This window comes from Melozone crissalis, unplaced genomic scaffold (genome assembly GCF_028551555.1).
Source record: "Melozone crissalis strain CALT ecotype California unplaced genomic scaffold, PUWL_Pcris_2 ptg000016l_1, whole genome shotgun sequence".
Classification (NCBI taxonomy): domain Eukaryota; kingdom Metazoa; phylum Chordata; class Aves; order Passeriformes; family Passerellidae; genus Melozone; species Melozone crissalis.
Window position 1 is genome coordinate 461,884 of NW_026535794.1, and position 233,137 is coordinate 695,020.

The window sequence follows — 233,137 nt, forward strand, 5'->3', positions numbered from 1 at the left end:
AAACAGGGAAAAAAAAAAAAAAGAGAAGTGATTTTAAGATGCTGCCGGAAAGGGGATAAGGTTTTAAAAGCCCCAAAGTTGTGGTGAGTGGTTTTAAAAGGAAAAAAAATTTAAAATAAAAATAAAAGAAAAAAAGATAAGTGGGTTTTGAAGCTGCAAAAAAAGTGGGATAAGAGGTTTTCAAAGAGCACAAAAAATGGCCTGAGTGGTTTCAAAAGCCCCAAAACCCAGGATAAGTGGATTTTAAAGTCCTAAAAAATAGGACAAAGGGTTTGAGAAGCCATTAAAAAAAAAAAAAAAGCCACTGGGATAAGTCATTTTTAAAGCCAAAAAAGGGAGAATAAAAGGTTTTAAAGCCTCGAAATAATAGTATAATGTTGTTATGATATTTTCTGAAATTTTTTTTAATATAAATTTTTCTTTCTTGGGAAGCTGAGAAGCCTCAGAGAGGAATGAAAACAAGAATTATTTGATTGTTTGCTCCTGTGTTTACTGCTCTGGAATGTGCTTTGGAGATTGTTCATTAACAGGTGAATGTTTGATTATTTTTATGTGAATTGGGTTTTTTAATGGCCAATTACAGCCAGCTGTGTCTGACTCCCTGAGTCAGTTATGGGGTTTTATTTTTCATTCTTGCCAAGTTTTTTAATATATTTTTTTCTAGTATCGTTTTAGTATAGTATTTTTTAATAGAAGTACATAAAAAATCAATTTTTTAAAAAACATGGAGTTAAATTCTTATCTCTCACCTCGTCCTGGGAACCCTCACAAACACCACAGTATAAGTGGTTTTAAAAGACTGGGGGGGGAAAAATCAATACAGGAGATTATTTTATTAAAGCCAAAAGAACAAAAGTGACAAGTGATTGAAAAAAAGGACAAAAAAATAGAAAAAAAAAAGAGAAGAAGTAATTGGTTTAATAAACCCAAAAAAGTGAGATAAGTGGTTTTAAAGCCAAAAAAATTCCTAGGATATATTATTTATAAAACAAGCAAACAAAAAAGGATAATTGGTTTTGAGAGTCTCAAAAATGGGAAAAGCGATTTTAAAAGTGAAGAGGAAAATAAATAAATTATTTCAAAAGCAAAAGAAACCTTCAGGATGGGCAATTTTAAAAGCCAAACAATGTAAAAGCCTCCAAAATGGTGATGTCTTCTTAAAAGGCCCCCAGAATTGGAGAAAGGAGAGGAGAGGAGAAAAGGAAAAAAAGAGAAAGGAAAGAAAAGAGAAAGGAAAGAAAAAGAGAAAGGAAATAAAAAGTGCTTTTAAAGCAAAACAAAAAAGGAACGAGTGGTTTAAAAACCCCGCAAAATGGGGGAAGTCGTTTAACACACATCCTCCCCCCAAAAAGGAATAAATAATTTTAAAAGCCAAAAAAGTAAACAGGGTAAGTGAATTCAAAGCCACAAAACTGGGAAGAGTGGTTTTAAAAGGCCCCAAAATTGGGAAAAGTGTCCCCAAAACTCAGGATAAATCACTCCTAAGGCCAAACCCGAGGGACAACTGCTGCTAAGAGTTCCCCAAAAATGCAATAATTTGTTTTAAATGCAAAACATTGTAATAAAGGGTATGAGCAATTCCAAGAGGCTCCAGAAACCCAGAATAAGTGGCTTTGAAAGGAAAAAACAAAACAAAACAAAACAAATCCCAAAACCAAAACAAACAAAAAAACACACACCAAAAATCCAGTTTGAGTGGTTCAAGGGGCTTTAAAGGCTTTGAAAATGGGAGGAGAGTTTTTAAAAGCAAAAAGACCCCAGGGTAAGTGATATAAAAACCAAAAAAATCTGGTTTGAGGATTTGTTTTAAAAGGCTCCAGACCCGGGATGGGCAGTTCTGAAAGCCTCAGAAATTGGGTTCAATGGTTTGAAGAGCCTCAGAAATGGGATGAGAGGGTTTTAAAGCCCCTCCGAAAAGAGGATCAGTAATTTCAAAAGCTAAAAAGTGGATAAATGGTCTTAAAGCTCTCAGCTTGGGATAACTGAGTTTAAAACTCCCCAAAAACGGGATGAGTGATTTTAAATGCAAAAATACCCAGAATAGGTCCATAAGTGGGTTTTAAAATATCAGAAAAGAGGATGAGTGATTTTAAAAGCAAAAAAGAACCAAACCAAACCCAACCCAATAGCCCTCAAAAAAAAAAAAATCCAAAAATTCAGCAGGATAAATGATTTTTAAAGCAAAAAGAAAAAAAAAAAAAAAAGATAAATGGTTTTAAAGCCCCTAAGACAACGAGTTAAGTGATATAAGCCAACATCATCAAAAAACAAACAAACAAAACAAAGAAACCAAGGAAAAGTATTTTCAAAGGCCAAAAACATGGAACAAGTGATTTTAAAAGGGAAAAAAGAGATAAGTTGTTTGATAAACAACAACAAAAAAAAGAGATAAGAAGTTTTGAGGCAAAAAAAACCCCTGGGATTAATAATTTATTTTAAAAATAAAATAACATAAAATAACAAAAAATAACATAACATAACATAAAATAAAATAAAATGAAATAAAATAAATCAAATATAAAATAAGATAAATAAAATTAAATTAAATTTTAAAAATAAGATTAAAAATTGTACTTGGACCACTGCCCACCATACCATAGATAACTATATAAAAAACGTTTCAAAATATATGCGTCCATTTATAAATACAGAAATGCCATTTGTAAATATACTAATCTATAAATACAAATATATAGAAATATAAGTACATATATAAATATAAAAATAGATTTATTTACACATATATACATCTACAGAAATATATAAACATACAAATATACATAAATATATTAATAAAATTAGTTTAAGTAATATGATATTTTTATATATTTACACAAATATATGATAAAATATTCATAAATATTTAAAAGTATTTAATATAAATATATACATTTATATAAATATATAAATGTACATATATACAAATAGACATACATATATTAATAATATTTTGTTAAGTAATATTATATATAAATATACAAATATACATATATAGAATCATAAATATATTTAAATATATACATGTATGTATACATATATATATATAAAAATATAATTATGTTAAGTTATACGGAATATAAATATAGACATAAAGAAATACATATGTATACATAAATATAAATATATAAATGTATTTTTATAAATATATAAATATGCAAATATATATAAAAATAAAATTATGTTAAGTAGTATCATGTATTAACATATTAATATACACATATGAAAATATATATTATCATAAATATATTTAAATATATTATATGTAAATATAAAAATATAGAAATATACAGATATATAAATAAAATTATGTTATATGGAATATAAATATCAAAATATATAAATTTATAAATACATGAATAAAATTAGGTGAAGTAATATGAAACATAATATGAAACATATATATAAATATATATATATATATATATCTGTGTAGAAATACGAGAGTATGGTTTACATATGGTTAAACATACGTATTAAAATACCCGTTAAATATATGTATTAAACATAGTTAAATATATGTGTTAAAATAATGTTAAATACACGTATTAAACACAGTTAAACACATATAATAAAATAATGTGAAATACGTGTATTAAACACAGTTAAACATGTGTATTAAAATACATGTTATACATATTAAACTCAGTTAAACATATATATTAAATTCTATGTTAAATACACATATTAAACATAGTTAAACATATGTATTAAATTCTATGTTAGATATGTGTATTAAACACAGTTAAATACATGTATTAAAATACTCATTAAATACATGTATTAAACACAGTTAGATATGTGTATTTAAATACACATTAAATACACGTATTGAACACAAACATGTGTATTAAAGTCACATTAAATACTCCTATTAAACCCATTGTGTGTCCTTTGGCCAAGGGGGTCTCTGGGTTCTGTGTAAAATCGATCGTGTTTGGAACTGGGTGGGTGGGGTCGGTTTGTGCTCAGGGATCTCCCTGCACACCCCACACAGAGCTTGGGGCATTTTATGGGGTGTGTGGGGCGTGTGAGGCGTGTGAGGCGTCTGGGGTGTGTGGGGTGTATGGGGTGTGTGGGGTGTGTGGGGTGTGTGGGGTGTGTGGGGTGTATGGGGTGTGTGGGGTGTATGGAGTGTGTGGGGTGTATGGAGTGTGTGGGGTGTATGGGGTGTGTGGGGTGTGTGGGGTGTATGGGGTGTGTGGGGTGTATGGGGTGTGTGGGGTGTATGGGGCGTATGGGGCGTGTGGAGCGTGTGAGGTGTGTGGGGTGTATGGGATGTGTGGGGTGTGTGGGGTGTATGGGGTGTGTGGGGTGTGTGGGGCGTGTGAGGTGTGTGGGGTGTGTGGGGTGTATGGGATGTGTGGGGTGTATGGTGTGTATGGGGTGTGTGTGGTGTGTGGGGTGTGTGGGGTGTATGGGGTGTGTGGGGCGTGTGGGGTGTGTGGGGTGTATGGGGTGTGAAGGGTGTGTGGGGTGTGTGGGGTGTATGGGGTGTGTGGGGCGTGTGGGGTGTATGGTGTGTATGGGGTGTGTGGGGCGTGTGGGGTCTCTGGGGTCTATGGACAACCCTGCCCACCATGGGAAATCACCGCTGGCACACGGGGGGCTGGTGATCCTGGGGGACAGGGGGTGAGGGGTGAGGAGGGTGAGGGGCTCAGGGGTGTGAGGAATTTGGGGAGGTGTGAGGGTCTCAGGGAGGGGTGAGGGGCTCAAGGGTGTGAGGGGTTCAAGAGGGTGAGGGGTACAGGGGTGTGCAGGGATGTGAGGAATTTGGGGAGCTCTGAGGGGTTCAGGGGACGTGGGGGATTCAGAGGTGTGAGGAATTTGGGGAGGTTTGAGGGGCTCAGGGGTGTGAGGAGTTGTGGGGGTATCAGGGTCTCAGGGAGGTTTGAGGGTCTCAGGGAGGTTTGGGGGTCTCAGGGAGGTTTGGGGGTCTCAGGGGTGTGAGGAGCTGTGGGGCTGTGAGGGTCTCAGGGAGGTTTGGGGGTCTCGGGGAGGTTTGGGGGTCTCAGGGAGGTTTGGGGGTCTCAGGGGTGTGAGGAGCTGTGGGGCTGTGAGGGTCTCAGGGAGGTTTGGGGGTCTCGGGGAGGTTTGGGGGTCTCGGGGGTGTGAGGAGCTGTGGGGCTGTGAGGGTCTCAGGGAGGTTTGGGGGTCTCGGGGAGGTTTGGGGGTCTCGGGGGTGTGAGGAGCTGTGGGGCTGTGAGGGTCTCAGGGAGGTTTGGGGGTCTCAGGGAGGTTTGGGGGTCTCAGGGGTGTGAGGAGCTGTGGGGCTGTGAGGGTCTCAGGGAGGTTTGGGGGTCTCAGGGAGGTTTGGGGGTCTCGGGGGTGTGAGGAGCTGTGGGGCTGTGAGGGCTCAGGGAGCTGAAATGTTCCCCAGCTCTGTGCCCGTGGGATGTGGGTCCAATGTTTAAATCTTTCGCGTACAAAAGTTCTCATGCAAAACACAAAACCTTTTCACTTGGAACCATAAAAAACCTTTTCGTATGAGATATGCACGTTTTTGCTTCAGGCCTACGCTCTCCAGGGGTCAGAGATCACGGTTCTGATTTAATTTTGACACAAAAACTGTGGCTTTATTGTTGTGGAGGTTATAAATAAAACTAATTCCTTTTCAAACCTGGTTGTTGCTTTTCCTCCCTGTTTTTAATTTCCATGGGAAATTGCCCCCATCCCATTCCTTTACTGCAGGGAGCTGCCCCCACAGTTTGGAACGTGAGGTGCAGAGCAGAGCTATAATTACCATTAAAAATACAGGATTTTAATTTTACCCCGCTCCTTTCTGAGGACACGCGGCAGGAAACCCAGCTGCACCTCAGACGTGCTCAGGTGGGAGCACAAGGGTTTCCAAAAATGGTTACAGGGCTCGAGAGCTGCTAAAAGGATTTTCTGCATTTCATCCATCCCCCCTTTGGCGTTTTCTTCAGTTAAAACCATTCAGTTCACTCATTAATATTTATTTTAAAATTACCCAAATCATCGTAAATTTAAATCCTTCTGGGCAGGCCTAGGAAGGTTAACACAGGTTTGCGTGATCCCAAATATTCATCAGTTCTCACACCAGCTCCCAGTTTGGCTGGATTTTCTGATTCTTCATTGGTTGAGACAAAAGTACGAACCCACAAGATAACAGTTTTTCTCAGGTTATTCTCTCCTTTCCAGTAACAAGGCAAAATTAAATCAGCAAAAACCAAACTAACAACACGTAAAATGGTTTGTTTTATATAATTCTGTTAATATTTGGTGTCCCAACAAGTTGCTGTGGATGAAAACACAAACAAATCACCAAAATCAATAAACTGATGATACAGGCGATGATGGGGGCGGTTAAAAGTCCCATCGGTTTCGGTTCCTGTAAAAGGAAAAGTGAAAGTTCGACTTGCTACAGACGGATCATTATAAAAGAAAAATAAAAATTTAAAAAAATTTAAAAAAAACCAAAACAATAAAAAAAAAAAAAAAGGAAAAAAAAAGGAGCAATCCACGGGGTGTTGATTCAGTTCCGCTGCACAACCACAGAAGTCACTAAAAGCGCCCAAAAGCCGTGATCTCATCTGGCTCTGGCTTTTCTCATCAAACCCGCCGGCAGCCTCCCCACTGCTGCTCCAGAATTCCATTTTCTGTGCCCGGGGAGCGCCGGCACTCCCAGGAAAAGAGAGCAACCAAAGCAAAGGCTCCCGGGATTTGGGAATCTCTGCTTGGCTTGGCCGCACCGCGCGGTCACTGAGGTGAGAGCCCTGGTGGAAACGGTTCATGCTTAATGATTAATGTTTCATGCTCAATGTTAAATGATTAACTTTTCATGTTCAATGTTTAATGTTTCATGATCAATGTTCCATGTTCTATGTTCCATGCTTCACATCTCATGTCTCATGTTCCATGTTCGATGTTCCATGTCCAATGTTCCATGTTCAATGTTCAATGTTCCATGTTCCATGTTTCATGTTCCATGTTCAACATTCAGTGTGTCATGTTCAGTGTTCAATGTTCAATGTTCCATCTTCCATCTTCCATATTCCATGTTCAATATTCAGTGTGTCATGTTAAATGTTCAGTGTTCAATGTTCCATGTTTCATATTCAATGTTCTATTTTCAATGTTCAATGTTCCATGTTTCATGTTCAATGTTCAATATTCAATGCTCAATGTTCAATGTTCCATGTTCCATGTTTCATGTTCCATGTTTTATGTTCCATGTTCAATGTTCAGTGTTCCATGTTCCATGTTCAATGTTCAGTGTGTCATGTTTAACGTTCAGTGTTCAATGTTCCATGTTCCATATTCAATGTTCCATATTCAATGTTAAATGTTCCATGTTTCATGTTCCATGCTTTATGTTCCATGTTCAGTATTCAATACTCAATGTTCAATGTTCAATGTTCCATGTTCAATATTCAATATTCCATGTTCCATGTTTCATGTTCAATGTTCCATGTTTAATGTTCAATGTTCAATGTTCATGTTCAATGTTCAGTGTTTCATGTTTCTTGTTCCACGTTCCACATTTGATGTTCCATGTTCAATGTTTCACGCTCCATGTTGCATGTTCAATGTTCAATGTTCAATATTCAATGTTCAATGTTCAATTTTCAATGTTTCATGTTTCATGTTCTATATTCCATGTTTCGTGTTCCATGTTTTATGTTCAATGTTTAATTCAATGTTCAATTCCGCAGCTCCAGGAATTTGGATTTTGGCTGTAACAAACCCCAGATCTGTGACACCCCAGGGGTGGGGATGGGCGTCCTGGGCTGCTCCCAGTGCTGAGATCCGGGAGCCAGGAATGACCCGAGGGAGCAGCTGTGGCCCTTATCAGTGTCTCAGACCCTTATCAGTGTCTCAGACCCTTATCAGTGGGTCAGACCCTTATCAGAGTCACAGATAACGCTTGCTCCGGACATTTTAACTCTTTGCTGCCCACCCAGGTCCCCAAAACCCTGCTGCACCAGAGCTGACTGGATTTAAATTCATGGCCAGATTTTATTGCCCCCATGGCATTGTTTTGTTACCAAAAATAGATAAAATAAAACTCCTTCACACCAGCACAGCATTAAACAGCAGGAATTCTGCACCTGGCCAGATGCACGGGGGGATTTCTCCCCCCAAACACTGTGTGTGCTGAGCACAGAAGGAGCTCCTGTTTAGACCCTGTATCTCACACACAGATTGTCTGATTTTCCCGGAATAAACAGCCCCGAGGCTCTGCTGATAACCAAGCATCTCACAACACTTAGCAGAGTCAGCCCCGTTGCAATTAAATATTAATTTCAGCAGCACTGCTGAGCCTGCCCTCAGTGCCAGCGGGGCATGGGCAGCTCCTGGCCGTGTCCCAACCCCAAAAGGTGCCAGTGCCCTCCTGCCTGGGCAGCTCTGCAAAGTCACCTTGCCAATGATCCCCAGGAATTCCCTGTTCTGCCAGCCCTGCAGGGGCCTTCTGCCTCCCTTGGGATTGTCTGCAAGCAAATCTCATTTTTCAATGACTGATCTATCAATTCCTGCTGTATTTGTGCTCACTGCATTCCTTTGCAAACTGACCACTGTATTCTCTGTTTCCCAACGTGCTTCCTGTGTTCCAGCTCTGTTATTCATTAGCTGTGCAGTTACCTGCCCACACCAGGTCACCAATCACCTGCTGGAGTTTCTGGGGCTCCAGCCATGGGGCTGCCTGTGCTGGCCACTGGTATTTGGGGTTGTCCCAGGACAGCCCAGCGGTGCAGGCTCCCGTTCCCAGCTGCTCTGCCAGCTCAGGGACTCCCTGGAATGGCTGGGGACTCTCCCACCTCTCCTCACAAGGGCGCTGCAGGCACTTCTCCTGCCCTTTGTAGGATTTGGGCCAATTCCTCCTTTGTGCTTCACAGGGGCGTGGGGGAACCTGGCCTGTCGGAATTCAGAGCATCCCTCTGCCAGGACCCTGCCAGGGGGCGCAGAGACCCTGGCACAGAGCCCAAGACCCCTGTGACTTTGATTATGACCCGTGGAGTAAATTATCAACCTTATATGAGGATCTGCAAACCACGAAAGTCTAAGTAGAGCAATAATTAGTTTGTCACAGGGTGAAAAATAGATTTTTTGGGGTTTTTAGAATGGGGGTTCAGGGGGGCAAGATGGAGGAATTGGGGCGTTTCTCCTTCTTCTTGGCCTCCCTCTTCTGCTGTGATGGTGGCACTTTTGGATTGGTTTAGAGTAGAAGCTCACTGTCTAACATAGGTGATAGGTATTGGGAAGTTATTGTAAATATTGTACATGTAGGTTTTAGTATAAAAAGATAACACTGCCCAGGGCAGGCAGAGCCTCTGTCTGTTATGCTGAATGGATCTCTGCAGGCCAGGAGAAAGAATTTTAGAGATAAGGAACAATAAACAACCTTGAGACCGAGAAATGAAGAGCTCTGACTCCTTCTTCGAGCACCAGGCTGGGAAAAGAGACTTTCTAACTCATCTCGGGGTCACTGTGAGCACCAGAGACCCCGAGACTGGCTGTGCTCCAGAGGGATCCCCAAAGCTCCACACTGTCCTGCTGTCCTGGGGCACGCTGGCACTGCAGCACTGTCCTGCTGCTGCTGGTGGCACCCCGTGCCCTGCTCCTTGTTCCCACCCAGCTGTGCCCAGCTGTGGCACAGAGCAGCTTTGGTGCTCCCCAGCTCTGAATCCCCGCAGCTCCCACAGCCCTTGGGCGCAAGGCTCATCCTTCACTGGCACTGTCCAAGCTCTGGAAAGTTCTGGATTCTCCCCCTCCAGAGCAAAGCATTTCCAGCTCTGTGGGGCCGGAGTGTCACAGGAACCTCAGGAGGGAGCACCTGTGTCCCTGCAGCGGTGCCAGGGCGTGCCAGCTTCAGCCAGGGCTGCAGGGGTGCCTGGGACTGTTCTATAAAAACATTATACTGGGTTTTATATCATTTATAAAACTAAAACTAAAACTAAAATAAAAATAAAAATAAAAATAAAAATAAAAATAAAAATAAAAATAAACGTAAACATGAATTAAAATAAAACTAAGAATAAAACTAAAACTAAAACTAAAACTAAAACTAAAGATAAAAATAAAAATTAAATAAACATAAACATAAATTAAAAATAAAAATAAAAAATAAGATAAAATAAAATATAACTATAACTATAACTGTAACTGTAACTGCAACTGTAACTGTAACTATAACTGTAACTATGACTGTAACTGTAAATATAAATATAAATATAAATATAAATATAAATATAAATATGGTTTAAAATATATATTGGTTAAAATTGGTTACAAATATATAAATATATAACCATATATTAGTTATGGATATATAAATATATATAGCTATATATTTTTATATATATAACATTTTAATAAGTTAACAAGTTAATATAACTTTCTTTTAATAATTTATATATATTAAAAACACATATATGTTTACCCTTAAGTCTGGTCCCCACTCGACTTTTGAACTACCAGCACTGCTGGGCAGTGTGTGACCCACACTCCTTCCATAACCCAATCCCAAAGATGTTCTCAGCTTTTGCACAGCTCTCCCTGCCTGTCCCTGCACAGAACGTGGTGTTCGTGGTGTTTGGCGTTTGTGGTGTTTGTGGTGTTTGGCGTTTGCGGTGTTTGGCGTTTGCGGTGTTTGTGGTGTTTGGTGTTTGCGGTGTTTGTGATGTTTGGTGTTTGTGGTGTTTGTGGTGTTTGCAGTGTTTGTGGTGTTTGTGGTGTTTGAGGTGTTTGTTGTGTTTGGCGTTTGTGGTGTTTGTGGTGTTTGGTGTTTGCGGTGTTTGTGGTGTTTGTGGCGTTTGTGGCGTTTGTGGTGTTTGCGGTGTTTGTGGGGTTTGGGGTGTTTGTGGTGTTTGTGGTGTTTGGCGTTTGCGGTGTTTGGTGTTTGTGGTGTTTGTGGTGTTTGTGGTGTTTGGCGTTTGCGGTGTTTGGTGTTTGTGGTGTTTGTGTTGTTTGCAGTGTTTGGTGTTTGTGGTGTTTGTGGTGTTTGATGTTTGTGGTGTTTGTGGTGTTTGCAGCGTTTGTGGTGTTTGAGGTGTTTGTAATGTTTGTGGTGTTTGTGGTGTTTGCAGCGTTTGTGGCGTTTGTGGTGTTTGCAGCGTTTGTGGCGTTTGCGGTGTTTGTGGTGTTTGGCATTTGTGGTGTTTGTGGTGTTTGTGGTGTTTGCGGTGTTTGTGGTATTTCTGGTGTTTGTGGTGTTTGTGGTGTTTGTGGTGTTTGCGGTGTTTGTGGCGTCTGTGGTGTTTGTGGTGTTTGTGTTGTTTGTGGTGTTTGCGGTGTTTGTGGTATTTCTGGTGTTTGTGGTGTTTGTGGTGTTTGTGTTGTTTGTGGTGTTTGCGGTGTTTGTGGTGTTTGTGGTGTTTGGTGTTTGTGGTGTTTGTGTTGTTTGTGGTGTTTGCGGTGTTTGTGGTGTTTGTGGTGTTTGTGGTGTTTGGTGTTTGTGTTGTTTGTGGTGTTTGCGGTGTTTGTGGTATTTCTGGTGTTTGTGGTGTTTGTGGTGTTTGTGTTGTTTGTGGTGTTTGCGGTGTTTGTGGTGTTTGTGGTGTTTGGTGTTTGTGGTGTTTGTGTTGTTTGTGGTGTTTGCGGTGTTTGTGGTGTTTGTGGTGTTTGTGGTGTTTGGTGTTTGTGGTGTTTGTGGTGTTTGCGGTGTTTGTGGTGTTTGTGGCGTTTGTGTTGTTTGCCTCCCGTTTGGCCTCAGGCTGGGGAGCAGCCCTGCCCAGCTGGGCCCCCTTTGACCAGCCAGGCCCCATGGCCGCAGCATTCTCTGCAGCCCTTGCTGTTCCTCTTTTGATCCCTGACACATAAAATCCTCAAAGCCTTTTGGTCCAGGTGTTGGATTTTGTGTCCCCATCCCAGAGAGATCTCAGAGCAGCCAATTTTCCAACCAGATCTCTCCCCAGCAGGGGCTGGGCATTGGGGCAGCGCAGAAATTGGTGTTTTCCCCCTGTTTTCATAATTTAAATGGCAGAGGCTGGAACATAGGCCTCTTCCCTTCCTCCCTGCTGCACCCACAGTGCCAGGAGCCAGCACATCCCTCTGTCTGTCCCGAGCAGCCCAGACCCTGCCGGGGGGCTCAGGGACCCTGGCACAGAGCCCAGAACACCTGTGGGTTTGATTGGGACCCGTGGAACAAGTTACCAACCTTGTATGAAGATCTGCAAGCCACAACAGTTTAGGTAGAATATTAGTGAATTTATCACGGGGTGGAAAAGTAGATTTTGGTGTTTTGGTATGGGGGTTCAGGGAGCAAGATGGAGGGAACTGGGTGTGACCAGCCTTTCTCCTTCTCCTTCTCCTTCTTGGCCTTCATCTTCTGCTGTGATGGTGGCACTTTGGGATTGGTTTAGAGTAGAAGCTCACTGTCCAACATAGGTGATGGGTATTGAGAAGTTATGGTAAATATTGTACACATAGTTTTAGTATAAAGACATAACACCGCCCTGGGGGCAGGCAGAGTGCCTGGAACTGTCTTGCTGAGTAACCTCGGCAGGGCAGAAGAAAATTTTTTATAGATAAGATAAAATAAACAACCTTGAGACCGAGAAATGAAGAGCCCTGACTCCTTCTTTGAGCACTGGGCTGGGAAAAGAGACTTTGGAACTTTTTCTCGGGGTCACTGTGAGCAGCAGAGATCCCGACACCACAGCAGCTCCCACCTCAGTTCTGCCCTGCAGGAGCTCATCACCCCAGAAGCTGCTCCCCATCAATCACAAATGTACCTATTTATCTTTTCCTTCCCCATCAGCTGCAGCCTAGGGCTCAGCTGAGGACGAGGCCCTCAGTCCCCACCAGGGAATGGTTCACCTCCATCTCAGGAGCCTGATGGTTTGGAGAGCTGGTTTGGGATCCTGGCTGGGGGACATTCCCTTTTCCAGTGTCCCCTTTATTCACAAATTCAGCCACCAATTATCACAGCACTCCCCCTATTGCTTCCCACTGAGGGCATCCTGCCCCGAATTCCCCCAAAGCTTCCCTTGGCATCCTCGGGGGAATTCTCTCCAGAATCTCCCCTTTCACTGCATGGGCCACTTCCCATTCAAACCCTGTGCCATTCCAAACCCATTCCCAGGCAGGGCCATTCCAAACTGTGCCATTCCTGGGCAGGATCATTCCAAACTGTGCCATTCAAAACTCATTCCAGCTGAGAGCAACCTAAACTGTGCCATTCCAAGCCCATTCCTGGGCAGAACCATCCCAAACTGTGCCATTCCAAACCCATTCCTGGTCAGAAGCTCCAAGAAGAGCCCCAAACCCCCAGGGACCCTTGAGGCCCACCCTGGGCAGCTCTTTCTGCCCCTTCCCGTTCCAAGGGGAGGCTGCCCTGCTCCTGCCAGGCTCCTGCTCCCATTTCCTGCCCTCTGGGGATCGCAGCTTCTCCCCAGAAATCCCCCCAGGCCCCCTGATCCCTCGGACCCGCTGAAATTCAGGAGTGGGTCCCACCCAGCTGTTACCAGAATGGGTAAAACCGAACCCCCTGAGCCCCAAGGGACAGAATTGCTGCTCCCAACGCCACCCCGGCCCCAGGATTTCATTTCCTCTGGTTTCTGGCAGCACAGCCGGCGTTTCCTCAGAGCTGGGTTTCCCTTGGGAGCGCTGCTGTGGGGACAGAGGCACCGAGTGACCCTGAGGATGTGGGGAAACGTGGAAAGGTCTTTCCAGACCCGATCCCACCCCTCGGGGGTCCCGGGGTGCCCGAGCCCCACAGGTCCCAGCAGGAGCCGGGTCCAGCCTCTCCCTCTCCGCAGATCCCGGATCCAGGGATGGCATTCCCACTTTTTCAGGAATTCAGCACATCCAGCCCCGCAAATTCCCGTCCTCGGAGCCGCCTCAACGTCCCAGCCCCCCGCGCTCCCGGCTCCGGCCTAATTTCGGGAATTTAATTGGGAAAACGGCTCCGGGCCGCGTGATCTTATCTGAAAGGAGAGAAGGAAAGGGGAATTGGGGAATTCTCCTGGTTCTCGGAGCACAAAGGAGCGCGCCCAGCGCCTCCCCCCCGTGTCCCGTCCTGCCGACCCCGATCCGGCGGCTCCTGCGCGTGGGCGCCCGAAACTGGAACTGGGACAGCCCAGAAAAGCCGCAGCAGCCGGGGGTGGCACGGAGGTGACACGGAGGTGACACGGTGACACCGCCGGCAGCGCCGCCAGCAGCCTCGGGGGCGCCAGGCGGGATTTTGGGGGTGTTTGGGGATATTCCGCCTGGAAAGGGCTGCCCTGGGGGGCTAAAAGCGGCTGGATGTGGCACTGGGGACACGGGCAGCGGTGACACTGGGGACACGGGCAGTGGTGACACTGGGGACACGGGCAGAGGTGGCACTGGGGACACGGGCAGCGGTGGCACTGGGGACACGGGCAGTGGTGACACTGGGGACACGGGCAGAGGTGGCAATGGGGGCACGGGCAGCGGTGGCACTGGGGACACGGGCAGTGGTGACACTGGGGACACGGGCAGAGGTGGCACTGGGGACACGGGCAGCGGTGGCACTGGGGACACGGGCAGTGGTGACACTGGGGACACGGGCAGCGGTGGCACTGGGGACACGGGCAGAGGTGGCACTGGGGACACGGGCAGAGGTGGCAATGGGGACACGGGCAGTGGTGGCACTGGGGACACGGGCAGAGGTGGCAATGGGGACACGGGCAGTGGTGGCTCTGGGGACATGGGCAGTGCTGGCACTGGGGACACAGGCAGTGGTGGCCCTCAGGACACGGGCAGCAGTGGCAATGGGGACACGGGCAGTGGTGGCAATGGGGACACGGGCAGCGGTGGCACCGGGGACATGGGCAGCGGTGGCACTGGGGACACGGGCAGTGGTGGCAATGGGGACATGGGCAGCGGTGGCACTGGGGACAGGTGACACCGGGGATTGTCCCATCTCCGCGGTGCCGCCCTGGCCCAGTTTCCCCTCCCAGCTCCGTGGGCAGATGGAGCGCGTGTTTGGGGTGGGGGCCTGTCCCCATTCCCGTGGGAACGCCACCATCTGTGCCCTGCTCGGTGACATCCGGCCGGGGGACACTCCCAGTGCTCCCAGGTGCCCCCCAGGTGTGTGAATATTCCCCCTCCCACCTCAGCCTCATTCACATTTTTTACTCATTTCTACATTTTTTTACTCGTTCCCACATTAACTCCGGTTTTTGGCTTTTATCTGGGGAAGGGGGGACACTGTGGGGAGGACGCGTGGTGGCCCCTGCTGTCACCGGAGCCCCGTCATGGTTCAGCCACGACAAAGAGCCCAGAAGAGTCTCCTTCCTCCCCTCCCTCCCTCCCTCCCTCTTCCTCCCTCCCTGCCCTTCCTCCTAATTAAAGGGAATAAATATAATAGAAATAAATAGAATTAAACGGAATAGGAAGAGCAGAATGGGGTAGGAGGACCGGGCTGAGCAGAAGAATAACAACTGGAATAACTTAAATAGAATAAAATAAAACAGAAAGAATAATGAATGACATAGAAAAAAATAAAATAAAATAAAATAAATAGACTTAAAGAAACTTCTGGCCTTAAATACGAACACGGGGCTGGGCACTGGTGGGACGGGCAGGGAGTGGGAAATGCCCCGAGGGACATTCCAAAGGTACTTCAGTACCTGAAGGGAACACGGGGAATTCATCCCAGAGGGATTTCCCAGGCTCTGGGAGAACCGGGAAGCACCGGAGGACACTGCAAGGTCCAGAGGGACACGGAGAAGTGTCCTGGAGAGACTCTGAGGTGTGAAAGGCACGTGGAGAAACAGCCCCGAGGGATTGCCCGAGGTCCAGGTGGATGTGGGGAAACATCTCAGACGCTGTAAGATCCAGAGGGAACACGGAGACACATCCCGGAGGGATTTCCCGAGGTCCAAAGGAGAAATGCCCGGGTTCCAGAAGCCTCCGGGGGTGTCCCGGGGTGAGCACGGCACCGGCGGGGCCACACCCACCGGGGGTCACACCCACCGGGGGCCACACCCACCGGGGCCACACCCACCGGGGCCACACCCACACACCCACCGGGGCACACCCACCGGGGTCACACCGGGATGGCCCGGCTACCGCTGGGCACTCGCCGGGAGCTCCCTGTCCCCAAGGGGGTCCCCAGCCCTGAGCACGTCCCTGGGCTCGAGGGGGTCCCTGTCCCCAGGCACGGCCCCATCACTGTGAGGGTGCCTCTCACGGAGCAGGTCCCCGTCCATGAGGGGGTCCCCGTCTCCACAGGGCTCCCTATCCCTGTCCCTGTGTGAGTCCCCATCCCCACAGGGGTCCCTGTCCCCATCCCCATCACCCATCACCCTATCGCTGAGTGGGTCCCCATGCCCACGGGAGTCCCTCTCCCCATCCCTATCCCCATCCCCGTCCCCACGGGGGTCCCTGTCCCTGTGGCTGTCCCTGTCCCCGTCCCCCCGAGGGTCCCTGTGGCTGTCCCCATCCCCGCGGGTGTCCCTACTCTCGTCTCCGTCCCCGCGGGAGTCTCTGTCTCCACGGGGGTTCCTGTCCCTGTCCCTGTCGCTGTCCCTGTCCCCGTCCCCGCGGGGGTCCCTACCCTTGTCCCTGTCCCTGCGGGGGTCTCTGTCTCCACGGAGGTCCCGGTCCCTGTCCCTGTCGCTGTCCCTGTTCCCACGAGGGTCCCTGCCCCTGTGGCTGTCCCCGTCCCCGCGAGTGTCCCTGTCCCTGTCCCTATCCCTGTCCCTGAGCGGGTTCCTGTTGCTGCCCCTGTCGCCGCAGGGGTCCCTGTCCTCACGAGGGTCCCTGTCACTGTCCCTGTCCCTACCTCTGTCCCCGTCCCCGCGGGTGTCCCTGTCCCTGTCCCTACCCTTGTTCCCGTCCCCAGGGGTGTCCCTACCCCTGTCCCTGTCCTTGTCCCCGTCCCCGTGGGTGTCTCTACCCTTGTCCCCGTCCCCGCGGGTGTCCCTACCCTTGACTCTACCCTTGTCCCCGTCCCCGCGGCTGTCCCTACCCTTGTCCCTGTCCCTGTCCCCGTCTCCGCGGCTGTCCCTACCCTTGTCCCTGTCGCCGTCCCCGCGGGCCCGGCACCGCCGCCGCGTCCGGCGGTGGGAGCTGAGGCTGGCCCGCGTGGCGAAGGCGCGGCCGCAGCGGGCGCAGGGGAAGGGCCGCAGGCCCGCGTGGCCGCGGCGGTGCAGGGAGAGGTGCCCGCGGTGCAGGAACACGCGGCCGCACTCGGGGCACGGCAGGGCGCGGTGCTGCCGCAGGTGCAGCTCCAGGCTCTCCCTCCAGCTGAAGCTCCGCCCGCAGGGCCCGCACACGAAGGGCCGCTCCCCGTCCGGTGCCGGGTCCGGGCAGCGCGGGGCCCGCGGCCGGTGCGAGCCGCGGTGCCGCAGCAGGTCCCCGAGCAGGCAGAAGCTGCGGCCGCACTCGGCGCAGCCGTGCCGGGCCCGGTTCCCCCGGCGCAGCTTCTTGTGCGCCAGGAGGCTGCGGCGGTGCCGGAAGGATTTGCCGCAGGCGCCGCACAGGTACGGCCGGCCCGGGGGCGCCTCGGCCCCGCCGCTGCCGCCGCCGAGGAGCCCCGAGGCCGCCGGTACCGGCCGGGAAAGGGCCCCGGCACGGCGGCCCCGCGCGGTGTCACGGCAGCCGGAGCGGGGGACGCCGGAGCCCGATCGCCAGCGTCCCCCGGTGCCGTCCTTGCTGTCAGAGCTGCTCCGGGCGCCTGCCGGGGACACGAGGTCACCGTGGGGGAGTCCCGGACCCCCGGCTGCTGCCGCGACCACCGCTGTGACACCGTGGGGGACCCCAGCACAGCCCAGCCCGGGGGTGTCACAGCGGGGCTCCGGCCAGGGCCACCCCCAGCCCCACAGGGTGTCCCCGCGGGGTGTCCCGGTCACTCACTGCTGTCGGTGGTGTCGCTGCTGTCGCTATCTCCGCTGTGCTCCCCAGCGCAGGGCGCCCCCCCGTGCGACTCCTCCTTCACGTGGGAGAACTTGGAGTTGGGGTCTGTGAGGGAGAGAGGACCCTCAGTGCCCCCGCCATGCCCGGGCAGGGTCACGGTCACCGGGAACCGTCACCAGGCCGGGGGCTGTGCTAGGGGCGGGGGGCCGGGGCACCCCCAGCCCTGGGCACATCCAGCCCATAGCACCCCCAGCCCCATGGCACCCCCAGCCCCATGACACCCCCAGCCCTGGGCACCCCCAGCCCCGTGGCACCCCCAGCCCATAGCACCCTCAACCCATAACCCATAGCACCCCCAGCCCTGGGCACCCCCGGCCCCATGGCACCCCCAGCCCCATGACACCCCCAGCCCTGGGCACCCCCGGCCCCATGGCACCCTCAGTCCCGTAGCACCCCCAGCCCTGGGCACCCTCCCAGCCCCTGTCACCCCTAACCTGGGCACCCCCAGCCCCACGGCACCCCCAGCCCCACGCCCCCGTCCCTCACCCAGGCTGGCCACCATGTCGTAGTTGTCGCACATGACCTGCCGGTGCAGCGCCCGCTGCCAGGGCGCCAGCTGCGCCCACTCCTCGCGGGAGAAGTGCACGGCCACCTCCTCGAATGTCACCGCGGGGGTCCCCCCCTGGCAGGGACAGCGGGGGGCTCAGGGGGGGCCCTCGCTGCGCTCCCCGTGCGGGTCCCCGGCCTCGGGGGGCCCGAGCCCCGCTAATCCCTACGGGGACAGCCCCGGTACCCCCCAGCACTCCGCAGGGCCCCCGGAGCCCCCCGCCCCCGGCGCGCCCCGGGCTCGGCCCGGGCTCACCCGCTGCATGGCCGGGCGGGCGGATGGCGGCGGCGGCGGCGGAAGGGGCCGGGCCGGGGAGAGCGCCGGAACCGGGGCTGGGGGCACCGGGGGGCCCGGGCGAGGGGCGGCTCTGCGGGGCGGCGGGTGCCGGGATCCGGCTCCTTCCCGTGCCCGGCGGGTACCGGGATCCGGCTCCTTCCCGTGCCCGGCGGGTACCGGGATCCGGCCCCGCTCGCCCACCCGGCAGCATCACCTGCGCCCCAAACGGGGCCCCTCGGGACACGGCCCCGTCCGAGTCAGCCCCCCAAATCCCGAGGGACCGGCCTAGTGACCCCCGGGATCCGGGAACCCCGCACTGGAGCTCCCACGCCGGAGGACCCCAGTCCGGAGGGACCCACACCTGTGGGACAGGGACACCCTGGGGGTCCTGCAGCCCCTGCGCCCGAACCCCCCAGAACCCAGCCGGGTGGCACCGCGTGTCCCCAGGCAGAGCACAGCCCCGCACCTGGCACAGGGTGTCTGTGTCCCAGTGGGACCCCCAGTGACAGCCCCGGTGTGAGACCCCCCCCCTGCCCCACATGTCCCCAGGGAGCACCAGGGGTATTGGGGCCACCGCCGTGGATGTGACAGTGACCCTGGGGTTGGCCACCCTAACGCTGAGCTCTCACCTGGTGTCCAGGTGAGGTTTGGTGGTCACGGAGCACACTGGAAGGCACTGGCACTGGCTCTGGCACTGTCCTGGTGGTCCCTTGGCCAGGGTCAGAGCCTACCCCGGGGCTGCAGAGAGACCCCTGTGCCCCCCGCCCAGTCCCAGACAGAGCACCTGGAGCCCCGGAGCCATCAGAAGCTTTTATTTTAAATAACCTCAAAAAATAGAATTGCAGAGAGCAGAGCTGGGGAAGGGGAGCGGGGTGGGACCCCCTGCCCGGCCGGGGCTCCGGGGGCGGCTGTCCCGGTGTCGGTCCCGTCACAGGGTCCGGTTCCCTTTGGGATGAAGCAGCGGCAGCTCCCAGTGGGGTCTGTGGCGAAGCTCTGCCCGGACCGTGGATGCCCGGCTCTGTCCCACCGGGGGGACGGGGAGAGGCCGCACAAAGCCCAGCCGAGCCCCCCGAGCCCCCCGCCACCACCACCACCACGATCCGGCCCCAGCGGCCACGCCACCCTTCCCCATCCGAATATCGAGCCCCAAAGCACGCGGTTACCCAGAGCAAGCAGAAGCACAAGCTGCCCCCCATCCCCCCGAGCAGAGCTGAGCCCTTCCAGGCCCTTCTCCTTTTCCTGGCTGTTTGCCCAGCGTGCTCCCAGCTTCCCCCCGCACAGAGCTGCACTGCGGACCCCAGGGCTCAGCCCGCAGCAGGGCGGGCCCAGCCTCTCATCCCAGCGTGTCCTTAGGGAATGAGCGCCATCCAGTCCGGAACAGGCTGGAAGGTTCTGGAAGCAGAGGGAGCCCCTGAGGGCCCCTCTTGTCCCAAGTCTGGCTCCAGTGGATGCAACTCCACTGTGCCCAGCTCCTCCTGGTCTGTGTGGCTGGAGCCCACACGGCAGATCCGGGCCCAGCGCCGGCTCCTCCAGCCCTTTGGTGTCTTCCCAAGCCAGGAACGTGCCGTGTCCCAGCCTGGCTCTGCCCTGCCCCACAGCCCCGGCTGGAGGCTCCTCCAAGTCCCAGTGCTGAATCTGGCTGGCAGTGCCACCTTGGCACCGAGCCCTCGGCTTTGTCCCTTTGGCTCTGTCCCCTCGGTTCCATCATTTTGGCTCCGTCCCTTTGGCCGTCCCCTCGGTTCCATCCTTTTGGCTCTGTCCCCTCTGGCTCTGTCCCCTGGGCTCCATCTCCTCCAGGCTCGCCGTGGGTCACCCCATGAGCCGAGGGCCGGTCCTTGCTGGGGGTGTCTCGCTGGGGGTTCCAGGCTGGGGGATCACAGGCGGCCGGGGCAGGGTGGGGGTCCTGGTGGGGGGGTCTCAGCGCAGGTCCCAGCGCGGGGGTCGCGGGCGGCCGGGGGTCCCGGGGCTCACAGGCAGCCGGGGCACGGCGCCGGTTTCTCCTCGCCGCACTCCCGCTCCGGCGCTCCCGGCACTCTCTTCTCGTCGAAGGCGCGGGCGCAGCCGCCGGCCTTGGCCCAGAGCTGCCCGCGAGGGGGCTCGGGAGGGCGGGGGGCCAGGCAGGCGGCGCAGCAGCACGGCGGGGGCAGCCCCGGCGCGCGGGGGCTCGGGCCGCCCCCGGGGCACTTGCAGGGGGGCACGGGGGCCGGGGCGGCGCCGGGGCCGGGCGGGGGCTCCTCCTGCATCAGCTGCAGGAGGATGTCGGCGGCGCCCGAGGGGCTGTCGGGGCGCGCCGGGGGCGCCCCGCGGGAGCAGGGCGGCAGCAGCAGCGCGGGGGGCTCGGGGCCCTTGGCCAGGGGGTCGCCGGCGGCGCAGGGCGCGGCCGGGCCGGCGCCGTGGGTGCGGCGGTGCCGCAGCAGGTGAGCCTTCTGGCTGAAGCCCTTGCCGCAGTCGGCGCAGCGGAACGGCCGCTCCCCGGTGTGCGTCCGCAGGTGCACGGCCAGGTTCACCTTCTGCCGGAAGCGCTTCCCGCACTCGGCGCACGCGTGGGGCCGCTCGGCGGCGCAGCCGTGGGGACACTCGGAGCACGCGTGGGGACACTCGGCGCAGGCGTGGGGCTGCTCGGGGCAGCCGTGGGGCCGCTCGGCGCAGGGGTGGGGCCGCTCGCAGGGGCGGGGATGCTCGGCGCAGGTGCGAGGGTGCTCGGCGCAGCCGCGGGGACACTCGGCGCAGGCGTGGGGCTGCTCGCACGCGTGGGGCCGCTTGGGGCAGGCGTGGGGCTGCTCGCAGGGGTGGGGACACTCGGCGCAGGGGTGCTGCCGCTCGGGGCAGGGCTGCGGCTGCGGCTGCCCGCAGGCGTGGGGCCGCTCGCAGGCGTGAGGATGCTCCGCACAGGCGTGGGGATGCTCGGTACAGGCGTGAGGATGCTCCGCACAGGCGTGGGGGTGCTCGGCACAGGTGCGGCGCTGCTCGGCGCAGGTGTGGAGCCGCTCGGCGCAGCCGTGGGGACGCTCGGCGCAAGCGTGGGGACGCTCGGCGCAGCCGTGGGGACACTTGGCGCAGGCGTGCAGCTGCTCGGTGCAGGTGTGCAGCTGCTCGGCGCAGGCGTGCGGCCGCTCGGCGCCGCCGTGGCCCGGCCGGAGCCCCCCGTGCTCCGCGCAGGCCTCCCCGCAGAGCCCGCAGGGGAAGGGGCTCCCGGCGGGGTCCAGGGCGCCGGGGGCCGCGCCGGGGGTCCCGGTGTGCACGCGCTGGTGCACCCGCAGGGACAGTTTGCTCTTGAAGCGCTTGGGGCACTCGAGGCAGGTGAAGGGCTGGCGGCCCAGGTGCGTCTTCTGGTGTGCCAGCAGGTTGGGCTTCTGGGCGAAGCGCTTCCCGCACTGGGCGCAGGCGAAGGGGCGCTCGCCCGTGTGCACCCGGTAGTGCGTCACCAGGTTGCCCTTCTGGTTGAAGCGGCGGCCGCAGACGCCGCAGGTGAAGGGCCGCTCACCTGTGTGGATGCGCTGGTGGGTGGCCAGGTTGGTTTTGAGGCTGAAGCGCTTGCCGCAGGTGTCGCAGCGGAAGGGGCCGCGCCCGCCGGCGCCGTGCCCCCCGTGCCGCGGCGCCCGCTCGCACTGCGCCAGGCCCCGCCCGCACTCGGGGCACGGCCAGGGCCGGCCCTCGCCCGCCCGCGGCCCCGGGGGGGACCCGGGGGGCTGCTCGGCGCCCGGCTCCGCGGGGGGGGCGCCGGGGCACGGCTTGTGCCCCGCGTGGCTCTTCTGGTGGGCGACGAGGGCGAGCCAGAGCCCGAAGCTGTTGCCGCACTGATTGCAGATGAAGGGCTTTTCCGGGGAGAGCACGGCCTCGCCCGGGCCCGGCTGCGCCCCCAGGGGCCCCAGGAGGGGCGGGCCGGGCGCGAAGGGCGCGGCGGGCGCCTCGGGGGGCCGCAGCAGGGGCACCTTGGGGCAGAAGCCGTCGCCGCAGTGGGCGCAGGGGAAGGAGGGCTCGGCCGGGGGCGGGGGCGGGAAGCCCTTGTCAGGGCACGGGAAGAGCTCGGCGGCGCCCTCGGGGAGCTTGGGGGCGGGCGGGAGCGGGGCGAAGGGCGCGGGGTCCTGCGGGGCGGGCGCGGGGGGCAGCAGGGCGGGCGCGGCCCCGAAGGGCGCGGCGGGGGCCGGGCCGCGCGCGGGGCAGCGGCGCTGGCGGGGGACGTGCGTCTTCTGGTGGGCCTTGAGGGACACCTTGTCCTTGAAGCACTTGTGGCACTGGGCGCAGGGGAAGGGGCGCAGGTCGGTGTGGGTGCTCTGGTGCGTGACCAGGTTGGTTTTCTGGGTGAAGCGCTTGCCGCACTGGGCGCAGGCGAAGGGCCGCTCACCTGTGTGCACCCGGTAGTGCGTCACCAGGTTGGTTTTCTGGTTGAAGCTGCGGCCGCACAGGAAGCAGGAGAAGGGCCGCTCGCCCGTGTGGATGCGCCGGTGCGTGATCAGGTTGGGCTTCTGCCGGAAGCTCTTGCCGCACTCGGGGCACACGAAGGGCGCGTCCTCGGGGCAGCCCCGCGCCGGCGCCCGCGCCCGCGCCTTGCCCTCCTCGGGGTGGGCGCCGTGGATGCGCTGGTGCGCCAGCAGGTTGGCCTTCTGCGAGAAGCTCTTGCCGCACTGGGCGCAGGGGAAGGGCCGCTCGCCCGTGTGCACGCGCCGGTGCGTCAGCAGGTTGGGCCGCTGGCTGAAGCTCTTGCCGCAGTCCCCGCAGCGGAACGGCTTCTCCCCGGTGTGGATGCGCTCGTGCGTCACCAGGCTCTGCTTCTGCCGGAAGCCCTTCCCGCACTGGGCGCAGCGGAAGGGGCCGGGGACGCCCCCCTGGGCCCCCCAGCAGCCGGCGCGGGGGGCGGGGGGGTCCCGGGGGGGCTCGGGGCCGCGCTGCCCGCCGGGGAACCAGCGGCCGGAGCTGCCGCCCGCGGCGGCCGGGAACAGCTCCAGGGAGCCGGCGCCAATCCCGGGCTTCTCCTCGGGCTCCACCTTGCTCACCCGCCCGGGCTCCACTGCACCGGAGAGAGCCCGGGGTCAGCCCGGCTCCCGGAGAACTCCAGGCTGTCCCGAGCGGGGAGGACCCGGGCCCAGCCCCCTGAACCATGGGGGCCCTCACTGCTGAACCATGGGGACGTGGGGCACCCCAAAGAGCTTCAACTCCCCAAGCCTCTCCTGGTGTGTGACATCCCAAGGGGCCCCCAAACCTCCCAGTTTGTGACACTCAGGTCCAAAATTGTCCAAACTGGCTCAGAATGGCAAAAACTGGTCTGAAATGGCCAAAACTGGCTCCCAAAACTGGCCCACAATGGCCACAAAATGACTCAGAATTACCATATATTGGTCATGAATGGCTGTGAACTGGCCCAGGATGGCGCCAAAATGGCTGAAAACTGGCCCAAAATGGCTGAAAAAGGTCTTTGAACTGGCTCAGAACAACCCCTAACTGGCCCCAAAAAGTTCTAAACTGGCCCAGAACACCCCCAAAGAATCCCATCCCACCTTTTCCCCTGAGCCCCCCATTCCCACTGCTCCCCCAGATCCGGACTCACCGGCGCAGGGGCTGCCCAGGGCCTTGGACTCCTCCGGGCCCGTCCGCGCGGCTCCGAACGGCTCCTCCGGCGGCTTCATCCCGAACAAACCCCCCGGCTTAAAGAACCGGTACCCTGGGGGGACACGGGGCAGCGCCGTCGGGACCCCCGGCGCGGCTGGGACCGGGCTGATCCCGGGAGAACCGGGCTGGTCCCGGGAGAACCGGGCTGATCCTGGGAGAGCCGGGTGATCCCTGGAGAACCGGGGTGATCCCAGGAGAGCCGGGCTGATCCCGGGAGAGCCGGGCTGATGCCGAGAGAGCCGGGCTCTGGCACAGGGGATGGAGCCGCTCCTTGGGAACCGGCTCCAGGTGGGCTGGGACGGAGCCATCCTGGGCTGGGACCTGGGACGGAGCCATCCTGGGCTCTAGGCTCTCCCTGCAGCCTCTCCCAGCCCCGGGAATCCCCAGAACGCTTTCATCATCCCAGTTCAAAGTCCCCACAAAAATGCACCGAGCTCTGTGTGGAAAATCCCACCCCAGCCCCTATCCCAGGTGTCCCACCCTCCCCTCACCTGTGCAGGGATCCGAGGGGATCTCGGCGCCCACAGCATCCAGCTGGGATCCGGCCCGTGGCGCCGGGCTCAGCCGGGAATACGGGAGCAGATCCAGGGCGTGGGCGGGCTGGGGAGGGGGCAGCGGCTCAGAGGCATTTTGGGGTCATTTTAGGGTGTTTGGGGACCTTTCCCTGAGTTTGACCACAGGCCAAGGACAGGGATTGTGCATCCCAAATATGAGGGTCCTCACTCCAGGATGGAGCCCCCATCCCTGCTCCCCAAACCAGACCCCTGCTCCCCCAAATTACATCCTCACGCCCCAAAACCAAATCCCTGCTTCCCCAGCAGATCCCTCCTCCCCAAACCAGACCCCTGCTCCCCCAAATGACATCTCCACCCACCAAACGAGACCCCTGCTGCCCCAAATCACATCCCCACCCTCCCAAGCCAGATCCCTGCTTCCCCAGCAGATCCCTACACCCCAAACACGATCCTTGATCCCCCAAAAGAGATGCCCAGCCCTGCCCCTCCAGACCAGATCCCCGACCCCCAAACCCAACCCTGTCCCCCCCGTCCCCACTGCCCACCCCCCAAACCAGCTCCTTTTCCAGCCGGGACCCGCACCGAGGGAGGAACCTGTCCCGAGGAGCCAGTCCCGCTTCTCCGGGCACACTGAACCCCTCCGGTGCCCCGGTCCCTCCCGGGTCCCTCCCGTGTCCCCAAGCCCCCGCAGCTCCGTAGGGATGGGGCGCGGCCCCCAAGGCGCCGATTTCCCGGAAAAACTCCCGGGGGGCCCCAGGGGTCGGGGGAAAACCCCTCGGAAAAGCCCCGGAGATCCCCCCGCAAGGCCGCGGGCGGAGCAGAGCGGGGATCCCCCGGGAGTTCCCCCGAACCCCCGCGTACCTGGGGCGCTCCCCCCGCCGACATCGCTGCCCTTTCCCGGGCCCCGCGGCCGCTCCGGCTCCTCGGGGCTCCTTCCCGCGGCCCCGCGGCCCTTCCCGGCCTCGGCCCGGCCTCCTTCCGCCACCGAGTCCCTCAAATGGCCGCGGCGGGTCCTGGCAGAGCGGGAGAGCCGCGCTGAGAGCGGGGATGGGGCGGGAGGGGCGGCGGGGATGGGGCGGGAAGGGCGGCGGAACCGGGCCCGAGCAGCGCGGCAGTCCCGGAGCGGCTCCGGCGGCCTCGGCCCCCCCGTCCTCCTCCTCCTCCTCCTCCCCCCGGAATTTGGGGTGCGGAAGGCGCCGAGCGGGGCCGGATCCGGCTGCGAACGGCGAGAGCCGGGAGCGCTGGGAGTTGTAGTTCGGGCTGGGATGGGATGGATCGGATGGGATGGATCGGACGGGATGGATGGGATGGGATGGGATAATGGGGTGGGATCGGACGAGATGGGAGCGAGTGGGAGCGGCAGCAGGGAATGGCCCCGGCACTGCATCGGCTTGTCCAGCCGGAAACGGCCCCGGGAGCCGGGAATAGCCCCGGGAGAGGCGGGAATAGCCCCGGGAGAACCGGGAATAGCCTCGGGAGAGGCGGGAATAGCTCCGAGAGAGCCGGGAATAGCCCCGAGAGCCGGGAATAGCCCCGGGAGAACCGGGAATAGCCCCGAGAGCCGGGAATAGCCCCGGCACAGCATCCTCCCGGCTGGAATGGCCCCGGGCGTTGGGAACAGCCCCGGCACAGCCTCGCCTCGGCAGCCAGGAACAGCCCTGGGGCACGGGAGGAGCCGCGGCGTGGCATCACCGCATCAGCCGGGAGCGGTCCCGGGAACAGCCCCGGGAACAGCCCCGGGCACACCGGGCAGCGCTCCCCCGGGCCCGGCGGCTCCCGTGGCAGCTCCCGGCGATCCCGGCTCTCCCCGGTGCCGGCCGCGCCTCGGGGGGTTCGCAGTGACCCCCGTGCGCCCCAGCACGGGCTCCCTCCCGCGGGAGCCCCGGAGCCGCCACCCCGAGACTCCGGCAGTTCCCGAGACCCCCAAGCACACCCTGGGACCCCCGAGCCCCCCGAGACCCCGGGCCGTGCCCCCCGCCCTCCCAAGCCACGTGACCGCGACCCCCGGGACCCTCCCCGGGAAACTCACGGGCAGCCGCTGCCCCGCCGCGCGGTGACGTCACGCGGGCGGTGACGTCAGCGCGCTGGTGACGTCATGGCGTCAGCCACGGCCGCGTCCGGCCGCGCCCCGTTCCGGGTCGGGGGGCGGGACCGGGGGCAGCGCCCCCTAGCGGAGGCGCGGGACAGGGGATGGGAGGGGCCGGAGAGACCCCGCCCCCCAGTGTCCCCCAGTGTCCCCCGGTGTCCCCAGTGTCCCTCAGTACAGCCCCAGTGTCCCCAGTGCCGCCTAGTGTACCCCAGTACAGCTCCGGTGTCGCGAGTGTCCCCCCACTATCCCTTAGTGTCCTCCAGTACAGCTCCAGTGTCCTCAGCATCCCCCCGTGTCCCCCGGTACAGCCCCAGTGTCTCCAGTGTCCCCAGTGTCCCTCATTACTGGCCCGGTGTCCCCAGTACCCCCCAGTACTGCCCCAGTGTCCTCAGCGCGCCCCAGTGTACCCCAGTACAGCCCCAGTGTCCCGAGTGTCCCCTCACTATCCTTTAGTGTCCCCCAGTACAGCCCCTGTGTCCCCCAGTGTCTCCAGTGTCCCCCAGTGTCTCCAGTGTCCCCCAGTACAGCCCCAGTGTCTCCAGTGACTCCAGTGACTTCCAGAGCCCCACAGTGTCCCCCACTGTCCCCCAGCACAGCCCCAGTGTCCCCACAGTGCTCCCCTGAGCTCCCCAGCGCCCCCCAGTACAGTCCCGTAACCCCACGGTGTCTCCCGGTGGCCCCCGTGCCAGCCGCACCCCCTGCTGCTCCCTGGTGCCCCCCACACCTCTGGATGTCGCCCCCACCCCATCCCCGGGCCGTCAGCACCTCCCTCCCTCCTCATCCTGCTGCCGGGAGGGGACACCGGGACAAGGACGGCCGGGAAGAGCGGGAGGCTGTTCACGGGGTCTGGAGCACATTCCCGGGGGTCAGGAGTCATTCCCGGGGGACAGGACCCCATTCCTAGGGCAGGACCCCATTCCCGGGGGGCAGAACCCCATTCCCCGGGGCAGAACCCCGTTCCCGGGGGACAGGACCGCATTCCCGGGGGGCAGGACCCGTTCCCGGGGGACAGGACCCCGTTTCCGGGGGGCAGAGCTCATTCGTGGCTGCTCCGGGGACCGGAGCCATTCCCGAGGACAGGACCCCATGGCCGGTACCAGGAGTCTGTTCCTGGCGGCAGGATGTCCTTCCCGGTGGGACATGAGAACATTGCCGGGGGGCAGGAGCCGTTCCCGGGGCTGCAGGGTGTTCCCAGAGGACTGGAGCCCGTTCCCGGGGGCAGGAGCCGTTCCCGGGGGCAGGAGCCGTTCCCGGGGGCAGGAGCCGTTCCCAGAGGACTGGAGCCCGTTCCCGGGGGCAGGAGCCGTTCCCGGGGGCCAGGAGCCGTTCCCGGGGCCGCAGGGCGCTCCCGGGGCAGGATGGCATTCCCAGCAGCCCATGACGCCATTCCCGGGATCTATCCCATCCCACTGATCCCATCCCACCCCATTATCCCATTCCGTTATCCCACGCCATTATCCCACCCCATTATCACATCCCATCCCACCCCACTATCCCACCGATCCCATCGCGGCCCCTCCTCCCGCGCCCCGCGGCGGTGGGTGGGTGACCCGCGGGGCCGTCCCGGGGGCGGATTTGGGGGCAGATCCCAGGAAATGGGCTCATGCCGGCCCGGCGCCAGCGGCCCGCGGCTCGGTGCGCTCGGTGAGGCCGGGATGGCGCTGCCGGTGCGGCGGTGGCTGCCGCTGGCGCTGGCCCTGGCGCTGGCCCTGGCGGCGGCCGCGGGGCAGTCCCCGCTGCAGCGGCGCGTGGTGCGCGACGTGCTCGAGTATTTCCACGGGCGCAGCAACGTGCACTTCCTCTTCAAGGAGCGGGAGCTGGACGGGGTCATCGAGCGGGTCCGTAACGGCGCTCGCACCGGCAGCCGCACCCGGGAACGGGAACGGGCAGGGGGCGCGGGGGGAACGGGGAACGGGGAGGGGATGGAGCGGCCGGGAGGGAGCAGCGGTGAAAGGGTCAGCGAGGGGGTGGGCAGGGATTGGGATCGGGGATCGGGCGTTCAGGTTGGGGGTCCTGGAGGGGGCACGGGTGAACGGGGTCATCGGGCATGGGGGCAACAGGATTCGGGGTTGGGGTTCGGGGTTCAGGGTCTGGTATGACCATGGGAGTGGGGAGGGGATTGGGGTGTCCTGGAGGGACAGAGAGAGGGTTGGGGAGGGGATTGGGGTGTCCCAGGAGGAACAGGAGGGTTGGGGAGGGGATTGGGGTGTCCTGGGGGAGCAGAGAGGGTTGAGGTGTCCCAGGGGGAACAGAGAGGGTTGGGGAGGGGATTGGGGTGTCCCAGAAGGGACAAAGAGAGGGTTGGGTTCGGGATTGGGGTGTCCTGGAGGGACAGAGAGGATTGGGGAGGACATTGGGGTGTCCCAAGAGGAACAGGAGGGTTGGGGTGGGGATTGGGGTGTCCTGGATGGAACAGGAGATGAACAGGATTGTCCAGCAGGTGAATTTGGGATTCGGGGTTCACGATCCAGGATGGCCGCAGGAATGGGGAGGGGGTCGGGTGTCCCACAGGGAGGGGGTGAGCACAGGGTGCCCCGGGGTGCCCGGGACCGGCCGTGCTGGCCGGGCTCAGCTCGGTTATTCATTAACAGATCCAAACTGATCCCGGTGCCCCCGGAGCCGGGGCCATCCCGGGGTGCCCCTGCACGCTGTCCCGTGTCTGGGGAGGGCCAGGACTCCAGGGACCCCCACCCTGGGCCACGTGCCCACCTTGGGGCCACCCCGGGGTCGTTCCTGGGATGGGTTTGCCTGAGGGTTTCCAGCATTCAGGATCCCTCCCAGGGTTCAGGGTCCCTCCTGGGATTCGGGGTTCCTGTGGGAGCTTTGGGGTCCCTCTCAGGGGTTGGCATCTGTGGGGCTCAGGATCTCCCCCAGCATTTGGGGTCCCTGTGGGGTGGTTGGGTCACTCCTGGGGTTTGGGGTCTCTCTGGGGGCTGCATTCCCTGGGGGTCTGTGGGGTCTGGGAGTCCCTGCGGAGGTCGGGATCCCTCTGGGGAGCCCTGCCGTGCTGTGCCACGCCCTGCCACGCCCTGCCACCCCTGTTCCCCCAGGAGGACCCTTCGGGGACCTTTGTGCAGCTCCGCCTGGGCCTGGCACAGACCACGTGTCGGAAGCGAGCGCCGCAGCGGCACTGCCGGGTGCTGGAGAGCCGGGTGAGGCACCTGGGGACATGTCCTGAGGTGTCCCTGCTCCCCGGGGACTGTCCTGGGCTGTTCCTCCTCCCTGGGGACATGTCTTGGGACTGTCCTTCCTCCCCTGGGGCACCTGGGGTGTCCCTTTTCCCCTGGGGCCCATCCCTGGGTGTTCCCTATCCCTTGGGCCATCCCTGGGTGTCCCTCATCCCTGGGTGTCCCCTCTCCCTTGTCCCCATCCCAGGACTCCCCCAGACCCCCTGTCCCCCCCGCGGGTGCTGTGGGTGGCTCAGAGGGGACGGTGTGGATGCCCGAGGGTCCCCAGGGCTCCCGGGGGTGACATCCCCGGCTGTCCCCAGCGCAAGCCGACCTGCCTGGCCTGCTACAAGTTCGACGCCGGCGACGCGCCCAAGGTGCTGGACAAGTACCACAACTGCGGCCCCAGCCACCACCTGGCGGCCAAGGTGAGGCGTCCCCGGTGCCCCCCGGTGCCCCCCGGCGCGCGCCCGGCCGGTGCCAGCCCCTGTGTGCCCGCAGGAGATCCGGCAGCGCGACGAGGCCGAGTGCCGGGCGGTGGAGGAGGCGGGCAGAGGAGGGGACACGCCGTACCTGCCCGGGATGTTCGCCTTCTCCCGGGGGCTGCCGGCCTAGGTGGGTACGGGGACAGGGGGCAGGGGGCACAGGGAGCCCATCGCAGCCCCTCCGTGTCCCCTGGGTAAAGGTGGGTACGGGGACAGGGGGCACAGGGAGCCCATCGCAGCCCCTCCGTGTCCCCTGGGTGGGTATGGGGACAGGGGACAGGGGGCACAGGGAGCCCACCACAGCCCCTCCGTGTCCCCTGGGTGGGTACGGGGACAGGGGGCACAGGGAGCCCACCACAGCCCCTCCGTGTCCCTTTCCAGGCTCCACGGCACCGATGGACGCTGCCACCGCCTGCCCCGCTTGTCACCCCCCGGCCCCCTGTGACCCAGGAGGGTCCTGGACGTGTCCCCCCCTCCTGCCTGTCCCCTCTTGTCCCCAATAAACCCAGCGCTGGCTCCGCTCTCACGGCTCTTGTTTCACCTGGCACCCCCCAATGTCCCCAGAGATGAGATGGGGACACGCTGGGTGGGCAGTGGGCTCCGTGTCACCACTGCCTGTGTCACCCCTTGTCCCCAGCGCTGAAAGACAGGGACATGATGGGTGAGAGACCCCAAGGCGCAGGACAGAGGGACACTGGAGGGTGGGACATGTTTAATGCACAGTGCCACCATGTGCCCTGTCCCCGAGATGTCCCCCAGCCGAGGCTGGGCTCCCCACGGCTGCTCTGCTGCTCCCTGGGGATCCTCTCCTGGGCTGGGGCGGCTCTGGGGGTGCCCCAGCTCCAGCGTGGGGGTCCCAGGGCTCACAGGAGGAAGGACACAGGCTTGTGGTGGCTCTGGGGGTCTCAGGGTGACACTGTGGGCTCTGGGGGCTTTCCTGGATCCATTTCTGGGCTCCCATGGAGAAGGAAATGAACTTGGGCAGGGGTGGCACTGAGGGGCTCCCAGCCCTGGTTTTGGAGTCCCACAGCTCACACTGTTGTGGCTCTGGGGGTTTTCCTGGCTGCATTTTTGGGGTCCTGTGGCCCACATGATGGTGGTTCTGGGGGCTCTTTCTCCTGGTCCCATTTTCAGGGTCCTGTGGCTCAGATGATGGCAGCTCTGGGGGTTCTCCTGGCCCTGTTTTTGGGCTCCTGTGGCTCAGATGATGATGGCTTTGGGCTGTGGTGGCTCTGGGGATTCTCCATTCCCACCTTTGGGGGCTCTCCATTGCCATCTTTGGGGGTTCTCCATTGCCATCTTTGGGGTCCTGTGGCTCAGATGGTGATGGCTTTGGGCTGTGGTGGCTTTGGGTGTTCTCCATTGCCATTTTTGGGCTCCTGTGGCTCGGATGATGGTGGCTTTGGGCTGTGGGGGTTCTCCATTCCCACCTTTGCGTTCCCCAGCCCAGCCAAGGCCGCCCCCGGCCCGCGCGTCCCCGCGGCGCTCAGAACCCGAAGTCGCCGTGCTGGCGGCGGCCGAGGGCGCGCTGTGCCTGCGCGATGGAGTCGTCGGCGCGGCGGCCGAGCTCGCGGCACTCGCGCAGGGCCTGGCCCAGCTGCCGCGTGGCCTCCTCCAGCACGGCGCTGCGCCGCGCCGGCCGCGCCTCCCAGAACCCGGCGCGCACCCAGGGCTGCGGGGGCTCCGCGGGCGCCGCGGCGGCGGGCGCGCCCTCCCCGTCCAGCGCCGCGTCCAGCTCGCGGCACAGGCGGAAGAGCTCGCTGCCGCGGCCCGCCACGCGCTGCCCGTCGATGGCCTTGAGGCCGGGCAGCATGGCGGCCAGCGCGGCGCGGTAGGCCGGCGCGGCGCACAGCGGGTTGGCCAGGCCGCCGCGCGGGTCCCGCAGGCGCAGGCTCTCCAGGTGCCGCAGGCCCCGCAGGCAGCGCAGCTGGCGCAGGCTGCGCAGGCGGTTGCCCGCCAGGTTGAGCTGGCGCAGGCTGCGGCAGCCCCGCAGCGGCTCCACGCTGGCCACGCGGTTGGCGGCCAGGTTGAGCACGGCCAGGGCGCGCAGCGCGGCCAGCGGCGCCAGCCCCGCGATGGCGTTGCCCGACAGGTCCAGCCACTCGAGGTTGGAGCAGTCGGCCAGGCAGCCCAGGTGCGCGATGCCGCGGCCCCGCAGCCGCAGCAGCAGGATGGACTCCAGCGAGAACTCGCCCGTCGTGGCCTTGAGCAGCGCCGGCGTCACCCGCACCCCGGAGCCTTCGTCCTCCTCCTCCTCCTCTTCCTCCTCCTCCTCCTCCGAGGGCTCCGACACCTCCGGCTCCTCTGGCGCCTCCTCCCCGCGCCCCTCCATCCCTACGGGGAGGTCCTGGGGGGACAGCGGGGCTGGGGTGGCACCGGTGACCCACTGAGATGGCCTTGGGGTGTCCTGGGGTGTGGGGACACGTGTGGTGTGCGAGTGGGGCACAAGGACACACGTGGGGCATGACTGGAGGTGTCACCTGTTCCTCCCCATGCCCCTCCATCCCCATGAGGGCTCCCGATCAGGAAAAGGGGCTGAGGGTGGCACTGGGGAATGGCTCTGGAAGGACACTCTGGTGTATCCAGGGCTGTGGGGACACGTGTGGGACACATCTGTGCAGGAACTGGGGGGCAGAGACATATGTGGGAAACATCTGGGGGTGTCTTGGGGGGGTGGGGACACCGGTAGGACCCAAAGGCCATTGGTGTGGTCGGGGGACACGCGGGGGTCATTTCTGGGGTGAACCTGGGGCACAGGGACAGCCCCAGAGCCCACGGGGAGCCCCCACATCCCAACCGGCCCTCACCCCCACACCCCCCAGACCCACCGTGTTCCATCCCCCGGTGCCCCCAGACCTCCCCATTCCCCCCGTCGGTGCCCCCGTTACACCGCAGCGCTCCCGCATCCAGCCCCGTCCCCACAGATCCCCCCCCCGTTCCCTCCCCGCTGCTCCCAGATCCTTTTGTGGTGCCCCCGTGACCACCCCCGAGCCCCTCCATTCCACCCGCCCCTCTCCGCCCCCCAGGTCCCCCAAAATTCCCCAAATTCCCCAAATCCCCCCCAAATCCCCGCTCCCCCCCCGCCCCCCCCCCCGGCTCTCACCGCACGGCGGCTCCCGGCGGCCCCCGAGGCCCCGCCCCCTGTTGCCATGGGGACTGGACCCGCCCCCGTTGCCGTAGGGACGAGGTCCCGCCCACCATGAGGCCACACCCCCGTCTCGCCCCTTGTTTTGGTCACGCCCCTTCCCCGGGGCCACGCCCCCTTCTTCCGCCCCACGCCCCCCGCTGCCCCCGGCCCGTGTGCGGGGCCCGCGATCCCGGAGATTTCCATAAAAACGGGGCTTTATTGGCACTGCGGGACACCCCCGCCGCCCCCTGCCCATGGGGGGAACACCCCTCCCGGAGATTTCCATAAAAACGGGGCTTTATTGGCACTGCGGCCTCACCCCTGCCGCCCCCTGCCCGCGACCGGGACACCTCTCCCGTCCCCGCCCTGGGGTCCTCCCGCGTCCCTCTCACCGGGGGCTTTCCAGCGCCACCGGCCACCACGCTCCGGGGCCGCTCCTGCGCCGCTGCCCGTGGCAGAACGGGCCGGGATCCTCTGGGATGCTGTGGGATTCCCCCTGCCGGGGCCCCCGGCACATCCCGGCGCTCAGGACGTGGCACCGGCGCATCCTGGCACCTTCAGGGCTGAGGGGTCACCACCGGCACTGCTGCAAGCACTGGCACGGCTCGGTGCAGAGTGCCAAGGATGCAGCACTGGCAGCAGCTGGGAAACCCAGCCCTTCCCAGTGCTCAGGATGTGCCACTGGGGAACCTGGCACACCCCAGTGCTCAGGATGTGCCACTGGCAGCCACTGGGGCCCCCTGGCACATCCCCGGCAGCCATCAGGGTCCATGGCACCTGCCAGCACCTCCTGGCACTGCAGCGCCAAGGACTCACCACCGGCATCCACCGGAGTCCCTGGCACCTGCGGGCGTTCAGGGGCACAGGGTGGGGGGCTCTGGCCAGCCCAGCTGGGACCCAGTGACACCGGTGCCAGTGGCAGAGGTGGCTGTGGCCATCCCCGCACCGGTGGTGCCCGTCCCCATCCCCGTGCCCGTCCCCATGCCCGTCCCTGTGCCCGTGCCGGTGCCGTGGGTGCGCTCGTGGCGCTCCAGGTGCGTTTTGCGGGTGAAGCCGCGGCCGCAGCGGGCGCAGTGGTGCGGCCGCAGCCCCGTGTGCACGGCCTGGTGCCGGCCCAGGTTGGTCTTGGAGCTGAAGCGGCGGCCGCAGCGGGCGCAGGCGTGGGGCCGCGTGCCCGAGTGCACCAGCAGGTGCCGCGCCAGGTGCGCCTTGCGCCCGAAGCCGCGCCCGCACTGGGGGCACGCGAAGGGGCGCTGGGCAGGGGGCACCTGCGGGTCCTGGGGGTCCTGGGTGTGGCCCTGGCTGCTTTTGGCACCGGGCACGTGCGGCTGGTGCTGGTGGTCCTGGGCACCGGGTGCCTGCGGGGGCTGCAGGAGGGGCGTGGGGTCCTGGGCACAGCCGTGGCTGCCGTTGGCACCGGGCACCTGTGGCAGGAGCTGGGGGTCCTGCACGAAGGGGGGCTCGGCCGTGGGCACCGGTGGGGGGTGCTGGGGGTCCTGGGCCCCGGGCTCCTGTGGGGGCTGCAGGGGGTGCTGGGGGTGCTGGGCACAGCCGAGGGCTTGGCTCTCCAGATGCTGCCACAGGTGCGAGGATGAGTTCTGCTTCCAGGGGATGCCCGTGCCACACTGGGGGCAAATGAGCAGATTCTCCTCGGCAGGGCCGTCCCCGTCCCCGTCCCCGCACTCATCCAGGTGTCCGTTCCCAGCTGCCGGCACCGCTCCCGCGTGCAGCCCCAGGTGCGGCGCGGGGCTCCGCTTCCAGGCGAGGCCGATCTCACACCCCGGGCAGGGCAGCGGCTTCTCCTCGGCAGGGCCGTGCCCGTCCCCGTGGCCCGGGGCGGGGTCCCCGTGCAGGCGCAGGTGGCGCAGCAGGTGCTGGCGGTGGGCGAAGCGGCGGGCGCAGCGCGGGCAGGGGTGCGGCCGCTCGCCGGTGTGCGTGCGCAGGTGCCGGTCCAGGTGCGTTTTCTTGCGGAAGCGGCGGGCGCAGCGCGGGCAGGGGTAGGGCCGCTCGCCGGTGTGCGTGCGCAGGTGCGAGCGCAGGTGGATGCGCTGGCGGAAGCGGCGGCCGCAGTGCGGGCACGGGAAGGGCCGCTCGCCCGTGTGCACCCGCAGGTGCCGCGTCAGGTGCGCCTTCTTGCCGAAGGCCTTCCCGCACTGCGGGCAGCAGAAGGGCCGCGGGCCGGGCTGCGAGCAGCGCCCGCCGGGGCCGGGGCTCATCCCCGCGCCCGTGCCGGCGCCCATCCCGAAGGCGATCCCGATGCCGTCCAGGTGCGGCCCCGGCCCCCAGGCCGGCAGCACCCCGTAGCCCAGCTCCTCGGGGCACGGCTCCTCCGCCTTGCAGGCGCCGGCCATCCCCGGGGGCCCGGCGGGCTCGGGGGGGAGGGCGCCGGGCAGGGGCGGCGGCGCCAGCGGGGCCCCGGTTCCGGCCGCGGCCGCCCAGGCCTCGGCCTCATCCTCCTCCTCCTCCACCTTCACCTTCCGCACCAGCCACGGCTCTGCGGGGACACGGGAGGGGACGTGCCAACGCCAGGGCACGGCCACCGGGACACGGGAGCTGCCACCCGAGGACGCGGAGCTGCCACTGGCACCGGGCACGGTGACCGCCAAGGCCAACGGCACCGGGGACGTGGTGACCGTCACTTCAAGGACCTGGCACGGTCCCTGGCCTGGGGACACGGTGACCGTGCCCCAGGGACCCAGCGCTGCCACCAGCCCCAGGACAGGGTGGCAGTGCCCGTGTGGCCCCCGCTCCCGGGACACGCCTGGCACTGCCGCTGCGCCCGTCCCTCACCTGAGTCGTGCAGCTCTGGCTCCCCTGGGTCATCCCTCTCATCCTCGGGGGGCACCTCCGCCTTGGGGACCACCAGCCGTTCTGGGGTGACAAAGAGCCACAGACAGGTCCCTCCCGGCTCAGGGGGGCCCCGAGCCCCCCGGGCCCCACCGAGACCCCCCCGAATCCCCCAGTGCCCACCTGAGCCGGTGCATCCCGGTGCTTCCATCTCCTGCGGCTCCGTCCTGGCCACGGGGGGACCTGCGGGGCGGGAGCACGGGGTGAGCCCCCCCAGACCCGAGCTCGGGACCCCCTGCCCGGCGGGGGTCGGGATCCCCGGGACCCCCGGGCACGGTGGGGGCGGACACTCTCCTGTCCTGCCTGGTGGGTCTGGAGGGGTTCGGGGGCAATCCGGGGGGGTTCAGGGGGGTCAGGCAGGGTTCGCAGGGATCCGGGGGGCTCTCGGGGGATTCCGGGGGGCTCTGGGGTGTTCCAAGGGGTTCCCGTGGAGCGGCGTCCCCGTCCTGGTGCCCCAGGAGCTCACGGCCACCCCAGCCCCGTTCTCCGCCCGCCCTGGGCCCCCCCGTACCCCCACCCGAGCCCCTTTCGCAGCCCCAGCCCCCCTCGGTCGCCCCCCGAGCCGTTTTTGTTCCCCGCTGTCCCCTCCGCGCCCCCTTCCCGTCCCCGCCCGCCCATCCTGCCCCTCCCCGCCGGCCCCCCGCCCTTCCTGCCGCTCCCGGTGCCGCTCTCGGCCACGATCCCGCTCCGCTCCCGCTCCCGCCGTACCCGCGGCCTCGGGGCTGCCCCGGCCCCACCGGCGCCGCCGCCGGCGCCGCCGCCGCCGCCGCCGCGCCCCGCCCCCCGCGGTGGCCGCCGGTCCCCCCGCCCCGCCGGGACCGCCCCCCCGTGCCCGCACCCCCGCGCTCCCCCCGGTGTCCCCGGTGTCCCTGTGTGTCCGCACCACTGTGCCGTACCGCGTGTGGGGGGGACACGGACACGGACACGGCTGGGCTGGGGACAGCATGGGGGGGCATGGGGACACGGACGGGGACACGGTGGGGACACAGACAGGGACACAGAGGGGACACGGACAGGGACATGGCTGGGGACAGCCTGGGGGGGGCATGGGGACACAGACAGGGACACAGGGGGGACACGGGGGAGACATGGACAGGGACACAGGGGGGACACGGACACGGCTGGGCTGGGGACAGCATGTAGGGGGCATGGGGACACGGACAGGGACACAGGGGGGACACGGGAAGGGACACGGCTAAGTTCGGGGCGGCATGGGGGCCATGGAGACACGGACAGGGACACGGGGGGGACACGGGACAGGGACACAGGGGGGACACGGACAGGGACAGGAGCACACCAGAGGCCTTGGGGACACTCAGGGAGACGTGGGGACAACAATGGGCAAGGACACGGGGTAGAAACGGCGACACGAAGGGCATGGAGGGGACACGGAGGGCACGGGGGGACACAGGGGGGACACGGAGGACACTGTGTGGGGGGACATGGGAGAACACAGGACCGGGCTGTGAGGGTACACGGGGCTGGGAGGACACAGGAGACATGAGGGGACACAGGATAGGGACGTGGGGACACAGGGGGGCTGAGCGTGAGCAGGACCCGCTGTCCCGCCACATCCGTGTCCCCGCGCCCCGTGCCGGATCCCGGATGTCCCGTGCCATTGCCTTCTCCCGGGAAACGGGGAGATGTCACCCCCGTGTCACCATGGCCCCCGAGCCGCCAGCTGTGCCCAATCGGCGTCACCACAGCTGGTGGCACTTCTGGGGACTTCCCATAAATCCCGGAGCCACTGGGGCCGGTGAGCCAGAGCTGGGGCCGGTGAGTGGCGCTGGGGTGGGTGACACTGGGGTGGGTGCCATTGGGGTGAGTGACACTGGGGTGGGTGCCATTGGAGTGGGTGCCATTGGGGTGGGTGCCATTGGGGTGGGTGACATTGGGGTGACCCTGCTGGACCCCTGGCCGGGAGGACACGCAGGAATTGTGACCATGGGGACACCTGGATCCCACTTTTGCAGGGACACCGGATCGGCCATGGCCGCGGTGGCGGGGCCGGGGGTCACCGCAGGGGTGGCGGCCATCACGGTGCTGTGGGTGACAGCCGTGGGGGCAGCCACGGGGTGAGCAACGGGAACGGGAACGGGGAACGGGGAACAGGAATGGGAGTGGGAATGGGGAACGGGGACTGGGAATGGGGAATGGGGAATGGGAATGGGAAATGGGACAGGGAATGGGAATGGGAATGGGAACAGAGACTGGGGGACTGGGAACGGGGAATGGGGAATGGGGAATGGGGAATGGGGAATGGGGAATAGGGGATGGGAAATGGGACAGAAAATGGGAATGGGGATGGGAACAGAGACTGGGGGACTGGGAACGGGAACGGGGAACGGGGAACAGGAATGGGAGTGGGGAATGGGAAACGGGGACTGGGAATGGGGAATGGGAATGGGGAATAAGGGATGGGAAATGGGACAGAAAATGGGAATGGGAAGGGGAATGGGAATGGGAAATGGGAACTGGGAATGGGTTTGGGAGCTGGGAAAGAGAGCTGGGAATTGGAGGTGCAGAATGGAGATCGGGGCCTGGTACTGGGAATGGGGACTGGGAGCTGGGAATGGGAGGCAGGATCTGGGGTGGGAACAGGGTGGGAGCTGGGGCGGGTGCCAGAAGGCAGGATGGTTCCCTGGTGGGTGCCTGCGTGGAGCTGGGAGCTGGGGTGTGTGTCCGGAGTGGGGATGGATGGGGAGGGCCAGATGGGAGCTGGGCTGGAGCTGGGATTGTGCTGGGTGCTGGCGGGTGCTGGGCGGATCCCGGGGGTGTCCCGGGCGGATCCCGGGCGGATCCTGGACAGATCCCGCATGGATCCGGGCTGATCCCGGGCGGATCCCGGCGAATCCCGCGGCTGCCCGCAGGCGCTGGTGCGAGCGGACGGTGCTGGTGACGGAGCAGGAGGAGGTGAGGCCGCGGCGCGAGGCCGCGGTGCCGTGTCCCAGTTTGTACCAGTACAGCCTGGCCGGGTGGCGCCTGGACCGGGGCCGCACGCGCCGGGAGCGCGGCAGCTCCGACGGGGACACCGAGCCCGCCCTCTGCTACATCTACCGGTGAGCCCGGGGGGGATGTGGCACCGGGCGGCACCGCGGGACGCTGCGTGACACCGCGGGACGCTGCGTGACACCGCGCTGTCCCCGCAGCCCCCCGGAGGTGCGGCCGGTGGCGCAGAACCGCACGGAGCGCGGCTGTTGTCCCGGCTGGAGCGGGGCCCGCTGCACCGAGGGTCAGTGAGGGGGGACACGGGGGTGGCACCCGGGGACATTCCCACCGTGCCATTCCCACCGGGGACTGCGATGGGCGTCACTCCCACCGTGTCACTCCCACCGGGAGCTGGGAGTGGGGCTGAGTGCCAGGACGGGAGCTGGGATGGGAGGTGGGATGGGAACTGGGAGCCAGGATGGGAGATGGGATGGGAACTGGGAGCCAGGATGGGAACTGGAAGCTGGAACTGGTGCTGGGATGTGATTTGGGAGCTGGGATGGGAACTGGGAGCTGGCATGGGAGTTGGCATGGGAACTGGGAGCCAGGATGGGAACTGGGAGCCGAGACCGGTGCTAGGATGGGAACTGGTTGCTGGGGTGGGAACTGGGAACTGGAATGGGAACTGGGAGCTGGGATGGGAACTGGGAACTGGAACTGATGCTGGGATGTGATTTGGGAGCTGGGATGGGAACTGGGAGCTGGGACTGGTGCTAGGATAGGAGCTGGGAGCTGGGACTGGTGCTGGGATGAGAACTGGGAGCCAGGATGGGAACTGAGAGCTGGGATGGGAACTGGGAGCTGGCATGGGAGTTGGGATGGGAACTGGGATGGGAACTGGGACCTGGGATTTGGGAACTGGGAGTAGGGACTGGTGCTAGGATGGGAACTGGGATGGGAACTTGGAGCTGGGACTGGTGTTGGGATGGGAACTGGGAGCCAGGACGGGAGTTGGGATGAGCGACACTCCCACCACGTCATTCCCACTGTGATGCCCTCACTGTGCCATTCCCTGTGGGTGCTGGGAGGGGTGCTGGGGTGCATGCCATCCCCTGCACCCCTCGGTGTCACCGCTGTCCCCGTCCCGCAGGCCCCGGCTCCCTGGGCCGCTGTTTCAGCACGTGGCAGTGCCAGGACGGCGCGGGCCACAACGGCAGCGCCATGAGCCGCGCCGAGTGCTGCCAGCAGCCCTGGGGACGCAGCTGGCAGCGCGGGGACGCCGGCGGGCCCTGCCTGCCCTGCACCCGCCTGCCCCTGGGCGGGGACGGGGGCTCCCCGCGCCACCGCAGCCCCCCGGCCACGTGCCAGGCCTGGGCCGGCTCCCGATTCCGCACCTTCGACGGGCGGCACTTCGGCGTCACCGGGAACTGCCGGTACGGCCTGGCCAGCGCCACCGACGGCACCTGGGACGTCACCGTCGGCCTGGGACAGCCACGGGTACCAGGGGCACGGGGAGGGCACTCAGAGTCACTGCCAGCCTGGAACAGGGCTGGGGTGGATGGTGGGGACAGGGATGGGGGACAGCGCCTGGGACGTCACCATCGGCCTGGGACAGCCATGGGTACCAGGGGCACGGGGAGGGCACTCACTGCCAGTGGGGAATGGGGCTGGGATGGATGGTGGGGACAGGGATGGGGGACAGCACCTGGGATGTCACCGGCGGCCTGGGACACCCACGGGTGCCGGGGGGCACGGGGAGGGCACTCAGAGTCACTGCCAGCCTGGAACAGGGCTGGGATGGATGGTGGGGACAGGGATGGGGGACAGCGCCTGGGATGTCACCGTCAGACACACAGACACTGGAAAGGGGGACAGGATGGGTCACCGGGGTCACTGCTCCTGTCCCCAGAGGGGGAGTAGGGCTGGGAGCTGAGATGTGTGATGGGGTGGGAAATGGGGTGGGAAATGGGGTGAAAACTGGGGTGGAACTGGGGTGGGGACTGGGGTGGGGACTGGGGTGGGGACTGGGATGGGGACTGGGGTGGGGACTGGCAGCTGGGATGGGAGCTGGAATGGGTTTTGGGGCTGGGACGGGTTTTGGGGCTGGAATGGGTTTTGGGGTCTGGAATGGGTTTTGGGGCTGGGATGGGGTTTGGGGCTGGAATGGGTTTTGGGGTCTGGAATGGGTTTTGGGGCTGGGATGGGGATTGGGGCTGGAATGGGTTTTGAGGCTGGAATGGGTTTTGGGGCTGGGATGGGGATTGGGGCTGGGATGGGTTTTGGGGCTGGAATGGGGTTTGGCACTGGGATGGGTTTTGGGGCTGGGATGGGTTTTGGGGCTGGAATGGGTTTTGGGGTCTGGAATGGGTTTTGGGGCTGGGATGGGGTTTGGGGCTGGAATGGGGTTTGGCACTGGGATGGGTTTTGGGGCTGGGGTGAGTTTGGGACCTGGGATGGGATTTGGGATGGCACACCCATGGGTCCATCCCTGGCGGCCATGGCACATGTGAGTGTCCCACCACCATCCCCACTGTCCCTGGCACTCCTGAGCATCCCAATTGTCCCTGGCACACCTGAGTGTCCCGGTGCCACCCCCTGCCACAGGAGCTGCACATGACCTTCGGGACGGACACGGTGGTGGCCCAGGGACGGAACGTGTCGGTGAACGGGGCAGCGGTGCCAGAGGGACGCCCCTACCTGCACAAAGGTGAGGCCCCCAAGGTCCCCAAGGCCACCAGGCCGGGGCAGGGTGGGGATGAGCCCCCAGCACCATCAGGAAGCACCAGGACAGGGTGATCAACCAGCTGCCACTGACTGGGATCCCTGTCCCCATCGTGTCCCCATCCCCATCTCCGTGCGCAGGGCTCGGTGTCACCTGGCCGGGCGACTGGGTGGCCGTGGCCAGCAGCCTGGGTGTGCGGGTGGCCTGGGACGGGCACCTGGCGGTGACAGTGACGGTGGAGCCCGAGCTGCGCGGTGGCACCTGGGGGCTCTGTGGCACCTACACCGACGACCCCGCAGGTGAGTCCCACACGCCCAGCGCCGCCCCCACCGCGCCTGGGTGACACCCCACGTGCCCCCACCCTGCCCGTGTCCCCCCCAGATGACTTCCTGCTCCCCGATGGGGACGTCGCCGCCATCGCCGCCACCTTTGCCAGCGCCTGGAAGGTGCCAATGGCCGGCACAGAGGTATCCGAGGGAGGTGGGCCAGGGTGACACCCCGTGCCCTCCGGGGGTCCCGGGGGTCGCCCCCGCGCTGAGGGACCCCCGGCTCAGCCCCCGTGCAGGGACGCGCCCGAGGGTGGCCCCAGGTGTGGCCCGGGGAACGCGGCGGCGGCGGCGGCCACGTGCGGGCGGCTGCTGGCACAGCCCTTCCGGCAGTGCCACGGCGAGGTCAGCGGTGCCAGGGGGGCTTGGGGGGCGCTGGAACGGCCGGGGGGGTCCATGAGGTCACGGGGGGGCTCCTGGGAGTTCCGGGGGATCCCAGAGTTGTTCTGGGATGTCCTGGGGGCTTTTGGGGGGTTTGGGAGGGTCCCAGGGGGTTCCAGAGAGGCCTGGGGAGCCTGGGAACTTCCCGTGGGGTTCTGCAGGATCCCAGGGGGTCAACGGGGTCCGGGGTCCTGGGGTGTCTTGGGGATTCCGGGAGGTACTGAGAGGTCTGGGAGATTCTGGGAGTTCATCCCGAGGGAGGTCCTGGGGTCTTCTGGGGTCTTCTGGGATGTTCTGGGATGTTCTGAGATGTTCTGGGATGTTCTGAGATGTTCTGGGGTCTTCTGGGCTGTTCTGAAATGTCCTGGGCTGTTCTGGGATGTTCTGGGGTCTTCTAGGGAGTCTTTGAGGATTCTCACTGCTGCTCCCCTCCCAGGTGGATCCCAGCGGGTTCTATGCGGCGTGTGTGGCACTGCTGTGCGGGGACGGGGACCCCCTGTCACCCCCCGGTCCCCTGCCATCCCCTGATCCCCTGTCACCCTCTGATCCCCTGTCACCTCCCGATCCCCTGTCACCTCCCGATCCTCTGTCACTCCCTGATCCCCTGCCATCCCCTGATCCCCTGCCACCCCCCGGTCCCCCCGTTCCCGCTCCCGCCGCCGCCTGTGCCACGTTCGCCGCCTACGCCCGGGAGTGCTCCCGCCGCCAGCTCCCCGTCCCCTGGCGCCGCCCCGGCCTCTGCGGTAGGAACCGGGGCTGTCCCCCCGCCCGCCGCCCCCTCCCCGCCGTGCCCCGGTGCCACCGCGGTGTCGCCTGTCCCCAGAGCGCCGCTGCGGGGCCGGGCAGCGCTTCTCGGACTGCGTGTCGCTGTGCCCCGTCACCTGCGCCACCGCGGGCGGCGCCGAGCCGGGCCCGTGCCAGCGCCACTGCCACGGCGGCTGCGAGTGCGGCCCGGGGCTGGCCCGGGACGGCCCCGGCTGCGTCCCCCCGGCCGCCTGCCCCTGCCACCACCGGCGGCAGCGCTACGAGCCCGGCCAGAGCATCCGCCAGCGCTGCAACCGATGGTGGGTGGCACCGCGGGGACAGCGGCGGCTCCGGGCTGGGGGGACACCCACTGGGGGCGACCCCGCTGATGGGCAGCCCCAGGGTCCCCTTTGGAGCGTCCCCCCCGTCCTGGTGTGCTCCACGGTGTCCCCTCACCCCGGGGTCCCTGTAGAGTGTCCCCCGTTATCCCAGGTTCCCTGTGATGTCCCCCAGTGTCCCCTGCCACATGTCCCCCCCAGCCTGGTGTCCCCCATGGTGTCCCCTCACCCCGGGGTCCCTGTAGAGTGTCCCCCTTCATCCCAGGCTCCCTGTGACGTCCCCCATTGTCCCAGTGTCACCTGTCATGTGTCCCCCATCCTGGGGTCGCTCCAGGTGTCCCCCAAGCCTGGAGTGCCCCGCAGTGTCTGGGGTGCCCCGCAGTGTCCCCCCCTTCCCTCAGCTCCCCTTTCCCCGCGCTGAGCGGTGTCCCCGGTGTCCCCAGCACGTGCGAGGGTGGCCGCTGGCGCTGTGAGCAGCAGCGGTGCCCGGCCGAGTGCGCGGTGCTGGGGGGACGTCACTTTGTCACCTTCGACCGCCGCCGCTTCTCCCTGCCGGCCGCGTGCGCGCACACCCTGCTGGAGGTGAGGGGACACGGGGACATCGGGGCTGGCCGGGCGGTGACGGGGCGCAGCTCTGGGGGTGGCCGTGGTGCTGTGCTGGTGGCGGGGAGGTGGCCGCGGTGGCCGTGGGGGTGATGGGGGCAGGTGGCCGTGGTGGCCGTGGCGGTGGCTTGGTGGGTGGTGGCCGCGGTGACAGGGCTCTCTCGGGGTTGTCACCGTGTCGCTGTCCCCAGGACTTCGTGTCGGGGCGGCTGCTGATCACAGCCGAGCACGAGCCGTGTGACAGCCACCTGGGCTGTCCCCGCAGCCTCACCGTCATCACCAGCCGCACCACGGCGCGGCTCCACGGCACAGGTGACACACCTGGACAGGACAGGGACCCGGACCGGGACTGGCATTGTCCCCGCACCCTGGTGGTGGTGTGGCAGCCGCCCCAGTGCCTGTCCCCAGTGTCCCTGTGGCAGTGGTCTCATCCCTGTGCCCACCCCCCTGTCCCTACGGCAGCGGGTGACATCTCAGTACTGGTCCCCAATGTCCCTTGTAGCAATGGTCTCATCCCTGTGCCACCCTCTTGTCCCCATGGCAGCTGGTGACATCTCAGTGCCCGTCCCCAGTGTCCCTGTGGCAGTGGTCTCATCCCTGTGCCCACCTCCCTGTCCCTACGGCAGCGGGTGACATCCCAGTGCCCGTCCCCAAGGCTCCGTGGCAGCGGGAGCCACTCCGGTCCCTGTCCCTGCTGTTCCCGTACCGCCCATCGCTTCTGCCCCACGGTGCCACTGCTGTCGCCCGCAGGGGAGGTGACAGTGGCCGGGCGGGAGGTGACGCTGCCCTTCTCCGGTGCCGGGCTGAGCATCCGCCGCGCGTCCTCGGCCTTCCTGCACCTGCAGCTGCCCGAGGCGCACCTGCTCTGGGGTCTGGGCACCCCCGACACCTTCATCACCCTGCAGCCCGCCATGGCCGGCGCGGTGAGCGGGAACGCCGGGGGCTGCGGGTGGGCCAGGGGGACGGAGCCGCTGGGATGGGGCTGGGCTGGGATGGAGCCGCTGGGATGGGGCTGTGTCCTGCTCTGGGGTGGAGCCGCTGGGATGGGGTTGTGCTGGCATCCGGGATGGAGGCGCTGGGATGGGGCTGTGTCCTGCTCTGGGATGGAGCCGCTGGGATGGGGTTGTGCTGGGATCCGGGATGGAGGCGCTGGGATGGGGCTGTGTCCTGCTCTGGGATGGAGCCGCTGGGATGGGGTTGTGCTGGGATCTGGGATGGAGGCGCTGGGATGGGGCTGTGTCCTGCTCTGGGGTGGAGCCGCTGGGATGGGGTTGTGCTGGGATCCGGGATGGAGGCGCTGGGATGGGGCTGTGTCCTGCTCTGGGATGAGGTTTTGTCGAGCTCTGCCCTGCTCCGGGCAGGTGCGGGGGCTCTGCGGGACCTTCAACGGGGACCAGCGCGACGAGTTCACGACGCCGGAGGGGGACGTGGAGCCGGGAGTCGCCGCCTTCGCCAACGCCTTCCGGGCGGCTGGAGCGTGCCCGGCGCTGGGCCCCGGCGTTCCCGACCCCTGCGACGGCTTCCCCGGGAGCCGGGAGCGCGCCGAGGCCGCCTGCGCCGTGCTCCTGGGGCCGGCCTTCCAAGTGAGCCCCGGCGCGGGGGCAGCGGGGACGGGGGACGCGGTGTGACAGTGTCCCCTTGGGCACGGCTGCGACCATGTCCCCTCCGGCACAGCCGTGTCACCGCGCCGTGGACCCGGAGCCGTTCCTGGAGCTGTGCCGCTGGGACGTGTGCTCCTGCCGGGACCGGGAGCGGGAGCGGGAACTGGAGCGGTGCCTGTGCCCCGCGCTGGGCGCCTACGGACGGGAATGCGCCCGGGAGGGAACCGAGCTGGAGTGGAGGAACCGGAGCCTCTGCGGTGGGATGGGAAAATGGGATAATGGGATAGTGGGATAGTGGGATAGTGGGATGGGATAACGGGATTACGGGATAACGAGATGGGATGGGATGGGATGGGATGGGATGGGATGGGATGGGATGAGATGGGATGATGGGGTGGGATGGGATGGGTTTGGTATTGGGATGGGGAATGGGAATGGGATCGATGGGATGGGAATGGGAATGGGAATGGGGATGAGATGGGAATAGGAATGGGAATGGGAATGGGAATGGGAATGGGAATGGGGATGGGAATGGGGATGGGAATGGGAATGGGAAGGGATGGGAGGGGATGGGAATGGGATAATGGGATGGGATGGGTTTGGTATTGCGATGGGGAATGGGAATGGGATCGATGGGATGGGACAGAATGGGAATGGGGATGGGATAATGGGATGGGATGGGTTTGGTATTGGGATGGAGAATGGGAATGGGATGGGAGGGGATGAGATGAGGTGATGTCTGCCCCCCAGTGACCCCCCTGTCCCCCCAGACGAGCCGTGTCCCGGGGGGCAGCAGTACCGGGACTGTGGGGGTCCCTGCGGCCGCTCCTGCCCGGAGCCCCCCGGCGGCAGTGACTGTCCCCCCCCGGACACCCTCTGCGTCCCCGGCTGTCGCTGCCCCCCGGGGCTGCTGCTGGCGCAGGGCGGGCAGTGCGTGCCCCCCGCCGCCTGCCCGTGCCCCCGCGGTGCCCGCCTGTACCCGCCCGGTGCCCGCATCCGCCGCGGCTGCCAGGCCTGGTGCGTTCCGCCGGAACCTGGGGGTCCCGGGGGGTTCGGGGCCCGGAGGGTCACCCACAGCACGGGGGTCCCCGGCAGAATGCGGCGGTGACGGTGAACGTGATGAAAACCCCTCCAGCCCGGTGTGACACCCGCGGGACTGGGGGACTTTTGTCCCGTGTCCCACCGTGGGGACAGCGACGGGGACACGGCACAATGAGGGGCCTGGGTAGGGGGTCTCGGTGGGATGTGGGGCCCTGGGGATGGGGGTGCAGGGCGCCGGTGGGATTTGGGTGCTGGGAGATGAGGATGGGGGTGCAGAGACTCCCATTGTTGTGCGGGGATGAGGGGTGGGGATGGGGACATGGGGACCTCGGCATGGGGGCTCAGCGGAATGTGGGGGCTGGGGCTTGGGGGACCCCGATGAGGGGGCTCGGATGGTTGGGAGGGAGCTGGAGATGGGGGTGTGTACCCCAGAGTGGGGTTCGGTGGGATTTGGGTTCTGGAATTTGGGGCGGGCCGAGGGGTCTCACACGGACGGGGTCCCTCCCGCCCCGCAGCGTGTGCGCGCGGGGGTCGTGGCGCTGCGCCCCCGGCCCGTGTCCCCCTGCCCCGCGCTGTCCCCCGGGGCTGCTGCACGCTCCCGGCTCCTGCCTGCGCCGCTGCGACCCCGCCGAGCCCTCCGGCACCTGCGGCGGCCCCGCCGACGGCTGCGTGTGTCCCCCCGGGGCGCTGTTCCTGGTGGGTGACACCCGGGGGATGGGGGGGCTGTGGGACCCCCCCCGAGCCCCCCTGACCGCGGTCTGCCCGCAGGACGGGCGCTGCGTGTCGCCGGAGCAGTGTCCCTGTCACCACGGCGGGCGGCCGTACCCGCCCAACGCCACCATCGCCCGCGACTGCAACACCTGGTGGGACCCCCGGCGCCCCCAGACCCCCCGGGACACCCCGGGCCCCGCCGGCCCCGCGGTGGCACCGAGCCTGTCCCCGCAGCGTGTGCCGGGGCCAGCGGTGGCGCTGCGGGCGCCGGGAGTGCGCGGGGACCTGCGTGGCCACGGGGGACCCGCACTATGTCACCTTCGACGGCCGCGCCTTCACCTTCGCGGGGGACTGCGAGTACCTGCTGGCCCGCGAGGCCTCCGGGCTGTTCGCTGTCACCGCCGAGAACGTCCCGTGCGGCGCCAGCGGCGTCACCTGCACCAAGTCCGTGCTGGTGGCCATGGGCAACACCGTGGTGCACATGCTGCGGGGTGAGGGACACGGGGACACGGGGACAGGGGAGCACGGGGGACATGGGGGGCACGGGGGACATGGGGGACATGGGCAACACCGTGGTGCACATGCTGCGGGGTGAGGCACACGGGGACACGGGAACAGGGGGGGCACGGGGGACATGGAGAGGACACGGGGACATGGGGGACATGGGGGACATCGGGGACACAGGGGACAGGGAGGACATGGGGACACCGTGGTGCACATGCTGCGGGGTGAGGGACACGGGGACATGGGGGACATGGGGAACACCGTGGTGCACATGCTGCGGGGTGAGGGACATGGGGGACACGGGGACACAGGGACACGGGGACACGGGGGACATGGGGAACACCATGATGCACATGCTGCGGGGTGAGGGACACGGGGACACGGGGATGCGCGGGACACGGGGGGACACGTTGGGGGACACTTGGAGGGACACGGGGGGACACACGGGGGGACACATGAGGGGACACGGGGGGTGACCCTCGGTGCCACCCCGGCAGGGCGGGAGGTGACAGTGAACGGCGTGGCCGTGCGACCCCCCAAGGTGTTCGGGGGCTCGGGGCTGGCGCTGCAGCGCGCGGGGCTCTTCCTGCTGCTCCTGACGCGCCTGGGGCTGGCCGTGCTCTGGGACGGAGGTGAGAGCCGGGGGACACGGGGGACACGGGGGGACACGGGGGGACACGGGGGACACGGGGGGACACGGGGCTGGCCGTGCTCTGGGACGGAGGTGAGAGCCGGGGGACACGGGGGACACGGGGGGACACGGGGGGACACGGGGGACACGGGGGGACACGGGGCTGGCCGTGCTCTGGGACGGAGGTGAGAGCCGGGGGACACGGGGGACACGGGGGGACACGGGGGACACGGGGGGACACGGGGGTCCCTGGGCAGTCCCTGGGGGTGGCCGGGGGGACACGGGTGGGGGTCGTCAGTGCCGGGGGGCTGCTGGCGCTGCCGGTGCCAAGGCGATGCCACCACGGCGAGGTCCACAATGCCACCACGGGGGTGTCACCACATGGGGTACCTGGTGCCACCGCGGGGTTCGCAGTGCCGGTGCCACCACGGGATGGTCCCGGGGGGTCCCGGGGGGTCCCGGGGGGTCCCGGGGGGGTCCCGAGCCCCGATGTGCCCCCTGGGTGCCCACAGGGACCCGCGTGTACGTGCGCGTGTCCCCGCGGCTGCGCGGCCGCCTGGCCGGGCTCTGCGGGAACTTCGACGGCGACGCCGAGAACGACTTCGGGAGCCGCGACGGGGCCCTCGAGGCCACCCCCGAGATCTTCGGGGACTCCTGGCGCCTCAGCCCGCTCTGCCCCGAGGCCGACGGCCACCGCCCGCACCCCTGCGAGGTACGGGGACGGGGGCAGGGGGGACGGGGGGGAACATGGGGGGACATGGGGGGACAGCAGTGACACGGAGAGAGGTGGGGGATTGATTTGACAGGGGTACAGGGGAACTGGATGGGGACATCAGGGGACACGGGGAGACACAGGGGGGCACGGGGAGCTGGCAGGGGGACATTGTGGGTTACAAAAGGACATGGGGCTGGGGTGGCCCAGGTCAGTGAAGTCCCGGACGGGAGGAGGATGAGGATGAGGATGAGGCGGTGCCTCAGTCCGGGCTGGAATCCCCCGGAATTCCCACCCCCGGCACCCCGGCTGTGCCGAGCCCCGCCCGAACCGGGACAAAGGGGGCACACGGAGCGAGGGGGGCCCGGCTGGGGACACACGGGGGTCTGACACGGGGGTGCCCCCCAGGAGAGCCCCCAGCGCTCGGCCTGGGCGCGGGGGCGCTGCGGGGTCCTGCGGCACCCGCTGTTCGCGCCCTGCCACGAGCTGGTGCCGCCGCAGCGCTTCTACGAGTGGTGCCTGTTCGACGCCTGCGGGTGAGTTTGGGGGGCTCGGGGGGGGGCCCAGGGGGGTCCCGGGCCCTGTCCCACGGCTCCTGCCCCAGGTGTGACAGCGGCGGGGACTGCGAGTGCCTGTGCACGGCCCTGGCCGCCTACGCCGAGGAGTGCGGCCGGCGGGGGAGAGCCCTGCGCTGGCGGAGCCAGGGGCTGTGCCGTGAGTGCGGGGGAACGGGGGCACCGGGGGCATGGGGGGAACAGGGGGTGCGGGGGACTGGGCGACACGGGGGTACCGGGAGCGACATGGGATGCCGGGGGACTGGGGGGGTACCGGGGCTCCAGGGACCACGGGGAGCTGGGGGACACAGAAGGTCCCGGGGGTCCAGGGGGTACCAGGGGCTGGGGGACACGGAGGGGTCCCGTCCTGCCCTTGTGCTGGCGGAGCCAGGGGCTGTGCCGTGAGTGCGGGGGGACCGGGGGGCATCGGGGGGACCGGGGGCACGGGGGGCTGGGGGTACCGGGGGTATACGGGGGTCCAGGGGGCTGTGAGGCACGGGGATCCAGGGGGTGTGGGAGACTGGGGGGCACGGGGGGACCGGGGTACTGGGGAGGTATGAGGGGCACAGAGGGCTGAGGGGCAATGGGGTTCCCGGGGGTCCAGGGGGCACGGGGGCACCGGGGGTGCAGAGGACTGGGGGGCACGAGGGTACGGGGAGAGACATGGGGGTACCGGGGGACTGGGGGTGCACCTGGGGTCCAGGGGCGGTCTGGGGTCCCTGCACCCCCATTCTCATCTCCGGCACCCAAATCCCACGGGGAGCTGGGGGACACGAAGGGTCCCGGGGGTATGGGGGGCACGGGGGGTGCTGGGGGCTGGGGGGGTACCGGAGGTACAGGGGGCACAAGGGGCTGGGGGACACGGGGGGGTCCCGTCCTGCCCCTGCGCTGGTGGAGCCGGGGCTGTGCCGTGAGTCTGGGGGCGCTCAGGAGAGCACGGGGGGATACGGGGACACGGGGAGGTCCGGGCTGAGCCCCCGGTGGGATGTGCCGGGGTTGGGGGCCGGGAATGGGTCTGGGGGTGCAGGAGCCCCCCATGGGGCTATGGGGCGGGGTGGGATGCGGGGTGAGGGGCTGCAGGAGCCCCCCATGGGGCTATGGGGCGGGGTGGGATGCGAGGTGAGGGGGGTGCAGGAGCCCCCCATGGGGCTATGGGGCGGGGTGGGATGCGAGGTGAGGGGGGTGCAGGAGCCCCCCATGGGGCTATGGGGCGGGGTGGGATGCGGGGTGAGGGGCTGCAGGAGCCCCCCCATGGGGTTGTGGAGCGGGGGGAAGGGTCCGGGCTGTGGGACTGAGGGGGGGCAAAGGCCTCACATGGTGTTTAGGGGGTCCCCAGGCTGTGGGGCGGGGGGTCCCGGCCCCCCTGACCCCCCGATGTCCGCAGCCCTGCAGTGCGAGGGGGGGGCAGGAGTACAGCCCCTGCGGGCCCCCCTGCCCCCCCACCTGCCGCGACCTCGGCCGGGAGCCCCCCGAGCTCTGCGGGGCCCTGGGGTGCCTCGAGGGCTGCTTCTGCCCCCCCGGGCGGCTCCTGCACGGTGAGGGGGGCACAGAATGGGGCGGGGGGCTGGGGTGGGAGGGGACGGAGGGGGTTTGGGGGCTGGGGCGGGGGCTGGGGGGGCTGGGGTGGGAGGGACGGAAGGGGTTTGGGGGCTGGGGAGGCTGGGAGGGGGCTCTGGGGGACGGAAGGGGTTTGGGGGCTGGGAGGGGGCTGGGGGGGCTGGGAGGGGCTGGGGGATCACAGTGCCACCCCTGTGCCCCCCTCCCCAGACGGGCAGTGCGTGGAGCCCCCCGCCTGCCCCTGCTTCTGGGACGGCTTCGCCTTCCCGGCCGGGGCCAGCGTGAGCCAGGGCTGCAGCAACTGGTGAGGCACTGGGGGTACTGGGGACACTGGGGGACACTGGGGGGCACTGGGGGGTACTGGGGGCTACTGGGAGGCACTGGGGATACTGGGAGATATTGGGAGACACTGGGGGATACTGGGAGGCACTGGGGGGTACTGGGAGGCACTGGGGGACACTGGGAGGCACTGGGGATACTGGGAGGCACTGGGGATACTGGGAGACACTGGGGGACACTGGGAGACACTGGGGACACTGGGGGTACTGGGAGACACTGGGGATACTGGGAGGCACTGGGGATACTGGGAGCACGGGAACGGCATGCTGCGGGCACCGGGACACCAGGACATGGGGACACCAGGACACTGGGACAGCAGGTTGTGGGGACACAGAGGCACTGGGGAAATGGGATTTTGGGATCCTGGGTTCCCAGGACATTGGGACACCAGGGCATGGAGACACTGGGATTTGGGACACCATGACCCCAGGACATCAGGACGCTGGGACACTGGGACACCAGGATAGTGGGACACTGGGATGTGGGGTCACCAGGACACCGGGGACACTGGGACATCAGGGTGTGTGGGACACCAGGACACCTGGACATGGGGACACAGTAACACCGGGGAAATGGGATTTTGGGATCCTGGGTTCCCAGGACATTGGGACAGCAGGATATGCAGACACTGGGATTGGGGACCCCGGGACCCCTGGACACTGGGACACCGGGACATGGGGACACAGACACACCGGGGAAATGGGATATTGGGGTACAGGGAACCCAGGACATGGGGACACCAGGACACAGAGACACTGGGATTTGGGACCCCGGGACCCCTGGACACCGCAGGGACACCGGGGCACTGACCCTGGGACAGAGGGACGCCGGGGCACTGGGGGCACCCCGATGCCGGCCCCCCCGAGTGCCGCCCGTGTCCCCCCGCAGCACGTGCGTGGCGGGGCGCTGGCAGTGCCCCCCGAGCCCGGCGCCGTGCCCCGCCGCCCCCGCCTGCGCCCCCTGGGAGTTCCGCTGCCGCGCCGGGGGGCTCTGCGTGCCCGGGGCCTGGCTCTGCGACAACGAGGACGACTGCGGGGACGGCTCGGACGAGCTGTGCGACCCCCCCTGCGACCCCCGGCAGCCCCGCTGCCCCGGCGGGCCCTGCCTGCCCTGGGGGGCGCGCTGCGACGGCGTCGCGCACTGCCCCGACGGCTGGGACGAGGCCGGGTGCGCCCCCCGCGCCTGCCAGCCCCCCGAGTTCGCCTGTGCCGGGGGGCGCTGCCTGCCCCCCGCGCGGCTCTGCGACGGGCGCCTCGACTGTCCCCCCGGGGATGACTCGGACGAGGCGGGTGAGCCAGCACGGGGGTCGGGGGTGCTGGAGTGGGGAGGGGGCTGCAGGGAGTTTGGGGGTCCTGGGGAATAGGGAGCCCTGCAGGCCTTGGGGTCTGTGCCCCGCAATGGGGTCCCTGAGCCCCCCAACCCCGGGGATCTGTGCCCCACATTGAGGGTCCCTGAGCCCCCAGCCCGGGGGTCTGTGCCCCACATTGAGGGTCCCTGAGCCCCCCAACCCCGGGGATCTGTGCCCCACATTGAGGGTCCCTGAGCCCCCCAACCCCGGGGATCTGTGCCCCACACTGAGGGTCCCTCAGCCCCCTAATCCTGGGGGTCTGTGTGGGGTCCCTGAGCCTCCCAAATCCTGGAGGTCTGTGCCCCACACTGAGGGTTCCTGAGCCCCCCAGCCCTGGGGATCTGTGCCCCACATTGAGGGTCCCTGAGCCCCCAACCCTGGGAGTCTGTGCCCCACACTGAGGGTCCCTCAGCCCCCTAATCCTGGGGGTCTGTGTGGGGTCCCTGAGCCCTCAAACCCTGGGGGTTTGAGCCCCCCAGGCCCGGAGCTGGCGCTGCTCGGGAGCCCCCCGGGAGCAGGAGCCGCCCGTGCCCGGGTTGGCGGTGCCCGTATCCCAGGTGGGGGTGCCCGTGCCCACCGGTGGTCCCGTCCCGCAGGCTGCGCCCCCCGGTGCGGGCCGGGGCAGTTCCGGTGCGGCGGGGGCCGCTGCGTGCCCTCCCGGTACCGCTGCGACGGCCGCGACGACTGCGGGGACGGCAGCGACGAGAACGACTGCCCCGGTGAGGGGGACACCCGCCGTGGGGACCCCGCCTGGGACCCCCGGCCCTGGGACCACCCCACTGGAGATCCCAGTCTGGGACCCTCTACCCGCAATGGGAACCCCGGCTGGGACCCCCGGCCCCGGATCCCCTGCCCTGGGACTCCCCGGATCCCCTCCACCCTGGGACCACCCCACTGGGGACACTCCACCCTGGGACCACCCTATCAAGAACCCCCACCTGGGACCCCAACCCGCAATGGGGACCCAACCTGGGACCCCCCGGACCCCCGGCCCTGGGACCACCCCACTGGAGACCCTCCACCCTGGGAACCCCAACCTGGGGACCAACCCAGGACCCTCCATCCTGGGACCACCACACTGGAGACCTCCACCCGGGACCCTCCACCCTGGGAACCCCTCCTGGGACCCCCCGGCCCCTCTGCCCCGGGACCACCCCCCTGGGGACCGCCCCATCCGCCCCGCGAGGCTCCCGATCAGGGGCAGCTCCCCGGGACCCCCTACCCGGCATCGCCGCCTTTGGGGACCCCTCCCCGTGACCCCTCACCCCGGAGCCCCTCCGAGACCCCCTTTGGTCCCCGCTGGCCCCGGCGGCGGTGTCACCGCTGTCCCCGTGTCCCCAGCGCGGGCCACCTGCGCCCCCGGCACCGTGCCCTGCCCCGACGGCTCCTGCGTGCCGGAGGCGGCCGTGTGCGACGGCGCCCGCGACTGTCGCGACGGCTGGGACGAGAGCCCGGCGGGGTGCGCGGTGGCGCTGCCGCCCGCGCCGCTGTCACCTGTCACCTCCCCTGTCAGCGCTGTCACCGCCCCTGTCAGCGCTGTCACCGCCGACACTGCCATCGCGGTCACCAGCGGCACTGTCGCCAGCGCTGTCACTGTCAGTGACACTGACGCTATCGCCGACACCTCTGCTGTCACCGCCGCTGTCACCAGCACTGTCACTGTCACTGTCACTGTCACCGCCTCGGCCGCGCCCTGCCCGCCCCGCTCCCTGCGCTGCCACAGCGGCGGCTGCGTCCCGCGGGGGTGGCGCTGCGACGGCGACAGCGACTGTCGCGATGGCAGCGACGAGCGAGGCTGCGCCCCCCCGTGCGCCCCCGGCCACCTGCCCTGCGGCCCCGCCTGCGTCCCCCCGAGCCGCCTGTGCGACGGCGTCCCCGACTGTCGCGACAGCGCCGATGAGAGCCCCCGGCTGTGCGGTGAGACCCCGGGGGTGGCTCTGGTGACATCTGCGGGGGGGGGGTCTGGGAGTGCCCCCCGTGTCCCTCCTGGGGACCCCGGGGGTGAGGGGGGCGATCTCGGGGGTCCCGTGGGGAGGGCACGGGAAGCTCGGCAGGGAAGGGCTCCCACCGGAGAGGGGATCCCACCTACCCCCGGGACCCCCTTGGGGACCCCTGAGAGCCCTCGTGCCCCCCCCCAGAGCCCCCCGGCCCGCGGGGTCCCTGCGCAGAGTTCGCCTGCGGGGACGGGGAGTGTGTCACCTTCCAGCAGGTAACGGGGACAGGGGCACCGCCACCGCCCGCGCCACCGCGGCTCCCTCCCGGGGCTGCCCTGGAGCCCCCGATCCCCCTGCCGGTGTCACCCCGGGCCCCAGCGTGCCCCCGACCCTTCCCAGGCACACCCCGGTGTCCCCTGCCCCCTGCCGGTGTCACCCCGGTGTCCCCAGGTGTCCCCTGCCCCCTCCTGCTGTCACCCCGGTGTCCCCAGGTGTCCCCTGCCCCTCCCGGTGTCACCCTCGTGTTCCCTCCATCATTCCCGCAGTGTCCCCGAACTGTCACCCCCTCTGTCCCCTGACCCCTCCCGACCCCCCCTCCCGGTGTCCCTGACTCCTGTCACCCCCTCCCGGTGTCACCGGGTGTCCCCGCGTCCCTGACCCCCTTCCAGCGCCACTTCAGCGTCCCCTCAGCCCCTCTCGGTGCCAGCCCGGTGCCCCCCGTGTCCCCAGCGTCCCCGGTGTCCCCGCAGGTGTGTGACGGGCTGCGGGACTGCGCCTCGGGGGGGGACGAGCGGGGCTGCGGCTTTTGGGGTGCCTGGGGGCCCTGGGGGTCCTGCAGCCGCCCCTGCGGGCCCGGGGGGCAGCGCCGCGCCCGGGGGTGTCACCAGCGCCACCCGGGGCTGCTGCGGGGCTGCCGGGGACCCCGCGAGCAGGAGCGAGCCTGCTTCCACCGCGCCTGCCCGGGTGAGCGGGGACCCGCGGTTTGGGGGGTACCGGGGCGTCCCGGAAGGGTTTGGGGGATCCCGGGGAATCCCGGAGGGTTTGGGGGGATCCCGGGGCATCCTGGAGGGTTTGGGGGCACCCGGGGGCATCCCGGAGGGTTTGGGGGCACCCCGGAAGGTTTGGGGGGATCCCAGGGCATCCCGGAGGGTTTGGGGGCACCCCGGGGCATCTCGGAGGGTTTGGGGGGACCCCGGGGTATCCCGGAGGGTTTGGGGGGATACCAGGGCATCCCGGAGGGTTTGGGGGGACCCCGGAGGGTTTGGGGGCACCCCGGGGCATCCCCGGAGGGTTTGGGGGGCCGGGGGGTGTCGGGGTCCCGGGGACAGGCTGACACTGCCACGAGTGCCGAGGGAAGGGAGGGGGGGCCTGGGGGGCCCTCGGGGCAGTTTGGGGGTCTCATGGGGGGGTACCTGAGGGATTTGGGGATCCCCGGGGGGGGGGTTCCGGGGCCCCACGGTCCCAGAGGGGTTCGGGGGTTCCGAGGCCCCCCCTTAACCCGCCCCCCCCGCAGTGGACGGCGCGTGGGGCCCGTGGGGTCCCTGGTCCGAGTGCCCGGGGGGCTGCGGGGGGGTCCGGCTGCGCACCCGAGGGTGCCGGCCCCCCCAGAACGGCGGCCGCGCCTGCGAGGAGCTGCGGGGGGGCCCCGGAGCGCTGGAGACGGGTGGGTGCGGGATGGGGGTACGGGGGGTCGGAGGGGTCTGGGGGTCCCATGGGGCAGGGGGCTCTGGGGGCAGGCCCCAATGGGGTGGGGGTCCCGGGGGGTTCCGTGGCACAGATGAGCCCCGCAGAGCGGGGGGCGCTGGGTGGGCGCGGGGCTCCCCAGAGTGAGGGGCTCTGTGGGACGGGTGGGCACTGCTGGGGCAGGGGGTCGTGCCCGGGTCCCGCTGGGATGGGGGGCTCCACAGAGGGTACGGGGGGTTCTGGGGATCAGGGGTTCTGGGGGTCAGGGGGTCTCCGTGCCTGACTGTGCCCCAGCCCCCCTGTGCTGGGGTGGGGGGCTCCACAGAGGGGGTGGGGGGTTCTGGGGGTCAGGGGGGCTGGGGGCAGGGGATCTCCGTGCCTGACTGTACCCCCAGCCCCCTGTGCTGGGGTGGGGGGCTCCACAGAGGGTACGGGGGGTTCTGGGGGTCAGGGGGTCTCCGTGCCTGACCCCGCCCGCAGCCCCCTGTGCCCCGGGGGGGTGCCCCAACGCCTCGCAGTGCTCGGAGGGGCTGCGCCCCCTGCCCTGCGCCCCCTGCCCCGCCTCCTGCGCCGACCTGGCCGCCGCCGTGCCCTGCCCGCGCCCCCCGCCCTGCCGCCCAGGTGAGGGGGACACTATGGGGGGCTATGGGGGGCTACGGGGGCTCCGCGATGTTCGGGGCACCGCTGACCCCCCCGATCCCCCCAGGGTGCTGGTGCCCGGCGGGGCGGGTGCTGGAGCCCCCCGAGGGCTGCGTGCGGCCGGGGCAGTGCCCGTGCCGGGCCGGGGGGCGCCGCTTCCCGCCGGGAGCCCCGGTGCCGCTCGGGTGTCGCGTGTGCGCGTGCCTGGAGGGACAGCTGCGACACTGCCGCCCGCAGCCCGGCTGCTCAGGTGCGTCCCGGTGCCCGTGCTGGGGTCTCCGGTGCCCGTGGGGTCTCCGGTGCCCGGTGTCCCCTCCCCGGTGCCCCGGCTGTCCCGGGTGTCCCGGTGACCCGGTGTCCCCACAGTGGACTGCGGTTGGTCCTCGTGGTCGCCGTGGGGCCCGTGCGGGGGCGGCTGCGGCAGCCCCGGGGTGCAGTGGTCGTTCCGCAGCCCCTCGAACCCGGCCCGGCGCGGGGGCGGCCGCCACTGCCGCGGCATCTACCGGAAAGCGCGACGGTCAGCGGGGCCGGGGCGGGCGGGGTCTCGGGGTGTGGGCAGGGGGTCCTGGAAGGTGGGCAGGGGTCCCGGGGGTCCCGCGGCGTGTGACGGTGCCCCCGGGGCTGGGCAGGGTCCCGGAAGGTGGGCAGGGGTCCGGGCTGGGCAGGGGGCTCGGGGAGGCGGGCAGGGGGCTCGGGGTGTGGGGAGGGGGTCCCGGAAGGTGGGCAGGGGTCCGGGGGTCCCGGTGTGCGTGACGGTGCCCCCGCAGGTGCCGCACGCCGCCGTGCCCGCGGTGCCGGGAGCGCGGCCGCTGGCGCGTCCCCGGGGAGCGCTGGCGGGGGGAGCCGTGCCAGCTGTGCCAGTGCCTGCCGGGCGGGGCCGTGCGCTGTGTGCCCTACTGTCCCCTCCGCCGCTGTCCCCAGGTGAGCCGGGGCGCGGGGACGGGCCCGGTGGCGGTGGCGGTGTCGCTGTCGCTGTCCCCAGGTGAGTGGGGGCGGTGGCAGTGACGCTGTCGCTGTCCCCAGGGCCAGGCGCTGCGGGAAGGGCACGGCGGCTCCTGCTGCTCCTGCGGCCCCGCGGGTGAGTGGGGGTGCCGGGGGTCCCGGGGGTCCCGGGGGAGGTGACCCCATCCCCCCGTGCCCGTCACCGCCGTGTCCGTCCCCGCCGCAGGTGACAACGCCACGGCCGCCCCGCCCGGCACGGTGACAGCGCTGTCCCCGAGCGGTGCCGAGACCCCCGGCAGGCCCGGGTACGGGAGGGGACAGGGAGGGCCGGGATTTGGGGGTCCCCAAAGCGGGGAGGGGGCACTGGGGGACCCCCGAGCCCTCATTGTGCCCCCTCCAGCCCCACGGCCGGGACCGAGGGGCCCAGAGGCGCCGAGACCCCCTCGGGACCCCCCGAGGGCACCCCCGGAACCGCGACCCCGCCCGAGGACACCCCGGGACCCCCCGAGGGCACCCCCAGAGCCGCGACCCCGCCCGAGGACACCCCGGGACCCCCCGAGGGCTCCGCGCCCCCCCCCGAGCCGGAGCTGCCCTCGCTGGCTCCCACGGGGGTCCCCGCCGCGACCCCCCCAGGTGAGGGAGGAAAGGCCCCCCCAGAACAGCCCCCCGGAATTGGGGAGTCCCGGTGGGAGGGAGGGACGGGCCCAGAAACAGCCCCCAGGGTTGGGGGTTTCCGGGGGGCAGTGCCCGGTCAGGGGGGGCTGCGGGTCCGACATCGGCAGCAACGAGCTTGGGGGGCTGAGGGTGTACCCCAAACACGGGGGGCTGCGGGTGTACCCCAAACACGGGGGGCTGAGGGTGTACCCCCAAACACGGGGGGGCTGAGGGCGTACCCCCAAACACGGGGGGCTGCAGGGTGGGTCCCCAAACATGGGGGGGCTGAGGGTGTACCCCAAACATGGGAGGGGGTTCCTGGGTGTGACCCCAAACACGGGGGGTTCCTGGGTGTCCCCCGAAACACGGGGGTCACGCTGCCCCCCCCGTGCCCCCCAGGCTGCGTCCCCCATGTTTGGGGGCTTTGGGGGTCCTGCAGCCGCTCCTGCGGGGTGGGGGTCGCTCTGCGGCGCCGGAGGGAGACCCCGCCCGGGGGGGGCTGCGACCACCGCCCCGGAACCGGCACCGGAACCGAAACCGACACCGGAACCGACACCGGAACCGAAACCCGCGTGTGCTTCCTGCAAGCCTGCCCAGGTACCCCCAAACCCTGCCTGGGTACCCCCAAACCCTGCCTGCCTTCCAGGGTACCCCCAAACCCTGCGAGCGTGCCCGGGTACCCCCAAACCCACCCCGGCAGGGCGGGGACCCCCAGTAAGGGCAGGACCTTCAGGAGTGGTGGGACCCCCATTATGGGGTGGGACCCCCGGTAAAGGGTGGGACCCTCGTTATGGGGTGGGACCCCCGTTATGGGATGGGACCCCCGGTAAAGGGTGGGACCCCCTTATGGGTGGGACCCCCTTTATGGGGTGGGACCCCCGGGTGTTGTCTGGGCTCTGCGGGGGTGGGACCGATCCCCCTTTCCGGGCTGGGCCCCCCGAGTCTGGGACCCCCCCAGTGAGTGGGACCCCCTTCCCCGGCCAGGGGGATCCCCAGGCGCGGGGGGCTCGGGGTCTGCAGTCCCCAGTGCGGGGGTCTCGCTGCCCACTCGGGGGTCCCACGGGAGGCCCAGTGGGTCAGGGGGTGTCTCTGGGGTGCTGCCCCCCCTGACCGCCCCGTGCCCCCCCAGTTTCGGGCGGGTGGGCGCCCTGGGGCTCCTGGAGCGCCTGCGCCGCCCCCTGCGGGGGGGGGCAGCAGATTCGCCGCCGCAGCTGCAGCGACCCCCCCCCAAAAAACGGGGGGCGGCCGTGCGAGGGAGGGGCGCTGCAGAGCCGGCCCTGCAACCTGCGGCCCTGCGGGGACCCCCCAGGTACGGGGGCACGGGGGGCGCGGGGGGCGCGGGGGGCTGGGACCCCCCTCCAACCCCAGCCTTGCTGCCCCGTCCCTCAACGCCACCACTGCCCCTCCCCAAATCCCCCCCGGGACCCCCCGAGCCCCAAACCCCCCGTGCTCCCCCCCAAGCACCCTGAAATCCCCAAAGCCCCCCAACCCCTCCATCCCTGACCGCTCCAATGGCCCCCCCCGTCCCTGACCCCCCAAACCTCCCCTCCCCCAGCCCCCCAAACCTCCCGAGCCCCCCAGACCTCCCCGGGCCCCCCTTTCCCCGCTGACCCCCCCGTGTCTCCCCAGCCTGCCCCCCCCAGGCGCTGCTGGTGCCCCCGGGGGGCTGCGAGGATCTGGGGGTCCCCCCGTGCCCCCCCAGCTGCGCGGACCTGAGTGGGAACAGCTCGTGCCCGGGGGGCTGCCAGGAAGGTCGGGGGGGTTTGGGGGGCACGGGGGGGGGGCGTGGGGGGCGGCTTGGGTGGAGCTGGTGGGGGGCACTGGGGCATTTGGGGGATTTTGGGGGGATTTTGAGGGGATTTTGGGGGGATTTGGGGGGATTTGGGGGGAACTGGGAACTGGGAAGGGCGTGGAGTGGGCTTGGGGAGGATTTGGGGGACTGGGAGGGAACTTAGGGAGGGTTTGGGAACTTGGGGGACCAATTCGGGGATGGGGGCATTTAGGGGGCGTTGTGAAGCCCCCCTGAACGCCCCCACCCCAGGCTGCCGGTGCCGGCCCGGGCTGGTGCTGCAGGGGAGCGGCTGCATCGAGCCCAGGTACCCCAAAACCCCGCTGTACCCCGATCCCCGTAACCCGGACACCTCTGTACCCCAAATGCCACCCGTACTGAACCCTGCTGCACCCCAAACCCATCTGTACCCCAAATCCCACCCGTACTGAACCCTGCTGCACCCCAAACCCATCTGTACCCCAAATCCCAAACCCATCTGTGCCCTGCTGCACCCCGAACCCATCTGTACCCCAAACCCCATAACCCGGACACCTCTGTACCCCAAATCTCACCGATACCCGAACCCTGCTGCACCCCAAACCCATCTGTACCCCAAATCCCAAACCCATCTGTGCCCTGCTGCACCCCGAACCCATCTGCACCCCAAGCCCCGGTGCTGGGCGTCCCCAGACAATGGGGCCCCTGAACACGGGGGGCTCCCAGGGGCTCCCCAGGGTTTGGGGTGACTCCTTTGCCCCCCAGCGCCTGCGGGATCCCCGCGGGGGTGATGGGGGTGCCCGGGGACCGGGGCCCCCCCGAATCCTGCGGGTGGTCGCGCTGGACCCCCTGGACCCGCTGTGACTGCGGCAGCGGGAGCCGGCAGCGCTTCAGGTGAGGGGGGCTGCCCCATATGGGGGGGTCTGCCCCATAGCGGGGGGTCTGACCCATAACGGGGGGTCCTGGCCCATAGCGGGGGGTCTGACCCATAGAGGGGGATCCTGACCCATAGCGGGGGGCTGACCCATAGCGGGGGATCTGACCCATAGCGGGGGGTCCTGACCCATGGCGGGGGATCTGACCCATAACGGGGGGTCTGCCCCACCATAGCGGGGTGGATCTGACCCATAGCGGGGGGGCTGACCCATAGAGGGAATCCTGACCCATAGCGGGGAGGGCTGACCCATAGCGGGGGTGTCTGACCCATAGCGGGGGGTCCTGGCCCATAGCGGGGGATCTGACCCATAACGGGGGGTCTGCCCCATAGCGGGGGGGATCTGACCCATAGCGGGGGGTCCTGGCCCATAGCGGGGGATCTGACCCATAACGGGGGGTCTGCCCCATAGCGGGGGGGATCTGACCCATAGCGGGGGAGCTGACCCATAGAGGGAATCCTGACCCATAGCGGGGAGGGCTGACCCATAGCGGGGGTGTCTGACCCATAGCGGGGGGTCCTGGCCCATAGCGGGGGATCTGACCCATAGCGGGGGGTCTGCCCCATAGCGGGGGGGATCTGACCCATAGCGGGGGGTCCTGACCCATAGCGGGGGTGTCTGACCCATAGCGGGGAGGGCTGACCCATAGAGGGAATCCTGACCCATAGCGGGGAGGGCTGACCCATAGTGAGGGTGTCTGACCCATAACGGGGGGTCCTGGCCCATAGTGGGGGGTCCTGACCCATAGCGGGGGGTCTGACCCATAGCGGGGGTCTGAGCCATAACGGGGTTCCTGCCCCATAGAGGGGGATCCTGCCCCATAGCGGGGGGTCTGACCCATAGAGGGGGATCCTGCCCCATAGCGGGGGGTCTGACCCGTAATGGGGGGGGGGGGGTGTCTGACCCATAACGGGGGGTCCTGACCCATGGCGGGGGTCGTGCCCCATAACGGGGTGTCTGACCCATGGCGGGGGTCCTGCCCCATAACGGGGTGTCTGGCCCATAACGGGGGTCCTGCCCCATAACGGGGGTCCTGCCCCGCTCCCCACAGATCCCCCACCAACCCCGCGGCCGCGCCGGGCGGTGCCCCCTGCACCGGGACCCCCCGAGAGGAGCGGGGCTGTGCCGAGCTCTGCGGGCCCGGTACGTGCCAGGATCCCCCCGAGACCCCCGAGCCGGGACCCCCGAGTGCCCCCGCGGCCCCTCGAGCGCCGCGTGCCGTGTGTCCGTCTGTCCGCAGAGCCCGGGAGCGCGGGGCCGCCTGCGGGGGGCACCGAGACCCCGGTGACCGCAGGGTCCCCAGAGACCCCAGAGGCCGCAGGGTCCCCAGGGTCGCCGTGGGCGCTGGAGCCGGCGTGGGGCACGGAGCTGCCGTGGGGCACGGAGCCGCTCTGGGTCCCGGAGTCCCCGGAGCCCCCCGAGCTCCCGGAGCCCCCTGAACCCCCCGGGTCCCCGGAGCCCCCGGAGTCCTCGAAGCCCCCCGAGCCTCCGGAGCCCCCCGAGCCGCCACAACCCCCAGAGGCCCCGGAGCCCCCGAAGTCCTCGCAGTCCCCGGAACCCCCAGAGTCCCCGGACGCCGCGCTCGGCCCGTGGTCGCCGTGGAGCACGGAGCCCCTGCCGGTGTCCCCATGGAGCGCGGAGCCCCTGCCGGTGTCCCCGTGGAGCGCGGAGCCCCTGCCGGTGTCACCGTGGAGCGCGGAGCCCCTGCCGGTGTCCCCATGGAGCGCGGAGCCCCTGCCGGTGTCACCGTGGAGCGCGGAGCCCGCCCGCGCCCCCGAGGCGCCGGTGCCCGCCCGGGGGTCGCCGTGGGGGCCGTGGGGGCCGTGGGGCGGCTGCAGCGCCGCGTGCGGGGGCGGCGAGCGCTGGCGCCAGCGGGGCTGCGGGAGCCCCCCGTGCCCGGGACCGGCGCTGCAGAGCCAGAGCTGCCACAGCCACGCGTGCCGCGGTGAGTGCCACCGGCAGGGGGACAGCGACACGGGGACCCTGACAGGGACACAGATCCCCAGTGCCCCTCAGCCCCCCACAGCCCTGCCCCACAGACCCCACAGACCCCCCGTGCCCCACAGCGCTGCCCCTCATCCCTGCCCCACCCCTCCATGGGGCCCTGAGCCGGGGGTGTTGGGGGGCACAGACCGGGTGCCCCGGGGTGCTCAGGGGTGTTTTTGGGGGTGCACAGGCCGGGTGCCCCTCAGTCACTGAGGGTTTTTTGGGGGGGGTGCAGAGGCCGGGTGCCCCCCATCACTGAGCGGTTTTTGGGGGTGCAGAGGCCGGGTGCCCCCCATCACTGAGCGGTTTTTGGGGGTGCAGAGGCCGGGTGCCCCCCATCACTGAGGGTTTTTTGGGGGGTGCAGAGGCCGGGTGCCCCCCGGGACGGACGTTCCGTGAGTGCGGGGGGAACTCGGGGTGCCCCCGGAGCTGCGCCCACCTCGGGGGGGCCGTGGGGTGCGCGGGGGGGTGCCAGGAGGGGTGTCACTGCCCCCCCGGCACCTTCCTGCACCGCCACACCTGCCTGCAGGTGAGACCCCTCCCCATGGGAACGATGGGGGGGATTTGGGGTTTGGGGCGGGGGTCCTCAAATCCACGGGGGTCTCGGGGTGGGGGGGATCCCGTTTGTGGGGTGTCCTGGGGGTGGGGGCTGTGTGGGCTCCCCACGGCAGGGTGGTCCCGGGGTCGGGGGGTCCCTGGGTCGGGGGGATCACGGGGAAGGGGGGGAGGGACCCCTGGGGCAGTGGTGGAGGGTCCCCAAGGTGCTTCTGTGGGGTGGTGGGTGTCCCATGGGTGCCCCCCAGGAACAGTAGGGGGGTTCGTGGGGTCCCTGGGTCTGTGGTTTGGGGTCCCTGAGTCTGTGGATCTGTTGTTTGGGGTTGTTTGGGGTCTCTGGGTCCGTGGTTTGGGATGATTTGGGGTCTCTGGGTCTGGTTTGAGGTTTTTTGGGGTCTGTGGGTCTTCTGTTGTTTGGGGTTGTTTGGGGTCTCTGGGTCTGGTTTGGGGTCTTTGGGTCTGTGGGTGCCCCCCGGGACCCCCCCCCCGGTTCAGCCCCAGCAGTGCCCCTGCTCGGTGCCGGCCGCGCTGCTGGGGGGGGGCACCCCCGGGACCCCCCCCGGCCCGGAGCCCCCCGGGACCCCCGCTGGGGACCCCCCGATCGTGGAGCTGCCGCCGGGCGGGACCCTGAGCCTGGGCTGCGCCCGCTGGTGAGGAGGGGTCACCGCCCCCCGGGTCTTTCCCCAGCCCCCTCCCAGCGCCCGCTGCCCCCTGACCCCCCTGTGCCCCCCCCCTGTGCCCCCCAGCACCTGCCTGTGGGGCCGCCTGCGCTGCGCCCCCCCCGGGGGCTCCGCCTGCAACGGGAGCGCGACACCGAACTGCGGGAGCGGCCCCTGCGCCGGTGGGTACCGGCCCCACAGACCCCTGCCCTATACCGGGGGTACGGCCCCACAGCCCCACAGACCCCTGCCCTATACCGGGGGTACGGCCCCATAGCCCCCTGCCCCACACCGAACTGCGGGAGCGGCCCCTGCGCCGGTGGGTACCGGCCCCATAGCCCCTGCCCTATAGCGGGGGCACGGCCCCACAGCCCCACAGACCCCTGCCCTATACCGGGGGTACGGCCCCATAGCCCCCTGCCCCACACCGAACTGCGGGAGCGGCCCCTGCGCCGGTGGGTACCGGCCCCATAGCCCCTGCCCTATAGCGGGGGCACGGCCCCACAGCCCCACAGACCCCTGCCCTATACCGGGGGTACGGCCCCATAGCCCCCTGCCCCACACCGAACTGCGGGAGCGGCCCCTGTGCCGGTGGGTACCGGCCCCATAGCCCTACAGACCCCTGCCCTATACCGGGGGTACGGCCCCATAGCCCCCTGCCCTATACCGGGGGCACGGCCCCATAGCCCCCCTGCCCCACACCGAACTGCCCGAGCCCCTCTGTGCCGGTGGGTACCGGCCCCATAGCCCCTGCCCTATACCGGGGGCACGGCCCCACAGCCCCTGCCCTACACTTGTGGGTCCCAGCCCCACTGAGGGGGGCCCCGGCGGGCCCGGGGGTGTCACCGGCTGTTTGTGCCCCCACAGCAGAGCCCGGCCCCACAGTGGATCTCGGCCCCATATCAGATCTCGGCCCCACACCGGATCTCAGCCCTACAGCGGATCTCAGCCCCACACCCGATCTCAGCCCCACAGCGGATCTCGGCCCCACACCCGATCTCAGCCCCATATCGGATGTCAGCCCCACAGCCCCAGGTGAGGGTCCCCACCCCTGTGCCGCCCACCCCGGGGGTCTGCCCCGCCCCACGCCGCCCCACTGACGGAGCCTTCCCGCAGGGGCCGAGCAGGAGCCCCGGGGATCCCCGGAGGTCCCGGCGGTCCCGTGGGGGCCGTGGGGGCCGTGGGGACCCTGCAGCCAGAGCTGCACCCGCCCCGAGAGCCCCGCGAGCCGCAGCCGCCACCGGGACTGCGCGGGGGGAAACTGTGGGGCGGGGGCGGGCACCGAGACACGGCCCTGCAACCTGCAGCACTGCGAAGGTACGGCATTTATGGGGTTAATGGGGTTAATGGGGTTATCCCTGCAACCTGCAGCACTGCGAAGGTACGGCATTTATGGGGTTAATGGGGTTAATGGGGTTATCCCTGCAACCTGCAACACTGCGAAGGTACGGCATTTATGGGGTTAATGGGGTTAATGGGGTTTTCCCTGCAACCTGCAGCACTGCGAAGGTACGGCATTTATGGGGTTAATGGGGTTAATGGGGTTATCCCTGCAACCTGCAACACTGCGAAGGTACGGCATTTATGGGGTTAATGGGGTAACACTGCAACCTGCCCCATTGCGAAGGTACGGGGGATTTGGGGTTTGGGGTTTTGGGTTTGGGGTCACCCTGCAGCCTGCCCCACTGCCGGGGTATGGGGGGCTCTGGGGGTGCTATGGGGGCCGTTTGGTCCCGGGGGTCCTGGAGGGTCTGGGGGGGCTTTGGGGTCCCTGCAGCCCGCCCCGCTGCCAGGATATGGGATTTGGGGGTCTCTGGGGGTCCTGCTCACTGCGGGTGATCCGGGGGGTCTCTGCCCCTCTGTGGGATGTTCTGGGGTATTTTGGGGGTATTTTTGGGGTCCCTCTGACTCCGCCGTTTCCCGCAGCCCCCCCGTGCCCGAAGCCCCCCTGCCCGTGCCGCTGGAGCCCCTGGGGTCCCTGGGGGTCGTGCTCGCGGCCCTGCGGGGGGGGGCAGCAGCGGCGGCTCCGCGCCTTCGCCCCCCCCGGGCCCGGGGGGCGCTGGTGCCCCCAAATCCTGGGGGGGGGCCACGAGCAGCGCCGGCCGTGCGGGGTGACGGCGTGCCGGGGTGCGGGACCGGGGTGCGGGAGGGGCTGGGGGGGATCGGGGCGATGGGGGGCATTAGGGGGTGTTGGGATGGGGTCGGGGGGCTGGGGCGGGAGCGAGGCTGGGGGTGAGGGGGCTATGGAGGGGGACCCTGGGGGGATGTTGGGGTGGCTGGGGGGATGTTGAGGGGTTCAGGGGGGCTGTGGGGGCCATGACGGGGTGTGGGGGGACACTGGGGGGATGTTGGGGCAGCTGGGGGGGGTCTGTGCGGGTGTTTCAGGGGGGCAGGGACCGGGGGCACGGGGGTCTCGGGGGGCTCAGGGGGCTCGGGGATCTCGGGTGGTTCGGGGGGCTCGGGTGGTTCAGGGGGGACCGGGGGTTCTCGGGGGGTCTCGGAGCGAACCCGGGCTGTTCCGGGGGTCACCCGCTGTCCCCCCCCGCAGTGAACGGCGCGTGGTCCCCGTGGGGTCCCTGGTCGCGCTGTGACGTCACGTGCGGGGGGGGCCGCTCCGTGCGCAGCCGCTCCTGCTCCAGACCCCCCCCAAAAAACGGGGGCAGCCCCTGCCCCGGGATGGGGCACGAGCTGCGCGTCTGCAACGCCCGCGCCTGCGGTACGGGGGGGTCTGGGGGACACCGGGAGGGGCTGGGGGGGCACCGGGAGGGACCGGGGGGCACCGGGAGGGGCTGGGGTGCCCTGGGGGGCTCGGGGGGTCCCTGGCGCTGTCGGGACGCTGACCGTGCCCCCCAGGCCCGCGGTGCCCCCCCGGGCAGAGCGAGTCCCCCTGTGCCACGCGGTGCCCGCGGAGCTGCCGGGACCTGCAGGAGGGCGTGTCCTGCCAGGGGGGGGCGCCCTGCGAGCCCGGCTGCCGCTGCCCCCCCGGTGAGAGCCCTGTGGGACCCCCGGGACCCCGTGTGTGACCCCCGTGGGACCCCCGTGTGTGACCCCCCGGGCCCGGCCCCTCTGAGCCTGTCCCTGTCCCATCCCTGTCCCTGTCCCTGTCCCCATTTCAGGCAACCTGGAGCAGGACGGGGGCTGCGTCCCCCCCTGTCCCTGTCCCTGTCCCATCCCTGTCCCTGTCCCATCCCTGTCCCTGTCCCATCCGTGTCCCCCCCCATTGCAGGCACCCTGGAGCAGGACAGGGGCTGTGCCCCCCCTGTCCCTGTCCCATCCGTGTCCCCCCCCATTGCAGGTACCCTGGAGCAGGACGGGGCCTGCGTGCCCCCCGCGCTGTGCCCCTGCCTGGACTCGGGGGGGCACCTCTGGGTGCCGGGGGGGGGCGGCCCCGCCCGGGGCTGCCGGAACTGCGCGTGCGCGGGGGGGCGGCTGCGCTGCGGGCCGGGGGGGTGCGCGACCCCCCCCGCGACCCCCGGGACCCCCCCCGGCACCGCCCCCTGCGCCTGGAGCCGCTGGAGCCAGTGGGGACCCTGCAGTGCCACCTGCGGGGGGGGGCGGCAGCTGCGACACCGGTCAGCGGGGGACACGGGGATGGGGGGGGCACCGGGGGGACATGGGGGTCGGGGGGGGACACGGGGGTGGGGGGAGACACGGGGGGGACATGGGGGTCAAGGGGGGACACGGGGATAGGGGGGGAACACGGGGGTCGTGGCGGGGACACGGAGGTGGGACACGGGGTCGGGAGGGGATACGGCACTTTGGGGACATGTCACACCCGGGGGGGACACAAGGGCCTGGGGTGCGACACGGGGGTCGGCGGGAGGGACACAGGGAACTGTGGGGACACAGAACTTGGGAGGAATAGGGTATATGGCCGGGGGCATGGCCCTGGGGGGCACCTCGGGGGGCCACCTTACCTTGGGGACACACGTGGCGCTGCGGGGACACGGAACCCACGGGGGTGATGTGACCCTGGGGGGGCTCCGGTGCCCCCCAATGCCCCGTGTGACTCCCCAGGACCCCCATCCCCCCCGAGGGCGGGGGGGCACCGTGCGGAGCCCCCCAGGAGCAGGCGCGGGGCTGCGAGGAGGCGCCGTGCCCGCCGCTGTGCCCCTGGGCGGGGGGCGAGCGGGCGCTGGGCGAGCGCTGGAGCCCCGGCCCGTGCCGCCTCTGGTGAGTGGGGGGCGCCGGGGGGCTCGGGGGGCTCCGAGAGACCCCCGCCCACCGCCCGTGCCCCCCCGCTGCAGCACCTGCACCCCCGAGGGACCCGAGTGCGGGGACACGCCGTGTGCCGCCGGTATGGGGGGCATTGGGGGGTCCTGGGGAGGGCACGGGGGGTCTCAGGGGGCATTGGGGGGTCCTGGGGAGGGCACGGGGGTCTCAGGGGGATTGGGGGGTCCTGGGGAGGGCACGGGGGGTCTCACGGGGCATTGGGGGGTCCTGGGGAGGGCACGGGGGTCTCACAGAGCACTGGGGGGTCTCGGTGACCCCGGTGCCCCCCGTGCCCCCCAGAGCCGTGTGACTGGAGCCCCTGGGGGCCCTGGGGACCCTGCAGTGACCCCTGCGCGGGGGGGTCCCGCCTGCGCCACCGGCACCCCCGGCACCCCGAGCCCCCCGGGCGGGCGTGCGCGGGGGTCCGCACCCAGAGCGAGAGCTGCGGCTCCGGCGCCTGCCCCGGTAACGCCGGGAACCCCCGGTACCCCCTCCCTCCCTCCCTGCACCCCCCTGCACCCCCCGGTAACCCCGGGCACCCCCGCAGAGCCCCGGTGCGGCGGGGGGGGCCGCAGCCGCAGCCCCTGCGCCGGGCGCTGCCCCCGGAGCTGCGCGGACACCTGGGCGCCGGTGCAGTGTCTGCAGGGACCGTGCGAGACAGGTACGGCCCGGCCCCGCCACCGGGCACCCACCGTGTCCCCAGGGTGCCCCCGAGCACCCACCGTGTCCCCACGGCGCCCCCCGCCCGCAGGGTGCCGGTGCCCCCCCGGGCAGCTGCTGCAGGACGGGCGCTGCGTCCCCCTGAGCCGCTGCCGCTGCGGGACCCCCGGCGGGGACAGCGGGAGCCGCGAGGTGGCCCCGGGCACCGTGACCCGCGTCGGGTGCCACGAGTGGTGCGTGACACCGGGGGGGGGCACGGGGGACGGGCACAGTGACGGTGGAACGGGCATGATGACAGTGGGACTGGGACGGGGGACACGGTGGGACGGGCACGGTGACAGTGGGACAAGCACGGGGGACAGGGCGGGACGGGCACGGTGACAGTGGGACTGGGACGGGGGACACGGTGGGACGGGCACCGTGGCGGTGGGACAGGCACAGGGGACAGGGTGGGACGGGCACAGTGACAATGGGAGATGGGCACGGTGACAGTGGGGCCGGCACGGGGGACAGGGACGAACGGGCACAGTGCTGGCAGGACGGGCACCGTGGCGGTGCCACACGGCAGGGCCCCACGCGCGGTGACGGTGACACGCGTGTCCCCCCCGGTGCAGCACCTGCGAGAACGGGACCCTGACCTGCCCGGCGCTGCCGTGTCCCTCCCCGGAGCCCGCGACTCCCGCCAGCCCCATGTCCCCGGTGTCCCCCGTGTCCCCTGCACACCCCGTGTCCTCCGTGTCCCCCGTGTCCCCCGTGTCCCCTGCACACCCCGTGTCCCCCGTGTCCCCCGTGTCCCCTGCACACCCCGTGTCCCCGCTGTCACCCTCGCCCTCTCCCTCGGCCCCGCTCCCCCTCTCTCCCGAGCCCCTGTCCCTGTCCCCCGCCGTGTCCCCGTGGTCCCCCTGGTCCCGCTGCTCCCGCAGCTGCGGCGGCGGCACCCGGAGGCGGCAGCGGCAGTGCCGGGAGGGCCCCGGGCCGGGGCCGCCGTGCGGGGGGAGCCCCGAGGAGGAGACGGCGGCGTGTAACCCCCAGGCGTGCCCCGGTGAGAGCGGGGACACCGGGGGGAACGGGGGGGGAGCGGGGAAAAGGAGGGAACGGGAGAGGGAACGGGGAACGGAAGGTGAACGGGAGAGGAGAACGGGAGAGGGGAACGGAGGGATGGAAGGATGGGAGAACGGGAGTGGGAAGGGGATGGAGGTAGCGAGGAAGGGAGGGAGGGATGGAGGCTGGTGGGCGGAGGGCCGGGGCAATGGAAGGAGGGAGAGCCGGGGTCAAGGAGGTGCCGGTGCCGTTCCCGGTGTGATTCCTGGTGCTGTTCCAGTTCCCATTCCCGGTGTGATTCCCGTTCCCGTTCGCAGTGCCGTTCCCGGTGGCCCCCAGCTGCCCCCCGGGCGAGGTGTGGCTGGACCCCGGCCCCGCCTGCGAGCGCAGCTGCCAGGACCTGGCGGAGCCCCCCGGGACCTGCGGGGGGACCCCCGCGACCCCCGGAACCCCCGGATCCCCCGGGACCCCCGGAACCTCCGGATCCCCCGGGACCCCCGGGACCCCCGTGACTCCGGACAGCTCCAGCGCCCCCGGGGTCCCCACGGCCCCCGGCACCCCCGGGACCCTCGGGACGGCCTCGCCCCCCCCGCGCTGCGCCTGCGCCCCCGGGCGGTACCGGAACGGCTCCGGGCAGTGCGTGAGCGCGGGCGGCTGCGGCTGCCGGTACCGCGGGGCGCTGCGAGCGGTGAGCGGGGCGGGGGGCGCGGGCGGGGGTCCCTGAGCCGAGTCTGGGGGTCCCTGAGCAATGTTGGGGTCCCGGCCCCCCGCAGGCCGGCAGCGAGTGGCAGGAGCCGTGCGGGACCTGTCGCTGCTCCGAGGGACGCGTCACCTGCGGCAGCTCCTGCCCCGCGCTCACCTGCCCCGAGGTGCGGGGCTCGGGGGACTCCGGGGGCGCGGGGGGGGCCCCGCGGGCCGGGGCTGAGCCTGGGGGTCCCCGCAGGGCGCGGAGCCGGTGCGGGAGCCCGGGAGCTGCTGCCCCGTGTGCCGGGACGAGTGGCCAGGTGAGACCCCGCGCCCGGGGAGGGGCGGCCCCGGCAGCGCCCCCGCTCACGCCGTGTGTCCCCCCCCGGTGCAGAGGAGCCCCCCGGGCCGTGCCGGCTCCTCACGACGCTGCGGAGCATCGCCAAGGGCGCGTGTGTGCTGCGGGGCGTCCGCGTCACCTACTGCGCGGGGGCGTGCCGCTCCCGCACCGCCGTCAGCGCGCAGGTACGGGGGGCGCGGGGGGACCCCGGCCCCGCCTGCTGCCCCCGAGCCGCCTCTGCCCGGCCCGGGGCTCTCCGGGGGTGTCTGTCCCTGGGTGTGTGGCTCTCCCCGGGCTCTCCGGTGCTCCCGGTCCGTCCCCGCCGTGACGCGGTGTCCGCAGGAGCCGTACGTGCGGTCGCTGTGCGAGTGCTGCAGTTACCGGCTGGACCCCGCCCGGCCCGTGCGGCCGCTGCTGCTGCCGTGCCCCCGGGGCCGCCCCCGGCCCGCGCTGCTGCCCCGCATCGCCGAGTGCCGCTGCGAGCCCTGCCGGGGTGCGGGACGGCAACGGGGGAACCTGCGGGGGGAACGGGCAACGGGGGGAGCGGGCAACGGGGGAACGGGCAGCGGGGGGAACGGGCAGCGGGGGGAACGGGGAGAGCGGGGGGAACGGGGAGAGCGGGGGGAACGGGGGGATCCTGCCGAGGAACGGGGGACCCTGCGGGGGCGTGGAGGGACCCTGCCGGGGATCGGGGGAAGCGGGGGATCCTGCGGGGGGATCCTGATGGGGTGCGGGGTCCAGGGGGAACAGGGAGGATCCTGCGTGGGCTTCGGGGCTCCAGGGACTGGGGGGATTCTGAGGGGCTCCGGGGGCTGGGGGGAGTGGGGGGAACCTGTCGGGGCTCTGGGGGGACACGCGGCCCCCACACCGCCCAGAGCGCTGCGGGTGGAGAAGGGGCTGTCCCGGGCGTCCCGGGGGGCTGCGGGGGGCTCGGGGACAGCGGAGCCTCCTGTCCCGCAGGCGGGGACTTCAGCCGGCGCTGAGAGACCCCCGGACACCGCCTGGATCGAGGAGACCCTTATGGATACCAATAAACGATCGATAAACGATGGAGCTCCATAATCGATAATTAACCATTAATAGATAACCTCACCCGGGGCACTGGGGGAGCTGGGGGGGCAGGGGACACTGGGGGGCACTGGGATGAACTGGGGGTCTCCGGGAGGGGGGGGCACTGGAGGGCACTGGGGTGAACTGGGGGACTCGGAGCGGGCACTGGGATGAACTGGGGGGCACTGAGATGAACTGGGGGACAGTGGGGGTCGCTGTTATGAGCTGGGATGAACTGGGAGAGTGGGGGGGGGGCACTGGAGGGGCACCGGGATGTACTGGGGGGTCTCGGGGGGCGACACTGGGAGGAACTGGGATGAACTGGGGGACTCGGGGAGGCACTGCGATGAACTGGGGATCTCCGGGGGGACACTGGGGGGGCACTGGAATGAAGCGGGGGTCTCTGGGGGGAGTACTGGGATGAACTGGGATGAACAGGGGGACCGGGGAGGGGCACTGGGATGAAGTGGGGGTCTCGGGAGGGGCGGCACTGGGATGAACTGAGATGAACGGGGGGTCTCCGGGGATCACTGGGATGAACTGGGGGTCTCGGGGGAGGCACTGGGGGGGCACTGGGATGAACTGGAGGACACTGGGAGCGGCGGGGGCTGCAGTTTCCCCCGCCACCACACGAGGGCGCCCCTCAGAGAGGCGGGCGGGTAGGAGAGTCCGGGCCCCTCCGGTACGCGGGGACATCGCGGGGACACTGCGGGATGGACAGTGCGGGAGGGACACTCTCGGGGACACTCTGGAGACACTGTGGGGGACTCTCTGGGGACACTCTAATGGACGCCCCTTGGCGCCAATGGCGGCCGCGCTCCCGCCTCGTCACGGAGAAGGCGCCGCCGCCGCGTGATGGCGCAACCAGCGGCCAATGGCGAGCGGCCGCTGCGCTGTGACGTAATAACCGCGCGCCTCGGTGGCGGCCCGTGCGCGGGGCCCGGGCGGGAGAGGTCAGAGAGGGTCGGGAGCGGGAACGGGGATCGGAACGGGAACGGGAGCGGGCATGGGAAATGGATCGGGATCGGGAACGGGAATTGGATCGGGATCAGGAACGGGAACTGGATAGGGAATGGGAATGGGGACGGGGACGGGTACGGGATCGGGATCGGGAATGGGACTGGGAACGGGAACAGGATTAGGATCGGGAGCGGGACGGGACCGGGACTGAGATCGGGTCCGGGACCGAGATCGATGATGGGATCGGGCTTGGGACCGGGACTGGCGTTGGGACCGGGACTGAGATCGGGTCCGGGACCGAGATCGATGATGGGATCGGGGTTGGGACCGGGACCGACGTTGGGACCGGGACTGTGGGAACACTGACGGGGCCGGGGAAGCGGGCCCGGGGAAGCACCGGGGGGAACCGGAACCCAGGGATGGAGCGGGGGGAAGGCGGGAGCGGGGCCGGGCTGGAGAGCATGGGCCGGAGTGAGACCGACCCCGGCACCGGGGGGAGCTCCGGCACGGCGGGACAGTGTCCCGGTGCGGGCCGCCCCAACGCTCGGTCCCGCGCAGAGTCCCGGGATGCGGCGCTGAGCCCTGCCCGGTGCCGCCGAGCCGCGCCCGGTGCCGCCGAGCCGTGCCGGGCACCGAGCCGCGCCCATGGCCGCGCACCTGGTTCGCCGCTGCTGCCGGCGGCTGCTGCTCCCGGCGCTGCCGGGGCCCGGCGCGGGGCCCGCGCTGCGCACCGGGCCGGCCCGGGCCGCCGAGGAGCCGCGGGCCCGGCCCGTGGGCGAGGAGCCGCAGCTGCGGGAGCTGATCCGGGCGGCGGGCAGCGCGCAGGAGCTGCTGCAGCTGGGCCGCGGCAACGCCCTCAGCAGCAACCTGGCGGCGCTGGCCCTGGCACGGCTGGCACGGCTGAGCACCGAGCAGCGCCTGGACACCGAGAGCCTGCGCGGGGACCCGCGCTTCCAGCAGCTCCTGGGGGCGCTCGATGCACAGGTGGGACGGGGACGGGGCTGGGGGGCACTGCTGGGGACACAGCTGGGGCTGTGGGGACAGGGATGGGAGTGCCGGGGACAGGGGTGGCAGTGCCGGGGACAGGGGTGGGAGTGCCGGGGACACCCCCTTCCAGCAGCTCCTGGGGCGCTCGATGCACAGGTGGGACAGGGACACACCTGGATGTGCTGCTGGGGACAGGGCTGCAGTGGCTGCAGTGCTCTGCTCTGCACCTGAGCACTCAGGGCACACCTGGGGCACAGGCTGGCGGTGCCCAGGTCCCTCCAGCGGGTTCAGGGCACGCCTGGGAGGTGGCACAGGTGGAGGAGCGGTGTCCCAAATCCACAACGGCTGTCCCTGTGCCACATCTGCCCCACACATCTGCCCCACATCTGCTCTCCCTGTGGCAGATCTCTCAAGTGTGGAACATGGCTGTTGTCCCTGTGTCACACCTGTCTCTGTGTCATGTGCAGATCTCCCAGGTGTGAGGTGGTGTCCCTGTCTCACACCTGTCCCATGTCCCCATCCCCCGCAGATCTCCCGGGTGTGGAATAGGGCTGTTGTCCCCATGTCACTCATGTCCCAGTCTCACCCCTGTCCCTGTGTCACCCCTGTCCCCTCGGATCTCCCAGGTGTGGAACAGGGCTGGTATCCCCATGTCTCACGCCTGTCCCCATGTCCCCGTGTCCCTGCAGATCTCCCAGGTGTGGAACACGCCTGCTGTCCCCATGTCCCTCACCTGTCCCCGTGTCCCCGCAGATCTCGCAGGTGTGGAACATGCCTGCTGTCCCCATGTCCCTCACCTGTCCCCATGTCCCCGCAGATCTCGCAGGTGTGGAACATGCCTGCTGTCCCCATGTCACTCATGTCCCCATGTCCCTGTCCCCGCAGATCTCGCAGGTGTGGAACTCGTCGCTGCTGCAGCTGCTGCGGGCGCTGCCGTCGCTGGGGCTGGCGCGGGGCGGGCGCCAGGTGCGCTCGGTGGAGCAGGAGGTGCTGTGGCGGCTGCGGCGCCTGCCCCTGCGCCAGCTGGTGCAGCTGGCGGAGCAGCTGGCGGGGCAGGGCGCCCCGGGGCCGCTGCTGCCCGAGGTGCTGCGCAAGCTGGAGCTGCGCTGGACCGAGCTGGAGGGCGCGCGCACCGTGGTGACGCTCATGGCCAAGGTGGGACACCTGTCCCCCGCCCTCATGGAGCGCCTGGAGGACAAGGTGGGGCTCCACGCCTGGGGGTGGCACGGGGGGTGGCACTGGGGGGAGCCGGGCCTCAGCCTCGGCTGGGGGGGTTACCTGGGGTCTGCGGTGTCACCTGGGGTCAGCGGTGCCACCTGGGGTAAGGGGTGCCACCTGGGGTCTGCGGTGTCACCTGGGGTCAGGGGTGCCGCCTGGGGTCTGCGGTGTCACCTGGGGTCAGGAGTGCCACCTGTCCTCTGTCTCCCCTCTCCCACCTGTCCCTGTCTCACCTGTCCCTGTCTCTACCAAGCTCTGGAGCTGGCTGAGCAGTTCTGTCTCTGTCCCAGCTGTCCCATGTCCCACCTGTCCCTGTGCCAGGCCCTGGAGCTGGCTGAGCAGTGTGACTCCTGTAACTGTTTCCCCTGTCCCTTGTCTCACTTGTTCCTGTCTCACTTGTCCCTGTGCCAGGCCCTGGAGCTGGCGGAGCAGTTCTGTCCCTGTTCCGTGTCTCACCTGTCCTTGTCTCACCTGTCCCTGTCCCTCCTGTCCCTGTCCCACCTGTCCCCAGGCCCTGGAGCTGGCGGAGCAGTTTGTCCTTGTCCCATCTGTCCCCCTGTCCCTGTCCCTCAGGCCCTGGAGCTGGCGGAGCAGTTCTGTCCTGTCTCACCTGTCTTGTCTCACCTGTCCCACCTGTCCCCAGGCCCTGGAGCTGGCGGAGCAGTTCTGTCCTGTCTCACCTGTCTTGTCTCACCTGTCCCACCTGTCCCCAGGCCCTGGAGCTGGCTGAGCAGTTCTGTCCCTGTTCTGTGTCTCACCTGTCCCTGTCCCACCTGTGCCCAGGCCCTGGAGCTGGCAGAGCAGTTTGACCCCGACGAGCTGCGCCGCGTGGCGCTGGCCCTGGCGCTGCAGCAGCGCCGCTGCGTGCCCCTGCTGCGGGCCCTGAGCTACCACCTGCTGCAGAAACCCGCTGAGCTGCCCCTGCCCGTGCTCACCGACCTGCTCTTCGCCTTCAGTGAGTGCCAGGGACACCTCTGGGGGCTGGGGACAGTCCTGGTCCCCTGTCACTGTCCTGGGGCTGGGAATTGCTGGGCTGGGTGACAAGGACACTGCAGGGGCTGGGGACAATCCTGGTTTGGTGTCACTGTCCTGGGGCTGGGACTTGCTGGGCTGGGTGACAGGGACACTGCAGGGGCTGGGGACAGTCCTGGTCCCCTGTCACTGTCCTGGGGCTGGGAATTGCTGGGCTGGCAGTGGGTGGGGGAATCCAGGTGAGCTTTGGGGTGCCAAACCTTTCCTTTCCCAGCCAGGTGGGGTGAGGGAGTCCAGGTGGGGCTGGGCACTGTGGGTCAGCCCAGGGTCACAGAGGAGGCCATTCTAGGTGTCCTGTCACTCCCGGTGTCCCAAAGCCCTGGGAGCTCGGTGTGAGCCCCTTCCATCACCCTGGGTGTCCCCAGTCCCTCCCCAGCTCACCTGCAGCCCCTTCAGGCGCTGGGAGGGCTCTCAGGTGTCCCTGGAGCCTCTCCTCTCCAGGTGACCGTCCCCATCTGTCACCTGTGGCATGGGGGGCACAGCACAGGGCGCTCAGAGCCCCCTGAGCTGAGCTGTGCCCCCTGTGCCAGGCAAGCTGAACTTCCAGCAGCCGCAGGTGCTGCACCGCCTGGCCCTGGAGCTGCAGCCCCAGCTGGGCAGCCTGAGCCCGGCGCAGGTGCTGCGCTGCGCCCGCTCCTTCGGCAGCCTGCGCTGGCTCAGCCGGCCCCTGGCCGAGGCCATGGCCCAGGTGAGCCCTGGGGGGCAGGGGGGGACCTCACCTGGGCATGGGGGGACACAGGGACCTCACCTGGGCCTGGGGGGACACGGGGACCTCACCTGGGCCTGGGGGACAGGGGGGACCTCACCTGGGACAGGGGGAACCTCACCTGGGCCTGGGGGACAGAGGGACCTCACCTGGGCCTGGGGGGACACAGGGACCTCACCTGGGACAGGGGGAACCTCACCTGGGCCTGGGGGACCTCACCTGGGCCTGGGGGACAGGGCAAACCTCACCTGGGCCTGGGGGACAGAGGGAACCTCACCCGGGACAGGAGAACAAGGGGCACATGTCCCACCTGTCCCTCTTGTCCCTGTTCTGGACAGCCCCACATTCCCGTTTTCCCCACAGTACTGCCTGGATAATACTCAGAGCCTGACCCTCACCCAGCCCCACATTCCCGTTTCCCAGCCCCACATTCCCATTTCCCTGACCCTCACCCAGCCCCACATTCCCATTTCCCAGCCCCACATTCCCATTTCCCTGACCCTCACCCAGCCCCACATTCCCATTTCCCTGACCATCTCCCAGCCCCACATTCCCATTTCCCAGCCCCACATTCCCATTTCCCTGTCCGTCACCCAGCCCCACATTCCCATTTCCCAACCCCACATTCCCGTTTCCCTGTCCGTCACCCAGCCCCACATTCCCATCACCCAGCCCCACATTCCTGGTTTTCCTGACCATCTCCCAGCCCCACATTCCCATTTCCCTGACCCTCACCCAGCCCCACATTCCCATTTCCCAGCCCCACATTCCTGTTTCCCTGACCATCACCCAGCCCCACATTCCCGTTTTCCTGACCATCTCCCAGCCCCACATTCCCATTTCCCAGCCCCACATTCCCGTTTCCCTGACCCTCACCCAGCCCCACATTCCCATCTCCCAGCCCCACATTCCCATTTTCCCCACAGTACTGCCTGGATAACTCTCAGAGCCTGACCCTCACCCAGCCCCACATTCCCATTTCCCAGCCCCACATTCCCATTTCCCTGACCCTCACCCAGCCCCACATTCCCATTTTCCCCACAGTACTGCCTGGATAACTCTCAGAGCCTGACCCTCACCCAGCTCTGCGGGATCCTCGTCTCCTTCGCCCGCCTCAACTTCCAGCCCAGCTCCAGCGAGGAGTTCTTCTCCATGGTGATGTCCCGGGGCTGCTCTGGGTGGGGAGGGACCCCAGGGACCCCCCCCAGCCACAGATCCCCCCCAGAGCCTCCCAGAGTCCCCTTTTCCCGCGTCCTGGCGCTCCAGGTGTCCCAAATCGCCCCCGGCTCCCTCTCCGGGCACTGGGAGAGGCTCTGGACCCTCCTCCCCAGGCTGCCACCTGTCCCAGAGCGCAGGTGTTGCCCTGGCACGTTCCCCTGGCAGAGGGGCTGTTGGATGGGTGCCGGGGTCACCGAGAGGGGCACGGGCACGGCCGTGTGGCTGAGCCGGGCTCTGTGCGTGCCCCGCAGATCCACGAGCGGCTGCAGGGCCAGGAGCAGCAGCTGGACGTGCACCTGCTGGCAGACGTGGTGTGGTCCCTGTGCGTGCTGCAGCGGCCCCGGGCAGCCCACCTGCGCCAGGTGCTGTGCCCCGAGTTCCAGGCACGGCTGAGAGGTGAGTGGGGGGCACAGGGGGCTGGGCACGGCCTGGGCTGGGAGCCAGGGGTTGGACAGGGCTGGGGGGTCACCTGTCCCACAGGGTTACCTGTCCCTCAGGGTCACCTGTCCCACAGGGTCACCTGCCCCACAGTGTCACCTGTCCCACAGGGTCACCTGTCCTGTCCCTCAGGGTTACCTGTCCCACAGTGTCACCTGTCCCACAGGGTCACCTGTCCCATAGGGTTACCTGTCCCACAGTGTCACCTGTCCCACAGGGTCACCTGTCCCTCAGGGTCACCTGTCCCACAGTGTCACCTGTCCCTCAGGGTCACCTGTCCCACAGGGTCACCTGTCCCACAGTGTTATGTGTCCCACAGTGTCACCTGTCCCACAGGGTCACCTGTCCCACAGGGTCACCTGTCCCACAGTGTTATCTGTCCCACAGTGTCACCTGTCCCACAGGGTCACCTGTCCCTCAGGGTCACCTGCCCCACAGTGTCACCTGTCCCACAGGGTTACCTGTCCTGTCCCACAGCATTACCTGCCCCTCAGGGTCACCTGTCCCACAGTGTCACCTGTCCCTCAGGCTCACCTGTCCCTCAGGGTTACCTGTCCCTCAGGGTTACCTGTCCCTCAGGGTCACCTGTCCCACAGTGTCACCTGTCCCACAGTGTTATCTGTCCCACAGTGTCACCTGTCCCACAGGGTCACCTGTCCCTCAGGGTCACCTGTCCCACAGGGTCGCCTGTCCCTCAGGGTCACCTGTCCCACAGGGTCACCTGTCCCTCAGGGTCACCTGTCCTGTCCCACAGGGTCACCTGTCCCTCAGGGTCACCTGTCCTGTCCCTCAGTGTTACCTGTCCCTCAGGGTCACCTGTCCTGTCCCTCAGGGTCCCCTGGGTGCTGCTGGCACCCTCTGCAGCCCAGTCAAATTCGGTCCCTGTCCCCCCATGGCGGGGACCGGCCACCGGCTGCCACAGTGACCTCCGTGCCCACGAGCCCCGTGTCCCCTCCCGTGGGACCCGGGGGGCCAGTGCCACTGGAGACATGGGGTGCCAGGGCCGGGGGGCTTCTCTGGGGCTGCAGGGCACCTGGGGCACAGCCCGTGTCACACCCCATGGCTGCAGGGCACCTGGGGCACAGCCCGTGTCACACCCCATGGCGGCAGGGCACCTGGGGCACAGCCCGTGTCACACCCCATGGCTGCAGGGCACCTGGGGGCCGTTCCCGTGTCACACCCCATGGCTGCAGGGCACCTGGGGGCCGTTCCCGTGTCCCGGGTGCCACCCGAGCGTGTCCCCGCGTGTCCCCCAGGTGACAGCTCCCCGCGGGCACAGAGCTCGTGGCTGAAGCTGCTGCACATCAACGCCGCGGCCAGGCTGGAGGTGCCAGGCTACGAGGGGCCCTTGCTGCCCCCCGAGCTGCTGGGGGGGCACGGGGACAGGGACGAGGACAAGGACAAGGCCACCCCGCTGCAGCGGTGGCTGCGGGAGGCGCTGCCGGGGGCGCTGGGGGGCCCCGACCTCGTCCGGTACAACGTGAGCACCGTGTACGGCTGGGACATCGGTGAGTGCCACCTTCAGTGCCACCCCCGGGGCTGCCACCCGCCGGGGCACCTGCCAGTGCCACCCCCTGGTCTGGGCATCCACCCTGGGCACCCCTGGCGCTGTCACCCCCACCCCTGTGACCCCAGTCCCCCCAGCCCTGTCCCCCCATTACCTTCCTGTGTCCCCCGTCAGCCCTGTCACTTTCCCCTGTCGCCTTGTCACCTTTCCCTGTCACACCCTGCCACCCCCTGTCACCCTCTGCAGCCCAGTCAAATTCGGTCCCTGTCCCTCAGTGTCGGGGACCGGCCACCGGCTGCCACAGCAAGGCCCGTGCTCCACGAGTCCCCTGTCCCCTGCCATGGGACCTGGGGAGGTGCATCCACACGGACACTGCCCCTCTGGGTGGCTCTGTGTCCCCTGTCCCTCCCCAGGGACACACTGCCCCTCTGGGTGGCTCTGAGTCCCCTGTCCCTCCCCAGGGACACACTGCCCCTCTGGGTGGCCCTGAGTCCCTCCCCAGGGACACACTGCCCCTCTGGGTGGCTCTGAGTCCCTCCCCAGGGACACACTGCCCCTCTGGGTGGCTCTGAGTCCCTGTCCCCTCTGTCCCTGCAGATGCCGAGGCGGTGCTGGACAGTGACAACAAACCCCTGCCCGTGAGGGACTACAGTGCCCCGCACCTGTCCCACTCTGAGGGGACAAAGCCGCTGCCACCGGGGGCCAGGAGGTGCGTGGGGACAGGGGGGGACACGAAGGGGGACAGGAGGTGGGTGGGACGGGAGGGACTCCCAAGGGGGGGAAAGGGGAGACAGGGGAGGGGACAGGATGGGGACAGCAGGGGAAGGGGGGGGACAGCAGGGGAAGGGGGGACAAGGGGAGGAAGAGGAGGGGAACAGGGAGGGGATGAGGAGGGGGAATAGAAAGGGTCAGTGGGGGAGAAGAGGTGGCAGGAGGGGGACAGGGAGGGGACGTGGGACTGCAAGGGGACAGGAGGTGATGGGAGTGGCACAGCTCGGGCACCGCAGGGCCATCTCTGTGGGCTTGGGGTGCCCGTGCTCACGGCTGTCCCTGTCCCCAGGGTGGCCGTGCTCACCCCTGTCCCTGTCCCGGCTGTCCCTGTCCCCGTGCTCACCCCTGTCCCTGTCCCTGTCCCGGCTGTCCCTGTCCCCGTGCTCACGCCTATCCTGTCCCTGTCCCCAGGGTGGCCGTGCTCATGGCTGTCCCTGTCCCCGTGCTCACGCCTATCCTGTCCCTGTCCCCAGGGTGGCCGTGCTCACGGCTGTCCCTGTCCCTGTGCTCACGGCTGTCCCTGTCCCCAGGGTGGCCGTGCTCATGGCTGTCCCTGTCCCCGTGCTCACGGCTGTCCCTGTCCCTGTCCCCAGGGTGGCCGTGCTCACGGCTGTCCCTGTCCCTGTCCCCAGGGTGGCCGTGCTCATGGCTGTCCCTGTCCCCGTGCTCACGGCTGTCCCTGTCCCTGTCCCCAGGGTGGCCGTGCTCACGGCTGTCCCTGTCCCTGTCCCCAGGGTGGCCGTGCTCACCCCTGTCCCCGTCCCTGTCCCTGTCCCCAGGGTGGCCGTGCTGCGCTGGGAGCTGCCGCAGTTCAGCTCTCGGGGCCGGGAGCTGCTGGGCCGGGGCTCCATGGCCCGAAGGCACCTCCGAGCTGCCGGCTTCCTGCTGGCCGAGGTGAGCGTGGCACACAGCAACAGCCTGCAACAGTGAGAAACAGCACCGTGCAACATCCTGAACACCCTGAACACTCAGGAACACCCTGCAACACCCTGTAACATCCAACAACACCACCCAGCAACAACACCCTGTAACACCGAGAAACAGCACCCTGCAACACCCAGCAACACCCAGGAACACCCTGTAACATCCAGCAACAACACCCAGCAACGACACCCTGCAACAGCCTGAACACCTAGCAACACCCAGCAACATCCATGAGCACCCAGAAACACCCAGCAACAACCCCCTGCAACCCAGCCAGTAGCACCCAGCAGCAACACCCACCAACACCCAGCAACAACACCCAGCAACACCCACCCCAACGCTGGGAACACCCCCCGGGTCCCTGGGTGACACATCCACCTGGCACTTGGGGCCTCCCATCCCCTTCCAGGAGAAATGTTCCCAAAATGTTCCCAAAATGTTCCCCAGATGTTCCCCAAACACTCCCCAGGTGTTCCCCAGATGCCGCCTGGAGCTCCCCCTCGGGAGCAGAGCCCACCCCCATGGTGTGAGGTGTCCCCAGGACTCAGGTGTGGCCTCACCTGTGCCCAGCCCGGGGGACAGTCCCCGTGGCCACCCTGGTGCCAGCAGCCGGGTGCCGTTGTCCCCCTGGCACAGCTGGGCACGGCTGGCACCGTTGGCACGGAGGCTGTGTCACCCCCCCGGGGGCTGCCAGCTGCCCCCGCCCGGGGCTCAGCGGGGATGAGCCACCGTGATCCCCCCGGGCCACCTGCCAGGGGCTGGGGGGACAGGGGTGACAGGGAGGTGACACGGACGGCTGATCCTGTGGGGTCATCCGGGATTAACCCCTGCGGGTAATTATAGCCCGGGGGGTGCGACAGCCACGTGCCACCCCCAGGTCACTGCCAGCCCCCGCTCCCATTGGCACCGTCACACCTGGGGGCGGTGGCACGTCCCAGGGTGGGCGCTGGGACCCCAGGTGGGTGCTGGGACCCTCCCGTGGCACAGCCGGGGCAGGAGAGGAGGGGACACGGCTGGGACCCCTCGGCCGCCGTCACAGCCCTGTCCCCTCCCTGCAGGTGCCACACTACGAGTTCCTGGAGCTGAAGCTGGAGCGGCAGCGCGTGGCCTACCTGAAGGACAAGGTGGCCAAGGCCCTGGCCAGTGACACGGCAGGGGACACGGCGGGGGACGCGGCCACCTAGCCCCCCTCGCCTCATCGCGTGGCCCTGTCCCTGTGCCAGTGTGAGCAGGTCACCGTGCCCGGGTGGCCCCGTGCCTGAGCCCAGGTGGCCACGTCACCACAGCGAGGTGGCCACGTCACCAGGTCACCGTGCCCCGGTGGGACCCCACAGTGAGGTCCCTGTGTCACTGTGTGACTGCTGCTCCGTGTCACCAACGGCTCAAATAAACACAGAACTGTGCAGGGATGGTGGCACAGGGGACAGCTGGCATTGGGGGTGGGTGGCACTGGGGATGGGAACACAGGGGATGGGTGGCATTTGGGACATGACATTGGGTACAGGTGTCATAGGGGACTTTGGGGACAGTGGGGATGGGTGGCATTGGAGACACATGACATTGGGGATGGTTGCCATCTGTGCCAGGTGTCATTGGAACCAGGTGACATCCAGGCTGGGTGACACTGGGGCTCGGTGGCATCATGGCCAGGTGTCATTGGGCCTGGGTGACACTGATGGCAGGGACATGGGAGCCAAGTGACATTTGTGGTGGTTGGCATTGGGGTTGAGTGACATTGGGGCTGGGTGATATTGGGAATGGGTGACAATGGGGCCAGGTGACATTGGGGCTGGGTGACATTGGAGCCGAGTGATGGCAGGGGCAGGTGACATTGGGAATGGGTGGCTTTGGGAGTGGGTGATAGCAGGGACCAGGTGACATTGGGGCTGGGTGACACTGGGAATAGCTGATACCAGGGTGGGGTGGCACTGGGGCCAGGTGACATTGGGGCTGGGTGATGGCAGGGGCAGGTGACACTGGGGCTGGGTGACATTGGAAATGCTGACACCAGGGTGGGGTGACACTGGACAGGTGGCAGTGGAGCTGGGTGACATTGGGAATGGGTGACATTGGGAATGGGTGATGGCAGGGACTGGGTGACATTGGGAATGGGTGACATTGGGAATGGGTGACATTGGGAATGCTGACACCAGGGTGGGGTGGCAGTGGGCGGGTGGCAGCGGGGGCGGTGCCATCGCTGTCGGTGGCACGTGGCTGTGCCCACCCCCCTGTCCCCGGGGCCGCCGGTCTGAGCCGGGATCGGCAGCACCGGCCTTGATTCCCGATTATCCCGGGATTGTCCCGGGGCACGGGGACAGCGGCCGGGGCTGGCTCGGGGGGGCACCGGGACCCCGCGGGCCGGGGGTGTCTCACTGGGGGGGGGGGGGTCACATCCCGGCCGTGTCCCTGTGGGGTCACGAGTCCCCTCACGGGGCAGGGGGACAAAGGGGCTCAGGACAGCCCTGGGGGTGACACACCGGGACAGGTCAGTGACCACCGGGACCCCTCGGGCCCCAGGGAGGGGGACACGGGCGGATGGGGGGGACACACGGTGACACAGGAGGAACACATGGTGACAGGGGGGACACACGGTGCCGGGGGGGGACACAGTGACAGAGGGCACACACGGTGACAGAGGGGACACACACGGTGACAGGGGGGACACACGGTGACCGGGGGGACACATGATGACCGGGGGACACACAATGACACAGGGGACACACACGGTGACAGGGGGACACACAGTGACACAGGGGGACACACGGTGACCAGGGGGGACATACAGTGATAGGGAGACACATGGTGACCGGGGGACACACGGTGACAGAGGGGACACACACGGTGACAGGGGGGGACACACGGGGACAGAGGGGGCACACAGTGACACAGGGGACACACACGGTGACACAGAGGACACGGTGACACAGGGGACACACACGGTGACAGGGGGGGACGCACGATGACCGGGGGACACACGGTGACAGAGGGGACACACACGGTGACCGGGGGGGACCCGGCGGGCGGGAGCGGCTGCTGAGTCACCGCCCGGGGCCGTGCCTGGCACCGGCGGCGCGGGCACGGCCGGCCCGGGAGACAATGCCCGCGCTGATCGCGGTGCTCGGGGCCACGGGGGGGCACGGGGGGACACGGGGGGGACACGGGGGGGACACGCGGCTCCCTCCTGTCCCCCCCGGTGCCACCAGGCCCGCGCAGCCGCTTTGGGGGGCCCCGCCCTGTGTCCCCCCCCCGGGATGCTCATCCCCCTTTCTGAGGAGACAAAGTGGGGGAAACTGAGGCCGGGCCCCGCCCTCCCTCCCCCCCCCGGAGCTGATGCAAGCGCTGGGTGGGCCCGCGCCCCCTCCCCCGCCCCCGGGCACGGAGCCTCTATCGCGACAGAGCGGGGCCGGGCGGGACGCGGCTCCCGCTGACATCAGCCGGGCCGGGGCCCCCGCCCCCGCCGCAGCCCCGCCGATGCTCCCGCGCCGCCGCCGCAGCCGGAGCGGGGGGAGCGGGGCGGGCCGGCCCGGGGCGCGGCGCCGAGCCCGGAGAGCGCCCGGGAGCCGGGGGGGGCGCGGCCGAGAGCCAGAGCGCCATGCCGGAGGGAGCGGAGGCAGGTGAGGCCCGGGCGGAGAGAGGGCGAGCAGGGAGAGGAAGGACGGGATGGAGCGGGGCGAGGATGATGGAGCGGCGGGATGAAGGACGGAGCCGGAAGGATGAAGGACGGAGCGGAAAGGACGGAGCCGGAGGATGAGGATGGAACAGGAGGATGGAGCCGGTGGGATGAAGGACGGAGCAGGGAGGAGGCAGCCGGAGCCGCCAGGGTGGAGATGGAGAGATGAAAGGAAGAGCGGGAGCCATGGAGGGATGAGGATGGAGCAGGGGATGAAGGACGGAGCGGGGAGGGCTGCGGGCTGGGAGGATGAGGATGGAGCGGAGGGAAAGGTGGGTCGAGGTGGGGGATGAAGGACAGAGGTGCAATGGTGGAGCTAGAGGATGAGGATGGAGCCGGGGGATGAAGGACAGAGCCCGAGGATGAGGATGGAGCGGGGAAATGAGGGGCAGGGCGGGAATGACGGAGCCGGAGGATGAGGATGGAGCGGGGGGATGAGGATGAGGATGAGGATGAGGATGAGGATGAGGATGAGGATGAGGATGGAGCGGTCGGACCCGGCCCGGCCGGGGCTCTCGGCAGCCGCCGCCGCCTGGGCTCGGGCCTGGCGGTACCGGGGGGCTCCGGCCCGGTCCCCCCGGCGGGGCACGGGCACTTTGGGGACCTGGGGGGCTGCGGGGTCACCACGCTGAACCCCGGAACGTGGCGGGGGTCGGCAGCGGGTTGTGCCCCCCCGTACCGGACCGGGAGGTGCTGCTGGGGCTGGGGGGCTGAGCCTCGGCCCGCCACCCCCAGGGTGGGAAACTGAGGCACGGCCCAAGGTCACCGCACAGCGCTGTCCCCCGGGCCACTGTCACGCGCGGGGGGGGCTGGGGACACCGGGAGCACCGCCAGGGTCACCCGCACCTCCTGCGGGGCTGGCGACAGCGGGGACAGGGAGGGGACACACCCCAGGGTCACCCTGCGCCCCCCAGGGCTGGGGCTGGGGGTCCCCAATAAAGAGGCGAGGGTCCGGTTTGTGCGGGGGGGGTGGTCAGGGTGTGCCGGGGGACCCCAAAACAGCCCCCGAGGTGGGGGGGGCCACGGTCGGGCTGAATTAACGGGGTCCCGCACCCCCCCCCCCCCCACTACAGGGCAGAGTCACCCCAGAACGGCCCCGGGGGGTGACGGGGGCAGGAACCCCCCCCAATGAGCCTTTGGGGGGTCCCCAGCACGTGGCGGGGGGGTTGTGCCGGACTGAACCATTGCAGACTGATGGGGGGGGGGAATCAGCGGCACCTGCCCCGCAAATCCCCGCCAGGCCCCGCCCCCTCCCGGCTCCCCGCGCGCCGCCCCGCCCCCCCCCGCCCCCCCCCCCACCCCTTTATAACGCCCGGGGGGCGCGGGGTCGGCGCTGCAGGAGGGGCCGGGGGCGACCGCGGCTCCGAACGCGCCCGCCCGAGCCATGGAGCCGTGCCCGGGGGCCTCAGGTGATGCTGGGGGGGCTCGGGGGGCTGTTTGGGGTCGGGCTGGGCACGGGGGGGCTGAGCACCCCCGAACTGAGCGCGGGGTGTGGGCATGGGGCGCCTGGGGAGGGGCTGTGAGGGGGGATAGGGGGGATGTGCCCTCTGCCCTCCACCCCATGGAGGGGTCTGGATTGGGGTCCCGCCCTGGTGTAACCGCGTGGCCCCCACAGACAGGGGTTTGGGGACGGGGGGCTGGAACTGTGCCCCCCCCCCCCCCCCCCAGTGCCCCCAGACCTCCCGGGACCCTCCGCAGGTGCTCCGGATGGGGCTCACCTGTTCTCCCAGCCCTGCATGGGTGGGGTGACACCAGCCCCCAGCCAGGGCACTGCCCCGGGTGTCCCCCCTTCCACCGTCACAGGACGATGACCCGGGGGGGCTGTGGCACTTAGGGGCGTCCCCTCTCTCTACGGTGACACTGCGGCACTCAGGGCTGTCCCCTCTGTCTATGATGACCCTGTGGGGGCTCTGGCACTCAGGGCTGTCCCCTCTCTCCGCAGCGCCCCCGCCGATGCCGGCCAAGGAGGAGGCTCGCCCCCCGCCCGAGGGGGCCAGCTGTGAGCCCGGCGCCGCCGCCGCCGCCCCCCCCGGCTCTCCGTGCCGCCCCCCGCCCGCGGAGCCGCTGGACGCGCGCATCGTGATGGGCGAGGAGACGCGCAGCGCGCCGCCCGAGCCGCGGGCCGCGCCCCCCGGGCCCTGCCCCTTCCCCGCGCCCCCCAAGGAGCCGCCCCCGGGCCGCCCCCCCGCGCTCGACCCCGAGCTCTTCTTCACGGCGCCCTCGACGCCGGTGCGGGCGGGGGGGCCGCGGCCGGGCCCGCCCGAGGAGCCGGCGGACGCGGACAGCGAGGGGCTCTGCTCGCCCCCCACGTCCCCCTCGGGCTCTTACATGACGGCCGAGGGCGGCAGCTGGGGCTCCTCGGGCACCGCCAGCACCTCCCCGTCCTGCTCCCCCAACCTGGCGGCCGAGGCCGAGGGCCTGGGGGAGGCCGAGGCCGAAGGGCTGGGGGGGGCCCTGGGGCTGCCCCCCGGCCTGGGGGACCCCCCGGCCTTCCCCCCGCTGTCCCCCGAGGAGGAGGATGACGACGAGGAGGACGATGATGACGAGGACGGGCCCTTCGCGCCGCCGGGCTGCGCGGATGACGAGGATGATGAGGACGGGCGGACGCCGGAGGAGGAGGATGAGGACGAGGGCTCGGGGCTGATCCCGGCGGCGCTGCTCCCGTTCCGGGGCAGTCTCCTCTTCCAGGCCGAGGCCGTGGAGATCTCACCCCGGGCCGTCCCCGAGGAGGAGGAGGATGAAGGCAGCACCTCGGCGTCCTTCCTGCGCTCGCTGTCCGAGAGCTCCATCCCCGAGGGCGGGGACGAGGCCTTCGCCTTCCGCGACGACACCGACGCCTCCTCGGACTCGGCCGCCTACGACGGGGACGAGGACGAGCGGCTCTACGGCAGCGAGCGGCACGCGGGGGACGCGGGGACACCGCCGGGCACCCCCCCGGGCTCCCCCGCGCCCCCCGGCGTGGAGCTGCACCTGCGGGCCGGGTCCCCGAGCACCGGGACAGCCCCGGCGCCGCCCCCGGGGGACGCGCGGCTGGACGGCCACGCCCGTGTCCCCGTCACCGCCTGTGTCCCCATGGCCGGGGCGGCGGCAGCCACAGAAGGTTCTGGAACAGCGCTGGGACCGTGCCCGGAGCTGGCAGGGACCGGCCCTGTCCCCCCGGCCCCGGGGCTCTGTGCCAGGGACCCCCAGAGCCACCAGCCGGGGGGCACCAATGGGGACGGGCCTGGCGGTGACAGCGATGGTGACAACGACCTCGAGCTCAGCACGGGGACGGTGGGGAGCGCCGATGGCCACAGCGAGCTAGGATCTGCAGCCACTGCCCTGGGGACAGCAGTGACACCGACCCCCCTGGATGAGAGGGACGCTGCAGACAGTGACATGGTGGCACCAGTGACACCGACCCCCCTGGATGAGATGGACTCTGTGGCCAATGACGTGGTGGCACCAGTGACACCCAGCCTGATGGACTCGGTGGACACGGACCTGGTGGCACCAGTGACACCCAGCCTGGTGGACTCGGTGGACACGGACCTGGTGGCACCAGTGACACCCAGCCTGGTGGACTCGGACCTGGTGGCACCAGTGACACCAACCCCCCTGGACGAGATGGATGCTGCAGCCCCCAGCCCGGTGACACCCAGCCCGCCTGACACTGACATGGTGACACCGGGGACACCAATCCCATTGGACACTGCAGATGCTGATGTGGTGACAGCCAGCCTGATGGACAGCACAGCCCCCAGCCCGGTGACACCCAGCCCACCTGACGAGCAGGACACTGTGGCCACCGATGTGGTGACACCAGGGACACCAACCCCGCTGGACACTGCAGATGCTGATGAGGTGACAGCCAGCCTGATGGACAGCACAGCCACCAGCCTGGTGGCACCCAGCCCGTTGGATGCTGCAGCCCCTGATGGAGTGGCATTGGTGACACCAAGCCCGCCAGATGAGCCAGACACCGTGGCCACCAGCTTGGTGACACCAGTGACAGCCAGCCCTCCAGATGAGCCAGACAGTGTGGCCACCAGCCTGGTGACGCCAGTGACACCCAGAACACCACATGAGCTGGAGGATACCATGGCCATGGACCTGGTGACACCAACCCCACTGGTGACAGCCAGCCCCCTAGATGAGCCCGATACTGCAGCCACCAGGCTGGTGACACCAGTGACACCCAGCCCACCACGTGAGCTGGACATCACGGCCACTGACCTGGTGACAGAGGTGACACCCAGCCCGCTGGACAAGATGGAAGCTGTGGACGCTGTCCTGGTGACACCAGTGACACCCACCCTGAAGGATGCTGTGCCCGCTGACTTGGTGACACCAGTGACACCCGCCCTGATGGCCACTGTGGCCACCAGCCCGGTGACATCGCCCCCCATGGATGAGAGTAATGCTGCAGCCAATGACCTGGTGACATCGGTGACACCACTCCCCATGGATGAGAGTAGCACTGTGGCCACCAGCCTGGTGACATCGGTGACACCTGCCCCGATGGCCACCACGGACGCTGCCCCGGTGACCCCAAGCATGATGGACACCATGGACACCGAGACGGTGACATTGGTGACACCGAGCCCCCAGGATGAAACGGCCACCGTGACCCCCGACCTGAAGGACACCGTGACCCCCGACCTGAAGGACATCATGACCTCTGCTGCAGTGACCCCCGACCTGAAGGACAACGTGACCCCTGACCTGAAGGACATCATGACCTCTGCTGCAGTGACCCCCGACCTGAAGGACATCATGACCTCTGCTGCAGTGACCCCCGACCTGAAGGACAACGTGACCCCTGCTGCAGTGACCCCTGACCTGAAGGACACCGTGGCCCCTGCTGCAGTGACCCCTGACCCGAGGGATGCCATGACCCCTGCTGCAGTGACCCCCGCCCTGAAGGACAACGTGACCCCTGACCTGAAGGACATCATGACCTCTGCTGCAGTGACCCCTGACCTGAAGGACATCATGACCTCTGCTGCAGTGACCCCCGCCCTGAAGGACACCGTGGCCCCTGACCTGAAGGACACCATGACCTCTGCTGCAGTGACCCCCGACCCGAGGGACACCGTGACCCCCAGCCCGATGGATGCCGTGGCCACCACCCCGGTGACCCCCAGCCCCCCGGGCGCTGTCCGTGCCCCGTGTCCCCCTGCCCGGGCCGTGTCCCCCGTGGCGCTGGCAGCCCGGGAGCGCCCCGCTGTCCCCGCGTGTCCCCTGGCACGGGCGCCGCTGTCGCAGCCCCCTGAGGAGCGGGGGGACGCGGCCGCCGCCCCTGCCGAGGGTTCGTCCCGCACCGGCCCCGGCTCTGTCACCGTCCCCGCGGGGGGAGCGGCCGTGCCGAGGCTCTCGGAGCCCGAGGAGGAGGAAGAGGAGGAAGCGGAGGATGAAGATGAGGATGAGGACGCGGCCCCCGCGCCCCCCTCGCCGCAGTTCACGGCCTCGGAGCGGGAGGTGTTCGTGGGGGCCCCCCCGGCGCCCCCCGAGCCGCTGCCACCACCCGGTGCCTTTTCGGGGCGCGGGGCCGGCCCGGGGGTCCCCGCCCCGCCCCCGGGGGTGCCGCCCCCCGCGCCCCCCGGCCCCGCCGCGGGGGACACCGATGCCAAAGGCCCCCCGAGCCCCCCCGCGGGCCCCCCCGAGCAGCAGCAGGAGGAGGAGGCCGTGGGGGGGGTCGCCCCCGGCCCCCTCCCCGCTGCGGGGCCGCCCCCTGAGCCCCCCCGCCCTGCGCCCCCCAAACTCAGCCAAGTGCCTCCCCCCAGGGCCCCCCCCGGCCAGGAGCCCCCCCCGGGGCTGCCCCTCTCCAGGAAGCACCTCGAAGGTAAGAGACCCCTCCCCAAAACCCCCCTGGCTGTGGGGCTGGGGTGGGGGGGACTTGGGGGGGGTCCCTGGGTGCAGCCCCACGGGGGGGTTTGGGGGTACCACCAGCTCAGCCCCCCCTTGCCATGGGGCGTTGGGGCCAGGGTGGGGGGCTGGGGGTGCCTTTGGGGGGGTCCGGGTGGGCAGTGGGGGTGAGCAGGCAGAGCTGAGCCCCAGGGTGGGTTCTGGGGGTGCCTTGGGGGGTCCCAGGGTGGGCAGTGGGGGTGAGCCCCCAGAGGGGTTCTGGGGGTGCCTTTGGGGGGTCCCGGGTGGGCAGTGGGGGTGAGCCCCCAGAGGGGTTCTGGGGGTGCCTTTGGGGGGTCCCGGGTGGGCAGTGGGGGTGAGCAGGCAGAGCGGAGCCCCAGAGGGGTTCTGGCCCCCCCAGCTCAGCCCCTGTGCCCCCCAGCCCCCCAGAACCCCCCGCAGAAGGAGCCGGAGCCCCGGGGCCGGGCGGGGGTCGCGGGGGCGGGGGCGGCCCGGGCGCCCCCCCGGGGGTCTCTGCAGTCCGAGTCGAGCTCGTCCAGCGAGGCTGAGCCCCCCCGGCCCCCCCCGGCCCCCCAGCGCTGCCAGCCCAACCACCGAGGTGAGGGGGGGTCCCGGGGGTGCCCCCGCCTTTGGGGGGCCCGGGAGCCCCTCTCACACCCCCCCACCCCCAATCTGTGCAGGGTCCGGGAACGAGTCCGAGAGCAACGATGAGTCCGTCCCGGAGCTGGAGGAGCCCGAGGGCTCGGAGCTGCCCCCGGCCCAGCCCCAGGTGCGCTCGGGGGGTTTGGGGGGTGCTGGGGACCCTCGGGTGTGGGGATACCGCTGACCCCCGTCCCGTGTCGCAGGTGCCCCTCGGCCACGGCCTCGGGCCCGGGGAGGAGCCGCTCAGCAAAGCCAAGCAGAGCCGCAGCGAGAAGAAGGCCCGAAAGGTGGGGGGGCCCTGGGGCTGGGGGTGCCCCTCTGGGCTGGGGGGGTCCCATCCCGGGTTTGGGGAGGGGGCCAGGCCGGGGAGGGGCAGATCCTCACTCCGGGGTGGGACTCGGGGGGTCCCCACCGTGGGTTGGGGGTCCCATCCTGCCCGTGCTGAGGGACAGCGTCCCCCGTGTCTGGCTCCGTTCCCCCGGGGATTTGGGGTGCCGCGGGGGGCTGTGCCTCCCCCGGCGCTGCGGGGGCTCACTCGGTGCCCCCCCAGGCCATGTCCAAGCTGGGGCTGCGGCAGATCCACGGCGTCACCCGCATCACCATCCGCAAGTCCAAGAACATCCTGTTCGTCATCTCCAAGCCCGACGTGTTCAAGAGCCCGGCCTCCGACATCTACATCGTCTTTGGGGAGGCCAAGGTGGGCTCGGGGGGCTCTGGGGAGGGGGGTTCCTGGCTCGGGGGGCTCCGGTGACCCCGTGTCCCCCCCAGATCGAGGACCTGTCCCAGCAAGTGCACAAGGCGGCGGCCGAGAAGTTCAAGGTGCCCCTGGAGCACTCGGCGCTGGTGACCGACGCCGCTCCTGCCCTGGCCATCAAGGAGGAGAGCGAGGAGGAGGAGGAGGTGAGTGGGGGGCTCTGAGACCCCCGGGGGTGCCGGGGGGGTGACAGGGCTATGACCCTGGTGACGTGGTCAGTGCTGTGACCATGGGGATGGCTGAGGTGATGGTGTGGCCTGGGGGGGTGCGCAGGGGGCTCTGTGGCATTCACACATTCTGTGTGTGCCCCGGGGGGTCTCACAGCGCTGTGCCCCCTCCCCAGGTGGACGAGACAGGCCTGGAGGTGCGGGACATCGAGCTGGTGATGGCCCAGGCCAACGTGTCCCGGCCCAAGGCTGTGAGAGCCCTGAGGCACAACAACAACGACATCGTCAACGCCATCATGGTGAGCGGGGGGCTGAGACCCCCTCTCCCTTTTCCCAGGGGGAATTGGGGCTGAGACCCCCTCTCCCCTTTTCCCAGGGGGAATTGAGGCCATGACGCCCCCTTTTCCTGGGAGGAATTGGGGCTGATCCCCCCCACCTTTTCCCAGGGGGATTGGGGCTGAGACCCCTTTCCTCAGCAGGAATTGGGGCTGTAACCCCCCCCTATTCCCAGGGGAAGTGGGATTGGGACTGTCACTCCCCTTTTCCTTGGGGCAATTGGGGCTGAGACCTCCCCTTCCCTTTTCCCAATGGGATTTGGGCTGATCCTCCTCCCTTGTCCCAGTGGGATTGGGGCTGTGACCTCCCGTTTTCCCAGGGGGAATTGGGATTGGGCCTGTGACCCCCTATTCCCAGCAGGAATTGGGGGTGACCCCCTTTTCCCATGGGAATTGGAACTGGGGCTGTGACCCCCCCTATTCCCATCAGGAATTTGGGGTGACCCCGGTATTCCTGCCTCTGCTCTCTCCCACAGGAACTGACCATGTAGCAGCCGGGGGTGTCCTGGCCCCCTGTAGAGATGCACAGAGCCCCCCCAGACCCTTCCTCCCGCCCCCCATCCTCCTCCTGGCCCCTGGACTGCTCAATAAAGGCCTCCTGCACCCCTTGGATCGCACCGAGCCTCCCAGGCCTCGTTTGGGGGGGCTCGGGGGGGGCAGTGCTGGGGCTGTAACTGGGATGGGGAGGTGGAAGGGACAGGTTCTGCACCCCAGGGTGCTCCCAGCATCCTTGGGGATCATCCCAGGCCTGATCCTGGGGGCTTGGGGGTCCCTTTGCCAGCAGTGGGATTGGGGGGCAGTGCCTGGGGGTGGAACTGGGATGATGGGGAGGTGGGACAGGTCCTGCACCCCTTGGGGATCAGGGATAACCCTTCCCCTCCGGATCTGGGGCATGGCAATGAGGCCCCTGAGCCCCAAGGGAGGCTGGGGAGGGAGGGAACCCTTGCTCCCCAAATCCCAGGGGTCCCAGGGCCCCTCCCCTGCTCTCCATTTTCTGGCTGTTGGGAGGGGAAAGGTGCAGGAGGGGATGCTTTGTGTGCCCCAGGTGAGTCCCTGGAGGTGCCTCAGCTCCCGGGACACCTGAATTCCAGAGGGAGGGGGGGTTGGGGTACCCTGGGAAATGTGGGGGGGTCACCAGTGGGGTAACGGTGTGGGGGACACCCCAGTGTGGGCAGGGTGATGGGGGCAGAACTGGGTGTGGGGGCATTTGGGGCCGAGGCCTCTGGAATGTTCTGGATTCCCAAAGTGCTGAGTCAGCGTGTGGCCCCAGAGGGGGAGGAGCCAGAGCCCCTGGGCGTGGCTGTGGGGCAACGGCCCCTCCCAGGCCCAGCTGGGACCCCCCCACAACCAGGGGATGCACACCAAGGGGGCTCTGGGGTCCCACCGAGCTCCTCTCCCCAGCAGGACCCCGGGGTGGGTGAGGAGGGGGCAGTGACTGGGGGCAATCCCAGTCTGGGGCAGCTGCCATGCTCAGGAATGTTCCAGTACCATGGATGAGAGGGTGAAAGAATTCACATTGTGGTAAAACTTCATTCGGGGGGGGCACTTCTGGGGGAGCCGCTGTGCAAACTGTAAACTGGGGAGGGGGAGCAGACCCAGCCCCCTGGGAACAGACCCAACCCTCAGCACATCCCTCAGAAGCAGATCTGTCCCTCTGGGAGGAGACCTGCCCCCAAAACCCCAATCCAGCTCTGTGCCAGCTGGAGCCCCTGGAGCTGTTCAGGGGGCTGGGGCACTGCAGACACCCGTGGGACCCCCACAGGAGGGGTCTGGGCTCCCTCCAAGGGCTGCTCCATCTTCCAGCATCTTCAGGGCCCAGGTTGGTGTTCTTGGGTCCCTCCAGGGGCAGCTCCAGAGTCCCCCTGGGGCAGATCCGTGTTCCATGTCCCCTCTGAGGGCAGCTCCAGGGGCAGCTCCGTGTCCCGGATCCCCCCGAGGGCAGCTCCCTGTCCTGGGGTCCCTCCAGGGGCAGCTCCAGGGTCCCCCTGGGGCAGATCCATATCCCATGTCCCCTCCAAGGGCAGCTCCATGTCCCAGGATCACCTTGGGATCAGCTCCACATGCCATGTCCCCACAGGGGGCAGCCCCAGGTCCCCCCCGGGGGTGTCTCTGTTGCCCATCATGGGTGTCTCTGTGTCCCGGGTCCCCCCGAGGGCAGCTCCTGTCCCCCCTCAGGGGTGTCTCTGTGTCCCAGGGGATGTCCCTGGTCCCCCCTCAGGGGTGTCCCTGTGTCCCCGGTCCCCCCGGGGGTGACTGTGCCCCGCGGGAGCAGCTCCGGGGCCGCCTCAGTTCGAGTCCCGGTCCAGGCTGCAGCCCAGGGCCTCGATGTCGCTGCTGATGTGGGAGATCATCCTGTCCCACTCGTCCTCCTCGGAGGGCACGGACTGCTCGTCGGAGCTGCCGGCGGCGGTGCCGTTGGAGGCGGCGGCGGGGCCCAGCGAGCGGCGGTAGCGCCCGAAGCTGTCGGTGATGATGCCGCGGCCGTCCTTGACGCCGATGGTCTCCAGGAAGTTCTCGAAGTGCTGGCTGTCCTTCTCGGGGATGAAGGGCCGCAGGCCTGGGGACGCGGCAGGGACACGGCAGGTGAGTGCTGGGGCTCCTCACCCGGACCGTTCCTGAGCCCCTGGGAGGGACAGGGACCCCCAGGGTGCCCCATTCAGTGACACCTGGGACTGCAGGCACTGCTCACCGAGGGCAAAATCCGGCTAACATGGTGTTTTCTGAGCTCCAAACCGTCTAATTCCTCACCCGCCATCCTGCTGGGCTTTGCTGGGCTTATCCCAATGATTTGTCCCATCAGGGACGTCTGTTCTGTCCCCTCACTGTCCCCAGGGGTGAGGGGGACCCACTAGTCCTGTTCTGCTAATTTTAAATTCCAGACTCCCTTTTCCTTGGCCAGGTGAGAGGCCCCAGGTGTGGTCAGACGCTGCTCCTGTCCTGGGAGCATTCTGTGTTCCTGACCTGTTTTCCAAGGATATCAGAGGCCAGGTTGTTTAAATATCCCTGCTCTGGAGAGGAGGTCTCCTGGCCTGAGATTTTCAGGTCTGAATTAAATTCCCAGGTCTGGACTGGGGTGCCTGGATCGGGAGGAGGTTCCCAGGTCTGGGTTGGGGTGCCTGGATCGGGAGGAGGTTCCCAGGTCTGGGTTGGGGTGCCTGGATCTGGGGGAGGTTCCCAGGTCTGGGTTGGGGTGCCTGGATCGGGAGGAGGTTCCCAGGTCTGGGTTGGGGTGCCTGGATCGGGAGGAGGTTCCCAGGTCTGGGTTGGGGTGCCTGGATCGGGAGGAGGTTCCCAGGTGCTTGACAGGCAGGTGTGAGCAGGGAAGAGCTCTGAGGAGAGCCTGGAGCTGTGGGATGAGCTGGGCTGGATGGCCCAGCTGCCCTCATGAGGAATGCACAGGTGAGCTCTCCATGGCTCCTTGGGGTGCCTGGGGAGGTGCTGCTGGCATTTCTGGGGGGCTTGTGCAGGGTTGGAGCTGGGCCCTGATCCTTGGGGTGCCTCCCAAGCCAGGACAGTCCGTGATTCTGGAAGCCCCCAGCTCCTGAGGGCACCCTGACCCCCAGGAGATGGACTGGGATGGTGGTGGCACCCCAAGGCCCCCCTGCACGCTCAGCCCTGTTCTCCTGGCCCTGGAGGCGTCCCCCACTCACCCAGGAGCAGGAATTTCCTGCTGTCCCCGTAGAGCTGCTTGAGGTTGATGCAGAACTCGTGGATGGAGGCGCCGTTGCGGTACTCATGCAGCAGCATGGCAAACTGCTGGATCTCCTGAGAGGACAGCTTGGTGCGCAGCTGTGGGGACAGCACGGGCCTCTGGCACCTGCCTGGGGCTGGCAGGGACAGGGCAGGGACAGGAACCCTGGGGGACAGCAGGGCTGGTCTCTGGGGTCACTGGGGTTCCTGGAGCCTTGGGGCATGAGGGGACTTGGATGCTGGGAAAGGGAAAAGGGTGAGGGGAAAATGCTTCTCCCACAGTAGCAGAGTCCAGAGGAGGCCCTGGAGCCCCTCTGCTCTGGAGCCAGGCTGGAGAGCTGGGAATGTTCCCCTGGAGAGAAGCTCCAGGGACAGCTCAGAGCCCCTGGCAGGGCCTGGAGGGGCTCCAGGAGAGCTGGAGAGGGACTGGGGACAAGGCATGGAGGGACAGGACACAGGGAATGGCTCCCACTGAAAAAGTGGCAATTTCAATTGGATACTGGGATGAAATTCTTGGCTGGGAGGGTAGTGAGGGACTGGAATGATTTCCCAGGGAAGCTGTGGCTGCCCCACCCATGGAAGTGCCCCAGGCTGGGTTGGATGGGGCTTGGAGCAGCCTGGGCTAGTGGAAGGTGTCCCTGCCACGGCAGGATGGGATGGGATCATCCTCACAGCCCCTTTCCCCCCAAACCATCCCATGGTTCCATGACACGAGCCCAGGACCAGGCCCTCCAAGCCCAGCCTGGCTGGGGAGGACGAGGACGAGCTGCTCCCCCAGGCCTGATCCCAAACCGCAATCCCAGAGCCCAGTCCCAGCTCCCACCGTCATCATGTAGTCCTGGAGCAGCTCGGTGGCCGTGGTGCTGAGCTCGCTCTCGCTGGCCGTGGTGACGTGCGGGGACGGGGACGTGTCCCCCGCTTCCAGCGTGTCTGCAAAGGAACTGACACCCAGCAGCAGGGTCAGCTCTCCAGGGACCCCTGGGCAGGCGCTGCTGGGGGGCTGGGCCGGGCCAGGACCCTTGGGGTGCCTCCCAGCCCAGGTTATTCTGTGATTCTGGGAGCCCCCTGCTCCTGAGGGCACCCCAAGGCTCCCAGGGAACTGAATGCTGCTTTGGTGACAGTGACAGCAAAGCCCTCTGTGGGGAATTATCCGTCTGGCTGCTTCATTCCTGGGAATACAGGGAAAAATCCCCATGCTCCCTATCTTGGACTTAAATGTGCAATTTTCAATGAGGTTCCCAATTCCTCCATGTTAAACATTCCTGGAGCATCCCTCAATGTTAACCACTGGTTTGTGTGTGAGGATTTCATCCCACAAACAGTGCTCATGTTTCCAGGAGGGAGAAGTCTCCCAAATAACCAGTTTTGGGGAAAACCCTGCTCCCAGCTGCAGCTGCTGGCCCTGCACCGTGCTGACACAGGGATGTGACTCCTGGAATGCTGAGGGCAGAACAATCCAGCCTGGCCAGGAGTCGTGCCAACCCCCCAGGCCTGGCCAGGCTCAGCTGAGCTCCCCGGTGTGCTGAGGGCAGCAGATCAGGGTTAATCCCAGCTCCAGGGGCCAGGGATCACTCACAAAGTGCTGGCATCCGCCTCGAAGGGCTCCTTCACGTCCACCTTGGTGGAAGAGTCATCTGCAGGGGAAAATGTGGGAGATGGAGTGTGAGAGGCATGAACTCACTGTTTTCCCAAGCCAGGAGAGACACAAAGTGATTCCTGACGTGGCTGGAGGGGAGGAGGCCAGGAATGAGTGACCAGGTAAGAGCAAATGGCCTCAGGTTGTGCCGGGGGAGGTTCAGGGTGGATCTCAGGAAGATTCCTGCATGGGAAGGGTGGTCAGGCACTGAAACAGGATGCCCAGGGAGGGGGGGAGTCCCCACCCTGTGGATGTGGCACGTGGGGACATGGGCAGTGGTGGCCTTGGCAGGGCTGGGTGGGCTTGGGGGTTCCTGAGGCTTTTCCAATCTCAACCACTCCTGGCTGTGGCTGTGTGTGGCCCTGGGGAGGTGCTGGGGGCTCCTGAGGCTCTCCCAGCCCCAGTCCCTCCCAGCTGTGACTCTGTGTGACCCCAGGGAGGTGCTGGGGGGCAGGAGCACCCCAGCCAGGGCACACGCACCGCTGTGCAGGGACAGGTGCCGGGTCGGTGTCGAGGCCCCGTCGAAGATGGCGCGGTCCAGGAAGTCGATGGTGGACTCGGTGTAAACGATCTGGAAGACTTGGCTGAGCAGGGAGCACAGCTCCTCAGCACCCACCTGGGAACAGCAGGGAGCTGTGGCAGAGCCCAGGCAGGGACATCCCCTCTCCCTCTGGCTCTGTGGGATGGGTGCTGGGCCGCCATGAGGACAGGGAGGGCACAGAGCCCACATCCATCATCCTCCCAGCATCCCCACCCTCTCCCACCCAGCAGCAGGAGCTGGGATGCTCCAGCATCAACCCTGGAGCCCCCAAATTCTGTGCTGAGGCTCCCCCATGCAGCTCCCTGGGATTTTGGCTCATCCCAGAGGAATGCCAGAGTGGGGAATGAGGGCAGTGAAGCTCCACCCTCAGTGCAGACCAGAGAGGCTGAGACTGGAATCCCTGGATGCGGACACTGGATGAAACAAATTCCCAGGTCAGCACAGGGAAAACACCCCGATCAGCAAATCCCCATTGTGGGATTGTCCTCAGGGATTCTGGGCTGCTGCAGAAGGCTCTGGATGACAGGGACAAGGGAAATGCTTCTGGAGACCCTCCTGTGTCCCAGAGCTGGCACAGGGATCAGGAGTCCTTCTGCAAGTGCTCCAGCAATGCCCAAACACACCTGGCATCCCTAAATCTGTGTCCCACGAGGTGTGAGAGCAGAGAAGGATCCTGACACACAGCAGGACTTGGCCACTGTGATTTTGCGGCTCCACCATCACCACCATGACCCGAGAGCCAGAACCTCCCAGCAATCCCAGTGACCCTGAGCCCAGGCTGGGTGCTCCCAGGGCTCCATGGAGCAGTGAGAGCCAGCCCTACCTTGTTCTCTGTGGCCAGCACCACCAGGCAGCAGCACTCCAGGGGCCCCCCTGCGCTCTCCGACAGCGAGCCCGACGTCAGCGCCTTGGAGCCCTCGGCACACAGGCTCTGGCTGGGCGAGATGCCGGGATCCTGAGCTGAGGGGAGAGCACGGGTGAGGCCAGGGAGGGGGTGGGAAGGAGTCCTGCAGGTGAGGAAGGGCCCCGAAGCAGGAGAATGGGATGAAAAGCCTCCAGTTTGGAGATGGGTTTGACAGGTGTCCAGCTGTTTTCACAGCTCAGAATTCCATCACTGGATTTCCAGCCCCTGAGGTGTTTATTCCTTTATTCCACGGTCTCTCCATGAGGTTTGTACTCAGATAAATCCCTGGCTCAGCCCTCCCCTGCTGCAGTTGGTTTAGGGGGCTCCCCACACTCCCCAGCTCCCCAAACCATGCAGGTGTGACATGCACAGGACAGGGATCCAGGTGTCACAGAACCCTCATGGGATGCTCTGGGCTGGAGAGACCTTGAAGCCCCTCCAGCTCCACCCCCTGCCACGGGCAGGGACATCTCCCACTGTCCCAGGTGGCTCCCAGGGGACAATCCCAGCCCCATGGGCACAGCTCACCTGTCTTGAGCACCACCAGGTGTGCGGAGTCGTCCCGGATGTAGGAGACGGAGGCGATGTCGTGGATGGGCACCCTGAGGATCAGGTCCTCCCCGTCCCTCCACACCAGCTTGATGTTGTAGGCAGAGAGGCTGATGACAGCATCATGCTCTGGGGTCAGCTGCCCTGGGAGCTGGTGGGCTCTCTGCAACACCAGGATTCACAGGGGTTTAGTCATGGAAGGGCTGGGCCTGGAGGGAGCTGAAGGATTATCCAGCTCCATTCCACTGTCCCAGGCTGCTCCCCATCCAGCCTGGCTGGAACACCTCCAGGGATGGGGCCACAGCTCCTCTGGGAAATGCATCCCAGGGTGTTTCCCCTTTGGGAGCAGCAGCTGGCCCAGGGCTGAGGAGCCCCTGTGAGCCTGGGTCTGTGCCTGCTGTGGGGAGCACAGAGCAGCTGAGCGCTCACCTTGGCGTTGTCGATCAAGTGCAGGATCTCCGTGCGGCTCGAGGGGTTCAGGTACCCCGGGATGGACGTGAGCTGCCCTAAATACTGGGAGAGAACAGCCAAACCATTACCACAGCATGGACACCAACCTGGACACGGCAGAATGAGCCATGGAGACGCTCCAAGGAAAACCCGGGACAGGAACAGGGTTAGTTGGGTTTTGGGTTAGGGTTTTGGCTTTGGGAGATAGATGGATGGATGGATGGGTTTGGGAGATGGATGGATGGGTTTGGGAGATAGATGGATAGATGGATGGATGGATGGATGGGTTTGGGAGATGGATGGATGGATGGGTTTGGGAGATGGATGGATGGATGGATGGGTTTGGGAGATAGATGGATGGATGGATGGATGGATGGATGGATGGGTTTGGGAGATGGATGGATGGATGGGTTTGGGAGATGGATGGATGGGTTTGGGAGATGGATGCATGGGTTTGGGACATGGGTTTGAAATGGGCAGTGGGTTCCCAGTGCCAGCTGGGTATCAGGAAGGGCTCCCAGGAGCAGCCCCCGGGGTACCTTGACCTCCTTCTCGATGTAGTCGTGGAGCAGCAGGTCGGGCTCCACGCGGTCGGGCGGTGCCACCAGCACGGTGTGCAGCGGGCGCCGCTCCGTCACCTTCTCCTGGGCCTTCTTGTCCCGGCCCTTCTCGCCCTTCAGGAACACGCGCTTGAACGGGGACACGATGCCAGGCTGGGGACACCAACAGCAGTGGGGTCAGCAGGGGCTGGCACTGGCACTGGGGGTCCCACAGCCCCTCCTGCCTGGCAACCCTCGATCCCACCCTGCTGCTTTTGCCCCATGGACAGTGCTCGGTTTGGAGCTATACATTCATGGATTTCCAGAGAAAACCCTTTTCCTGGGACACAGCACAAGTGATGAACGTTCCCACTGCCAAAATATGGTCGTTTCCCCCAAAGCCACTGTGTTCAACCTTGCAGGTAAGAGAAACACATCTCTTATATACAACAATATATTCCATGTCAAATGCCCCACAGACAATGCCCGCTCTGGAGCTGTACATCCATGGATTTCCAGAGAAAACCCTTTTCCTGGGACACAAAGCCAGTGTTGAATGTTCCCATTACCAAAATATGGTGGTTTTCCCCCAAAGTCACCATACTCAACCTTCCAGGTAAGAGAAATCCAACTCTTGCATACAACAATATATTCCAGGTGAACAGTGGATCCAGAGGGATTCTCCATGGCTTTGTACCTCCCTGAGGATCTGATGGTGCAACTCAACAAGGAATGCCAAAGAAACAGGCAGGGACGTTCCAAGGAGACCCCAAACAATGAGAAAATGACCCAGAAAGTGGATTTCCCTGGGAAAAATGGGAAATTCCAAACCCTGTAGTGCAAAGTTTGGAAAACCACTGGAGCCAACACACAGCTGTCCTTCGTCATGGGAATGCCACGTGGATCTCACCAAGCTCCACACCAGATAAATGATTGGGAACATCCCCAAACTGCTCCAATTCCAGCTCTCCCAGGGGAAGGGGGTGTGTGGAGCAGACAGATCCATGGCTGGATCTAGGAACTCCTTGGACATGTGGCTCCAATGTCCCATTCCCTGGTGGCTTCTGCAACCACATCCTGGCCTTCCTGATCCGCAGGGGCAAGGGAAGGAATGTGGGACCTGAAGGGGCAGAGAACATGCTTCCAGTGGTGGGTTCATTAATTAATTATAACCCAAGGAAAAGCTCCTGGGACAATGGGAATTACCAGCTCACAAGGACATTGGGGACAGCCTGGACTGGAAAAGCGTCCCCTGGATGAGGGAGACAGAAATGAAGGGATCTTACAGGACAGAGAGGAAACAGCTCCCCAGCCCTGCCTCAGGAGCAGCAGGGTGGAATTTTGGGAAGCATCCCTGCACAGAGCACCCAGGACATTCCACCATCCTGCCAAGGAGCTGGGGCTCTGGAGACAAGGCACTGCTGGACACAACAGGTCAGTGTACCAAGAACTGAGACTTGGGGACTCCCCAGCTTTGGGGTGTCCCATCTGAAATCCTGCCTGCCAGTGCCTGAGGATGCAGTTCCTTGGGAATCCTTCAGGAATCCTTTGGGAATCCTGCAGGGATCCAAAGCAGAGCAAAGCAGGGCCGTGCCACCGGGACCGAGGCCGTACCCAACACTTCCCCTTTCACCAGGCAGGATCCAGGCCCACCCCAGCCCACAGAAACCCCTTTTCCCTCCAGGACGTGGCTGCAGCCCTCGGGCTGGGAGCATCCCGTGCCCCCCTGGCTGTCCTGGCAGGAATGGGCACCCCAAACCCCAGGTAGAGGCAGCTCAGGGCAGCTTGGCTGTGACGCAGCCTGGAGCAGCTCCTGCTCCCGGGGCCCCCAAAGGCCAGCACCCACCTCGTCCTCCATGGAGTCCCCCCGGGGAGCAGGAGCCGTGCTGGGGGGCTGTGGGGAGCTCTGGGGGAGCTGTGGGGCAGCAGGCACTGAGGGAAGGCTCCCCTCCTTTTGGGGTGCTGCAATGGAGGCGCTCGGGGCCAGGAAGCGCCGTGGTTTCCTCTGTGCCACGTGACAGACTGGGCTGGGGAGGGACCCACGGCGGGGCACGAGCCCAGGCCCCGCTCCCAGCCTGCCTCCCGTGCCCCCAGATCCATGGAAACACCCCCAGTCCTGCTGTCACACACCCAGGGGGGAACATCCCCGAGCCAAGGGAGGCTGAGCCCTGGTTCCTCTCCCAAGCTCAGAGTTGCTCTGTTCCAACACCCAGCTGGATCCCAGGTGCTGCTCCTGGAGGCTTTGCCAATCCCAGAGATGCCACAGCCCTCTGAGGCCATGGAATGCACAGCCTCTTCCTGCCCAGGGCAGCTGGGGCTGCCCCTGGGTCCCTGGCAGTGCCCAGCCAGGCTGCACGGGGCTGGGAGCACCTGGGACAGTGGAATTCCTCCACCCCAATTCCCGACCTCCCTGCATCCCACAGCACAGACACTCCCAAATCCACTTTATCCCAGAGAGCAGAGAGCAGAGGGGCTCCAGCCCTGCAGCAGCTCTGGGGCCTCTTCTGGGTCTCTGCAGCAGCTCCAGCTTCTTGTGCTGGTGGATCTGGGGCAGCTCTGCAGTGGGGTCTCACCTCTCCTTCTGCCCACCCTGGGGATCAGACCAGTGCGCAGGGCTGGAAATTCGGGATAACAAAGGGATTTCCAGAAGAATTTCCCCCAAAGACACAGCTCCAAGCTTAGCCAGTCCATGTTCCAGGAGGAAAAGGCTGAAGCAGCTGCTGGGAGAGGCAAAAGGCACCAGGCCCAGCCCTCCAGGGCACCCTGAGCTGGGAAAGCTGGGAATTCCCTCAGGGAAGCCTGGATCCCTGGCAGGGATTGTGCAGTCAGGGAAATCACTGCCAGGAGTTCTCCTCCTCCCACAGCTCCTGTGGGAATGGGCAGGCTGGGAGCTCCATGCCCACCTGGGGCTGCAGCTGTGACACCAGCCCATGGCTGGGCACAGTTCTAGAGGGACCCATCCATCCTGCCTGCCAGCACTGGTGGGAAACGGGATTTCACCCCAGGACAGCTCCCCTTCCCCTGGGACAACCTCAGTGAGAGCCAGGGAATGTGAGGAGATGGAAGGAACTGCAGGGCTCCAGTTTAAACCAGCTCAGGTTTTATCCACAGCCAGCCTGGGATTTTCCTCCTTCTCCCAGCCAAAGCTGCCCTGAGCTCCCTTTGGATCAGCACTGAGGGAGCTCAATGCCTACACTGGGGATGATCCATGGGGTGGGAAAAGCAGGCAGGAGAGCTCTCCCTGCAGCTGGAACAGCTGGGGCAGACAAGGATGGAGCTGCCCAGTCTGCAGCCAAACTGTCCAGGTTTAATGCTGACCCACGGGCAGCAGCTCCAGGGGTTAATTAACCACCAAACTGTCCAGGTTTAATGGTGATCCATGGACAGCAGCTCCAGGGGTTAATTAACCACCAAACTGTCCAGGTTTAATGGTGACCCATGGGCAGCAGCTCCAGGGGTTAATTAACCACCAAAACCAGGGAAAACTCCTTCCAAGGGAGCTCCCCGAGGCCATGGAGCAGCGGAGGAGAGGCCACAGCAGTGCCAGGGGTCAGCTCAGCCCTGCTCCAGAGGGACTGGGACAGGACAGGAGTGGGAGCAGCCCTGGGAAGGGGCCCAAGGAGGCTTTAGGAATCATCCAGGTGGGATTATCCAGGTGGGATTATGTATGACAGGGTTATGGGGGCCAGCCCAACGTGTCCCTGGGGCAGGGAGGAGGGAACACAACCCAGACTGTTCCCAGTGTCAGGAACGCAGTGGGGTGCCCCAGGGAGCAGGTGAGGCACACCTGAGCTCTGCCTAAACCCTGCAGCCATTCCTTCCCTAAAGCAGGACCGTCCTGTCTCTGATGGCATCATGGGCGTCTCATTCCCAAACCTGTCTGGGAAGCCTGGGGGGCAATTCCCAAAAAATCCCACTCAACTTCACTCATCCTGGGAATGTCTGCTCAGCTCCAGCAGGATCCTGCTGACACCTCTGGGCTCCCTGCGAGGCCATGGGCTCCCAAAATCCCCAATTTCCCCCCAAACGCCGGGAACAGCTCCATCCTCCTGCTCCAGGAGTGCAGAGCAGCTCTGGCTGAGCCTCTCCGAGGGCAGGGCCACAGAAATGGGCTGCAAGGAGGGAAATCAGGGCAACAGGAGGGAAATGGGCTGCAAGGAGGGACATCAGGGCTGGAGGGAGGGAAATCAGGGCACGGCTGGAGCTGCTGAGTCCCGGAGCCATGAAAGAGGCATCAATTAATAGATGCACGAATTAAATTAACTCGCATCAGTAACAATTTAAATAAATTAGCAAACTCATCAATGAATCGCTCCATAACTAATAACCCCATCAATTAACAACCTTCTCCAAGCGCTCAGTGACAGCGGGAGGTTCCGGGCTGGGGGCTTTGGGGACGGGACGCGGGCAGAGTCTCACGGGCAGCGGCAGCCGGTGCGTCCCGGGACGGGGCTCTGGGAAGGGGATGAGGGCAGACTGTCCCGGGCAGCGGCAGCCGGTGCCTCCCGGGACGGGGCTCGGGAACAGCCCCGGGAGGGCACCGGGCACCGCCGGGGGCGGCCCCGCCTGGTCTGAACCACCCCCGGGGGCACAGCGCGACCCCGCTGCCCCTGTGCCCCCGCTCTCACCTTCTTGCCCTTCTTGCCCTCCTCCTCCATGGCTCCGGCGGCGGCCCGGGCCCCCCCCGGGGCATCCCGGCCCGGGTGAGCGGCGGGGCCTCAACGCGCGGCGGCGGCGGCGGCCATAGCCCGCCCTGTTCCCGCTCCAGCCCCGCCTCCCGGTGCCGTTCCCGATCCCGCTCCCGGTGCCAGTCCCGGTCCCGGTCCCGGCGCCGCCTCACAGCCCACGGCTCGGCCCCGCCGCCATCTTGGGCGGCGCCTTCCGTGACGTCATCGTCCCGCCGCCGGGGGGGAGACGAGGGCAATGCGCCTGCGCCAAACGGTCGGCACGGCGAGCCACGCCCACCCAAAACCACGCCCTCCGTCGGTAAACACTGCTGACCACGCCCATCACCGTTAGACCACGCCCCACAGCCCGCCTCTATTGTGATGTCACAATGAGACCACACATGTGGCCTCACACCACGCCCCTCCCCCTGGCCCCGCCCACCCGTGCAATAAACGCGCTGATCCCGCCTCTGCCCGCATGTCCGTGACGTCATCACCGGGCGCCCGCTCTCTCCGCCATGGCCGCCGCAGCAGCAGGTGAGGGGGATGGCGGCCCGTGCGCATCCGCCTCCATCCGCGGCCCCCCGCCGCCGGGGCCGCCTCCGCGGGCCGTCGCACCTCCGATGGCTCCCGGGGCCGCGCGGGGTGCGGCGCTTCTCGCCCATCGGGCCCCGCCGCGCTCGTGAGGGGCCGCGGTGCGTTCCGGGCAGGGCCGCCGGGGCGGTCCTGGGCCCTCCCGGGGGTCGAGGCTCCTTCGGGAGCGGGTTCCCGCCGCAGGCTCCAGCATGGGGGGGCCTGGCGTGGCCCCTGCCATTCCTGTAGCGCTGCCAGAGCACCCCGGGGCCGTTTGAGGCCGCTCCCGGCGCTTCCCGGGGGCGGTCATAGAACCCTCGGACATGCCCGGGCTGGGTGGGACGCGGGGGGGACTGCGGGAGCCCGAAACCCCCGGGCACGGTGGGACCGGTGGCATTCCTGCCCTTCTCTGTTCTAGGCTCCTGTTCCGAGGATCCAGAGGAATTCAGGAAGCCACCGGGAAGAAGGAAGTGGATTCAAGGCACCTAGCACCGTAATGAGCCCGGTTTTGGTTAATTAAGGCTACCAAGGCCTCAGCGCCTCGTCTGCCAGGGCTGAAATTCCATGGGAATGCCGTGACCGAGACATGGAGCTCCGTCCTGGCAGGAGTTACCTGCTGACACCGCTGCCCAGGTGAGGGCCAGCCCCAGCTCTGCCCGTGCTCCTTGGCTGCCCGGGGGGCTCTGCAGGGCTGGAATGCCACGGGAATGTCGGGCAGTTCGGCTCCCGGGAGCCTGCCAGGCCCTGGGCTGTCCCCGTGTCCCCTCTGGCTCCAGCAGGGCACTCCTGGGGTGCCACCGAGCTGCCAGTGCCGCCTGCAGGGTGCGGGATCCGCCGTGCCGGAGCACCCCGGGCCCTTCCCGCCGCAGGCTCCAGCATGGGGGGGCCTGGCGTGGCTCCCACCATTCCTGCAGCGCTGCCAGAGCACCCCGGGGCCGTTTGAGGCCGCTCCCGGCACCTCCCGGGGACGGTTATGGAAACCCCGGACACCCCGGGGGGGTTATGGACATCCCAGGGGGGTTATGGACACCTGGACATCCCAGGGGGGGAGTTATGGACATCCCGGGGGGGTTATGGACACCTGGACACCCCGGGGGGGTTATGGACATCCCAGGGGGGTTATGGACACCTGGACACCCCGGGGGGGGTTATTGACTCACCAGGGGTGATTATGGACATCCTGGACATCCCAGGGGGGGTTATGGACATCTTGAGGGTGGTTATGGGCACCTGGACATCATGTGGTGATTATGGACACTCTGGACATCCCAGGGGTGGTAATGGCCATTCCAGGGCCAGTTATGGACACCTGGACATCCTGGGGGTGGTAATGGAAACCCTGGACATCCCAGGGGTGGTTATGGATACCCCAGGCCCACTGGGATTTGGGGAGAATGTGGAAATCCAGGGGCAGCAGGGCTGGTCACTGACATTGCTGCCTTTCCCTTTCCAGGCTCCCTCCGTGGTGGTGCAGAGGGATCAGGAGGCCCCCAGAAGGAGGAGGCGGGCGCCAGGCTGTTGCACTGTAATTAACGCAGCTCTGTTAATGAGCAGCAGCAGCTGTGTGCTGGGTGTCACCTGCTGGGGACTCGGCTCAGCCCGCCCTTCCTGGGCCCGTGGTCCCACAGGGATCTGTGCAGAGGCCCTGTGGAAGATCCAGGAGGATTCAGCGACGCCAGAGTCAGGGCATTAAACGTGAACCCGTAGTTTTAACGTGTTTTGACTCCAAAGCTTTTTTATTTTCTGTTTCTGGTAAAAAGGGATAAAGATAGGGATTTAGTGGGAGGGGAAGGGGATGCTCCAGGTGCTGCAGCTGAGATTCCGCAGGGGAGCAGGAGCTCACCCCGTGTCCCCAGGGTCACCTGGGATTGCTGTCCCCATGTCCCAGGCGCACATGGCCCCATTTCCATGAGCCACAGTGTCCCAATGTCCTTGGGTCCTGGTGTCCCTTGTCCCTGAGCTCACGTCCTGTGTCCCCAGTCCCTAGTGCCCGAGTGGATGGCTGCTGAGCTGGGACAGGGGACAGGGACACACTGGCTGTGAGGCAGGGCACAGTTCCCAGCTGGAAGCCATGACCCAGGTGAGCTCCTGCAGGGATCCTGGAAGCTGCTGAGGTGCCAGAACCCATCGAATAGCTCCGCTAATGGCTCAGTTAAATGAATGCATCAGTTAATAACGGAGCAGATGGTTACGTTAACGGGTTAAATGCATTACTGGAATCTTGCAGGATAAGCTCCTGTTACCCTGGTTGATCCGTGTTGTGGGAACAGCCCTGGGGCAGGACGAGGTGTCCCTGGGACCACCGAGACGTCCTGGAGCCCCAAATACCCAACGGGACATTGGGGGGCTGCAGGAGGTGGGGAGAAGGGTAATTAGCGGAGTTACTAATTACAGCATCCCGATAGGGGAGCCTTGTAAGGGAGGGGCTAGGCGTGGCCTGTTGCCATGGTAACTGCCCCGCCTCCGGGGAGGAGGTGACAACTCCCCGCGACAACACCCGTGTCCTCCAATCGGCGGGCGAGGCGTCCCCATGGCAACGACGCGTGCCCCGCCCTTAGTGGGCGTGGCCGCACCATCACCCCTTCCGAGTGGGCGGGGCGTGGGAACCGGCGCGAGGGGCGGGGCGAGGCGTCGCCATGGGAACGGGCCCGGAAGTGTCGCGCGGACTCGGTGTCCCGTGAGCCCCCGCGCGCGGTTCCGGCGGGCCGGGCCGTGCCGGGAGCGGGGCCGGGATCGGGCCGGGCCGTGCCGGGAGCGGGCCGGGATGGAGGCCGTGCCCCGCATGCCCATGATCTGGCTCGACCTCAAGGAGGCCGGCGAGTTCGCCTTCAACGCCGCCGTCAAGAAGGTGGGGCCGGCGGGGCCTGGGCGGGGCGGGGCCGGGAGGGAACCGGGGAGGTCCCGCTGCCTTCGGGGGGCCCGGGGCAGGAGGAACGACGGGCGGGATGCTGGGGGGTCCCGGGAGCCGCCGGGACTGGAGCTGGGGGTTTGGATCGGGGCGGGCAGCGAGGGACGGGACCCCCCTGCACCGTGTCCGTGCCACCCCCGCGGGGCCCGGTAATTAATTAGTCACTTAATGAACGGCCGTAAACAAGCTCCGCCCCTGTCCGCCGCTTCCTGTGCCACACAATTCATGGATGGAGAGGACTGGGGGGTCCCCAGCCTTGTGTCGCGCCCCGCGCGGTTTTGCGGGGTACACGGGCGTGTCCTGGGAGTGTCCCCAGCACACCTTGGGGCCGGGGGGCCTTCCCTGCGCCCTTTAGTCCCTTTTCACACCTCAGCCGTTCCCCCATCCCATTCCCCGATCCCTTTCCCCGAGCCTTCCGTGGGCGTGAGACTCCCCGGTGCCCGGGCCGGTGTCCGTGCAGTCCAGCCCGGTGCCCGGCCCGGTGTCCGTGCAGTCCAGCCCGGTGTCCCCGGTGGCCGCTCCGGGGCCGGGAGGGGCTCGGGGCCGCTCAGCCTCTCCCCTCTCCCAGTTCGTGCTGAAGAACTATGGGGAGAACCCCGAGAGCTACAACGAGGAGCTGCGGAAGCTGGAGCTGCTCCGGCAGGTGAGGGGGTCCCTGGGGTGGCCCTGGGGGGACCCTGGGGTGGCCCTGCCGCCCCCCCGGCCGGGGCCGCCCCTGTGCCCGGCTGCGGCGCACGGAGCAGCCCCAGCCCGTCCCTCCCCTCCCCTCCCCGCTCGCAGAGCGCCGTCAGCGTGCCCCGGGACTTCGAGGGCTGCAGCACCCTGCGCAAGTACCTGGGGCAGCTGCACTTCCTGCAGAGCCGCATCCCCATGGGGCAGGGCCAGGAGGCCGCCGTGCCCGTCACTTGGTGAGGGACGGGGTGGGGCTGTCTGCGGTGGGGATCCAGCATGGGATGGGGGATCCGGGAGGGGACAGGATGGCGTATTGGGGACTGGGATGGGGGATCCGGCATGGGGTATCTGGGATGGGATGGGATGGGGTGTCTGGGATGGGGAGACTGGGATGGGCGATCCAGGATGGGATAGGATGGGGTATTGGGGACTGGGATGGGGGATCCGGCATGGGGTATCTGGGAGGGGATGGGGAGACTGGGGTGGGGGATCCAGGAGGGGATAGGATGGGGTATTGGGGACTGGGATGGGGGATCTGGGATGGGGGAGGCTGGGATGGATGGCTGTGTTGGGATGGGATGGGGTAGGATGGGGGATCTAGGATGGGATGGGATGGGGTATCTGGGATGGGATGGGATAGGATGGGGTGTTGGGGACTGGGATGGGGGATCCAGGATGGGGTATCTGGGATGGGGGAGGCTGGGATGGATGGCTGGGTTGGATGGGATAGGATGGGAGACCTGGGATGTGGTGGTGGACCAGGATGGGGGAGGATGGGGGATCTGGGATGGGATAGGATGGGGTATCAGGACTGGGATGGGGTATCTGGGATGGGATGGGATGGGGTATCAGGACTGAGATGGGGTATCTGGGGTGGGGGGCTGAGCCAGGCAGGATATGGCCATGCCCATTCCCTGGGGAAGGGCTGCTCCAGGAACCGCAAACGCCTTGGGGAATGTGATCCTGCCCAGAGTGGCACTGGGGCATCCCAGGAACCCCTTGGGGGATGACAGTGTCCTGCCTGAGGTGGCACAGGGGTGGCCCAGGGCACCTGTGGGGAATGGGGTCCTGCCCTGGGGAGCCCTTGGGGAATGGGGTCCTGCAGAGGGGGTCCCAGAGACCTTGGGGAATGGGACTCCCAGTAATTCCTGCTCCTGGGGGAATCCCTGGTTGCTCCCTGTCCTGTGCCCCTGCCCCCAGGACTGAGATCTTCTCGGGCAAGGCGGTGACACACGAGGACATCAAGTACGAGCAGGCCTGCGTCCTCTACAACCTGGGTGAGCTCCCTGGCCCGAGCCCCCGTTCCCAGGGGTGCTGGGGTGTCCCTGCCCCGCTGAGCCCCCCTGTCCCCCCACAGGAGCCCTGCACTCCATGCTGGGAGCCATGGACAAGCGCGTGTCCGAGGAGGTAACGACCCCCCTGTCCCTCTGGGGCACCTGGGCAGTGCCAGCTGGGTGTGCCGGGCACTGGGGGGCACCTGGGCAGTGCCAGCTGCGTGTGCTGGGCACTGGGGGGCACCTGGGCAGTGCCAGCTGGGTGTGCTGGGCACTGGGGGGCACCTGGGCAGTGCCAGCTGCGTGTGCTGGGCACTGGGAGGCACCTGGGCACTGCCAGCTGCGTGTGCTGGGCACTGGGGGGAACCTGGGCAGTGCCAGCTGGGTGTGCTGGGCAGGGACTGTCCCTGTGCCGGGCACTGGGGGGCACCTGGGCAGTGCCAGCTGCGTGTGCTGGGCACTGGGGGGCACCTGGGCAGTGCCAGCTGCGTGTGCTGGGCACTGGGGGGCACCTGGGCAGTGCCAGCTGCGTGTGCTGGGCACTGGGGGGCACTTGGAACCTGTGGGCGTTGGGGTGTCCAGGTACAGGACATTGAGGGGCTGCTGGCGCAGGGCTGGGGAGGGGGTGAGCACCAGGAGGGGACCCAGGGGGACCCTGGGGACAGGAGGGGACAGCCAGGGGTTCAGGCTCTGCTCCCAGGTGACAGGACAATAGGGAATGGCCTCAAGGGGAGGCTCAGGTAGATATTGGGAATGTTCCTCCTGGAAAGGCTCTCCAGCCCTGGCCCAGCTGCCCAGGGCATGGTGGAGTCCCCATTGCTGCAGGGATTTAGAATCCCTGTGGATGTGGCACTTGGGGACATGGTCAGGGGTGGCCATGGCAGTGCTGGGGGCTGGGTGGACTCCGTGATCTGGGAAATCTTCTCCAAACCCAGCAATTCCATCCCCTCAGGGCATGAAGGTTTCCTGCACCCACTTCCAGTGTGCTGCTGGTGCCTTCACCTACCTGAGGGACCACTTCCCTCACTCCTACAGCGTGGACATGAGCCACCAGATCCTGAGCCTCAACATCAACCTCATGCTGGTAGGGGCTGGGGGCACTGCTGGCATTGGCTGGGGCACTGCTGGTATTGACTGGGGCACTGCTGGCAGGGACTGGGGCACTGCTGGCATTGGCTGGGGGCACTGCTGGCATTGGCTGGGGGCACTGCTGGCAGAGATGGGGGCACTGGGACCCCCCCAGTGTGTCCATGGGGTTGGTGTTCCCCGTGCATCCAAGGACCCCAGTGTCCCCCCAGAGGCTCTCTCTGGGGTCTGGGCTCTCTCCCAGGGTGGGGAAAGGAGGTTTTGGGGGGCACTGGGGATCAGGGAAGGCTCAGTGCTATTCCTGGGCTCTCCAGGCACCCTCAGGGCTGCTGTTCCCTGTGCCACATCCACCTTTGGGAAAGGGCTGGAGCCAGGGGGTGCTGCCAGGGAGCTGGGCTGTCCCAGGGCTTGGGGACACCCAGCATTCCTCTCTTGTCCCCTGCAGGGCCAGGCACAGGAGTGTCTCCTGGAGAAGTCCATGCTGGACAACAGGAAGAGCTTCCTCGTGGCCCGGATCAGTGCCCAGGTGAGCCCCAGGAGCTGCTCTGGGCCCAGGGGCTGGGCAGGGGCCTGGGAGTGGGCAGGACACAGGAGTGGGAGTACTGGGAGGGAGTTCCTGGCTGTGAGGTGGCTGAAGAACTGGAATGGATTCCCAGAGCAGCTGTGGCTGCCCCTGCATCCCTGGCAGTGCCCAGGCCAGGCTGGATGGGGCTGGGAGCAGCCTGGGCTGGTGACAGTCCCTGGCTGGGGTCCCAAACACAGCCCTGAGTTCCCCCAACCATTCCTGTGGGTGATCCAAGTCCTTGGGCTGGTGCTGGTGATTGCCCTGCCCTGGGGTTCTGGAGCTGTCCCCTGTCCCTCTGCACAGGTGGTGGATTACTACAAGGAGGCCTGCCGGGCCCTGGAGAACTCAGAGACAGCCTCGCTGCTGGGCAAGATCCAGAAGGACTGGAAGAAGCTGGTCCAAATGAAAATCTATTACTTTGCTGCCGTGGCCCACGTGAGTGAGGGGGAGCTGGGGCTGGGGGGCTCTGCCCGTGCCCCCACCCCACCTCGGGGTGCTCCTGCCAGCCCTGGAGCAGCCCTGGCTGCTCCCTGGGGCTTTCCTGCCCCTCACAGCTCTCCCTGGAGCCACAGAGCTCTGATCCCGCTTTTCTTCCAGCTGCACATGGGGAAACAGGCCGAGGAGCAGCAGAAGTTTGGGGAGAGGGTGAGTGGGGCTGTGTCATCCCATTTCATCCTCTCCGGCCTCTGGATCGGGGTGCTGGGAAGGGGCTTGTGTGCTGGAGGAGGTTGGGTGTCCACAGCTGTGTGCTGTGTCCTGCCAGGGCCTGGCTGCTCTGGGAGGGCCGTGGGGAGCTCTGGTGCCCCCGTGCCAACCCCAGCCCTGCTCTCCCACAGGTCATCTACTTCCAGAGCGCTCTGGACAAGCTCAACGAAGCCATCAAGCTGGCCAAGGTGTGGGGCTGGGGGCTGTCCCTCCCAGCTGGGCCCTGGGCTGCAGCAGCAGGGCTGGGGTCGGTGCCAGGGGCTCTCCAGGCCGTGGGGAGTGCTTGGACACCATTCCCACTCTGACCCCCACAGGGCCAGCCTGAGACCGTGCAGGAAGCTCTGAGGTTCACCATGGATGTCATTGGTGGGAAGTGAGTCTGTGGGACCCCCAGGGTGTCTCCATCCTTTTCCAGGGGTGGGGAATGTTGGTGGGCAGGGAGCCTGGGGAGTGTTCCGGGTGTCCTGATGCGCAGAGCCCAGCCCTGTGGGTGGAGGGATGGATGGATGGATGGATGGATGGATGGATGGATGGATGGATGGGTGGATGGATGGATGGCTGCTGTGGGGATTGCTGGAGCAATCCCAGGAGAGCCAGGGGGGCTGAGCCCGTTGGGAGCAAGCTTAGGGAGGCAGGAATGCCACCTGCTCCTTCTCTGCCAGCATCACTTCCCATTCGCAGGTACAATTCAGCCAAAAAGGACAACGACTTCATCTACCACGAGGCCGTGCCCGCACTGGACACTCTGCAGTCTGTGAAAGGTCAGGGGGGCTTTGGGCCCTGGGGACAGGGACCTGCAGGGACTGAGGGGAGCAGCCCTTTGGGAGCTGCAGGGATTGAGGGGAGCAGCCCTTTGGGAGCTGTCCCAGCCCTTTGGGAGCTGTCCCAGCCCGGGTGTGTCCCTCAGGTGCCCCCTTGGTGAAGGCTCTGCCCGTGAACCCCACGGACCCCGCGGTCACCGGCCCCGACATCTTTGCCAAGCTGGTGCCCATGGCTGCCCACGAGGCCTCGTCGCTGTACAGGTGTGTCCTGCTCAGCCCCGCAGGTGTGTGTGGGCTGGAGCTGGGGCTGTGAGCCTGTGGGTGTTTCCTGCGCTCACGCACTGCTCTGCTCTGCTCTGCCTGTCCCAGCGAGGAGAAGGCCAAGCTGCTGCGGGACGCGATGGCCAAGATCGAAGCCAAGAACGAAGTGCTGGAGTACGTGAGGGGCCCGGCCCTTCTGCCCCACGGGGTCCCACTGCTCCCGAGCCTCTGGAGCGGGGCCACCGCCACCCCTCAGGGGCCCCTCTGTGTCCCACAGCCAGTTCATGGACTCCATGCAGCTGGACCCCGAGACCGTGGACAACCTGGACATGTACAACCACATCCCGCCCGTGCTGATGGAGAAATGCGCCGCGCTCAGCGTGCGCCCCGACACCGTGCGCAACCTCGTGCAGTCCATGCAGGGTGAGGGGCTGGGGGCTGGCACTGCTCCTTGGGGGCTGGCACTGCTCTCTGCTGGGGGCTGGCACTGCTCCCTGCCAGGGGCTGAGGGTCCTGGGGCCAGCATTATTCCCACGGTGTTGGGAATGTTCCCACCGATGGCTGGTTCTGTACTGGTACCAATTCCTGAATCCCAAAGCATTTTCCCTGTGGGATGGGAGGGGGGGATGACCCCAACACCCGGGCTGCCGTGTCCCTCCTCTGGCTGCCCACAGCCGGGTTTACCCCTGGAGCTGCCGTGTCCCTGCCTGGCTCCAGGCCTGGGCAGGCAGGAGGTGGCCCCACGCCCACCACCCCCCGTGCCCCCCCAGTGCTCTCCGGGGTCTTCACGGACGTGGAGGCGTCGCTGAAGGAGATCCGGGACCTGCTGGAGGAGGACGAGGCGCAGGAGCGCAAGCTGCAGGAGCTGCTGGGGAGGGTCCCGCCGGCCCCCGCCTCCCCCCCGGGGCTGGCCGAGGTCAGCAAGGAGTGCTCCAAGTACCTGGAGCTGCACGAGAAGGCGAGTTTCACCAACACCGAGCTGCACCGCGCCATGAACCTGCACCTGGGCAACCTGCGCCTGCTCGGCGGGCCCCTGGAGCAGGTGCGGGCTGCGCTGCCCACCCCCACGCTCTCCGAAGGTGAGTGCTGCCCTGGGGGCTGCCAGTGTCCCCCGGGGCTGGGGGAGGCAGGGCTGTGCCCCTTGTGTGCCCCCTGGGCTGGGGGAGGCAGGGCTGTGCCCTTTGTGTGTCCCTGGGGCTGGGGGAGGCAGGGCTGTGCCCTTTGTGTCCCCCTGGGCTGGGGGAGGCAGGGCTGTGCCCCTTGTGTGTCCCCTGGGCTGGGGGAGGCAGGGCTGTGCCCCTTGTGTGTCCCCCTGGGCTGGGGGAGGCAGGGCTGTGCCCTTTGTGTGTCCCCCCTATGGGTTGGGGGAGGCAGGGCTGTGCCCTTTGTGTCCCCCTGGGCTGGGGGAGGCAGGGCTGTGCCCTTTGTGTGTCCCCTGGGCTGGGGGAGGCAGGGCTGTGCCCTTTGTGTGTCCCTGGGGCTGGGGGAGGCAGGGCTGTGCCCTTTGTGTCCCCCTGGGCTGGGGGAGGCAGGGCTGTGCCCTTTGTGTGTCCCCCCCAGGCTGGGGGAGGCAGGGCTGTCCCTCTCCGTGCCCCCTGGATGTCCCCATGTGTCACCTGGCACTGTCTGTGTCAGTGTGGTGGGGTTTTGTCCCCCGGGAACAGAGTGGGTCCTGTTTGGGGACAGAGGGGACAGCAGCTGTCCCAGCCAAGGCTGGCTCTGCAGATCCCACCCTGTTTGGGGACAGAGGGGACAGCGGCTGTCCCAGCCAAGGCTGGCTCTGCAGATCCCACCCTGTTTGGGGACAGAGGGGACAGCGGCTGTCCCAGCCAAGGCTGGCTCTGCAGATCCCACCCTGTTTGGGGACAGAGGGGACAGAGGGGACAGCGGCTGTCCCAGCCAAGGCTGGCTCTGCAGATCCCACCCTGTTTGGGGACAGAGGGGACAGCGGCTGTCCCAGCCAAGGCTGGCTCTGCAGATCCCACCCTGTTTGGGGACAGAGGCGACAGCGGCTGTCCCAGCCAAGGCTGGCTCTGCAGATCCCACCCTGTTTGGGGACAGAGGGGACAGAGGGGACAGCGGCTGTCCCAGCCAAGGCTGGCTCTGCAGATCCCGCCCCGCGGGTTCCCTGCGGTTCCTGGGCCCCGCCCCTGACCCCGCCCCACCCCCAGACGACAAACAGGTGCTGCAGAACCTGAAGCGGATCCTGGCCAAGGTGCAGGAGATGCGGGACCAGCGGATGTCCCTGGAGCAGCAGCTGCGGGAGATGATCCAGAAGGACGACATCACCACCTCGCTGGTCACCACCGACCGCTCTGAGATGAAGGTGGGCCTGGGGACACCCCCGTGCCCCCTCGGGGGCCGCTCTGTCCCACAGCCCCGTGACCCTCCCGTGTCCCTGCAGAAGCTCTTTGAGGAGCAGCTGAAGAAGTACGACCAGCTCAAGGTGTACCTGGAGCAGAACCTGGCTGCCCAGGAGAACGTGCTCAAGGCGCTGACCGACGCCAACGTCAAATACGCGGCCGTGCGCAAGGCCCTGGCCGAGGTGGAGCACAAGTGAGTGGGGAGGGGGCTCTCAGTGCCCAGGAACAGCCCCCACCCCCTCGGACAGGTGTGGGGCCACCACCAGCTTCTCCTGTCCCGCCCCATTGCTGGGGCTGTGGTGGCTTTGTGCTGTCCTTGTGCCCATCCCAGTGGGAACCAGAGGGTCCCAGAGGTGCCTGGAGCTGGGTGCCCACCTTCACCCTGGCCCTGCATCCTGCTGAGCTCCTCCGTGCCCTGTCCCAGGTGGAACACGACCGTGCAGACCCTGGTGGCCTCCTACGAGGCCTACGAGGACCTGATGAAGAAGTCCCAGGAGGGGAAGGATTTCTACACGGACCTGGAGGGGAAGGCGGCCAAGCTGCTGGAGCGGGCACGGGCAGCGTGCCAGGCCAGCGAGGCACACCGGCAGCAGCTGCTGGAGAGGTGGGTGGGCACAGACACCCCCGGGGGAGAAGGGCCCTGGGAGCTGCGGGTGGGGGTCCGTGGGCACGGGCAGCACTCCTGGTGCCCGTGGGGCGGCGGGGGGCAGCACCCGGCCCCGCACCGAGCCCGCTGTCCCCCCAGGGAGCTGAAGAAGCAGCCGCCCCCCCGGCCCACGGCCCCCAAGCCCCCCCTGCAGAAGAAGCCGCCGGACGAGGCCGGGGGCCCCGAGGCGGCCGAGCTGGGCTCGCTGGTGCTGCCGGAGCTGCCGGAGGAGCTGCGGAGCCTCCCCCCGGAGCTGCTGCCCGCGCCCCTGGCCCAGCTGCCGGCCCCGGCGCTGGCCGCCCTGCCCGCGGGGCTGCGGCCCGCCGAGCCCTTCCTGCTGCCGGCGGGGGTGGCCAGCGCCCCGCTGCCCCCGCTGGCGCCCACGCCGCCCTTCCCGGGCCACTACCGCCTGCCCGCGGCTCCCGCCGTGCCCGGGCCCTTCCCCGCCCCCGGGGGCGTCCCGGGGCAGCTCCTGCAGCCCTCGGCCCCGGCTGGGCCCGGCCCCGCCGCGCCCCAGCTCTTCCCGGCCGCGCCGCTGATCCGCGCCCCCGCTCAGCCGCCCTTCGTGGGGAGCCCCCACGCTGCACCCCCGCGCTCGTCCCCCCAGCACGGGGCCCTGCCCGCCCCCGCCTACGGCCTGGCCCAGCCCGGCCCGGGCCCCGCCCCGCTCCGCCCGCCCGTGCCCGGGGCGGCGCCCGCGGGGGCGCAGCCGGGGCTGGGGGGCCACGAGCCCCCGGGCGCCCGCCCGGCCACCACCACGGTGGACAGCGTCCAGGCGCCCATCCCCAGCTGCTCCGTGCCGCCCCGGGGCCCGTTCCTGCCCGCCCAGCGCCCGGCGGCGCCCCCGGCGCCCTTCCCCTACACGGCGGGGGCGGTGCAGCCCTTCGGGGCGCCGGCCCCGGCCCCCTTCCCCCTGGCACAGCCCCCGCCCGCCTTCGCCCAGGGCCCGCAGCAGTTCCCGCCGGCTCCGTTCCTGCCCCCGGGCCGAGCCCAGGCCCCTCTGCCCTTCCAGCCGCCGCCCCGAGTGCCCCTGGCGGCCCCGGCCCCGTTCCCGCAGCAGCAGCAGCAGCAGCAGCAGCGATTCCCCGCCCCGGGGGCGCCGCTGCCCCCGCCGGCCCCGGCGCAGCCCCCGCTGCCCCCGCAGCTCTACCAGCTCCCCGGGCAGGAGCAGCTGCCCCCCGCGGGCCTGGGCCCGCACCCCGGGCCCGTGCCCTTCCCCAGGCCCCCCGCCCCGAGCGGCGCCCCGGCCCTGGGGGGGCTCCAGCCGGCGCCCCCCGCGTCCCCCGCGCTGCCCTTCTGCCCCAGCCCGGCTCCCCCCGGGGCCCCGCTGCCCCCCGGCACCGTGGCCCTGGTTCCGCCCGCCGCTCCCGCCCCGCCCAGCCAGGCCCCTTCTCCCGGGCCGCTGCCGGGGGCCGTGGCGGTCCCGGGCCCGCTGGTGCCGTCCCCGGCGCCGTCCCCGTCCCCAGCGCTGCCCATGCAGCCCCCGGCGCCGCGGCCGCCCCCGGCGGGCCCCGCGGAGCCGCCGTTCCCGCGGCAGAGCCCCTGCCCCGCCGACCTGCTGTCGTCGAGCCCCGAGAGCCAGCCCGGCGGCTCGGCCGCGCCCGGGGGGCTGCTGCAGCCCACCAAGGCGGGCCCGCGGGAGGGGCAGCGGCCCCGGGCCGTGCAGCTCATCGAGGCCGACCCGTACGCGGAGCCCGAGCGCGTGCGGCGGCTGCTGGCGGAGCTGGAGCGGTTCCGCGGCCTGGCCGAGCGCCTGGAGCGGCCCGCGCCCGGCGGCGGCTCCGAGCTGGACGCGCTCTGGAAGGAGCTGCAGGAGGCGCAGGAGCGCGACGCCCGGCAGCGCTCCATCGCCATCGCCCGCTGCTACTCCATGAAGAACCGGCACCAGGACATCATGCCCTACGACCGCAACCGCGTCGTGCTGCGCTCGGGCAAGGACGACTACATCAACGCCAGCCGCGTGGAGGACCTGTCCCCGTACTGCCCCGCGCTCATCGCCACGCAGGCCCCGCTGCTCGGCACCGCCGCCGACTTCTGGCTCATGATCTACGAGCAGAAGGTGTCCGTGGTGGTCATGCTCGTGTCCGAGCAGGAGCTGGACAAGGTGCGTTCTGTCCCGTCCCGGGTGCGGGGTCCCGGGGACGGGCCAGCCTGCCCGGTGCCCCGCGCGGCCCGAGGCTCCCTGGGTTCCCCAGCCTGCCGGGTGCCCTGCACGGCCCGAGGCTCCCCGGGTTCCCCAGCCTGCCCGGTGCCCTGCGCGGCCCGAGGCTCCCCGGGTTCCCCAGCCTGCCCGGTGCCCTGCGCGGCCCGAGGCTCCCCGGCTTCCCCAGCCTGCCGGGTGCCCCAAGGGGCCCGAGGCTCCCCGGGTTCCCCAGCCTGCCCGGTGCCCTGCGCGGCCCGAGGCTCCCCGGGTTCCCCAGCCTGCCGGGTGCCCTGCGCGGCCCGAGGCTCCCCGGCTTCCCCAGCCTGCCGGGTGCCCCAAGGGGCCCGAGGCTCCCCGGGTTCCCCAGCCTGCCCGGTGCCCTGCGCGGCCCGAGGCTCCCCGGGTTCCCCAGCCTGCCGGGTGCCCCAAGGGGCCCGAGGCTCCCGGCCGTGCTGACGGCCCGTCCCCCGGCAGAAGGTGCTCCGGTACTTTCCGTCGGAGCGGGGCCAGCCCGTGGCGCACGGGCCCCTGAGCGTGGTGCTCACCAGCCTGCGGGTGACCCCCACGCACGTGGAGCGGATGCTGACGCTGCAGTACCGGGACCAGAGCCTCAAACGCACCGTGGCCCACCTCCAGTTCACCTCCTGGCCTGAGCTGTACGTGGGGAGACAAAGGGGGGCTCGGGGGGTCCTGGGAGCCCTGATCTGCGGGGGCGGTTCTGGGACCGCGGCTGTGGCATTGGGGAGGGTGTTTGGGCAGCCCTGACCAGTCGGGGGGGCTGAGTGCAGAGACCCCCAAGCGAGTGTGTGCTCCCCACGCCAGGGGCCTGCCCGACAGCAAGGGGAGCCTGCTGCGCTTCATCCAGGAGGTGCACGGCCACTACCTGCACCAGCGGCCGCTGCACACGCCGGTGGTGGTGCACTGCAGGTGAGCGGGGCTGGGGGAGAGAGCGGGGGCTCCCCCTCCTGTCCCGGTCTGGCACGGCTCGGGTGGGTCTGTCACGGCTCAGGGTGTCTGTCATTGCTCGGGGGGCTCTCTCACGGCTCGGGGTGTCTCCACAGCTCCGGCGTGGGCCGCACCGGCGCGTTCTGCCTGCTGTACGCGGCCGTGCAGGAGGTGGAGGCCGGGAACGGCATCCCGGACCTGGCGCAGCTGGTGCGGCGGATGCGGCAGCAGCGCAAGCACATGCTGCAGGAGAAGGTACCGCGTACTGCGGGGGGCTGCGGGCCCGGGGGCGGGGGGCTGCACCCCCGGGCCTCACCGCGTGCCCTCCCCTGTCCCCTGCAGCTGCACCTCAAGTTCTGCTTCGAGGCCGTGCTGCTGCACGCCGAGCAGGTGCTGCTGCGCCACGGCGTGGGCGGCCCCAGCCTGGCCAAGCCGCCCAACAGCGCCTCCCCAAAGGTGGGTGTGGGGCCGGGCCGGGGGGCTCTGGGGAGCCCTGCCGCTGCCGGGGCTCACGGCGCCGCTGTCCCCCAGCTGTACTTCCAGCAGGACCCGCAGGACCTGGTGCTGGGGGGGGACGTGCCCATCAGCTCCATCCAGGCCACCATCGCCAAGCTCAGCATCAAGCCGGGGGCGCCCAGCGCCGAGCCCGGGGAGGGCTGGGGGGCGGAGCCCGGCCCCGCTGCGGAGCCCGCGGAGCCCGAGGTCCCGCTGCCCGTCCCGGACGGCCTCGTGGACGGCGTCGGGCCCCCCGAGCCCGAGCCCCCCGCCCCGAGGCCGCCCCTCCCCGAGGCACCGGCTGACACCGAGAGCACCAACCACGTCGGGGGGGCGGAGAGCCCCGAGGGGCCGGGGGGGCCGCCGGAGCCCCCCGCTGCGCCCCCGGCCTCCTCCTCCTCCTCCCTGGAGCTCCTGGCCTCGCTGACGCCCGAGGCCTTCAGCCTGGACGCGTCCCTCAAGGGCAAGCAGCGCATGAACAAGCAGAACTTCCTGCAGGCACAGCCGGGCGAGGGGCTCCGGGCGCCCCGGCCCAGCGACGACCCCCTCAGCATGCTCGACCCCCTCTGGACCCTCAACAAGGCGTGAGGGGGGCGGGGGCCCCCCGGCCCCCAGCCCCACTTTGTTTGACTCCGGGTAGAACTGACTTTTTCAGCTCTTTGCTACTAAAATAAAGCGAGTTTATCTGCAGGGCCGGGCCCTGGTGCTGGCGGCGCGGGGGGTCAGGGCCGGGCCAGGCTCGGGTTAGTTCCGTTTAATGGATGTTCCGCACACGTTATAAAACACGATCGGTACAAAAAGCGTCCCCTGTACAGCACAAAGGTACAGCTGGGCGAAGGCCACCCGCGGGGGCTGGGCCGGGGTCCCGGGGGTCCCCCCGCCCCGGCCGGCGCCGCCCCTACAATCACCGGGGGTCGGGAACGGGCGCTTCGGGGCGGGAGGGACGGGCCGGGAGCCCCGGGGCCGCAGCGGGGCCCGGCCCGAGCTCGGGGGAGCCCCGGGGCCGCCCCGTTCCTGGCTGTGCTCGTTGGTCCCGCTGTGCCCCGCTCGGGTCCCTCCCAGCGCCCGCTCCCAACCTGAGAAAAGCCTCCTCTGGCCCCGCAGCGGGAGGAGGAGGAGGAAGGGGAGGAGGAGGAGGAAGGTGCTATTGCTGCAGCCGGGGCGCAGGAGGGAGCCGGGCAGGGCCGCTGTGCCAGGGCACGGCGAGAGCAGCGCTGCGGGGCTGGGCCCCCGCGCCCCCCGCCCCAATAAATAACTATTTACAGCGTATAAATAAATAGAGTGGGGGCAGCTGCGGCCCCGGGCGGGATCGGGCGGGCCCTGCCGCGCCCTAAGGCACGTGGGGGCCGAGCCGCGCCCGGGACGGGCCGGTCCCGGTCCCGGTCCCGGTCCTGGTCCCGGGGCTCTCCCGGCTGCCACCCGGGGCCGGGGCTGGCCGAGGGCCGCTCTGTGTCCCGGGGCTGGCCGAGGGCCGCTGTGTGCCCGGCCCGGGAGCCAGCACACTGTCCCCCCTCTGCCCTGCTCCGCCCCGTGTCCCTCCGCACCATCGCGCTGCCGGGGGCCCCGAGACCGCTTGGAAGATTCCGGAGCGGGGGGAGCACAGGAGGGCGGCGGCCCCGCCCCGCTCGGTGACCGGAGCCGCTCCGGTGGCGCGGACGGAGGCACGGAGCCCGCGGCCCCCGTCCGGCACAGCCCCAGCCCCGCCTCAGTCCCCTCCTCCTGCTCAGTCCAACTTCTCCAGCACCGAGGGCACGTAGACCAGGCTGAGCTCGCTGCCGAAGTTGCAGACGATGGCGGCGTTCTCCAGCACCAGGATCTGCCGCGCCGGCTGCGACTCGTTGCTCTTGCCCAGGTAGACGGTCTGGAGCAGGTCCCCGTAGCCGATGTCCCAGAAGGACACGCAGCCCTGGCCCCCCGTCACCAGCAGGTTGTCCGAGATGACGCCCAGGCTGGCGCCGCAGCCCAGCTCCTGCGGGACGGGGGTGAGAGCTGAGCCCCGGAGGTGAGAGCTGAGCTCCGGGGGCTGGAGCGGGACAGAGGGCGAGAGCCGAGCTCCAGGGGTGTGAGCTGAGCTTCGGGGTCAGAACCGAGCTCCGAGGGCAGAGAGCTGAGCTCCGGGGTCGGGAGTGGGGCCAAACCAGACCCAGCCTGACCAGAGCCTTTTCCTAGGACAGGGAGGCTGTTCCAAGCGTGCCCAGCTGAAACAGCGGCTGTGCAGCCTCCAAGCACAGCTGAGGTGTCTGCTGGAAAACCCAGGAGGACCCCTGAGGGTGTGAGGAGGAGCTGGTGAAATCTGGAGAAAAGGAGGCTCAGGGGGCCCTTGTGGCTCTGCACAGCTCCTGCCAGGAGGGGACAGCCGGGGGGGTCGGGCTGTGCTCCAGGGAACAGGGACAGGAGGAAAGGGAACGGCCTCAGGCTGGGCCAGGGCAGCTCAGGGGGGACATCAGCAGGAATTTCCCCATGGAAAGGGTGATGAGACTTCAGAAGGGGCTGGCCAGGGTAGCAGAGCCATCCCCTTCCCTGGAAGGATTTAAAATCCCTGTGGATGTGGCACCTGGGGACACAATCGGTGGTGGCCTTGGCAGTGCAGGGGGGTGGTTGGACTCGGTGGTCTCCCAGGGTTTTCCCACCTAAGCCATTCCTGGTTAACGCTCCCAGGTCCCACCTGCTGGATGGAGTAGAGCTTGACGCCCGAGCTGCGGTCCCAGATGCTGATGACGTCGTCCAGGCCGCTGCTGATGACGCAGGAGGCGGTGCAGGTCAGCGAGGTGACGTCCCCGCGGTGCGCGAACATGTGGCTGACGCGGCTGCCCGTCAGCACGTCCCACAGGCAGATGGCCCCGTCCTGGCCGCCGCTGGCCAGCACCATGGTCTGCAGGACAGCGGGGACGCCTCAGTGCCGGGGCACACACGGTGCCACCAACGCTCCCAACGCAGGTGAGTGAGCGGGGCTGCACCCTGCACTGCCAGCCCAGGGATTCCCTCCCTGCTCCCTGTGCCTGAGCAGGCTGGGGGAACGGAGCCCAGGAACCCCAGTGCAGGCACCCGAGGTCACCTCTGTGCAGTGGGAGAGCACCTGGGGGCACTCGCTGCTGTAGGGAGCACAAGGGGGACCCCCACTCCTCCTGGCACTGGGGGCAGAGCCTCCCTGGGGGCTCAGGCCCCATTTCAGGCCTGCTCAGCCCCAGCTGGCACTGCAGGAACAGAGATTCCCTGCTCCAGAAGCAAGAGATCTCCAGGGAAAGATTGCTGAGCTCATAGTGAGCTGGGAGAAAACTGGCTTGGCCAGAGAGAGATGGAGGGAGCCAGATGGGCGCCTCCAGCTGAGCCATCTGCTCAGGGATGGGAGCAGGGACGGGCTGAGGTGTGATCTCAGGGTGGGCTCAGCTATCAGCTCAGCTATCAGCTCAGGTGTGAGGGCTCAGGCCCAGCAGCTGCCCGTACCTGGTCGATGTACACGGCCGTGATGGCTCCCGAGTGGCCCTGCAGGGTGAACAGGCAGCACGAGTCCTCCAGCCGGAACACCTGGGGCAGGAGAGGCCCGAGTGAGGCTCTGGGTGGTGCCACCTGAGCTCCCATGGCACACCTGGTCCCACTGTGGCACAGCCAGAGCCTGCCTGTGGTGCCAGGGGGTGCTGCAGGGCAGGGCATGGCTGGTGGGCAGTGCCAGAGTGGCCACAGGGCAGTGACTGCACAGGGGAAGGGGAGAGGGGACACCCCAGAACCCGGGTCTGCCGCTCAGGGAATGTCACAGCAGCCTCATGGAATGCTCCAGGCTGGGGACACATGGAAAGCTGGAAAGCCCCTGGGGTGCTGGTGGATGTGACCAGCTGTGCCCAGGTGGGAAACAGGCCAATGGTTTCTGGATTGTATCAAACCAGTGTGGCCACAATTCCAAGGCAGGGATTGTCCCCCTGTGCTGGCCCTGCTGAGGGGCTTCAAATCCTGGGGCTGCTCTGGGCCCCTCCTGACAGGAAGACCTGGAGGGGCTGGAGCATGTCCAGGGAAGGGAATGGAGCTGGGAAGGGGCTGGAGCCCCAGGAGGGGCTGAGGGAGCTGGGCAGGGGCTGCAGAATCCCTGAGGAGCTGGGCAGGGGCTCAGCCTGGAGCAAAGGAGGCTCAGGGGCCCTTGTGGCTCTGCAGAGCTCCTGCCAGGAGGGGACAGCCCGGGGAGTTGGGCTGTGCTCCAGGGAACAGGGACAGGAGGAGAGGGAGCTTTAGGTTGGATATTGGGAAAACTCTTTCGTGGAAAGAGTGGTCAGGCATTGGAAGGGGCTGCCAGGGCAGTGGTGGATTCCCCATCCCTGAAAAGATTTTAAAGCCATGTGGATGTGGCACTTGGGGACACGGGTTTGTGGTGGCATTGGCAGTGCTGGGGACTGGCTGGACTTGACAGTCTTGAAGAGCTTTCCCAGCCTCAGTGACTCCATCCCATTCCCAAGACACGAGGGTCGCACACTCAGCTCAGGGTGACACTCTGGGCTCTGTCCTTAGACTGCTCGGTGAACAGATCCCACAGAACTCCCAGCTCCCCCTCCCTGCCCCACTGTCCCTCCATCCATCCATCATCCATCCATCACCCATCCATCCCTCCATCCATCATCCATCCATCACCCATCCATCCCTCCATCCATCATCCATCCATCATCCATCCATCCCTCCATCCATCCATCCATCCATCCATCCATCCATCCATCCCTCCATCCATCATCCATCCATCCATCATCCATCCATCCATCCATCCATCCATCCATCATCCATCCATCCATCATCCATCCATCCCTCCATCCATCCCTCCATCCATCCCTCCATCCATCATCCATCCATCCATCCATCATCCATCCATCCATCCATCCATCCATCCATCCATCCATCCATCATCCATCCACCCATCCATCATCCATCCATCCATCATCCATCCATCATCCATCCATCATCCATCCATCCCTCCATCCATCATCCATCCATCCATCCATCATCCATCCATCCATCCATCCATCCATCATCCATCCATCCATCCATCATCCATCATCCATCCATCCATCCATCATCCATCCATCCATCATCCATCCATCCATCATCCATCCATCCATCCATCATCCATCATCCATCCATCATCCATCCATCCATCCATCATCCATCCATCCATCCATCCATCATCCATCATCCATCCATCCATCCATCCATCATCCATCATCCATCCATCCATCCATCCATCCATCATCCATCCATCCATCATCCATCATCCATCCATCCATCTATCATCCATCCATCCATCCATCCACCCATCCATCCATCCATCATCCATCCATCCATCTATCATCCATCCACCCATCCATCCACCCATCCATCCATCCATCATCCATCCATCCATGCATCCATCCCTGTCCCGCTCACCGTGAGCGTGTGGTCCCTGTCCCGGTGTCCCTGCCCCGCTGTCCCTGTGTCCCGCTCCCCCTGAGGGTGTGCTCCTGGCTGTCCCTCCCTGTCCCTGTGTCCCTGCCGCGCTGTCCCTGCCCCACTCACCCTGAGCGTGTGCTCCTGGCTGTCCCTCCCTGCCCCGCTCACCCTGAGCGTGTGCTCCTGGCTGTCCCTGTCCCGCTGTCCCTGCCCCGCTGTCCCTGCCCCGCTGTCCCTGCCCTGCTTACCCTGAGCGTGTGCTCCTGGCTGTCCCCCCCTGTCCCCCCCTGTCCCTCCCTGCCCCGCTCACCCTGAGCGTGTGCTCCTGGCTGTCCCTCCCTGTCCCCCCCTGTCCCTCCCTGTCCCTCCCTGCCCCGCTCACCCTGAGCGTGTGGTCCTGGCTGCCGGTGACGAGGCGGCCGGCGGCGGCCCTCAGCGCGGTGATGGGTTTGTGGTGCGCGCACGCCACGCTGTGCGTGAGGCGGCAGCGCAGCCCCGCGGCCCCGCGGCTCAGCTCCGGCGACGGCGGCAGGCTGCTCCTGCCCGGGCCTCCTGCGGGACACACGGGCTCAGAGAGAGGGTCTGGGTGCTGGGATTTGGGGAACTGGGGCTGGGAATGGGTGGGAATCTATAAAATCAGAGGGGTTTGGGAAAGCTGCAAAAGGCAGGCCTCAGACTCAGAGACAGCAGAACTGTGAGCAGAGCTAAGCAACAGTCATGAGTTAGGTCAGCAGAAAAATTATTTAAACTGTAGAAAAAGCAAGGGCAAATAGAACAATGGCCTGTGTATTAACGTTTGTCTGAATAGCTCTCTAAGCTGCAGAAAGTTTATCTAGCAAGAAATTAAGAAGGTTGAAGCTTACTAATGGAGCTCTGTGCGTTGTGTTTTAAGGCTTACAAGCAGGTATTGGATTTGAAATAAGCAAGCATTGTTTAACCAAAGGTACGTGTGCTTATGGTGGTTGGATAGAACTACTGCCAATGTGCTTTTGCTTTGTGTGATTGGTTAAGAAGCTTATAAAGTAAGTAGTAACATTAAGTTTTTTGGTCTGCTGCCTGGATTGTGAGCTGCTGGCATCTTCCCATTGTCATAACCATGTAACGAGAGTGATGCTGAAAAATAAACAGCTCGAGGCACTTTCCATAGCAGCCCCATCTCGTTCGTGGTCTACAAATAACCCCCCTGCCAGCGTCAGGAATGCAGCTGAGAACAACTGTGCTAAGGACAGCTGAGTGAGGGCCTCAACAGCATCAGAGAATTCCAGACTGGTTTGGAATGGAAGAGCCCTTAAAGCCCATCCAGTCCCACACCCCACCTGCCAGGGTGCCCAGCACAGGGAGCTCCCTCAGCTCAGCACTGCTCTGGGTGTTCTGGAGCAGTTACCACCAAAGCTGAAGGGGCTGTGAGGAGGAGGAAGGCTCAGCTGCAGGGAGGGGAAGGCAGGGGCCCAGGGCACTGCACTGACATTCCAACACTGCTCACCTCGGAACTGCAGGTGGTTCAGGGCCGTGTGTGTCTCCAGAGAGAAGAAATCCAAGGAGCCGTTCAGGCGGGCAGCCACGATCCTGAGGGACAGATGTGGGGCTGAGAGAGGCTCCTCCCTGATCCCCAAACCTGGGGACACCCCCAGGCCAAGCACAGACCCCCCACCCCCGGGAGGGGGCTGCACAGAGCTGGGCTGGGACACTGGACACAGCTCTGAATGGAATGGACAATGGCAGTGCCTCTGAACTGGACACAGCTCTGGATGGAATGGACAGTGGCAGTGCCTCTGAACTGGACACAGCTCTGAATGGACAATGGCAGTGCCTCTGAACTGGACACAGCTCTGAATGGAATGGACAGTGGCAGTGCCTCTGAACTGGACACAGCTCTGAATGGACAATGGCAGTGCCTCTGAACTGGACACAGCTCTGAATGGACAGTGGCAGTGCCTCTGCACTGGACACAGCTCTGAATGGAATGGACAGTGGCAGTGCCTCTGAACTGGACACAGCTCTGAATGGAATGGACAGTGGCAGTGCCTCTGAACTGGACACAGCTCTGAATGGACAATGGCAGTGCCTCTGAACTGGACACAGCTCTGAATGGACAATGGCAGTGCCTCTGAACTGGACACAGCTCTGAATGGAATGGACAATGGCAGTGCCTCTGAACTGGACACAGCTCTGAATGGACAGTGGCAGTGCCTCTGCACTGGACACAGCTCTGAATGGAATGGACAGTGGCAGTGCCTCTGAACTGGACACAGCTCTGAATGGACAATGGCAGTGCCTCTGAACTGGACACAGCTCTGAACGGACAGTGGCAGTGCCTCTGAACTGGACACAGCTCTGAATGGAATGGACAATGGCAGTGCCTCTGAACTGGACACAGCTCTGAATGGACAGTGGCAGTGCCTCTGAACTGGACACAGCTCTGAATGGAATGGACAATGGCAGTGCCTCTGAACTGGACACAGCTCTGAATGGACAATGGCAGTGCCTCTGAACTGGACACAGCTCTGGATGGAATGGACAGTGGCAGTGCCTCTGCACTGGACACAGCTCTGAATGGAATGGACAGTGGCAGTGCCTCTGAACTGGACACAGCTCTGGATGGAATGGACAATGGCAGTGCCTCTGCACTGGACACAGCTCTGAATGGACAGTGGCAGTGCCTCTGAACTGGACACAGCTCTGAATGGAATGGACAATGGCAGTGCCTCTGAACTGGACACAGCTCTGAATGGACAGTGGCAGTGCCTCTGCACTGGACACAGCTCTGAATGGAATGGACAGTGGCAGTGCCTCTGAACTGGACACAGCTCTGAATGGACAATGGCAGTGCCTCTGAACTGGACACAGCTCTGAACGGACAGTGGCAGTGCCTCTGCACTGGACACAGCTCTGAATGGACTGGACAGTGGCAGTGCCTCTGAACTGGACACAGCTCTGAATGGACTGGACAGTGGCAGTGCCTCTGAACTGGACACAGCTCTGAATGGACAGTGGCAGTGCCTCTGCACTGGACACAGCTCTGAATGGAATGGACAGTGGCAGTGCCTCTGAACAGCAGTGACCCAAATGTGTCCCAGCCCTTGACATTCAGCTACTGACATCACTGAGGGCTGAAGAAGTGGCTGCTGGAGCATTCCTGGAGCCAGGAAAGCTGGTGAGGGGTGGATTCTCAGAGGATTAGGCTGGATGTGAGATTGGATAGCAAGAAAAGGTGGTTGGGCACTGAATGGGCTCCCCTGGGAATGGTGACAGCCCCAACCCTGCCAGAGCTCAGGAGTGCTTGGACAAAGCTCTCGGGCACAGGGTGGGGTGGTTGGGGTGTCTTGGGCAGGGCCAGGAGTTGGACTCCATGATCCCTGGGGGCCCTTCCAGCTCAGGACACTCCACGACACTGATTCCAGGGAAGAGACATCCCAGCTGAGCCTCTGCTGCCAGGAGCTGCCGTGGAGGTTGGGGCTGGGATCTCCCAGCACCTGCACAAGGAGTCACCTGTTGCTGAGGAAGACGAGGGCGGTGATGCCGGATTGTCCTTCGTCATTGCTGCTGCGGAGGGTCCCCTCGATGGCATCCCACACCTGGGAGAGGAGGGGGCACAGGGGTCTGGGATCCTGAACAGCTCTGTGTGCTGGGATCCTGAACAGCTCTGTGTGCCCTGCTCCTGGCCCCTGAGCTGAGTGAGGTCACAGCTCCCTGTGCCGTGCCGCCAGGCTGTGTGACCTCCTGCTTCCCATTGCTGTGTCCCTGCTCCTCATCTCCACCTCCTGTTACTGCATCCCTGCTCCTCATCTCCACCTCTCATTACTGCAACCCTGCTCATCTCCACCCTCCTGTTACTGCATCCCATCTCCACCTGTTACTGTGTCCCTGTTCTTCATCTCCACCCTCCCGTTACTGTGTCCCTGTTCCTCCTCTCCACCTCGCTGTTACTGTGTCCCTACTCCTGACCTCCACCCTCCTGTTACTGTGTCCCTGTTCTTCATCTCCACCCTCCCGTTACTGTGTCCCTGTTCCTCATCTCCACCTTCCCCTCGGTGTCCCTGCTCCCCTCCACCTCCCATTATTGTGTCCCCACTCCTCACCTCCAGCTTCCCGTTGCTCCTGCCAGCCACGATGAGGTTCCCCTGCAGCTCCAGGCTCCAGATGGAGCTCTCCAGGTCCCCTCCCCAGGACGGCGGGGGTGAGGGTTTGTCGCAGCTCTCGTCCCCGCCGCAGCCGCCCTCGTCCCCACCGCAGGCCGGGGCACGGCCGCCGCTCCCGCAGAGCCCGGCGGGGCCGTGCGGGGCCGGGAGCCCCGGGAAGGCGCCGTTCCTGCAGCCGGAGCCGCCGTGCTCCTCGTACACCTTCCCCACCAGGCTGCTGAAGTCGTAGCCCGAGTCCCTGCGGCGCGCGCCCACCGCCCGCAGCCGCGGCTCCGGCTCGGCCTTGGCGCGCTCCAGGAAGTTGGTGTCGATCAGGGAGGTCAGGTCGGGCTGGTCGCAGAACAGGGGCGGCTGCGGGGGCCCCAGCAGCCGTTTCAGCTGGTGGCTGCTCTCAAAGGAGTCCTCCAGGCCGTTCTTGCCGTCCGGGCTGGCGTCCCAGCCCTCCTGGTAGTCGAAGATGCCGCTGCTGTCCCTGCGCAGCCTGCAAGGAGGGACAGAGCTGAGCCCCTGGCTGTGGGCTGCCTCCCGGGAGCACCGTGGGGACATGGGGACACGGCCAGGCCGTACCTGGGCTTGGGGATGACGGTGAGGCAGTCGCCCGTCTGCGCGTCCCACACGCGGATCTGGCCCACCAGGCAGCAGCTCACCAGCAGCATCCCGTCACTGGCCAGGCACTCGATGTCCTGTGGGGGACAAGGACAAGCACAGCTCAGTGGGGCACCACCGAGGCCTCTGTGTCCTGAGCGCAGCCTGGTGAGGGTGCAGAACTGCAGGGATGATGGACTCCGTGTCAAAGCTGGCTGCTTTAGGAGCTGAGGGACGGTGAGGACATGGATGTCCCTGGCAGTGCCCAAGGCCAGGTTGGACAGGGCTTGGAGCAACCTGGGACAGTGGAAGGTGTCCCTGCCATGGCAGGGGTGGCACTGGATGAGTTTCAAGGTCCCTTTCAACCCAAACCAAAATTCTGGAATTCCAGGATCTCTGCCCAGAGCCCTCAGTGTGCACTGCTGCAAACCCAACAGACTCCATCTGTCTTGCCTTCCCTAAAAAATCCATTCCAGTTTGAAGGCAGGATCAGGAGCAGAGACACAGCTTTGCTGGGAGACACTGCAAACTCATCTGTGGGAATGCCCAAGAGCTTTGTTTCATCTCAGAACAGGAAGAATCCCAGACTCACCCTGGCTGGAAAATCCCTCCCTGAGTCACACCTGTGACTGATCCCCCCTTTGTCACCCAGCCCAGAGCCCCAGTGCCACGTGCAGAGCCCCGAGTGCCACATCCAGAGCCCCAGTGCCACGTGCAGAGCCCCGAGTGCCCCATCCAGCTGTCCCCTGGAGCTCAGCAATGTGGACAATGTGGAGCCATCCCAGCAAAGCAGGGAATGGAAGCCAGAGGCGGTGATGGTGGGAAGTGCAGCCAGCCAGCCCCAGGAGGAGACAGCGCGCGCTGCAGGAATTTCACGCCCCAATAACCTTTCCTGAGGTATTTATTGCCAAGCTGGACGTACCATGAGGTGTCCCCTGAGGACCAGGGGCACGATCTCAGTCTCGGGGGGCGAGTAGCCGTAGTCGTCGCAGGGCAGGTCCCCGCGGCGCCGCCGGCCCGGCCCGTTCTGCCCGTAGTTCTTGGGGCACAGCACCCGGTACAGGCAGAACAGCAGCAGCACCAGCAGGATGCCCGATGCCAGGCCCAGGGCAGCCACCCTGGGGACACACACAGAGACAAGAAGGTAAGGAAATAAATTCCAGTTTCTAGTCCACGGATAGATTTGGGAAGTTCTGTGCCAGGATTACTCATATGCTGGTCTGTTTCTCAGCTGAGAAGGCTTTTCAACAAATTACAGAGATTTGTTGTAAATTAAGGGGAGTTTAATGGCAAAATTACAATTTCCCCATTACAAGATTTTGAGGCTTTTCAGTAAGGAAAGTAATGAGCAACTAAGATTTTAAGAAAACACCAGCTGGGGATGGGATAACAGTGTGTTCAGCACGTGCAGATTCAGGCAGGGGTTGTGAGCTGTTCTCTCCACAGAGAGGGAAGCTCCTTGCACCAGAGTTTGATCTGATCCCCAATAAATCATTATCAAATTATATTCAGGTGGTTGCTGGATCCTTGGAAGTGTCCAAGGCCAGGTTGGACAGGAGCACCCTGGGATGGTGGAAGGTGTCCCTGCCATGGCACAGAGTGGGACTGGATTTGTTTTAAGTCCCTTTTGGGTCCCTTCCAACCCAGACCATTCTGGGCTTCTACGAAATCACATTTCAAACTGACCTTCTGTCCTGGTCACCCTGTATTGCTGCAGGAGCCCTAAGGGCCTCCATGCACAGCCTGCTCTCAGTGATGGGAAAGTGCCAGGATGCACCAATTTCCCTTTGCACTGGAGCACCCCCAGCCCCCTGAGCTGCTGCTTTGCACTGGAGCATCCCCAGCCCCCTGAGCTGCTGCTTTGCACTGGAGCATCCCCAGCCCCCTGAGCTGCTCCTCTGCACTGGAGCATCCCCAGCCCCCTGAGCTGCTGCTTTGCACTGGAGCATCCCCAGTCCCCTGAGCTGCTCCTCTGCACTGGAGCATCCCCAGCCCCCTGAGCTGCTGCTTTGCACTGGAGCATCCCCAGCACCCTGAGCTGCTGCTTTGCACTGGAGCACCCCCAGCTGCTGCTTTGAACTGGAGCATCCCCAGCCCCCTGAGCTGCTGCTTTGCACTGGAGCACCCCCAGCCCCCTGAGCTGCTGCTTTGCACTGGAGCCCCCCCAGCTCTGGCACTGCAGCCTCAGGAGCTGTCTGCTCTCCCAGCAGAAGGAGCAGAGCCCCGCGGGGCTGGGGCAGGCCCAGACAGACACGGTACTTGTAGAGGGTGACGTCCTGGTGGCCGCGGGGCTGCGCGCCGCGCTCGGGCCGCGGGGCCGGGTCCAGGAAGGGCTGCGAGCGCCGCGCCTCCTGCGGGTGCCGCATCTCCAGCGCCTCCTGCGGCTTCAGGTACAGCGTCACGGGGATGGCCGGCAGGATGCTGATGTACCTGCGGGCACAGGGACAGCGGCTCAGGAGGGGCACGAGGGACAGGCAGCCACGGCAGGGATCAGGGTGCCTTCAGTGTGTAAATTCAGGTGCTCTGAAATAAAGGTCTCCTTGAAATATTCTCCTCTAAAGCTATTCGCCAGGTTTTAACCCTTCAAAGAGCCAACAGAAATGAAGCCTGATGAGATCAAGTGGATCCCATGAATTTAAGCCTGGTTTCCTGTGTGCTGCAGGCTGGGAGGTCTCACCCAGCAGCTCCTTCAGCTCAGCTGTCTTTTCCTCACATGTACCATTTCCATCCCTTACAGATGGTTGTATCAGACAGCTGTGGAATTACTGAGGTTGGAAAAACCCTCTGATACATTGAGTCTGCTCCCACAGCACTGCCAAGGCCACCACTAACCCATGTGCCCAAACCCCACATGCACAGGGCTTTTAAATCCCTCCAGGGATGGGGACTCCACTACTGCCCTGGCAGCTGTGCCAGGGCCAGAGAACCCTTCTGGGGAAGGACTCTTCCCAGTATCCACCCTGACCCTCCCCTGGAAACCCCTGAGGCCGTTCCTTCTGCTCCTGTCCCTGTTCCCTGGCGCACAGCCTGACCCCCTGACTGTCCCCTCCTGTCAGGAGCTGTGCAGAGCCACAAGGGCCCCCTGAGCCTCCTTTTCTTGTTTTGCATGTTTGAAAACTTCAATTCCAGGATGAAGACAGAAGACACCGAGCACTCAAACCACCCAGGAGCAGAGCGGAACCACCCTGATTCCCAGAGGAGCAGCCCCGGAGGGTTTGTGAGCTCTGCCCACCCCAGGGGCCCCGCTCAGCAGCTCCTCCCGCACACACAGCTGGGATGAGCCCCATGGAAGCGGGTTGTGCGAGTTGGGAGCACCAAGGACAGAAGCAAGACAAACCCTTGGGCTCAGCTGCCAGCTCCCCGTGCCAGCGGCACCCCATGCCAGCCCACTGCACTTGCCTCTTGGCCAGGGTGATGTTGTAGTAGCTGAAGAGGGCGGGCCAGTGCCTGAAGGAAAGCTTCCTCCAGATCTCCTCATCCTCGGCTCCCCAGGTGACCTGTGCCTCCGTTCCCAGCTCCAGCTGCCCGGTGGCCCTGCCCTCGGGGCCCCAGGGCTGCCGCTCGGGCTCCAGCCGCGCCTTGGGCTCCGTGCGGTTCTCGGGCAGCTGCACGGGCTCCGAGGGGAACACGGACAGGGCCAGCTTGGGGTCCCCGGCGGGCAGGACCCCGCCGGGAACGGGCATGGCGGGCAGGCCCGCGTCCCCCAGGGGACTCTGCTCCGTCACCTGCGACGTGAGGTAGGTGCGGAGCCCGGCGGGGTCGGTGTACAGCAGGATTCCGATCCAGATCACTGTGCCGGCCTGTGCGGGGAGAGACAGCTTAGTGTCACTGCACTGTCCCCTGCCCTCAGTGTCACTGCATTGTCACCTGCCCTCAGTGTCACCTCCCTGTCCCCTGCCCTCAGTGTCACTGCATTGTCCCCTGCCTGTGCAGGGTGAGAGACAGCTTAGTGTCACTGCACTGTCCCCTGCCCTCAGTGTCACTGCACTGTCCCCTGCCCTCAGTGTCACTGCATTGTCACCTGCCCTCAGTGTCACTGCACTGTCCCCTGCCCTCAGTGCCGCTGCCCTGTTCCCTGCCCTTCAGATCACTGCTCTGTCCCCCTGCCTGTGCAGTCCCTCTGGCAGTGTGTGTGCCATCCCAGCTCTCTGTGTGCCCCCCTGGCAGTTTCTGTACCCTCCCAGCAGTGTGTGTGCCATCCCTGGCAGTCTCTGTGCCCCCCTGGCAGTCCCTGTGCCCCCCTGTCTCTCTCTGTGTGCCCCCCTGGCAGTCTCTGTGCCCCCCTGGCAGTGTGTGTGCCCCCGTCTCTCTCTGTGTGCCCCCCCAGCAGTGTGTGTACCCCCTGGCAGTGTGTGTGCCCCCGTCTCTCTCTGTGTGCCCCCACGTACCATGATGAGGCGCTGTGCCAGGCGGGTGCGGGCGAAGAAGTAGATGACGCGCAGGCGCTTGGGCAGGCGCAGGTTGCGCAGCGAGGACGGCTGCAGGGTGATGGTGTGGGGGGTGATGGGGTGGGGGCCGTGCGGGGCCATGGCGTGCGGGGCGTGCGGCACCGCCGGGCGCAGCGGCCGCGCGCGGCACGGGGGCCTGGCCGGGCACGACTCGGGGGGCAGGCGCTTGTTCAGGTCAGCCAGCTGCAACAGAGAGAGAGGGCAGGGGTGAGGGGCTGCTCCCGTGCCAAGGGGACCCTGGGAGCTGGCAGGGACCCCTGGGGAGGGACTGTGCCCCCAGGGTCAGGGGTGACTCCTCGGTGCCTCCTCCCAGCCCATTTACCCCAAGCAGCACATTGACAGACCCAGGGAATCACGGAATGGTTGGGATGAAGGGACCCTAAAGTCCACCCCATCCCACCCCTGCCATGGCAGGGACACCTTCCCCTGTCCCAGGGACACCTCCCATCGTCCCAGGCTGCTCCCAGCCCTGTCCAGCCTGGCCCTGGGCACTGCCAGGGATCCAGGGGCAGCCACGGCTGCTCTGGGCACTCTGTGCCAGGGCCTGCCCACCCTCACAAAGCTCTTCCTAATGTCCAATGAAAACCTTCTCTCTGTCAGTTTGAAGACATCCCCCCTTAACCTGTCCAACATCTCTCCTCATCTTTCTTGTGGCTCCCTTCAAGTCCTGGAAGGCCACAAGCAGGTCTCTAGGCTTTCCATCCCCAGGCTGTGTAAACCCAATTCTCTGAGCTTTTCCTCACAGCAGAGCTGCTCCATCCCTCTAATCCATTTGATGCCTCCTCTGGATTTGCTCCCACAGCTCCATGTCCTTCCTAAGAGTGCCTTTTCCCACAAGTGCTCTGTTCCCAAATCCCTGTATGTGTAACCAAGCATGTACAGAACCAGAACTGTAACAGCTCAGGATGAGAGTTAAGCTGACCAGGGAAAGTTTAGGGTAAATATTAGGAAAAATTTCTTCCTGGAATGGGCTGCCCAGCCCCGGCACAGCTGCCCAGAACAGGGGCAGAGTCCCTATTCCTGGGGGGATTTAACAGCCACGAGGATGTGGCACTCGGGGACAGGGACAGTGGTGGTGCTGGGGACTGGTTAAAGGCCCTTCTGAGCTCGGTGAGTCCGTGACTCTGTCCTTTTCCCCTTTCAGGAGTGGGATGCTGGGGCTGTGCCCCCCTCCTGCCCCGGGCCGTGCCCCTCGCCCACCCCCCGGGCCGTGCCCCTCGCCCACCTCCATGCGGCGGATGTCGATGGACAGCACGGTGGTGAAGAAGAACATCTGCAGGAAGAAGTCCGACACCAGCCCCACCACGGCAAAGAGGCAGAACTCCTGTGCGAGGGTGGGACAGGGATCAGCTCCCCTGCCCCTCAGAGCGAGGGAAGCCAGCAGTGCCTCACTGATAACCCTGGGATCCACCCCTGGTGCTGGCTCACAGCCCAGGGCTGGGGGAGCCCGTGTGAGAACCCAAGGTATTTATTCTAATTCACATTCTTTCTTCTCTTTGGCCACAATCCATCTCTGCTCCCAGGGAGCAAGGGACAGGATGAGAGGAAAGGGCCTCAGGTTGTGCCAGGGGAGATGTAGATTAGAAATGAGGGAAATTTCTTCCCCAGAAGGGGCTGCTAGGCACTGGAACTGCCCAGGGCAGGGGTGCAGTGCCCGTGCCTGGAGGGATTTTACAGCTGTGCGGCACTGGGGGACATGGGCGAGTGGTGGCAGTGCTGGGGACAGTTGGACTTGATGGTCCCAAGGCTTTTCCAGCCCAGCCAGTTCCCTGGCTGTGTGAGCAGCTGCCAGGGCCTCCCTGCCGTGCTCAGGCTCTGTCCTGCAGCCCCTCTCACCTGGATGGCCGGGACCAGGGTGAAGTACCCGATGAGGATGATGCCCAGCTCCGTGGCCATGTTCTTCATGATGGACCAGCTCTCATTGCTCAGGCCTGGGGGAGGGCAGGGACAGGTCAGGGCAGCCTCTTCACTGTGCCTCACATGGACACAGCCAGAGGAGCAGCACTTCCCCTCCCCAAAACCAGGAATCTACAGGCAACAGGCCCAAAAGGCCCTTCCAGGCTAAAACTCCTGAGTGCAAAGGCCCACTGGAGTTCTGGGTCCTGTTTCCCATCTAGGATCCAAACCACTTGTATTTCCAAAACTAAAATCAGCATCACTCTAGAATCTCCCTGATGTTTAGAAACAGCTTTGAAGACTGCAAATCCCATTTATCCATGGTGTGAGCACACTCAAATCCTTCCACAGGCACAGAGCATTCATAGAACGGAAAAGACAATTTAATTTTGTCACACATTCAGGGGAATTTTGCAGGACCTGTGTTCTGCACTTCTGATATCCATGACCTGAGGGCAGTGCTCAGTATCCACACCAGGAGATCCAGCTCTCCCCTACCAATATTTTTTTGTATTTATTTAGCCTGTTTTGTTCAACAATCCCAAAAAGCAGTGCCCACAAGAACAGCATTGTTCCTGGAATTCCAAACAAAAGGCTGTACAAGTCACCTTGTTTCCTTCCCAGACCTGAGTGAGACCATTCCCAGCCCGTCTCTCTCACTTTTCCCTTTCCCAGCCCCTGGCTCTCCCCATTTTCCCTTTCCCAGCCCCTGTCTCTCCCAGCCCCTGTCTCTCCCATTTCCCCTCTCCCAGCCCCTGTCTCTCCCATTTCCCCTCTCCCAGCCCCTGCCTCTCCCATTTTCCCCTCTCCCAGCCCCTGCCTCTCCCATTTTCCCCTCTCCCAGCCCCTGTCTCTCCCATTTCCCCTCTCCCAGCCCCTGTCTCTCCCATTTTCCCCTCTCCCAGCCCCTGGCTCTCCCATTTCCCCTCTCCCAGCCCCTGTCTCTCTCTCACTTTTCCCTCTCCCAGCCCCTGTCTCTCTCTCACTTTTCCCTCTCCCAGCCCCTGTCTCTCTCCCATTTCCCCTCTCCCAGCCCCTGGCTCTCCCATTTCCCCTCTCCCAGCCCCTGGCTCTCCCATTTCCCCTCTCCCAGCCCCTGTCTCTCCCATTTCCCCTCTCCCAGCCCCTGTCTCTCCCATTTCCCCTCTCCCAGCCCCAGGGCAGGAGCCCACCTTGGGCAATGCGCAGCTTCACCTCCAGGTCCACGGGCGTGGACACCACGGACTTGGTGAGCACCAGCACGTTCTCCAGGCCAATCACCACCACCAGGTATGGGAATATCTCTCTGGGGAGACAGAGGCACAGCTGAGGAGGGGTCCAGCAGCAGGGCCAGACAAGCCAAGGCACGCTCTGTCCAGCTATATCGGTAATATTGCAATACAACAGTGACCCTGCCAGCAGCGTGCCCAGCCCCACAGGAGCTGCTTGCAGCACACTGAGTGAACTGCCCAGGTGTGCCCCAGCTGTGCCCCTGGCAGGGCTGGCACGTACCCGCCGTTGAGCGTGGGCGTGAGGCCGAACAGGGTGCAGAGCCCCACGGACATGAGCAGGGAGCTGAGCACCGTCACCACTGCTGCCAGAGCCAGGCCCCACTTGGACTTCACCATGTCGATCTTGCCTGCAAAAAAGAGCCCAAACAGGTCAGCAGGGACAGCACGTGGTGTGGACACACAGACGGGGACAGATGGACACAGAGGGGGACAGCACGGTCATCCTGACCAGACCCAGCAGGGCACAGGACACCCCAGCCCAGAGGGGAGGCACTGCAGTGTCTGAAAGGAAATTAAAGTATTGCAGTGTCTGAAATTAAATTAAAGTACTGCAGTGTCTGAAAGGAAATTAAAGTATTGCAGTGTCTGAAATTAAATTAAAGTACTGCAGTGTCTGAAAGGAAATTAAAGTATTGCAGTGTCTGAAATTAAATTAAAGTACTGCAGGGTCTGAAATGCAGGTACTGCAGTGTCTGAAATTAAATTTGAGTACTGCAGTGTTTGAAATGAAATTAAAGTACTATAGTGTCTGAAATGCAGGTACTGCAGTGTCTGAAATTAAATTAATGTACTGCAGTGTCTGAAATGCAGGTACTGTAGTGTCTGAAATGAAATTAAAGTACTGCAGTGTCTGAAATGCAATTAAAGTATTGCAGTGTCTGAAATGCAATTAAAGTTCTGCAGTGTCTGAAATTAAATTTGAGTACTGCAGTGTTTGAAATGAAATGAAAGTACTATAGTGTCTGAAATGCAGGTACTGCAGTGTCTGAAATGAAATTAAAGTACTGCAGTGTCTGAAATGCAGGTACTGCACTGCTCATGTCTGAAATGCAGGTACTGCAGTGCCTGAAATGAAATGTAGAAATTTTAAAATTTGACACATTTTTGGTTTTTCGGATCAGAATGAAAAACCCAAAAAGGTGAATTTTTAAGAAAAATAATTATTTTGAGAAAAAGTTGCTTCAGAGAAGGCAGAATCCATGTTCTCCATCATGTGTAGGCCACCAATCTGGACCTGCCCAGCTAGCTTGGGGAACTGGGCACGTGGCTGTTTTCTGGGCAGAGATCCAGAACAAGTCTGGAATGCAGCTCCCACAGCCCCCCAGGACAGGGTGGGACAGGGGACAGTGCTGCTCACAGCTCACACCTGTCCCAGCACTGCACCAAACTGAAATGTGGCCAGAGAGGTCTAAACCCACCAGCTCAGAACATGATCTGTCTGGTAATGGATGAAACAAACTGGGAAAAAAGGCATTGCTGTGGCACCTGAGGGTGCCCAAGACAGAAAACACCTTGGAAGGTACCAAAGAATTATGGAATAGTTTGGGCTGGAAGGGACTTTAAAGGAGTCTATCCACTACCCCAGGCCTTGGACCCTTCCAGGGATGGGGAAAGGAATCACAAGGAATAAATAACAGCACTCTGGCTGAGAGGGGCAAACGAGCAGGACTCAGGCAAACAGCTTTTAACCCTCTCCATGCCAGCTCAGGGCAGAACTCCACCACCACCTCTCCTGCTGAACCGGGAGGTGCTACAGACACCACCTGCACCCCGAGCCCACCCCAGGGCCCAACCTACGTGTGGAGAAGTAGATGTAGGCGAAGAGGATGATGTAGGTGGTGACGAGCGGGATGAGCTCGGCGATGCCGATCTCCTCCTTGAAGTGCACGTGCACCACGCTCTCCTCCCGCAGGCTGCAGTTGGGGCTGGGGTGCAGCAGCTTCAGCCGCGAGCGCAGGCTGCTCAGGAACCTGGGGACAGCGGTGCTGTGCTGTGATTCCAGGCTTTATCCAGAACCCCGGGTCCCTCCCAGGTGTGTCAGCCACCTCTCCTTTCCCCTCCCAGCACTGTCTGTCAGTCCTGGAATCCCAGAATTGGCAGATCCAAAGGACGCCCTCTACCCCTGGGGGGCATTGGGCCATCCAGGTGTCCTTTGTCCCTTGTCCCTCCCCTCCTGTCCCCGCTTGGTGGCTCCCTACCCCTTCCCTGCCCCTCTCCCCGGGGTTAAAGGAGCAGCAACCACAGGCTCAGGGAGTTCTGTTGGAGCTGGTGCTGCATTCAGAGGTCTGTGGGCCAGAATAAAGCTCTGGATCCAAACCCTCCATCAGAACTGACTCCCTTCCTCCACTATTGTCTTAAAGCTTCTCCACAGAGGGAAACCTGACATCCTCACATCCACGCAGTCCATGCCAGCTTGGCCAACAGTGCCAAAGTGTTTCCAGCAGTGCTTACTGGAAAGCCAAGCAGTCTGGGCACAAGGAACTGGGTCAAACCAGAGCCAGTGGACTGTGGCTGCCACAGGAACTCCCCTGGCAGCTCTGCTTGTGAAGGGCAGCTGAGAACTGAGACTATTTCATTACCATAAAACACAGCAAGTTTTCTCCCAGAAAAGCACCCTCAGAGATGTGAGACCCCCGAAACCCCAAGGAAAGGGGGGGCAGAGGAGCCACGAGGGAGGGGAAGCAGCAGAGCCCGGTGCCAGGGCAGCCTCACCTGGAGTCGTAGCGCTGCAGCCCCAGCGTGACGGTGTAGGACACGACGCGGCGCCGGTTGGACAGGCTGACCCCGCTGTACCTGCCAGGCAGCCCGAAGAGCAGGTCTGCAGGGACAGGGGACAGCAGGGACAGCTCAGAGACAGCGCAGGGGACAGCAGGGACAGTCACAGCACAGGGGACAGCAGGGACAGTCACAGCACAGGGGACAGCCACACACAGCGCAGGTGACAGCAGGGACAGCTCACACAGCACAGGGGACAGTCACACACAGCGCAGGGGACAGCAGGGACAGCTCACAGCACAGGGGACAGCAGGGACAGTCACAGCACAGGGGACAGCAGGGACAGCTCAGAGACAGCGCAGGGGACAGCAGGGACAGCTCACAGCACAGGGGACAGCCACACACAGCACAGGGAACAGCAGGGACAGCTCAGAGACAGCGCAGGGGACAGCAGGGACAGTCACAGCACAGGGGACAGCAGGGACAGCTCACACAGCACAGGGGACAGCAGGGACAGTTCACAGACAGCACAGGGGACAGCAGGGACAGCTCAGAGACAGCCCAGGGGACAGCAGGGACAGCTCACAGCACAGGGGACAGCAGGGACAGCCACACAGCACAGGGGACAGTCACACACAGCGCAGGGACATCAGGGACAGCCACGCACAGCACAAGGGGGGCACAGCTGTCCCCTGCCAGCAGCCCCAGCAGGAATGGCTGCTCTCATCCCATAGGGTGCCCCATGCTCTGGGCAGAGCCCATGGGTGGGTCACACCTGGAGCAGCTCCACATACAGAGAGCTCATACTGAGACATAAACTTGAAGGAATTTAGAGATTTTAGAGGAGCTAAGATTTTAGTTAGAGATAAAGCTTTATTGGAGCTAATTAAAACAAGTGGGGAGGCCTTGATGAAGTTAAGAGTTAGTAGTTAGCTAATAACTGATTGCTTGTCCACACAATGTTTGGTTAGCTGGGTTTATAATGAAGAATATAAAAACTGAAAAATAGCTTTTAGGAACATAAGACAATTGTAGGGCTCCTCTCTTCTGAAACCAATTGGAGATGGGGAATGGGAGTTCTACCAAGGGTTCATTTGTCATATTTGCATTGAAAAGGTAGAAAGGTCAGAATGAGGAAGATTTCATTTACTTCCTCATTGTGGGACCCCTCCCCATGAAAGGGACCACCAACCCATTTCAAGGAACAAACTACTCATGCTCAATAGCTTTTGAACTAATTACCATATGAAGTGGGGTATGGGATGTACCAAAGTTATGAAAATGTATTTGTATTTTGGGTATTCAATACTTGTACAGATAAAAGGACTCTGTAATCACCTGCAAATGGCAGTGTGTATTTGGGAGTTATCACAATGAACATTCACTTTCTAACTTTAAACTGTCAGAGAGATTTTGGATATCCATACCAGATCAATATCCATACTGGGAATGGGATGTACCAAAGTTATCAATGTCTATTTGTATTTTGGGTATTCAATACTTGTACAGATAAAAGGACTCTGTAATCACCTGTAAATGGCAGTGTATATTTGGGAGCTATCCCACAATAAACACACACTTTCTAACTTTAAACTGTAAGAGGGTTTTTGTGCCATCACAGTTGGATATCAGTACTAGATCAATATCCATATTTTTTTAAATAAATCAACACACTGGGTGCTCAAAAGCAGCCTTTAAAGCAAACTTCCCTTAGGGTTAGAAATCCCTTTTCAGACACGTAACACAGTACATCACACACTGCCAGATCTCTGAGGCTCCTTTAAAACCAAAGGACCAACCTGTGTTTAAAGCAGCATTTCCTCTGGCACTATGGAACCATTAACAACCCCACACATGGGCACAGGTTTCTTTATAACTGAGAGGTAAAAATAGTTTTATAATATCCATTATGATATCCATTATGGTCTCCATTGTCAGCCCGGGCTGTGTGCAAGGAACTGGAACACACAATGGAGCAGATGAACGGTGATTTATCTGTGACAATGAGGCAGCCTTTAAGTGTGACAGAGGGAAAAGCCAGGCTGGAGCTCGTGTAGAGTGAGAGGAACAAAACCCTGCTATTTTTACCTGCAGAAAGAAGCCTGACTGAGTGATTCACTTCTCACAAATACAGATCAGGGCTCCAATACACATATGAAATGAGAGACAACAAAGAGCGGGCAGCTTCGGCTGCTGTGAATGAAAAAATCCTGCCCAAACTGGCACCATCAGCAATTCCAGTGCTGGCATTAGTGAGGATGGAATAACAACGAAGCTGCAGGCAGCTCTCAGCCTGCCTGGCTCACCTTTGAGAGTGGCTGACGTCTGCAAGGTCTTTGGCTCATGCTGGTGGATGGTTTTGATGATATCTGGGTCGGCGTTGAAGCGCTCGCGGTCGTTCTGCCAGAAGTTCCCTGGGGACAGCAGCAGGCAGCCGTGCTCTGGGAGCAGGTTCCTCAGCTTCCTGAGGCCGGGCAGCAGGTCTGTCACCTGCAGGCACAGCTCCTCCAGGCTCCTGACCCCGGAGCTGAAAGGCAAACACGGTGATGAGGGACCCCAAGCGTGGGGAGAGGAGCGTGCCAGGGACCTGCACCAGGTGTGGCTGCTCTCCTCCTCACAGCTGAGAGCAGGCTGGGCTCCCTGGCCCCACAGCTTTAATTCCTCACAGCTGAGAGCAGGCTGGGCTCCCTGGCCCCACAGCTTTAACTCCTCACAGCTGAGAGCAGGCTGGGCTCCCTGGCCCCACAGCTTTAATTCCTCACAGCTGAGAGCAGGCCGGGCTCCCTGCAGCTGTGAACAGGCCACAGAGCCCCACCAGCATCCCTGGGGCCGCCAGGCCCCACAGCTTTAATTCCTCACAGCTGAGAGCAGGCTGGGCTCCCTGGCCCCACAGCTTTAACTCCTCACAGCTGAGAGCAGGCTGGGCTCCCTGGCCCCACAGCTTTAATTCCTCACAGCTGAGAGCAGGCCGGGCTCCCTGCAGCTGTGAACAGGCCACAGAGCCCCACCAGCATCCCTGGGGCCACCAGGCCCCACAGCTCTCGCTCCTCACTCATCTCTGGTACCACACTTTCACTTCTACATTTAGGACACTTCCACCCGACAGAGAAACTCTCTCTGGAATTCTGCCAGACCTCAAACCCCTCTGTGCGCCTCTCTCCACACGCTGTACAGGAGTCCTGGCCAGCCTTCCTGAGGTAGATCCATTGAGGTGCCCTAAAATGCACTCAGTGTTCTGTCTGCACCTGGGGTGGTGTTTCCCCAATTCCTCTGCATTGTGGGGAAAGGAACATTTCCTGAGAGGTTCAGAATGCACAAAGGTGGAACTGCAGTGAACTGGAACCTGTGTCTGGCATCATCCTTAGCAATAACTAATTCAAGCAAGACCCAGGGTGGGTGTAAAACTGGTGGGAAGTGTCCTGGGTTGTCAGATATGTGCGTATTCTATTTGCCATCTGTTAAAGGTGGGGCAGTTCTCTGCTGTTCATTGGGCAGTTTCCTTTATCTCTCCCCCAGCCAACCCTCCCTCCAGGAGATCTCTGCTGTCCATGGCCACTGAGTGTCCCTGCAGGGCTGAGCCAATCCCAGCATCCCATGGGGAGACGCTGCGCCCAGGGGAGGAGCCAAGCATTCCTACTGGATACAATCTAAGGTTTGGGACATTCCTACCTGGATATAATCTGAGGTTTCAAGCATTCCTCCCTGGCTCCAATCTGAGCCTGGCACAGCACAGCAGCCTTTGCCCCCTGCACTGCCAGAGGAGCAGCTTTCTGCTGCCCTGCATGGGCAGAGGGAGCCCAGGCCCATCTGCAGCAGCCCTGGAGCTGCAGAGGAAAACTCCCCCCTTGTGCAGGATCCCTGCTGCAGCAGAGCCACAGCTGGCACTGCAGGAGGGCTGAGCCCCCCTGGGATGGGGCTGGGACACCCCCTGACACACAGGGGGCAGGGACTGCTCTGACTCTGGCTGTGGTTTTTTGGGGTTTTTGGGTTTTTTTTTCCTTTTTGTTGTTGTTGTTGGTTGGTTGGTTGGGTTTTTGTTAATGTTTTTTTTGTTTGTTTTGGTTTGGTTTTTTGGTTTTCTTGGCTTTTTTTTTTTGGGTTTTTGTTATTGTTTTTTTGTTTTCTTTTTTTCTTTTTTTTGGTTTGTTTTTTTGGTTTTTTGTTTGTACTATCGCATTTTTATTTTTGCATATAAAATATAACTAAACAGTTCTTTACCTTTCCTAGTAAAAAACTGTTATTCCTACTCCCATCTCTTTGCCTGAGAGCCTTTTAATTTCAAAATTCTGACAATTCAGAGGGAGGGGATTGACATTTTCCATTCCAGAGGAGACTCCAGACAGCAGGGCCAGTGCCAGAGCAGCTGTGGGTCAGAGCAGTGTGAGAGGCCATGCCTGCTCTCCCAGTGGGACAGGAGCTGCGTTTCTGACTGACACACACCCCACAGCACTCCCCCAGACCAGAAACCTTCTGTGCATTGCCCTGTTAAAGGACAGCCTTTGACATTTTTCACTGACACTGGAGCTCAGGCCTCTTTAATTACTCCCAAGGGTGGTGAAAAGCTGAACTTGGGTTTTAAAAATAGAGAAGTTCATTTAACTGGCTTTAATGGGAAAAGTATTCTCTGTTACACCTCCAAAGTGTGTTCATGGTTACCTGGGGAAAAGGGAATAACTTCACACACATTTGTGATGGCAGATCATGAAGAAATGTTTTAGGATATGACATTCTTAAAGGGAAACTTTGTAATTACCAACCAGGGATCTTTGGTCTTTTGGACCCAACAAAACTCCAGGGAAATCTTCCTGGGAAAGATAAGAAAATCAGTCTCAAAAAGGGCTCCAGTTTTACCTGTTCCTAACATTAAACAGCACCCTGTGCCTCCTGCAGCCAAACAAGGCATAAATGAAGTAAGTAAAGATTTAGAACAAAGGGCCATTACATCCAGGATGCATTCACCATTCCCCTGCTTGACAGGTGATAAAAGGAGACAGGAGCTGGCATTCAGCAGTTGATTATCAAAGCTTGATGCTGACACGGAACCACTCCCTGCAGCAGCCCCAAATGGTGCAGGGCTCTTCTGCAGGCTCTGCACACAAAGGGGAGGCAGCCTGGCGTGGAAAAGATGGGTTTGATGGTTTCTTCCCAGTTCAGGAAGAAGATAAACCCAGACCTGCATTCACTGGGGAAGGAACAATCCACCTTCAACCTCAGGGACTGATGCACTCACCCAGCACAGCACACAGCACTTCAGCTGAACTCCAACACTTCAGGTAGGAGCACAGATTTACCATAAATTGGTGGGAGGTGAGGAGGAAAGTGCAGTAAGAACAAGAGCACAGGACATCCAGAACAGATTAACAGGGAGGGGATAGAAGTGCCCTCAGCTCAGAGCCCAGCCCCTCTAAAGAGGTGGAATTCCTGGGAACCTGGGGGCAGCAGGCCAAGCTGGAATCCCACATAAAACAAAATTAGATGCTATATCTAGCCCCACTACTGACAAGGAGCCTCAAAAGACACTTTGGGATACTGCAGAAATCACATTACTGGATTTTCTATAGTAGCAAGACCCTTGTACACATTAATGAGGAAAATCCAAACCTGGGAATGGCCTGACAGCCACAAACAGGCTTTGCAAACACTGATAGAGGAGTTAAAGCATCAATCACTGGGGCCAGCTCATCCCAGTGATCTGAAACCGCTGAATGGGATTTTGTGAACAGGGGGCTCACTGTGATGTGTCTAGGATGTTTAGCCTAGGATGGTCACAAGTTCTTGGTTGCAGGACAGTGTATAACTTCCTAACACAATGGACAGTTCCACAGAGTATGTTTTGATTTTCTAACCTATCATTTCACTTTTTTGTACTGCAATATGGATACTTTTGCCCAATAAGGTCTGATTACATGTACACACATATGTCCCTATTATAATATCTAAACTCTTTATTCTATTACAATCACATTACTACATTACTGTACTATAAAACCCTTTATTATCTTATCTAATGTGTCAATATCTTATCTAATATGTTAATATCTAATGAGTTTCTTGCTTACTATTACTTACTTACTTCTTACTAAGGCCTATTCTTACTTATAACTATAGAAACACTTATAACTATAGAAACATAACTATAGAAACATAACTTATGTAAAGTTATAGATATATATCACTTATAGAAACATAAGTTGATGATTTCTCTGTTTGATGTCTGTGTACCTTGCTTTCACATCAATTTAGGCTTCTTCTAAGGCTGTAAATGGCATTATTTTGTGTTTATGAGGATTTCTATCTCTCTGATTCCCCAGGAAAGGAGGCTTGGCAGAAGGAAGGTGGGGAGTGGTTGCTGTTACAGGCTCAGTCCCATGGGCAGATCCACACAGGATGGGTCAGAGCTCAGAAAGTGACCAAACTTCACAGACAACAAGGTGACCAGCTGCCAAAAATCAGAAAAACTGATCCACAGGAAGCTGCACAGCTCTGGTATGGACTGGGTGGGTGGTTACACTCAAATGAGCGCACACTGCACAAAAATCTCTATTTTTTGGAGCACAAAGCAGGGGCTGGCACTGACCAGGAAGATGTGTCCAGGCATTCTCACAGTGCCCCCAGTGCCAGCTGAGACCTGAACAAAATCAGCCAGACCCGGCACTGCCTTTACAGGGCAGAAGCAACAAAACACTCTGTGCCTCTGGGCCAAGGGTTTGCTAAAGCAGTGCCTTGGGCCACGTGAATCTGGCTGGGATAAAAGGTTACCCTCTGTGTTATGTCAGATAATATATTTATTATAATAAATATTATTATTTATTATATTTATAATAATATCATATTATAATAAATATAATAAATTACAATATAAATATAATAAATTACAATATAAATATCATATTATAATAAATATAATAAATTACAATATTATATAAATATAATAAATTACAATATAAATAATCAGACATAAGTACAATAAATAAATAAATAAATAAGATATTATTTATTTTATATGTGTGTTTGTATATGTACCTCAATCTACATCAATACAAGTAAAATTATTTGTTTGGATTGCCCTCAGCTACTATGAATGTTCTGGATTTAATGCTAGACCTTGTCACTCTAACTTTTTTTATCAGTAATCATTATGTATATCTATATCATATAGATATATATATAATATAATTTTTTAAATAGATATATATATCTAATTACATTTATATAATGTGTATATATATAAATATACATTATATGTATATGTATAATTTACAATATATAAAATTTATATAATGTGTATATAATAATTTAATATATAAATATATACATATTTATATATACATACTATATATATCTCTATATCATATATATATAATGATATAGACCCTATATATATCTATATATATCTAAATCATTATATATATCTATGTGAAAAATGCATATGATATGAGTGGCTCTTTGCAAATATTAAAATTAATACTGTATATGTTCTTTTGGAAAGTTTTTCTGTATTAATCTCGTTTAAGCAGTGCTGTATTAATCTCTTTAAGTATTGTGGTAAATATTGTTTTTAAGCTATAGCATAACATTAAAATAGAAACTATGTGATGTAAGATACTTTTTTTGTAACTAGCTCAAGGAATGGAAAAGAATCAAGAAATTCTTTGTATAGAGATAACAGCACAGACACCAAGATCCCAAGAGAAGAATTATTGCCACCTTATTGGGAAAGCCCAGACTTTGAGGGACCAAGAAAACTGATTTACAAGATGGGGGAGGAAGCTGAAATTAAGCAGAAACACCCTGGTTTGAAAGGAATGTTTGAATCATGTATGAGATCTATGAATATGCAAGAGGCTATTGCTTTTAAAGGTTAATCCTTTGTTGGCAAGGGGCGCTTTGTGGCAGAGTGCCAGGCACCCAGACATCTGTAATTCTTTGCTTTTTATTGTCTCTTACTGTCCTAATTTTATTACTATTCTTATTATTATTTTATTGCTATTTTATTACTAATAAACTTTAGAATTTTAACACAAGTGATTGGTGTTTTTCACAATCTATATATCTATACACACATATATATAAATATAATAAATATAATAAATAACTGCTATGGACCAACAGGTTTCATGAGCTCTCCTGAGCCCTGTGTCTCTCTGAACAGCTCCAGATGACAAAATTGATGATTTCAGGGCAGCTGACAGGGGCAAAGCCAGCCATGCTGAGGGCAGCCCAGCCTGAGGTGGTGCCTGTGGCTCCGAGGGCAGCTGAGACCCGGTGTTAATGTTCTGTGGGTTCTGACCCCGTGTCCTGTGGGTTCTGACCCAGTGTTCTTGTGGGTTCTGACCCAGTGTTAATGTGGCTGTGGGTTCTGACCCAGTGTTCTGTGGGTTCTGACCTGATGTTCTGTAGGTTCTGATCCAATTTTCTGTGGGTTAAAACCCGATGTCCTCTGGATTCTGACCCGGTGTTCTCTGGGTTCTGACCCGACGTTCGGGTGGCTCTGGGTTCTAACCTGATGTTCAGGTAGCTGTGGGTTCTGACCCGATGGTCTGTGGGTTCTGACCTGATGTTCTGTGGGTTCTAACCCGACATTCAGTGGGTTCTGACCCAGTGTTCTCTGGGTTCTGACTCGATGGTCTGTGGGTTCTAACCCAGTGTTCTCTGGAGTCTGACCCAGTGTTCTGTGGGTTCTAACCCAGTGTTCTATGGGTTCTGACCTGATGTTCTGTGGGTTCTGACCCAGTGCTCTCTGGAGTCTGACCCAGTGTTCTCTGGGTTCTAACGTGGTGTTCTGTGGGTTCTGACTCGATGTTCTGTGGGTTATAACCTAGTGTTCTGTGGGTTCTGTTCTGGTGGCTGTGGGTCCTGACCCGATGTTCTGTGGGTTCTGACCTGATGTTCTCTGGGTTCTAACCTGGTGTTCTGTGGGTTCTGGCCCAGTGTTCTGTGGGTTCTGACCCGATGTTCTCTGGGTTCTAACCCAATGTTCTATGGGTTCAAATCCGGTGTTCTGTGGGTTCTGATCCGATGTTCAGGGTGGCTCTGGGTTCTAACAGCACCAGGAGCCCCCGATGGAGGCTCCGCTTCACACCCCGGCTCCAGTCCGTGTTTTGCTCCCAACCAGCGGGCCCGGCCGCCCCAGGGCGCCCTCGTGTGGCGGCGGCCGGAACTGCACCGAACCGCGACTCCGGTAACGCCGCGGCTCACCGGGCCGGGGCACCCCGCAAACCAGGGACGGGCACGGACACCCCCGGAAACTGCAGCTCTGGGCACAGGGAGCACTGCACAGGCAGGGACTGACCCATGGAGTCACTGACAGACTGCAGGGCATGAATAAAGGCAGCTCTGGGCACAGGAGCACTGCACTGACCCATGGAGTCACTGACAGACTGCAGGGAATGAATAAAGGCAGCTCTGGGCACAGGAGCACTGCACTGACCCATGGAGTCACTGACAGACTGCAGGGCATGAATAAAGGAGCTCTGGGCACAGGAGCACTGCACTGACCCATGGAGTCACTGACAGACTGCAGGGAATGAATAAAGGAGCTCTGGGCACAGGAGCACTGCACTGACCCATGGAGTCACTGACAGACTGCAGGGAATGAATAAAGGAGCTCTGGGCACAGGAGCACTGCACTGACCCATGGAGTCACTGACAGACTGCAGGGAATGAATAAAGGAGCTCTGGGCACAGGAGCACTGCACTGACCCATGGAGTCACTGACAGACTGCAGGGAATGAATAAAGGAGCTCTGGGCACAGGAGCACTGCACTGACCCATGGAGTCACTGACAGACTGCAGGGAATGAATAAAGGAGCTCTGGGCACAGGAGCACTGCACTGACCCATGGAGTCACTGACAGACTGCAGGGCATGAATAAAGAAGCTCTGGGCACAGCAGCACTGCACTGACCCATGGAGTCACTGACAGACTGCAGGGAATGAATAAAGGAGCTCTGGGCACAGGGAGCACTGCACAGGCAGGGACTGACCCATGGAGTCACTGACAGACTGCAGGGAATGAATAAAGGAGCTCTGGGCACAGGGAGCACTGCACAGGCAGGGACTGACCCATGGAGTCACTGACAGACTGCAGGGAATGAATAAAGAAGCTCTGGGCACAGGAGCACTGCACTGACCCATGGAGTCACTGACAGACTGCAGGGAATGAATAAAGAAGCTCTGGACACAGGAGCACTGCACTGACCCATGGAGTCACTGACAGACTGCAGGGAATGAATAAAGAAGCTCTGGGCACAGGGAGCACTGCACTGACCCATGGAGTCACTGACAGACTGCAGGGCATGAATAAAGGAGCTCTGGGCACAGGAGCACTGCACTGACCCATGGAGTCACTGACAGACTGCAGGCCATGAATAAAGAAGCTCTGGACACAGGAGCACTGCACTGACCCATGGAGTCACTGACAGACTGCAGGGAATGAATAAAGGAGCTCTGGGCACAGGAGCACTGCACTGACCCATGGAGTCACTGACAGACTGCAGGGAATGAATAAAGGAGCTCTGGACACAGGAGCACTGCACTGACCCATGGAGTCACTGACAGACTGCAGGGAATGAATAAAGAAGCTCTGGACACAGGAGCACTGCACTGACCCATGGAGTCACTGACAGACTGCAGGGAATGAATAAAGAAGCTCTGGGCACAGGAGCACTGCACTGACCCATGGAGTCACTGACAGACTGCAGGGCATGAATAAAGGAGCTCTGGGCACAGGGAGCACTGCACTGACCCATGGAGTCACTGACAGACTGCAGGGAATGAATAAAGAAGCTCTGGGCACAGGGAGCACTGCACTGACCCAGCTGCTGTGGCAGAAGCTGCAGCACTGAGGAGCTCTGCGGTGACAATCACTGCATGGTTACGTTCAGAACTCTTGGGAAGGATGGAAGTTTGACAAGAATGTCTCACAGATGTGTGTGCTTGGCAGAAAGATTTTGGAATGTGCAACCTGATGGAGGAATAGAGATGGAAGCAAGTTTTGATATAGAAGAAAAGAATTGCTGGGCCAGTCTCACTGGATAACCAAGGAGGCAAAGTGTATGTTAGTTAGAAGGGGTTTTTATGGCTTAGAGCAAAGGATAAACCCACCTCAAACAAGAAGTTTTTACCAAGCAGAAAGATAGCACTGGCAAACAAGTCAGCAAAGTTGCAAATAGAAAAAAAGTCTCAGAATTTTCCACTGCAAGAAAACTGAAAAACAACTTCTAGCTTAAACTGTAATCTACTAACTTTTAGTGATTGGAGAACAGTAACATGAATAAAGTAATTACAGTAGTTATGATAGGCTATAGGTAAAAGTTAAGGTATAGATTGGTTGTGCTGTATGAAGATGCTCAGCAAAGGAAAGTATATAATGCATTGTAACCAAAAGAAAAGTATATAATGCATTGTAACCAAAAGAAAATTATAAAATGCAATGTAACCAAAACCAAAGGGTCTCCAGGCCTGCCTGCTGACAGCTGTAGGCACAGCTCTGTCACCCACAAGCCTGGACTCTTGGATGGAATAAACTGCACTTTGTATACAATAAACTGCATTTTGTAGAGCCCCTGCAGTCCCACATCCCTAATTCAGGCTCTTACAGAACAATGTCCTTAATTGCACAGCACCCTGATCTGTCAGCCACCCCAACAGCTCCCAACAGAGACTGCAAAGGAAAAAGGAAAAATGAGAATTTCACACCAAATTTATTTTCCAGAGGCCTTCCTCCAGCTGGAGTGATGCTCCCTCTGGTAGGACTGACAGCCCAGATCTGCACAGTGGTGAAATCTTGCTCATTATTGCTAAGGTACCAGAGCATTTGAGCTTTCAGCTGTTTGGATTAATATTTGCTATGGTCTGTGCCAGTGGTTTTGCAGTGGATATGAGTCATTGCTTCACAATGCTCATCTCTTCACTCCGGCTGTCACAGGGGGTGGAAAACATTTCCCCTGAATGTAACTTGAATTTTCATACGACTCTGGAATCAGCTTTGTGCACCTCTTCCCATCTCCTTGGGGTAAGGTATGAGATTCCCCATTGCAGCAGGTGGGAACAATTTGAGTTTCATCCCAGCTGTGATCCTCTGTGGCTACAACCAGATTGTTCTGTGCTACACACACATTTGGCCAGGTTATTGGTCAGGTTAGAAGTATCTAACACTTGACATGGTGAGCAAGGACACGTGAAATGCTGAACTTCACTGAGGAGCACTGGGCTAAGAACTGTGAATGTAAGGGGAGTCACTGACCCATCACCCAACTCCTCCAATCACTGCAACTGAGAAATCAACTCCAGGAGCTTTTCTTGCATCCTCAGTTGCATCCCACCTTTCCTATGATTTTAACATGAGGGGAACATCCTCATCCACACAGACTGGTAACAATACAGGTAAAATTACTTGTTTGGGTTGTCCTCAGCTACCATGAACACTCTGCACTTAATGCTATACCTTGTCACTGTAGCTTTTTATTTATCAGTAATCATTATGTATCCATATCTACATCTATCTATTATCTATCTATCTATCCATCCATCCATCCATCCATCTATTATCTATCAATATATTTAATCTATATATCTATCATCTATCTAATTATCCATCCATCCATCCATCCATCATCCATTCATCCATCCATCCATCCAGATTCCTTTGCCAGCTTTAACACAGGCACCTCCACATCTGCAGTGTTTATGTTGTAAATAAGTAAGTTATGCCCTAACCTACTGGCACTTCTTCAGTTTTGTACTGGGGAGCGTTTGTGATGAACACCTTCCATCTGTGATTTCCTGTCTGTTTAATAAATAATTCACTTTATAAAGACATGTCGTTTGCCATCACCAGAGCACGTGGGCCAGAGGGAGTCCTTAAATTCAAACTGCTGCCAAAGTCTGAGGCTAAAGGCCTGCTTGGCTCTGGCCCATCTCAGGAAGGTGCTTCAGGATGGCAAATGAACTGCAGCCTCTGAAAGGTCCCTCTCCAGAAGAGATTCCTCCTATGATAACTACAAACAACGAGCACAGCCATTCAGAAATGCTGATCTGCCTTTGGAACACTCCCTGCACAATGTGCACCCTGTGGCTCACGGCAGGACACCTGGACAAGGCTCAAGGACAGCAATGGAAAACACACTTCCAAAAAATGGTGTTTATGGGGACCAAAGCTTTGGGGGTGAACATTACAGGAATGCAGGGATGGCTCCAGGAGGAGCAGATGACCCCGGTTTGGATTTTATCAGCTCCGGAATGTGGCAGAGATAAGAGCTCATGCTGCAGATAAGGCCAGGGCCATTCCAGGCTGCCATCCCTGTCCCTGGGGGATGCTGAGGGTGCACAGTGACACCAAACCCACAGCTGGGGCAAGGCACAGACCCAGGGCACTCCTGACCTTTACACAGATCAGTGCAGCCAGTGGAAACACACCCAGGGTACCCTTAACACCTACACCTGCCCAGGGACACTTAACAACCTGCAGCTCCCTCCTGGAATATAAAATAATATCAAAGATACATAACAGAATAGAAAAGAATAGAAAATAGAACACAAAACAAGCCAGTTTGCATGTAAAAAAATTATTCCTCTCAGCTTTGTTACCGGCAACAAACAAGAACTTCATTATGACTTTTGAGGTAATTGCAGACTTTATCTCAAAATTAGATGTTTCCTGAAATATCTGGATGCATCCCCAAAAAGGTAACCTTGCCCCAAGGTTTAGGTCTAAATGCTGAAGTAATTTTCTCCTGGTGGTGTGAAGAATAATAACAAAAGTAATAATTTTGTTTCTGTGTTGCATCAGTGCTCATCAAGGGCAATGCCAGGGGAGATAATGAGAATACAATGAGAAGACAAGGGAGATAATGAGAGCACAGCACAGGCCTGGGAGCTCGTTGTTTCTGCCTGGAATTGGCAACAATGATTATCCCACAGGATAAGGGGGAGAGAACACGGCCACAAGGTCAGTGCCAAGGCTGGGGGAGCTGCCAGGGAGGGGAAAACTGAGGAAATCTGAAAAGCAAAAATGGCATTTCTGAAACATGACCTCCGAGGGCAGCAGCTGGGGGTGAAGGAGGGGTCCCCAAAAGGACAAATCATCAGCTAAATTCATCATTAAATGACGAATTTAATTCCCTTTCTGTTAACAGCACAAAGATAAAGACCCCACATGGGAGTAAGAAAGAATTTCTGTTTCCAGGTGGGGTCTTGTCAGCTGTAAAGTACAGAGGGGACATGGGGACATTAATAAATCACCTCTTATTGTGCAAAACTGATGTGAGTGGGCACAAAAAACAGACTTGTGATCTCAGAGAGGTTTCAGGAAAAGCCTTTCCATGGAAAACACCCCAAAAGTGGGACTCCCCTGACAATCTGTGTGTGGCTCTGCTCTCCCACCTTCAGGAATGTCCCACTGCCACCAGCAGGACCAGGATGGCACCTGGAGTGCTGAGCCTGTCACCTGTGAGCCTTCTGTTTGGCTTTTTTCTTTTTGGCTTCAGAGCTTTCTGTTTGGATTTTAACAATCAAGGGGCAGGGCTGGGCAGGGGGAGCTGCCCTGGAAACTCCTGGGAGCTGAGGAAAGCTGCTGTTGTACAAAGGCTGCAACAGGATAAAGCAAAGCAGGTACAAACTGGTCCTAAAAACAGCCAAAGAAAGCCAGGAGAAGGTTCCTCAGCAGGAGATTGCAGCAGTGGCCCAGAAGCCCCTGTGATGTGGAGCTGGAGTGGTGGTGAGGGCACTCTGAGACACCTGTACCACCTCACAGGCCCCTCTGGGCTCTGAACAGAGAATTCCTGAGCATTTCACAGGGAATGCTCCAGCACAGGTGTGAGCTGCCCCACGTGCAGGATGGATCCCACCTGTAGGACACTACCAGCTCCTGCCCAGCCCTGGGGCAGCCCTCTGCGGCCAGGTGTTGCTGTGATTTCAGGGTTTACCCCAGAACCCCTGGGTTCCTCCCCTGACAATTCCCTCCCAGGTGTGTCAGCCACCTCTCCTTTCCCCTCCCAGCACTGTCTGTCCGTCCTGGCATTCCAGAGTGATTGGGCAGATCCAAAGGATGCCCTCTACCCCTCGGGGGCACTGGGCCATCCAGGTGTCCTTTGTCCCTTGTACCTGGCTGGTGGCTCCCTATCCCTTCCCTCCTTCCCTCCCCCGGGTAAAAGAGTGAGCAACCACGGGCTCAGGGAGTTCTGTTGGAGCTGGTGCTGCATTCAGAGGCCTGTGGGCCAGAATAAAGCTCTGGATCCAAACCCTCCATCAGAACTGACTCCTTTCCTTCATCATTGCCTTAAAGCTTCTCCACAGAGGGAAACCTGAGGAGCAGCCCCTGTTATGGGGGGAAGCTCCATCCCAGCACCACCAGAGCTCCTGCGGGCCTGGCCTTGTCCCCACAGGCCCAGCTGCAGCACCCAGCCAGCCCAAAGTGTCTGTGGGGTGAAACACCACACACCCAGCCAGCCAAAAGTGTCTGTGGGGTGAAACACCACACACCCACAGCCAAAAGTGTCTGTGGGGTGAAACACCACACATCCCACAGCCAAAAGTGTCTCTGGTTAAACACCACACACCCACAGCCAAAAGTGTCTGTGGGGTGAAACACCACACACCCACAGCCAAAAGTGTCTGTGGGGTGACACACCCCAGTGCCACTGCTGGGTTCAGCAGCCAGACGAGCCAATGCCTGTGCCATGTGCAATACTGGTGACAGCAGCAGGCAGGTGTGCCCCAGCAGCCCCGGGCTCACCTGTCCCTCAGGGCGTGGTTCCTGATCTCCTCCACCAGCGGGAAGACGCGGCCCAGCGGCGAGCGGAACGCGTCCACGGCCAGCAGCTGCTTCTGCCACGGGGACACGGTGGCCTTGACAAAGATCTGCTGGATGTAGGCCACGGGGGCACCCACGTACTGCGGGGACACGGGGCAGGGTCAGGCCGTGGCTGATCACACACACAGACACAGACACACACAGCTGCCCCAGGGTCCTCCTGGGAAGTCTCCTCAGAGAAAGAATTAAAGCAATTATTATCTCTCTCTCTGTAACTCTGTTTACAGATATGACTCTCCAGAGTGTGCTAGTCGTAGTTTGCCCGAAGATTCCTAAAAACCAATCTGTGGTGGTGTCCACACTGATCCCATGATGAGGAAAGAGATGAGAATGTTGCCTCCATGTTTCAGAAGGCTGATTTATTATTTTATGATATATATTATATTAGAAGAAAATTATATATTTAACTATACTAATATTAATATTAGTATGGTTTGATATTATAGTTTAATATTAGTATAGTTTACAGTCTATAGTTTAACTATACTATTAGTATAGTTTACTAGTTTACTATAGTATAGTTTAATTAACTATATTAATATCAATATTGATATATTAAATTTTATATATTGATAGATCAATATTTAATATTGATATATTAATATTGATATATTGATATTATTTAATAATATATTTAATATTGATATATTAAACTATACTAATATTAATATTAGTACAGTTTAATATTGATATATTAAACCATACTAAAGAATAGAAGAAAGGATTTCATCAGAAGGCTTGCAAAGAAAGAAGAGGCATGATAACAAAATGATAACAAAAGCTTGTGACTCTCAGAGAGTCTGAGTCAGCTGACTGTGATTGGCCATTCATTAGAAACAACCAACATGGACCAATCACAGATGCACCTCCTTGCATCCCAGAGCAGCAGATAATTATTGTTTTCCTTTTCCTCTGAGGCTTCTCAGCTTCTCAGGAGAAAAATTCTGGCAAAGGGATTTTTCAGAAAATATCATGGCTACACCAATCAAGTTTTAAGTCCACCATTGTTTCTATAAAACTGTAGATTTGTAATAAAAAAGTGTCTTTTCATACCTTCTAATGACAGAATCTCTGTATCAGCTTTGTCTGTTATTGTAAATGTGGACAACCCTGACGAGGGGAGAGAATGATGTATCTGACTCTATGTTCTCAGAAGGCTCATTTATTACTTTATTATATCATATTATAGTAAAGAATATAGTATACATAGTATAATATAGTATAATAAAGTGATATAATATAGTATAACTACGTGATACTACACTAAAGAATACAGAAAATATATTTAGTGAGTGCTAAAAAGATAATAATTGAAAACTCAATTGGAAAATTACTTAGAACTTCGTAATATCTCACTAGATATACCTTCCTAAACCCCTCTGGTTTTAAGCATTCCCACAACTGGGGAGCTCCCAGAGAACCAGAGCAGGAACGGTGTCACTGCCATATTTTCTGAAAAACCCCTTTGCCATGTGGAAACCCAAAGCACCAAAAATATTTCTCTGTCTGCTCTGGGAGGAGCACTGACTCTGACTCTCATTCATAGAGAAAGTTTCCTAAACTTCAAGATAGACTGGAATCCACAAGAGTGTAAAATAAATTATAGAGAGTAGCGTAAGTATATCACTTAGTGAGAAATTTAAGATTTTTAGTATATTGTAAATAAAAACAAAATAGAAAACACAGAATGTTACCCTAAGTTTCTTCTTCACACTTCTTCCTCCTTCTTTAAATAGCATTTTGTAATTAACAAAAAAAGTCTGCAATGCAAGCTCTTTAAAATCGATTATTAAGTTAAAAAAAATAATCTGTCAGCTCTTAATTAAATAGTTTAGTCTTAAAAACCTTGTAACAAAAAATTGTTAACTATTTTGTGCCTTCTAATAAAAAACTGCCAAACTCACAGTAATAAAACTGTTTTACTAAGAAAAAATAATCAACACTTGAGTCCAAACATAAGATACCATCTCAAATGCCTTCAAACCCAAAAAAAACCAACAACTAAAACCCCATAACTGCCATATTTTCTGGAAAAATCCCCTTGCCCAGGATTTCTTCTCCTGGAAAGCTGAGAAGCCTCAGAGAAAAAGGAAAACCATATTATCTCATTTCCTTCTCTGTGTTTTGCTGCTTTGGAATGTGGTTGGAGATTGTTTGTCCAACATGTGAATTATTTTTACTTAATGGCCAATCACAGTCAGGCTGTGTTGGGACTCTGGAGAGTCACAAGTTTTTATTAGTAACTTGTTAAACCTTCTGTAAATATCCTTTCTGTATTCTTTAATATAGTTTTAGTACAGCATTCTTTTATATAATATAGTAACATAAAATAATAAATCAGCCTTCTAAGAACACGGAGTCACATTCATCATTTCCTTCCTACCACAGAAGGGCTCTGCCAGACTCTGCTCTCCCTTCCCAAATCAGAGGTGGAACACGACAGGACTCAGCAGGCAAGAACAAAGGGAGTCTGGTTCTCTGCTTGTGCTGTGGGGACCTCAGAGCCGCCCAGTGCCACCCCTGCCATGGCAGGGACACCTCCACTGTCCCAGGTGCTCCAAGCCTGCCCAGCCTGGCCTGGGCACTGCCAGGGATGCAGGGGCAGCCCCAGCTGCTCTGGGCCACCGGGTGCTGGGCAGCCCAGCAGGGCCGTGTCCCCTCCCCAGTGTCCCCAGCAGGACCATGTCCCTCCCCATGTCCCCAATGTCCCCATGATGTCCCCAGCACACTCACCCAGTCAGGGCGCTCCCCGGGGGCTGTGTCCCTCCCCAGTGTCCTCAGTGTCCCCATGTCCCCAGCACACTCACCTAGTCGGGGCACTCCCTGGGCTCCCCAGGCTGCGCTCCCTGCTCCCCAGTGTCCCCATGATGTCCCCATGTCCCCAGCACACTCACCCAGTCGGGACGCTCCCCGTGCTGCATTCCCTGCTCCCCAGTGTCCCCATGTCCCCAGTGTCCCCATGTCCCCATGATGTCCCCAGCACACTCACCCAGTCGGGGCGCTCCCCGGGGGCTGTGTCCCTCCCCAGTGTCCCCATGATGTCCCCATGTCCCCAGCACACTCACCCAGTCGGGGTGCTCCCCGGGGGCTGTGTCCCTCCCCAGTGTCCCCAGTGTCCCCACGATGTCCCCATGTCCCCAGCACACTCACCCAGTCGGGGCGCTCCCCGGGGGCTGTGTCCCTCCCCATGTCCCCAGTGTCCCCACAATGTCCCCATGTCCCCAGCACACTCACCCAGTCGGGGCGCTCCCCGGGGGCTGTGTCCCTCCCCATGTCCCCAGTGTCCCCAGTGTCCCCATGTCCCCAGCACACTCACCCAGTCGGGGTGCTCCCCGGGGGCTGTGTCCCTCCCCATGTCCCCAGTTTCCCCACGATGTCCCCAGCACACTCACCCAGTCGGGGCGCTCCCCAGGGGCTGTGTCCCTCCCCAGTGTCCCCAGTGTCCCCACGATGTCCCCACGATGTCCCCAGCACACTCACCCAGTCGGGGCGCTCCCCGGGCTCCCCAGGCTGCGCCCCCTGCTCCCCGGGGGGAGCGTAGTCCTTCAGGGGGGTGCTGAACTCCACGGGGCCCGTCCCTGGCAGAGGCAGCTTCAGCAGGGGCGAGCTGGGGGGACACAACCAGGCAATGCTCACTGTGCAGGGTCATGGACACTCTTACAGGCAGAACAAATTCAATGTTTCCTGAAATATCTGAATGCGTCCCCAGAATGGTAGCCCTGCCCCAAGGCTGAGGTCTAAATGCTGAAGTAATTTTGTCCTGGTGGTATGAATAATAATAATTAAAGCAGTAATTCATATTACTTTATAAAGCAATAATAACGACAATGATAATGATAATAGTACTTTTAATAACAACGATAATAATTATTATAATTAATAATAAAACAATAGTAATAAAAGTAATAATAATGATATAAATATAAATAGTAGTAGTAGTAGTTAAACAAATGAGCAGGCCCACTTTGGCAAGCCAAGCTGTGCAGGACAGGAGGCACAGAGAGAGGGCTTTGGCTTCCATGGGACACACTGCTATCCCAGAGTCCTCCTCCCTTGGACAGGGATGGAAAAGCCCTGGGAGAGGAGAAGGGCAGACCTTGCAGGGCCTCTCCTGGATTCCTCCATCCCAGCTGGCTGTGGCAAAGCCACTCAGCATGGCCATGGCTCAGTACCTGTGCATCCCACCCAAAGCACAGACACTCCCTTGTTCCAGTGGCTGCTTCCCTGCCCCAAAGCCTTTATAGCCCTCTGCTCTTCCTCATTTAAATTCAAACTATTTCCAAAACATGTCATTAGCTTCTTTGGTCCTCAAAGCACTTTTAAGAGCAGCAGTGAAACACCAAAACTGTGAAATCTTGATCTTCTTGCTGCTTTGCCACCACAACCTCTGGTGATTGTAGCTCCTGTCCTACAACAGAGACTTTGAATTACTCAGAAATTGAGAAAATGAGGTTACAGAGAGTTTAGAATCAGATTTTTGCCCCCAAATGTTCTCAAAAGCGGCTAAAAGCAAATCAGAATGGAACTGGTGGGAAAAGCAGGGCTGCTGACACACAGAGATCCACAGTGGATCTGAACTGTCAGCACCAAACTGAACTGGAGATCAGAACTTCAGTCTTTTTGTGGCCCTACAATTCCTGATATATTTTCCTGTTTGGAGATGAATCTTGTGGCAATACTGACACAATAAAGAGAAAGGCCTTGGAATTGTTCTCCTGCAAGGCTCTGCCCCCTTCATTAGGGATTGCTTGGATCATCAAAGGCCGTGGAGGAACAAGCAGCATCTAAACACAAGGCTTCAGAGAGAACAACAAACAGCTGGAAAAGAACAAGGAAATCAGAAGCCAAGCTTGTCAGATTTGCTCTTTATTGCTCTGACAGAAATACCTCTAATTATTAGCATTTCCTTCAGCAAGGGCAGGGAAGAGAAAAGGAACAATAAGACCAAGCATAAGTGATAAACAAAGCAGAGCACGTTCCACAGATGATTGAGGAGGAATTGTTTTCTCCCTAAATGATTTCAGTGTCGGCAGCTGTGTCCAGAAATCCAAGGAAAGCACTTGAGATTCACAGAAGGTGCTTCTGCAGAGGGGTATTCCCTGTGAGTCACCCGTGAGCTGGGAGGAGTCAAAATAAATGTTCTTGTAGAATTTGAACCATTTTCAATCGGAAAATTCTGTCTGTATCCTTTCTCTATTCTTTAGATAGCATAGTATTATATACTATAATATAGTATATATTATATACTGTATTGGGTTTAGTATAGTATAATAATATAATAATGTAGTATAATGTAGTATAGTACGCTATAGTATGATATAGTATGGTATGATATGATAGGATATGGTATATCCTTATATATTCTAATATAATTCAATTGGTCTGATTGTGGAGTCAGCTCAGATTTAGTCTGACTGTGGAATCAGCTCAGATTTAATTCAGATTTGGTCTGATTGTGGAGTCAGTTCAGATTTAATTCAGATCTGGTCTGACTGTGGAGTCAGATTTAATTCAATTCAGTCTGATTGTGGAATCAGTTCAGATTTAATTCAGATTTGGTCTGACTGTGCAGTCAGTTCAGATTCACCCCAGGTGGGATGAGCAGCTCTGCTGTGGGACCAGAGCAGGAGGGGACTCTGGATTCTCTCTGAGCTCTCAGCCCTGGTCCATGGCTCAGCGTGGAGGGGAAAGGGGCTCCTTGTGCGAGCCTGGCCCTGCTGGTTTGGGACTCGCCTCCTATTTTTTTAGTATAGTTTTAATGCAATACATATACCATAAACTAATAAATCAAGCCTTCTGAACATGGAGCCAACATTCCCGTCTCTTCCCTCACCTGACAAGCCCTGTGAGCACGGTCACACACTGCAGCAGGAGGGGGAGCAGGCAGAGGTGCCCACCCAAGCACTGACAGAGTGTGAAACAGCTCAGGGGGCCAGGGTGGAGCAGGGCAGGAGAGCTCCAGGCGCTGAGGGCAGAGGGAAGCAGGAGCTGCCCGGCTCAGGGAACAGGAAAGGAGCTGATCCATGGCATGGAACCAGCTCCCAGCAGGACAGAGCAGCCTGGAATGCACTGCTGAGCAGGGAGGGATCTGTCCCCAGGGTCCTGCACGGGGCTGGCAAGGCCCGTACCTGGCACCAACAGGGCCTTTTTGGCCTTGGCAAGTGCACCAACAACCTGTTCCTGAGTGAGTGGTGGTGGCTGTGCCCTGCTTCCCTCTCACAGGGCTCCAAATTCTGCCTGGAAAGGAGATTCCCCTCTCACAACCTGACCCCAGAGCCATGCTGGAAGCCCAGAGGGGACTCTGCTCTCTGGGGATCTGAACATGAACAGTCTGACTCTAATTCAGGCCCTCTGGCTACCCCACAAACAGTACAGAGCTGTGCAAGAGTGATACAATCTTACAGAAATAATTCTAAATAAATCTGTACACACACATCTACACACATATAACACCTCCCCAGGGGCTCTGGTTCCAGCCAGTTCTGCCATTCTTCAGGAGCAGAACAAATAATTAATTTGTTGATTAACTGAAGCAGAACCTGTGCTTCAGGTTATCAACAAATTAATTATTTGCCCCTGTTTAATTGCCTTAAACCTGCTGCAGACTCACCTAGCTCATCTGCAATCCTCACCTGAACTAGAAGCTGCTCCTCAGAGTGACACTGGCATTTCATATCTACCCCAGTGGCCACATCCCCAGGTGTCACCTGTTCCCCTCTGGGCTGGTGACCTTGTCTGTATGGCACTCTTTTATATAATACAGTTACATAAAATAATAAATTAGCCTTCTAGGAACATGGAGTGTCATCATGAGGTGACACCCCCATTCCAGGGGAAAATGCAGATCCCAACACAGAGCTATTCAAGTGGGATGAGGAAAATGAGCGTCACCTACAAGGGGATTTACAACAGAACAAGAAAACTCCCCCTCTGATGCGGGGACCAACCTGGATTTTCAGACTTTGGGACTGGAGAGTAAGAATGAGTCCCAGGATTTTTTGCTTTGGGTATTAGTTCATTCTCAAAGCCAGAGATGCTGTGTCTTGTCTGTCAGTGACATTGAATCCAGGGTCTGTGCAAACCCCTCCAAGGGGAAAGGCACCCAAAACAACCAGAGCAGACTCTGTGCTGACCTTATTCTCTGCATGGGCACTGCCCTCACCTGCCTGAGGCCAGAGCCCCTGGTGGATAAATTGTGGACCTTGTGCTTTATTTCACTTTTGAAACTGTCTGCACACAAGAGCGGCGGGGTTTGGCTGGTGTGAGGGGAGGGAAGCCACAGTAACTGAGATGATTTGTCTGCAGCAGAATTCCACGAGCTCTCCCTGGTGCCAGGCACAGCAGGCAGGGCTGGGGCACCTCTGACAGCTCAGGGTACCAGACCCACCCTGGTTTGCAGGGATGTCTGTATTTACTAACCCTGTTTCGGGAACATGGAAGGGTCAGAGGAGGCCTTGGCAGTGCTGGGGAATGCCTGGGCTCCATGACCTGAAGGCCTTTGCCAGCTTTAACAATTCCAAGGCTCTGCGAGCTCCCTGCCCTGTGCAGGTCCCAGGGCAGCTGCACACAGAGCTGAGGGCCCTGCCCAGCCCTGCTGCACAGAAATGCTGCCTGGGTGAGCTGCTGCCTCACTGCTGGGCCCTGACCCTGCCCTGGGGCTCAGGCTGCTCCTGGGATGTCCCTGCGCTGGGTCTGCTGAGGGATGGCTGGGATGCACCAGGGAAACCCAGCTGGGAGAGAGGAGAGAGGAGAGAGCTCCCACAGAGCACACACGACTCGGCTCCATCAGGGGACCCGTGCCAAACAGCACAATGCATCCTCAGCACCCAGGCAGCATGCACCCATCCAACAAAATGCACCAGTCCCCATGCAGCACCATGCACCAGCTCCCATGCAGAACAATGCACCCAGACAGCACCATGCACTGGCTCCAGGCAACACAATGCACCTGTCCCAATGCAGCACAATGCACCCATGCAGCATCATGCACAATGCACCAATGCAGCACAACGCACCGATGCAGCAATCCCTTCACTCTCACCCCCCGGCATGGCAGGTGCAGTACCCACTCTAGAATAGTTCTGACCTAATCAGCAAAGCCACTCCTCACAATTAACCCCTCGTTATCAGGGGTTAATGCACACAGCCCCGAGCAGGAGCTGGGACACCCCAGAAACGGCTCCTAACGGGGCCAGAGCCCTCAGCCTCAGCCAGGCTGGGATTCTCTCTCTGCCGAGGTTCTCCTGCTCCCCTGGCTGTCACCAGGCCTTTGCCACCTTTTCTGCCAGGGCCAGGCTCTGCTTTGCCCAGGAGCCCATCAAAGAAAGCAGACTCCTCACACTGATGGTGTCCTGGGTGGATTTCTGCAGCCTGGAGGGAACAGTCACTGCAGAGCCCTCAAACACTGGCACTCAGGATGCAGACGCTCCCACAAACCCACAGCTACCAAAGACCCTCCTGCTCTGCAGCCTCAGCTGCTCTGAGCACTGACAGGGCAGCCCCAAGCCCTGACCCAGGGGGCTGAGCTGGTGACCCCAATCAGATCTCCTGCTCTCCAGGAAATCCTGAATTTCAGAAGGGAATAAGCACGTTTTGATCCCTCCCAAACACAACACTCTGTGGGTGAACATTGACACTGCAGCAGTTTCTGCATTTGCTGCCTGGGAGAGCTGAATGAGGAGCCTGAGCCACCCTGGAAGCCATTCCTGAGGTGACACAGTGACACACTGGGACCCTGGCCTGGCTTTGCTGGGTGCAGCTTCCAGGCGCAGAAATGCCACTGGAAAGCTGCTCCTGGCAAGGCTGGAGCCAAAACACAGAGCTTGCTATCTTGCAAGTAGCAAGATATATCCAGATATCTCTGTCTTTGAGATCTTTCACATCAAAGACAGAGAAATGTAGGAACCGCTTGGGTGGGCTTTGTAGGAGCTTCATGATCTATAGGAACAAGAGACCTGACAATAAAAGTGTCCCTGAAAGGTACAAGGAGTCCTGTGGAGCAGTGAAAACCCAGCAAGCAATGCCCCCACTGCTGCTCACAACCACAAAGGGTTCCAGCCAGGAGAAGCCACCCCAGAGCTTTTCCATCTGTGAAAATCCTCCCTTTGAGGCTTTTAACGGAGATGTGCAAGCAGCCCTGGCACCATCCCAAATCAAAGGAAAACCTGTGTCTGTGCCCACGCAGCGGAGCTTTCCTACAAACAGGGAGCAAATCATCACAAGGGGTTTATTTTACCCAAAACAGACAAGAGAATTAAACCCTGCAAGACACAGACTGTACATGCACATGTGCGCATGGTCTGGGGACAAGGGCTTGCTCACCCCCACAGTGCCCTGCTGGAGAGGATTCTGAGCCCGTGCGACACTCCTGGAGTAAAATTATATCCACCCGCAAACCAGGGATCCAATTAGGCTCCATAAGGAGAGTGGGGAATCCACTCCCACATGGGCACGCCAAGGGTGAAACAGAAGAGTGCAGGCTCCAGGCAGAACAGGACAGGCAGGTATGCAAGGGAAGATCAGCTTTCCTTCTCCCCATTTTTAATTCATGGCTCTGGAGGCCACTGCCAGGTGCTTGAGGGTTACCTTCATCTCATTTATTGCTTCACTTCACTCATTCAATTAGTTCTTACTTACTAAACCAGATGCAGACACCTCATCCCTGTTGTTTCTTTTGTCCCACAAAAGGAGATGACAAAACCAATAAAGTCTAAATTTAAAAAGAGCTTCTGGGTGGGCCCAGAAGGGCGAATGCTGCCAAGAACCCCTGTGCCCAGCCCTGTGTCACTGCCATCTCTTCTGCAAAAATCCCCTTGCTCAGGATTTCTTCTCCTGGGAAGCTGAGAAGCCTCAGAGAAAAAGCAAAATAATATTATCTCATTTGCTTCTCCTGTGTTTTGCTGCTTTGCAATGTGGTTTAGGGGATTGTTTATCCATCAGGTGGTTGTTTGATTGGTTTCATGTGAATTGTTTTAACTTAATGACCAATCACAGCCAGCTGTGTCGGGACTCTGGAGAGTCATGAGTTTTCATTAATATCTTGTCAAGCCATTTGTAAATATCCATTCTCCATTCTTTAGATAGTATAGTATTATATACTATAATATAGTATATATTATACGCTATAATAGTTTTAGTATACTATAATATAGAATAATAATATAGTATAGTATAATATTGTATAATAATATAGTATAATAAGAAATATAGTATAATAATATAGTATACTAATGTAGTGTAATGTAGTATAGTATGGTATAGTATGATAGGATATGATATATCTTTATATATCCTAACATAATTAATATAATATATATCATAATATAATATAATCTATCCTAATATAACAAAATATATAGTATTATAACATAATATACCATAACATATAACTTATTAATATAATATATTGACATGATATATTATATACTATAATAGTTTCAGTATAGTATAATACAGTATAATAATGTATGTATAATAATGTATATCATTATACTATACTAATGTCGTATAATGTAGTATAGTATGATATAGCATGGTATGATATGATAGGATATGATATATCCTTATATAAATAATAGAATAGAATATATTGTAACAAAATATATAATATTATAGCATATCTCAGATGATAATAAAATATACAATATTATAACATAGTATCTCATAACAACATAATATATAATACTGTAACATAATATCTCATATTATAACATATATATTAACATATATCATAACATATCGATATATGATATATTATTTGATATATGATGTTAGATATGATATGATATGTGATATTAGATATGAGATAATATAATACATCATAATGTATCCTAACATATTGCAATATAATAAAATAGCCTCCTAAGAGCACGGAGTCAGAGTCATCACTCCCTCTGCCACGGGGACTCACAATCCCCGTGCCCCGGGGCAGGACTCACCAGCAGGCCAGGATGCAGAGCGCAGTGAAGAGGATGATGGGGATGGGGTAGGAGGCACAGAGCAGCCCGTGGCTGTAGAACGCCCCCGAAATCCTCTCGCGCAGCCTCTCAGTCAGGGTCATCCTCACCTGCGGGCCATCCCGGGCTCAGCAGCGTGGGCAGCCCTGCTCGGAGGCACTGCCTCCACCTGGGACAGAAACACAGGGAAATCAGCGTTAGCAGCTTGTTTTGGAAGGGCTGTCGGTGTTCAGGATGGGATCCTTCCCTGTGAGGCTGTGAGTCCCTGGCACAGGTGCCCAGAGCAGCTGTGGCTGCCCCTGGATTCTCGCCAGTGCCCAAGGCCAGGCTGGACACTGGGGCTTGGAGCACCCTGGGATGATGGAAGCTGCCTCTCCATGGCAGGGGTGGCACTGGGTGGGCTCTGAGGTCCTTAGCAGCACAAACCACTCTGGGATTTATTTACTGATGCTGTGAAGCGACTGAGCAGATCTCAACCTCACTGTCAGGGCTGGACCACCCCTGTTCCAGGAGGAACTCAAGAACAACAGGGATATGCTGCTCCTGTGGCAATAAATACATCACAAGTGGCTCTCTGAGCAGCCTGAGCTGCCTAAGGCGCTCTGGGGAGGAGCACAGCACTGGCAGCAATTCCTGGTACCTTCAAGGAGGAAAACCCTCTATTTGCTCTCTTCACCTGCTGTCCAACAGCAGCATTCTGTAAGGAAACACTGAGCATTCCAAAGCCAGTGTTTCTTTATCACTTGGGGGGATTGCACATTAAAATCTGCCATCTTTATTTGCTTTTTGCTGTGACACGGCTCCTAGGAGTGAACAGCAGGAATTGTTCCTGCTCCAAGTCATTTCTGCAAACGGAGACTGTCCAAGCCAAAATAAAGCCGTGGATTGCAGGACAAATGTTAAAGGAGAATTCCCTGCCTCTTGCGTGACTGCAAACCCAAGACAAAGTTTGACAAAGCAAGAGGGCAGCGGGATGTGCCCACCTTGCAGGCCACAGGTGACATTTCTGGTTTGCTGCAGGTACAAGAGACACACACACAGCACAGATCCCAGGATCAGTGAGCTTGGAAAAGCCCCTCGAGGTCCCTGAGTCCACCCTGTGCCCCATGGCCACCTTGTCCCCAGCCCAGAGCACTGAGTGCCACCTCCAGGGACACCTGCAGGGACGGGGACTCAGCACTGCCTGGGCAGCCCCTGCCAACACTGAACCTCTCTTGAATGAAGAAATTTCCCAATTTCCACCCTGAGGCCGTTCCCTCTGCTCCTGTCCCTGTCCCTGGGAGCAAAACCCAATCCCATCTGGCTCCTGTGTCCTGCACTCTCACAAAAACAAGGCTGACCAGCAGAAGGAAGAAATGTAGAACTTCCCTTTGCAGTAAAAATCAACTCAAACTCGCTACTTTTCCCCAGACAAAAGCTTTTATCTCGCTCAACAATAGTTACATGTTCCAAATTCTTGACATTTCTGCCTGAAAGGCTTTGCAGCCTTCCCAGGAGCCTCCCAGGACACCAAGGGCAGGAAACACAGCAGAGCCCGCTGTGGGCTCAGAGGATAAGCTAACAAAGGTAGGAAAGCGTCCCTTTTCTAACACACAGTCACCTGGGCTTTAGGCACACACAACTCCTCAGTTTCCCACAAAATGTTCTGGAAGCAGGGCCTAGCATTAGTGTAATAAAAACACACAGCTGAGCCAGTGCAGCCTGCAGGGGGGAAACAGAAGGAAAAATCCCAAATAAATCCTCATTCCATAGTGCTTTTCTTGCACTTGAATACATTCAGGAGTTTGCTCCATCATGTTGCCTAGACCTGAATCAGAGCACCCCAGATTCCTGCTGTGACTGACACATCTGCCCTGGGCTCCAGCTCAGATCCTGACCTGTCACGGTCACATTTTCTGGAAAAATCCCTTGCCCAGGATTTCTCCCCTGGGAAGCTAAGAAGCCTCAGAGAAAAAGGAAAACAACATTATCTCGTTTGCTTCTCCTGTGTTTTGCTGCTTTGGAATGTGTTTGGACATTGTTTACCAACAGGCGATTGTTTCATTGGTTTCATGGGAATTGAATTCATGTGAATTTGACTTAATGACTAATAATCATCAAGCTGTGTTGGGACTCTGGAAGGAGTCAGGAGTTTTCATTAGTATCTTTGAGCTTTCTGTCCGCATCCTTTCTGTATTCTTTAGTTTAGTATTCTTTAATATACTATAGATCATAAAATAGTAATTTAGCCTTCTGAGAACATGGAGTCAGATTCACCATTCCTGCCTTTGATGGGGTCTCAGGAAACACCCCAGTGAGGCAGGAATGGAGGCTGCGGGCAGGGCAGTGCCTCCTCAGCACTCTGTGACACAGGGAGGGGTTACAGGGGTGCCCCCAGCCCTGGGCTGCTCCCAGCTCACACAGAGCAGAGGGGCTGTAGGAGCAAAGGGGGTAGGATGGGCAGGATGGACAGAGAAGAGAGATCTCTGCAGCCAGGACTTGGAATTTGGGGTTTATTGCACAGGGCCTGGGTGCAGGGCCCTGCTGGGATTTGGGGTTTATTGCACAGGGCCTGGGTGCAGGGCCCTGCTGGGATTTGGGGTTCATTGCAAAGGGCCTGGGTGCAGGGCCCTGCTGGGATTTGGGGTTTATTGCACAGGGCCTGGGTGCAGGGCCCTGCTGGGATTTGGGGTTTATTGCAGAGGGCCTGGGTGCAGGGCCCTGCTGGGATTTGGGGTTTATTGCACAGGGCCTGGGTGCAGGGCCCTGCTGGGATTTGGGGTTTATTGCAAAGGGCCTGGGTGCAGGGCCCTGCTGGGATTTGGGGTTTATTGCAAAGGGCCTGGGTGCAGGGCCTGCTGGGATTTGGGGTTTATTGCAGAGGGCCTGGGTGCAGGGCCCTGTTGGGATTTGGGGTTTATTGCACAGGGCCTGGGTGCGGGGCCCTGCTGGGATTTGGGGTTTATTGCACAGGGCCTGGGTGCAGGGCCCTGCTGGGATTTGGGGTTTATTGCAAAGGGCCTGGGTGCAGGGCCCTGCTGGGATTTGGGGTTCATTGCAAAGGGCCTGGGTGCAGGGCCCTGCTGGGATTTGGGGTTCATTGCAAAGGGCCTGGGTGCAGGGCCCTGCTGGGATTTGGGGTTCATTGCAAAGGGCCTGGGTGCAGGGCCCTGCTGGGATTTGGGGTTTATTGCACAGGGCCTGGGTGCAGGGCCCTGCTGGGATTTGGGGTTCATTGCAAAGGGCCTGGGTGCAGGGCCCTGCTGGGATTTGGGGTTTATTGCACAGGGCCTGGGTGCAGGGCCCTGCTGGGATTTGGGGTTTATTGCACAGGGCCTGGGTGCAGGGCCCTGCTGGGATTTGGGGTTTATTGCACAGGGCCTGGGTGCAGGGCCCTGCTGGGAGCTGCAGCCACAGCTCAGAGCAGGCCTGAGAGAAGAGAGGGGGAGAGAGGATGAGAGGATGAGAGGGTGAGAGTGTAAGGGAGTAAAAAAGGTAAGAAAGTGAGGTTCTCATTGCAATACAATAAATCGTCTGTGTTGAATATTCTAATTCTCACTAACCAATCCAGTACAAGATACAAATCCTACAGCATTTCCATACAGCCTATAAGAATCACTACATTACCACACTGTGTTACATTTTAAACCCTAAAAACTCCTCTTTGGGCGCCTTCTGCCAAGCTGTAGGGTCTGCTCTGACCCTTGGGCCTGTCTGCAAGCAGAGGGTGTTGTTCCATCAAAAGGGGATCACCTTCAGCTGGCCACACCATTGTTTTCCAGTTGTTCAGTAACTGAGGTATCTCAAAGCTTTAATTTCAATCTCGCTTATAGTTTCTATATTCTCAAAATCTTTTGCCAGGCAATCATATTGATAAGGCTTTCCTGTTTCATCTCCCCAACAAGGAGCCAGCACAAACCCTGCTGATCCACGGGCTGCAAACACTGCACCAGCAGTGCCCAAAGCCAGCAGCACAGACACCCCAGAACAGGGAAACCCCAGCTCCCTGCAGATGCAGAATGGATAATGGATTGCTCACACCCCAGAGAAGCAGCTGGATTTCCTTGCCCTATTTATTATTATACTACATTATTATACTATATTATACTATGCTGAAACTATTATAGTATATAATATATCATATCAATATATTATATTAATAAGCTGTGTTATATGTTATATTATGTTATAATATTATATATTTTGTTATATTAGGATAGATTATATTATATTATGATATATATTATATTAATTATGTTAGGATATATAAAGATATATCATATCCTATCATACTATACCATACTATACTACATTACACTACATTAGTATACTATATTATTATACTATATTTATTACTATACTATATTATTATACATTATTATACTATACTATATTATTATTCTATATTATACTACACTAAAACTATTATAGCATATAATATATACTATATTATAGTATATAATACTGTACTATCTAAAGAATGGAGAATGGATATTTACAAATGGCTTGACAAGATATTAATGAAAACTCATGACTCTCCAGAGTCCCGACCCAGCTGGCTGGATGTGGCTCAGGGCTCGGATGCTGTGAGTGCTCACCCAGTGCTCTCACTGCCACGGCAGCTCCCAAACCCCACACTGCACAAGGGGAGGGCATGGAGAGAGGCACAGGGCTCAGAACGCAGCTCTCCCCTCCTCAGCAGGGGCCAGGGAACATTCCTCAGGACTTCAGAGGTGGGAAAACAAGAGCCTGGCTCCAGACAAGCTCCTTCAGAGAACAGCTGCACAATGGGCCCTAACACCAAGGTCCTGCTCTCCCCTGGCATTCCCATGGGAACAATGAGGGGCTTTGTGCTGCCAGAGGACAGGAGGTCACGAGGAGCAGAGCACTTCCTATGGGAAAATCCCAGCCATGCACAACCTCGGGCAGGCTGCAGGCTGCAAGGGGTTAATGCCAGCCCTGTGTCAGGAGCAAGGCCTGGCTGGAAGGGGTTAAACAAGGCCTGGCTGGAAGGGGTTAATCCCAGCCCTGTGGAGGCCTGGCTGGAAGGGGTTAATCCCAGCCCTGTGTCAGGAAGGGGTTAATCCCAGCCCTGGCTGTAAAGGGTTAATCCCAGCCCTGTGGAGGCCTAGCTGCAAAGGGTTAATTCCAGCCCTGTGTAGGAATAGGGCCTGGCTGTAAGGGGTTAACGCCAGCCCTGGCTGTAAAGGGTTAATCCCAGCCCTGTAAAGCCTGGCTGTAAGGGGTTAACCCCAGCCCTGTGTCAGGAAGGGGTTAATCCCAGCCCTATGTCAGGAAGGGGGTAATCCCAGCCCTGTAAAGCCTGGCTGTAAAGGGTTAATCCCAGCCCTGCCCGTAAGGGGTTAATCCCAGCCCTGGCTCTAAGGCGTTAATCCCAGCCCTGTGTCAGGAAAGGGTTAATCCCAGCCCTGCCCGTAAGGGGTTAATCCCAGCCCCATGCAGGATCAAGGCTCGGAACAGCTCCAGCCCTCAGTGGATTCCCCTGCACACCAGGGCACTTTCCATATCCAAAGGTACAAATGCCATTGCTGAGTCCTCTCCCCACCCCAGCTCTGGGGCTCAAAGGCTGACACAAGCTTTTGAGCCAAATTTCAATCCCCAAAATGTGCAAATTGCTTCATTTTACCTGTCCTGCCCAATACTGCCAGTTTTACCCCACTTGCTCTTGCCCTTTTTCCTCCCTGTACAACATTCATTCATGGTTTGAGTTTAGAAATTCAGAGGTGTCTGGAACAGACCCCATTTTTTAAGTGCCATTTCACTCATTATTAACATCTCCTGAATAGCTGGAGTAGCAACAACAATGAGGATTTAAAGAGAACACTTAATCTCTACATGTAAAATAAAGTTATCTGCTCCCAAAACAGGGGCTGACATTCACAATCAATTTCCAAAATGGTTTTCAGGACATCTTTAAACTTTTCTGCCACAAGAGAGAACTCAGCTACACTCCTGCTTCGGAAATCATTCACTGAATGTGGTTTCTGTCCTTTCTTCCTTCCCAAAATACTCCCAGCAGCACCAGACAACCATTTATTGTGGATGTTGAGACAGGATAGGATGTTCCACATCAGAGCCACCAAGCACAGAAGTTTGGGATTTGTGACAAAAAGAGAAAATATCCAAATTTAGAAAAAACACGATTTCAAAGTTCACTCCTCTTGGTGCATCCAGCCAAGGGAAGCTCCCTTGTACATGAAGAACAGATTCCAAACACAAGGAAAGAGAGAAGAACAGAGATTCCAAACACAAGGAAAGAGAGAAGAACAGGGATTCCAAACACAAACAAACATTTCCCAAGCCCTTTTTCTCCACCACAGAATTTCTTCCCCACCCTGCTCCGCTGGGAATGATCCCCTCCACAGGCACAGAGCCCCAGAAAGTTTGGGCAGGAAGGAACCTGAAGGATCACCCAGCTCCAGGATGCGATGCACAGGGGGAAACACCACCCTGGGCTCCCCATCCTCAGCTCCTGAAGGTGTGACAGGATGCAGTGTGAAACAGGAAACTGTGTGTTAGGAACGAGGAATGGAATCAGGGTGTAAATCCGTCCTCACCCAGCACCGAGCACTCCTGCTCCTCCTCCTCACCCACAAGGGACACGGGGCAGCCCAAGGGCGCCCACAGACAGAAAGCAGCCTCAGAAGGCTTTTCCAGCTGCAGCAATTTGCTCGGGAGGGGACCCCAGGGATAACTCTGTGTGCACCAAACCAACTCCAGAGCTGCAGCTCCAAATAAACCCCAGCTAAGCCGGGGAAATCCTGTCCCCAGGACACTGTCCCTGTCACAGGGGTTACACAGCCAGCAGGGAGCCAGCAGGCACTGCTGAGCAAAGCCAGGGCCCTTGGCTCTGGGAGCCCCTGGGACACAAGCCCCAGGCTGGCTGCAGTGGCCCCAGGCCGCTCTGGGTGCTCTCCTGGATGGCTGCGCTGTCCCCAGGCTGCTCTTGGGGCACCCCTGGCCACCCCCAGGCTGGCTGCAGTGTCCCCAGGGTGCTCTTGGAGCACCCCCAGGCTGGCTGCAGTGTCCCCAGGGTGCTCTTGGAGCACCCCCAGGCTGGCTGCAGGGTCCCCAGGCCGCTCCTGGTGCTCTCTGGCCACGCTCAGGACCCGCAGGGAGCCTGCCCCGGCAATCCCTGCCACAAAGCCTGCACGTGATCCCTTTGGAACAATCTCCTCCTCTTTGTTTATCCCTGCAGCCGCTCCACAAGTGCCTGGGGAATCACTCTCTCCTCAAAACAGCAGAGCCTGATGCAAGAGCCCCGAGCAGTTACAGCGAGGGCACCCCCAGGAACCCCAGCTGGGCAGTGCCACCCTTGCCCTCTCCTGGCCCTGCACCCAGCCCAGGCCAGGCACACGCACCAGGGACCCCATCCATCCTCCACTCCTTGTGTGAACAGCTCATCCAGCAATGCTGCAATGCTCTTCCCTTTCTACTACAGGGAGTAACTCTACTCATGCTCTTTCTAACCCTCTCCACCAGACCAGGGTCAACACCTCAGCCCAAGCCTCTTGTTTGAAGTACAAAATTGGCAAAATGCTTTGGGATCATCTGCCTGGACTTGTGCAAATCCTGGGGTCCAACAGCACGGGGAGCTGGAGCTGCTGCAGGGCTGGAGCCAGGCTGGAGAGCTGGGAATGTTCCCCTGGAGAAGGGAGAGATCCAGGGAGAGCTCAGACCCTGGCAGGGTCTGGAGGGGCTCCAGGAGAGCTGGAGAGGGACTGGGGACAAGGCATGGAGGGACAGGACACAGGGAATGGCTCCCAGTGCCAGAGGGCAGGGATGGATGGGAGACTGGGAATTGGGAATTGCTCCTGCGAGGGTGGAGAGGCCCTGGAAGAGAAGAAGCAGCTGTGGCTGCTCAGTCCCTGCATTATCCAAGGCCAGGCTGGACAGGAGCTGGGACAGTGGAAGCTGTCCCTGCCATGGCAGGGAATGGAACAAGATGATCTTTAGGCCCTGTCCAACCCAACCCAGGCTCCTCTGGCTCTGTGTCATTCATGGAATGGTCACTTGGTCTGTCCGTGCCATCCTGAGGCTCCCAGCACTGCCCATGGTATGGACAAGCACCAAAGGGCCCAGGCCACCCCCAGTCCCCAGCAAAGCCCGTGAAGGACACAAAGTGCAGCTGAGCCCTTGGGCACGGCCCTGACAGCTCCCTGGGCACCTCCCAAGGGCACAGTGCTGAAGGACACAGCACTGCTCACCCTGCCAGCAGGGACAGCCCCTGTCCCAGTGCCCCAGCATGGGCAGGGACACAGCCCAGAGCAGGGACAGCCACAGGGACAGTCACAGGGACAGCCCCTGTCCCAGTGCCCCAGCATGGGCAGGGACACAGCCCAGAGCAGGGACAGCCACAGGGACAGCCCCTGTCCCAGTGCCCCAGCATGGGCAGGGACACAGCCCAGAGCAGGGACAGCCACAGGGACAGACACAGGGACAGCCCTTGTCCCACTGCCCCAGCACAGCACAGGCAGGGACACAGCCCAGAGCACCTCAGAGCAGGGACAGCCACAGGGACAGGGACAGCAGTGACTCTGGGGGCTCTGTACACAGCCCTCACTCAGAGCAGTGACAGGCACAGGGACAGACACAGTGACAGTCACAGGGACACAGGGATGCAGTGGCTCTGGGGACTCTGTACACAGCCCTCACTCAGAGCAGTGACAGGCACAGGGACAGACACAGTGACAGTCACAGGGACACAGGGATGCAGTGGCTCTGGGGGCTCTGTACACAGCCCTCACTCAGAGCAGTGACAGGCACAGGGACAGACACAGTGACAGTCACAGGGACACAGGGATGCAGTGGCTCTGGGGGCTCTGCACACAGCCCTCACTCAGAGCAGTGACAGGCACAGGGACAGACACAGTGACACACACAGGGACACAGGGACACAGGGATGCAGTGGCTCTGGGGACTCTGTACACAGCCCTCACTCAGAGCAGTGACAGGCACAGGGACAGACACAGTGACAGTCACAGGGACACAGGGATGCAGTGGCTCTGGGGGCTCTGCACACAGCCCTCACTCAGAGCAGTGACAGGCACAGGGACAGACACAGTGACACACACAGGGACATAGGGATGCAGTGGCTCTGGGGGCTCTGCACACAGCCCTCACTCAGAGCACCACGAGCTTTGCCCAAGTTATTCCCAACACACGTTTATCCAGTTTGCTCTCCAGCAATGCCCACAGGTGTCACACAGGGTTTGGTTTGGTTTCCCCTGGGCCCTCCCTGCTATTTAACCCTTTCTGCCAGCCCCAGAGGGGGATGTGGAGCCACGGAACTGCTGAGGCTGGAGGAGCCCCTGGAGTCCCATTGCTCCCACAGTGCTGCCAAGGCCACCAGCAGCAATTTCCACACTCAGACTTTCACCTGCCCCTTCCCACACACACAGGAGGTCACCAGGCTCCTTCAATTAGGGATTACACCTCATCAATTATCCTCATGCCTGCAGCTGGCTAGTTTTGCTTGAACCCCAACCTCACCACTGTCGTTCCTCACCACCAGCCCAACTTCAGACCATGTTTAATTGCTCAACGCCATTTCTCACTCCTGATTCACACGTGCAGCCCTTGCCTGCCTTATGTCATTTACAACTTGAATGTACACGGTCTGTTCTGGCACTTCAGTGATGAGGGAGCCCCCAGAGCCCCCCTCACAACAGCCAGGCCCTTTAACAAGGCAGTTACTGCTGCTCTGAATACATTCATTTATCCATCACAGACTGACACCTTCTTAGGCCTGGAGTTTATTTCAATTGCACCTACTCAAGACTCTGGATAAAAATCAAACCTCAGAGGACTCATGGCCAGAGCTGCTTTCCTGCAGCCAGAAACAGCGCTGGTACCTCATCCTGGAAAGAGCAGGCTCACCTTGCCAAGGAGTACCTGTGCAAAGCAGCACCAGCCATTCTGCACTGCTGCTCCTTGCCAGGTGCTTTTCAGCCAGGCCCACCTGCTGCAGGGTTTTGGGATGAGCACTGCTCCCCATTCTCTCTGTCCCAACTGCTCCAGGCTTTGGGAACATCACTGACTCTCCATGTCTCAAAGATGCTCCTGAAGCTCTCAGGTCTTTTTTAGTCCGTGCTTTGAGCACACAGAAATCCCTCCATGAAACGACAGCCTGCAAAGCTGCTCTTCCTTTTTGTAGCCTGCCACCAGCACCAGTTGCTCACCAAGAGTCAAAAGGTGCTGAACACTCCAGTTTTGGGCATGCCACACACCAAGTTTTCCTCTCTGTTCTTTCCTTTTGCCAGGAGGACATTCCCAGAATAATTAATGTCCCTGATGCCCTCTGACAGTCAGGTTTGATTTTTATCTTAATCCTCCCTTTGTGGCCTTGCTGCTGTTCAAAGGAGGAATGGGAACACCTCTGGGTTTGAATCACCCTGACTGCAGGAGTGCTGAAGATAAATCAGCACCTCAAGGACTCCTGGCCAGCTCCAGCTCTGCTTTTGTGAGGCAAAGTCTGCCAGGGAAGCACCTGGAGCCATTCACCATCCCAAGGAGCCCAGTGGAGATTCACCCTCTTCCTCTGTTACCTCAGCAAATCAGGATCTGAGCTGATCCTGCTCCTTTCTCCAGGGCTGGGGCTCCTCTCCCTGCACAGGACACATTTCTGCCCCAAAACTCTCCTTCAGCACAGAAATCAGCATCGGTGGTCAATGACCAATATTAGGAAATCAAACCCAAACCAGCCTGTTTAATGCAGGCAAACCCATTCTGTCTGCATGCTTTGGTGTTTATTTCTGAAACAGACAAACTCAAAATTCAAATCCACGCCTGAACACCTGACCTGCACCTTCTCTGCACCTCTTTTAAAGGGATGTGCCACCAGAGACGCTTCACCCCGCAGTGTGGCAGGGCAGGGACAGTTAGAGAGGGCAGCAACACCTGCAGGGGTGCCCAGGATGGGCAAACATTGTCTGTGGAGGGAACTGGAGCTGCTTTCCCAGCCCTGCTGTGCCAGGAGCAGACAGCAGCTTCCCAAAACCCTCCCAGGTAAAACCACATCCACGTAAACCCTCCGAGCAGAACTCTGCATTTTCCAGACCCATAGCCCAGACAGGGTCCATTTGCCTTCTCCTAGAAGAAAACCCCTCAGAAATACCTGCTGAGCACCTTTACCCACCTGCAGCACAGCCCAGCTGGCACTGCCAGGGGTTTGCTGAGTGACTGAAATTAGAGCTGGGTCACACTCAGTTCATCCCTTCAGCACCACCATTTCCCAAAAACACCTTGTGGAAACATGAACCAGGAGCGTTCCTGCTCCAGGGGCAGGGCTGGGGTGCAGCACCAGCTGGGCTCCTGTGCAGTGGAGGGTTTCCACAACCCCTGGATTGGGCAGGGAAGCAGAAGAGTGCCCTTGGCTCTCTGGGGAGCACGTTCCCGTTTCCACACAGCCTCAACCCGAGCTCCAGCCCTGTTTCCAGCCTGACTCTGGCATTCTGGAAGCTCTGGTGTCAGGCATGGCATCACCAGGGATCCCCTCACAGGCAGGATGTGCAGCATGACAAAAGGGAGATAAACCCTGAGCATTAATCCATGCAATAAAAAGCAGAAATAAAGACATAACCCTGAGCATGTATTGCCCTGCACGGCTCCCTCAGAAATAACCCCAAAGCTCTGCTCAGGACAGTTCCCACGGCTCAGCAGGCTGCACCCCCAGATCCTGGGGCTTGCAAAGGGCCCCCAGAGGGACACAGCAGCTGTAAGGTGATGCACCTGCCTGGGATTGGCTTTCCACAGGTTCTGGGTCACAGCAGGGCAGGGCAGGGCTGAGCACACCACGTGCCAGGGCTGCCAGCCCCGAGCAGGGACACTGGGCACCCCCAGCAGCACACACAACCAAACATTTTCCTTTCTAATCGGCACCGGCTAGGAGGCCAGGCCCAGGAAATCACTGCACTCTTTCTTCCAGATGGAGAAACGATCCCAAAACTCCTCTGTGAGGCAGCAAGTCCCCCAGTCTGACTGGGACATTGTCCTTTGTACACAAACCAACTATTATTCCTTCATCACAATGCTCCATACAAGATTAATTCAGATTTAAGAACTGCAATCCTGCTCCCCTCTCCACTGCCCACCACGCTCTCACTCCAGCTGAATTCACTCTTTTCCTGGGAGTAGAACTTTACTTTTTCCCAGTTATGCCAAAAGGCCAAGGCTGTTCTGAGTCTGTGGAGCTGGGTCTTCACCTGCAGACATGAATTAAGATTCCCTCCAAGACAGCCACCCTCAGTTCCCTGTTGCTCCCTGTCCTGGTATCCTGGATGTGAGCAGTGACACCCCCAGACATGGGAACAGCAGCTGCACCATCACAGAGCTGCCCAGTTCCTTCAGCCTTTCCTTCTCACCCTTTAACGCACCCTTCACTCCAGGGGCAGAGGGGGATTCAGAGGAATTGTAATCACAGATATCAGAGCTGCCTCCAGCCCTCCTTCCAGCCCCAGGAGCCCCACGTGCCAGCAGTCCCTCGGTGCTGCCCAGCACAGGGACTGTGCCCCCTGTCCCCCAGAGCCCCCGGGGAAGGGGAGGAAGAGGAAGGAGCCTGCACCTGCCTGGCCTGGAAAGGATTCCCAGGAGCTGCTGCTCCTCACCGACTACATTCCACTGCAGGCAGGTAATGCTATTTTTGTTCCTCGAGCTGTACCTGTTCTACTTTTTAAATTCTCATCAGAGAGGGAAAAAAAAAAAAGGAGTTTTTGGTGCATAACGATCCCAGCTCTGACGCCAGACTGGCCCAGCAACCCCCTGACTGAAAACAGTGTTGAGTAACTCAGGGAGAGCCTGACTAATTCATTCATCATAGGATTCTGACACTTAAAATACTATTTTAATGCTCCTGAGACAAAGTCTGATTGTTCAGGGCTCTTTTGGGATGTTATATTTAAATCCTGATTGGAAAAATAAGCCATGTCAAGTTGTACCTGGAAACACGGAGCTGTGCCACACACTCAGGGAACATCCCGGGGTGTTTTCCTCTCTTCCCAATCCCAGCTAATCTGCTTTCTGCATTACACAACAGCTCGTGTAATTCCAAATTTACCACCCTAGTCCTGCCCTCACAGCTCTGCTTTCACAGAGAGGGAGCTCACGCCTCATCTCTGCCCCTTGAATGAAAGGAAACTTGGTTTGCTTTTCAACAACCCGGAAAAACACGTGGATGCTGCATTCAGGAAATTCTGGCACTGAGGCCAAAATCGTTCTGGAGTCCTTTCCTCAGGATTCTCCCCAGCACAGCCCCACAACTGCCTCAGCATTCCAAAAGCCCCTTGCCCATTAGATTACAGACAAAGTAAAGGTATTCATTCTGACTCACAGAGGAACTCAACTCCTAAATTTTGACTGAACCCCAAAGTTCATTATTCGGGGTGTGAGATAACTGAGCAAGCACAGAGGCAGATCCCCAGAGACCCGAGCAGCAAAGTCCACTGGTTCCAGAGGGCTCAGTGACCCTGTACAAACCCACGGAGTATTTTACTCCAGTCCCACTGCTCCCTTTACATGTTCCATCACTGTAATCCTTTCCCTAAAACCCCGAGCAGCAAACCCAAACCCACCTGGTTCCGGAGGGCTCAGTGACCCTGTACAAACCCACGGAGTGTATAATTCCCAGTCCCACCGTTCCCTGTTCCATCCCTGTAATCCCTCCCCTCAAACCCTCTCGTGGTCCTGCAGCAGAGGCGATCAAGCCCTTCTCTCCTCTCTCCCTGTTCACTGGGCACCTCTGAGGCCCCAGCCCTTCCTCCATCTCTGCCCAGGTTCCCGGGCAGGTGACGGTGACCACCCCGCGGTTTGGGCAGCACGGAGCGCAGTCCCCGAGAGCCCCGGCACAGAACCCTCCCGGCACGGACCAACCCGGAATAAAACACTCGGCGTCCCCATGCCGCGCTCCCCACCGATCCTGCCGGGTAAAAGCGGGACGATGCGGGCCGGAGGGGAGGCCGGGGGTGCTGGGAAGGAGCGCGGCCCGGGCCCCCGCCGGGGCAAACCGAGGCAGGGCAGGGGTGGTGAGGGGTTATTCCCACTGCCGATCGCGCAGCCCCCGCCCGCCCGGGCCCTGCTCACCTCACCGGGAAGCGGCTCCTTCCTCAACTCCGCCCTTTGACCTCCCGGCAGCCGCGGCTCTCGTGCTTCGTGCGCGGGGGATTTTTCCGGCCTTTTTTTTTTAATCTTTTTTAGCGCAGGACGGTTTCTCCCACCCCCTCCCGCCCTCCCCCCGCTGCCGCCGCCGCCGCCGGGCCCCACCGCGCGCGCGCAGCGCCGCACGCCGGCCACACCCCCCGCCGTCGGCGTGACCACGCCCATATCCCTCCGACCACGCCCTCCAGGAGCATTAGTCCCCAATATAGGCTTGATTTGCATGGCCACGCCCACGCTGTGCGAGATACGTGTTTATTTGCATAATCAAGCCCCAATCACCACTCCCTCTTTTCACCGGCCACGCCCCCGGAAGCGGCGCGGAGGCGGCGGGAGCACGTGGAGCGGGGACCGGGACCGGGCCTTGCAGCGGCCGGCGCCGCGCGAGCAGGACCGGGCACCGGCCGCGCTGGGCTTCGGGGCAGAGCGGAGCCGGCCCGTGCCGCCGGGCGTGGCGGGAATGTGCGGGTCAGGCGCTGCGAGTCCCGAGTATCCCCCGAGGGACAGATGGCGGGGATTGGGCACCAGCAGCCCCGGAGCATCCCGGGGCAGAGCACCTCGGGAGGGAGCGCCTTGCAGCGGGAGCCCTGGCTCGGTGCAGGGGCCAGAGGTGACTCTGATTCCCGGGAACAAAAGCGGGCCAGGCTCTGGGCACACGCCAGGGGAAGGGGCAAGCGGTGCCCAAAGGCCAAGGGATCTTTCCTTCTCTTCCAGCAATGCTCTCCCGCCAGCGCCGTGCGGCCATGCTGCAAAACATGCCCTGCTCCTTCACCTCCGGGGGCTGAGCAGCCCAGAACAGCCTTTCCAGGGCCCTCCTTGCAGCTGCCAGACTCTGAGGCTTACCAACAGAGCCTGCTGCCTGCAGTGCTCCCAGTACAACACATCCCCTTCTCCCAGGGACCCGCACCCCTGAGCACCAGCCCAGCCCTGGTGGGATCTCCCCTGCTTGGAGCCGAGCCCTCAGGCCAAGTCCCACCCAATTTCCCAGCGTTGCCCAAGCTCTGGCTGGCACACACCCAGCCCGTGCGTGGCAGGGCGCTGAGCACGCAGCTGGTGGCTGACCCCGGTCAAGGCCAGCCTGTCCTGCCACCGATGGCACCATTCCTGCCGCCCACTCTGGGGCTGCCCTCCCGCAGCGTCAGCTCCAGAGCACGGGAGCACGGCCGTGCCGGTGGCCTTGGGCAGCACAGCTGTCCCGTTGTGTCCTGCTGGCCAAGGCCACTGCTGGACACCGGGCTGGGCTGTGACTCAGTGACCCACACAGGGCTCATGGCCTGTCCAAGCGCACACCACTGCATCGTGCAGGCAGACAGGCTCTTTCCAAAGGGCTCAGACCCCGGGGAACACCCCCTGCATGGGGACATGGGGGGTCAGGCCCAGGCTCCTCAGCTCATTTCTGGGATCCAGGCACTGGTTATGGCAGAAAGAACCAGGCAGAAGGCAGCAGTGATGTCACACAGCAGTGATGTCATACGGTGACAATGTCACACAGCAGTGATGTCACACAGTGACCCAGCCAGTTTCAAGAGGGAGGCAGAGCCTGGGAGCCAGAATTTGGGATCTCTCCAAGGATAATCCTACAGACATTACTCCAATTATTCACCATTCTGTGCCCGTCACAGATGCACTTTAGGCTGCTGCAGTGCCAGCAGCTACTGCTCCTCTCCTCCTCCCTCTGCATATGGTGACAGTGCAGTGACCCTGGGCACTGCCACTTCCACAGCTGAACACAGACCCAGGGGACACCAGGGACGAGGGATCCTCTAGCACACACATGGCCTGACTCCCCTCCCTCCTTGTGGCTTTGCCACAATCCCTGGAGCCTGCCTGGCTTCCCTGGGCTGTCACTGATCAGCAGCCACAGCCCTGAGCTTGCCAAAACTCTTGAGGCAAAGGGCACAAATCAGCATGGGATGGGCCACTGAGCGTACGTGGAAAATCAGCAATGTGTCCCACTGCCAAAGCTGCTATCCCAGCTCTGGAGCTGCAAGGCCCTGGCAGATTGCTCTGGACTCTCACAAGTGTGTGGGATGCTTTTATCTCCCAGGATAAATGGGATATCCCAGCAGGAGCAGCTAGCAGGAGACCTCCAGGCCTGAGCTCTGCTCCCAGGACTGCCCCTGTGGCCATGGGGAAGGCCCTGTCCTCACCCAGGCCTGGGAGATGCTCGTTCCTGCTCCCTGCCAAGGAGCAGGTGGGGAGCAGTTCCCACCCAGAGATCCGTGGTTACACAATCACTGCACGCTTATCTCACTGAAATTAGAGATTATTAATAAAAAAACCTGCTTCAGCACAGGCAGGCCATGTAACTGCTAGTCAGGGTTTGGGAGGAGGAAGCAGCGGCTGACACAGGCTCGCAGAGGGGTTTATCCAACCACAAAGGCCAGGCTGAGCTTGGGGTGCCGCAGGGTTTGATGAAGCGTGGCAGTGCCAAGTCTCAGCACAGCCAGGTGAGGGCTGCGCACAGAGCTGTGCGTTTACCAAGTGCAGGGAAGCTGGCAGATGGCCCAACCTCTGCCAGCCAGAGCTGGGAGCAAGGGTAGGATTGCGCCAGGCTCCGGGACCATCCCTGCTCCACCCGCTGTGTGTCATCTCCTCCCGTGCCAGCTCCAGCTCCCTCCGTGCAGTGCCTGGCACCGCCTGCCGGGCCCAACACACCGGAAGAGGTGAGGCAAGGCACACCCAGCCTGCAGGGCACCCCCTGCCTGTATTTACATGCTCCAAGGGCCATTCTTGCAAGTTCTTGCTCCCTTTCTTGGCCTGAGCGTGTTGGGAACGGGGTGGGAGGACACAGGGATGCAGCAGGCCCCAGGCAGGCTGATCCCACGTTGGCACCATTCCAGGTGTTCTGAGCTTCCCTCGTGGGTCGGTTCACTGTGCTGCTCCTGAGAGGTGCTGGTGGTGCTTTGCAGAGGCAGGGACTGACACTCCAGGCTCTGCAGCGTCACAGTGTCACAGCACTGCAGCCGACAGCCCCCGTGCAAAGAAGGTGACGTTCCTGTCCTGGATCTTGTACTGGTAGACCTGGACCAGATCCTGCTCCGCCTGCCGCAAGGACAATCTCTTGATTATCTTGATCTGCAAAGAGAAGGGAATAGGAACATTGTTCCTTTGGCTAACCAGAGCAGCCTTGCCCCCATGCCTCTGGCTGGCCTGCAGGGAAGCGGGGTCACTGACAAAGAATCCATCAGTAGCTGCCTGTCCCTGTGCCTTTGGTGGCAGCCCCTGATGAGGGATCACACCAGTGCCAGCAGCCTCCCAGCCCTGCAGAGATCACCACAGGCCAGGCTCAGATGCACCACTGGGGAAACTTCCCAGGAAAGTTTTCCCTCACCCCGGGGTGGGAGAAGCCTGCACTGCAGCTGCTGTACAAACCCTGGAAAGCTTCCAGAGGTGGGGAGTCCCAGGTGGCAGCATGTCCCAGAATATCCCTGCAGAAGCAGAGTGACAGCTGGGTGCTCCAGCAGATCCTGGTGCCCACGGGATTACCCCGGGCCTGCGGTGCTGTAGGTGACAGGGACACGTGCCAGCTGTCCACGCTGCTGTGCCTCACCTGCCCGTGAACATCCTTGCAGAAGCCAGTGGCCAGCCCCTCTGCCCACAGGATGAGGTCGCTGTGATGGCACAGGGAGTTCACAACCAGCTCATTCTCCTCATCCTCCGAATCCTCGTTGCTGTGAACCAGCACCACCACGTTCCCCTGCAACGGGAGCAGCAGGCAGGGATGAGCCCCTGGCTGGGCCTAATCCTTTGGGGGAAAGAATGGGAGGGTGGCAACAGCAGCTTTCACAAACATCCCATCTAAGCTCCAGCTTGGTCTGAATTCCACTGGGAAAATAACCAGCAGCTGCTGCTGGAGAGGCTGGACATGGCCCAGCCAGAATCCCCCATACCCTGGCTAATCCAGCAGAGGAGGGGGATTCTGCCCCTCTGCCCCACCCAGGTGAGACCCCCCTGCAGAGCTGCCTCCAGCTCTGGGCCCAAACCAGAGGTGTCCCTGCCCACGGCACACATGATGTTTATGGTCCCTTCCAACACAGGCCATTCTGTGACACACAAACACCAAAGAGCTCACTGTACATTGTGTACATACATACATGTAACATGCAATCTAAAAATACCTCCAGCCTTTGAGAGGAGACAGTGGCTGAACCAGTCTGTCAGGCTGGGCAGATGGCACTGACTGAATTCAGAGCAGGTAAATAAAGAGGTGGCCAAAGGGCTGCAGCAATGCTCACACCCTCACAGCTCTGACAGGGAGCAAACAGCTCCCCAACACACCGACTCTATTAACAGCCACCCCAAGAGACTCTGTCTCAGCCCATGCAAGTCACCAGTGACTTAAAATAACACGAATTCTCAATCAATTAAAATGTACTTGAAGGCTTCAGAACACCTCAGACAGAAATAGCAAAGTGTTAGCGTGGTTGATCATCTTTTTTAGCTCTTTGGAGGTAAATACTCTCTGCGAGCAGATCATTCCTGTCAGCACATAGAGCCCAACACCCCGTACTGTGTGAAGTGCAGGGTGACAGCACCCAGCACCGTTGGCTCATTCCCCACTCCTGCAGGGAAGTGCCCAGGGAGGGGACGCTGCCTGGGAGGGCACAGCTTGGATGTGACTGTGAGTACTCCTGGCTGTGGTGCTCCCAGGAGTGCCTGCATCGCTGGGAGAGCTCTGGAGATCATCACCCCACCTTGGGGAGCAGCCTCACTGGAAGGTGGTGGAGTAGGGGCCGGTGTGCCCCAAATGGACCCCTCATTTCTGTCCCCTGTGAGACTCACCAGCCCCTCACACAACCCATTTCCACCCCTGCCCTCCCACACAGGGATGTGAGTCAGGATCTTTGGAAAGCCAGGAGCTCCAAAACCCACCATTTTACATCTCAAATCCCTGTTCATACATCAGAGACACACAGAACCCTTCCCTGGGCAGCATCTCCCAGGAATCCCTCTGAACAGGAGCCTGCACAGGTACTCAGGAACCCACACAACTCCCAAGAGTGGCCCAGAGCAAAGATCTGAACTCCTTAGACAGCCACAGCCTTTCCAAAGCCTCACTATGGTCAGATGGAAAGAGCAGACAAAGCCGGGCTTTGCTCTGGATGCTGTGCACAGGCAGAGGCCAGGGCAGCAGTACCTTCAGCTGGCAGCACACACACACACGGCAGTAGTGGATGAAGTCCAGCACGGCCACCGGGGCAGCCCCCAGGCTCAGCAGGACACTGAGGTCATCCACCAGCAGCACGGGGCCCTTCCAGGAATCGCCGGCGGTGGCGCTCAGGGACACCCGCACAAAGTCAAACAGGGCTCGCAGGTCACAGCTGCCCCCGCTGCAAGACATGAGGGACGTGTCAGGGGCTTGGCACCGCCTGTCCCCTCCTCACCCACTCAGAGCGGGGATCATCAGCCTGTCCCCTCCCTGCTGTCCCCACCGCTGTGACAGCCACCTCCCCACTGCCCTTCAGCCCCTGCTCCTTCATACCTGCGTGTGGGGAAACCCTCCTGCCCTGCTCCAGGGGCCATGGAATGGTTTGGGTGGGAAGGAAACTCAAAGCCCATCCAGTGCCACCTCTCTGCCATGGCACAGACACCCTCCACTATCCCAGGCTGCTCCAAGCCCAGTCCAGCATGGCCTGGGACACTGCTGGGGAAGTGTTTGGCCTCTGCTGAGCTTCCCAGGAACAGGGAGAAAATGACATGGGAATAAACCCAAAAGCCAGCATGGAAAAGTAGCACTGTTCTTTTGGATAAGAATAAAACTCAAAATAATGAAAAATGGGAATAAAACCACTTGGCTGGGGTTTCATTTGACACAAACCTGTGGAGTGCTGAAATAAATGTTGTTCTAGACCTGCGACATGCTTGGCAATGAGGCTGGGGGTGAAAGTTCCCCAAAAATTCTGGAAAGGGGGACAGAATTCCCCCCCAAGCAGCAGCGAGGGACAGGCCAGGACACTTAGGGGGATGTGCACAATGCTGGTGTTTCCCTTCCCTTGGTGTCCAGCTGAGTCCTTGGGCCTTGGAGGAGAGCACAAAGGGCAGCGGGAGCCAGTCCTGGACCTTGGGTGGTGCCCTTGGTGGCAGCAGATGTGAGGGGGAACACTCCACACTCAGGCTCACCTCAGAAACTGCAGAGGACTGGGCTGTCCTGGCTGCTCCTCCTCCCCAAACAGGAGGTCAAGGCAGGACTTGAGGCCCTCCAGGAAGACAAGCTGTCCCCGCTCCTTGGCAGCTGCCAGACTGACTCCCTGCAGAGAGCAAAGCAGTGGGTTTCAGAGGGAACACTTATGGAAAATGGTGCACACAGAACCTCATGGGTGGACAGCAAAATTTTCATTCTTGTTTGAATCAAATCTTATCTAAATGTGCAGATAAAGTCAGTGCTTCAGGGATGAAAGGGCACTTCTGTTACAGCCACTGGTGGCATATTCACTCTTCTGTACTTTGCCAGGAGATAACAAAAACACACTGTGCTTTGGGGGCTCAAACCTGCAGGAATTCCTTCTGGGAAGCCGGCTTGGTGTGCAGAAGCAGGCAGAGAATAGCCCAGGCTTCTCCAAGGACCTGCTGTGAGCAATCCCTTCACCTCCCTCCCTTTTGTTTGTCACTATCTCCAGATCTGTTGCAATGGGGCTCCCGGCACAGCCCACGCACCTGAGCCTGGCACGGCCTGGATCCGGAGAGTGCCATGGGCTTGGCATCCCCTCATTGCACAACACCTGCAGAGACAGCCAGGGCTCCCACGGCCGGGGCTCCCACGGCTCCAACGGCCGGGGCTCCCACGGCCGGGGCTCCCACGGGAAGCAGCCCTGACTCCACCAGCAGCAGGAGGAGGAGGAGGAGGACCACAGAAACGCCTGGGGCTGCAGCTCAGACTCAAACTCAGCTGGCTCAAGCCCTGCCTGGTGGTGAGGCCAATGGAGAGCCACGTGCTGGGAATGTCCAGCTCCAACAGAGACATCCCCAGCTGCAGCAGACACGGAGAAGGCTCAGCTGGAGATCACAAAATTCTACAAAGGTTTGGGTTGGAGGGATGTTTAAAGGTCATCCAGTTCCATCCCCCTGCAGGGACACTTTCCACTGGATTAGGTTGCTCCAAGGCCTGTCAAGGGCTGAAGGAGCTGGGGAGCTCAGCCTGGACAAGAGGAGGCTCTGAGGGGACCTTCTCACTCTCCACAGTTTATACTCAAAAAGGGTGCCAGGCATTGGCAGGGGCTGCCAGGGCAGTGGAGGAGTCACCATCCCTGGGAGGATTTAAAGCCTTGTGGGTGGCACTTGGGGTAGAGGTGGCCCTGGCAGTGCTGGGGGATAGGGGGACACAGTGATCCTTGAGGGCTTTCCAACCCCAATGATTCTATGACCACGTGCAGTACAATTATTTCCTGGAGGATTGGACCAGGTGACCTTTTCAGGTGTCCTCCAACCCAAACTATTTCATGATTATCTTCCTAGGCTCAATTTTGCAGTACTATATCACTTTGTAACATGGATATTAAGAATAATCTGAGGCCTGACTGAACTCCATCTGCTGGCATCTGCTCCCTGCTTTAACTGGAAGCTGCTTGGACTCCCAACCCTGGAATCCTGCTGCCTGAGAACTCTTCCTCTATTTTCCTGCTACTCAGCTGGGAAGGAACATATGCCTGAATGCTCACTCCATCTTCAGAGTTCCCCTATCAAGCAATAGATTTTTTTGGGCACTACCCCTCAGTAACAGCTCCAGAAATAGCAGCATTATTGGGCAATCCTGAGCACACACGATGGAAAACTTCCTAGCCAAGGACAGAAGCACCTTTATGCGGCAGGTGAGGAGCAGGGAACAGCCAGCAAATAAATACCTGCCATGCTGAAGGGCTGGGCTGCACAGCAGCCTCACAATCCCTCACATACCTCATTCCCTCAGGGATTTCTGCAGTCCATAGGACCAGGAACCTGCTGAAATGCTGAGACTAAATTCACTATTAATATCAATAATTCAGCAACTGATTTTACCTTTGCTTCAGCCACTTCTTCCTGCACACACAGTCTGTGTACCTCAGATCTGCAAGAAAAGTGTCCCACCCCTTCAGAAGGGAACTCAGTGCTGTGACACCAGGGCCTGCCTGGGTGACAGACAAGGGCCACAGCAGCCAGGGACAGGGTGCCTGTGTGTCCCTGTGTGTCAGACCTAGAATTCAGCCCCCTCAGTGCCATGCCACGGACCCAGCAGGTCCAGCTGCATTTTCCAGCAGGGGAACAGGTCCCAGAGAACTCACCCACTGCAGTCACCTGCCACAGCAAACCTCTGCCTGTCCCCTGCTGGCAGCCCACCCAGCGTGACCTCTGGAAGCAGCACAGGAAGCATCACACAGCTGGGAAAGTGGGATAAGTGCTCTAAATGGCCAGCGGCACCCTCCTGAGGGCACAGGCAGCACCGATACCCCCAGAGCAGAGGCAGGGCAGTGCCCAGCACCCAGACAGCCTGAAAGCTTTCACGGTGAGCCAGCATCCCGCTGCATTACCCTGGAGCACAGGACATTATCTCTGGCACGCTGCCAGCCATCGAGCCAGCCCAGGAGTGCTCCTGCAGCAGCAGCTCAGCTCTGCTGTCCCTCTGGGCAGCTGCTGGAGCGGGGTGCCCCCAGCTGCCAGCAGTGACAGCCCCTCAGAGCAGAGCTGCTGCTCACCACTGGCCATTCCCTACGGGAAAGGGAAATGTCTGAGGGACAGAAGGAATGGAGGGTGCAAAGCAGGGGAATGAGCTCATCAGCAAACACAGCTGTGGGACAAAGTGGGGCCATCAGTGATCAGGCCACACCAATCCTCCAAGCTGTGAGCTCGGAGCAGGGAACAGGAGAGGGGCATCAAATGGGGACAAATCTGGTTTTCCTGTAAAACAAAACAAACTTTGTACAAAGTGAGGGTGGGAACACCAACCTGGCAGGGTGCCCTGCTGCTGTTTGTCCTGATGTAGCCCTGCATGTTCTCTGCAAGGTCAGGGCCAATAACACTGACAGTGCCTTAAAATGAAGTGTGAGTCCTCAGAGAAAGAGGACACAGGCACAAAAAAAGCCAGAGAAGTTTTTTCCTGCAAGTAAAGATAAATCCCTGCACTTACCTAACACATAAGGAAGTGGTTTGGGACTTGTAACACCCGGCACTCTGGGAAAGCAGCAAGTCCCTGAAGCATCACTTCAGCTGTGTATAAATACTCACTTTATCACCACACATCAGTGCTACAAGTGTCACTGTACAACGTACCCTGGCTCCAGGAGCCTCCTCCTGGGGCTGGGACTACCCTGCTCCCAACAGAAACTGGGGCACTGCTCAGTTCTGAAGCTCTTCCAAGTGCAGGCTTTCCTGAGGGCATAATGACAGTCACAGAATCACTGAGGCTGGAAAAGTCCCCTGAACCATCCAGCCCAGCCATTCCCCAGCACTGCCAAGGCCACCACCAACCCATGTCCCCAAGTGCCACATACACGGGGTTTTTAAATCCCTTCACCAATGGGGACTCCAGCACTGCCCTGGGCAGCTGGGCCAGGGCTGGACCACCCTTCCAAGGAAGGAATTTTCCCAATATCCTACCTGAACCTCCCCTGGTAACCCTTGAGCAGAGCTCCCAGGTATCCCCTGGGAGCAGAGCCCAAGCCCCCCGGTTGTCCCCTCCTGTCAGGAGCTGTGCAGATCCACAAGGTCCACCCTGAGCCTCCTTTTCTCCAGGCTGAGCCCCTCTACCAACTCCTCCAGCATCTTCTCCATCCCCTGCCCTGGACACACTCTGTCCTGTACCTGGGGATCACAAATCTGCCCCCAGGACTGGCTGTGCCTCAGCAGTGCCAGCACAGGGGATGGGCACTGCCCTGGGCCTGTGGCCACACCATTACTGCTCTCCAGTAAAGATCCTACAGCAGCCACTTAAGTAAATTTAGGAGTGAAACTACCCTGCCGAGAAGCACCTTTTCTGAGCCTGACGTGTTCATCTGTGCAAAGAAGGATTAAAGCAAAGAGAAAATGTGACGGAAACCTGGATATAAATAACTGATGTTGCGACCTGCAGCTCCTCAGAGCTCGGAAGAATTCACAGCAAGGACCACAGGGGCACCTATGAAGCTGCAAGGCAGGAGTGACTCAGAGCTGAAAGCAGCTCAGCGCTTCTCTGAGCTGTGCTTATCACCTCCTTTGTGGCAGCCACCTTTTGTTCGAGTATCAGACAGCAAATCGCCCCCATTTGCATCGCACGTGTGCCGCAGCTAATCCTCCTGCTCTGCTCCTCAGCCTGCCAGCCAGGGAGATGTCAGCAGCTCCCATTAAGCGTACACCGGGAAATCTCGGCATTGGGAAACACCTGACTTCAGGAGCAGGCAGGGATCCCCTATTTACCCGCTGGGTTTCCTCCCCACAGCGGCTGCTGTGCCCCATTTCCTGCCCCACTCAGCAAGTTCCCCCCACGAGTTCCTCCTCTCTGCACCACAAAGGCCAGGAGAGCGCTGTGCTCCTGGGGGTGCTTTGTTCAGCAGGGGAATCACACCGGGAGTTACAGCTCCGTGGGGCAGCACCGTGTTTGCTGTGCACCCCGGGCCGCTGATCTCCTTCCAAAAGGTAAAGCCTGAGCAGCAAATAAAATACAGGTGTTTAGCAGCACCATGTTTGCAGAGGGGAATACAGAACCTGGTTCCTCAGCACCTGGGAGTCTTGATGAGCAGCAGGGCTGCTGGCACTCACAGCAGAACCACAGGGAGGAGCAGTGCAAGCCCTCATCCCCTCAGCCCTGGAAGGTCACCTGCACTTCCCACCTGGAGCGTTTCACCTTGGAGTGTTGCACAAAGAGCTGAGTGAAGCAGTTTGGAGCTCAGACAATATGCTGACATGCAGAATTACCCTGCCTGCTTTGTCTCTGTTTCTTCATTTCAGAGTACACATAATCCTTGTCCAACTCAGCAGGGGAAGGAAATCCCTAGGAACTTACCTGTGGCTCCTCTCAGAGCTCAAAGGGATGGCTCAGTCCAGAGGCCAAGGAGGCACACAGGTGTCCTTGTGACTCAGCCCTGCATCCCACCAGGAGCCAGGGGACAGGGCACAAAGTCCCCTCAGGAGCTCCTGCAGGGGTGCAGCGGTCCTGGGAACACTGACACCACAGCATTTTCCTCTCCAGGGGACTAAGGAACCTCCATCCACCGGTCTGTGCCTGTCTGGGGAGCAGTGATCCCCAGCAAACACTTCCAAGCACAAAGCAAGCAGCCATCCAGCCCTTGGCAGGGCAGAGCCCGTGGGGCACCTCACAGCCAGGATTTTGCCCCAAAGTGCTCTTTATCACAGGAGCACCGACCCCGACTGTCCCCATCAAGACATGGAAACATTTGCTCACACACAGTTCCTGCTCCTCATTCCCATTCCTTCCCACCCAACAGAAACTACCTGGACCCATAACAGTGAACCCATGCCAAGACTCACCAGCTTCTGTGCCACGATGCTGTAGTGGCTGAAGGACTGCAGCAGGGCCACAAAGCAAACCTTGCAGCCAGCTGGGGACAGACAAAAGCACACATTAGCAGATCCACCTTGCAGCTGACATTATCAAAGCTCATAAATCACAGCAGCCAGGCCACACATCTGTTTGGAAGGACCTTGAAGTGATGCAGGTCTAGACAAACTCTCCTTTGCTTTCAGTTTTCACCCTTCTAGAGTATATCTGTATTAGTGAAAATGTTAGTTTAAAAAGAGAGGGAAATAATGAAAAAGATTACTTTAAAAAGTGTAAGGCCCATTTCTGCCTCATGCCAGGCCAGCCTGGGACCTCCTAACCCTGTTTGATGGTGTGACAGTAAGGAGGCCAAGGGCCAGCTGTGACACTGAACTACTAAAACCACAGACATGCCAAAAATTCCCATTTTGGCTCTCACAGCGCAAGTGACCTTGACTGGAAAAACACAGAACTGGCAATTGTGTCAGACGCCTAAATAAAAAGTGATTCTGAAACACAGTTTGGCTACAAACACGACCATGTTTGTTGGACATGGATTTCAAGTAGAACAAGTCAATGGCCCCAGATGAACCTTCAGACCTCCCAAAGGTTTTGGGCACCAAGAGGACAACATGGGGGTGCTGCAAACAGGGAATAATTGCACCCAGGTTGGACAGGGGCAGGTGACAGCCAGCACAGCTGTCCTGAGACACATTAACAGCCCACAGGGCTGCCCACCCACCAGGGGTGGAAGGCTTTTCCCAGGCACACAGGCAGCTCTGGACAGCAACTCCCAGGGCTCTGCTGTGGGGCAGCACCGATGCCCAGGGCTCTGCTGTGGGGCAGCACCAACGCCCAGGGCTCTGCTGTGGGGCAGCACCAATGCCCAGGGCTCTGCTGTGGGGCAGCTCCAATGCCCAAGGCTCTGCTGTGGGGCAGCACCAACGCCCAGGGCTCTGCTGTGGGGCAGCACCAACGCCCAGGACACTGCTGTGGGGCAGCACCAATGCCCAGGGCACTGCTGCCCTGCAGCACCAAGGCCCAGGGCTCTGCTGGGGGGCAGCTCCAATGCCCAGGGCTCTGCTGGGGGGCAGCACCGATGCCCAGGGCTCTGCTGTGGGGCAGCACCAAGGCCCAGGGCTCTGCTGGGGGGCAGCTCCAATGCCCAGGGCTCTGCTGTGGGGCAGCACCAACGCCCAGGACACTGCTGTGGGGCAGCACCGATGCCCAGGGCACTGCTGCCCCGCAGCACCGATGCCCAGGGCTCTGCTGTGGGGCAGCACCAATGCCCAGGGCTCTGCTGTGGGGCAGCACCAAGGCCCAGGGCTCTGCTGGGGGGCAGCTCCAATGCCCAGGGCTCTGCTGTGGGGCAGCACCGATGCCCAGGGCTCTGCTGTGGGGCAGCACCGATGCCCAGGGCACTGCTGTGGGGCAGCACCAAGGCCCAGGGCTCTGCTGGGGGGCAGCTCCAATGCCCAGGGCTCTGCTGGGGGGCAGCACCGATGCCCAGGGCTCTGCTGTGGGGCAGCACCGATGCCCAGGGCACTGCTGCCCTGCAGCACCGATGCCCAGGGCTCTGCTGTGGGGCAGCACCAAGGCCCAGGGCTCTGCTGGGGGGCAGCTCCAATGCCCAGGGCTCTGCTGGGGGGCAGCTCCAATGCCCAGGGCTCTGCTGCGGGGCAGGAGATCAGCAGAGCCTGAGGCAGTGTCTTCAGGTCTCTTTGAACCATTTACAGCTGGAGGAGTCCCTGAGTCCAGTGCCTGCTCTGCAGGGGCCAGGAGGTTACTCACAGGAGAAACTGCTCCCAGAAAGGTAATCAGACACCTTGGCAGGCTCTGTTTGTTTCTTGACTCACTCTGAGTTTATCTGTTGTTAATTGGTCCTGATATGTGTAATTACATCATAAAAATGGAAGCAGTGAGAGAATTGCAGTGAACACCTCCCTGTCAGAGCCTGTGTGATTTACAAGCATTGCCACAATCTATGATGAAACAAGGTGCAGAATTATGGGATGCACCCAAGGACACAGAGGAGTCCCAAGAACAAGTCAGGACTAGGACCCATAAATCCTACCGCCAAACTTTGGGTTTATCTGAAGATAACTCACACTCTGCACAACTGCCCTCTGGTCATGGAGCAGCCCTGAGGGAAGCTCTGAGGTGTCCCTGCCTCAGAGTGTGCTGCTGCTGCTGACCCACCTCTGAGGTAGAAGGAGAGGAAGTGGTGCACCAGGAAGCTGCCATCTGTCTGGGTGTCTCGCAGCAGAGTGAATTTACCCTGCAAAGGAAGCAGCAAAATAACAGAGTAAGGTGAGGGCACCAACTGCTCTTGGCAGACAAGATGTTGGCCCAAGCTGCAGGAACTCTGCAGGTGCTACCCAGAGGAGGAAGTGGACAAGCAGAGCTCCAGCTGCCTGCTTGCAAAGGGAAGCCAGCACTTCCTCTGGACACTGCCCACAGGGAGGTATCTCAACCACAGCATCACCAAGGCTGGGAAAGCCCTCTGAGCCCACCAAGCCCAACCATGAACCCAGCTCAACCATTAGCACTGCCAAGCTCACCCCTGAACCATGGCCCCACATGTCCACCAGCTAAAAACCCTTGTGCTCAACTGTGAGCCCAGCTGGACCCCAGGTCTGTGCCCAGCACGTGCCACCCCCTCCCTGGACGTGCAGCACGGTGCTCTCAGTGCCACCACACAGAGCCTCTGGTGCTGGACACCACCAAGGGGGTTCTGGGCAGGTTCCACCTCCCAGCCTTGTGCCCCTCTCCCCCAATTCACTGGCATCTTTCTTCTCCCAGGGGCAGGGGAACAACAGCCACTCACTCACTCACTGCATGCCCAGCCCATTCTCCCCGTGCCACAGCCCGCATTGCCAGTGTGTTCAAATGCCAGCACTTCTAGACCTGCTGTTCCTCCTGTGCCCAAACAGCTCTCCCTGTCCTCCCTTCCAGGTTCACTTCCAACATGCTACCGTCAAGGCAGAAAACCTTTACACCAAAATTCTGTAGTGCAGCAGGGCTCTCAGCACAAGGTATAAACCCTGTTTTGATCAGGCAGGAAATTAATTCTGTTCATTAGTGCACACTCATTATCAGCCCCAGCCTCATCAAGGTGTTTGTTTCCATTAAAAATCTTAGGCAGGATGTTTCTTTAATCAATACAAATCATAGATGAGCTGCTTGGAAACACAAAGAACTTATCAAAGTGGGAGGTTTTTCTACTCCCAGGAACAGAAGAAGCCTTTCACAGCAACGAGCCATCTCCACACAGGCAATTCCCAAGGCATCCATCAGAACAAACTCCCCGGTGCCTAAAGCAGAGAGAATGGAACAGCAAACACTGAACATGACTGCAGGGAAGGCAGAGCAGAGGCCAGGGCAGGGAAGTAGAGCTGGAGTGAGAGCTCTTCCCCCCAAAAGGGGTTTGCCTCAATGGGATAACACACTGCAGTGACAGGGACACCGCCCCAAGACGTGCCCTCCATGGAGGAGAGCTGCGCTCAAACAGCACAAACCCAGACGTTCAGGGTTTATCTTCTGCAGCTCCATCCCCTCCAGAGCCCCCAGAAGAGCAGGCTGAGCACTCTCCCTGTGCCCTCCCTGCCAGCACCGCTGGCTCCCAACGGGTGGCACCGTGGGGTTTGTCACTCTGAGCACACAGCACCATTCCAAAGGCAAAGCCTTCCTGCAGCACCTTCCCCATGAGCCCCAGCCCGTTCTGCCCACGCTGTGCCCTCACTCTCAGCACCGGCAGGCTGAGGGAGAGGCTGCAGCTGCCTGTCAGAACTGCCGGAACGCCTCGGCGGGGCAGCAGCGGCTGTCACAAGCGCAGGGTGACACAGCGGGCACACCCACAGCCACAGCAGCTCCCTGCGCCCAGCAGCCCGCGGGGACAGCTCCTGTCAGCTCGGGAAGCGGCACGGCCCGGCTGGGAGCTGCGGAAATCGGCACAAGTCACACAGCGGGACTCGGGCTGGCTGGGTATCCCAACACACTGCGGGGACTGCTCTGCACAGGGATCACCGAGGGGCACCTGCACACACGCTACTCACCATTTACCACCAGAGTAAAGCACATTTAGTACCCTGAGTGCTGCAGGAGGTCATTCCCCACTCCAGCATTGGAACAGCGCTCCCTGGGCAGGCAGCCACCCTGCAGTCACACCCAGACAGAGGGGAGCCCACACCCTGTGCTGGGATGGGAACGCCCAACTCAACCCAAGGGAATTCCTCACAGACAGAGCCTCGCTCAGCTCCTGCTCCAGCTGCCAAGTTCAGAACGAGGATCTTGAGGCCAAATCTTGGGGTTTTGCTCTGTGGAATTTCCTGCTCACACCAAGGTGAGCTCCTTGCCTCAGAACCAAGCTCATGGATGCCCTCATTCCAGCTCATCCCACAGCTCCACCACCAACGTGTCCTCTCCACAGCACAGAGCACAAACTCCACCAAGCACTTCTCCCTTAGTGTTCCATGTACATCAAAAACCCAACACCGACCCACAGGCACCACAGGGCCTTGGGACTTTGCACATCCAGACTATCCTTTACTAACACCTCCCCAGAGCTGCTCTGAGCCTCAAGGGCACCATCCCAAATTCCCCTCAGTACTGATTCCCGTCAGAGCAGCACTGCCCCACTCCAGCCAGCCTGACAAGGAATGACCTCAGAAGTACCTTCCAGATCACGGAGAAACCTCCCCTGTTCCCATCACAAGCTGGTAGTACAGCAAGGGCAGAAACTGGAGAGAAAGAGGAAACTCAGACTTATAAAATAAATTATTACCCTAAACTTGCTTTTATCATCTAAGCTCGTAACTGTCAGGAAAAACGAGGAGTAACATGCAGCACACAGATAATTTATTAATAATTACTGATGACACCAAGCTGGTGTGTGGTCACATGCCAAAGGGAAGGATGGGGCATCCAGAGGGACAAAGTGGGTCCATGGAAACCTCATGAGGTTCAACAAGGCCAAGTGCAAGGTGTTGCACATGAGTCAGGACAACCCCCAGAATCAGCAAAGGCTGGGGAATGGATGGACAGATGGAAAACAGACCTGGAGCTGCTCCAGGGCTGGAGCCCCTCTGCTCTGGAGCCAGGCTGGGAGAGCTGGGAATGTTCCCCTGGAGAGGAGAAGCTCCAGGGAGAGCTCAGAGCCCCTGGCAGGGCCTGGAGGGGCTCCAGGAGAGCTGGAGAGGGACTGGGGACAAGGCATGGAGGGACAGGACACAGGGAATGGCTCCCACTGCCAGAGGGCAGGACTGGATGGGAGACTGGGAATTCCTGGCTGGAAGAGTGGGGAGGCCCTAGAATAGAATCCCCAGAGCAGCTGTGGCTGCCCCTGCATCCCTGAAGTGTCCCAGGCGAAGCTGGACGGGGCTCGGAGCAGCCAGGGATGGAGGAAAATGTCCCTGCACAGGACAGGAGGTGGGACTGGATGAGCTTTGAGGCTTCTTCCAGCCCAAACCACTCCGGGAGTCCCTGACTGACTTTTACCTGCACAGCTCTCAGAAACAGCGAGGCTGTTTAGTTCCTGTGTGACTTCATTAACACAAAACCTCCCTGGAAAGGCTACAGTAATTAATTCAGTGCCCTAAATGACAAGTATCTCTAGAACAGCTCCCTGGTCCGGAGGAGTGCCCGCCAGCGGGTTTAACGCCCAGTTCCGTGTTTATTCCCCGCACGGGAGCACGGACACACCGCAGGAGCAGAGCTCGGCCGCTGCTCACTCGGAGCCGGAGCCGTGAGGGGCGGCGGGGAGCCGGGAACGGGAGATTGAAGGGCCGAAGGCGGCTCAGCTCTGGCACCGGCCGCAGCCGCCGCCTCCGTGTGCGGAGGCCGTGCCCCTCCCAGCGTGCCCCGCCGCTCCCGGCGGCCCCGGCCCGGCCCGTCCCTCCCGCCCTCTCAGCGCCCTCTCACCGCCCTCTCACCGCGTCCGGGCGCTCCGGGGAGGCCCCGAGCAGCTCGTTCAGCTCCGCGAACATGGCGGGCGCCGCTGAAGGGCCGCGCGCGGCGGGAGGTGCCGCGGGCCGCGCATGCGCGGGGCGGGTGGCGCCCCCTGCTGGCGGGGTTGGGGTGCGGCCGGAGCCGCCATTGCCGCCCCTCAGGGACCCGCGTGCGCGGCAATTAGCGGGGCTGGATCGGCAATTAGCGGGGCTGGCCCCGCGTCCCACCGTCAATTAAAGCGGCTGGACCTTCACCCATGTGGTTAATTAAAGTGCTAAATGGGACTGGATCCCCATTCCATCATTAATTCATGGGGCTGGATCCTCATCCCATCATAATTAATGGGGCTGGAGCCACATCCCATCATTAATTCACGGGGCTGGATCCTCATCCCATCATAATTAATGGGGTTAGATGCTCATTCCATCATTAATTCATGGGGCTGGATCCCCATCCCATCGTTAGTTCATGGAGGTGGATCCTCATCCCATCATAATTAACGGGGCTGGAGCCACATCCCATCATTAACTCATGGCGCTGGATCCCCATCCTATTGTCATTTTGTGTGACTGGATCGCCACCTCGTCGTTAGTTCATGGGACTGGATCCCCATCCCATGATATTTAACAGGACTGGATCCCCATCCCATCATTAATTCATGGGGCTGGATCCCCATCCCATCATTAATTCACGGGGCTGGATCCCCATCTCATAACAATTAACAGGACTGAATCCCCATCCCATCATTAATTCACGGGGCTGGATCCCCATCTCATAACAATTAACAGGACTGAATCCCCATCCCATCATTAATTCATGGGGCTGGATCCCCATCCCATCATTAATTCATGGGGCTGGATCCCCATCCTATTGTCATTTCGTGTGACTGGATCCCCACCTCGTCGTTAGTTCATGGGACTGGATCCCCATCCCATGATAATTAACAGGACTGGATCCCCATCCCATCATTAATTCATGGGGCTGGATCCCCATCCCATAACAATTAACAGGACTGAATCCCCATCCCATCATTAATTCATGGGGCTGGATCCCCATCCCATCATTAATTCACGGGGCTGGATCCCCATCCCATAACAATTAACAGGACTGAATCCCCATCCCATCATTAATTCATGGGGCTGGATCCCCATCCTGTTGTTCCCAGAGGCACACCCTGGGTCTGACTCCCCATCCCATCATATTAATGGGGCTGGATCTCCATCCTATAATAATTAAGGGGGCTGGATCCCCATCCCATTGTTAGTTTGTGTGACTGGATCCCCATCCCCTTGTTCCCAGAGGCACACCCTGGGGCTGGATCCCTGATCCCATTATCAATTAATGGGGCTGGATCCCCATGATCCCGCTGTTCCCAGAGGCACACCCTGGGGCTGGATCCCCGATCCCATTATCAATTAATGGGGCTGGATCCCCATGATCCCCGTGATCCCGCTGTTCCCAGAGGCACACCCTGTCTCTGGCTCCCTGTTCCCCACAGCAGGGCTGGCCCAGCTGCCCTGGTGGCACTGGTCACCCCGAGCCCTGGTCACACGGTGCCACCTGCCCTTTCCAGACCCCTGTGTGGCATATTTAATCCATCTGGGAAGCATCTGGGATGCTTTGGGACACGGCGGATTTGTGAGGGGTGGTTACTCTCTCGCTGTTTCCTTTTCACTATCAGCACATTAGGGAAGTGCTGAACACGCTAAAAATGATCTGCAGTAACAGCAAATTTACAGCCCATAACCACCAAAATCCACATTATCTGGTGTCATTTTTTGCCTCCCAGCCCGAATTTGAGTTTTCTGGCGCTTAATTCCCCTTTCCTATCGCTCCGGCAAAGCTTTTGTAGCCTTTCATCATGACTTCCATCATGGAAGCAGGGATTACCCTGCTGAGAGATGTGCTGGAGCTGGAGAGAGGATTCTGGAGCCAGGGGGACTGGAGAGAGGATTCTGGAGCCAGGGATGTGCCAGGGGGCTGGAGAGAGGATTCTGGAGCCAGGGGGACTGGAGAGAGGATTCTGGAGCCTGGGATGTGCCAGGGGGAGTGGAGAGAGGATTCTGGAGCCCAGAATGTTCCAGGGGGCTGGAGAGAGGATTCTGGAGCCAGGGATGTGCCAGGGGGCTGGAGAGAGGATTCTGGAGTCAGGGATATGCCAGGGGGGCTGGAGAGAGGATCCTGGAGCCCGGGACGTGCTGACACGCGGCTGGAGGCCGGGATGCTGCGCTGTGAGCATTAGGGGGCATCTCACGATGGGAGAAGAGCACGGAACGAGGGACGGAGGCTGCTGAGGGACGCTGTGGGGCTGGCACCGGGGCTCCACGGGAGAAGGGGACAAGCCTGTGGAAAGCAGGGCTGTCGCCGTCTGGGGAAGCCCCTGAGGTGCAGATTCCTGGGCAGAGAGCAGTGGGAACACGAGAGCAGCTCCCTCACCTTCCCCCAGAACGATTCCTGTGGGGAAGATGGGCAGTGTGAGGGTTTGCCTGAGGCACTGCGGCCGTTCTCCTGCGCTTATTCCCCATGTTTGTGTGTGTGTGCTCCCTTTAAAATTCCCCATCCTGCTCTCCCGCCCAGCTCGGGGTCCCTGGTGTCCCAGGCCCCTCTGGAGGAGCTGCCTCTCTGCTTCCCTTTGGTGACTTCCTTCCTGCAGAACCCGGGGCTGGAAGCTTCTTTAGGAGCCCAGATCAAAGCTTTGCTTTTGTTCAGGGGCTGGAGCCCCGCTCGGGTCCGGACAGCGCAGGAGCCGCTCCCTGCCCGGGCTGGATCCGGAATTGCTCTGGGAGAGCCTGGCCCCGGGGCTGGATCCCCGTCCCGTTGTTAGTTCTTGGGGCTGGATCCGGGATCACCGGGCTGTGAGAACCCATTCTGCCGGCCAGGAGTCACCGGGCCCGGGGCAGACCCCGGAGCTGTCCCTGGAGCTGTCCCGGACCTGTCCCTGAGCTGTCCCCGGAGCTGTCCCTGGAGCTGTCCCGGAGATGCCCCTGGAGTTGTCCCGGGGCGGTCCCTGGACCTGTCCCCGGAGCTGTCCTGGAGCTGTCCCTGGAGTGTCCCTGGAGCTGTCCCGGGACAGTCCTGGAGCTGTCCCTGACCTGTCCCGGGCCTGTCCCCGGAGCTGTCCCTGGAGTGTCCTTGGAGCTGTCCCGGACCTGTCCCGGAGCTGTCCCTGGAGTGTCCCTGGAGCTGTCCCAGAGCTGTCCCGGGACAGTCCCCGGAGCTGTCCCTGGAGTGTCCCTGGAGCTGTCCCGGACCTGTCCCGGAGCTGTCCCTGGAGTGTCCCTGGAGCTGTCCCGGACCTGTCCCGGGACAGTCCCCGGAGCTGTCCCGGAGTTGTCCCCACCTGCCGCATTGGTATGCGAGCGGAGCCGCCGCTCGGGCTCCCTTTGTGTGCGCTGTCACGTCTCCCTCCCTCCCTCCCTCCCTGTGGCACTTCCCTCCGGCTCTTGGCGAGCCGCAGAGCCCGAAATGCCTCGTAAATGAAACGTAAAACCCTCCCTTCTTCTCCCCTCAGCGGGAAGGGGAGCGGAGCCGCATGCAAAGTGCACCGCGTCCCTGCAAACACCTCTCGTCCTTCCTCATATATCCCTTCCCATTTGTTGCCGTGCGAAGCAGGGAGGATTTTGCTGTTAAAACTGGTGCCCCTTCCCTCCCATCTGCTCCGTGCCTATTTCCAGTATTTATGGTGGAGCTGCTTCCCAGAGGAGCCATATGGGATCCATAGGTATCCACGCTGCTTCCAGTGAAGCCCCTATGGCAGAGCAGGGGGTGAAAAGCAATTCACGCCCAAAAGTAGGAAAAAAACCACTGCAGAACAGATAAACCCAATCAGTCTTGCAGTGTTTGAGGTGATTCCCAAGAGCCTGGCAGGGAAGGGGAGCTGAACCCACCAGGTTCATGATGTGAGTGTGCGGAAAATTATTTTTAGGGAGAGAGCACTTTGATTTACCTCCTGCGACTGTTGCTTTTTGCTGAGCTATCCAGGGTGGATTTTAGTGCACAAATGCCACTGCACCCCAGCAAAAGGAGGGGTTTCTGCTCCCCGGACACCTCGGCTGTGTGTGACACAATGCCGAGTGCTCTGCAGCCATAAAGGGTCCCCGGAGCCGTGGGGCCAGCGAGGGTTAAGGGGAGCAGATGTTGGCCGAGTCAATGGGCAGGGAAGAAAAGGACGGGACACGTTCGGGACAAATCCCACCTCCCCAATGCCCGCCCCACGCGGCAAAGAGCAGCTGGGAGGAATAATGGATGAGCTGAACGCTGGATTTCTCTGCAGGAATGCGGAGTTTGGAAAAAGCTGCTGAGGCAAGCGAGAGGTCCCTGCGGTGGGGCAGGCAGGGTGTGCCCGCTGCCTCCAGCCCTCCTGCCTCCCCACAGCCTTTTCTCTAGGAAAACTCAGGGAAAACCTGCCTCTTTTGGGCCTTCCCCTCTCCTTTAGCTGGGCAGGGTTGGGAAAAGCGCTGCCAGTGAAACCAAATCCTCCAGGTAAATCAAAGTGTTTTGTCCCTAAAAATCATTTTCCACACACTCACATCATGAACCTGGTGGGTTTAGCTCCCCTTCCCTGCCAGGCTCTTGGGAGTCACCTCAAACACTGCAAGATTGATTGGTTTTATCTGTTCTGCAGTGGTTTTTTTCCTACTTTTGTGCAGGTATTCACAAACACTCTGCTCTGTCATCCAGAGGCTGCACATCGTGGAATAATACAGGTTGGGCTGCAGGGGCAAAGCACAAAGGATGGGACAAGGAAAATAAACGTGCATTTAGATCCTGAGGGCACGGTAAAATGGCCGGGACACCTGAGCTGCCTTTAAAAGGCTCCAACAAAACCACGGAGCAGCATCAGTTCCTGTCTCCCTCCTTTACCTTCTCTTTCTACAGTTTGCCTGAGGCCAAACCTTCAGGATGGAGTTATTCCCACCTCGGGGTACTCCTGCTGCTGGAAGATTTCACGGGAGACTGATACACCTGCAAAATACAAGAAAAAATAGAGGAAATGGATGTTTGTTTTTTTCCCATTTTAAATCTCACTTTTTGCTTGCTTGTATCCATATAAACAAATGTATCTGTGGTGAAAGGAGCAACTGTGAAAAACGTTGGCAAAAATGCTGAGGGCTGAGCTGATAAACCTGCTGTGCACGCTCTGGCAGAGGGAGGGGAGGGCTGGGCTGACATTTCTGGAGGAAGAAAAGCAGGATCGCTGAGCATGAGGCCGGAGGGAGCCCGAGAGGTCGCCGGGATGAAGCAGCACCTGGCACCAGCACAATCCGCTCGGCCCCAGCCTTCCCTGGCAGATGTTCGTCCAGCCTGCTCCAGAAAGCCGGGCAGCCACGGCTCCACACCCTGCCTGGCGCTCCTTCCCAGCCCCCTCATTCCCACTCCTCACCCCTTCCTTCCCTGGGCTGATCCGTGCTGCTCTTGCTGATTGCTCCTGGCTGTGGGGAGCGATTCACTGCCTTTGTAGAGCAGGGAGAAAAGCAGAAACACAAACCGGTTTGGATGCAGTTCTCAGCTCACCTTTAGAATTGGCTGCACCATTTCAAAGCAGAGTGCCACTGCTCTCCACGAGGGATCTCCAGGCCTTTTCAGGAGACTGGAGAACACCTGGGAGCCGTGCTGGCTCCAGCAGGGACCTGGCAGCAAAGCATGGAGCCCCTCAGCTGTCCTGGCAGGGCACCACCGGGGTCCTGAGGATGGCTGAGAGCCAGGGGGTCAGAGCCAGCAGGGAAAGCACTGTCCCCTGTCCCAGAGCCAGCTGTTGGGCTGCCTGAAGCCACTGGCCTCTGCCAGCTCCTCTGTGCCTCCCCATTGCTCAGTCCACCTTCTCCTTTGGCTGCCCCTTCTCCTCACTTTGCCCCATCCTGCTTTTCCCCTCTCCCCACGCTTTGCAGCATTTCCACCTGCCTCTCCCAGCTCCTTTTTCCTGCCCTCTCCTCTTCCCACTGATCCCATGCACAGCGCTCAGCAGCCTGAATGAGATCCCATCAGAGCTGCCCTTCTCCCCCACACCTGGATCCCAGCCCTGATCACCGTGCACACCTGGAGTGTGGAAGCTACAAAAGGAATCTCTGCATTTTCTCCCAAATCCTTCCTGAAATCCCCTCTTTTCCCACAGAAGCCCACCAGGTCTGGCTGGTCCTGTGTGCCCCGGCAGGCAGTGTTGTCTCACTGCTCCTCAGCCCACCAGATTGTCCCATCTGCCGTCTCTTGCCTCCGTGTGAGATTCTCGGCTCTGACACCAGAGCTGCATTTTCACGCTGCATTTTTGCAGCTCCCGGCAAAAGGTGATGGAGACTCCTGGGTGCTCCTGCAGGATGGCTGCAGATTCCTTTAACAGATGCAAATTGCACACACACATTGAACCACTGAGTTCTGGAGTGGGGTGGGTGGGAAGGGACCTTAAAGTTCATCCCATGGCAGGAACACCTCCCACTGTCCCACGTGTTCCAAGCCATATCCAGCTTGGCCTTGGATAATTCCAGGGATCCAGGGGCAGCCCCAGCTTCTCTGAGCAGCTGTGCCAGGGCTGGACAGCCCTTTCCTGAAGGGATTTGCCCAAAATTCAGCCTGAACCATTGCCACAGCTTGAGGCTGCTCTCCCTTGTCCTGTCCCTGTTCCGTGGGAGCAGAGCCTGACCCCCCCAGCTGTGCCCTCCTGTCAGGAATTGAGGAGTCCTTCAGACACTGTTCCCATGCGTCCCTGGCTCTCCAGCTCTCCCCACTGCCCACCACTCTTTCCTGGACCTCTCTTCTCCTGGACTTTCTCCTGTGGCTTCCATTTTTCTTTACATGACCTGCCCCAAACTGGAGCTGCTCTAGTAAACCCTCAGCCATTCCCTGTGCTACCAAACAGCCCCCAGGTGGCTCTAACTGGGTTTCACCAAACACCTCCCAGGTGGCTTTATGTGGTTTTCTAAGCATCCCAGCATGAGGTTCTGAGAGCTGGAAGCAGTCAGGGTGTGCTGTTCAATATTCCCATTTTTACAAGAACCAGGATGAGGTTCTGAGAGTCAGAAGCAGTCAGGGTGTGCTGTTCAATATTCCCATTTTTACAAGAACCAGGATGAGGTTCTGAGAGTCAGAAGCAGTCAGGGTGTGCTGTTCAATATTCCCATTTTTACAAGAACCAGGATGAAGTTCTGGGAGCTGGAAGCAGTCAGGGAGTGCTGTTCAATATTCCCATTTTTGCAGTCGCCGCTCTCTCGGTGGCAGCACAGCACCTCATTATTGTGGTGGGCATCTGCTGGCACTTGGCACCTCTAAAGGCTGGGATTTAAGAGGTTTTAAAGCAAGCCAGTGATCCCGTTGAGTTCCCAGCCTCCTCTGCCAGCCGCCTTCCTCCTTCCCTGGGTCCAGACCAACGCTCCCCTGCTCATTGTCCTCCTGCTGATGGAGCCTTTTCTTCTTCTCCTTAATGATTCCTCCCCATTTCCATCTCAATTTGGCCTTTCTGATGTCTCCCCACATGCTTATGCTCCCCTTGTAAGTGCCCTTAGTAATCTGACCTAGTTCCCACTTCCCACAAGCGTTTTTTCTCGAGCCTGGGGTCAGTGAGGAGCTTGTGATGCAGCCAGGCTGGTTCCTGCTCCGTTTCCTAGTGGGATGGCTCCTGTGTGTGCTGCTTGCAGCGTTCCTTTGAAGTCCCTCCAGTTTCCTTCACTCCTTTCACTTCTGCTCCTGCCTCCCCCCAGATCCTGCTTCCCACTTCTCCAAACCTCTCAGTGCCCCTTGTCTTTGTTTCTCCCTTTTCTCCGTGAGGGGTGGGAGCTTGGCTGCTCCACGCTCAGCTTGGCCCCTTGTCCTGCTGTGCTTGTGTCCCAAGGCAGTCCTGGTGCTGGTGGCTGGCCGTGCCCTGCTCTGTCCCCTCCCGGTGGCACCAGCCAGCCCAGTGGTGACAGTGGTGACACAGAGCAGCTGCCGTGCCCACGGCCAGCCCAGCCCTCAGCGGGCGCATGCCCAGCTCCTCGTTCCCACACTGGGCATTTTACAGGTCACAAAGTTAAGAGGATTTTGCTTTTCTCCTCTCTTCAAATCCAGCGTGGAGCGGGTTTAGTGCTGGAATCGCTCCCTGTCGCAGCCGGGCTGTTGGTGGCGAGTAATTGGTATTTCCCAGCACTAAACACTGGGATGGGATCCCCCTGGTGCTTTCTGGCTGCACAAACTCCAGTGGCAGTCCCTCCCAGCCTGGAGGCAGCCCAGGTCTGGTGGGACACCAGGATGTCACCAGAGCTGCTCCAGGAGCTCCCCACAGGGACCCTCTGGCTCATGGGAATCATCCTGGGGTTCCTCACACCACACTCCTGTGCCGGGTCAGCAGAGCTGCTCCCAGGGATGGTCAGAAGGGTTTGGGAAGGGTTCCTCAAGCCTGCCCTGCTTCCCTGGGAGCTGGGGGTGGGACAGGAGGGGTGGGATGCACCCCACCGCTGTGGCTGTGTGTGACTGCAGCCAGGCTGTGCCGGGGTGGAAGATGGGGCACAGAGGCACCAGGCAAGGGAAGGGACACAGCCTGCCTCATCTCCCAAAAATTCACCAAGGGAAAGAGTGTGGGGCCTGCCCTCAGGCAAGGAAATGTCCTCAGAGGGGTCCAGGAGGGGACAAGGGACAGGCACGGCAGTGCCAGCTCCTGGCACCAGGGAGGGGCAGACCAACCTGTGATCCCAGCAGAGCAGTGTCCAAAGGTGTTGAGCAGGGTTTGGGGTGTGTGGGGTGTGTGACAGCTGACAGGGACCACTGAGCTGCTGCCACCTCCTTCTCCAGCCCCTCATGCTCCTGGGCAGCAAAGAGAGCTGGAAGGAAGAGAAATGGATGAGCTGAACCAGCTGAACCATGGTGGATCCAGACACTTGGCTGGTGAATCAAGGTTTGGTGGGGGAGTTGGGACTTTTGGCCATTGAAGACTCAGCCAGTGATGGGGACTCTCAGCTGGTGAATGTGGACCCAGACCATGAATGTGGATTCTTGGTTGGTGAATGGGGACCCTGGGCTGGGGAACTGGGCCCTGTTTGGTGAATGGGGACCCTGGGCTGGGGAACTGGGCCCTGTTTGGTGAATGGGGACCCTGGGCTGGGGAACTGGGCCCTGTTTGGTGAATCAGGACCCTGGGCTGGGGAACTGGGCCCTGTTTGGTGAATGGGGACCCTGGGCTGGGGAACTGGGCCTTGTTTGGTGAATGGGGACCCTGGGCTGGGGAACTGGGCCCCATTTGGTGAATCAGGACCCTGGGTTATGAACTGGGCCCCGTTTGTGAATCAGGACCCTGGGCTGGTGAGTCGGGCCCCGTTTGTGAATCAGGACTCACCCAGTGAATCCCAGCTCCGGATATTTTGTCTCGGGCAGCCGGAGCCTGTCAAGGGAAGAAAGGCTCCTTGTCTCGGGGTCGTGGCTCTGGTCCTGTTCTGTGTCTGGGAGAGAAAAGAGGACGGCGGAGAGAGGAGGGCAGCGCCGCTGCCCGTGCCAGCTCCCTTCCCCGTGCCAGCCCTGGCTGCGCACAATGGGCCCATCTCCCTCCCAGCCGACCAGCCAAGCATTGAAATTTAATAGCCCTGGCCTCTCTGCATCCCATGATTAGGCCTGTGGTGAAAGCCCATGTGTTGCTCTGCTGGCTGGAGGCAACTTCCTCTGCAGGGCCGGTGCAGGCGGCTCGGGGTGCCTGCTCCCCACCCTGTGCCGTGTGCCAGCTGCTCCCTGCCCTGTGCCATGTCCATTGGGCACTGATGGAGCTCTCAGACAGCCCCGGGCGCTCCGAGCCTCGCTGCTCCCTCCCCTGGGATGGGCAGAGGGGATGAGAGCTGGGCTGGGCTGGGCTGGGCTGGGCTGGGCTGGGCTGGCAGCCCCGAGGCACACGGAGACACAACGAGGGACACTGACCCAGAGGCACAACGAGGGACACTGACCCAGAGGCAGGAACCGAGGCTGTGCCCTCCCGGGGCAAGCAGGAGCACACCAGGAAGGTGAGTAGGGTCTGAGGGAGCAGCCTGGGGGAGTGATGGGCTCAGAGCAATGTCCCAGAGCTGGGGGACGCGGGGACAAACCCCCCAGTGCTCCCAACCTGGGCATGAGCAGCAGCATCCTTAAACCTGCTGGAGTCCTTGTGACCCACTTTGGTCCTGAATCCAACCCCCTATAGCCCGTGGGGGTGAGCAGCTGGAGCTGAGGATGGCTCCTGAATCCAGGGCTCCTCTGTGGGTCATCCCCATGGCCCCAAAACAGAGAAGCCACTGCCTGGCCTTGCAGAGGGGACTGTCCCACCACTGCCCACCGGCCACGCTGGGCTCCTTGGGAGGGACAAACACGGGTGGGGAGGGAATGTGGGCACCACTCCAAGGTGGCACCTCTGTGTGGCAGCTCCAGGATGGATGGGCTGTGCCAGGCATGAGGGTCTGTGCCATGTCACACTCAGTTCTGTGGTGACACTGTGCATGATGTGCTGTGATGGTGTCACCTGCACAGTGACACCATCCACGGTGGGTGAGCTGTGCCAGTGTCACCTGCACAGTGACACCATCCACAGTGCATGGGCTGTGCCAGCCTTACCTGCACAGTGACACCGTCCCTGGTGGGTGTGCTGTGCTGGGATGGAGGGGCTGTGCTGTGTCACCCTCACCTCCATGGTGGCTCTGTCCCATTGTCCCCAATGTGATGTGCCAGCCTCACCTCCACACTGTGACACTTGGTGACACCATGGCCAGTGTCCCCCCGGGCAGTGTCCAGCTGGACAGACCCACAGGCACCGTGAGGGAGGATCCCAGGGAGGAGCAGACGGATTCCAGGTCCCACCAGCCCTGGCTGGACTCCCTCCCGGACTGCCCCACCCCACCCCGTGTGTCCCTGCATTCCCACCTCACTGACTGCCTCCAAGGGCACCTGGGGGTGGAGGGTGGCCTTGCCCATGCTGCAGTGCCCCTTCTGCCCTGCCTCACCCACAGCACTGCCTCGCTCTGGGATTCCCAGTCCCCTCCAACATCCCTGTCCCTACACAGCCGTTTCTTCTCCCCATACACAAGCACAGATCCTCTCCTGCCACAGCGACGCCCATCCCACTCCAGCTCCCTTTCCCTCCCTCCCATCCCACGGGAAGCTTATGCCCAGCTCTGCCCGTGCCAGGGCATTCCACCTGCCCTCGGGGTTTGCTCAGACATCAGCATCTCCTCTCTGCCCCACCAGCACCTCCCTCTCCTCATCCCACCCTTTCCATTGCAGTGTCCATGTTCCCAGTGCTTCATCCATGGTTTTACCTGTCCTAATCCTGCCCTTTCCATTACATGTTCCCAGTGCTTTATCCATGCCTTTACCTGTCCTAGAGCTCCTGTCCTCATCCCACCCTTTCCATTGCACATTCCCAGTGCTTTATCCATGGTTTTACCTGTCCTAGAGCTCCTGTCCTCATCCCACCCTTTCCATTGCAGTGTCCATGTTCCTAGTGCTTTATCCATGGTTTTACCTGTCCTAGAGCTCCTGTCCTGCGCTGGAAGGGGCTGGCAGAGCCCACACCCGCCGGTTTCTTGCAGCAGTTTGTGGCAGGTGATGGAAATGCTGCAGCCAGGGGGAAGATCTGAGGATCCCACAGCGGTGAGCCCCCCGGGATCGGCTGCCGGTCCCAACACCGCTCCTGGTTCTTAATCTCCCCAGCAAGGTGAGAATTGATTATTCAGCGGCTCCCAGGACGCCTCGGAGCATCCGTGCCCGCGGGGCTGTGGCTGCCCCGGCCCCGAGGTGCCGCACCCCTCACTCCGTGCGGCGATGGATGGATTCGTGTCGGTGATGGATGGATGGATTCGTGTCCCCTCTCCAGGGAACCCCGAGCGCTGGCACGGGGCTGAATCCCAACCCAGGAGAGATCGGTTCCTGCGGGAAGCAAGAGGGAGCCACGAGGGGACAGCGCTGGGGTCCCTGGGGAGATCCCTGTGCCATGCTCCGTGCCAGGGGATGGCCACAGGGCTGCCCTGGCCTTGCCAAAGCCACTGGGACGGTGGCACCGGTTCCTCTCCATGCAGATGGAAACTGGGAGCTGGGGGGGATAACTCTGGGAGGGGATAACCCTGGGGTGTTTCACCCAAATCCCACCCTGGGCAGCTCCACTGAAGGAGCCTGTTGGAGCAGGAGTGGCTGGGAGCCATCACCCCGTGTGCAGCCACCTTGTTTGGGGGGACATTATGGGGACAGGGATGGAGCAAACCCTGGAGCAGCCCAGGCACCTCCACCAGACATCCCGGGGTGTTTCACCAGGCATCTCAAACGTGTCCAGGCTGGCAGGATGGGCTGCACCCTGGCCTGGCAGAGGCAGGAAGGTGCCTGCAGAGGGTGACAAGGGGGGACCAGGCACCCACACCCCCGGTGATGCTCAGATGGGACCCTGTGGAAGCAGGGCCTCAATCCTCATCGGGAGACATGAATGGCCATGCTGGGAGATCGCAGGCACCGGCAAGAGGCTTAACTTTAAAAAAAAAAAAAAGGTTTATTTATTTCAAGATCTTACTTTTTTTTTTTTCACCTTTTTTGTTGGTTTTTACCTGTATTTCAAAAAAAGTGGGGCAAAAGTACAAAAAAAGTCAGTTGCGGGACGGCACAGGTTTAGAAATCACAGCGCGGAACGAACCCAAGCGAGAGACACGGAGCACGAACCAAACACCCCCACGACACGGCCGAATTATCACTGCAATTTTTGTTTTCCTCGGTACAAAACACACCAAAGCATGCCACGGAGCGGGAGGGACGCGGGGCGGAGGGGAGGCCGCGCTTTGGGGAGCCCGAGCGCGGCTCCCCGCTCTGCGCCGCCCCGGGCCCGCCGCTCACGTCAGGTTGTTCTGGAGGCAGTTCAGCTCCCCCGCCTCCTGCTCCCCCTTGCCGCCCTCGTGCTTGGGCGACGTCGAGTTGTGGATGTTGAACGGCTCCTCGTCCTTCAGGCAGGATTTCAGCGAGTCCTGCAGCTTGTGGGGAGCGCTGGGGTCGTCCTGCGGGAGAGAGGGGCGTCAGGGCAGGGCCGGGATGAGGCGAGGCACGGTGAGGGCACCACGTCCCCTTGCAGAGAGCCACCGGGGGGGACAAATGTCGCCTCCCAGCCCGGATGGCGGCACGGGGGGCCCGCGGTGCCCGCAGCACAGGGACAGGGTCCGACCCCTCCGCCGTGGCGCCGTCCCTCAGCACAGCCTCCCCACCTCGGCTCCCAAAGCGCCCCGGAGCTGTGCCAGCCCGGAGCCGTGCCAGCCCGGAGCCCGCGCCAGCCTCGGGCACCGCATCCCCCGGCCACCCGCCCACCGTCCCCGCCCGGTTCCCGTTGCCGTTCGCATCGCCTCGTCCCCGCGACAAGCAGCCACTGGCGGCCTTGGCAGGAGCCCAGAGGGGCCGGCTTTATTGCGGTTCCTCAGCGTACAGCCCGTGCCCCCGCGCCGCGCCGCTGGCAGAGCCGGGCACGCCCCTTCCCGGGGTGCCCCCGCTGCAGCATCCTCCGCTCCGGGGCCGGGCCCGCATCCCCGGCACACACGGGCGGCCCCCCGGCACCGGCACCGGCTGTGGGCACCGGCACCGGCACCGGCAGTGGGGCAGGGCAGGGCAGGGCAGGGCAGGGTAGGGTAGGGTAGGGCAGGGCAGAGCAGGGCAGGGCAGGGCAGGGCAGGGCAGGGCAGGGCCAGGCAGGGCAGAGCAGGGCAGGGGCAGGGCAGGGCAGGGCAGGGCAGGGCAGGGCAGGGCTGGGCAGGGCAGGGCAGGGCAGGGCTGGGCAGGGCAGGGCAGGGGCAGGGCAGGGCAGGGCAGGGCAGGGGCAGGGCAGGGCAAGGCAGGGTAGGGCAGGGCAGGGGCCAGGCAAGGCAGGGTAGGGCAGGGCAGGGCAGGGCAGGGCAGGGCAGGGCAGGGCAGGGCAGGGGCCGGGCAAGGCAGGGTAGGGCAGGGCAGGGGCAGGGTAGGGCAGGGCAGGGCAGGGTAGGGCAGGGCAGGGGCAGGGCAGGGCAGGGCAGGGTAGGGCAGGGCAGGGCAGGGCAGGGTAGGGCAGGGCAGGGTAGGGGCAGGGGCAGGGGCAGGGCAGGGCAGGGCAGGGCAGGGCAGGGGCCGGGCAAGGCAGGGGCAGGGGAGGGCAGGGCAGGGGCAGGGGCAGGGCAGGGCAGGGGCAGGGTAGGGCAGGGCAGGGGCAGGGCAGGGGCAGGGCAGGGCAGGGCAGGGCAGGGGCCGGGCAAGGCAGGGGCAGAGCAGGGCAGGGCAGGGCAGGGCAGGGCAAGGCAGGGCAAGGCAGGGTAGGGCAGGGTAGGGTAGGGTAGGGCAGGGCCAGGCAGGGCAGGGCAGGGGCAGGCCGGGCCGGGCCGTGCTGGTTCCGGTGCCGCCGGTGCCACACACAGAGCGGCAGACGGATGGGGACACCCAAGGGCCGGCGTCACACAGGGACAGGATCCCATCTCCTGGGCAGTGACCAGTCCGGAGCTGGTGCCATTGGCTGCAGGACCCCCAAAACCCCTTTCCGGGGGTGCTGACCCTGCTGACCCCTCCTCATCCTCGCAGTGCTGCCGCGTCGCAGGCACCGTGTGCTGAGCCCCCCAGCCCCGGAGGGCCGGGGATGCGCGGGGAGCGGCACCGAGCGCATCCCGAGGCTGATCCCGTCGGCAGCGGGGACGGAGCCGGCGCCGGAGCTCCTGCCAGGGCGGCTAGGGCTGCTAAAGGCGGTCGCAAGACGGGGAACACCGGCCGTGGGTGGGGGAGGCTAAAGGGACCTACGCTCCTCCTCCGGCTCCGCAAAGCCCTTCGCTTCTCTCTGTTCCGAGTCAAAGACAGCAGGTTGGGTCCCGGGGATGCCGGGGAGCACCCCAACCACGGCAGCACCCGCAGCCGGCAATGCCACAGCCAGGGAGCAGCGCCTGCCCCGCTGTCCCCTCCCTGCACACGGCACAGCCACCCCCGCCACCCCCACACCGAGCCAAGGCCATCGGGAGCTCGGGGTGGCGGCTCCCGGGGAGCCACACAGGCAGCAGGGGACGGGGAAGGGACAGGGGGTGACACTGCCCCCCTGCCCGGCCTGGGCCCAGTGTGGGTCAGCGGGGACCCAGCAGCGAGGGGACAGAGCTGTGACCAGGGCAGGTGGGGACAGGAGGGCATGGCTGGGATCCTGGAGGGGTCAGGGGTCACCGGACAGGGGGACAGGGATGGGACAGGAAGAGGGACGAGGGGACGGTGCCACACAGCTCCTTACGTTTGGGTGGGAGCCCTCGGCGATGGTGGACAGGGAGAAGTTGTCGTTGTGCAGCTCGGACGGGGTGCGGTATCTGTGGGCCAGGAGAGCGGGGTGAGAGCAGGACCCCCCCGCAGCCCAGCCCTGCGTTTTGGGGTCACCCTGGGTTGGGGGTGAGAGCAGGACCCCCCCGCAGCCCCGCCCGCCTTTTGGGGTCACCCTGGGTTGGGGGTGAGAGCAGGACCCCCCTGCAGCCCAGCCCCGCATTTTGGGGTCACCCTGGGTTGGGAGGGGTTAATTGTTCCCAGCACTGGAGGTCTGGGGGGGTAAATCTCCCCAGGGATGGAAGTCTGGGCTAAATACCCAAATCTAAGGGCTTTGGAGGGATAACTCTTCCCTGCCCTGGGGGTTTGGGGGTTTGTACCCCCAGCTCTGAGGATTTGGGGAGCTAAACGCCTCCAAGTCAGGGGGGCTTGGGGACTCAGTACATCCAGAGATGGAGATCTACAGGCTTAAATGTCCTGAACTCTGGAGGTTGGGGACTAAATGTCCCCAGGGATTGAGGGGGGGCTAAAGGAGCCCAGTGTGACATTTTGGGGGGCTCTGGGCAGGAGAGCGGGAAGGGCAGCCCGGGGCAGGGCTGGAGAGGCAGAGCCGGGAGCTGGCACGGAGCCTCCCTGCTAATTACACTTGGCATTTCCAAACTCTAATTAACAGCTCATTAGGGACCGGGCTGGGCAGGCTCCCTCCTCCCTGCTCCAGGAGCTGGCCAGCAGTGGCCGGAGCGGGGGGGAGGGGGGGGGTGACCCCGAACCCTTCCCCGTCACCCCCAGCCCTGTCCCCAGCCCTGTCCCCAGCCGGACGTCCCTGATGGCCGCCCCGCCGCTGTCCCCAGCTCCCAGCGGAGCAGATTAACTGGTGCCAGTCAGGAGCGGCTTTGAGGGATTAACCGCAGAGCAGGAGCCGCGTCCCCGCCTCCGGCAGCTCTGCCACCCACCGTCCCCGCGTCCCCGGCGGCACCGGCGGCACCGGTGGCACCAGCAGGGCTGGCCCGGGGTGTCCCCAGTGTCACTCACTTGGTCTTGCGCAGCTTGCTGTTCTCCGTCTTGAGCAGGTAGAGCTTCTTGGCGAAGAACACGGTGAGCATGAAGAGCAGCAGCACCACGAGCGCGGCCGAGCCCACGGCCACGCACATCACCTGGAAGTCGGTGACGATGGACTCGCAGCGAGTGCCCTTGTGCCACGTGTAGTCCTGCGTGTTGCACCTGCGGGGGACGCGCTCAGAGGCGTCCCCCGCCCCAAACGCGTCCCCCGCCCCAAAACGTGCCCGGAGCATCCTCGGGGGATGCGGTGTTTGTGCCTGCGGGGGTTACGGGGCTCTGGGGGGATGGGATGAGCGGGTGACACCCGAGGGGGTGACACCGAGCGAGATGGGGACACCGGGAGCGGGCTCGGGGTCCCCGGACGGTGCTGGCGCCCCGCACCGGCGGCTCCCAGCCCCGGCGGGAGCAGGGAGGGACCCCCGCGCCCCCCGCGTCCCCCGGGCACGGTGCCAGCCGGGGGCACACCCGGGGCGTGCGGCACAGCCGGCGGCGCCTCCCGGCGCAATCTGCCGGACCCGATTAGCGCGGCCGCCCCGCAGGCTCGGACCTGACCTAATTCCTGGGCAGCCGCCGCCCGGGGGCAGGGAAACAGAGAAACAGGGAAACAGGGAAACCCCGCTTGATGCCGGGAGCGGGGCTGCGGGCACCCAGAGCCCGGGAACGGGGTGGGTAGGGGGTGGAGGGGCTCGGAATGGAGTGAAAATGGATGGAAAGGCTGGGAACGGGGTGTCAGGGGCATGGAGAGCCCAGGGATGGAGCACAGAGAATGGACAGACCAGGGATGGAGCACAGAGAATGGACAGATCAGGGATGGAGCACAGAGAATGGAGAGCCCAGGGATGGAGCACAGAGAATGGAGAGCCCAAGGATGGAGCACAGAGAATGGACAGACCAGGGATGAAATACAGAGAATGGAGAGCCCAGGGATGGGGCACAGAGAATGGAGAGCTCAGGGATGGAGCACAGAGAATGGAGAGCCCAGGGATGGAGCACAGAGAATGGACAGACCAGGGATGAAATACAGAGAATGGAGAGCCCAGGGATGGGGCACAGAGAATGGAGAGCTCAGGGATGAAATACAGAGAATGGAGAGCCCAGGGATGGGGCACAGAGAATGGACAGACCAGGGATGAAATACAGAGAATGGAGAGCCCAGGGATGGAGCACAGAGAATGGAGAGCTCAGGGATGAAATACAGAGAATGGAGAGCCCAGGGATGGAGCACAGAGAATGGAGAGCTCAGGGATGAAATACAGAGAATGGAGAGCCCAGGGATGGAGCACAGAGAATGGACAGACCAGGGATGGAGCACAGAGAATGGAGAGCCCAGGGATGGAGCACAGAGAATGGAGAGCTCAGGGATGGAGCATGGAGGATGGAGAGCTCAGGGATGGAGCACAGAGAGGGGAGAGCCCAGGGATGGAGCATGGAGGATGGAGAGCCCAGGGATGAGGAGCATGGTGATGCAGAGCCTGGGAATGAAGTATGTGGAGAGGGAGACTGCAAGGATGGGGTGAAAGGAGGATGAGGAGTGGGGCACACAATGGATGGGAACACTGAGAATGGCAGGCCAGGAGGATGGAGAGCCCAGGGATGGGGCAGAGGGAATGGAGAGCCAAGGGATGGGTACAGGGGGTGGGACAGACCAGGAATGGGGTGAAAGGGGTGGGGAGGCCAGGAATGGGTTGCAGGAGATGGAAGCACTGGGATTAAGGTGCATGGGTGGTGGAGATCCCAGGGATGGGTACAGGGAGATGAAGAGCCCAGGGATGGGATGCATGGAGTATGGAGAGACTGAAAGTGGGGGTGCACAAGGGCTGGAAGAACTGGGAATGGGATACACGGGAATGGAGAGCCTGGGGATGGGAGCACAGAGAATGGAGAGCCCAGGGATGGGGTACAGGGATGGTGAGCAGGGGATGTGGTGCAGGGATGGAGACCCCAGGAATGAAGGGCAGGGATGGTGGCCCAGGGATGGGGTCAGGGGATTATGAGCCCAGGGATGGTGAGCCCAGGATGGAATGCAGGGATGGTGAGCCCAGGGATGGTGAGCAGGGATGGCGAGCCCCAGGATGGTGAGCCCAGGGATGCCGAGCCCCACACCCCAGCCCACCGGGGCCCGTTCCTTACCGGCAGAAGGCCCCGTGGCTCTCCACCAGGTAGCACTGGCCGCCGTTGTGGCAGTAGCTGGGCACGAGGTCGCAGAGGGAGCGGCAGGAGCTGTTGTGCCGCACGTAGCCGCTCCGGCACTCGGAGCCGTTGTCGGGCGGGCCCCGCTCCCCGGGCCGCGGCCAGGCTGTGGGGCTGCCCCCGGCCGGCCCGGGCGGCGGCGGCGGGGCGGCGGCGGCGCGGTGCCCGGTGGGCCGGGGCTCCTGCGGGGCGGGCGCGGCCGAGGCGGGCGCTCTGTAGCCGTTCTCGTCCTCCAGCCCGCCGTCTTCCTCCTCCTCCTCTTCCTCCTCGTCCTCCAGCTCGTCCTCGTCGTCCCCGTCGGCGTAGAAGGAGGTGGTGGGGTAGAAATCGGCGTCGTCGAAGGGCGTGAAGTCGTCGTAGAGCTCGTGCAGGGCCCAGGGCGTGGCCGCCCCCTCGGGCTCCCGGCGCCGCGCCGAGCCCGCCGCGCCCCGGCCGGCGCCGGGGAGGGCCCCCAGTCCCTCGCCCCCCTCGAACAGGTCGTAGTAATCGACGTCGATGATGTCGGAGCCCGCGCGGTCGGCCGGGGGCTCGGGCGGGCCCGTGGCGGCCGTGACCGGCTCCCGCAGCCACGTCAGGTCGGTCCAGCCGCGGGCGCCCTGCGCCGGGGCCGGGCTGGGGCTGGAGGCGGCGGCCCAGAGCTCCGGGGCACCCCCCAAGTCCCCCCCGGCGGCGCCGGGCCGGCCCAGCACGGGGGTGCGCGGCGCGGCCGAGCCCCCGGCCGCCGGCAGCAGCTCGGACTCGGCCGGGCCGGTGGCGAGGCGGGGCCCGGCGGGGCTCGGCGGCGCGGCCGGGAGCCCCCCGGAGCCCCCCGGCGTGGGGCGGTCACCGCTGCCCGGCTCCTCGGGGCTGCCCGGCGCCACCGGCACCGCGCCCCCGGCCCCGGGCGAGGTGACGGCTCGGGGGGGCGCGGCGCTGGCCTCGCCCTCCGCGCCGCAGCCCGGGCACCCGTCGGGCACGGCCGAGGGCTCCGTGGTGGCCGTGCCGCCCCCGGGGGGCTCTAGCTGCGCTCCTGCCGCCGCCCCCCCGGCGCTCGTGCTGTTGCTGGGTGCGCCCGGGGGGTCTCCGCTCGCCTGGTCCCATTTCGGGGCGCTGCTCTCCAACGAGCCCTCCCAGGCTCTCCCCTCGCCAGCGCTGGAGTTCTGGGGGGGCCACGCGGATGCTGGGGGGGGCAAGGAGATAAAGAGTTGTCAGAGGTGCCCCCGCAGCCCTGGGAGGACGTGACAGCCCGGGGGGGTCCAACAGGTCCTCGACCTGCTCCACCTTGCACCCACCTGGATGCACCACAAGGACCTGGGGGGCAGGGGGGGCTGCACCACGAATCCTTGAGCCTCTCCGGGGGACTGATGGGGAGAACGCCACAGAAACCCCCCAGCTCTGTGGGTGCCCTCACATCCAACTCTGTGATCCCCTCTTCTCAGCACAGCCCCCCCAACACAAGCTGCCCCCGGCCCTGCCCCCTCAGCTGCCCTTCAAGGGGATCCAGCCCCACTGCAAGGGCAGCCAGCCCTCCCCAGAAGAAATCAGCCCCCCAAAAGGGGGTCCAGCCCCCCCCGGTAGATCCAGCCCCGCTGTGGTTCTCGTGAGTGCTCCGCACACACACAAGGGGCTGCAGCTCCCTGTGCTGGGATCCAGCCCCGCTCCCGCCCCATCCCTGCGAGGGGATCCAGCCCCGCTGCGGCTGCAGCCGCTCCACACAACGGGATCGGCCCCTCTGCAATGGAAGCCGGCCCCTTGCGCGGGGATCAGCCCTGTGTGCCGCCCGCCCGTCCATCCGGACACACGGAGCAGCACCCAGCCCTCCCCACGCCGGATCCAGCCCCCTGCAAGCGGACCCAGCCCTCCCCCGGCTCCTGCGAGTGCGCCCCATAGCCAGCCCCAGATCCCGCCCCTGCAAGGGGATCCGGCTCCCTGCAAGGGGATCCAGCCCTTTCCAAGGGTACCCGACTGCCCCTGCAATGGGATCCAGCCCCTTCCAAGGGGATCCACCCCCCTCCGGCTCCTGCAAGTGCACCCCGTAATCCCGAGAGGATCCAGCCCCTGCAAGGGAATCCGCTCCCTCCTGCTCGGGCTCCAGCCCTTCCCTGGCTCCTGCAGATGCTCCCCCTGCACACGCGGGGATCCAGCCCTGCCGCAAGGGATCCGGCCCCGGCAGGGGGATCCAGCCCCGGCAGGGGGATCCCGCCCGCCCTGCAAGGGGATCCCGCCCCACGCACGGGATCCAGCCCTTCATGCAAGGGGATCCCGCCCGCCCTGCAGGGAGATCCAGCCCCACACACGGGATCCAGCCCTCCCTGCAAGGGGATCCAGCCCCACGCACGGGATCCAGCCCTCCCTGCAAGGGGATCCAGCCCCACGCACGGGATCCAGCCCTCCCTGCAAGGGGATCCAGCCCCACGCACGGGATCCAGCCCTCCCTGCAAGGGGATCCAGCCCTGCCGCAAGGGGATCCGGCTCCGGCAAGGGGATCCCGCCCGCCCTGCAGGGAGATCCAGCCCTCCCCTGGCTCCTGCAGATGCCCCCCCTCCCCATGAAGGGATCCAGCCCCGGCCGCAGGATCAACAGCATCCCCCCCCCGCATTGGGATCAGCCCCCGCCCGGGGGATCCTCCTTCCTTCCCCGGGTGCAGCCCCCCCCGGCAGCAGCAGCAGCGGGATCCGGCCCCGGCGAGGGGATCCCCCCAGCCCGCAGCCCCCCCGGGACCCCCCCCGCCCCGGATCCGCCCCCCGCCCGCGCCCCGGCCGTGTGTCCCCGGTCCCGGTACGCACCGAGGGCGCCGATCGCCAGCAGCAGGGCCAGGGCGCGGGGGGCGCGGGGGGCCATGGCGGCATGGAGGGACCCCGGCTCCGCCACGGGGCCGGCACCGGCAGCGGCTCCGCCCGCCCCGCTCCGAGCCGAGCCGCGCCGAGCCGAGCGGAGCCGCGCCGAGCCGGGGGGCCGGGCCGGGCGGCGGGGGCGGGACCGCGGACGCGGCGGCGGCTTCGGGCACGGGCACGGGCACGGCACCCCCCCGGCACCCCGCGGGCAGCGCCGGGAGCAAATCCCGGGAGCCCCGGCAGCGGGGGGACACAGCCCGGGACCCCCGCCTTTGGGGGGGACACAGCCCGGGACCCCCCAGCATCGGGGTACACACAGCCCCGTACCCGCGGCATCGGGGGGAGCACACAGCCCGGTACCCCCAAATGGGGGGGACACGGCCCCGTACCCCCGGCATCGGGGATACACAGCCCGGTACCCCCAGCACCGGCATCCTCGGAGGGGGACACACCCCGACAGCCCCCGACACCGAGGGACACACGCACCCTGGCACCCCCGGCATGGGCATCCTCTGGGGGCACCGGGGGGCACACCCTGGCACCACTGTCCCTGGGGGGACACAGAGGGCACACCCCACACTGTCCCTGGGGGGACACAGAGGGCACACCCCACACTGTCCCTGGGCAGGGGACACAGAGGGCACACCCCACACTGTCCCTGGGGGGACACAGAGGGCACACCCCACACTGTCCCTGGGCAGGGGACACAGAGGGCACACCCCACACTGTCCCTGGGGGGACACAGAGGGCACACCCCACACTGTCCCTGGGCAGGGGACACAGAGGGCACACCCCACACTGTCCCTGGGGGGACACAGAGGGCACACCCCACACTGTCCCTGTGGGGACACAGAGGGCACACCCCACACTGTCCCTGGGGGGACACAGAGGGCACACCCCACACTGTCCCTGGGCAGGGGACACAGAGGGCACACCCCACACTGTCCCTGGGGGGACACAGAGGGCACACCCCACACTGTCCCTGGGGGGACACAGAGGGCACACCCCACACTGTCCCTGGGGGGACACAGAGGGCACACCCCACACTGTCCCTGGGCAGGGGACACAGAGGGCACACCCCACACTGTCCCTGGGGGGACACAGAGGGCACACCCCACCCTGTCCCTGTGGGGACACAGAGGGCACACCCCACACTGTCCCTGGGGGGACACAGAGGGCACACCCCACACTGTCCCTGGGCAGGGGACACAGAGGGCACACCCCACACTGTCCCTGGGGGGACACAGAGGGCACACCCCACACTGTCCCTGGGGGGACACAGAGGGCACACCCCACACTGTCCCTGGGCAGGGGACACAGAGGGCACACCCCACACTGTCCCTGGGGGGACACAGAGGGCACACCCCACACTGTCCCTGGGCAGGGGACACAGAGGGCACACCCCACACTGTCCCTGGGCAGGGGACACAGAGGGCACACCCCACACTGTGCCTGGGGGGACACAGAGGGCACACCCCACACTGTCCCTGGGCAGGGGACACAGAGGGCACACCCCACACTGTCCCTGGGGGGACACAGAGGGCACACCCCACACTGTCCCTGGGCAGGGGACACAGAGGGCACACCCCACACTGTCCCTGGGCAGGGGACACAGAGGGCACACCCCACACTGTGCCTGGGGGGACACAGAGGGCACACCCCACACTGTCCCTGGGCAGGGGACACAGAGGGCACACCCCACCCTGTCCCTGGGCAGGGGACACCAGGGACACATGCCGGCACTCCAGCATCGGCGCCCCTGGAGCAGGACACCGGGGACACGTCCTGCCCCCCCAGCAGAGGGGGAGCCTATCCCGGACCCCCCCACAGCCCTCATCCCTCTCTGACCCCAAACTGCTCCTGCACGGGGCGGGGGCCCCCCTGCCCCGGCCCCGAGACCCCCTCCCGGCACCCCCAGCCCGCTCCGGGGGCGCCGCGGGGCTCCGGCCCCCCCAGCAGGGTCGGACCCTCCTGTGCCCAGGGCCTGGCATTGCTGGCCAGTGCCAGACCGGCCCGGATGCCACCGGCTGCCACCACGGCCGCTGTCACCGCTGGCCCGTCCCGGGGGCACCGCGGGCAGGGGGCGGCCAGGAGGGACAGGGGGGGCAGGGGCTGCTCCAGGGGCAGGGTCCGGACGGGGCCGGGGAGGAGCCGCGATCGGAGCGGGGCGCGGCCCCAGGTGCCACCGGCGCAGGGTGGGGATGGCGCCGGGACAGCGCCGGGGACAGCCCGGGCTGCCCTGGGGACAGAGCCCGGCCCCGCGGGGGGACAGCGGCTGCTCCTCGCTGTCCCTGCGCCGCGGGCTCCATGGAGACCCGCCAAGGTCACCCGGCGTCCTTGGCACCTCCACCTGCAGCACCGCGGGAACGTGTCCGTGATGGCTGCTCCACAGCCTGCATCCCACCCGGGCATTCTGCATCCTGCCCTGGGCACCCCAAACCCTGCACCAGGCATCCCACCTCGGGCATCTCACATCCTGTACCGGGCATCCCACGTCCCAAATCCGAAATCTCACATCCCATATCCCAAATATTGTATCCCGTATCCCAAATTTCACATCCCAAATCCGAAATCTCACATCCCACATCCCAAATCTCACATCCCACATCCCACATCCCAAATCCTGCATTCCACCTCGGGTGTCCCCCATCAGCCATCCCTTACCCCACACCCCACAGCCATGCAGGACTCCTGGGCATTGCCTGGACCCCATTGCAGTGCCCCCAATCCCACACGGGACCCCCTGGTGTCCCCCTGCCCCCCAGGCCGTGTGTGTGGGGCTGGGCTGGGGGGCTGGGCCGGAACGGGGTCCCCTCTCCCGCAGCAGCGGCTCCTGGCCGGGCTCGGGCTGGGAACACGGGAACAAGGGAAGAAGGGAACGAGGGAAGAAGGGAACAAGCCCCGCTCTGTGCGCGGCTCTCACAGGGCGCTGAGGGGCTGCACCTGCTTTGCATTCCCCGCGCTTCCGCCGCTGGATGCGTTTCCAAGGGGACCGGCCCGGGGCTGCCGGATGGACAGAGGGACGCGGCCCTGGCGGCTGGGGAAGGACGGGAAGGGGCTGGGGGTGCCACGGGATGGGGGTGTCATGGACTGAGGGGTGCCACGGGCTGGGGGATCCCAGTGCCAGGGCCTGGCCTGGCAGCAAGAGACCGAGGGAAGATGGATGGGATTTGGGGATGGGGATGGTGCTGGGATGAAAGGAGCTGGATCCAGGAATGGGGATGGGAATGATTCTGGGATGGAGGCTGGGACGGAGGCAGGGCAGCAGCCCCGGAACCTTCCAGCCCATGGAATCTTCCAGCCCATGGAAGTTTCCAGCCCCACAGTAACCCCTGGGGGCAGGAAGCTGATGGGGCTGGCAGGGTCACCCCAGGACCCCTGTTCCAGGCCTGGAGCCACCCAGGGTCACATCTTGGGCGCCTCCATGGCCAGAGGCTCTGGATCAGTCAGGGTGTGCAGGAGGGTGTGATCCCACGTGGGGCAGAGCTCAGGGGGCAGTGGGTGCTGTGTTCCTGCTCTGGGGGGCACAGGGGGCACTGGGTGCTGTGTTCCTGCTCTGGGGGGCACAGGGGGCACTGGGTGCTGTGTTCCTGCTCTGGGGGGCACAGGGGGCACTGGGTGCTGTGTTCCTGCTCTGGGGGGCACAGGGGGCACTGGGTGCTGTGTTCCTGCCCAGGGCAGCACAGGGGGCACTGGGTGCTGTGTTCCTGCCCAGGGGGGCACAGGGTGCACTGGGTGCTGTGTTCCTGCCCAGGGGGGCACAGGGGGCACTGGGTGCTGTGTTCCTGCTCTGGGGGGCACAGGGGGCACTGGGTGCTGTGTTCCTGCCCAGGGGGGCACAGGGGGCACTGGGTGCTGTGTTCCTGCCCAGGGGGGCACAGGGGGCACTGGGTGCTGTGTTCCTGCCCAGGGGGGCACAGGGGGCACTGGGTGCTGTGTTCCTGCCCAGGGGGGCACTGGGTTCTGTACAGAGCAGGATCATCCAGCTGGGACCATTCCAGAGCCTCCCTGTTCCCCCAGCCCAGGGGCAAAGGGGGCTGAGCCTTTCCAGCCCTGTGCCCAAAGCTGGAGCAGCCCAGCCCAGCCCGGGGTCACAGCCAGATCCCCCCAGATTCCACAAACCTGCCCTGGGCTGGGCTTCCCCAGCAGCACGGGGTGTGGAGAGGGATGGCAGGACAGACAGACAGACAGACAGACAGCCATGGCTCTTCAGTCCCGAAGGAGAAATCCAGCACCAACTCCCTCACTCGGGAAGCACCAGCTGCTGCTGCCAAGCCTGGGTTTTCCTGGGGGAATTACTCAGAATATTAAAGGTGATTTTAAAGACAGAACTGCAGCCACCATTTGGGGACCTTCCAGAGCAATTCCCTGAGCCCTGTCCATCCGTGCAGGGGTCTGGGCAGGGATCTCATCCCAAACCCCCTCCCTGCCCATTTCAGCACTGGGGGTGGCTCCTGCCCTGCCCGGGGATCCCCAAAACCCCAAGGGAGGGGCTTTGCTCCCCAGTCCTGCTCCTGCCAGAGCTCGGCTCAGTCCCACCCTGGGCAGCCTCAGCTCCATCCCAGCCCATCCCAGCCCATCCCGTCCCAGCCCATCCCAGCCGGCAGCTCCCCGTGTCCCAGGGGCTGTGAGGCTCCTCCTCCCCCGGGGCACCACTGGCTGCAGGTGCCAGCCTGGATTGTGACCCAGGATCCCGTGGGGATGGACAGACAGACGGACCAAGGCCTGGGGGAGGCCCAGGCTGGGCTGGGATCCCCACCTGCCCAGCTCCCTGCCCCAGCTGAGCACCAGGAATCGCCCCATTCCTGTGTCCAGTGGTGATCCCGGGGGCATCCAGAGCCATGGCATAATGGGGGACAGTGGCATTGCCCCCCAGCTTTTGTTCCTCCCTTCTCCTCTCCCTGGGCTGCCTTTCCCAGGCTCAAATCACCTTTTACCCGTATTTCTTTCATTACCAATATTGGAAAAGTGCAAAGAAAACGAAGAACTGGAACAAAGAGCCAGGACTGAGGTCGGTGTTTCCTGGGTGCTGAGCTGAGCCCGGCTCAGCCGGGCGGGGTTTGGGGACGGCTTTGTCCTCGATCGGGGCTGGCTCCGAGGTGACGATTCCCGATGCGACACCGATCCCTGGAGGAGCCGCTGCCGCTGCGACCCTCGGCCTCCCCCGAGCCAGCCCGCGCCTGCCTGGGGCTTCCCGCAGGAACGGAGAGCCCTGCCCGACCCGGCACTGCCAGGCTGATCCCACAGCTCCAACCCTTCCTGCAGGAACAGAGAGCCCTGCCCGACCCGGCACTGCCAGGCTGATCCTACAGCTCCCAACCCTTCCCGCAGGAACGGAGAGCCCTGCCCGACCCGGCACTGCCAGGCTGATCCCACAGCTCCAACCCTTCCTGCAGGAACAGAGAGCCCTGCCCGACCCGGCACAGCCAGGCTGATCCCACACTGGCTGATCCCACACTGGCTGATCCCACATCACCCAAATTCACAGTGCCCGGAGCAGGGATGTTTGGGATGGCAGGAGCAGTCTGGGGAAGGAGGCTGGAGGCACAGAAATCCACAGATCCACAATCTCTGACTGTCCTGTGGTGATGGAGCCGGGATCTTCCCAAAAACCCTTCCTGAGCTGCCCATGGGCTGGGGCATTGGGTCTGCAGGGGCAGGGCCCAGGCAGGGGCAGGGTCCCGGGGTCTGAGCAGCTCTGGCTCTGCTGGACCTGCCCGAGGGGCAGAGCCCCTGCATCCTGCAATCCCTGCCGTTCCCGAGCCACATTCCCCGGGGCTGCAGAGGGAAAAGGGGGGAGAGGCTGGTTTGGTAATCACCTGTCACAGCTCTGAGCTGCAGGGAGCAAGGAGAACCCTGAGGAGAGCGAGGGTGAGCTTTGGGGAGAGGAGCTGGCAGGGAGCTGAATCCAGGGATGGAGCTGTGCATCCCAAGGATGCAGCAGAAAAACCCAAGGATGGAGCTGTGCATACCAGGGATGGAGCTGTGCATACCAGGATGGAGCTGTACATCCCAAGGATGGAGCTGTACATCCAGGGATGGAGCTGTGCATCCCAGGATGGAGCTGTACACCCCAGAGTGGAGCTGTACATCCCAGGATGGAGCTGTACACCCCAGAGTGGAGCTGTACATCCAAGATGGAGCTGTGCATCCCAGGGATGGAGCTGTGCATCCAGGAATGGAGCTGTACATCCAGGAATGGAGCTGTGCATACCAGGATGGAGCTGTACATCCCAGGATGGAGCTGTGCATCCCAGGATGGAGCTGTACACCCCAGAGTGGAGCTGTACATCCAAGATGGAGCTGTACACCCCAGGGATGGAGCTGTGCATCCCAGGGATGGAGCCCTGCATCCAAGGCCACATCCCAGGGATGGAGCTGTGCATCCAAGGCCACATCCCAGCTGTGCCAGCTGCTGTGTCTGTGCAGCTGCAGCGTGCCCAGGTGACACATGAAGCTGTCCCCGAGCAGGATCAGCCACCCTGAGTGCCAGCACTGCTCCCACGCCTTCCTCCTCCCGCCTGGAGGAGCCGCTTTAGTTCTTGTGATTTTGCCAAGAGGGCACCAAAGGCCCTTCAGAGAGGTTTTCACCTCCGAGGCTTCGCTCTCATTAACGCGGCTGAGCCAGGGCGGCTCTCTCACTGTCGGGCTGAGCAATGGAGACAAAACTTCCTCCGGGATGGAGGGAAAGGCTCGGGACAGACTCAGCCTCATCCCGGGATGGAGGGAAAGGCTCGGGACAGACTCAGCCTCATCCCGGGATGGAGGGAAAGGCTCGGGGAGGGCTGGGCTGAGCCCGGAGGGTGAACACGAGCCCGTCCCTCCCAGGGCTGTTGAACCTGTGCAGGAGGGAGCCCAAAACAGGAACAGCAGAGAGAGCCGGACCTGCAGGGCGCCGAGGGCACCCGGAGCATCCCCCGGGGGCAGCGCCCAGGGCACCACAGCATCCTGGGGAATTCGGGGAATGGATCCCGGGGGTCTGGAGGCTCCCCAGCAGCAGCTGGAGCACAGCCCAGCCAGGAGATGTCCCCCAGGTCCCTCTGGGCTGATGCTGGGCCTGGAGGTGGCCCCAGCTCTCTGTGGGCTCGGTGACACGGAGCTGGCTGGGCATCCTTGGTCCTGGCACGTGGGGAGCACCAGCTCCATCCCAGGGCTGGAATCCTGGGAACAAACCCGGAGGGCTGCTGGCTCTGATGGACACCAGGTTGTTCTTATCAGGCTGCAACTTAAAAAGACAGAAAATGAGAGATTTGGGGGGAAAATTCCCAACGACGAGCCGTCAGTTTGTCCAGGTGCTGCTGGAAGGGTCCCTGTGGTCCCAGCAGCATCCTGGGGTTCCTGGGGAAGGGGCAATTCCCAGCACAGGCAGCTGGGTGGGAGCTGGTGCGGACAAAGGGGGACAGTGAGTGGGCAGGGATGGCCCTGGCACGGCCCTGGCACTGCCCAGCCCTGGGCAGGTCACCCAGAGCCACCATCAGCCCTGTCTGAGGCTGCTGCTCCTGCTGGGATCTGGGGCATTATCCAGGTGGGCACCGGGGCCAGCCCTGCACTGGTTCCTGGCAAACCTGGGGGGAGAGGAGGAGCTGCCAGCCTCCAATCCTCCCTGTGGAGGTTTCCTGTGCCAGAGGCACAGGGATGGAACAGCAGCGAGGGGACAGCGTGCACTCTGCCACCTCAAACTCTCCACGAGCCCCAAGGTGCGTTTTGGCTTTAAATCGGCCCGAAAAGGACAAAACCGCAGCTTTTCAGGCAGACAGGGTGGAGCTGGTACCCGGGGCAGGACGGGGAGGTTGAGGGCGTCTCTGGCATGGACGGAGGCTGTGCCAGCGCCGGCTCCTGCTCCTCGGTGGTGCAGAGAACAATCCCGGCTCAGATCACCGCTCCCCTGCCCACGGGATCCGATTACGGGATGAAAATCCAAACCCCTCCCGGCAGGAGGGACCGGGAATGTTCTGGAGCAGGGAGAGGAGCTCACCCTGAGCAGGTAATTCCCTTTGTCTAAGGGATCTGGGACTGACGTGTCCCCAAGGGAGGCTTTGGAGCAGACACTCAGCCCGCTCCGAGCCCTGTGAACCCCCCTTCCAGCGCTGTGCCTGCACCAGGAACTGAGAACAGCCACAAACTCACCCCTCATCCACCCCCTGCTCCAGCAGCAGCCCCGGCCCCACCCTGTGCCAGCCCAGCTGCGGGGATCCAACACCCCAGGATGGTTTGGGTGGGGTTGGAGGGACCTCAGAGCCCACCCAGTGCCACCCCTGCCATGGCAGGGACACCTCCACTGTCCCAGGGTGATCCAGCCTGGCCTTGGGCACTGCCAGGGATCCAGGGGCAGCCACAGCTGCTCTGGGAATTCCATCCCAGCCAGGAATTCCCAATTCCCAATCTCCCATCCATCCCTGCCCTCTGGCAGTGGGAGCCATTCCCTGTGTCCTGTCCCTCCATCCTTGTCCCCAGTCCCTCTCCAGCTCTCCTGGAGCCCCTCCAGGCCCTGCCAGGGGCTCTGAGCTCTCCCTGGAGCTGCTCCTCTCCAGATGAACATTCCCAGCTCTCCAGCCTGGCTCCAGCTCCCTGTGCTGGTGGATCTGGGGCAGCCCTGCTCTGGGGTCTCACCTGAGGGGCAGAATCCCCATTTCTTGCTGCCCACACTGAGGATCAGCCCAGGCACAGGGGGTCTCTGGCCACTCCTTCACCCACCAGCATCCCCTAACTGGACCCCAAAGCCCACCCATGGGATCCCAAAGCCCACCCATGGGACCCCAAGGCCCATCCATGGGACCCCAAAGCCCATCCATGGGACCCCAAGGCCCACCCATGGGATCCCAAAGCCCATCCAATGGATCCCAAAACCTCCCAAAGCCCACCCATGGGATCCCAAAGCCCACCCATGGGACCCCAAAGCCCCCCAAAGCCCATCCAATGGATCCCAAAGCCCATCCATCCTTCTCTGCCTCACTCCAGCTCTGCCCAGCCCAGCCACCGCTCTGACCATGAATATTTGAAGTCTGTAAAAAGAAAACTTCCAAACCTGCCATTTATGATTTACCAGTTTCTGTGCATCCCTCAGGTAAACGATCTTCAGGCTGAGGAGGAGAAGTGACCATTGCTGGGACAAGCCTTGCTGGGATGCAGAGATCCAAGAGCTCCTTCCCTTCCCTTCCCTTCCTGCCCCGAGCAGGAGCAGCTCCAAGGAGCCTGACAAGAGGACGTTCAGCAGGAGAGCCCAGCCCTGGAGCCCCCCCAGCCTGTCCAAGGGGAATGTGCCTTTCATGGCATGTCTGGGCCCAGGACACCGCTCTGCACCCCCAGCACATCCCCAGTGTGGGAAGGGTCTGTTTGTGCTCCCCTGTGGCTTCCAGGCCTCCCCCACGCTCAGGGTTTGTGTTTGCTCCTCCGGAGCTCACACCCAGCCCCAACACAGCCCAGTTCCCACACAGCAACAATTCCCAGCTCTTCCCACACACAAAGGCAAAGGAGACTCCACAAACTCCACAGGCTTTGTACAAAAACCGCTTTTTTTTCCTTTTATTTCACAAAATTGGGTGGCTGCTGCAGGAATCAAACCGGCCCTATACAGAGATCAGGTGAAAAAGTGGGCACAGGGATTATTTATACAGAAACAAAACAGAGTCCAGGACCCGGGTCCTCGGCAGGATCAGCACTAGGACAGTAAAAAATAGTCTCCACCTGGATCCTGGGAACTGCTCACGCTAAAAACAACCTGAGGTTACTCTAAACTGGACTAAGGGCTGCACCAGAAATCCCACGCTCACCCCAAAGAGCCTGGAGGGGAAGGAAGCCTTGGGAAGGGGAATGGGAAGGCCCCTGGGCTGGAAGACCTGGCAAAGCCTGAAGTTTTAAATGCTGGAAGCAGCTCTGGAGGTTGCAGAGGTTTTGGGAGCCTCTCTCCAGCCCAACCTGGACAAAAGCCACCCCTGAGGTCAAGGAGCAGCGTCCAGACCCTCAGCAGGGAAACCCCAAACGCTCCTGGGCTGGGAGAGGGCAGAGAACCCGAACCACGGGCAGAAAAGGACTTTTTGCAGGATTTTTCCCAAGTTTTGGCAGCCTGGAGGAGCAGCAGCAGCTCTGGAGGGCTCCCGGATGTGCCAGATGTGCCAGATGTGCTGCAGCTGCTCCCCTCCCACCCTGCAGCTGCCCTGGGGTGACAGGAGCTGTCCCAGCTGCTGCCCCGGCCGTCCAGAGGTAGTTCTGCCATTCCCATCCCAGCCATCCCAACCCAATCCCAAATTCTAGCACTTCTTCGCTACCTACTTTAATAATTTTTTTTTTGT

At 62.0% G+C, this 233,137-nt stretch overlaps 13 protein-coding genes, 1 long non-coding RNA gene and 4 other non-coding genes across 19 annotated transcripts; 10 read left to right on the forward strand and 8 right to left on the reverse strand.

Moving 5' to 3' along the window:
* Positions 1 to 14,670: 14,670 nt before the first annotated feature.
* Positions 14,671 to 18,487, reverse strand: LOC128935222 (zinc finger protein 316-like; the record flags this gene model as incomplete). The annotated part of the gene is made up of 4 exons (XM_054273369.1): positions 14,671 to 14,765; positions 16,754 to 17,605; positions 17,785 to 17,889; positions 18,331 to 18,487. Coding segments are annotated over 4 exons (1,209 nt in total), but the record flags the coding sequence as incomplete, so codon positions are not given.
* Positions 18,488 to 20,634: 2,147 nt separating this feature from the next.
* Positions 20,635 to 25,747, reverse strand: LOC128935223 (zinc finger protein 135-like). Its single transcript, XM_054273370.1, has 4 exons — positions 25,651 to 25,747; positions 24,766 to 24,874; positions 24,213 to 24,326; positions 20,635 to 23,675 (listed from the first exon to the last, which is right to left on the reverse strand). The coding sequence occupies exons 1-4, from the start codon at positions 25,672 to 25,674 to the stop codon at positions 20,635 to 20,637; spliced, it is 3,288 nt and encodes a 1,095-aa protein (XP_054129345.1). The 5' UTR covers positions 25,675 to 25,747.
* Positions 25,748 to 28,533: 2,786 nt separating this feature from the next.
* Positions 28,534 to 31,051, forward strand: RARRES2 (retinoic acid receptor responder 2). Of its 2 annotated transcripts, none has more exons than XM_054273193.1 (5): positions 28,534 to 28,716; positions 29,929 to 30,030; positions 30,369 to 30,473; positions 30,547 to 30,660; positions 30,891 to 31,051. In XM_054273193.1, the coding sequence occupies exons 1-4, from the start codon at positions 28,534 to 28,536 to the stop codon at positions 30,658 to 30,660; spliced, it is 504 nt and encodes a 167-aa protein (XP_054129168.1). In that variant the 3' UTR covers positions 30,891 to 31,051. The 2 variants fall into 2 exon arrangements, with proteins under 2 accessions (XP_054129168.1, XP_054129167.1); XM_054273192.1 differs by having other exon boundaries at positions 30,912 to 31,051.
* Positions 31,052 to 31,689: 638 nt separating this feature from the next.
* On the reverse strand, positions 31,690 to 33,681 carry LRRC61 (leucine rich repeat containing 61). The gene is made up of 2 exons (XM_054273189.1): positions 33,634 to 33,681; positions 31,690 to 32,877 (listed from the first exon to the last, which is right to left on the reverse strand). The coding sequence occupies exons 1-2, from the start codon at positions 33,679 to 33,681 to the stop codon at positions 32,017 to 32,019; spliced, it is 909 nt and encodes a 302-aa protein (XP_054129164.1). The 3' UTR covers positions 31,690 to 32,016.
* Positions 33,682 to 34,424: 743 nt separating this feature from the next.
* ZNF467 (zinc finger protein 467) lies at positions 34,425 to 37,258 on the reverse strand. Its single transcript, XM_054273172.1, has 4 exons — positions 37,213 to 37,258; positions 36,628 to 36,687; positions 36,448 to 36,528; positions 34,425 to 36,151 (listed from the first exon to the last, which is right to left on the reverse strand). The coding sequence occupies exons 2-4, from the start codon at positions 36,653 to 36,655 to the stop codon at positions 34,512 to 34,514; spliced, it is 1,749 nt and encodes a 582-aa protein (XP_054129147.1). The 5' UTR covers positions 36,656 to 36,687; positions 37,213 to 37,258; the 3' UTR covers positions 34,425 to 34,511.
* A 1,235-nt stretch (positions 37,259 to 38,493) lies between these two features.
* LOC128935224 (SCO-spondin-like) lies at positions 38,494 to 73,238 on the forward strand. Its single transcript, XM_054273371.1, is given in 68 exon segments — positions 38,494 to 38,579; positions 39,375 to 39,563; positions 39,654 to 39,736; positions 40,583 to 40,929; positions 42,037 to 42,139; positions 42,295 to 42,453; positions 42,536 to 42,621; positions 42,709 to 42,825; positions 43,298 to 43,604; positions 43,685 to 43,925; positions 44,387 to 44,525; positions 44,738 to 44,858; positions 45,297 to 45,469; positions 45,908 to 46,129; positions 46,221 to 46,404; positions 46,918 to 47,164; positions 47,704 to 47,884; positions 47,957 to 48,051; positions 48,134 to 48,390; positions 48,901 to 49,035; positions 49,547 to 49,746; positions 50,155 to 50,282; positions 50,351 to 50,460; positions 51,685 to 51,698; positions 51,700 to 51,835; positions 52,068 to 52,161; positions 53,085 to 53,485; positions 54,141 to 54,263; positions 54,598 to 55,461; positions 55,683 to 55,753; positions 56,228 to 56,441; positions 56,992 to 57,141; positions 57,642 to 57,782; positions 57,868 to 58,050; positions 58,167 to 58,317; positions 58,568 to 58,721; positions 58,824 to 58,878; positions 58,969 to 59,047; positions 59,143 to 59,375; positions 59,796 to 59,993; positions 60,526 to 60,705; positions 61,026 to 61,148; positions 61,438 to 61,492; positions 61,930 to 62,058; positions 63,151 to 63,242; positions 63,340 to 64,044; positions 64,451 to 64,614; positions 65,136 to 65,290; positions 65,387 to 65,520; positions 66,167 to 66,334; positions 66,416 to 66,616; positions 67,226 to 67,426; positions 67,848 to 68,015; positions 68,153 to 68,284; positions 68,595 to 68,871; positions 69,317 to 69,472; positions 69,547 to 69,596; positions 69,812 to 69,976; positions 70,059 to 70,172; positions 70,263 to 70,404; positions 70,786 to 70,924; positions 71,036 to 71,213; positions 71,530 to 71,900; positions 71,986 to 72,081; positions 72,156 to 72,216; positions 72,291 to 72,421; positions 72,579 to 72,729; positions 73,197 to 73,238. Coding segments are annotated over 68 exon segments (11,832 nt in total). The 3' UTR covers positions 73,220 to 73,238.
* Positions 73,239 to 74,891: 1,653 nt separating this feature from the next.
* TBRG4 (transforming growth factor beta regulator 4) lies at positions 74,892 to 84,445 on the forward strand. Its single transcript, XM_054273170.1, has 10 exons — positions 74,892 to 75,230; positions 76,119 to 76,433; positions 77,235 to 77,406; positions 78,014 to 78,171; positions 79,234 to 79,344; positions 79,659 to 79,803; positions 81,102 to 81,353; positions 81,950 to 82,061; positions 82,903 to 83,017; positions 84,106 to 84,445. Exons 1-10 carry the CDS (start codon positions 74,892 to 74,894, stop codon positions 84,229 to 84,231), a joined length of 1,845 nt encoding a protein of 614 aa, XP_054129145.1. The 3' UTR covers positions 84,232 to 84,445.
* On the forward strand, positions 80,705 to 80,829 carry LOC128935794 (small nucleolar RNA SNORA5). Its single transcript, XR_008482966.1, has one exon. It is a non-coding gene; the product is annotated as a small nucleolar RNA SNORA5 (small nucleolar RNA).
* Positions 81,594 to 81,727, forward strand: LOC128935795 (small nucleolar RNA SNORA5). The gene has a single exon (XR_008482967.1). It is a non-coding gene; the product is annotated as a small nucleolar RNA SNORA5 (small nucleolar RNA).
* A 2,194-nt stretch (positions 84,446 to 86,639) lies between the features above and the next one.
* On the forward strand, positions 86,640 to 95,072 carry NACAD (NAC alpha domain containing). The gene is made up of 11 exons (XM_054273372.1): positions 86,640 to 86,661; positions 88,660 to 92,102; positions 92,157 to 92,258; positions 92,367 to 92,541; positions 92,986 to 93,162; positions 93,245 to 93,333; positions 93,410 to 93,493; positions 93,757 to 93,903; positions 93,975 to 94,106; positions 94,304 to 94,426; positions 94,939 to 95,072. Exons 1-11 carry the CDS (start codon positions 86,640 to 86,642, stop codon positions 94,951 to 94,953), a joined length of 4,509 nt encoding a protein of 1,502 aa, XP_054129347.1. The 3' UTR covers positions 94,954 to 95,072.
* A 1,529-nt stretch (positions 95,073 to 96,601) lies between these two features.
* On the reverse strand, positions 96,602 to 107,527 carry CCM2 (CCM2 scaffold protein). Its single transcript, XM_054273184.1, has 11 exons — positions 107,400 to 107,527; positions 102,772 to 102,945; positions 102,212 to 102,295; positions 101,762 to 101,945; positions 101,153 to 101,289; positions 100,269 to 100,404; positions 99,729 to 99,786; positions 98,976 to 99,093; positions 98,113 to 98,251; positions 96,717 to 97,019; positions 96,602 to 96,645 (listed from the first exon to the last, which is right to left on the reverse strand). Exons 1-10 carry the CDS (start codon positions 107,427 to 107,429, stop codon positions 96,748 to 96,750), a joined length of 1,332 nt encoding a protein of 443 aa, XP_054129159.1. The 5' UTR covers positions 107,430 to 107,527; the 3' UTR covers positions 96,602 to 96,645; positions 96,717 to 96,747.
* Positions 107,528 to 107,913: 386 nt separating this feature from the next.
* Positions 107,914 to 109,556, forward strand: LOC128935158 (uncharacterized). The gene is made up of 3 exons (XR_008482931.1): positions 107,914 to 107,975; positions 108,430 to 108,644; positions 109,465 to 109,556. It is a non-coding gene; the product is annotated as an uncharacterized LOC128935158 (long non-coding RNA).
* Positions 108,210 to 108,338, forward strand: LOC128935789 (small nucleolar RNA SNORA9). Its single transcript, XR_008482961.1, has one exon. It is a non-coding gene; the product is annotated as a small nucleolar RNA SNORA9 (small nucleolar RNA).
* LOC128935790 (small nucleolar RNA SNORA9) lies at positions 108,875 to 109,003 on the forward strand. The gene has a single exon (XR_008482962.1). It is a non-coding gene; the product is annotated as a small nucleolar RNA SNORA9 (small nucleolar RNA).
* A 1,167-nt stretch (positions 109,557 to 110,723) lies between the features above and the next one.
* PTPN23 (protein tyrosine phosphatase non-receptor type 23) lies at positions 110,724 to 123,582 on the forward strand. Its single transcript, XM_054273151.1, is given in 26 exon segments — positions 110,724 to 110,859; positions 111,488 to 111,562; positions 111,700 to 111,827; positions 112,792 to 112,868; positions 112,949 to 112,998; positions 113,818 to 113,949; positions 114,397 to 114,477; positions 114,820 to 114,951; positions 115,114 to 115,161; positions 115,353 to 115,409; positions 115,536 to 115,594; positions 115,903 to 115,982; positions 116,129 to 116,243; positions 116,352 to 116,417; positions 116,521 to 116,666; positions 117,014 to 117,322; positions 118,415 to 118,569; positions 118,648 to 118,799; positions 119,031 to 119,210; positions 119,352 to 121,356; positions 121,870 to 122,051; positions 122,218 to 122,322; positions 122,457 to 122,595; positions 122,683 to 122,796; positions 122,872 to 123,220; positions 123,223 to 123,582. Coding segments are annotated over 26 exon segments (5,307 nt in total). The 5' UTR covers positions 110,724 to 110,775; the 3' UTR covers positions 123,510 to 123,582.
* An 855-nt stretch (positions 123,583 to 124,437) lies between these two features.
* Positions 124,438 to 184,249, reverse strand: SCAP (SREBF chaperone). The gene is made up of 23 exons (XM_054273153.1): positions 184,134 to 184,249; positions 170,040 to 170,226; positions 162,583 to 162,709; positions 159,025 to 159,182; positions 145,596 to 145,816; positions 143,287 to 143,392; positions 142,372 to 142,544; positions 140,795 to 140,921; positions 140,476 to 140,588; positions 139,244 to 139,338; positions 138,633 to 138,731; positions 137,348 to 137,590; positions 136,359 to 136,759; positions 135,219 to 135,389; positions 133,882 to 134,077; positions 132,942 to 133,057; positions 132,315 to 132,855; positions 131,725 to 131,810; positions 129,719 to 129,801; positions 128,618 to 128,787; positions 126,280 to 126,360; positions 125,501 to 125,707; positions 124,438 to 124,804 (listed from the first exon to the last, which is right to left on the reverse strand). The coding sequence occupies exons 2-23, from the start codon at positions 170,159 to 170,161 to the stop codon at positions 124,559 to 124,561; spliced, it is 3,882 nt and encodes a 1,293-aa protein (XP_054129128.1). The 5' UTR covers positions 170,162 to 170,226; positions 184,134 to 184,249; the 3' UTR covers positions 124,438 to 124,558.
* Positions 184,250 to 186,834: 2,585 nt separating this feature from the next.
* Positions 186,835 to 201,650, reverse strand: ELP6 (elongator acetyltransferase complex subunit 6). The gene is made up of 7 exons (XM_054273190.1): positions 201,582 to 201,650; positions 197,851 to 197,929; positions 195,642 to 195,712; positions 190,329 to 190,456; positions 189,346 to 189,538; positions 187,759 to 187,905; positions 186,835 to 187,283 (listed from the first exon to the last, which is right to left on the reverse strand). The coding sequence occupies exons 1-7, from the start codon at positions 201,633 to 201,635 to the stop codon at positions 187,158 to 187,160; spliced, it is 798 nt and encodes a 265-aa protein (XP_054129165.1). The 5' UTR covers positions 201,636 to 201,650; the 3' UTR covers positions 186,835 to 187,157.
* A 12,378-nt stretch (positions 201,651 to 214,028) lies between these two features.
* On the reverse strand, positions 214,029 to 221,826 carry CSPG5 (chondroitin sulfate proteoglycan 5). Its single transcript, XM_054273171.1, has 5 exons — positions 221,632 to 221,826; positions 219,976 to 221,194; positions 217,819 to 218,007; positions 216,764 to 216,836; positions 214,029 to 214,544 (listed from the first exon to the last, which is right to left on the reverse strand). Exons 1-5 carry the CDS (start codon positions 221,804 to 221,806, stop codon positions 214,383 to 214,385), a joined length of 1,818 nt encoding a protein of 605 aa, XP_054129146.1. The 5' UTR covers positions 221,807 to 221,826; the 3' UTR covers positions 214,029 to 214,382.
* Between the last annotated feature and the right edge of the window lie 11,311 nt (positions 221,827 to 233,137).

Coding starts and splice junctions, on each gene's coding strand:
- LRRC61 (XM_054273189.1), bottom strand. CDS start 33,681: ATGGCAACAGGGGGCGGGGCCTCGGGGGCCGCCGGGAGCCGCCGTGCG. Junction 32,878..33,633: donor CCGCCGGGAGCCGCCGTGCG/GTGAGAGCCGGG, acceptor CTGTCCCCCCAG/GACCTCCCCGTAGGGATGGA.
- TBRG4 (XM_054273170.1), top strand. CDS start 74,892: ATGGCCGCGCACCTGGTTCGCCGCTGCTGCCGGCGGCTGCTGCTCCCG. Junction 76,434..77,234: donor TGGAGCGCCTGGAGGACAAG/GTGGGGCTCCAC, acceptor ACCTGTGCCCAG/GCCCTGGAGCTGGCAGAGCA. Junction 83,018..84,105: donor CCGGCTTCCTGCTGGCCGAG/GTGAGCGTGGCA, acceptor CCCTCCCTGCAG/GTGCCACACTACGAGTTCCT.
- CCM2 (XM_054273184.1), bottom strand. CDS start 107,429: ATGGAGGAGGAGGGCAAGAAGGGCAAGAAG. Junction 100,405..101,152: donor TGCTGGCCACAGAGAACAAG/GTAGGGCTGGCT, acceptor TGCTGTTCCCAG/GTGGGTGCTGAGGAGCTGTG. Junction 99,094..99,728: donor GAGGCGGATGCCAGCACTTT/GTGAGTGATCCC, acceptor GCTGGGTGTCAG/TTCCTTTGCAGACACGCTGG.
- CSPG5 (XM_054273171.1), bottom strand. CDS start 221,806: ATGGACGGGCGGGCGGCACACAGGGCTGATCCCCGCGCAAGGGGCCGG. Junction 221,195..221,631: donor GGAGCTGCAGCCCCTTGTGT/GTGTGCGGAGCA, acceptor TGCCCCCCCCAG/CATCCGCGTGGCCCCCCCAG. Junction 218,008..219,975: donor AGCCACGGGGCCTTCTGCCG/GTAAGGAACGGG, acceptor CGTCCCCCGCAG/GTGCAACACGCAGGACTACA.
- RARRES2 (XM_054273193.1), top strand. CDS start 28,534: ATGGCGCTGCCGGTGCGGCGGTGGCTGCCGCTGGCGCTGGCCCTGGCG. Junction 30,031..30,368: donor GCCGGGTGCTGGAGAGCCGG/GTGAGGCACCTG, acceptor GGCTGTCCCCAG/CGCAAGCCGACCTGCCTGGC. Junction 30,474..30,546: donor GCCACCACCTGGCGGCCAAG/GTGAGGCGTCCC, acceptor GTGTGCCCGCAG/GAGATCCGGCAGCGCGACGA.
- SCAP (XM_054273153.1), bottom strand. CDS start 170,161: ATGACCCTGACTGAGAGGCTGCGCGAGAGGATTTCGGGGGCGTTCTAC. Junction 138,732..139,243: donor CCCTGGTCCCGGCCATCCAG/GTGAGAGGGGCT, acceptor ACCCTCGCACAG/GAGTTCTGCCTCTTTGCCGT. Junction 128,788..129,718: donor GAACCACCTGCAGTTCCGAG/GTGAGCAGTGTT, acceptor TGTGTCCCGCAG/GAGGCCCGGGCAGGAGCAGC.
- ZNF467 (XM_054273172.1), bottom strand. CDS start 36,655: ATGGAAGCACCGGGATGCACCGGCTCAG. Junction 36,529..36,627: donor ACCGGGATGCACCGGCTCAG/GTGGGCACTGGG, acceptor TTGTCACCCCAG/AACGGCTGGTGGTCCCCAAG. Junction 36,152..36,447: donor GCCAGAGCTGCACGACTCAG/GTGAGGGACGGG, acceptor GTGTCCCCGCAG/AGCCGTGGCTGGTGCGGAAG.
- NACAD (XM_054273372.1), top strand. CDS start 86,640: ATGCCGGAGGGAGCGGAGGCAG. Junction 93,163..93,244: donor CTGCCAGCCCAACCACCGAG/GTGAGGGGGGGT, acceptor CAATCTGTGCAG/GGTCCGGGAACGAGTCCGAG. Junction 93,334..93,409: donor TGCCCCCGGCCCAGCCCCAG/GTGCGCTCGGGG, acceptor CCCGTGTCGCAG/GTGCCCCTCGGCCACGGCCT.
- LOC128935223 (XM_054273370.1), bottom strand. CDS start 25,674: ATGTCGGCGGGGGGAGCGCCCCAG. Junction 24,327..24,765: donor CCCCTCGGATCCCTGCACAG/GTGAGGGGAGGG, acceptor GTGTCCCCCCAG/GGTACCGGTTCTTTAAGCCG. Junction 23,676..24,212: donor CCTGGGCAGCCCCTGCGCCG/GTGAGTCCGGAT, acceptor TCTCCGGTGCAG/TGGAGCCCGGGCGGGTGAGC.
- ELP6 (XM_054273190.1), bottom strand. CDS start 201,635: ATGTTCGCGGAGCTGAACGAGCTGCTCGGGGCCTCCCCGGAGCGCCCG. Junction 187,906..189,345: donor GTGTGTGCTGCCAGCTGAAG/GTACTGCTGCCC, acceptor CTCCCGTTGCAG/GGGAACGTGGTGGTGCTGGT. Junction 187,284..187,758: donor GCAAGGATGTTCACGGGCAG/GTGAGGCACAGC, acceptor TTCTCTTTGCAG/ATCAAGATAATCAAGAGATT.